Here is a 288,358-nt window from a genome sequence, read left to right on the forward strand (position 1 = left end):
ATGATGTAATCACAAAAACATTGTTAAATTTTAGGACATAAATGTAAATCTATTTTTTTAACTACGCATCATTTTAGGACACCAATGTAAAACTTGCAAGAAGTCAACGCTATCATCTAACGATGGGCTCAGGCTCGAAAATAGTAATGGTGTAATAAAATCATATCAAGAAAACTTCTTGCTGGTTGCTGTATTTCCTTCACTGTAATTACAAATTATTTTACTCATTCGAAAGTAATTTTCGAACATCACTTCGTCTCCTGCCGGTAACTCATTCTTTAGGGAGTTTGACATTTGCAAATGATTTCTACGAGAAATACATTTCTAATCCAAAACTGAGACATCCATTTTCTCTTTGTTAACGCCTCGGTAATTTTTTTAAGGTAAAATACGTACAGCCAAATTAATGTCCAATTGTCCACATATATTCCTTCATTAGACGCTAATATGAGTCAGTGTCAGCAAAACTTCCGACAACACTAGCAGACAGAGTGGGATCTGAAGGTGACAGTGGAAATATGCATGTGCAAATTTTCAATGCCTGTGTAAGAAAAATCCAACGTTTTTACGTCTTTAATTTTAATTGTCAGCAGTAGTCGCAGCTGACAAATGACTAATGAGTATCTGCAGCCCAAAGATGCACCTTGCTTCAGCCCGGTCTCGGTGTGAAAATGTTTAGTGGGTGGCTGGATGACTTCATGTAGGAAGTAGAAATGAGGGCGTTGAAACTGACTGAGATGACGTCTCATGCAATTAAGAGTTTATTCAAGTCATTCGATACCATTCTAACAGATTGTGATGGTAATTCTATATATTCACATCATTTTATTTCTGATGCGTACAAAATGTTTGAGTCGTTCAACCTGATCACTAAATTAGCTGTTACCGTTCATCCACAACGTAGGTGTCTTATGGCTTGAAGATGATTTGATCAAAGGATCGGAAACAGTAATGAATGGTTTTAGGAAAATGGGAAAAAGAATTTTCTTCATTACTAACAACAGCAGCAAAACTAGAAATGGAGCTGCAGAGAAATGTAAAAAGTTAGGTTTTCAGGCCGAAAAAGTAAGTAAGAGTGCAGTTCAGTAACCAATGACTCTTTGCAATAATGTCCAGCAATTTAACCACAGTTTCTCTGCCGCAGTTAAGAGTTTTCACAGATTTACTGTGTAGTTTACCATAGCAAGCAATATTTGTGCATGGGAAAGTAATCGCACGTAAAACAGATGCTGATGTAGACCTACTTGCGACGTCAGCGAACCAGTTAAATGGCACATACACAGAGCGACCCACCCATTTATTTGTTTATGTATCGATCGTTATCAATTGTTGTCATACATCAGTTGAAAACAGAAGCAACTTCTGTTTCACTTCGGAAACTAAGGAAAAAGAAAACTGTGTAGCATATAATCAGTGTTCAAACACAATGAGAGCTTTGAAAATATTTTTTGACCAAGTTTGTCGTATTATTTAATCTCGAAATATTAAATCGCCGCGTTTTCATTTAAGTGAGGCATCGTTCTAAACGTTTAGTAATGATTTTTCTGTATAGCTAATTTAATGTACTGTATTAAGTATGAAGTAATGAACAGTTGTTTCCACTGTTTTACATGAAGTAGGTGCGTGTTCCATAATAAATAGTCTCTCTCACAATGATGGCCAAACTGGACAATAAAGCATAGAAAACAGCCAGCTACAGTTAAGAAGGAAAAACAATAATTTCACAGAATCGTAAATACTGACTCAGACATGTTATTCAGTACGAATTTAATGAACAAATAATGGAAAGACATATAATAGTGACATGTAGTAAATAAATTTCTTTCCCAAAAATATTGTTACATTTTAAATTAGTTAGCCTATCCTTTATAAGAGATGAAGGACAATTATTGTGGAATCTGATTATAAGGGTGGCATCATGGGTTAACATATGCTGTCATGTTACAGGGAGAAAGCTTTGTTGAAAGTAAATGTCTAGCTTTACAAAGACTTAAAAAGTAAATACTATAGACAACAAGTTCAAAATTTCAAGAACACATCAAAGATAATTTTGGTTGTTATTGCCAAAAACACAGGAAGAATAGTGGACTGTAGAAAGGAGATTTATTGTATTTACTTAGATGTGCAGAGTGTATTCCATAGCAGATGACAGTTTTGCCAGTTGAACTGTTAAACAGAGCCCACCAAGATTATTGGGTTACTTAAAGCTGTAATGTGATGGTATTTCAACCAAAGTACAGAAACAAGCCAATGATAACGTCCACAACCCCTTTAGTGCCTTTCTTCAGTAAAAGATTGAAGGTATAGTTCAGAAAGCCTGAAATATGTACTCTAATTGTAACGCCATCTCCTTCCTTCCTGCTTTCTCAAAATATTTTCATATGGTAGTACATATGAAAATATTGAACCACCGTACTGACAGTAACCTGTGACACCAGACCCTAATCAGTTTGGTTCTGCAAAGGGTTGTCTGCAGTTAAAGCATGGTATGATACTCACAAACCCTGTTTTGCTAATGCTATAAGAAATTTTATCCTTTTGGCATGTTCTGTGATTTTGACAAAACCTTTGATTGTTCAGATATGTAGTTTTATAGGGATGCTAAAATAATTAAGGTGTTAAATGTATCTCTTTGTATGGATCAAATCATATCTTACCACAACAAAACAGAGTGGGTCGTCTTAAACAATGGCACAGTGGGAATGTAACTTAAGGTTGGAATGAGAAAATGTTAAATGTGATTGGAAAATAAGAAACAAATTGCCTTCAGTCACAAATCATGATTTTATTTCAATACATGTATTTTGAGCCCTTGGGTTACCTTGAGCCACTTGATCAGTCTATATCATTTTTCGAATTTGGGTTACTCCTGGTTACAATGTAGAGTGATCAAGCACTTGAAGATGAGATCCCAGGCTCAAAACGCTTCATGTCTTGAAATAAAAATCACTACTTGTGACTGAAGGTGGTCCTTTTTTTATTTTATGCAAGTAACATAGCCACAGAAGCAACAGTGACAGCAGTGGATAAAATTAAGTTAAATATGGTGTCTCATTGTGGCCCACGCCAATTGTTGAATTAAATAAACGATTTACCACAAATATGGGATGGATTTTCAAAAACTATAATGCTTACCCAAGATTCATGTATACTGATAAAGGGTCTGAACACACCATTACAAATCACAGCGTGGAATATAATGGAACAGGCTTGCCAGTAGTTCACAATGAACAGCTTAATTCTTATGAGTTCAGGGTAAACCTTGGCCTTTTGACAGTTACCTCCATCACTGTCATCGGGAGCAACTGACTGTAAAAACTGCTGCTTTGGTGGCCTTATATAGCCCATAGACAGCTTCTGATTGGTCGGTAAGTACATAATGCTTTTGAAGATAGTGTCAGCACCTGAGGTGGTGGTGCTACCTTTCTGGCCGTAGTGGAAACATTGCAACAAATATCTCTGGCTCTTCTCTGCATCGAGAGCTGGCTTCCACGCACCACTAATACAGTATCCACTGTCACGGTTGAAGATATTCTCACACATTCTTATTTCTACAGTCTCTTTAAGTACAGAATCCTCTTATGTAGAAGCCTGGGACAGACCTTAAATTTTGTCAAATAGTATTTTATGTCCGTTTGTGATGCTGTGCTCAGCAATGCAGATTTCTCCAGTTCTCGATTTTTAATATGTCATAGATGTTCTGTACAGTGGTGGAAACAGTGTGGATGGACTGACCGATGTGATTGCTTCCACACTCATAAGGGATGTTGTAAATCACAGGGATCATGAGGGCATGAGTGTCCTTAACATGCCATAGCATTTCCTCCATCTTCTTAGGATGTTGGAAAATAGATTTTATACTTCATTTTCCCAGGACTCTGTTATGTAGCACTGCCAAGAGGAAGGAACGCAATCGGTGGCTCATCACATGAATGTTCTACATTTTCATGTTTCCTTTTTCGGAGTACACTGACTTCATATTGTGTGACCCATAGCCTTTCTTTTAGAACCCATATACCAGTTGATTAATTTTGGAATCCAAGTGATCAGGAACTATTCCTGGGACAGCATTCAAATTAATTATTACAATTTTAATATAAATAAAATATTCTATACTTTATAGAAATTCAAATAAGGACATCTGAATCAGTCAGCTAAACATGTAAGTAGCTGGGTTATTAATCTTCCATATTCAATAGTCTTTGATTCTCTTCCCAGGAAATCACTATGGAAACTGATGAACCTTGTAGGATTTTCTGTAAAATTGTACTCCACAGTGAGTCTTTTATAAAGCAGCTCTGCCTGGTCCTATATTGAGATGCCCACATGGTAAGAAATTTTATGATTAGTTTGAAGATTTGTCCACTATTAAAAGAGTTATGGCCATTAATGGACCCTTGACATCCATATGGTATAGGTGTGTCAGGAGGTTGTCTGGCTTTGGTTTCTTTATTAGACACCCAAAACTTTACTTGACATCATTTACATCTTCAAACCACCATACTCTGTGTGGCAGATTTTGATGTTGCCTCCCCCTTTTTCTGTTGGAGTCTCATATAGTTCCCGGGAAGAACAATTGCTGGTAAGCCTCCATATGGGCTCGAGTGTCTCTAATTTTTATCTTGATGATCTTTATGTAAGATATATATGTAGGAGGAAGCAATGTAATGGTCGACTGTTTTAGGTACATGTGCTGTCGGAACTTTAACAGTAGAACATACTATGACGCGGAATGCCTCTATATTAGCGATTGCCATTGGAGGTAGCTGACCATCCCCACGATGCTTTTGTACCTGCTAAATGAACCTGTAACGAAACATGCTGCTCTTCTTCGGATCTTTAAAAAAAATTGAGCTATATTAATGCATGTCACTATTTTAAGCAGTTTCAGTGATTCATGATGGTATTTTTATTTGGCATGTGAGCTGAGTAGACCAATGATGATGATTAGACCAAACTGGTAATAATAAAGATTTATTTTAAAATTAAAAACTTGAATAAAAAGTACTAATGTTCCATTGTGGAATATTAATAATGTTTATGCAAGTTTTTAATATATCTGTGTCCCTCCAAGAACCAATGGCATATTCCAAAAAAAGGTGTATTTCATCAGCACTCTTGGTGGCTCTAAAATATGACTTTTCCAATATTTACAAGCTGTGCAGCACCACCTACACAAAATACATTATTTTCTTCTGGTGTAAAGTGCAACTATGTGTGACCAGCCCATTGAGGTGCTAAAAATGCCAGTAGTATAACAGTACTACAATGTCTTGTAATGGCCAAGTAACCTGTGGTAAGTATAACAACAACACACACAAACAGGATAAAATCACCACTGAACTGCATAAACTATTCTTGGAAGCATGTCATATAAAACTGTGTGCACTCAGAATTCACTGCAGAGAAGAAAGTACGAGATAAGGCAACATAGAGGATACTGTATGCAGAACATTATAAAACTGACCAGGCTGTTTCACATACATTGTCTCTAGAATGGAACTTCCACTCTGCAGCAGAGTGTGTACTGTTTTGAAACTTCCTGATAGATTAAAACTGTGTGTCAGACGAGGACTTAAACCCCGTACCTTGCTTTTCATGGACAGTGATCGTAGTGATTGAGCTATCCAGGCATAACTCGTGACATTAACTCCCGCAGTTACTTGGTTCAAATCCCAGTCCATCATACAGTTTCAGTTTGTATAAAGTTTCAACACTGTGCACATTTCACTAGAGTTAAAGTTTCATTCTGGAAAGAACCTCTGAACTGTGGCTAATCCATTTCTCAACTACATCATTTCTTCCTGGGATGTAAGTCCAGTGAGGTCTGCAGGAGAGGTACTGTGAAATTTGGGAAGTAGGACTGAGGTTGTGAGTTATGTCTGTATATACAATAAGAGCACTTCCTGCATAAGGCTAGGTTCTGGGTTTGAGTTGCATTCTAGCACACAGTTTCATTCACATTTTTATTTGTATTTTTTACTCAAAAAGCATCAACACAAAGATTACTCAAATACCAGTAGAAACTAAAAGCAGAACTTGTAAGTCAGAATGTTTCTGTAAAGACGTGCTTAAAACAGAATCAGTATTCCCATTAGGAACTAATGAAAGGAGAAGGTAGTAGTAAACCAAAATCAACTCTAAAGGCAGCTTTAGAAAAATCAGCTACTACATCCCCTTCATTCTGGGAAGGCAGAAAAATAACAGAAATGCACAAATCTAGAAAAACATCACCAGTTTATCAGACTGTCTTACTTGGTTAATATCTGACATGGCCAATGATAACTATGCCAATGATGACTATTTGGACTGTACTAAGTGCTTAAAGGAACCAGAAAGCCACTCATCAAAATTTCCAAGAGCCATAGGCATACCAGTTTAGCAGCAGGGTGGGAACAAATCTCATACATTACAGTGGAATGTAAATGTGTTCAAAACTTTTGTGGAAGAATTAAGCTTGTCGCACACATTTCTTGTGTCTGTGTCTCTAACAACACATTTGAAAAATACTGCCCTTGCCCTCCACAGAGAGAACTTTCTGAGTGTGGAAAGATCTACAGGTAGTGTGGTGTGCTTATTAATAATGAATAACTACTCCATTCCCCTCGTCCTCAACAATAGCTTTCAGATAGCTTCTTCTTTGATGAAGGTGCCTTATATAGTGACCATATGTGTCCTGTAGTCCACAAGACCCTCGTGGACCTTATTACATTGGCACCCCATTCAGTTCATTTTTATGTGGTCTGGAAAACTATCTGACCCTGGCGTTAAGCTTTCAAAACACTCCTGCCATTAGCAGTTTTATGCATCCTGAACACAGGGCAGAACACAATTTCAGCAATTCTATCTAATCATTTTCCATCAGTGATATCTCAATAGGCCTTCCTGTCTTGGCAGATACTACTCATTGAGAAATGACAACAGCTTACATGTTAGTGACGAAATGCCAATCTAGATACATCTGACACATTGGGCACTGCCCAGAAATGAAAGGATGCTGGTAGATTGGGAAATGTTAAAAAATGAACTATTTTCAAGAATGCTTAGCAAAACTAGCTGAATATTGCACAACCAGCTGGCAGCAATTAAGCACCATCACAGTGTCCAGGAATGGCTGGATCATATTACGGCCATGATCCTCCAATCTGCTGATGCATCCTTCCTGAAGTTTTCTGGCCATGTACAAAATTTCTTTCCCCCAGTGGAATGAAGTGTACCATTCCTCAAACTAGGGCAGGCATGCATTTCTGCATAGGTTCATGTACCAACTAACTGCTGAGAACCTCACAGATTATTGGTTAACAATACCCACCAAATTCTTAAGAAATTAAATGAGGGATCATGATGTCAACCTCCCATCAAAAATTAGTCCATATTGAACTGGGAGACCATCAGTAAGATTTCATGGTAAGGTGGGAGGTGTTCAGTTACTGGTATAATTCAAAATCAAACAGATATAGTTCAGACAATGGCATAAGTGGCAGCCAGCCGGCATCCCATCTTCCAGCAACACAGGACCATCACTGAGAGGAGAAATCAGCAAAACCTGGCAAGGACATAATGCATTACACTATGTTGCAACACCTAAAAGGCTGGTATAGAGGTCATTCTTTACCCTCTTCATCTGCATTTAGAAAATAAAACAGTCACAGACTATGGTGAGATGTGATCTTAATATCTTTTCCGAAAGCAGAAAAGTACAAAGCTTATTCAACTGATTATCATAGCATTTCTCTGAATAGCAGTGAAGGAAAGAGTGAATTGTGGACAGCCATCTACTCTGTGTTCTTGGATCCAGACAGCTCGTTTGTAACTTCCAGTACAGATGCATGAGGGATCTCTTCACCTAAAATAACCTAACCCTGCTTGCCAATGCAGGCATCACATAGTAGATATATTTTTCTATATCCAAAATTCATACAGTACCAGTTGGAGCTAGATCAGTGGGGCTTCCTAAGACAGCTGCTCATTTTATTACTTTCCTTCTTGTATAGGTCCTACAGCATATATCAAGTCCTGGAATACCTGTCAGATTGTTTTAAAAGGGGAATCATGTCCCTTAGGGTACCATCCTATTTTCATAAACTGTATATTGTATGTGATTAAAAGACCAGTTTGAGTTTTCCTTTTCTTGGACAATTTTGCGATCTTCTCCAACCGTAAAACAGGAACACAATGTCTGTAGTTAAACAATGAGAAGCTCGGGGAGCCACTATTCATAAGGTAAACAAAAGCTTGAGTTTTCTGGGTTTTGTATTTAACAGCAACCTGACCATCTCACCACACTTGAGAGTTGCAGAAGCAAGGTCCCTGGCAGCAATGCACAGCCTGAAGTCCTTAATCATATGTCATTGGCAAGGTACATAGCAATTTAATAGAGGCCCTGACCAATTTAATAGAGGCCCGTCAGGGCTAATGTGGTAGCATTGGTCAGTACACCTTGATATCACGAGTAAAATAGCAGTTTTTCAGAGTTCAGCTGTCACTTGCACCATGAAGGCTGTTCTTACTTGCATGTCTCACTCAGATCATAAACAGTTATGCTTTATAACTCTGGTACATTTTGAAATTTCTATTGCTGTAATTGCCCAGTCTGATGGCACAGTATAGTAATAGAGCAAGGAAGTGGAAAAAGATGGATTGAAATGTGACAACTAACTTTACTCTTCCTTTTAGTTACACATATTTACCATTTAAAATAATTAATAGGTCAACATGAATACTGTTTTCATGGTGCTTTGCATCATATAACCATGTAAATAAAATTAACTACATAGATATTAACTGATGATTTTAGAGGAGGATTATATCTTAACTGATGATGTTAGAGCAGGACATTCATTCTGAGGCTGCTAAGCAAGACAGTCCAGAACTTGTTTCTTCTTGAAGTGTTCTTCTTAACTTCCCAGTTAGCTTTAATGTTTGGATATGTGATTCAGAAAAAGTTTCTTGTCCTTACTTACAAGGAAATAAAATGTTGCTGAGATTTTTTAATTTAGAATGTGTAATAAATGTCAAGAATTCCCATCATGTATTTATACTTCTAAATGCTCTCTCTGTGGAAAGCTGCAAAAAATATTCTCAAAGCTTATCACTGTAGTTAGCCATTTAAATGATGAGGTTGTGAGACATCCGTTAGGAATCCCAGTGGTCCTCCCACGATTGATAATTTCTTTTGCAGCAGGCCAACAATTTTCTGTTTGATCTCCAATAAACTGTTAATATTCTTACATTTGAAGGTAGTTTAGCATGCCTATACTTCTGTGCACTGTGCATAGTCTTAAATGGTACATGCTGAACTGTCAAAGTCAATATTTCAGAAGCAAGTCCTCCTTGCTTTTTTCATTGGTATTGTCGTAACATGAATGGCGAGTTAAACTGCCACTTACTTTAATTCTTGGACGACTGGAAAGAAAAAGTTTGAAACTGAGACTGGTGTCTTCTGTCAGTGTTAAAACTTCAACAAAGATTTAATGTAGAAGGATAACTTCAGTCCTCAGCTGCTACAGAATTATTCATAATATATTCACAGTGATTGCAGACTCTTGCAGGAAATTCATTTCTTCTATTAATAAGCATAAAAACCCGTAGATGAAGGAACAGTGTTTGCATTTCCAGGGAGTATTAAAAGACATTTCCTGTGCTCTTTTTTTCCCCTAATGTTGTGACATTGTAGAATGCTCCAAGATAACAAAATCTTGAAAAGTTATTGTCCGCTTTATAACAAAGGTTGTGGAGCAGATGGGATGTATTGAAACCAAAAAGTTTGGCATCTGTTCAGATTTCATGAGTGCACTACAAGCCACCTAGTGAATTTACCCAGCAGAGAAATCTGTCCAGTCTAGCCTGGCAACTTTCCTTTGAATACACTGTTTAAGGTTAGAGGGCTATAAGGGCATGTAAGAATTCAGGGCACTAAATTAGTGGAGGCAACAACAAAGCATGTGTATACTGTACCTAGTGGGGCAAACTGTTAAGTCCACCTACATACTGTAATCTTCTTGTTGAGGGCCAGAATCATGTGTCATTGGGGTGATAAGTAGGTAAATGTGAGGAGAAACAAGCTATAGCTGGTAAAACAAATTAACCATCTATACATAGCTACTTCCAGCCATTGAGATAGAATGAATTCCTATATTTTGCCTATGAATAGGACACAGTTTTTAGACTCATGGTTTCTCATCCATTAACAGAACTTATTAGTGTGTAATGCTTTGGTGCATGTCCGTCTTTCAGCCCTACTTTGTATGAGAACACTTGAAAGAACAGCCTATAATATGCCTAGATTTGTTGTTGTTGTTGTTGTCTCAGTTCTGAGACTGGTTTGATGCAGCTCTCCATGCTACTCTATCCTGTGCAAGCTTCTTCATCTCCCAGTACCTACTGCAACCTACATCCTTCTGAATCTGCTTGGTGTATTCATCTCTTGGTCTCCCTCTACGATTTTTACCCTCCAAGCTGCCATCCAATACTAAATTGGTGATCCCTTGATGCCTCAACACATGTCCTACCAACTGATCCCTTCTTCTAGTCAAGTTGTGCCACAAACTTCTCTTCTCCCCAATCCTATTCAACACCTTCTCATTAGTTATGTGATCTACCCATGTAATATTCAGCATTCTTCTGTAGCACCACATTTCGAAAGCTTCTATTCTCTTCTTGTCGAAACTATTTATCGTCCATGTTTCACTTCCATACATGGCTACACTCCATACAAATACTTTCAGAAATGACTTCCAGACACTTAAATCTATACTCGATGTTAACAAATTTCTCTTCTTCAGAAACACTTTCCTCTCTAATTCGACCATCATCAGTTATTTTGCTCCCCAAATAGCAAAATTCCTGTACTACTTTAAGTGTCTCATTTCCTAATCTAATACCCTCAACATCACCCGACTTAATTTGACTACATTCCATTATTCTCGTTTTACTTTTGTTGATGTTCATCTTATATCCTCCCTTCAAGACACTATCCATTCCGTTCAACTGTTCTTCCAAGTCCTTTGCTGTCTCTGACAGAATTACAATGTCATCGGTGTACCTCAAAGTTTTTATTTCTTCGCCATGGATTTTAACACCTACTCCAAATTTTTCTTTTGTTTTCTTCACTGCTTGCTCAATATACAGATTGAATAACATCGGGGAGAGGCTACAACCCTGTCTCACTCCCTTCCCAACCACTGCTTCCCTTTCATGCCCCTCGACTCTTATAACTGCCATTTGATTTCTATTCAAATTGTAAATAACCTTTCGCTCCCTGTATTTTACCCCTGCCACGTTCAGAATTTGAAAAGGAGTATTCCAGTCAACATTGTCAAAAGCTTTCTCTAAGTCTACAAATGCTAGAAATGTAGGTTTGCTTTTCTTAATCTAGCTTCTAAGATAAGCCTTAGTGTCAGCATTGCCTCACGTGTTCCAATATTTCTACGGAACCCAAACTGATTTTCCCCAAAGTTGGCTTCTACTAGTTTTTCCATTCATCTGTAAAGAATTCGCGTTAGTATTTTGCAGCCATGACTTATTAAACTGATAGTTCGGTAATTTTCACATCTGTCAACACCTGCTTTCTTTGGGATTGGAATTATTATATTCTTCTTGAAGTCTGCCTCTCTCATACATCTTGCTCACCAGACGGTAGAATTTTGTTAGGACTGGCTCTCCCAAGGCCGACAGTAGTTCTAATGGAATGTTGTCTACTCCCAGGGCCTTGGTTTGACTGAGGTCTTTCAGTGCTCTGTCAAACTCTTCACGCAGTATCGTATCTCCCATTTCATCTTCATCTACATCCTATTCCATTTCCATAATATTGTTCACAAGTACATCGCCCTTGTATAGACCCTCTATATACTCCTTCCACCTTTCTGCTTTCCCTTCTTTGCTTTGAACTGGGTTTCCATCTGAGCTCTTGATATTCATACAAGTGGTTCTCTTTTCTCCAAAGGTCTCTTTAATTTTCCTGTAAGCAGTATCTATCTTGCCCCTAGTAAGATAAGCCTCTACATCCTTACATTTATCCTCTAGCCATCCCTGCTTAGCTATTTTGCACTTCCTGTCGATCTCATTTTTGAGATGTTTGTATTCCTTTTTGCCTGCTTCATTTACTGCATTTTTATATTTTCTCCTTTCATCAATTAAATTCAATATTTCTTCTGTTACCCAAGGATTTCTACTGGCCCTCGTCTTTTTACCTACTTGATCCTCTGCTGCCTTCACTACTTCATCCCTCAAAGCTACCCATTCTTCTTCTAATGTATTTCTTTCCCCCATTCCTGCTATTTGTTCCCTTACACTCTCCCTGAAAATCTGTACAACCTCTGGTTCTTTCAGTTCATCCAGGTCCCATCTCCTTAAATTCCCACCTTTTAGCAGTTTCTTCAGTTTTAATCTACAGTTCATAATCAATAGATTGTGGTCAGAGTCCACATCTGCCCCTGGACATGTCTTACAATTTAAAACCTGGTTCCTAAATCTCTGTCTTACCATTATATAATCTATCTGAAATCTGTCAGTATCTCCAGGCTTCTTCCATGTATACAGCCTTCTTTTATGATTCTTGGACCAAATGTTAGCTATGATTAAGTTGTGCTCTGTGCAAAATTCTACCAGGCGGCTTCCTCTTTCATTTCTTACCCCCAATCCATATTCACCTACTACGTTTCCTTCTCTCCCTTTTCCTACTACCGAATTCCAGTCACCCATGACTTAAATTTTCATCTCCCTTCACTATCTGAATAATTTCTTTTATTTCATCATATATTTCTTCAATTTCTTCGTCATCTGCAGTGCTAGTTGGCTTATAAACTTGTACTACTGTCGTAGGTGTGGGCTTCGTGCCTATCTTGGCCACAATAATGTGTTCACTATGCTGTTTGTAGTAGCTTACCCACATTCCTATTTTTTTTATTCATTATTAAACCTACTCCTGCATTACCCCTATTTGACTTTGTATTTATAACCCTGTATTTGCCTGACCAAAAGTCTTGTTCCTCCTGCCAACAAACTTCACTAATTCCCACTATATCTAACTTTAACCTATCCATTTCCCTTTTCAAATTTTCTAACCTACCTGCCTGATTAAGGGATCTGACATTCCACGCTCCGATCCGTAGAATGCCAGTTTTCTTTTTGCTGATAATGACGTCCTCTTGAGTAGTCCCCGCCCGGAGATCTGAATGGGGGACTATTTTACCTCCGGAATATTTTACCCAAGAGGACGCCATCATCATTAACCATACAGTAAAGCTGCATGCCCACGGGAAAAATTACGGCTGTAGTTTCCCCTTGCTTTCAACCATTCGCAGTACCAGCACAGCAAGGCCGTTCTGGTTAGTGTTACAAGGCCAGATCAGTCAATCATCCAGACTGTTGCCCCTGCAGCTACTGGAAAGGCTGCTGCCCCTCATCAGGAACCACACATTTGCCTGGCCTCTCAACAGATAGCCCTCCGTTGTGGTTGCACCTACGGTACGGCTATCTGTATCGCTGAGGCACGCAAGCCTCCCCACCAACAGCAAGGTCCATGGTTCATGGGGGGAGGTATGCCTAGATACTGGGTGGTTATAATTAACGTGGAGCTACTCATGGGGGTCCATTGCAGGCTATAATTATCATATGGCAGTGTAACTTGGTAAATATGTTAATGTATTAATGTGGAACTGATTTATGTTGGAAAAAAATTGTTCCAGTTTTGGCCACCAGGTGCAAATCTGACAATACACTGTGTGACAGTATGACATCCATGTAGTCATTTGACAGGCCATAACGTGAGTGAACGGTATGGCTGTCAAGGAGAGAGGTTATGCACTGTTAGCAAAACAATTTTATGTGAACGGCAGTAATTACAGTGCTGCTTTGAGTATTGCTAAATGAAAGGTCTGAGGCGAGAGTCAGTGACATTATGCTGTTTAAAGAAGATGACAATGAAATTCGAAAACACGGGTGAGCTTGGTGTGGCACCTAGAAGAGGAAGGTCTCCTATCCCCATGGAAGTTACTGACAAAGTTGCTATTGCTCTAACTGGCCATGCAGCACATACCCAGATAGTGCTAGAGATTGTGCAGTGTCATGAGAATTGCCTATCCCGTGGTCAACAGTACGGAAAGTTTCGCTGTCTATTTTACACTGATCCAGACAGAACATCAATTGAAACCTCATTATCTGCAGCACTTTCTGAACTGGCTCTCCAGTTTATGCCACGGATCAAAGTTGAAGACATGCAGCTGGGCAATATCCTGTGGAGTGATGATCCACATTTTACAATACAGAAAGCAGTGAATGCACAGAACTGCTGGATCTGGGGTACTGTTACAGAGCATGTTGTGCACTCACCATATGTGGCTGTGTAGTATAGATTCACAAGCAACTTTATATTCAGTCTGTGCTTCTTTGAAGAGAATACACCCAGAGGGCCTATCAGGCGTACCATGATGTGTGCACATTATTGAGATCTCCATGTACAACATATGACTCCTGCTTCAAAAGAGAGCAACTGTGTGGAAACCACAGTTTTCATACAAGGTGGGGCAACACATATCACTCGCACTGTGAAAGATCTGCTTAATGCAACCTTCCTCGAATGTGTTATCTACAGAGGTTTTTCAGATGCATGGCCTGCAAGATCACCTGATCTGAATCTGGCTCTGGGGATAGCTGAAAGAAAGCATTTACCAGGGACACATTAGATCTGTTGCTTCAACATTATGCCTTTCTCACTTGTTTGACATTTTCTGCCCTTGTCCCATTCCTAATGCATGACATGGAAACATTTCTAAACATCTTTCTTCCATCCACGGTGCCATATTTACACCTGGTGGCCAAAAGTGGAACAAATTTTTTCCATTGTCATTGGTCCTACCTGAACATATTAGCATATCTACCAAGTTTCCCTACCATATGATAATTACATCCCTCACTGGACCTCTGTGAGTAGTTGCAATTTAATTTTAAACAACCAGTACTTGCGCTCTGTTTCGAGTGAGGACACACAAGGTGCAATACATTTACTACATTTTTAAGTTCTTAAAATTGAGAAGACATAAGCTTCAATTGTAGCAACTGATTCCAGAATCACCCGTATTGTATCTTTTTCCATAGTGTTACAGTTGTACAGCTATTCATGTACATGTAATATATAGCATTTTATCAGTTTATTATTTTTAATTTACATTTTATTATCTTTTACAATGACTGTATCATAAATCAGATAGGGCATATGAGTTTGGAAGTCCTGCACTAAAATAACAACATATGTTGTGGAGGTGCATGAACACCATTTTGGGTGAGATAGGAAGAAGGCTGTGTAGGATTTTCTTCAATACATAGCTTGACAGGAGTTTGTAAAATCCCATCAGTGATTGTGGTTCAGTTATTATGGGCCTTAGAGGTACATGTGATGAAGGAGATGCTGTTTTATGGATAATCAATAAGTGTAAGTGAGCGAGGAGTAAGGACAGAGACAGGTTCGGTCTACCACCCCCCCCCCCCCCCCCACCCTCTGCAAATTGGTAAATTGGTTAGTTGTGGAAAGTTTTGGCAAGCTCAACAGCATACTGTGGGAGTATGTACTTGTCACTGTGGATTTGAAGTTCATGGTTTGGCAGGCTATGTGGAAGAGAGTTGTTGATGCAAAGCAGGTGACAGCAATTAATGTGTTATGAATAGTTATGATTATAAGTTCTCATGAAAGGAAAAATAAAACAGAAGTTAATATTCAATAAGGTGGTTTACTGAACTGAGAAGGATCAGATGAGTTGAATGGGTCAGAATGTGTTCAGATTGTCCAGACCATAAAGATGTCATTAGTGAATATAAACTGCATGAGTGGATTTTAGGATTGATATAGTACAAAAGATTTCTCTGTGTGGCCCATGCATGGGTTGCCATAGGAGTTGGCATGTAACTGTCTAGTGTCTTGCATCTGTTTGTAGGCTCTGCCTCAAAAGAAGAAATAGCTATCATTGCAGATGTAATAAGTCAGTGTGGTGGATTTGGAATCACTCAGATGGAAGAAGTATTCACTTGTAGGACTATTTCATTATCTGCCTAACTGAAGCCTGTAGGAGAATCTCACAATAGCCCAGTAGAATAATTTCTTTTGTTTAACTAAAAAATAACTCAGTTAGTGAGGTCATATATTTATCGGATTGTAGAGAGTATTGTCTGAACCTGTCTTCACGAATTCTTTCATAGTGCAAGCCACCATGTAAGATATTTTGTTCTTTATGCACACTGATATATTTTGATAGGGAGAAAAGCTAGCTAAATTTTTCACCAACTGAAGACACGAATTAAATATTCATAATCTCTGCTTATTTTACTTAATGTTGTTTTATATCAAGACCTTTACAACAGCTGCCCCAAGTGTTCACTTTTTACTATCCAGTTTCTCTAGAAAATGCAGTGACACATTTATTTTCCTTTTGTCTTCCCCTTAGTGACTGTTTCATCTTACTTTATTTTCACAGCAACTGTTATAGTGGAGTAAGTTCTGATTGGTCATGGAGTGCTGCTTTGTAATTTTGCACCTGAACTTAACTCTGTTAGTTATCATGTTCAGTAGTCTACAACTCATTCAGATTTTATAATATCTGCAAAAACTTTGAGGCAGAAGACCAATCAAAGATCCGTCTCTGACAAGACAATCTCCAAAGTTGGTTTATTCATAGCCTGTTTAGCCAGGCAGTCAGCAAGTTCATTGCCTGGAATTCCAATATATCATGGGGTCCAAATGAAAGTCACTGAACATCCACTGTTGCCAAGGTCATACATACTCCTGGATAGTCAGTACCAAAGGATGGCGAGGTAAGCACTAGTCGAGAGCTTGTAAGCTGCTTAGAAAGTAACTACAGATGATAAAGAACTCCCCTGGGCAAGAACGGATATGCTCAAGAGTGTGAGATATGGCTACCAACTCTGCAGTGAAAACACTGCAGCCATCCTGCAAGGAGAGCTGTTGTGTTCTGTGTTAATGGCTTTGAAATATTATTACATTGGTTGCAGGTAAGATGCCGGAAACAAATAGAAGTACCTTCATGTAGAATTCAAGAAAACATACGTAGAGCTGATGTCAAAAAGAAGTGGTTCAGCAGTAGCAGATGACACAGAATGTGACTGGCCTTATTTGCCGGATGGTTGCAATGTTTTCAGTGCAGAGCTGGTAGATGCCTCTCATGCTCTGGAACACATCTGCGCCTATGCCGAAGAGTCCTCCTCCATCTGTAGTGACTCCTTAAGCAGCTTACCAGCTCTTCACTAGTGCTTCCCTTGCCATTCTTTAGTGCTGACTATCCATGAGTCTCTTTATGCCCTTGGAAACAGTGGATGTTCAGTGACCCCAGGACATGTCAGGGTACCAGGTAATGAACTTGCTGACAGCCTGGCCAAACAGCCTACTGGTAAACCGACTCTGGAGATTGGCCTGCCGGAGACTGATCTCTGATCGGTCTTCCGCATAAAATTTTTGCGATCTGGGATACTGAGTGGCACACCCTCTTTACACCAAATAAACTACATGTTAACAAGGAGACAGCAAATGAGTGTCAGTCATCCATGCAAGTCACTTGCAGGGGCACCATTGTCCTTTGCCGGCTCCGCATCAGCCATACTTTTCTAACACATGGTCACCTCCTCCTTCACGAGGACCCACCTCAGTGTCACTGTGGCTCCCACATGACAGTCATCTACATTTTGTTGGACTGCGCTACTTTAGCTACTCTGCAGCAGACTTTTAACCCTCCCACCACCTTGCCTCCGATGTTGGGTGACAGTGCCTCAATGCCTGGTGTTGTTTTACGTTTTATTAATAAGGGAGGTTTCTATCACACAATGCAAGGGCGGGAGTGTGGCCTTCTCTTCCAGGCCTCCATCCTCACCCCATTTTAACTCTCCCTCACTTTTTCTTTGTTGCTTGTTTACCTTGGTGTTCGTCTCACCTTCTCTTTTAAGCTGGAGATTTTAGTATCTTGTAGAGTGTCTAGCTCATCCTTTTTTATTCTTGTGATCAGGCAACCTCGGCTACCTGCTATATTATTTTAATACCTTCTACTACTTTTCCTTTTGGTGTACATTTTGGTTACATTATTTTGTTTTTTCATTCTGTGTGGTTCCCCATTAGTTTCCCACACATTTCCTTTCCCAACTCCTTTTGGGAATTGTTTTAATTTGAGCCTTATTTGCATGAGGAAAAAGGGACTGATGACCCATAATTTGGTCCCTTTATACCCCAAACCAACTAACTTAGAATATCTGCTGCAGTTAAATATTGCATCACAATCCCAATGGGATATTCACCTTGTTAGCTGTGTTTTGAGTCAAATACACTAACTCAGTTTCTGAAGAATGATTATAATTGTACTACCATTCTTTTACTAATGGGGCACTGAAATTAAAATTAATATGTGCAACAAGGTAACAAGATCACTTTTTTTTACCTTTTGGTAAGCTGTATCATCTGCTTTAGTCACTTCACATACTAACTACAGTGTTTTGTGAACAGAAGTGGCTATTACAGTCCTTTTTTTTTAACAAAATAGCATTTGTGTTAATAATGATTCATAACTGTAAACAAGATTTCTGTACTGATCAGTTTTTTTAACAGGAAGAAATAATATCAACATCATATTTGGCTGCTTCTTATTTGACTGACATCGGGTTTAAGAAGAAGGTTTATGTATTTGGCTCATCTGGTGTTACTGAAGAGTTGAAGTATGCTGGCCACAAATCAAATGAGCCTGGTGTAAGTAGTTTATTGTTACAGAAAGTCTTTACTTTACACAGACATCTAAATTTTAATGGACCAAATGAGCTGAATGGAACACGCCAGTGAACATTTGACTTTTTGAATACATACACATTCCTCATGATTACTGTTGTGCAGTGGTCTTGTGGGATTTGTATATCTATTTTTCATTGACTATAATATTTTTTACTTGTGACTTCAGTATCTATTTTGGTACTGGGTTTGTTTTTTAATTTGATATAAATTTGTCTCTTTCAACATTCCTGTGATTGTAAGGGGTGTAATGAAAAGCAATGCCTCTGAATTTTTTTATTCTGTTCTCAATATCAGTTGAGGTATTAGATGTCATGATATTACTCAGTTGACTTTCCCGCTTTGCTGATGCAAGTTGCAACCCTCTGCTGCCAGAGGGTTCCAAATTGTAGCATGTAATGTTAGGATGTGTAATGTAACTACATTGGTATGTGAGAAGTCCTCAGAAAACTGAAACCATGAATTTGAAGAGCTTGTCTGCACATGAAGCACCCTCTCCTGCAGCATGATAATGTCAGATCAGACACAAGTGCTGCAACATCTGTCACCGTGATTTCACTGCCATCGATCATCCCCCGTACAGTCCAGATTTATCTCGATCTGATTTTTCCATGACAAAGAACCCCTTCAATGGCTTCAGTTTGGTCGTGAAGATGCAATGCAAGCAGAGGAGAGGCTGTGGCTCCATCAATGAAGTCAAGCATTCTGCAGTGACAGTATCAACAAACTGGTCTCTTGTTGGGACAAATATGTTTGTCGCCAGGGTGAGTATGTTGAGAAATAAATATGTAGACACGAAGAATAAAGATGTAAAATGTTAATAAAGTTTGTTTTATTTAAAAACCTTTAAGAGTTTTCTCATAAAAACTCAGCATTCTCCCTCATATGAATGTGTATTACTTTATCAAACAATGGAAAATCCAGCAATGGAAAATTGTATTACTTTATTTTAGATCTGCTTGACTTCTTGTGTACATGGGTCACTTTAAATGTTGCAAAATACCACTGAGGTGTAAGCAGTAAGCCAAAATGTATTTGCAAATGATTCTTCAGAGGTATGTGTGTGTGGTTCAAATGAAGATGCTGAGAACATTCTATTTTCAAAAAGGTAAATATGAACCAAGTTCTTTACACTGTAAGAACCACTACTAGAGTTTTTAAAGCAATTACTTCTGTGAAATTTTTCATTGCAACAAAATGACCATCAAATTCACATGCACTAAAACATACTGTAAAATTGCCATGCACAATGCTCTCTTAAAAATTCCTTACTGTAGCCAATATTCAGAATATGAAAATTATTGGCCAAATCTTCTTTCATAGCATTGTGGCAGCAACTTAATAGCTAAATAATAGCTTTCATCATTGAATTCTGAGACTGCACAATGGTAAATCCTTAATAAACAGTGTGATTTAGCTCTGTAAATAACTTGGCTAAATAGCACAGGCAGGAAACTCTTTAAATTATACACTCCTGGAAATTGAAATAAGAACACCATGAATTCATTGTCCCAGGAAGGGGAAACTTTATTGACACATTCCTGGGGTCAGATACATCACATGATCACACTGACAGAACCACAGGCACATAGACACAGGCAACAGAGCATGCACAATGTCGGCACTAGTACAGTGTATATCCACCTTTCGCAGCAATGCAGGCTGCTATTCTCCCATGGAGACGATCGTAGAGATGCTGGATGTAGTCCTGTGGAACGGCTTGCCATGCCATTTCCACCTGGCGCCTCAGTTGGACCAGCGTTCGTGCTGGACGTGCAGACCGCGTGAGACGACGCTTCATCCAGTCCCAAACATGCTCAATGGGGGACAGATCCGGAGATCTTGCTGGCCAGGGTAGTTGACTTACACCTTCTAGAGCACGTTGGGTGGCACGGGATACATGCGGACGTGCATTGTCCTGTTGGAACAGCAAGTTCGCTTGCCGGTCTAGGAATGGTAGTACGATGGGTTCGATGACGGTTTGGATGTACCGTGCACTATTCAGTGTTCCCTCGACGATCACCAGTGGTGTACGGCCAGTGTAGGAGATCGCTCCCCACACCATGATGCCGGGTGTTGGCCCTGTGTGCCTCGGTCGTATGCAGTCCTGATTGTGGCGCTCACCTGCACGGCGCCAAACACGCATACGACCATCATTGGCACCAAGGCAGAAGCGACTCTCATCGCTGAGACGACACGTCTCCATTCGTCCCTCCATTCACGCCTGTCGCGACACCACTGGAGGCGGGCTGCACGATGTTGGGGCGTGAGCGGAAGACGGCCTAACGGTGTGCGGGACCGTAGCCCAGCTTCATGGAGACGGTTGCGAATGGTCCTCGCCGATACCCCAGGAGCAACAGTGTCCCTAATTTGCTGGGAAGTGGCGGTGCGGTCCCCTACGGCACTGCGTAGGATCCTACGGTCTTGGCGTGCATCCGTGCGTCGCTGCGGTCCGGTCCCAGGTCGACGGGCATGTGCACCTTCCGCCGACCACTGGCGACAACATCAATGTACTGTGGAGACCTCACGCCCCACGTGTTGAGCAATTCGGCTGTACGTCCACGCGGTCTCCCGCATGCCCACTATACGCCCTCGCTCAAAGTCCGTCAACTGCACATACGGTTCACGTCCACGCTGTCGCGGCGTGCTACCAGTGTTAAAGACTGCAATGGAGCTCGGTATGCCACGGCAAACTGGCTGACACTGACGGCGGCGGTGCACAAATGCTGCGGAGCTAGCGCCATTCGACGGCCAACACCGCGGTTCCTGGTGTGTCCGCTGTGCTGTGCGTGTGATCATTGCTTGTACAGCCCTCTCGCAGTGTCCGGAGCAAGTATGGTGGGTCTGACACACCGGTGTCAATGTGTTCTTTTTTCCATTTCCAGGAGTGTAGTTGAAGAAAGATTTATTGCCTCTTGTACATTTAGTGTTAATAGGTAGTTATTTTTGCTACAGAATGCTATGGACATGTTGGTTATGACTCCTTCCAAATTTACAGATGTTCAGATAAATACACTATGTGATCAAAAGTATCTGGACACCTGGCTGAAAACAACTTACAAGTTTGTGGTGCCCTTCATCGGTAATGCTGGAATTCAATATGGTGTTGACCCACCCTTAGCCTTGATGACAGCTTCCACTCTCGCAGGCATGCAGTCAATCAGGTGCTGGAAGGTTTCTTGGGGAATTGCAGCCCTTTCTTTACAGAGTGCTGCACTGAGGAGAGGTACCGATGTCGGTCGGTGAAGTCTGGCACGAAGTCGGCATTCCAAAACATCCCAAAGGTGTTCTGTAGGATTCAGGTAAGGACTCTATGCGGGCCAGTCCATTACAGGGATGCTGTTGTCTTGTAACCACTCCGCTACAGGCTGTGCATTATGAACAGGTGCTTGATTGTGCTGAATGATGCAATCGCCATCCCTGATTCGCTCTTCAACAGTGGGAACCAAGAAGGTGCTTAAAACATCAATGTAGGCCTGTGCTGTGATAGTGCCATGCAAAACAAGAAGGGGTTCAAGCCCCCTTCCATGAAAAATACGACCACACCATAACACCACTGCCTATGAAATTTACTGTTGGCACTACACACGCTGGTAGATGACGTTTACTAGGGCATTCACCATACCCACACCCTGCCATCGCATTGCCACATTGTGTCCCATGATTCCTCACTCCACACAATGTTTTTCTACTGTTCAATCGTCCAATGTTTATGCCGCTTACACCAAGCGAGGCATTGTTTGGCATTTACCAGCATGTTGTGTGGCTTATAAGCAGCCGCTCAACCATGGAATCCAAGTTTTCTTACCTCCTGCTTAGCTGTCATAGTACTTGCAGTGGATCCTGTTGCAGTTTGGAATTCCTGAGTGGTGGTCTGGATAGATGTCTGCCTATTACACACTACGACCCTCTCCAACTGTCAGCAGTCTGTCAGTCAACAGACGAGGTCGACCTGTACGCTTTTGTGCTGTATGTGTCCCTTCACATTTCCATTTCACCATCACATTGGAAACAGTGGACCTAGGGATGCTTAGGAGTGTGGAAATCTCGCATATGACACAAGTGACACCCAATCACCTGACCACATTTGAAGTCCGTGAGTTCCGTGGAGTGCCCAATTCTGTTCTCTCATGATGTCTAATGACTACTGAGGTTGCTGAATGGAGTACCTGGCAGTAGGTAGCAGCACAATGCATCTAATATGAAAAACTTTTGTTTTGGTGGTGTCTGGATACTTTTGATCACATAGTGTAACACATGAGCTCGGCCACAAGACAGTAAAAATATTTGCTTTAACAATTATCTCCCATTTTGGTGATTTCACCATCTCAGTGTTAATGTTTGTTCCAAGAATATGTTACCAATGTAAACTTGTTGGATACCAGCTTCAAAGAAAACCTTAACAGTGCAGAAAAGAGCCATCAAAAACTATATAGAGTGCCATTCCCCAGTAGGATGGCAACACTGTTGTGTCTGTACCCAAGAAGCAGTGAGTGGAGGAACTATAGTAATAGTGTACAGTCCAGTACTCTTACAAGTTGAGCATCATCACACATTATGTTTCTGTATGTGCCACTAAATGAAGAGCAAGGACAGAAGAAGGAAGTACAGTATCTCTTACTTTGAATACCATTACATTTTGCTGGCAATATCAGTAAAACTATCTTCCTTGGTGCACTGATTCATCTGCCTGTCTATCGATTCATAATCTGCTTTTTCAGCCATGGATGAAAATGCAGACTCTTTGTTTGAAACCACACCAATTGATTTTATATTATTTTCAGTTCCCTCATCCATCATATTATCTCTCCTAGAGGAGTCAAGGCACACTTTTTTGCCTTGATATCGGACATTTCTGATCTTCTAATTTCACAGCACCAAAAGCTCATATCACCACAATAAAAAGCAAACTGACTTTGTGATGTAGTGTTTAGCGTTGTGGTGTGAATGCCCTGGGTTTGATTCCCAATGAGTACTTCAAAGTTTTCTTTGGCGATAAGGTCTGGAAGGAGGTCTGCTCAGCCTTGTGAGACAAAATGAAAAGCTGCTTGAACATAAACGACATGCAAGTCACCAAAGTGGCATCACAGTGAAAGACTTGCACCAGACTGGATTAAGCATGACATTTATTTTGAGCATCAGCCACTATTTTTTCAGCTAAGAGAAAGAAATGCCTGGTGTATTTCCAACATTCCATACCATTTCTAAGAATGGTATGGCAGCAGTAGGTGGAATGGGGGTCGGGGAGGGGCACCATTTTCTTGCATAACTTGTGAGCTGAGTAAACAGGAGGCAGATGGTTTTTCTTGTCTGTATGTATTTCTAATGTTTCTCTGTCCATTTCTATATTACAGTCCAAAGTTTTACTGCTATAGTCATGTAGGAGAAGTGACCATCAAAGCACTACCTGAATTCACAACAGTGAAACATTGACAGGCACTGTTGTTTTACATTACTATTCACCACTGTCATTTTGCCAACATTTATCAGCAGTGTATCCATGGTTCATGTAAATAAACCACTGACCACTTCTATTCTAATGCTATATTTTTTCATAAAAAATCTAATAGTCTGCTCTTTGTGCAAGTATGTTATGTTGTTTGCACAAAATGACTCATTTAGACTGGTACCTTTTGAAACCAAATCCCATAAGTGGAGCATTTTCCCCCCAGTTTCTTTGCTATCCAATAGTCCAATTCTGTGTGATAAAAGCTGCAAAGTTCTTGCATAAATTCTTATTTCCTTGTATTGCTCATAATATCGGTGAAACTGCTATCTAATTTTTCTTGTTAGGGTGCGGGCAGAGTACTGTGACATCAAGGAATTTTGGGACTTATTGATCCTCTTATCATCCAGATGTATACAGCTGATGATGTAGCAGACTTGCAAACCTTCCACACTCACACATTACATAAACATGTGGCAAGACCCCATTAATGATGCATGACAGCAGCATTGTGCCAATTGACTGTGCATGCCACTGTTCCAGACACCAAAACATCTTGGTGTAAGGGTGCTACAAATAGCAGCAGAAAAAGTGGGAGGATAATGGAATGATAGATGTTAAGAATGTAATGAAAAGAGTAAATAATGAACTAGAGACAACTTTTATCTTTATTTGTATTCAAGTTACTGGAATGTATTGCAGGCTAAGTCATTCTCTTGGAAGCCAGGCCACATATTCCTAACTTCATACATTGCTTCAAATGCTAATAGTTCAGCATTTTTTTGTTAATTTGGCCTACATAATGGTTGATGCAGTTCATCTGCATATGAATTAAATATCGTGTGTATCACCAAAAATGAATGATTATACAACAGAAAAGCCCTTATAATTTGGGACAGTGTGCTTATTCTTTATATAAAAACTAAAAGCTTCAGTGTCAAAAGCTCTGCAGTATATGCCATGTACTGAGATGAAGAATTTGACACAGCCCTCAGTATTTAAAAATTGTTCATTACTACTGTTGAAAAGTCTTCTCAAAATACAAATGCTGGCACACAAATGGTAACAATAACTAAGTATTAATAATTAAGGACACAAAGACCCACACTTTTAAATGCAATAGCAAAACAATATTCCTGATACAGCAAAGGGTGTATCAAAATCAGATACAACAGTAATTAAAAAAAACCTATTGTCAATCACATTAACACATCTTTCCAAGCTGGGGACTGATGAGCAACAATAGACTTCTGAAACTGTAAGTGTGAGCAGGCTTCAACAGCCACTGTATGATCCAACACTGGAACACTGATTGTGCAGGGAATGAATATTTTGTTGAGTCAACTATTCAACTTGCTCCAGACAATTATGGAAAGCAGTTTGGAGGATTTCTGACAACTGTCAAATACAGCTGGTTATCCATAACAACTGTAATAATATGTTTAGGAAAACCTCAAAACTTAAATTAGACTTTTTTTTTTTTTTTTGGGGGGGGGGGGGGGGGGGCAATGTTTGCCATATACCGGTACATGACATTAACTCCTAGGTTATGCTGAACAGCTATCAACTTAAGGAACTTGAGCAGTCTTAGTCTAGATATGAGTTTAATGAATTTAAGAGTTCTTGAAGTGAAGGCTGATTAGTCCCACAACTTGTCTATAATTGTAAGCCATGGGCATGGTTCAGGCAACACTGTTCAGCAAGATGAAGGAATGTTGTGTATTGCACTGAATGTGCATCCTGGCCTATCCACTGAATCATGAGTTAGTTGGAAACCTCTGATGCTCCTGCTGCATCCTAGGTATATTAAACCTTCTTATACAAGAAATGTTTTGTCTGAATGTATTTTTATTTCTCTAACTTCACAGGCAGACCACAGTTTCTAATAGTGGTTGGAGTGAGCTATTGGTCACCCTACCCACCAAGAGAAGTCATTAAGTCTGTCCTCCTGCAAGCATACCAACACAAATTAGGCAATAAAAGAGTAACACAACATACATCAACTGTTGAAATGCGGTTTTTAACAATTTTATGAAACATCGGCTAAAATGCGTACCCAGGACTCCACTCCATCATGTACATCAATAAATTTAAAATAATTTTGGGCCTCTTTAGTCAACAAGATGGAAGTGGCTCCAACCTTGGTTGCTGCCTGTCCCACACAAAGTGTCAGTAGGTTGTACTTTGTGATCCTAAATGGTCTCACTGCTTATGGGTAATTTATGTTTGTAAGCAGTAGTTTGAAATTCTGGTGATTTTGAAACAGTGAAGAACCTGTTTTTCTGATGCACCACAAAAACCAACTACAGGATTGCAAGTGGCAGCTCACTAATCCTGTCCCACCCTAGGGACACTGCCTTATTGTAGGCACTTTCAGCATCAGGCAGGAGGGTTGGTGCACCTCAGTGTTAGTGAGGGCTATGCCAGCAGTAGTATAGCTACTCGTAGGGCCACTGAAGCTGGACAGGCCTCAACAGATGAGCCTGACAAAGAGTGACCCACAACTTAGGGAAGGGAGAGCTGTTTTTCCCCCAGGGAGCTCTGCCAGAAATAGGTGGGTCATGACCTCAGGGTCCATTGTTAGGTGCAGTGATGGAACATTGTGTGTTTTGGACAATTGATGTCTTGGCTTCACTGTCTGGACTGTGAGGAAGGTACATACCTCTATACATAAAAAGTCAACCTCAAAGAGTGCCACATGCTGAAGGATTGGATGGCTGTTAAGGTAAAACATTCATGAGGGTGGCAATCTCTGGGGCACCAGCACCCCCTCCCCCTTCCCCCTGCCAACTGTATAAAGCTCACTCAGGTACACGGGGCCCTGCTGAGTCAACATTTATTTCCCTAGCTGCTCACAGAATTCAAAAGGAACAATCTCAACTCAAAACCTATTCCTGACAAGATGGATGTACTGCTAGGTAGTGCCTACACCCACCCAACAAAGAGAGCTCATATGGTCAGACTAGTTTCACATTATAGTAACAGGGCACCGGCCTGCCGTAGTACTTTCATCGTCATCAAGAGAGAAGAGGGAAGGTACCTTTGAAAAACTCTTCCTTTTCTTTATTCACAAGATGTTTTAAGGTGTTTTTGGTCCTTAAAAAGTATTAGATCACTTTGTAATGGAACATTACTAGTTGAAACAGTCATGCCACACCAAGTGTCCAAGCTTCTAGGATGTAATAAATTAGGTAACTACCCTGTTGTGGCTGAAATGAATGACACACTTAACTTCAGCAAAGGTGTAGTTACCTGCTCTGATATAATCGAGATGGACCCTGAAGAATAACTGGGGAATGGAGAAACAGGGTGTCACAGGAGTGTAGAACTATTTGAGGCAAGTAAAGGGCACAGTGGAAAAAATTGCAACATGAATGTTAACCTTCAATACTCCAGTATTCTTGCAATCTATATCCATCTTAAGATTAGACTTTTTGTTCCTACCCCAGTGCAGTGCTTAATATGCCAGAATTTGGTCATTCCATTATGGCATGTAATGGTAGAGCTGTATGTGGGAATTGTGGAGGACCATCTCACAAATCAGGTCACACTTGTACTCTTCCTCCAAAGTGGAGCAGGAAGGGGAGTGTTTATAACAAGGAAAGAAAAATTCAGGAGCCACAAGTTACAAGATGCATTCTCTATGGTGAAGCCAATGAAGCTTTTAAAGCAGTGGAGCCTCCAGTGTTTGTTACTTCATTTGTGTCAACCCTTGAGAAGCCAGTCACAAAAACTGATGTCTCAAGACAAACCCAAATCTCAAAATCAAGTACAAATACATGCATTTGTCAATGTACCTGTGAGGGGAAAAGCTACACATGACCCCAAAAACCATTTCACTCCAAGTGAAATAAAAAGAAAGAGCTCTCAGTTAATTAAAATCAGATTTATATTCCAACAGCATATTGATCCAAAAATGACGTTATATATTATGCTATGAGACTAAGATGTTGCTGTGTTCATTTATATATTTTTTTATTACAATTGGCCTATTTTGATGTGATTGCCATTGTTAGGTTATCTGTGGAAATACATAGTTGGGTACAATATTTCAGATTTTGAAATAGGTAATTTAACATATTATAGAATCACGCTTTGCTATATACATCAGGTGGTGTAAATATGGTATCACTGTCTTAGTTGCTTGTCACTACTGTATAAGTTTGCTCCTTTGATGTTGGTGGACCTATAGTTGGTGTTAAACTGTAGCTGGAGCAGTTATTTCTGAAGTTTTCTAACTATGCAAGTTTACTTCATAATAACATTAACTTACAGCTACATTGTACATCAAGATCACCTGATGTAAGTAGCAAAGTATAATTCTGTAGTACATTAAATTACCTATTTCAAAATTGGAAATATTGTACTTGACTAAGTATTTCCATAGACAACCTGAGGATGGCAATCACACCGAAATAGGCCTATGGTAATAAAAAATTTAATCGAATACAGCAGCAACTTGGTCTCATGGCACAATATATAATGTTCTTATATGACATATACAAATCAGCAGGTCCAGATAAGTACAGAATATTGATCCTGTCCTTAGAAATAGCACTCTGATGTATTTCATTTTAATACGATTTTTTTCATGTCTGCGTAATGCCACAGGCAGATTTCTCCCTCAAAGATGATACTCATCCAACACTAGTTACTGAATAGAAAAGAGGATTCTTGGTTCTGAAAAGGTTGATTGTTACACATTCCAAGAAAGTCAAGAAATAAATTACTTTCTCCCACATACATCTTTCAAAATGACCATCAAAATAAAATCTAGAGCCCTGTGGGGGAAATTTGAATGATTCTTCCAGTCCAGGGTGATATTGTACAATTAGAGTGATCCTCCTTTGTGACTGGGTACTAGACGAAGTTTGAGTATTTGGTGCATGGGAGAACATCTCAGAGGAGTTGGGTTTGTCCATCTGGCTTGGAGGGTAGACCCTTCATTTGAACACCTGAGCAAGAAAGAGTGATTCCACTTAACTGCAGTTTCACTTTGATATATGCCATATTCAATTTCTTTTTGCAATTTTTTCCAGCCCAAACTGTGTGCTCCATCATTAATGTCCTCACTGTTGGTGGAACATTAAACCCTAATATACTTTCATTTCATTTTGTGTGTACATGTTACTAGGTTCTGCAATTTTCACAGGCTACATGCTGCACTTCAGTTACATTAAGAAATTTGTAACTGGCTGCTTATAAAAAGTTTCTGCATACTATAGCTGATGAAATTTACTTACAAGAAACCCCTTGAATGAGATGTCACAAAATGCCAATAATGTTTATGGCATTCAACACTCCACATATTGTCTTCCATGCAACCACAATACTGGCTGCTAATGGCAACAGGGGGCAGGAGAGAAGATATCCAATGATGAGAATAGCATGAGGTTACAGAGCATAGTTGAAATGCTTACTCAATGAGTCGTTCATAACAGTACTAGTTTGTTGATGCAAAGCATGGCAATTGCAAAAACAAACAAAGCAAAAAATGGTTCAAATGGCTCTGAGCACTATGGGACTTAACATCTGTGGTCATCAGTCCCCTTGAACTTAGAACTACTTAAACCTAACTAACCTAAGGACATCACACACATCCATGCCCGAGGCAGGATTCGAACCTGTGACCATAGCGGTCTCGCAGTTCCAGACTGTAGCACCTAGAACCGCTCGGCCACTCCGGCTGGCTAAACAAAGCAAACATTGTATTATATATACAACAACAGTTCCAAAAGTTGACACTTCATCAGAAAGGAACCCAAGGAATTTCTCATGAGAAAGAAGTGACAGATGAAATATTAGCATAGTCAGTGGGACATGTGGCATCCTGTATCCTTGACTGTGTGGACAATGTACATGAGGAGTGCAATGATTACAATGTGTGCCTAACAAGTGAAAGCGATATTGAAACAGGAGTCAACTATGTAGTTCATCATCCTTGTTGGACAGGGAGCCATAAATCCCCTCTCCACTGAAACATAGTAAAGGACAATTTTTGTCCAAGGAGCAGGTATTAAACATAACTATGTACATGGAAGATCATCCGCAGCATAGTAAAAAAATAGTTATGAACAGATTTTGAATAAGTTTGCAGCAATATGACCAAGTGGTGCATAAGGAAAACTTTGGATATTCAGGGCAAGACAAGGCTCACTTGTTACAAAAACTGGTGTTTTTCTATTTCAGGGATGCTCGATAGAGTTTACAAGATGTGCATGATAGTGACCTACTATGTGACCTACTATGCCCATCAAATTGTGCATGACATAGATTACAAAGATTTCAAGTGAAGCAGTGGATGGTTACACAACTTCAGACAGTGGTACAGAATTGGAAGATGTAAGATAATGAAATTTCAAACAAAGCCACAACTTGATGATGCACAGCTGTGGAATCTGCTCAAAAATGTGTAGATGTGATAAACAAACTTATCGCATCATTCAGTAATGAATTTGTGTTCAACTCCAACCAATCGGGATTTGAAGAGGAGATGCATATGGAAGGAACCCTGAAAATTATAGGTACCAAGAGAGCAGTATCACAATCAACAAACATCAATGCCTTAACACATTCATATACAATTATGCCAACTGTTAATATGGATGGTAAACTGGCTGGAAAGTTACTTATTGTGCCGTGAGAAAATTCTTTCTTGTGTGCATGATCTTGCAAGGGCAGTAAGGAATATTTACATCACAGCAAGCAAGAGTGGGAAAATGAACATAAGAGAACTGCAGCTATGGTATGAGCACAGCTTTTGACCAATACATGCTCAAAATAACTTGCTGTTGCTTGATTCCTGGTCTGTGTGTAAAAATTGTACTCCTTTAGAGCAACTACCCCTCCTGAAAAGTGTGTGGCACTGCAGTTCATACCACCTGGAACCACTGGACAAGTTCAGCCTCTGGATGTTTCTTTTTCCCATTGCACTATCTGCAGCTACACCTTGAAGGACAGCCAATTTCACAATAATCTCCATGAAAGACTGTTTCAGATTTGGTCACATTCCATCAGTTCTCCTCACCCTGCTACACCAATATGATTCCATATGCATTCTTTAAGAGTGGATACCTAGCTCAACATTGTACATGGTTTGTTAACTCCTAAGCAGTTCACCTTCAATCTCAGTGGTGTGAACCTTTGTGATTGCTGTGGCACATCATGTTTCATTTGGTTTTCATGGTATAAGTTAACGGTTTGTTTTGAATATTTCTAAAATGTCAACAATATCAGTTCTGTGAAGTGCAATACATGCACCCCATAGACGATTGATCTCTGCACCTCCTGTACACTCATTTTCTGTCACCCTCCTGGTGCATATGATGAGTCATTACCAGCTAATGTCATAGTTGTTAACACAACACTTTCAAATGAGCCTTACTGAAGATTGAGCTTGTGACCTCACAGTCAAGGGGTTCCTTGTTAGAACAGACATGTAAAATCTTGTTAGTTATATTCTTATTGGAATGAAAATTTCCGTCAAATTTTGAACTGCACAAGCACAGTTCGATTTTGATTTTTATGGCCTTTTATTTAATTTCTGTGTTCATTTATTTTTTTTTTATTTATTGTTTCCAGCCTGATCCAATGGTTGATGATCTGAAAACACTGTTACGTTCAAAAATAAAACTTGATCCTGATGTTGGAGCTGTAATTGTTGCATATGATGATCATATCAGCCTTCCAAAGATTATTAAGGCGGCAACTTATGTAAAAGATCCCAAATGCTTGTATCTGGGCACTAGTGCAGAAGGACGGAAGATAATAAAGGGAGACTTTTCTGTCCCAGGTTTGGCAGTATTTAGTTTCTTAACCTTCTACTTTATTAATTACTATTTTTCTTTAAATAAGATGATTTATTCCTATTAATGTTTTGTGCTGTATATTCAGCTTCTTTGTTATAATTTGTTTACCAAAAGAAAACCAAACACTGTGAATAGAGTTCTGTAACTTTTTGCTTTTATTACAAATACTAAATGAATAGAAATGTAATTCTACACTTTTATTTGATAGCTCAGGAGCAGGAATTTTTTTCTGGGAACTTAGAGATTTACATAATTCCAACATTTTGTTGGTATCAGGATTGGCAGCCCAATAGCTTTGTAATTTGTTAATTAAGGTTTCCATCAGAGATCAAATAATGTAGGAGATAAGCTACAACTCTGTCTCACTACTCCTTCACTTTGAACATGCATGAATCACCATTTAAAAAATCAGTTCACCACAAATAACCATTTAAGATATCATAATTCAGTTTTCAGCCAGGTTAACTGTGTAAAAGATCTCACTAAGAAAAATATAGTCCCGAAAATATTGGTATCAGCTTCGCTTTTTCAAACCAAATTGTAGTAATTTCTGTTGCTAGTATTGAAGATCTGAAAGGGAGGAATTCAATGTTGTTCACTCTTCAAAATGCAGATACTGGTTTCAGAGTAATTAAAATATTTCAGACTTAGGATTTATCTGTTTTCAACATGGAACCAATTGTTTTCTTGTGGAAATTCATGATTCCATTCCCAAATGTATCACAAGGAATAGGAAACAGTGTTGTACTTCCAAGTGTGAGTATAAAAGGATTACAGATGAAATGGAGCTTTCATTCTGTCTTTGTCATTCATGTGTGTCGAGTGTGGTTAGTTAAAAAAAATATCTTTCATTTACCAAGAGAAATAGGTATGTCACTTCTCTGTAAGGAATGTAATGAGAACAGTTGAGTTGTATGCACAAAGGTATCCCAACAGATGATGTCCAACAAGACTGACAATTCACCAAATATGTAAACAGTTGTTATTGGAAGGGTACTGGAGTAAAGAACAAGAGTGCATTGTGTGGAGGGAACAAACTAGATGTTGTTCAGAATTGGCAATTTCTACAAAGACATCTCATTACTGATGAAACTACCTTTATATATCATGGAAAGCAAATGTAAGAAATGTGCATTATTGGGTAGCTGAATTGACACCGACTCAGGCAGGTTTTACACCAGAGGCAGTGGAATGTAAACATTATTCTAGATCATCACATGGTATCGGGTGTGCTGCCAGTGGTCTGCATCTCCCCACACAACATTTCGATGTTGTAACTCAGCATCTTCTTCACGTGTTTCCTGTGACTGCTCGACAAGCTGATTGTGTCCCATATTTATGCCTGGGCAGTGTCTGGTGTTCCCTACACTGTCCTCACCTGCTGCGGCTGTTTCTGGTAGTGCTCTTTACCTCTAGGCATTCCTCTTCCATCGGAGTCTGTTTCTACTATTTTCCCTGGTGGCTGCTGTGCCAAGGCATTCCCTACCATGTCTGAGCCCATGCTGCAAACGTTTCTTATGCTGTTGGCAACTGCTCTGGCTTGCTATCATGCCAGTGTCTTTCTCCTGGCCTTGTGGATTCCGTAGGTCCCTACAAGGTGCCCAGTCTGCTGAATCAGGCTGCTATGGGAATTGTGTATTCTGTCCATGGATGCCTCAGCAATCTCTCACAGTGGTGGCTGCCATCTGGAGTTCTGTACTGTGTCTGCTCCTAGGATGTCTGGTGCCTTAGATTTTCGGTGGTTGATGTTGTTCCCTCTCCTATCCTTGAGCACTATAGCTGTCTCCCAAGGAGGTAGCTGCTGCGTGGTGCTCCATAAGAGAGTTGATACCTTGTTATCCAAGGTTCATTACCAGGGAAAGGAACTATTTTCCATTGTTTCATTAGTAATACTGAAGCCAGATTCCACGCTGCACTGATCTGGTGTCCTGCTTCCTCGTTGATGAGGTTCTCTGTCATCTTGATTTCAATAGATTCAGTAATCACACTATCCCCAAATTTGTGGGTCTGAACCAGGATCCTGGTTTTATCAAATGGATTGTATTTTCAAGTTTCAGGCAATGTTCTACTACTGCTGATGTAGTGGCCTGTCATAGTCTGGTATGTCTTTGGTGTTCTTTGCATCGGATTTCAACTGTTCAGATGGTTTGACTGATTTTAGGCATGCCACTTTGCAATTTCCATGAAAATGCTATGAGACAGCCATCTGGACGCCCTATTAATAATTTTGCTTATGTCTTGACCACGCTTTTATTTTTCACCAAACTTATGCATTTCACCTTTCCGTCATTTTCAAAGCATTGCTACATTGGTTGTATAAAAACATTAGATACATTGTATCATGTCAACATTCTCAAGGTCAAGACAAGTGCTCAAGAATGTTGACGTGATACAGTGTATCTAATGTTTTATATCACTGACAAAGAAATGCCTTTGAAAATGATGGAAAGATGAAATGCGTAAGGTTGATGAAAAATAGAAGTGTGGTCAAGACATAAGTAAAGTTCTTAAAAGTACATACCACATTCACAAGGTATATGGTAGATACCAGTTTTCCGTAACCGCAGATCATCTTTGTCCATTCCAAAGAGCGCCCAGATCTCCTGAGGTGGGCAGAACACACGTCTGATTTTGTGTTTCTTGAGTATACTGCTGATGTTAGCAGATATAGTCCCTGCACACAGTAGAAAGGCCACCCTCCTGGTCTCTTATTCTTGTTCTTCTCCTGTTATATCATGTCATCTGGTGGGATGTAGTGCTTTGCAGATGTCATTGTTGAGTACCCATTGCCTGTAAACACTTGCTATAGATTTCCTAACTCTGCTGCCAATCTGCCCGAGTCAGACAATGTCTTTGCTTGGTATATAAGTGTTCTCAGTACCCCATTTACCCCGTTCTTCTGTGACAGATAATGGCAGTTGTCGACCTGTAGATACAAGTCAGTGCCTGTTTGTTTCGTATACACACTGTGGCCTAATGTGCCATCTGTTTTCCTTTTCACCAGGACATCGAAGAATGGAAGTTGACCATCATTCTATAGTTCCATTATGAACTTAAGGTGGGGGTGTGTCGAGTTCAGATGGTCAAGTAACACATCCAGTCTTTTCCAACCATGTGCCCAAGTGACGAATGTGTCATCAACATACCTGAACAAATAGGTCGACTGATAGGCAGTAGTCATAAGTGCCTCATCCTTGAATCTCTCCGTAAACAGATTCTCACTACCAGAGATAATGTGCTACCCATCACCACTCCTTCAGTCTGTTCATAAAATTGGCCTCCACATATAAAGTAAGTCAATGTTAAAATTTGCTTGAAAAGGTCTAGCAGAACTCCATTAAATCTCTCACTGATTAAATTGAATGTGTCCTGAAGTGGTACCCTCTTGAACAGAGACACAACATCAAAGGTGACCACGATGTCTGTGTTCAAGGTTTGCAGGTTTTGAGGTGTCCCAACCAAGCCTGAGGAATTATAGATGTGGTGGATGCACTTTACCACATATGGTGCTAACGTCTTCTTAAAGTAAGTGGCTGTAGGATAGGTGGCTGCACTAATAATGCTTATGATTGTGCTAAGTGGTATATCCTCTTTAAGGACCTTGGGTACTCCATATAGTCTGGGTGATACTGGTGCATTAGCTTTCAGTTGCTTGACAACCTTCTCAGGCCATCCTGTTTCCTTAAGAAGAGCCCTGATTTTCCAGTTCACTGTATTGGTGGGGCCTTTCCATTTGATTGTAAGCAGGGTTCTTTAAAAGTTGACAGATCTTCTGGTCATAGTTGGTCTTCAGCAATAATACAATAGAGTTCCCCTTGTCCGTCAGTAACATCACTAAGTTTTCATCTTTCCACAAACTCTTGATGGCCATCCTTTCATCTCTTAAGATGTTTGGCTTGAATGGCTTGGCTCTGGTGAGTACACTGCACATCTCTCTCTGAATCTCCTTTGCAACACTTGGTGTTTTGGTAGAGCGTTGACCACCTGTTCCATAAAGCTGATGAAGGTCTTTAGGAGTGACTGAAAATTTGAGGCCCCTTCTGAGTGCTTTTAAGGTGGCATCGTCCTGTGTGCGAACACTCAGATTTACCACCTTGTGAGTATCATGTGTTTGTTGCACTCTTTTACTCATCCGCTCAAGTTTTGCCAGTTATCAAGCCATAACATTGTGTTTGATGCATGCAGCGAGTGATTATAAGGTACCATCCATCCTTTCCCAGTCCTCTGTTGGTAAGTTGTTTTCCGAGTCCAGATGCAGGTATAGTAGCTCCCTGGGGGTGACATCCAGTCTATGCTGCATATCACAAAATCTTTCCCTTACTAGGTCCATACTGGCACAATGCTTGCTCCTATTAGCTGTCTTAGCTATTATATGGTGTGTAATTTTGGCAGATACAGGCATCACGTTTGCAGCATATGGGAATGCCCTGGTGGGTGCAGGTGTGGACCCAGTAGGGAATGCCTTGGCATGGGTGCAGACAGAAGACAGAACACCCAGAGATAAATAGCACCACCAGAAATGGCCGCAGCAAGTGTGGACAGTGTAGGACACCAGACACCACCCAAGCATAAATATGGGACATGGCCAGCTTGCTGACCAGTTGCAGTAAACACCTAATGAAGATGCAAAGTTACAACATTGAAATATTGTGTTGGGAAGATGCAGACCACTGGCAGTACACCTGATTCCACAATATAACACCGAATTGCCAGGAAAGTCTAAGAAATTACATTGCAAGACACTATGTGGAGGAAATGTGCAAGAAGATGAAGCTATTGGAAAAGCTATGACAGCACAAATAGATGATGGTGAGATATCTCAGTTTCCTATTTAGGTGCAGAGGAGGAGACGTGGTGCCTGTTTTTGCAAAAATTAAACACCATATAACATCTAAGACAGCTAATAGAATCAAGCAACATGCCAGTACAACTGTGGTAAGGGAAAGGATCTGTGATATACAGCATACACTGGACATCACATCCAGGGAGCTACAAATGCCTGCATCTTGACTTGGCAATCAACTTACCACCAGTGGACTGGGACAGGATGGTCAGTATCTCATGGGCACTGGCCAAGTACATCAACCACTGTGCTAAAGCTCCACAACTGGCAAAATTTGAGTGCATGACTAAAAGAGTGCAACAAACACACGATCTGAGTGGTCACAAACTGGATGATGCCTCCATAAAAGTACTCAGGACAGACCACAATTCTGCAGTGACTCCTAGAGACCTACCAGTTTCCAGTTTCATCAGCTCTGTGGAGTAGATGGCCAACACTCTACCATCAAGTGTTGCAGAAGAGATTCGGAGAGGGATGTGGAGGGTGCTCACCAGAGCCAGGCCATCGAAACCAACATGTCAAGAACCAAGAGGATGGCTCTCAAGAGTTTGTGGGAAGATGAAAAGTTAACGGTGTTACCAGCAGACAGGGGAATGCTACTGTAGTACTGCTGAAGACTGACTATGGCCAGAAGATCTGTCAACTTTTAGAGGACCCTCATTTTAATCAACTAGACAAAGACCCCACCAATGGAGAGGACAGGAAAACCAGGGCTCTCTTTAAGGATACAGGATGGCCTGAGAAGGCTGTCAAGCAGCTGAAAGCTAAAGCACCAGTATCACCCACACTATATGGATTACCCAAGATCTGTAAATAGGATATACCACTTTGTCCAATTGTAAGCAATATTGGTGCAGCCATCTAACCTACAGCCAGCCAGCTTAAAAAAATGTTAGCAACATGTGTGGGGAAAGTGTATCCACCACATCTGTAACTCCTCAGACTTTGTGGAACACCTCAAAAACCTATGAATCTCGAACACACACATCATGGTGTGCTTTGATGTTATGTGTCTGTTCATAAGGGTACCACTTTAGGGCACACTCCATTAAATCAGTGAGAGATTTGCTGGAGCTCTGGTGGACCTTTTCAAGCATATTTTAACATCTACTTATTTCCTATGTGGAAGTCAATTTTATGAAGAGTGGAGGAGTGGTGGTGGATAGCCTCTTATCTCCAGTAGTGGCAAATCTGGAGAGATTCAAATATGAGACACTTATGACTACTGCCTACCAGCTGACCTGTTTCTTCAGGTATGCTGATGACACATTCATCATTTGGGCACGTGGTTGGAAAAGACTGGACAAGTTCCTTGACCATCTGAACTCGAGACACCCCAATATTAAGTTCACAATGCAACTAGAGAATGATAGTCAACTTCCATTCATGGATGCCCTGGTGAAAAGGAAGACAGATGGCACATTAGGCCACAGCATGTATAAGAAACCAACACACACAGACTTATATCTACAGCTGCCATCAACCAGCGCATTAGAATGGGTACTGAGAACACTTGTGCACTGAACCAAGACACTGTCCGACTCAGGCAGATTGACAGCAGAGTTAGAACAGCTATAGCAAGTGTTTACAGACAATGGGAACTCAACAGTGACACCACAAAGTGCTACATCCTACCATATGACTTGATATAATGGGAGAAGAACAAGAAGAAGAGACCAAGAGAGTGGCCTTTCTACCGTATGCAGGGCCTATATCTGCTAACATCAGTAGGATCTTGAAGACACACAAAATAAGAAGTGTGTTCTGCCCACCTCAGAAGATCAGGGCACACCTTGGAATCATCAAAGATGATCTTGGGTTAAGGAAACCTGGTATCTGCCATATACCTTGTGAATGTTTTATGTCTTACATCAGTCAAATCACCCAAACAGTTGAAATTAGACATAAAGCACACCAAAGACGTTCCAGGCTATGACAGGCCACTAAATTAGCAGTAGCAGAACAATGCATGAAACTTGAACATGCCATGCATTGTGATCAAACCGGGATCCTCGTTCAGAACCCAGATTTTGGGATAGTGTGATTACTGAATCTATCAATCAATGTTAACAACCGGGGAGCAGGATACCAGATCAGTAAAGCGTGGAATCCAGCTTTAGAATTACTAAAGAAACAATGGCAAAAGTTCCCTTGTCTGGCAATGAAATCAGACAACAAGGGGCATAATTAACATGATTGAATCTCTCATAGAGCAGCAGGTGGCAGTTACCGCTTCGGGAGAGAACTGTAATGCTCAAGGACAAGAAAGTGAACAACATCAACACCCAAAACCTCAGGTACTGCACATCCTTTGAGCAGACACATTACAGAACTCCAGATGGTGGCCACCATGGTGAAAGATTGCTGCAGCATTCATGAACTGAATATACAATTCCCACAGCAGGCCGATTCGGCAGACAGCACACTTTGTAGGGACTTACCAAACCCACAAGGCCAGGAAAATGACAGGGGCATGATAGAAAGCCTGAGCAGTCACCAACAGCATAATAAACGTTTACAGCATGTTGATAGACCTGGGAATGCACCTGGTACGCATGGACATTGTAGGGAATGCCTTGGCACCGCTGCTACTGGGGAAAACAGCAAAAATGAGTACAGATGGAAGATGGAACACCTAGAGATAAATAGCACTGCCAGAAATGGCCACAGCAGGTGCAGATAGTGCAGGGAACACCAGACACTGCCCAGCCATAAATATGGAACAGGTTCAGCTTTGTAACCAGTCACAGGAAACACCTGATAAAGAAGCTGAGTTACAACATCGAAATAATGTGTTGGGAAGACGCAGACCACCAACAGTACACTCAATTCCACAACATGACACCAAACTGCTGGGAAAGTCTAAAAAATACATTATTCAAGATGATTGTACAGTATATGATTGGTTCTTCCTTCATTGAATAAACTTTAATGAGTAAAAGACACCCACAGATTCTTACTTAAGTGCTATCAGTTCCCTTAGAGGAAGTACCACTTTAAATAATGAGATGTTTGTGGTATCAGCACAATGGGTGCCCAATTCACTACTCACATGTAGCTAGGAACATGCTCACATAGCTTTTTCCTGGTGGCTGGATAGGATGTGAATCCATTATCAATTGGTGTGCACAGTCCTCTGATTTAACAGCATTGGACATTTTAATGTAGGGTAAACTCTAAGATGAAGACTGTCAAGGAGGATTTAAAACATCACTTTGTTGCTGCATGTAAAATGATATAAAAGGAATCTTTTTGGTCTTTCCAGAAGTCCTCACACCAGGAAATGCAAATGTGTATTTTAGTGTAGATGATGGACATTTTGATCAGTTGGTGACAAACAGAATTTTAAGGTATGTGGCTCCCTTTCTGTTCCTGTTCTGATGTAATTTTTTTTGGGAAGCAATTATTTTAAAATCTTTATACATCAGTTTCCTGTTCTACAAATCCATTAAGTTTTTTATGTACACCTTTCTTTCAAGACTCTGGCAGAAACAAAAGCATGACTTTCACCCTAGTTAACTGGTGAATCATTCTTAGATGTCACACCCTTTTCCTTCCAGTTGGATGTTGGTACAGCCACATGTAGTCAAATGTTATGAACTGTAGTGACTGCCTGATAGAAGGCTTCTGCCAATTTTCTGACTCCTCCATCTAAGGCTCTGTCATAGTTCTCATCCCAGAAGTCCAACTTAACCTCCAATCCCTACTGGAATCCTTAGACCCACCTCAGGATCTCTCCCCTAAATCCATCTCCTTCCTCACCCAAATAATACCTCATGCCACACACATTCTACATGCCAACCAAAATTCACAAACCCAACAAATCTGGACAACCCATTGTAGCTAGACATTGTGCTGCCACTGAAAGAATTTCCACTCTTGTCAACCAACAGCTCCAACCCATTGCCTGTAGCCTAACCTCACACATCAAAGGTACTAATGACTTCTTTCACTGCACTCTACTATTCCCACCCCTTTACCATCTGTATCCCTGCTCATCATTGTTGATGTGTTCTCCATATATACCAGCATTCCCCATGCCCATGGCCTTGCAGTTATCAAATCCTACCTCTCTTCACTCGAATCCCACTACCTCATTCCTCATACACCTTACCAACTATGTACTCAAACACAATGACTTCTCGTTTGAGGGGAAGGTGTATAAACAAATCCATGAGACAGCCAAGCACATCTGCATAGCACCCTCCTGTGCCCACTGTTTATTGGTCACCTAGAGGAAACCTACCTGGCCCCCCAAAACCCCTTGTCTGGTACTAGCCCATTGATGATATTGTTATGATCTGACTAAAGGCCGAGACACCCTATCCTCATTCCACCACAACCTCAACCCCTCTCCCATCCATTTCACCTTATCCTCCTCAGCCCAACAAGTCACCTTCTCCATCCACACCTCTGTCCATATTGAAACCCATTAACTGCCAACAGTACCTGCATTTGACAGGTGTCACCTCTTCCACTCTAAAATAAATAAATGCTCCAATACAGCCTGGCCACCTGTGGATGGCATATCTGCAGTGATGAGAATCCCATTGCCAACTACTCTGAAAGGCATGAGAGCCTACACAGACAGGCACTGAGCCCCACACTTAGCCCACAAACACCCCCAAACTTATCCCACAAACACCTCTAATCCTGCCTACAAAGAATCACTCCTTTTCATCACTCAGTACCACCCTGGACTGGAGTAGCCGAAACATATCCATTGCCAGATCTTTGTTTATCTATCATCATGCCTGGAAATGAGGAAAACCCCTCCTAAATTGGTATCCCATCACCTAGTCAACCTACATAAAATCTTGGTCCATCCCTATCCCTCTCTCACTCCCAGCCACTTGCATCAGGGTTCATAGGCCTATGGAAGACCCAGGTGCAAGACCAGCCCAGTTTACCCATCCAACACTTCCTAGTCCAGTCCTGTCACAGGCTTATCCTATCCCATCGGTGGCGGGGCACATTTGAAAGAACTCTTGTCGTGTACCAACTCTGCTGCAATTACTGCACAACTTTTTGTATTGTCGTGACAACCAAGCAGCTGTCCACCAGAATGCCACTGCCAAACTGTGGCTGAGAACAAAGTTGACTACAGAGTTTCACAACATGCTACTGAGCACAGCACACTAAAATTCAGTGGCTGCTTCATGAGCATGCCATCTGGATCCTTCCCTGCAGCATCAATTTTTGCAAACTACGTAGATGGAAGTTAACCTCCCATGATCCTGCTGGTCTCGCTCTCTGCTAATTGACTGTCCTCACACTCTCTGCCCAACATTTTCTGTCCTTTCATCCCTCCTAAAATCCAAGCCTCCATGTCACCTTAATAATGTGCCACACTTCACCAGCTCCACTATCCATTTATCACATGCCTAGCCCCTGCACCTGTCACTGCTACCTCCTGCATTACCAGCCAGCACATCTGCTGCCTTCCTTTGACCCATTAGCAGCCCAACCCCATCTCTTTCTTCCTCTAGCCATAGTACATGACGCAATCCCACCTGACCCTAGCGCACCTGCCAAACCGCAACCCCGGAATTAACCTGGCCGGTAACATTTTAGCGAGTATAGGTGCATATTCTCAGGCTGACTGTACCTACTATCAACAACAAATACAGTATGGCTGTACAGTTTATAGTTAGTTTGATAGAACTTAACAGTTGTGTCTGTACATATATTTTTCCTGTTGTAGCACATTACATAATACACATTATTTTATGAGCAGTGTCAAATGCTTTTCATACACGACTCATAATAGAGTGAGGAAAGAATGGCTGTTACTGCTTCTGTTGAGTGGAGAGGAGCCTCTTGTAGCTGTAGATGTGGGAACATGCAGCAGTCCTCAGCAGTTAGGAGGCCTAGGTCATTTGCAAAATCTGACAGAAAGAGGAAAGTCCTGCTGCTAGGTAGTTCACATGGTAGAGGTGTGGGCCAGCAGTTGCAGGAAGTGTTGGGGCGTGAGTACCAGGTCACCAGCATTGTGAAGCCTAGTACAGGGTTGGCTCAGGTGACTGACAGCATAGGGGAGCTAAGTAAGAATTTTATGAAGGAGGGTCAGGTAGTCATAGTGGGTGGAGCAGGGAACAGTCTTGATAGGGACAGGGAATACGATATAGGTGGCGAGGAGGTAAAGATAGCTACTCAAACTGGTGGTATTAATGTGCATTTTGTGCAACTGTTTCAGCATCATGATCGGCCTCATCTTCATGTGGCTGTTAGGCGCATTAACATGGGGCTGTAGAGGGCGCTGATGGCAGAGGGCATGGGTCACATTTCAGTGGTGCCAGTTAGGTCCATCAGTAGATCGGGTTTCACTAGGCGAAGTCTGCACCTCAATAGTTATGAGAAGGGGAGGCTGGTAAAGCTTATAGGTGACAGTGTAGTGGGTGGTGATAGGATCACTCATGGAAAAATTCCTGTAGTAGTTGGTGTTAGAGTTGCACCTCTTTTAGATTGAAGTCAGTTGATAGGTATACGTGCTTAAAGGAAGTCCCTCTAACTAAGGGCTCACCTTCAGGGGATGTCATGTTTCCAAATAATGAAGGAATTGGCATATTCCATCAGAATATAAGAGATATTAGAGATGAAGTTAGTGAACTGCTTATAGATGTTGACTCTGAAATTATTAGCATGTCGGAGCGCCACTTAAATAATTTGACAATTCAGAGGCTCCCTTTAGCAGGATACAGATTAGCTGGCTGATTTTCAAGGAGTTCCTTGCAGGGTGGGGGAGTGGCTATGTACATAAAAAAACAGTATTTCATTTGAGTCCATAGGTGTATCACAGCACTGCACTGAACAGATATCTGGATGTTATGAAGAATTTTTGTTGTTTATTGGTCCCCTAACTCTGACTTCAGAGCATTTCCACTCAAGCTAGAGAGGGTTCTTGATTCACTTTGTAGGAAGTGCCAGATATTAATAATATGGGGTGACTTCAATATAAATTTTGTACATGACGGTGCAAGAAAAAGGATGTTGTAAATTCATATGATCTGATGCAGATTGTGTTTTTTTCCAACTATGGTGCAGGGGGAAAAGCAGCACACTGATAGACAATATTTTATTCATTCTTCATTACTAGATCGGCATTCTGTTAGTAAAAGGGTGAATGGCCTTTCGGACCATGATGTATGAGTTTTAACACTAAAAGCCTTTTGTACTCAAACAGATGTCACATGTAATTACAAACTATGTAGGAAAGTTAATCCAACAGCAGTAGAGAGTTTTTTAAACCTTGTCAAGGAACAAGAGTGGCAGGATGTTTATAGTGCTGATAACATAGATGATAAATATAATGCTTTCCTTAACACATTTCTCATGCTCTTTGGGAGTTGCTTTCCATTAGAATGTTATAAATGGGGTACAATCAGTAATAGGCAGCCGGGGTATGGCTATCATGTAGACCAAAGCGGGAATTATATAAAAATGTTCGAAGTAGTCACAATCATGCTACAGTAGCCCATTACAAACAGTATTGTAAGGAGCTTAAAACATTATTAGGAAGGCAAAGAGTATGTGGTATGCAAATAGAACAGCTAATTCACAGGATAAAATTAAAACCATATTGTCAGTTGTGAAGGAAGTGTCTGTCAGCAGCACTAGGTCAATGATATAAAGTCAGTTCGTAGTAAAAATATTTCTGTTACTGATAAATAAAATTTATGTACACTGTTTAACAGTGATTTTCTGAGCATTGCAGGTGAATTAAATAAAAATTTAGTTTCTACATGGAATCATGTAACTTACTTGGCAAATGCCTTTCTGAGATTGATGTCTGTAATACTCCTCTGTGATACAGACAAGGGAGAGATTAAGTCAATAATTAAATCATTGAAGGCTAAACATTCTCTTGGTTATGATGGAGTGTAAGTACTGTGCTGCACATGTTAGCCCTGTATTTAGCCATATTTGTGATTTTTCCTTTAGGAAAGGTCAGTTTCCTGAACGGTTAAAGTACTTAGTGGTAAAGCCACTGTATAAAAAGGGAGAAAGGGCTAATGTAGACAATTTTAGATCTATCTCTATGCCATCAGTGTTTGCTAAAGTTATTGGAAAGGCTGTGTATGTAAGGATAATTGATAATTTTATATCAGACAATTTGCTATCAAATGTACAGTTCGGCTTTAGAAGTCGTTTAACAACTGAAAATGCTATATTCTCCTTTCTCTGAGAGGTACTGGATGGGTTAAGCAAAAGGTTTCAAATGCTAGGCATATTTTTTGATTTAACTAAGGTGTTTGATTGTGTTGACCACAAAATATTACTCCAGAAGTTAGACCATTACAGAACTTGAGGAGTAGCTCACAATTGGCTCACCTCTTACTTAAGCAACAGACAACAAAAGGTCATTATTCCACAATGTTGAGAATGGCTGTGATGTGGGTTCTGAGTGGGCTGTCAGTGAACAATTGCCTACCAATCGCTAAAGATACTGGTTACGGTAGGTTGTTATCAAAGTGGCCCATTACATTCATAGCTTTAATAAGTTTAAAAGTTCAATTGAAGCAGTTGAAATTATCCACACTGTAGTACAACCAACCAACATGAGCTGTTTTCTACATTTAAGACATCCTTGCTTGAACAGTTTAACATCAGTTGAGTTGTTTTGCACTGTACACTGCCTTATGCTAGAGTTACCTATGTATTTGTATTTATGTTTGCACTTTTCATTATGTGTTTCAGTTTGTTTTTAGAGGTTGAAAGGGAGTAGCATGGGGTCATCATGCAGCACACATAATTTGACTTATTAATTTCATGTGGTGAATGATTGTAACTTCTATATTGTTGATCCATGATCTGATAGTTGGATGACAAGTTGCATAGTATTCCATGAAATGTTTTTTTATAAGTACACTTTCCACTGGTGAAAGCATTGCAGTTTCTTGATTTCATGATAATACACAACTGATGTTTCACAAAATCACAGATGAAATTACAACAGGATGGAACACCATGAACCTGGTGAGTAACATTACATCTTCATTCAAGGTAGGCTACACAGTCACTGCACTTCCATTCCTGAGACACAGTCTTCGAAATAGGATCAGTGTTCCACGTGTTTCGAAGATGTGCCTGAAATGGTAATGTTGAGATCTGGAATAATAGTCACAGGGGTAGGTAGCATAAGTTCTGTGATTTTTTTGGAATAGAGTAAAACTTGTTCAAATTGGCACATAATTTGGAAATCTGCCCAAGTCGTGCAAGTATTTCAGTCCCAATGCATGCCATGTATGGAAGTGAAACATGGACGATAAATAATTTGGACAAGAAGAGAATGGAAGCTTTTGAAATGTGGTGCTACAGAAGAATGCTGAAGATTAGATGGGTAGATCACATATCTAATGAGTAAGTATTGAATAGGATTGGGGAGAAGAGGAGTTTGTGGCACAACTTGACTAGAAGAAGGGATCGGTTGGTAGGACATGTTCTGAGGCATCAAGGGCTCACCAATTTAGTATTGGAGGGCAGTGTGGAGGGTAAAAATCGTAGAGGGAGACCAAGAGATGAATACACTAAGCAGATTCAGAAGGATGTAGGTTGCGGTAGGTACTGGGAGATGAAGGGGCTTGCACAGGATAGAGTGGCATGGAGAGCTGCATCAAACCAGTCTCAGGACTGAAGACCACAACAACAACAACAGTAAATCTTGCTCAAATTGGCACATAATTTGGAATTCTGCCCAAGCCGTGCAAGTATTTCAGTCCCGATGCATTCAGTGCACTTTTATACGCTGATTTTTTGTATAAAGCGGAATGATGTACCTAATGCACAAATGGAAAGCAAATCTTATAGCATACTTAATAATATATTGTATAATGTGGGAAAGAGCCTATACAGTACTACTGCATTAAAGTTCATTAGTTATTCATGACTACAAGTTTGTTACTTTTAACACCTCTGTTAAGCGGCACAAAACCAAGAAAAGAGGTCCAGTGCAGCACCGCACTGCTGGTGTGGACCTAAAACCGCACCGCTCTGTGCAACAATGAATAAGTTACACTCAGTATTGGTACAGTATGTCAAAGGAAACGGTTCATTCATCAGCACTCTGTTTGTCAGCTTTCTTGTTTTCCTCATTACTGGCATGTGCCAGCACATGCAGGAATATTGTTGTGCATCTACCACACACTGCTGAAATTTGTGCAATGAGAGAAGTGGGTATTTTCCATTAAACAATGGTTTTAAATGGCAAGGTCATTATTTTCTGCCAGTTTCAGCTGACTAGTAGCACTTTAAGAGATACAGTAACATGATATCGCACAAATGGTATCTGTCATTAACGCTTAACAAAAAGGTTAATGTAATCGAGGCAAGCGAGAAAGACAAACTCTCTCTGCACAAAATTATGTTGTGCTTCAAATGTGGTAAAACACAAATTTATGAGACTAAGAAACAAGAATAAGATTCAGGATGAATGGATGAAAGGGAATGGGCAGATGAAAAGAAAGGTGAAGAAGACTGGAAATGAAGTAATTAAAGAAATAGTGTGGGAATGGTTCGTAAGTGCGTGGGCAAAAAAATTACCTTTATTTGGACCCATGTTGCAGAGTGAGGTTCTGAAAGTCACTAAAGAGCTTGGAATTAATAGAGTTTAAGGCATCCACAGGATGGCTGGACAGTTTCAAAGCTAGACACAACATCTTGTGGAATGAAGTGTGTGGGGAAGCTAAGGATGTGTAGAAAAGTGTAGCAACAGAATGGAAGACAATACTGTCCAACTTAATAGTGAATTATGACCCGAAAGACGTGTTGAATGCCGATGAAATGGGACTGTTTTATTGTGCTCTGCTTTCAAAATCACTAGCAATTCAAGGTGAAAACTGCACCAGCAGAAAAATGCCCAAGGAAATACTCGCTGTACTTCTGCATGGAAATATTTTAGGTTGAATGGAGAAGCCACTGGTGATTAGAAAGGCGACAAAACTGTGTCATTTCAAAAATGTAGCTGCCAGTAAGCTTCCAGTCACATGGCGAAACAATAAAAAGGCGTAGATGGTGAGTGGTCTTATGGAAGAATGGCTGGGCTCTTTCAATGTCAAACTGAAAAAAGGAAATCACCAAGTTCTCCTGTTTCTAGACAATGCAACCTGCCACCCAAAAGTAACATTATCAAATGTGGAATTGGCTTGGTTCCCTCCAGGTACAATCAGCCTCACGCAACCCATGGACCAGGGGGTTATTTACATATTCAAGTGTCATTATAGGCAATTACTGATGCAGTTTGTTATTCTCAGTGTTCAAGAAGCCAAAAGTGTATTTGCTCTTGCACGGTCAGTTTCTGTCCTGGATGTAGTAAACTGGATTGGCTTGACAGCAACGGAAATAAAACCCAAAACTGTCACCAAGTGCTTCAACAAAGTGGAGTTTGGGGGTCAAGAACAATACGCTTCTGTGTCCATCGAATTTCAAGAAAATGCAGCACAAATTGCAGAATTAATGAAAATGTGAAACATTTCATGTAGTGCAGATGATTACATTGGAAGTGATGACTTTCTGTCAACTTACTCCACTTTCACTTCAGCAAAAAATTTAATAGAAATCCACAACACAGAAGATGAAGAAGAAAAAACAAAGGAAGAAGAAGAAGAGCAAAGTGATGTCCCTAAAACATTAGTACACCTGAAGAAGCCATTGCATGCATAAATGATGTTATGAAATTTGCAGCACACACATATTCTCCCAACTTGTTAGAACTGTTGTATGGTGCAAACAATTTCCTAGAAAAAACAATTTTGAACAAGAAATTAAAGCAAGTTTCCCTCCTTGACATGTGGCGAAAAAGTGAAATGTAAAGCAAATAAACATGGGAATAATATGTATGTACATACAATAATAAACTAATTTAAAGTTCGAGTAAAGATATAGAAATGCCGTGTTATTTATCAATTAGTGTAATAGTCCAGTATTCTGTTGTCCAGTATACAGTAAATGAATGTCTACTATGCTGGAGTGAAGGTACATAAATACAGTATACGATAATTAAACATTTTTACTGTACTTTTATGCACAGTACCTCACAAATTTTACAAAGCCCAGTGAATTTTGTGTAATCCAGAAACTTGTCCAATTTGGAAAATTATTTTAGTCCCATGCAATTCCATTTTGAGCATGTTTTACTGTAATAATGGTCAGATAAAAACTTTCATCTGCTTGACACTGTTTTTAGCCTTGTTTCACAATTTATTATTAATGTTATTGCACAACCTGGATTTTGGGTTATAACCCTATTTTCAAGTACATTACTGATTCCCAAAGATGATAATGCACAGATAAACCTGATGACAGGGCAAAGACAATCATCTCAATTTCTTAAGGTATCGATCCATAGCTTAATGTACAATTATGTCAATGACCGTTTTTTAACAAATTACATACGTTATTACACATTCACCAGTTATACTACAATGAGCAGACTAAAGTTATGCATCAGCCAATATATTTTTAACTATGATGGACTGGGGCCCAAAGTTTTGCATCTATCCTGGGGGTTGTGATTTCATCTAAAAGAGGTGAATAATTGAACTGGGTTTGCTTGTTTAATAATAGGTGTGGGGATACATCATCCGTTCTTTAATTTATAAAATTTCTAATTGGTGAGTTTGGCTCCATTTTCCTCTGTGTGTGGGCCTTGTACATCTATTGTGTCTTTGTGGTTATTGTTCAGGCAATGTTCTGCAAAGGCTGAATCAGGCTTCTTCAATCTCCAGCTTCTGTGATATTCTTTAAGCCTGTTACAGATTGACTTTCCTGTCTGTTCAATGTTGCAAGACTGACACTCATGGCATGTGATTTTATAAATCCCACTTTTTTTTATAGCTGGTTGTTTGTCTTTTTCATTGAACAAGAAACTACCTATTGTCTGAGGGACATAGAAAAACAAAGATAAACCCTTTGCCTTCAAGATGTTACTTTTACTATTTGATAATTTCCCTATAAAAGGTAATCTGCACCATTTCTTTTCCTGTTTGTCTGTGTTTTTCATTGGGGACAGTAGGGACCTGGCTTGCCGCTTCATCTTTTAACCTAAATTTTTATCAGTGGTGTTGGGGTCAAATTCATTATTTATGGCTGTTGTTTGTATTGTGTTAAGCTCCTGGTCAAACTCTTCTTGGGACATAGGAATAGAAAGGAGACAGTGGATCATTGATGAAATGCTGCATGTTTGTAGGTTGTGGGATGTTGGGAGAAAGCCGGGATGAAAGTGTCAGTGAAAGAATCTTTTTCGGTAAATTTTAAATTTATGGTTACTGTCTTCTATCATTAAGCTAGTGTCCAGGAAATTTATGCTGGGGCTCCCCTAACTCCATGCTGACCTTTATGTTACGTGTGCCACTGATTCATATTTTCCACAGATTTATGGAGTTGTCTATTGAAACCTTTCCACATACAAAGAATATCATCTACATATCCGTACCAATACACAACATGTTTTGCCAGTGGTTCTCTCTTCAGAAAATCAGTCTCCGACTTGTCCATGAACATTTCTGCTAGTAAGGGGGATAAAGGTGAGCCCATTGCCAGACCATCTGCTTGCTGATAATAGCTCCTTTGAAAGCAGAAATAATTTTGATCCATACAACATTCCACTGTGCTAACAATGCTCAGCTGCTCTGCTGGATTTATGTTGTGTGAATACAATGATTGTGACACCATATCAAAACAGTCTTTCACATGTGAACAATCTACGCACATCAAAAGAGACTAATTTTGCATTTGTTAGGACCTTAACATCTGTTAACTTGTTAACTAAATCCGAACTGTTCTTAATACTATATTTGCCTTTGAAGTCCAGCTGCTTCTTAAAGATGGTGTTGATTCTCCTGGGATTGGCACTTCCAGTTTGTGGAGATTTGGTAAACTATACAGCTGTGGTGCCCTAGGGTTCATTTGCAACGTGCTCTTACAGGCATGTTCAGAAAAGATATCGGAGCACTTGTTTACTACCTGCTTAGCCTGATCATTGTAGCTAGCTGTTGGATTTAATGCTTCTGAAGTGTTTAAACTGGAATGCAATAGCAGTAAGACCACAAAACATATTTTTGAGAAGAGAATAAAAGATAAAATTTGAGGCTTGCTAAAAGCCAATTCACAAAGCGAGAAAACCATATAAATGGAAAATGAAGGAACATAGTTCTTTCTTTTATCTGTACATATGAGCAATAGAGACACCTGCATAGTGGGATGTAGCAATTACATTAGACACACCTGCCTAGTTAGCATGTAGCATCCTTCTTTTGTATTGACAACAGCAATAACTTACGGAGGTTAGTTTAAGGTACATCAAAACCATGCACATCTCACATGATGTTACTAAAATATACAGAATATCCACATGATCACACTCAACCAAGAAGTGTTCCATAAAATGATTGTACAATTTTGGAGTGATGGGTGGAACACAGTATTTCTGAAAGTGCAGGTCACCTACATGGGACAGAAAGCAAACAGACGACCATAATCTTACAGTAAGTTTCTATTATTGTTCACAGGTGAGACAAAATACCAAACTTATCAGGTGCAAAATTTCATCCCATGTAAACAAACTCTGCTATGTGTGTCAAGAGTACCCTCTTGGGAAGTGAGATGCACAACCTCAATGTATATAACAACTTGTGTCAAGATAATCCCTTTATGTTCTTTGAGCAACCAATGGCAATATTTGTGACCTCAGACATGTTGTGAGCAGAGATAAATGTGGGGGGTGGTATCTTCTGTACCCCCATAGTGAGGTGGTGGTGGTGGTGGTGGTTCTAAATAGTATGGCTGTTTACCATTTGTTTGTGTCCAGCATTAAAATGGTGAGTGATTTTCTGCATTATGGCCCATCTGTCTATTATTAATGTCTGCCCTGATCAGGTACACCCCTGGTATTAACATTGGCAGCAGTGGCATTCACCAAATCAAGTTACTGGCAGTACACCCTCAACATAGTAGCATGTGAAAAGCTCGTTGCCTGTAGGATCTCAAAAATAGTGCCCTATGGGCTGGGTACCATGGATCAAGCCACACATAAACGCACTGATATCGAGCAATATGTCATGTATTTGACGATGAACTACAGTTCCAAATTTTGAAATTTATTCCTAAAATTCAACTTAACTGGAATATGTATGTATAGGTGTATTACCTATAGCCAGATGAAGACTCAGACCTGGATCCACTTATTGTGAGCAGTTGCCTTACCATTTAGGCTATCCAAGCATGCTCCCCAGACTGACCCAAACATCCACATGTTGCACACTTGTCTATTTCTTCTCACAGATTATTAATTCACTTATCTACACTTGCAAGTCTCATGATTCCTGTACAGGTTTTATAATTAAGACAGCGAGAAGTTTTAGATCTTCCATATTTCCTGACACCCTGCATTTGAGTGGCATGCCAGTGGCCAGTAGAAGGCTTGACATCACCGCAGTCTTACGAGATACTAAACTGTTGTTCTTTTTGTGGTGACAGGAGTGCTCTCTCTTTGACACAACAGCTATCTGACTCAGTTACTAGTGAATGCATTATTCCTTTTCATTTTGTCTGTATTCCCTCATCGTGCAACAATCACCTTTCTATGGGCTGAAGTAACCTGGAAATACAGCACCTCAAAGCTGCTACTTTGGAAATTAACAGACACTACATTTTCTGATACCCAGTGTGGTCAAGACTTGCTGTCTGGATTAAGTGTTTTGGGGAAAATTTTGAAAACTGTCTGACTATTTACATACTTCCATCACCCATTTTTCTTTTATTGCAGATACTCCATCTTATCTTGACATCACAGAGTTATGCCTCCCTGGGTTTTGCCAAGTAATGATCCTGGAACTATTACATGCCATGGTGGTGCAGTCCATATTTTCTCACCATCTGTACTGTTCAATAACATCAGTTTTTTCCAGTAACAACAAGGCACTTGCTTCCCTTTGAAATCATTTCAGCCATTTCAGCTACAATTGTACATCTGCTGCCAATGAGTATAAGTTGAACTAAAAATAGAAGGATGAACACATTCACTCACACTCATTTTTGCTTTCACAGTTTCAGATACAAATACTGTACCCCCACTTGAATGCATTCTGTGCTATCAACATTCTTAAAGTTCAAATGGCCTAAACACATTTTTGTCACACAGTGTATATAATTAAGAGACTACTTGCTTTTCACTTTAAATGGAGAAAAACTGTGCCTGCTATTTTTGAACCCCTTTAGTTTTTGTTTGGTGGCTTTTTAGAGTTTTGGAGACCAAGCCTAGGAAAAATTAACTATTCCCATTCCAGGTGGTCAGATAAAATTAAATGAATTTCTGTCCATGGAAACAACTTGGAAAGAAAAAGTGTGTGTTAATAGAGCAAAAGTGTAAGATAGTTAGCATAACAAAATTGTGGAAAGGATAGTTGCTACTCACCATATAGCAGAGATGCTGAGTCACAGATAGGTATAACAAAAACTGTCAGAAAGGAACTAACTCTAACTAACTCTCTCTCTCTCTCTCTCTCTCTCTCTCTCTCTCTCTCTCTCTCTCTCTCTCTCTCTGTCTTTCTGACAAAAGCATTGTTGGGCCAAAAGCTCACTTCTGACAGTCTTTTTGTTGTGCCTGTCTGACTCAGCATCTCCGCTATACGGTGAGCAGCTACTATCCTTTCCTTTCCATAATATTGTTACATTCCATCCTGGATTGTCCACTGTTTGAAAATAGTGTGATTTATTTGAGCCAATCATAACTTCAGGTTGGAGGTGGGGATTCACTATATGTGCATCAGTATACGTTCACTTACCCTTCCATGCAGGTCAGTTGATTGTGATCACTACAAAGGCTATCTGGAGACACTGCAGTGGAGTTCAGGTAGCCTTGAAACTTACATTTCACATAGTTTACAGCACTTCATATGGACAAAGCCTATCTACTAACTGGTTAAGCTAGAGATGGATATTCTCAGCCATTAACATGTATTACAACCATCATTCTGTTTATATAAGGCTATATGTATCTAGCAGTGTTGACATGCATGACTCGCTTTTTTAAAAAGTCTTCGTGTACTATAGGTGCTGGCTGTATGGCTGCAGCAGTCACTAGCTGCTCAGGACGTCAACCTGTTATATTAGGAAAACCAAGTGAATACTTAATGGATGTCCTCATCAGGAAGTTAAAAGTAGAACCTGGCCGAACTTTGATGATAGGTGACAGGTTAGTAGCTCCATTTTCTTGTCTTGTTCATTGCATTTAAATAGTGGACAATAGCTTTGTTCTCCATATCTAATGGGAGGCAGTCAATTGAGAAAGAATATTTGTTACCGAAGATTTATTACCTCAGAAGTAATCACCATTCTTTGTAATAAATCTCTTCCATTAGGAGAAAAATTGTTTGTTCCAATCTTCAAGATGTCCTTTGATCAGTGACATCCTCAGTTACAAATCATCTCATTTGTTTCAGAATAATAAACAAAGCAGCTAGGGCGGATCTTAAGTATTGCAGAGAGAATTCAGACACACACACACACACACACACACACACACACACACACACACACACACACACACACACACACACACACAGAGAGAGAGAGAGAGAGAGAGAGAGAGAGAGAGAGAGAGAGAGCGACCAGATCACTGCACAGGACAACCACAAGTTTTTGATGAACCCACATCGCAATGTTCGAAGAGCCATACAGGATGATAGACAGTATATTGTTTTCTCAGACTGGCATTGATGTGAAAGTGGGTGGGCCATTAGGAACCCATTTCCACCAGAACTTTATGAAGTCAACCCCAGGGACAATGACAAGTGCAAGTTACAAAGAAATTTTTGCAGACCGTCTGCATCCCTTTCTGGCATTAAGAGTACCCTGACGAAGGTGTCATGTTTCAGTGGAACAATGCAACATGTCAGTACTCATTGGTTGCATGCAGCTGGGTTCATGAGCATCCCAGTGAATTTATAACCATGGTTTCACCCTCCTACATCACTCCATCCAACTCAATCAAGGATTTATGAGATGCTGTCACACTGTATGAAAACAGCACCAACCAGTTGAGGATAGCATTGCAACCTGTGTGGATCAATACCTGTACATAATAATTCCAACATCTTGTAGAATCCATGCCTCTGTGTGTTACTGCAGTTTTGAGGGCTCCCTGTTAACATTGTATCCTGTGCCTCCTCGTTTTTTTAGGTCACTCAGTGTGTTTTCCTGAACTAATTGTATCTACACTTTTTCCTTCAGTGAGAGACACTTTTGTGTCTCCACTTTCAGACTTCCTCTTTGCTCTCATGTTCAAAATTGTGGCACAGCGATGATAATGGAACAAAAATTTAAACCTCATAGTACCATTTCATTTCATCAAAAGATAAGCCATTTCTTTGAATTTTTTGTTACCATAGATCATCATTGGTTATGGTACAGATGAAACCATCAGTTACATCCACAAACCTTAGCCCCTTTTCCATAATGTATAAGTTTTCTTGGATCAGTCAATATATCCATTCTATAACTTCAATAGTGATGATTTCATGAGCTCTTTCCAGTATATATTTCATCATACTGTGGCGAGCATCCATGTTAATCATTACAGCACTCTGAGTTATACTAATGTAATAAATGTGCACCAGTTGCCGTGTTCAAGATACATGTAAGAACAAGTTTCCCACCAGACATCTTTTGTCCTCTAGCTCTATTTGCTGTTATTGGATGAACTTTTTACCAAAATCTCTTCCAATATGGAAATTAACACACAAAAAATAAAGGTAAACCAGATTATTTGTTGTTATTATTATGCTGACATCTTTGACATATATCAAAAATTAAAAAAATCTACATTTTCTTTACTTGACTGCCTCCCAATAATGTCAAAAACTACAGCAAGAGAAAGAAATATGCTCTTGCATGTGTGTGTCTCTTTCAGATATACAACTATTATATCAGTCATTCATATATTTTCTCATTTTAGTCTGTTGTGAAATTTTCTGTTTCTATTGTTAGAATAAGATTGTTTTGTGTTATTGTAAGCAATATGTTTATTTCAGTGCGAGGACAGATATAATGCTGGGGAATCGATGTGGTTTCCAGACTTTATTGGTTCTATCTGGACTAACCACTGCACACAATTTACAAGAATGGCAGAATTCGCAGGATGAGAGATATAAGGGTTATATTCCTAACTATTACGTGCAGTCACTGGGTGATCTAACGCCCTTTCTAGCAAGCTGAGACCTTGTCAGCACTGTGTAAGACTTGTGCAGTTGCTAGTTGTGGTATCTGCTCATGATGGTAAAATTTCATTTCTGTTATTGTGTGACAATAAGTTTGTGTACTTTATTTTGGGAAAAAATGAAAACATTCATGAAATTTCAATCAATCTGAATTCTAAGAGAAAAGTAAACTTCAACAATTCACATTGGTATTTTACACTTTAATCTGAAAATATCCCTCAGAATATTACCTTTTTTATATGCCAATGTCCCTGCATAGTATTTAGGACATTGGCAGCTGATGTGGGTAGCAACAGAAGTTTTAATTTTAGCAGAAAACCTTCCACTTTTTGATTATTATTTAATTATTTATGCATTATAAGATGTTGTATGGGAAAACACTATCAGATTTAATGTTGTGGGTAGAAAAACCCACCCATACATTCAGTCATTGTTGGTGTTCTGTCATTCCTATCAAGGTAATCCCTTGGGGATGTGGAATTGGTGAAACCATAAATCAACAAGGAGAAACAGCAACACACTATAATTAGCTTCCTACGATCTATATTTCCTTGTTGTTGTTGTTGTGGTCTTCAGTCCTGAGACTGGTTTGTTGCAGCTCTCCATGCTACTGTACCCTGTGCAAGCTCCTTCATCTCCCAGTACCTACTGCAACTTACATCCTTCTGAATCTGCTTAGTGTATTCATTTCTTGGTCTCCCTCTACGATTTTTACCCTCCACGCTGCCCTCCAATGCTAAATGTGTGATCCCTTGATGCCTCAGGACATGTCCTACCAACCAATCCCTTCTTCTAGTCAAGTTGTGCCACAAACTTCTGTTCTCCCCAATCCTATTCAATACCTCCTCATTAGTTACGTGATCTACCCACCTAATCTTCAACATTCTTCTGTAGCACCACATTTCGAAAGCTTCTATTCTCTTCTTGTCCAGACTATTTATCACCCATGTTTCACTTCCATACGTGGCACCACTCCATGCAAATACTATCAGAAACGACTGCCTGACACTTAAATCTATACTCAATGTTAAATTTCTCTTCTTCAGAAACACTTTCCTTGCCATTGCCAGTCTACATTTTATATCCTCTCTACTTCGACCATCATCAGTTATTTTTCTCCCCAAATAGCAAAACTCATTTTCTACTTTAAGTGTCTCATTTCCTAATCTAATTCCCTCAGTATCACTCTACTTAATTCGACTACATTCCATTATCCTGATGTTCATCTTATATCCTCCTTTCAAGACACTGTCCATTCCGTTCAACTGCTCTTCCAAGTCCTTTGCTGTCTCTGACAGAATTACAATGTCATCAGTGAACCTCAAAGTTTTTATTTCTGCTCCCTGGATTTTAATACCTACTCCAAATTTTTCTTTTGCTTCCTTTACTATTTGCTTAATATACAGATTGAATAACATCGGGGAGAGGCTACAACCCTGTCTCACTCCCTTCCCAACCACTGTTTCCCTTTCATGCCCCTCGACTCTTATAACTGATGTATTTTACCCCTGCCACCTTTAGAATTTGAAAGAGAGTATACCAGTCAACATTGTCAAAAGCTTTCTCTAAATCTACAAATGCTAGAAATGTATGTTTGCCTTTCCTTAATCTTTCTTCTAAGCTAAGTCGTAAGGTCAGTATTGCCTCACATGTTCCAACATTTCTACGGAATCCAAACTGATCTTCCCCGAGGTCGGCTTCTACCAGTTTTTCCATTCGTCTGTAAAGAATTCGCGTTAGTATTTTGCAGCTGTGACTTATTTACTTAAACACACAAAATTATCTGAGTAGCCACTACCTTGGGGTGGGGGAAGGAAGTCTTCTGTTTCTTTCCCAATTATTTGAAGCAGCTGGTTATGTATATCTGCTTTATAAATGTTTAAATGGGTACACTGATAACTATCAAACAATTCATTTATATGATGCAATGATAGAGACTTTTTAAAATTAGCACTGTTACTACGAAGTTACCAACAGGGTAGTTCAAGAATTAAAATTACCTGGATGATCAGATAATTCATAGAAGTAGTGGTTATTAAGATATAATTTGCTAGGATCCAAATTCCTGGATCACAGAATCAGAAGTAAAAGTTCTAAATCAGTAAAGAATAAAAGTTCCACTCACCGTATAGCGGAGATGGTGAGTCGCAGATAGGCACAAAAAAAAAAAAAAAAAAAAAAGGACTCTCACAATTATAACTTTCAGCCATTAAGGCCTTTGTCAACAATACACACACACACACACACACACACTCAAACACAACTTGCACACACGACTGCAGTCTCAGGCAACTGAAACCACACTTTACATCCTGGATTTTCCATTGTTTGGTGTAAAGAATGAAAGTCTTACTCCAAAATCCGCCACACTTGCAAAGAAGAGTGTTCACCTCATAGGTCAGTTTCTCCTTCCCACACAGTCCCACTCCCCTTAAAGTGTAGAGCACCTGGAATTTTGGGGTACTTAACTTTGATTTGTCATCCAACTTTTATATGGGTGACTAGTTGTTACGTCAGTGTGAGCAGTTGTTCTATGATGTCTTGACACCGACTTTTTAGTCCAATAGTGTGTATGTTCATTTGAACCTTAGCCATCCTCAACCAAAGAAGTTCTGTTAAGCATCAGGGATGTTAAGATCCGTACTGGCTTCCCTCCTACAAGTGACACCCTGATAATTTTTCCATTTTGCAAGATGTCTGTAGTATGGGTATTGCATAGTAGTACGTGGTCACCTTAATCACACCTGTAAACCTAGCAGTACTAGCACTAGTGCCTCTGTCCAACTCTCTCAGTGATACAAGAGGACTGCTGTCAGCATTCTGTACCATCTTTCCAGCAGTCTGTGGCTTGCTGGATGAGAACTGGTTGTGTGATGGTGCTGGAACATATACTGCTTATTCAGTTGGTTGATAAGATTACATTCAAATTGTCAGCCCTGGTCTGTCGTAACATGCAGTGGGCATCTGAAATGTGCAAGCCAATATCCAACAAACACCTTTGCTGTTGTCGTGGTTGTCATGTCTGTGACTGGTAGGGCCTCTGCCCATCACATGAGCTGGTCTACTGCTGTGAGCAACCTCTGAGGGTTGAAGCAGACCCACTAAGTCAAGTTGTATGTAACTAAACCTCAGTAGTATCCCGCAAAACTTCTGACATCTGGATTGACATGTTGTCCTACTTTATGACGCTGACATGGGAGGCACGAGTGAGTCCAATTCCTGGCATAAATTTTATCAATGGCAACACAAATGCTCAGTTAGCAACTTGATAGTGCTGTTTGCCCCTTTGGATGCTGTCAAATGCCATTTTGTGGAATTGCTGCATAATGAAGGGGCTTGGCCTCTGTTGTGAGATGATACACTATATTTTAACATTGCTTCCTGACATGTCTGTCTGCTTCAGTTGCAATCCTGTGGTCTGATCTGTCAGTAAGTCCTGCAGTTCCTGATCTGTTACCAACAGACTATGTGCCAGAACTCCCGTGGTGAACATTTATCACTGATGTTGCAGAAGGCCATTATGATAAGTTTATGGTCCATGAAAATTGTTACTGGCCAGACTTCAATGTAAGGGCAAAAATGTCTTACATTCTCACATATCATTAACAACTTCCTATCATAGGCATTTCATTTTGTCTGTCTGCAATGTAGCTCCTACGCGTGGAGGGGGGCAGGTGGGGGTGGGGCAGGAAGAACCCACAAACACTGCCAGTGCCCACTGACTTCCTGGTGTAGGGCTGCTCCAATTGCAATGTGGCTGGCCTCTCCCACAATATTCAGTGGTGCTGACAGGGCAGGATGGACATGCTTGTAGTTGGCTGAATGCATTGCTCACTTTTAGTGCCCATTGTAATATTTATTTACTTGCCCTTTGTGTGTTGCAAGAGCATCCGTTACTGTCGTCTGTGTGGTAGCTGTTACTGACAATCCCCTATATATTATTAATGTCAGCTGCACTTGAGGAAGTAGTTGTTGTTACCAGGTATGTAGTAGCAGCTCGTTAGATATTAACACCAACTGTTGGACACAAATGACTCCAAAATTCGGATGGATTTCTGTCCTCATGTTTCTCCTGATAAAGCACTTGTGAAAGCCTCTACTCAGGTAATTTTGTGCAGCGTGTGATTGGTGAAGTCTTCAGTGCAATGTATGCCTGTTGGTGAGGCAGGTGAGAATTGGGTCAGAAACTGTCATCGCTCTCTGGGGTAGATTGCTAACTGCTCTGGCGTAGATTGCTAACTGCCAGCGTAAATTGTTCACCATCTTCTGTGATCCCTTGTGCTAAAATGTTCCAAGGCATTGCAAACCATATGTCCAGTTTTGTGGGCATAAATGTTGATGCTCACAGTTTTAGATGCAGCACGGTTGACACAAACAAGCTTGTACACAAAGATCTTCGATGTGGGTGTACACTCATGGCATGGTTATGATTGGTGGATCTTGTTACCTCACCATATTCGCTTTGCTGTTGTCACTCAGTGTCAAATGTTCTAGAACTTCAATCTCTTGTTGCAGCTGCCAGATGTCACCAATAGTTTGTAAAAAGCTATTCACACCCTCCATGAGTAATGAATACATTGTGAAAAATGTTATTGTGACTAACTGTTCTTGTTTCTGTGATGAATTATTCTTGACCACAATCAGAAGACAAGTTCTAAATCAGCAAAGAATGAAAGACTTACTCCAAAATCCACTATGCTTACAAGGAATAAACAGTGCACTTAATTGGTCAGTTTCTCATTCCCACTGTAGTTCTTCTGCAAACAGGCTGAAGCATTGTAATGAGTTTATCAAGTGCAGCCCTGTGTCACATATTTAATGAGTCTCTACAGCAAGATACTGCCCCAGATAGATTATAATATGTTTCTGTGCAACTACTCTTCAAGAAATGTTTTAAAACTGATCCACTGAACTGCTGCCCAACAAGGAGTTGTTAAAAATTTATTCTAAGATCCTAAAGAAACTGATCTTTAGGAGACAACTACAATATTCTCAGACCATATTGGTTTGGTTTCCATGGAGACCTAATAGTAGATAATTCTATTTTTGCCCTCACCTATCAAATTTTGAAATTTATCAACAGTGAAATAGTCCTTGTTACAATACTGTGCATCAAGTTCCATACTCTTGACTGTGAAAGTTATAAAATCCTACTAAAGAAAGTAGGCTTCAATAGTTTAGTAGTCAGAATATCAGGGAAATGGATTAATTCTTATCTAACAATTGGGGAATATAGCACAACAGTTAATGGAATTCAAGCATCATCGGAGTGGGGCACAATACACAGTGGAGTTCCACCAGGCTTAAGGCTGGGTCCACTACTGCTTCTGCGATTCATTAATGTCTATTTGAATACAGTGAGAAAGCTTATCCTCTTTGCAGGGAAAAACTTTAAAACATTTGCTAATAGTGTGTATAAGTATAATTTCAGTCTTTCATTGAGTCTCTTCTAGTTTCCCACAGGTCACAGTCAGTGTGCTCCCTGCCGCCGTTGGATAAGCAGCTGCAGCAGCAAGTCGTATACTCCTAGCTCACTCATTTGTTACATAGTTTAATTCTTCATTTCTTTGCGTGTTTTTGGTACTTGCATTGTTTAATTCATAAATTTCGGGCGTATTATAGTATTTGATAGTTGTAGCATCGCGTTTTAGTACCTGAATAGTCTAAAATCGCGTAGTCTCCTTCCGCCGCCGAGCAGTGCGTCAGCAGTGCGCAAGTAGCAGCATTACTGCATTTACTAGGCAGTCTTGTATTTTAATAACTGTTTAAATTTTGTGTCAATTTGTTTGCGCTCTCTGTAGATTAGTTCAGACGTTCTTTGCACAACAGTTTTTAGCATGGATAGGGACTGCAACTGCTGTGTTCGGATGCAGGCTGAGTTGGCATCCCTTCGCACCCAGCTTCAGGCAGTGTTGGCTTCGGTCACACAGCTTGAGGCTGTTGCCAATGGACATCACTGTGGGGGTCCGGATGGGGGTTTGTCGGGGACGGCCAGCTCGTCCCACGCATCCCCCGATCGAACTACGACTGTGGTTGCCCGGGATACTGCCCGCATTGAGGCTGATCCCTCACCTGTGGTAGAGTGGGAGGTTGTCTCAAGGTGTGGCAGGGGGCGAAAGACATTCCGGAGGGCTGAACGGAAGGCCTCTCCAGTTTGTCTGACGAACCAGTTTCAGGCTCTGTCTCAGGCTGATACTGATCTTCGGCCTGACATGGCTGCTTGTCCTGTTCCAGAGATTGCCCCTCAGTCTGCAAGATCCGGGCAGTCGCAGAGGGTGGGCTTACTGGTAGTTGGGAGCTCCAACGTCAGGCGCGTAATGGGGCCCCTTAGGGATATGGCAGCAAGAGAGGGGAAGAAAACCAATGTGCACTCCGTGTGCATACCGGGGGGAGTCATTCCAGATGTGGAAAGGGTCCTTCCGGATGCCATGAAGGGTACAGGGTGCACCCATCTGCAGGTGGTCGCTCATGTCGGCACCAATGATGTGTGTCTCTATGGATCGGAGGAAATCCTCTCTGGCTTCCGGCGGCTATCTGATTTGGTGAAGACTGCCAGTCTCGCTAGCGGGATGAAAGCAGAGCTCACCATCTGCAGCATCGTCGACAGGACTGACTGCGGACCTTTGGTACAGAGCCGAGTGGAGGGTCTGAATCAGAGGCTGAGATGGTTCTGTGACCGTGTGGGCTGCAGATTCCTCGACTTGCGCCTTAGGGTGGTGGGGTTTCGGGTTCTGCTGGACAGGTCAGGAGTCCACTACACGCAACAAGCAAGTACATGGGTAGCAGGGGTTGTGTGGCGTGGGCTGGGCGGTTTTTTAGGTTAGATGGCCTTGGGCAAGTACAGGAAGGGCAACAGCCTCAACGGGTGCGGGGCAAAGTCAGGACATGCAGGTTCCATTGGTAAAGAACCGGAACTTCAAGCGCTGATAGAAAGCACTGAAGCTGAAATTGTTATAGGTACAGAAAGCTGGCTGAAGCCAGAGATAAATTCTGGCGAAATTTTTACAAAGGTACAGACGGTGTTTAGAAAGGATAGATTGCATGCAACCGGTGGTGGAGTGTTTGTCGCTGTTAGTAGTAGTTTATCCTGCAGTGAAGTAGAAGTGGATAGTTCCTGTGAATTATTATGGGTGGAGGTTACACTCAACAACCGAGCTAGGTTAATAATTGGCTCCTGTTACTGACCTCAGCAGCATTAGTGGCAGAACAACTGAGAGAAAATTTGGAATACATTTCACATAAATTTTCTCAGCATGTTATAGTCTTAGGTGGAGGTTTCAATTTACCGGATATAGACTGGGACACTCAGATGTTTAGGACGGGTGGTAGGGACAGAGCATCGAGTGACATTATACTGAGTGCACTATCCAAAAATTACCTCGAGCAATTAAACAGAGAACCGACTCGTGGAGATAACATCTTGGACCTGCTGATAACAAACAGACCCGAACTTTTCAACTCTGTAAGCGCAGAACAGGGAATCAGTGATCATAAGGCCGTTGCAGCATCCCTGAATATGGAAGTTAATAGGAATATAAAAAAAGGGAGGAAGGTTTATCTGTTTAGCAAGAGTAATAGAAGGCAGATTTCAGACTACCTAACAGATCAAAACGAAAATTTCTGTTCTGACACTGACAATGTTGAGTGTTTATGGAAAAAGTTCAAGGCAATCGTAAAATGCGTTTTAGTCAGGTACGTGCCGAGTAAAACTGTGAGGGACGTGAAAAACCCACCGTGGTACAACAACAAAGTTAGGAAACTACTGCGAAAGCAAAGAGAGCTTCACTCCAAGTTTAAACACAGCCAAAACCTCTCAGACAAACAGAAGCTAATCGATGTCAAAGTTAGTGTAAGGAGGGCTATGCGCGAAGCGTTCAGTGAATTCGAAAGTAAAATTCTATGTACCGACTTGACAGAAAATCCTAGGAAGTTCTGGTCTTACGTTAAATCAGTAAGTGGCTCGAAACAGCATATCCATACACTCCGGAATGATGAAGGCATTGAAACAGAGGATGACATGCGTAAAGCTGAAATACTAAACACCTTTTTCCAAAGCTGTTTCACAGAGGAAGACTGCACTGCAGTTCCTTCTCTAAATCCTCGCACAAATGAAAAAATGGCTGACATCAAAATAAGTGTCCAAGGAATAGAAAAGCAACTGGAATCACTCAACAGAGGAAAGTCCACTGGACCTGACGGGATACCAATTCGATTCTACACAGAGTACGCGAAAGAACTTGCCCCCCTTCTAACAGCCATGTACCGCAAGTCTGTAGAGGAATGGAAGGTTCCAAATGATTGGAAAAGAGCACAGGTAGTCCCAGTCTTCAAGAAGGGCCGTCGAGCAGATGCGCAAAACTATAGACCTATATTTCTGACGTCGATCTGTTGTAGAATTTTAGAACATGTTTTTTGCTCGAGTATCATGTCATTTTTGGAAACCCAGAATCTACTATGTAGGAATCAACATGGATTCCGGAAACAGCAATCGTGTGAGACCCAGCTCGCTTTATTTGTTCATGAGACCCAGAAAATATTAGATACAGTCTCCCAGGTAGATGTTATTTTTCTTGACTTCCGGAAGGCGTTCGATACAGTTCCGCACTGTCGCCTGATAAACAAAGTAAGAGCCTATGGAATATCAGACCAGCTGTGTGGCTGGATTGAAGAGTTTTTAGCAAACAGAACACAGCATGTTGTTATCAATGGAGAGACGTCTACAGACGTTAAAGTAACCTCTGGTGTGCCACAGGGGAGTGTTATGGGACCATTGCTTTTCACAAGATATATAAATGACCTAGTAGATAGTGTCGAAAGTTCCATGCGGCTTTTCGCGGATGATGCTGTAGTATACAGAGAAGTTGCAGCATTAGAAAATTGTAGCAAGATCTGCAGCGGATAGGCACTTGGTGCAGGGAGTGGCAACTGACCCTTAACATAGACAAATGTAATGTATTGGGAATACATAGAAAGAAGGATCCTTTATTGTATGATTATATGATAGCGGAACAAACACTGGTAGCAGTTACTTCTGTAAAATATCTGGGAGTATGCGTGCGGAACGATTTGAAGTGGAATGATCATATAAAATTAATTGTTGGTAAGGCGGGTACCAGGTTGAGATTCATTTGGAGAGTCCTTAGAAAATGTAGTCCATCAACAAAGGAGGTGGCTTACAAAACACTCGTTCAACCTATACTTGAGTATTGCTCATCAGTGTGGGATCCATACCAGGTCGGGTTGACAGAGGAGATAGAGAAGATCCAAAGAAGAGCAGCGCGTTTCGTCACAGGGTTATTTGGTAACCGTGATAGTGTTACAGAGATGTTTAACAAACTCAAGTGGCAGACTCTGCAAGAGAGGCGCTCTGCATCGCGGTGTAGCTTGCTCGCCAGGTTTCGAGAGGGTGCGTTTCTGGATGAGGTATCGAATATATTGCTTCCCCCTACTTATACCTCCCGAGGAGATCACGAATGTAAAATTAGAGAGATTAGAGCGCACACGGAGGCTTTCAGACAGTCGTTCTTCCCGCGAACCATACGCGACTGGAACAGGAAAGGGAGGTAATGACAGTGGCACGTAAAGTGCCCTCCGCCACACACCGTTGGGTGGCTTGCGGAGTGTAAATGTAGATGTAGATGTAGATTACTGTTAATTCCACTAGAAGTAAGTGCTTGCAGTCCAAAAAGCCAGTTGTCATCATATTCCTTTTGTTCAAGTTTGACTTTATTTTTCCTTCAGCTTCTACTCCATTTACTGGACAGACACTGAGAAGAAGTTTACCAAGGGCACACAGTAAGTGAATAGTTATTTCCATCGAATACTTACAATACTTCATCTAGTTTTCCTTGATAAGAGGACAGTTACAGTGGATGCTGAGAGAAAGCATATTAACACCTGGAAACCAAGTATCTTTTTGCAGGAAGAGAAAGCTTTAGTCACTGTACAGGACTAACGTCTGTATAGCAGGAGGAGAGTCCTGAAAATTGTGGAGAGCTTGGTGTGTCTGCTTGACACACCTACCTCAGTCAGTCATGTAACACAATTTTGTTTATGTTTCCATGGCAATGGCACAGAGTTGGCAGTGGCTATACTGATGCCAGCCTTTTGCAATTCATGCCTGAAAGCTGGCAACACTGTTGCCAGCTGTGAGAGTTGTTCTTTCAGCATATGAAGTACAGCTCTAATGAATACTTACCAATGCAATACAAGCAACATTGCAAAATTCATCATTTCATCAAGAAAGTAAAAACCATATACTATGCAGTACGAACACAAAACTTCAAGAGCCAAGCAATGGAAATTCAGAGCATTATAAGGCATGAAAGGTGGGTAATCTTGAAGTCCGTGAGGACAGCAGCTCAGACAGATAATGTTAAGATTCAAATCATTGGCCACTAAATTCAATGACTACTTTCCAACATTAGCAAAAACACAGGTTAAATATGGGCAGTTGAAAGCAGATCAGTTATATCTACCTGGATATTGTATAGTTATAATAGAAGGAAACATTCCACGAAGGAAAAATATACCCAAAAACAAAGATGATGTGACCTACCAAATGAAAGTGCTGGCAGGTCGACAGACACACAAACGAACACAAACATACACACAAATTTCAAGCTTTCGCAACAAACTGTTGCCTCATCAGGAAAGAGGGAAGGAGAGGGAAAGACGAAAGGATGTGGGTTTTAAGGGAGAGGGTAAGGAGTCATTCCAGTCCTGGGAGCGGAAAGACTTACCTTAGGGGGAAAAAAGGACGGGTATACACTTGCGCACACACACACACATATCCATCCACACATATACAGACACAAGCAGACATATTTAAAGACAAAGAGTTTGGGCAGAGATGTCAGTCGAGGCAGAAGTGCAGAGGCAAAGATGTTGTTGAATGATAGGTGAGGTATGAGTGGCGGCAACTTGAAATTAGCGGAGATTGGGGCCTGGTGGATAACGGGAAGAGAGGATATATTGAAGAGCAAGTTCCCATCTCCGGAGCTCGGATAGGTTGGTGTGGAGCTCGGATAGGTTGGTGTTAGTAGGAAGTATCCAGATAACCCGGACGGTGTAACACTGCGCCAAGATGTGCTGGTCGTGCCCCAAGGCATGTTTAGCCACAGGGTGATCCTCATTACCAACAAACACTGTCTGCCTGTGTCCATTCATGCGAATGGACAGTTTGTTGCTGGTCATTCCCACATAGAACGCATCACAGTGTAGGCAGGTCAGTTGGTAGATCACGTGGGTGCTTTCACACGTGGCTCTGCCTTTGATTGTGTACACCTTCCGGGTTACAGGACTGGAGTAGGTGGTGGTGGGAGGGTGCATGGGACAGGTTTTACACCGGGGGCGGTTACAAGGGTAGGAGCCAGAGGGTAGGGAAGGTGGTTTGGGGATTTCATAGGGGTGAACTAAGAGGTTGCGAAGGTTAGGTGGACGGCGGAAAGACACTCTTGGTGGAGTGGGGAGGATTTCATGAAGGATGGATCTCATTTCAGGGCAGGATTTGAGGAAGTCGTATCCCTGCTGGAGAGCCACATTCAGAATCTGATCCAGTCCCGGAAAGTATCCTGTCACAAGTGGGGCACTTTTGTGGTTCTTCTGTGGGAGATTCTGGGTTTGAGAGGATGAGGAAGTGGCTCTGGCTATTTGCTTCTGTACCAGGTCGGGAGGGTAGTTGCGGGATGCGAAAGCTGTTGTCAGGTTGTTGGTGTAATGCTTCAGGGATTCCGGACTGGAGCAGATTCGTTTGCCACGAAGACCTAGGCTGTAGGGAAGGGACCGTTTGATGTGGATATTGTATAGTCTACTTAAGGCCAACCTGACACTTTAAGATATCGCAAGAATTATTAGGTCAGAGGAAAACAGTATATTTACTGTCTTTCTAGCACTCCAATCATAGTAGCACAATTTGGTATTCATTTGTGGTGTCTTTGTAATCAGGCACTAGGTTAATATTTTTGGGAAATTTAAGAATGCAGTAATATTACTCATTTATAAATGTGAAGATGGCGAGTCAATAGTTATCCTTTTTCCTGACTATAACCTTTTAACAACTGCTCAGTTTGGCTTTGCAGTTTCTTCATTCTTCTAGCTTTAATGTAAGGTTCAATTTAAAGTACCTTAGCAGCAGAGTAGAGGAAAATAAAAAATATTATGTGATGTTGCTATCTTAAAGGATTTTATTGCAACTGGGCTCAAATTTACTGTTACATATCCTTTTTTGTCATACAAGTTATAAAATGAAAGCTAAATTGTGCTTAATAAAAACAAATGATAACATTAAATTAGGAACTCATCAAATTAAAAATAAAATTTATTCTTAGCAGTTTCTAGTTGCACTTACACATGGTAGATATGGTATCTGAATAAATTTACTGTTTCACACGTAAGTTAGAACTTACATTGAAGACTGACAAAATGGCCATACTTTTAATACATAAGGTGCAGTCTATTAGAAACTGGAGGAAGCAAAAGAATTACATTGGATGGCAAAGGAAAATATTAATTTTTCACTTCTTGTCAGACTTTATTAGTACCCCGCTTTACTTTCAGTTATTCAATCTGACCATCAGCTGACAATGAGCAATAACACTTTTTATTGGCGCTGGATGTTTAATGTTCTCCTCAAGTTCCCAGTGTAAATGTCCTGCTCCAGCTCATACATTAAAACATAAGGCATTTACATAAATGTTCTGCTGGTCAAGCATCCAGTATAATTACCCTGTCTCTGTAATTCCCCAATAAATATACTACAGAAGTGAACATCAAAGATTCCAAATCAACATTGCCATGCTAAATTTTTCTTTTTATTGTGTTAACTGTAAACAGCAGTGTTATTAGATGCAAGTATGACCATGTTATCAACCTTTCACATACTTTAGTTTAAGTTGACTACAAAAAACAAAACATTGTTATGTATCAAGGAGAGGGCTTAATTAGAATTGCTACTAAACATTAATCATTAAATAATAAATTGGGAAAGTTTTCTACAAAGCTTCAGCACACATTTGTTCCACACAGCACATTTACATTTTTTAGTCTTCTGCTCTCCTACAACAGAGCCCATCTAAACAAATCATGGAAGGCCTAAAAAGAATGTTAAATGAGTGGGTGTCATACTTAGTACAGATCAGGGCACAAAGATTAACTCAGCAAAGATGAATTGATGAAGAGTAACAAAAAGAAAAATAGTGACTTGCATAGTATGGTTATCAGGACAAACATGGTTGCAACAGTAGTGAAAGAATTTCATCTAGGAAGCAAAATTACACAAAATACTTCTGAAAGATGTTCTGGGAGGAAAATTTCATGGATAGGCAAAAGTTTATGCAGATAAATTATCTGGTCTGCAGAGGTGACACAATTAACAAAAAGTAGGAAAGATGGCATCAAACCATTTGAAAGACAGGATCGAAAGATCTTTTTGGCTGATTGTAAAACAAAATCTATGTCATAAATAATGGCAGAATTTTGTTTTCAGGACTGTAAAGAAACCACTGCTTTGTTCAATGGAAATGTGTGAACAGAAATGAATTGCTTCATTTAAACATAAATTTGTAATCTATATATTGTGCATAGCTGATGCCAGAAACTTTGACATTTGAATTTATCATCAAACACACACTAAATCTGATTTATGAATTGGCTGTTCACAAAGAGTTATACAAAAGAATGCAGATGTGTGAGATGTAAAGTATAAATTGTGTTTTTCATGCCTATTAATTATCTAAAATGAAGATTTCACAGCATCATCACCGTTATTCATTTTTCCAACCTTTACATTCACATAGAGCTACAATCACATAGATGACTGCATATAATATACTGCATATAATACTTGAGATCATGACATTATTTAGTAGAATGAAAGTGGCTCCCCAATCTGAATGCAGGTTGCTGTATTCATAAAGATGGTACTGATTTTAGCCTGCCTTTTTCAGTTTCATAAAAGTTTTCCCCATAGGACTGCTATGGTCTTACAACCTTTGTACATTTGATACTAAATTAGTGTTGACTTCATAACAGTGAATTCTGATTCAGTACAGCTTTCCATAAGAGATGTCACATTTTATGTAAAACAAAAATGTATTAGTTTAACTATAAGAGATTCTGATTCATATTTAATCAAAGCAATACTTTATTGTGTCCAAAACTGGCAGATGTGTGTACAGAATTAAATGTTTAATCTGGTGATTCCCAAATAGTGGGAAGCTCAGAATATGTTGATACTACTGGGAATTTAAGTAACTTTTATCCAAAGCAACATACAATAACTGATTAGATTGACCAAATTTAACACTTTGTGCCAGCTCTGCTACTATTTCAGTTCATTCTGTTCTAAAAAGTAATCAATATTATACATGCATTTGGCAAATACAACACTATTAGCAGTTTTCATACTTGAAAGAAGGGGAAAAAAAAGGAGGTCCTGAACAATGGCAGGAAAGTTCTAAGTTTCAAACAAATTGTAATCAGAGTTAGAATATCCTAAAAAACCATATTTTTAATTTTTGCATCCCAGTTCTGATTACTTAGACTGAAACAGCTGGCTATTTATATTAATTGCCTCCTCCTCTCCCTAATACTATTTCCCTGAATGGACCAATAGAACAGAGTTACAGTCATTATATATATTATTATACAATTTATGCCTTTATCATTTCTTTCTTTGACTTTTTTTATGATAAAAGATTATTTTTTCATTTTGTTTTATCATCCAAGTAGGTTTTGCACCTGATAGCAGTCAACATGGAAACTGAAAATAAAATTCAAGAGAAAAGAGCGATGTTTGTCCTCAAAGAAAAACTATGAGCAAAATTTATGCCCTATAATTATACAGTTTCATTGGTAGTGTAACATTTTTAGTCGTGTAATTTAATTTGCTTCCTGCCCCCCTCCCCCCCCCCCCCCAAAAAAAAACCAGTAATTTTTTGCCACTGGAATGAATACTCTCTTTTTCAGCAATATCTCCATTTATTTATGCATACCTCCAGTGTGTGTTTCTGGCACAGGTACATATCTTGTTTTTCGTGCAGGACACAGCTGTCTCATGTACATCAAGGTGCAGAAAATTGTTTTGTTGTACTACTTCTGGCAAACTAAAACCAGTACTATACCATATTTTTTTCAAGTTTTTTTTCTTTTTTTCTATTTTATTCCTCCTCTCCTGAAATCTAATTCTTTATTCATACTTTTGTTTGATTTCACTGCCTCCCCTTTAACATCACTCTTAACTGCAATGCTTCATCATTTTATCTCATGGACTCTTTGCATCTTAACACCTTAACACCTGTTGGTTACATGCTACAGCATGCATGTTTGACAACATGTGACATTGGATGTACAACCAATCTCCTTTTAGATGGTCTCTTAAAAATAATCCATATCTCTGTAGGAGCACCTTGCTATTAAAAGTTCCTTATGTAAACCCCAGGCATATAAGTCTGAGTGCCTGCCTGCTGTATGTGTCTTAAGTAGGAAGCTCCATTTTCCATTCAGCTTTTATGTAGTAAGAAAAGTGGAATTCAGATATTAATTATTCTGTCCACCAATACAACATACTTTGCTATTTATCCTTGCTCTTAAAAATAAATTAAATTGGCTACCACTTACTAAACAGAAATAAGTACCACTGGTGGATGACTGGGAACCGCACTATTTTCAACATCTTGTATTATGAAACATTAGACACAGATCATACATGAAAATATACTGCATGAGGAAAATAGTGAAATATTACAATGTATACCATGTAAACTGAGTCATCCATAACATCCTTATTACCCAATTCTTACATAGTGTTTCACATATTTTTGTAAATATGATTAGTTTTGTTCTTTGACAGATAGGATAATAGTGGATAGTATAAGAATGCTGACCAGTGCTCATCCAGAACAGTTACATCTTACTACAGTGAATTTTTTAATTGAATTAATTTTTCTTACTTAACTTGATTGAAACTAATCTCTCACTAGACATGGGACCTTTTAGTAATTTCAGTGAGGTGTAGCATCTCATGTGTCACTCCATAAACAGTGCCCATTTTATGACTTGTTAGATGATGTTACTAGTGGAAAGACTCTTCTGAATCCAAAGATATACTGCGCAAGTTCCAGGTTAAATTGTGGAGAGCATATATACTTGAAGCCATAGCTAGGTCTGCTTTCCGGTCGTAAACTGAGAACATACAAAAGGACTTCAGTTAATTGATTAACAACTACAGTGGGTATGGAAATATGTTACTGAAGTAAACACTGTTCACAAATTTTTAAATATTTAGCTCATTTTCTTTCTTGAGGTTCAGAATCTGGGAAAATGGAAGGATGCAGTGAAGTACATTGGGAGGATACATTAGGATGCAAATGACAACTGTAGGAAACTCTTGATAGAAATAGTTTATGAACATTTTTGTACATTTATTATTCTAATGCAGTTTGTGTATGTGCAAAATGAATACCAAGATGGTATGTTGCTTCACAGTGTAAGGTGACATAACCAAATAGAGCCACACAGAAAAAGAAGCAGCAGCAAGAATGAATTTTCATAAGCGCACTTAACTCAAAATGAAAATAAAAGGTACAAAAAATCCTAACATCATGTGATATTTCACTATAGCAAATTGTGTATAGGAACATTGATTCTGAATAATGTTACAGTTATTTGATGAATTGTTATTTTGCTTCCTGTAGTCAAGTGTCAAAATCCAAATTTGATGTAATTTTAGTTTCTTACAATAAAATAATATACAAAAAGTTAAAAACTATTAGATGGTTTTTATTAAACTGAAAGGCATAACAGAACAACTGAACAAAAACGCGTTTTACTCTTTGTTGGTACAGCACTTAACACAAGTCACACAGAGAATGATTAAAATTGCAATCTTAACACCCCTCCTCAGTGTAATGATTTTACATTTAACGCTAACAAAAATTAAAATAAACCCAACAAACTCCTCAAAGCAATGAATCTAGGAGCTGGTAAGCCTTTGGTAAAAATATCTGCAATCTGGTTCTCCAAACGTACATGCTCGGCCGTGATGATCCTGCGGTGGTGAAGTTGATGCACAAAATTATGTTTAACATTTATGTGTCTCAACCGTCGATGTTCCCATGTTTTCAGTAACCATACACAGGTCTAATTATCCTCAAATATACGAATTGGTAGCTGGAGTGGAATTTGAATATCGTCCAGCAAATAATTCACCCAGAGCCACTCAGCTGCGGCTATCGCCAGAGCTACATATTCTGCCTTTGTAGAAGACAAATCAAACACTAGTCTGTTTCTTTGTTGACCAACAGACAGTGTTTTCAAAACATTTTAATAGATAACCAGAGGTAGATCTTGCGTCTTCTTTTCTATTCCAGTTTGCATCAGCATAGGCCAGAACAACTTCTTGATTCCCCTTTCGATAATTTAGTCTCATATTGACAGTTCCTTTGATATATCTCAAAATTCTTTTTAAGCTTTTCCAGAGTTTTTCCGATGGATTGTTTTGGTATCTGCTCAAGAAGTTGACCACAGCACACAAATCAGGTCTTGTTGCTGTCATTGCATACCTCAAACACCCAATCAACTCTCTGCAGGGCTTATCGGTCATATTTCCTTCCTTGATTTCCAGTGTAACGTCCGTAGGCATCTTTAACAGATTACAATCTTGCATGTTGAATCGTTGTAGCAAATTCTTCAAATAAGATGTTTGGCTTAGATACATTTCTCCGTTGTTCATAGAAATCTCGATTCCCAAGTATGGTTGTGATTCTCCTAGTTCCTTTATTCTGAACTTCTGCTTTAACTTAAATTTCACTCTGTCCATTTCCTGCCATCAAAATGTCATCAACATAGAGCACACTATAAATGAAAACTTCCTTTAAAATCATATAGCAAAGACATTTATCTGCTTCTGGCTGAGTGAATCGTATAAACATAAGAAAAGTATGAATAGAGTGATTCCATGCTAGTAGTGCTTACTTTAAGCCATGTAAAGATTTCTGTAACCTGCAAACCAAACCAGTTGTGTCTTTCGTTCTTCTGGAATACTCACTCCTGCAGGAATAGTCATGTATATTTCCCCCTTGAGTAATCCACGAAGAAAAGCGTTGGTGACATCAAGTTGTTCCAGAACCAGTCCTAGTTGGATTGCAATAACTAGCATTATTCTAACAGTTGCAAGTCGAGGCACTGGTGCATATGTTTCATCGTAGTCAAATCCCCTTTTCTGTGAACATCCTTTTGCCACAATTCTTGTGTCTTACGATATTTCCATCCTTATCCTCTTTTAATTTAAACACCCACTTACTGTTAATAGTCTTCCTTCCAGGTGGTAATTTAACAAAGATCCAAGTCTTGTTTTCCTTTATAGGGTCAGTTTCATCCTGTACAGCCTTATACCAGTATTCCTTATCTTCACAATTTGCAATTTCCTTGTAGCTTTTTGGTACATCATCCACAAATGAATCAGCATTGAGTGCAAGAGCAGTATAGTCTTTCAGATATTTAGAAGGGTTCCTCTTCCTGGTGGAACATTGAACAGTTTTCTTTTCTGACAAATTTTCAGCTTCCTCTTCATCACTGGTCAGTTCTGGTATGGGAATTCTTTCATGATCCCCCATCAGTTGATTTGGCATCTTCTTCAACGATGTCTTCTTCATTATCATCCTTCTTGGATGATTCCTGTACAGATTCTGGGATCCAGTCCTCAGGTGGTTTACTTTCAAAGTAAAATCTTCCTTCGTAGAAAACAATGTTCCTTTCTGCGACTATTTTTCCTTCCTCTGGACACCAAAGCCTGTAGCCATTAGGACAGTAACCATTTTAAGGACTTACCTTCAAATTTCCCTGTTTTCAATTCCTTTGGTACCAGTAGATAAGCAATACATCCGAACACTCTCAGCTTACTCAAATTAGGGTTCTCATTATACCATACAGCTGCAGGCACCTTTCCTTCCAAAGCCACAGTAGGACTTCTATTAAGCAATTACATGGCAGTATGAACAACTTCTGACCAGAACATTTTATCTAATGTACACTGAAGTACCATACAGTGCAATATGCTAATCTTAAGTTGAAATGAGCTGCAGCCATGGCGTGAAACATCTTCAGATAGCGAGTTACCTCCGACAGTGCATAGGCCACTGTGAAATGTGTAAAGTTGGCAATGAACGTGAGCACATATTTCTTTCCATCGAACGATTCTGGTGCAGTTGGCCCACACAGATCACTGTGGATTAACTGAAGAGGTCTGGTGGCACGTTTCCTATTGTGATTGTATGGTAGCTGTGATTTTTTTCCTTTGACACAATTTGAACATTGTTCCATGGGAATTGTTGAAGTGTCCAGTTCCATACCATCAACTTGTGACTGGAGGCATTTAATGCTATCATAACTCAAATGACCTAATCTGCTATGCCACAGTTTTGCATTAGTTGCAGTTTAAGCAGCTGACAAGGCTTTGCATTGCAAAAAATTTAGAACAGTTATCTTACTGTTAATCAGATGTTCCATTGCTCCAGCATCCAAGAACCAATTTATGTTGTTCGTTGACTGATCTTCATTTGATGCTACAAAACAAAATCCATCTTCCTCTTTGACGTTAGCTATGACCACAGAGTTACCGATTCCTGAGTTCCTGTTTGGTACCTTTGTTTGGTACCTTAACTCTAAAATTAGCCCTTTTGTGTTCAGGCTTCCCACAACGGTGATAAGTAAAGTTGAAAGAAGTTTCTTGTTGATTTCTTGTTTTACTGGTGTCTGACAAGCCCTTTTTTAGATACCGTTGAGTCTGAAAGTAGGAAGTGGTGTTTCATCATTTTTGTTTTTCCCAGTGACTCCCTTCCACAACGATTCTTCATCCAGTAGCATATTTTTGCCGAAGCTCAGCATCAAATCTTTCATTGAGAGCATTTTGATTGCAGTGACCACTATGTTGTATTCCACAGGCATCGTTAAAAGCAAATGGCACACTTTGTCCATTTCTTTACAGTAGCTCCAGTCGAACATTCATCACATATCAGTTTATCAAACTTCAGAAGGTGGTTAACTAGCAAATCATTTGTTGTGTTAAATTTCATAGTTAACAATTGTTTTCTCAACAGAAGTTGACCAGCACTTCCTTTTCTCTTGAACATATCACAGAGAGGTCCATAAATCAAAAGAAGTTACCTTATCTTTCGCATATTCCAGGTGACTGTCGGCAATGCTTTGAACAAGATGAGACTTACATTTATGATCTTGTTTAGCCATATCAGCCAATCTTGTTTCCTTTGTGGCGTGCTGCATGTTCTCCTCTCCATCCACAAATTCCACCTTTGTGTGATAATTCGCTTGCACAAATGGTAATAGTTACAGTTCCTCAAGGAGAATTTCCATCCTGAATTTCCTGTTCTTGAAATATGTTCCGTAGAGTAAATGAATACGATATGCATCAGTTGCCATTGTACCATCAAAGAGTAAAACAGGCATTTTTGTTCAGTTGTTCTGCGACGCCTTTCAGTTTAATAAAAACCATATAATACTTTTTAACTTTACGTATGTTATTTTATTGTAAGAAACTAAAATTACATCAGGTTATGGGCCCAGGTTTGTTTTATATAAACGGAATCTGCGATAAATACCTGGTCCCAAGTGTACTCTCACGTAAAGTTAAGCTGAGATGGCAAGTGAAGCGGAAAAATATCTTATTCCTTTATTCGATGGAACAAATTTCAACAACTGGAAATTCAGGATGGAAATTCTCCTTGAGGAACTGGAACTATTACTATTTGGGCATACAAATTGTCTCACAAAGGTGGAATTTGTCGATGTAGAGGAGAACATGCAGCATGCCACAAAGGAAACACGATTGGCTGAACTGGCTAAACAAGATCGTAAGTGTAAGTCTCATCTAGGTATGGAAATATGTTAATGAAGTAAACACTGTTTTCAAATTTTTAAATATTTTGCTCATTTTCTTTCTAGAGGTTCAGAATCTAGGAAAATGCAAGGACGCAATGAATTATATTGGGAGGGTACGTTAGGGTGCAAATGACAACTGTAGGAAACTCTTGGCAGAAATAGTTTGAGCATTTTTGTACATTTCTAATGCAGTTTGTGTATACCAAGGTGATATGTTGCTTCACAGTGTAAGGTGACATAACCAAATAGAGCCATACAGAAAAAGAAGCAGGAGCAAGAATGAATTTTCATAAGCACACTCCTAACTCAAAATGAAAATAAAAGGTACAAAAAATCCTAACATCATGTGATATTTCACTGTAGCAAATTGTGTACATGAACATTTATTTTGAATAATGTTATAGTTATTTGATGAATTGTTATTTTGATTCTTGTAGTCTAGAGCAAAACCCAAATTAATTTGGAAAAAGTGTTGAAATAAATTATACAGGGTGATTCAAAAAGAATACCACAACTTTAAAAATGTGTATTTAATGAAAGAAACATAATATAACCTTCTGTTATACATCATTAAAAAGAGTATTTAAAAAGGTTTTTTTTCACTCAAAAACAAGTTCAGAGATGTTCAATATGACCCCCTCCAGACACTCGAGTAATATCAACCCGATACTCCAACTCGTTCCACACACTCTGTAGCATATCAGGCGTAACAGTTTGGATAGCTGTTGTTATTTCTTGTTTCAAATCATCAATGGTGGCTGGGAGAGGTGGCCGAAACACCATATCCTTAACATACCCCCCATAAGAAAAAATCGCAGGGGCTAAGATCAGAGCTTCTTGGAGGCCAGTGATGAAGTGCTCTGTCACGGGCTGCCTGGCGGCCGATCCATCGCCTCGGGTAGTTGACGTTCAGGTAGTTACGGACAGATAAGTGCCAATGTGGTGGCGCTCCATCCTGCTGAAATATGAATTGTTGTGCTTCTTGTTCGAGCTGAGGGAACAGCCAATTTTCATCACTCGTTCTCGGCCGTCCAGAACTTTTCCCTTTGCACAAACACCCATTCTCTGTAAACTGTTTATACCAACGTTTAATACACCACCTATCAGGAGGTTTAACACCATACTTTATTCGAAATGCACACTGAACAACTGTCGTCAATTCACTTCTGTCGTACTCAATAACACAAAAAGCTTTCTGTTGAGCGGTCGCCATCTTAGCATCAACTGACGCTGACGCCTAGTCAACAGCGCCTCAAGCAAACAAATGTACAACTAAATGAAACTTTATAGCTCCCTTAATTCGCCGACAGATAGTGCTTAGCTCTGCCTTTTGTCGTTGCAGAGTTTTAAATTCCTAAAGTTGTGGTATTCTTTTTGAATCACCCTGTATGTTAAAATTTTAGTTGGTTGGTTGATTTGCTGGAGGAGATCAAACAGTGAGGTCATTGGTCCCATTGGATTAGGGAAGGATGTGAAAGGAAGTCTGCCACACCCTTTCAAAGGAATTATCCAGGCATTTGCCTGAAACGATTTAGGGACATTATGGGAAAGTTGAATCATAATGTCCAGACATAGGTTTGAACCACTGTACTAACCCCTGTGCCACTTCACTCAGTAAAATTTTAGTGATTGCATCAAATAACAGAAATTGTTGACAAAAAAAATCATAATTTTAATCATATTAATGTACATTGTTAAGTACATTTTAATGTAAATCTTGAACAAAAATCATTTGGATTATGAAACTGTAACTATATCTTAAGATTTAATAAAGAGGTAAACAATTTGTGTATTGATAAGATGTTATAAAGGGGATAGTGACTGACCATGGAGAGTCAGTCAGTAAGACATTAGGAGAGCTGCTGTTTCCAGACTGGTTTGTGTCAATACATGAAGTTCTTTTAAAAAAAGGAAATATGTTTTTTCAAGACTTTCCACTAAGCAAAACCCTCACAACCAGATAAGAATATGAAAAGAGCCAAAGAATCACACCTCAAGACTTCTGCCACAAACATATGAAGTATGATCAGAAAGTAACGAGAATTTAAGATTTTCTTAAAGTATCTTTATTTATTCATTAGCAATCTCAACTTTTTCCTCTTTAAAGTAATCCACATCAGATATAACCCACATGTGCCAGCACTTTTTATGACCTTGGAAGCACATCTTTAACTCACTTTTCATTACAGTGTTCAGATCTTTCAGCAGTTCTGTTTTTATCTCCTCAACTGTGGCAAAATAACGTCCTCTCCTTCAGAGATTCTGTTGCTATCTACTTATTAGTTGCAAAACAACATCCTTTCAAGGTTCTCTTCAGCCATAGGAATAGAAAGCAGTCACAGGGGCTGAGACAATATAAGTTTTTTGTTTTCTACTAAAAGCTCATGAACAAGCATTGAGTTATGAGCAGGAGCACTATCATGATTCAATTTCCATGAGTGGTTTTTCCACAATTCCAGTCATTTTCTTCTAATTGCATTTCACAGACAGCCATAACTTCCAGCTAGTAGACATTATTGACTGCATGATCATAAGGCAAGACTTCATAATGCATTATCCCACTGTAATCAAAGAAAACAGTAAGAAAAATCTTCACAAGTGATTGAATTTCTAGATTTTTTTTCAGTCCTGGCTCTTCAGACAGTTTCCATTGGGACAATGTGGTGTTTGTTTCATCATATACCCATGTATACCCATGTTTTATCACCTTTTATAACTTCCTTTAGAAGTTCTGGATTGTTGTTGACTTCTTTCAGCAGTTCCTGAGTGATGTCTAGGCGACATCTTTTGGTTGAAATGCGAAAGTTTCAGAACAAACTTTGCTGCTACATGTTTCATGTCCAAAACACCCAAAAAAATTGCTTAGCATGAGCCAAAGAATATACCTACATCATCAGCAACGTCTCTGATTGTGATTCATCAATTTTCCAGAACCATTTTCTTTACTTCTTTGCACTGTCATCAGTAATTGATGTGGTAGGGCATCCGGGGTGGTCAACATCTTGAATATCTTATCGACCCTGTTTGAAATGTTTATACCACTCAAACTCTTGTCGTGTCGTACTCATTGTAGATTCGCCAATCGCCACAGTCAACATCTTGAATGAAGTATTGCAGTTTACTCCATTTTTCAAGTGAAATTTAATGCAAATTCTATAATCCATCTTTTTTGAAAATAAAAATTTGCTGAGCACTCTCAAACACAATCTTTTTAACTGTTAACAATTAACTAAATATTCAAAAGAGCTGAAAATTTGAATGTACATCAGGAATATATGTACTGACAAGATAAAGTTTTGAAAACCAGATGTGTAAAGCTGATGAAATTAAATAATTCCCATTACCTTTTTGATCAAACATTGTAAATAATATTGAAATATAAGCAACGAACTTCTTCACTTCCAGTTCAACCAGGTAAGTAACTAAGCGTTCAGATGCTATGAAAATATCACTGTGCAAGAACCACAGTATTGTGATGTGGACACTGAAAATAAGTAATACTTTTGAATCGAAATTGAGAATTAATTCTCTTCTACATTGTGAGTAGGCACATTAAATCATCCAGTATGATTTGACTGGCAGCACCAAATAATTTTCTGTGTAGAAAAGCACTTTTGAAATTTGAATGTAGACTCGAAACTCAGATCTCTATCTCAATTTACACCATCTTAAGAAATCCATACTCTGAGAAAACATGCTATTAAAAATAAAATTACCATTACTGTTCACAATTAAAACAAAGTCACTTACTGCAAAAAGGCTCAGTTTCCCTTGTTGGTACATAGAAGCTTCCTCTTGCAGGAAATATATCAGCGAGGTAACCCATTTCAGTACAGTTGGCAAGAGAGCATGTTGTATTCAGATTCAAAGATTCTCTACAATCAGAACATACCACTTTATGATATGTTATGAAAACTGGAAGAATGTAATACATACAGTGCAACAACTGATATTTAAAAATAAAGACACACATGAAAAATGAAGCTTTGTAAAGGTTAGTTTCTCATGTTGAATTAATGAATGCATTTATATTTTGTATGAAAATCAACAGCACTCTCATTAATTTAGGAAGCAAAAAATTTTAATGGTTTATTTACAGGTGTTCATTATTATGTCACCTATAAATTACAGCAACTGAATTGATAAGATTAGATTATACAGATATAAGTACCCCTTATATGTGTTTTCAAACATTGACAAATTCAGCAACATGCAGAAAGTATGCTCCTGTATTTAAATTTTTTCTTATCCTTTAATTCCAAACAAAACTATGACTCTCACCACAAGATATCCTAATCCAGGACTTCTTGCTCTAGTGCTTTTTATGACAAAAAGAAAAATAAAGCACCCACATGTGCCCACTCCCAAAGCCGTGCTCACTCCCCATTCCCAAGCCGTGCGCACTCCCCAAGCCGTGCGCACTTTGACATACATACCCTGCACACCACTGTAAAGTACATGGTAGAGAGTTCTTCCCACAGCACTTCCACTCATGTATTGAACAGAGGAAGAATCACTGCTTAAATGACTCCGCACACTGTAATTAGCCTAATTTTCCCATTCAGTACTTATGGGAATGATATGGAGAGGGCAGTAGTGTATATTCCCAAATTCCTCACTTAAAAGTGATTCTTTTAAGTTTAAATGTAGGCTCTCACAAAATACTGTGATCTATCTTCAAGTATCTGCTCTTTCAGGTTTTTCAGTATTTGCATGACGTACTCCAATGGGCCAAACAAACTTGTCCCCATTTGTAATTACCTGTAAACATTCATTATCCCCTTTAGTCCTATTTAGTCTGGGTCCCAAAAATTTGAGTAATATTCCAGTATAGGTCGAACAAGAGTTTGATAATCAATCTCCTCTGTGGATGATTGTTTTATTGGTAGGATACTAGAAAAATACAAAGTGGTATATCTACAACCAAACCTACATATTGATTCTACTTCATGTCCCCACAAACTCTTACACCTTGTATTTGTACAAGCTTACTGATTCTTGCTATACCCTTGTTAATACTGTATTTAGAGGCTAATACAAATTGTGTTTTGTAAAATGCACAATTCTACATTTATGTACTTTAAACACAAGTTGACAATTCTACAACACTATGGAACCTTATCTGTATGCAAGTGACAGAAAGAGCTACCTAATATGTTCCAAAATGCCATGCATAAAAATATAATTCATCCAGGTTTAGATTCAGATTATTTATTATTCATTCAGCATTTGTACATACAATAGGCTTCATCAGTACATTTACTTATTAACATTAAAAAGTGCGTATTTACATTACTGTGTTTAGCATTTCTGAAAATTCTTCTAAAGAATAAAATCGGCCGGCTGATAAGAAGCTGTACAGCTTTTCTTTAAGGGACTAGCATGCTTGAGACATGTTTACACTGTTTGTTATTTATTCTGATTGCCATGTACAGGTGACTATTGTTTGCAGCAAAAACAGAGCAGTATTAGTTCTTGTATTATAAACATGTCTTTGATTTGTTGCATTTAAATTTGGTAATTCAGCAAAAGTGTAATTATCAGTCTCTAAAATATATAAATTAATAATGGTAAAAATATTGTAGTTAGTGAACTAAGGCTTAAATGAATTCTGCTATCTGCTCTAATTGCTCCTGAATTACAAGAATTTCATTTACATTTTTGCTGTTTCCCCAAAGTATTAACCTGTGTTTTAAAATAGATTGGAAAAAGGCAAAGTACACTGTCCATATGTATTCAAAGGTGACACCTAACTGTTACATGTTCAGCCACATATCTGCACCTTGTTTACATTTAATAGCAAACCATTTCATTGAACCATGATTTTGCACTTTCTTTACCACAATTCCCCCCTCTCTCTCTCTCTCTCTCTCTCTCTCTCTCTCTCTCTCTCTCTCTCTGTGTGTGTGTGTGTGTGTGTGTGTGTGTGTGTGTGTGTGTGTGTGTGTGTGTGTCCACCTCAAGTCACCATCTGCTTACTGTTGCTACTGAGGTATGATGTCAACAAGTCAACAATGTAAGAAAGACAGATTGCTATTTACCACAATTCAGCCACAGCCTTCATCAGTACACACACACACACACACACACACACACACACACACACACACACACACACAGCAAGCACACCTCACGCACACACAACCACCAACTCCATCATCTCGGGCCAGAATACAACATCACGTTTGATGCAAGCAGCAGTTGGGAAGGGGAAGGGGAAGGGGAAAAGGGATAATAGTGTACAAGTGGGGAGTGAGACGAAGGCTATCCAGTGTAGTGTGCAGGGACTAGACTGCCAACAGACAAAGCATCAGGAGATTATGGGTCAGGGATGTGGGGGAAAAAGGAACATAAAAGGAGAGGAGCAGGGAAAGATGGGCAGGCAGAGGGCTGCAAATAAACAGTGTGGGAGATGAGAATGGGGAGGAGATGATAGGACAGAGGGGGTTAAAACTGTTGGGTGGAGGGTGAGGGGAAAGTATGTTACCTCAGAATGTGGCTGCTGGTTGTTATGCCCCCAATGAAAGAATTTCGGCACTCAGTGACCAAACTTCCAACCAGTTGCCTGTGATCTAGCCTCCTACACTAAAGACACCAACCACTTCCTTCCCCAACTCTCCATCATCCCCACCCCTTTACCTCCTGCATCCCTATTTGTCACTGTTGATGCCACCTCCCTATACACCAACATCATGCCCATTGTCTTACCGCTATAGAACAATACATTTCCCAATGTCCTTCAGACTCTAAACCTAATACCTCATTCCTCACACACCTTACTAAATTTATCCTAACCCACAACTACTTCCCATATGAAGGAAAGATTTATGAACAAATCGGTAGCAAAGCCATGGGCACCCGCATGTCATTCTCCTATGCCAACCTTTTTATGGGCCATCTAGAGGAGACCTCCAAAAATGCCAATGTCCTTGTCTGGTTCAGATTCATTTATGATATCTTCATGATGTGGCCCCAGGGCCAAGACACCCTATCTTCATTCCTTCACAACCTCAACACCTTCTCTCTCATCCACCACACATGTTCCTCCTCAAACCAGCATGCCACCTTTCCAGATGTTGACCTCTTCTCTGACGGTTCCATCCACACCTCCGTCCACATTAAACTCACCAACCAATAGTACCTGATTTTGACAACTGTCATCTGTTTCACACCAGAAAGCCCTCCCATTTAGCCTGGCTACCTGGGGACGTCATATCTGCAGTGGCAAAAATTCCCTTGCTCAGTATGCTGAGGGACTTCACAGACAAGCACTATCCCCTAGGCCTAGGCCGCAAACAGATCTCCCATGCCATTTCCCCTCACAACCCCAATCCTCCCACCACTCTCAAAAGAAAGGCCAAAAAGGAGTGTCACCTTCATCATCCAGTACCACCCCAGTCTGGAACAACTGAACCACATACATCACCAGGGCTTTGATTATCTATTTTCTGAAATGAGGGACATCCTACCCAAGATACTTCTCACCCCTCCTAAAGTGGTGTTCTGTCACCCACCCAACTTCCACAACATCCCAGTCCATCCCCATACCACTTCCAATCCTAACCCCTTGCCACAAGGACCATATCCCTGTGGAAGACCCAGGTGCAAAACCTGCACAATCCACGCATCCGTCACTTCCTATTCCAGTCCTGTCACAAGTTTATCCTACCCTATCAGGGACAGGGCCACCTGTGAAAGCAGCCATGTCATTTACCAACTATGCTGTAATCATTGCACAGCTTTTTATATTGGTATGACTACCAACCAGCTGTCCAACAGGATGAACGGCCACCGCCAAACTGTGGCCAAGAGCGAAGTAGACCACTCTGTGGCACAACATGCAGCTGAACACCACACTTTATTTCAATGGCTGTTTTACTACCTGAGCCATCTGGGTCCTTCACTCCACTGCCAGCCTTTCAGAACTGCACATATTGGAGTTACCCTTACAACACATTCCATAGTATTCAAGTTTTTAAGGCAAAACATGGTGTTTAACACAGTCAAAGGCTATACTTAAACCACAGAAGGTTACCTCTGCATATGCATTGTCCTCAGATGTTGATAAAATGTGTGTACCTAGGAGTTCTATAGCTTGCGTACATAATCATTCCTTCCTAAAATCAAACTGTGTGGTATTTAACATGTTTATACATGATTTTTTCACTAATGGGATTAATGAAATTGGCCTGTAGTTTGCAGATTCAGATTTCTTCCTTTCATAAAGGCCAGAGTCACACTGAATAATTTCAGGGAACAAGGAAAAGCACCCTTGGTGAGACAAGTTTATGGAGCATGTTAATATAGTACAATGTAAATATATTACTTCTTTCAGTACGTTATTTGACATATCAAAAATATCCATACTATATGACTTTTTCAAGTCTTTGACAATTTCAAGAATTTCCTCTTAATTACCTTCGCAAAGTTGCTTAATGAAGGTCCAACCTAATCATAATTTAGATTTGTGTTGTTCTCTCAACTCAGGTTCTGTTGTTGATAGATAGGTAGGGTAAAGTGTTTTGGAGAGTCCTTGTCCTAGGGTTCTACTTATGTACCCAACAGGAGGAATGTCTTAGTGTTACTATCCTACAGCAGTACATGGTCAAAATAAGAATATTATACACTTCCTTGGGTTTAAGTAAATGGAGCAAATCAGTTTATGCTTTTTGCATTTGATGTAGTCTACAGTTGGCCTTAAGGGGGGGGAGAGGGAAGTTTTTTTTTATCTTTTTTGTACCAAAATTGAGACATGGGTTCCAAGATTGCTGTGCACAGCAAATGGTGACATTTTTATGATATAGTCCTGAGATCCTGATCTTGAGCAACCATGAAAATTTTCGTGGTACCTTTATCTGTTTTGGAGATACAGAGGTTTAAAGTTTGCTGTAGAGTGTCTCCATTACATCAGAAGGGTTCTGGGAACACCATATTGTACTGAAGCACATGCAAAATTTTTGTGCATTTAAAATCCAGTCTGAGGTGTAAAATCAGTTTTGTGTTATTTCAATTTCACCCAAGTAATCTAGCAAAATTTTACTGACCAATAAAGTTCTTTTCATATATGAGACGTGCCCTGGGTGGGGAAGAAAACGAACCAGCAGAAAAATGCTCTGATAAGGGCACAAAAAAGACGTGCTCATGTTTAAAAGTGACAAAAGTGGGGTACCAGCTGCCTCATTCTGCCATGTTCAGCACTTTTAAAAATTTTCCCAAATATTTTGGCTTGTGAAGATATTCACCCTTTTTTGTGCTAAGAGAGGATACACTAGCAGTAGGAAAGAAATGGAAAAGTAATAAAAACTGGACAACAGCAGATGGTGGTGGTGGTGTAGAAGGAGCAAAAAGAGACAATGGCAGTGTGAGAGAAAGAGAGGAACACAGTGGCAGTGGAACACAGTTGGCAGTGACAGAACAGTGCTGGGAGAAAGCGAAGGAGACAGTGCCAGTGGACGAGGAATAAAGGAAAGGAGAAAGTGGAAGTGGGCAAGAGCCATTGATAATGAGACAGTTTATTTATTTATTTATTTATTGTCCTCTGAATCAATAATGTACACGACATGCACATGGTGATTCACAAACATACATTTGATGTTTTACGATAATGACAATGAGAATGAGAAAGAGAGAGTGTGTATCAGTGAGAAGAGAGAGTAGTTGTGGGAAGAGATGAATGTGTGAGTAGCAGTATGAGAGAGAAAAAGGGAGACAGTGAGAGTGAAAAGAGGGTAGTTGTAGTAATAGTAGTAGCAGTAGTAGTAGTAGGACAGAATGGATGATACTGTGGCTGTGAGAAATAAGGTAGTGACAGAGAGACACAAGGAGATAGTGCCAACAAGTTGGGCTGAATGAGTCTAAATCTGCATGGCTACTCCTCAAATTACACTTAAGTGGCTGGTAGAGGGTTCATCAAACCACCTTCACACTAATTCTCTATTATTTCACTTTCAAACAGCACATAGCAGAAATAAACCCCTATATCTTTCCGAGCAAGTGAGTGAGAGTGGGCAAGTGGGAGTGGATGGGTATGAGCCACTTCCAGTGAGGGACTAGTTTGTGTAAGTGAGTCACAGTTAGGGGAGATTGTGAGAGTAAGAGGTGAATTGCATGTTAAAAAGAGCACAAATTTGTGTGCATGCCAAAAGCATTTGAAAAAAATTTAAGCTTGCTGAGGAAGGTAGAATAAGGCAATTGGACATCACTTTTCAGTTAGTCTTAATCAGGAGAACATTTTCCTTTTTTTGTGTTCTGATATGAGTATTTTTATGATGGTTAAGATCTGACTGAATATTTGTGCAACTTTTTTTGAGAATACTAATTCCTTACAGGTAACTACATAATCTACAAGAAGTCAATTGTCATTATAATATTGTCTGTCAGACTGTAAACAAACAACATGAGCAGTCTAAGTCCCAACATGCTTACCAGGAGCACTCCTGAAGTTATTTCTGTATTTGTTGATAAGTCCCATTCAAGACAACACACACATCCTCTGTACCAAGAAATCCTTAACTCAGTCACAAATTTAGTTTGTTATCACATATAACTGTAATTTCGTTAATAATCATTGGTATGGCACAGACTCAAATGCCTTTTAGAAGTCAAGATAGAATTAATCAATCCAACTACCTTGACCCATGGCCTTCAGTTTGTCATGTGAGAAAAGTGCATGATCTGTTTTCACAATCCATAATGCCTGGCATGGAGGAAGGCATTCTGTTCAAGATACATAATTATGTTTAAGTTCAGAGTATGTTCCAGGATTCTACAACTGATGGATGTCAAAGACACTGAACATCAGTTTTGTTGATCACTTCTGCTACCATTCTTATTCACCTTCATTAACTTTAGTGATTCTGAGTGCCACCACACTAATATTTTTATCCCTCACCTTTGCAGTGGTGGGAGAATTGAACTGGGGCAGTACTCCTGAATGGTTCTTTATAAAATAACATTTGAATGTTTTATTTCCTGTGGAAATCATGAGTGTCTGGATACTAAATTTGGCACTGCTGACAGCCTTTGCATACAACCAGGTTTCCTTGGATGTTGTGAGTGGTCTTTTGATCAGATTCTGCTACAGTAGTCTTTGAAAGCTTCACGCATTGCTCTTTTGACAGCCACCATTTCTGTACAGAGCCTGTTTCGTACAATTTTTTTCACTATTTTATTGGTAAGAATTTAAAAAAAAAACATTTGATTAATAGGAAAATACCATACTGCTTTGATATACAAATGAACATTGTACACAGTGTGCATTTTGGTAAATTTGAGTAGAAAAATTATTTTCAGAGTTAGAACTACCTTTATTTTGTATGAATGTGTATTATGAAGCACATATGTATTATGAAGCACATACTGTCATGGTTCTATTTATTTGCACAAGGTACTCCTTATGAACTTTGTGCAGCAATGAGAACTGTAGTGCTGTGCTTTAAGTCATTGCATCAACTCAACGTTTAAGAAGAGGGGAGATGTGTAGTTTACTAGTGACACACATATTGACCAAACTCTTGCACTAAATATTAATAAGGGTTTCTCCCATCACAAACTGTCTCATCAGACCCAGTGAGGCCCATCACCCAGAGACGACTGTGGGTAAAATATATATATGAATATGTGTGTTTTTCTCAGTCATATGAAGGACTTTGATGGTTGAATCTAATAGGCTACCATTTAATGTGTCTGACTACGGTTCAGTACCAGCTATGTGAAGAATAGCAATCTATCCTAGTGTTTGTATTGTTATTCCATATTGAATTTTCCATTGATATGAATAAGAATGATATATTTCAGCCAGTAGCATCTGTCTCGTGTACACCTAGTGTGCCATGCCAATCTTGATTTAATAAGTTTAAATCAAGTTACTCTCACTAGTGCTTGCACAGTGATAAGTATTTTTTACAACATGGCAAAAAATAACTAGTTTTAATTCATATGAGAGTGAAAATATTATTCTTGATACAATGGTAAAAAATCTTCATATATTAGGTAACATAAGCATTTGATTCTCACCTTGGAAGGGGAGGAGATCTGGGTGAAGGATGCTGACATAAAACTCAATAGAAGACGCATAGACAGAATCTGAATGAGAGAAATTTACTCAGTTTTCCTCACTATAGTTAATTTAAAACAGCACTTTGAAAGCACAAAAGAAAATGCTAAACTTTCTTTTTCCTTTTCCAGAAATGTACAGTTTCCATTAGTATAACAAAAGAAGTCTCTCTTTGTCCAGTGCTCTTTACAGCAGACTAAAGCAATACACCATATAGTTATCATAAGACAAAATGTATGCAAGAGTTTAACTCCTGACCCATAATATTACAAATTATTAAAATGCAGCTGTCACGTTTTATTTACCTTTCACTCAATGAATTCCACTTACGACCCCAGAAGGAACAGTTATGAAAACGTATACTGTCTGTGAAGAGCTTATATGATCGTCCATGGCTACAGATTGCTTTCTGCAACTGAGTTGTCACATCACTGGCTGCAGATACTGTAAAAAACATAATAGTACATAGTAGATATTATCAGTTTCGGTAATATTTAGTAAGAAAGCAGTGATCCTTCATAAACATTGAAATAATATCGTTCATAAAGATTAGACATAGTATTTTTTGCAATTACAGATTTAACTGCATCACAAACAACCAAGTTCTTTATGAGCACAGCAATGGATGTAATAAGCTCTTTGGTTTTCTTTGAGGATACAAGCTTGAGTACCATTCTTCTTGCACTTCACATTGCTTCCATTGTTATAAGATTAATATTGTCCCCAACAATCTGCAAAGCTTTGTAGTACCTGAAGCAAGAATCCTGTGACCTTTTCCAGTAGTGTCACTTGCTTCAAAAACTCAATTGCAGCTCATTTCGAAAACACATCTACCACTCCTAAATGATGCATTGCTACCTGTGACTTGAAGCTGGTGCACAGAGCAATATTAGTGAATTATATTTATTTTTGAGAATGGTATTCTGCATGATAGATTAAATCTCATCAGAAATTATGGTAACAATTCCATTTTGTATGTCCTTAGTTAAGAACTTTACCAATCTTCCAGGTTTAGGCACACAATTAATATCATTTAATATGAGATCAAACTAGGCCATTAATTTTACCTACCATAAAAAGTTTCCATTACCTGGATTTCCTAACATTTCATGGTTAACTTTTAATGGAAGATTGCTTTTGGGAAGGAAACACTATGAAATGTAAGCTTAACAAAACTGATCTCTATCTCTTTTCTTCCTGATCAATGTGACCTTGAGTTGCCTGATCCATTGATTTTGAGTTTTTAATTCTCTGTGAAAGCTCTTTCCACTTGAACATTTCAATAATACTGTTGTGGGAGAGTTCATGGTTAGCAAGAATTTTTGACAGGCTTCGCCAGTCTCTTAACCATTTCTTTTGAGAGAGCCAGTACTCAAACTGAACAACAAACTGTCTTTTTTGCAATAGACAGCATATACAAGCCACATTCACTTAACTTTTTCAACATTCAAAAGATGACAGAAGCAATGAGAAACAGTAAAACAGCTCATGATCTCACTAATCACAGGAAATTTTAATTTTTTTCCATTAATGTTCTTCACACCTTCCTTAATTGCTCTTACCCTAAAATCATCATGTATAATATCCTAACAGAGTCCCAGATCTCCAAGATCAATGACAACCTTAAGGCCGTTACCTTCCTTAGATGATTTTCTTTCTTCTTGGTGTTGTTAAGCTGATCTGGTTTCTTCCACAATAACATTATCACAAGCTATTTCAGCCAGCAGAACAGTTTACTCAGCCACTAGTCCTTGCTTGCAGAAAACATACAACTCTTCAACATTATCAACTGATGAAGCTTTAGTAAGATGACATTCTTCCACATCACACTGTACATTCACAGGAATACTGTCAATTCAGTTCAAAAGTTTATTTAATGGATCCTTTTGCCACACCTGCTCTTTTAGCATGTCACCCTTACATTTCATATTTTGGCACCTGACAAGATTTGTATAAAACACATCACTGGCTCCCATAGTACCATACATTGACATAAAGGCAGTGGCCGACTGGAAGAGCAATGGAAATCTGTATTGTTCTCAGTTCATGTGGAAGAAGACTAATGTGATATTCATCAAAGGTGGTTTAAAGAAATTAGAACTAGTAATGAAGGTGGTCTTGACATCAGGATTAATACAGCGTATTAAAAAAATCTAAATTTGAAGATTTTTTTTAGCAGACTGTTAAGTAAGGATAAATTCTGACAGATCATGGGGAAGCCCCCTCAATCTCTGGACCTCCTACAACCATTTCTTGCAGTAGCCTTAAATCGGCCATGCTTTCACACTATGGCATCCTTGTGTGTCACAATTATGCACATTCATAATGAATATTCTTAACCCAGGAAAGAGTGCTCAGAATGATACATGGTTATAGTTTACGAACTTCACAGAGGCCATTGTGTAAGCATCTCTGAATCCTATATCTGCCATCCATGTGTATATGCTCCCTATGGGATTTTTCGTTACTAATATTGATTCATTTGAAAGTAATACACACATCCATTCAATGAACACTAGGTGGGAATGGTACAATTTGGGTTTAGACAACATTGCATTAGCCATATACAGAAAAATGTGCACTATTCTGTGGGTTTCATTTTCAATATGCTGCTAACAGCACAAAAAATAAAAAAAATAAATAAATAAAAAAAAGTTGTGATAAACACCAGGTTTTCGGGTTTAAGTTAAAAGACATCCCTATAACACACCATTTTCATTATATATGGAAGTGCCATGAGCAAAGGGACTGAACCAGTGGGGTCACATGCTCTTCTTGGACAAAAGCAGATTCAGCCTGAGTAGTCATTCTGGACAGATCCTCACAGGTGAGGGTGGGAACATGTAATGAACCAGGAAGATTGAACCAGGAACATCAATGAATATGATCATTTTAGTGGTCCAAGTGGTATGGTGTTGGTAGGTATAATGTTGCATGGATAAACTGACCAAATGTATAACTTGGTACACTCACGAGTCATTGTTATTGTGACACTAATCCTTCACCACTTGCATCTTTTCAGGGTTGCATTGAGCCCTGAATTTACTTTTATGGATGGCACTGTGCAGCCACATCAAACAGTTCAGGTGGAATAGCTCTCAGAATAAGAGAATTACGGCGAATGGATTGGCCTGCCATTTCCCCAATTTGAATCCCATTGAGCACATGTGGGATGCACTGGGGAGATGTATTGCAGCATGTCCACATACACTAATGACCATCCACTAGCTGTCAACTGCACTGGTGGAGGAACAGGACACTGTGACAAGAAGTACGTACCTACTTTGTGACCAGCAAGGGAGCATGTTTCAGACCATGTATTGCCATCTGTGGTAGACACACACCTCGTTAAGAAACATGTCCTACCTTTTGCAGTGTCCAGGGGACCATCTTAAAGTACAGTGACTTCTATGTAATTATTGTCTTCAAATAAAAGTGCCATTTCTATCAGTTATCTTCTCTACTATACTGTAGCAGTTCTTTCTACGTATAGTCCAAGTATCATCAAGCTTCACATGGAAGTTACTTTCATCCTTAAGATGTGCACACTAGTGTATTTATTGTAAATCTTGTTTGTGGTTTTTCTTATAGTCTGCTTTTTGTTTTAAAATTTCTCATCAGTTTTCTGTTAGTTATGCACACACTCATTCCATGATCAAGTATTTTTGGATCATACGATCCCTTAAAATCTGTGGAATTAAATTAAACTGAACAAGGGAATAGGGTAGAAATACTGCACCAATGAGAGCTGAGCTTGTAGAGGTTATCAGCATTTTGCACATTGAGATATAGGGGAGGGAGTGGATAACACACATGATGTGAGAGTATTAAAGATTACCTTACACAGACATGTATACTTATAAATCAAACTAAATTGGTAAAAGTATGAAGTTAGTGCTCTCCATCTAAGCAAGTATCCTTTCTTAACATCAATCCTTACCTTGCTAATAGGCATACACCAAGGTGACAAAAGTCATGGGATAGCAATATGTTCATATACAGATGACATGAGGCATAGAAAGGCAGTGCATTTGCAAAGCTATCATTTGTACTCAGGTGATACACATGGTTATGGTTGTGGGATGTACGACGAATGTATCCATTAAGACACTGCAGTGAAATATGGCATTAATGGGCTATGGCAGCAGAGAACCAATGCTAACAGCACAACATTGCCTGCAGTGCCCCTCTTGGGCCTGTGACAATATCAGTTGTATCACTGCTGACTGGAAAACCATGGTGTGATCAAATGGCTCCCAATTTCAGCTTGAATAGCTGTGGTAGGTTCCATGTGTGGTGTGGACCCCATGAAGTCATGGACCAGAGTTGTCAACAAGGCACTGTGCAACCTTCTGGTGGCACCATAATGGTATGAGCTGTGTTTACATGGAAGGGAACTGGGAATTTGTCCTCTGGCCCAACTGAACTGATCATTGAATTGAAATGGTTGTGTTCAGCTACACAGAGACCATTTGGAATTCTGTTCCCAAATAACATTGGAATTTTTGTGGATGAAAATGTGCTATGGCACTGGGCCACAATTGTTCACAATTGCTTTGAAGAACATTCTGGAGAATTTAAGTGAATGATTTGGCCACTGAGATCGCCCAACATGAATCCCATCGAACATTAATGGGACATAATCAAGAGGTCAGTTCATGCACAAAATCCTGCAATGGCAACACATTCACAATTATGGATGGCTGTAAAGGCAGCATGGCTCAATATTTCTGGAGGGGACTTCAACAACTTGTCGAGTTGCTGAACTACACCACACAAAGGAGGTCCCACACAATATTAGGATGTATCCTATGACTTCTCACCTCTGTGTAGAAAAGCCAATGTCCATATGAAACACACAGATCATTAAAATTACCTCCAGTTTGATGTGTGTGAAATCTTATGGGACTTAACCTTCAGTTTGATAGCTGCCTTCTTTCACATCAAAGGTTCTCTTCTGTACAATGGATTCAGCTGTGCAAGGCACATCTACAGTGATTAGCAATCACTTTCTTATTTCGCTGAAGGCCTTGCCAAGGGCATCACATCCCGAAAACCTATTCCAAAACAGATTTCCCTTGACATATTTACAGCACTTGTAGCACACCTACTAATCATCTGCTAAGGTACATGGCTCATACTACCCATTACCACCCCAGACAGATATAAACGATCCACATTTTCTGCCAGTGGTTTTTGAGGATGCCCTGAAACAAGTATCTTAACCAAAATTCTCACCAACTCTTTCCCCATTTTTCCAACACACTAAATATCGTGGACCAGCCCTATGCTATTCCAAAACATTGCCAAATGGTAATATCTGTGTTAAAGATACAGGTGCAAATGTGTGTTTGATGCATACACTTTTTGAACACAAAGTTGGGTCAAAACATAATTTCTTCTGTATCATAAAAAATGTAGTAAGGAGCATAATTATAGCAGCAGGATTAGTACAGATCATAGCCTGAACTGTCCTTTACACAACACTACTCTTCAACTTATTCACCAGGCATTTGTACACATTTGCACCATCACTGAACCCAGACATCAAAATCAGTTTGGAAAACTGGAAAACTTAGCATTCTGCTTCTTGACCCAAGATTTAAAAAACCCAGGTTTTTGCTGTTTATTTTGAACTCTGATGTGCCTGTCTCCTTGAATCACTTCATCAACATGCCCTCGATTGGCAGGCATGACATGTTGGCCAACAATGCACAATTTATCTGCAGTGTTTGTTTCTCCACTACTAAACTACGAGTACATCATCCAACACTGCTCATTGCTGATGCCCATTACAGTGCCCTTGTACACACTCTCCGTGCATCAAGGTTTCAAATCATGGAACAAGAATGAAAACCTTCAATTTCTCCAAACTGGTTTTGATGCATGATGGCGCAAATGTGTAAAAAAACTGTGGTGGCTATTTGAATGATTCCATTGTGTAGATGACAATTCAGGCTGCAATCTGTACTAATTTGACTGTTATACATTCATTATTAAATTTTTCATGATGCAGGAGGCATTACTTTCTGATCCACCTTCTTATTATTTCAGTCCTGAAACTGTTATATGTCATCCCATCAGATATAGGGTTACATCTGAAACTATTCATGTCACATACCAACTACAATGCAACTCCTGCATAGCATTTTAGATGGGTGCAACCACTAGCCAACTGTCCACCCATACAAATGGCCTCTATCAAGCTGTGGCCTTTGGTAAGATTGACCAAGTGGTTAAGCACGCTGCTGTGCCCAGTGTAACAAACTTAAGCGGTTAGTTTACAACCTCTTCAACATCAACTTCTCTGAAAACTTTCCTTGCTGTTCCTCACTCCTTAATCCCTACCATTTCTTTCCCCTTGGCTCTTCCTCATTCTTCTCAACTGACCTACCCAATGCAACAACTCATCCCAACCTGGACACCTCACTCAGACATTGTAGTGGGGTGCCGGGTAGTGGGGAATGGTCACTTACACACACATTCGCAAATGCTCACTCACAATGAGATGATGTAACTCTATAGGTAAGAAGAAAAATTATTATTTTATTTACACTTACACAGAAAAGACAGGATTCCAGGAAATTTGTATCCAACAGCTTCCCCATTTACACATCCAGGCTGACACATCCCTCCATTTGGATAAAAATCAATGTGTCCTGCAGAACCAATACAATAATACATTACTACAGCATCAGTTTCTGAGTAGCAGGAAAGCAACCAGCACCACAAACTTTACAAGGATATAATATTAATGCATGGTAATTCAGAAATAAGAACTCTATCCTCTTTGTTCTTCGCACTATCTCCCTCTCGGCACAATATCACTTTTTAATAGGCTTCCGATTATTGCTGATATCTTTGCTCCCTCAATATTTGTATCAGTTGTTTGCTTCCAACTCTCTATCATACCACATCATTTTCTAATTTGCAACACATCTGTTGGCTTCCTAATCTTCCCATCCACCTTCTTTTTCTGTGGTTCTTGACTTTTCACAATTTAATTGACACAAGTTATTAAAGTTCAGCAATTTCATTTGTAACCACCATCCTTATGGTATCACTATGGCAGTTGCATTTAACTTTATTGTGCTTCAATTACTCATTTAAAGGTACAAGAGTTTCCTGATCTTCAACAATTATGAAATACATAGGTCGCTACTCACTGTAAAGTTAACAATTACTTGCAGACAGGCAATATGAAGAGACTGTTACACAAGCTGAGCTTTCAGCCAAAGCTTTGTTCTGGATAGAAAAACAAACACACACACACACACACACACACACACACACACACACACACACACACACACACACACGACTGAGTGGCTGAAGATTGTGGTCAGAGGGGCATGAGGTGTGCCTGCTTGTGACAGACAGACAGACAGGGTGAGTAGCAATTTGCCACTCTTTGCTGACGACACTGTAGTGTACGGGAAAGAGTTGTCATTGAGTGATGTAGGAGGATACAGAATGGGTTACACAATACTTTTATTTGGTGTGATTAATGGTAGCTTACTATCGTCATCATCGTTGTCATCGTCGTCTTAATTCTTAATTGCAAATAAATAGTTTGCACAGTAATAATAATAAAAATCAGACTTTGTTAAAAAAAGACTGCAGATTCAACTTAAGAATGTTGAAATGTGAATATAGTGGCACACTTATGGCACGTGATTGTTGCATCACCAGACAGTACTTCTAACTAATTTAAATTCCTGAAAAATGTACTAAAGATTTCATTATTACATGTGTACAGGGATATGCATTCAACTACTAAAATAATATATCTAAAAACAAAGATGATGTGACTTACCAAATGAAAGCGCTGGCAGGTCGACAGACACACAAACGAACACAAACATACACACAAAATTCAAGCTTTCGCAACAAACTGTTGCCTCATCAGGAAAGAGGGAAGGAGAGGGAAAGACGAAAGGATGTGGGTTTTAAGGGAGAGGGTAAGGAGTCATTCCAGTCCCGGGAGCGGAAAGACTTACCTTAGGGGGAAAAAAGGACGGGTATACACTCGCACACACACACATATCCATCCACACATATACAGACACAAGAAGACATATTTAAAAAATATGTCTTCTTGTGTCTGTATATGTGTGGATGGATATGTGTGTGTGTGCGCGCGAGTGTATACCCGTCCTTTTTTCCCCCTAAGGTAAGTCTTTCCGCTCCCGGGACTGGAATGACTCCTTACCCTCTCCCTTAAAACCCACATCCTTTCGTCTTTCCCTCTCCTTCCCTCTTTCCTGATGAGGCAACAGTTTGTTGCGAAAGCTTGAATTTTGTGTGTATGTTTGTGTTCGTTTGTGTGACTGTCGACCTGCCAGCACTTTCATTTGGTAAGCCACATCATCTTTGTTTTTAGATATATTTTTCCTTCGTGGAATGTTTCCTTCTATTATAACCATATCATTAATTTGAACCCAACAATTACGTTTGTTATTGTCGCCTTTGCATTTCGAAATCTTTCCTGTCGTCTTATTTCTCTTTTTTCTCTTTATTTTCTCTTTCTGTTTTTATCAGTAGTTTCGCTTTGTATTCACCTTCCCCTTTTACCGTAATCTACTATAAAATTTTATCCCGCCATATATATGCTCAACAATACGTAACCCACTTCCCAACCATAACCAAAAGATTTTATTTTCCGCTTTCAACACTACCGCTGCTATAAAATCCACCGTTTCTAGTTCAATAACAGCTGCTTTCACGTATTTAACAACCATTTCGGCTAGTTCTAATAACTTTAACTTTATTTCCACTTCCGTTTTTCGCACATCACTGATCATTTTAGCCGCTCCCCACAGGTTTTAACGTCATTTTTTTCTACAATTGTTAGACCCATTTTCGTAATCTTTCACCACAACACCACTCCTTTAATACGTTTTTTCGAAATTTTCTCGAAATTTTCCCGAATTTCTCCGTCCTTTAACGTGATTTAGTGGCAACACAACCACCCAACCTTTCTGCACATCGCTGTCTACCAACCCAAGTTGGTCTTTAAATATGTCTTCTTGTGTCTGTATATGTGTGGATGGATGTGTGTGTGTGTGTGCGCGCGCGAGTGTATACCCATCCTTTTTTCCCCCTAAGGTAAGTCTTTCCGCTCCCGGGACTGGAATGACTCCTTACCCTCTCCCTTAAAACCCACATCCTTTCGTCTTTCCCTCTCCTTCCCTCTTTCCTGATGAGGCAACAGTTTGTTGCGAAAGCTTGAATTTTGTGTGTATGTTTGTGTTCGTTTGTGTGTCTGTCGACCTGCCAGCGCTTTCATTTGGTAAGTCACATCATCTTTGTTTTTAGATATATTTTTCCTTCGTGGAATGTTTCCTTCTATTATAACCAACTACTAAAATAAGGTATAAATGACAAAGATATTATTATTTTGCAATAAAAGTCATCACACAATGAGTAATACAATCTTCTAGTAGTGACGCTCTATCAGTTATCATATTTTTAGCAGAATAAAATCAAGATTTTCACACATAATTAAGACATTGAAATAAAATTCATACTTTGAGGTATAATTTTATCACTAATATAACAAACACAATAATTTGAATATAATAGAGGGAAACATTCCACGTGGGAAAAATATATCTAAAAAGAAAGATGATGAGACTTACCAAACAAAAGCGCTGGCAGGTCGATAGACACACAAACAAACACAAACATACACACAAAATTCAAGCTTTTGCAACCAACGGTTGCCTCATTGGAGATTGGACATCTCTGCCCAAACTCTTTGCCTTTACAATGTCTGCTTGTGTCTGTGTGTATGCAGATGGATATGTGTGTGTGTGTGTGTGTGTGTGTGTGTGTGTGTGTGTGTGTGTGTGTGTGTGTGTGTGCGAATGTTTACCTGTCCTTTTTTCCCCCTAAGGTAAGTCATTCCGCTCCCGTGATTTGAATGACTCCTTACCCTCTCCCTTAAAACCCAAATCCTTTCGTCTTTCCCTCTCCTTCCCTCTTTCCTGATGAGGCAACCGTTGGTTGCGAAAGCTTGAATTTTTTGTGTATATGTTTGTGTTTGTTTGTGTGTCTATCGACCTGCCAGCGCTTTTGTTTGGTAAGTCTCATCATCTTTCTTTTTAAACACAATAATTTGTTATTCAATAAGAGTCTATCTAGATTGGCAGATTTTTTCCAGTACACTAAGTTTTACATCTCCAACCATTCTGTTCCTTTCATTCCTTACCTAATCCTTTTTCGTTTGAGTCAGCTTGGATTTAGTTATTCTTTCTTTGCTAGAGTATAGGTCTCCACTGAGTGGTTCAGAATGGGAACATAGTAGACACTGAAGAGGGCTGATTTTGCCTTGTGTGGGATCTGGTTGTCCCACAGGAGGCACCTTACTTACTGAAACTGGGCAGTTCTATGTGTATAGTTTATAACTTCACTTCAACTTAAGTTATTAAAATCTGTCATATTGCCCAAATATGAGAAATGTTGCAGATTCTCCTAGGGTCTTCTATTAAGCTGTAGCTCATGCTGTCCTTGTCTGCTTATCGTAACAGGTAGAGCCTTTGATTCACTGACAGACTCCTCAAAGCGACTGTTCTACATATTAATTCTTCTTGGTCCTCATTTGTATCTCCCCATGTCATATCATCATCAGTGAACCCCCCTGCTTTCAATTCAAGTCCATACTGCTCCTTTATCACATTACTAGCATCAGTGGAGACAAGGCACTTCCCTGCTGCACTTTGATCTCAGACCATTTGCTCACTCCGTTTCCTACTCAAAACACAACTGACATCATCCATAGAGCATCTTCACTTTCTTGGTCAGTGCCTTAGATATATTCAGTGCCTTAGATATATTCAATATGATATATTCAATATGATAAAATCTTACTTAATGAACATATATCAAGAAGTAGAAATTCTAGATGATGAGAATAATAAATACTACTCTCAGGCATGGGGAAGATTCTAAACAGAATGCTTCAGGGAAGTGTTCTAAGGCCACTGCTGTCCCTGGTGTGTGTATAACCACCTTTACCAAATCCAACAGAAATCCTTGCTATTTTCAGATGACACAAATGTTTTAATTAAGGGGATGGATCTAGAATAATAATAAAAATAAAAAACCACCATGAGCTTTAAAATCAATCAACCAAAAGATATTGAGTTAGTGCTAAAAATCAAGGAGAACAAATCTGAGCAAGTACCTTAAGTGAAATTGGTGGGTCTCCACTTCTATGATACGGCAATATGGACACAGCACGTAAATAGCATATGCAGTAAATTAAATTTAGGCTGCTATGCACTATGGAGTTATTTAAAATTTTTAGTATTGAAGTACTCAAACTGTTCTACTGTGTGCACTTAGTAACAAGTAATTTTAAGAAAAATGAAATGGTTCATCAAAACAAAACAAGAAACTGTTGGAGAAACTGAGTAAATTCAACACAGGACAAGTCATTATGAGAAAAATATTCAGTTGCCTTCCAAGCAATATAAGCCAAATGAAGGACATTAATGCCTTTAAACACACAGTCAGAAAAATACAGGAAAGAATCCATTTTATTCCTTAAATGAATTTACTGATGACTGTAAGCAAAATCCAAAAATATGATGCAGGAGAAAGTAAGAAATCAGAAGTAACCATTATTCAGCTTAATGGGTGAAAACTATAACAGCAAAAGTGACATTTTTTGCAAAACTGAATTAAGTGTACTTTAGGCAATGAATGAAAGGATAACTGTTAATGGCAGAAAGATCTAACAGACCACTGTTAACATCTGCCATCAAAAGCAAAAAACTTTGAATTAATGCCATTACTACACTTTATTCCTCCAGTGTAACAACTTCTATAAGAGTTTAACACCAATTCTGAACTCACTTAAAAATCAACCATAATGCAACATAATTCACACTTTCCACAGCACATTGCACACCAAATGATTGACAGTCTTTTTGTTGTGCCTATCTGCATCTCCGCTATATGGTGAGTAGCAAATTTTCTTTTCATTATGTTATAAGATAGATTGCCACTCACCGCAAAGGTGACACATCGAGTTGCAGATGGGCACGACCAAAGACCATTTACACATTGAGAAGTCAGAGTCTTCTTCAGGAAGGAGGGGGGTAAAATGCCTAACCACCCAGCACTTCCTATTCCAGTCCTGTCACAGACTTATTCTTCCCCACCTGATACTGGACCACCTGTGAAAGCAGCCATATTATATACGATCTCTGCTGCAATCATTGCACAGTTTTTTTATATTGGTATGACTACCAACGAGCTGCCCAATAGGATGAATGGCCACTGCCACACTGGGGGGTAAGAGCAAAGTGGATCACCCTGTGTCACAATATGCAGCTGAATCTAACCTGCTCGATTCTAATGGCTGCTTCAGAACCCAGGCCATCCAGATCCTCCCATCCACACCCAGCTGGACTGTGCAGATGAGAGTTATCCTACACACCCACTGGCCGTTTCCCCATCTCTGCTCCTCATCTTTTCCACTTTGCGTTCTCCCCCCCCCCCCCCCCCCTTCCTCACTTACAGCCTCCTGACTCCACACCTAACAGCTTTGTCTTGCCACCTAGTCCTTGCATGCTATGCTCCACCAGGCAGTGCTGACTCCCCCTTCCCAGCCTCATTCCAGATTTTGGCTTCTGCTCAACATGGTACAGTTCCATTCTAGTTCAAGTGACAGGATGTAGCAGTCATGTGTGCATGAGGTGTGCTTGCTTGAGTGAATGTGTGTGTGTCTTTTCTGAAGAAGGGTTTGCATAAAGTTCAATGTTTGAGTCTTTTTGTCTGCAGCTCAACATGTCATCCATACTGTGAGTAGTCATCTATCCTTGTCACAATATTAGTGATGCAAGTGATATTCTGCAAAGATATTTTGAAGCCATACTGGTAAAAGTGAAGTAATGTTCTTGATTCAAAGATCAGATCAGTTTTACTCCTGCATACTGTTGTTGTTTGAGGAGAGGTTCAATTATTCTTCAAAGCCTCTTTTTTGTGATGTCCTCCAGAAATTTTAATCCATGCAAAAGCAGTGTTATGCCTCCGGAATTTTGGATAGTTTTCTATTACCTTTCTTTGAATAATGGTATAATTACACCTTTGGTCCAATTGTGCATTTTTCTCCTCAGCTAATACTTGTTTTACAATTAGTTTTTGTTGCATGTATTCTTGGGTCAGTATTTTTCTGTGTTCATTCCTAGAGTCCTCCAGTTTTTGTTTCTCTTTGTCAAATAGTTTGTTTCTTTCTTTCTTTGGTTTCTTAAATGTATTTCATCCTTTATCCTTTTGTTCCACTATGGTGCTTGTTGCTCTCTCACTCTGGTGCTTATCTTTTCACAGATGTTTGTAGCTTCTCCAACAGAGGCATCCTGAAACTCTTTCCATTCTTCTTCACCACTTCTTGTTGCACTAGTACATAATTTATCCCTTATTGTACATAGCCATTCTCTAAATGCAGACAAACATGTAAGCTAATGCAGATGAAGAAGAAAAATAATACTGTGATACTGAAATATAGTGTTAGTGATATGCTGCTTCATGCAGTCATGACCATTAAATATCTAGCCCTAAGGTTGCAAAACCATATAAATGGAATGAGCTTGTATAGTCAGTACTAAAGAAGGTTAATGGTTGTCTTTGGTTTATTGGGAGAATACTGGGAAAGTTCATCTATAATAGAGACTACATACAGAACACTAGTGTGACCCGTACTTGAGTACCAGGTAGGATTAAAGGAACACATTAAAGCATTTCAGGGACATAGTACTAGATTTGTTTCTAGGAGGTTTGAACAATACACATATTATGGAGATACTTCATGGTTGCAAGGGAATCCCTGGAGGAAAGGACTCCACTGCCCATGTCATCTCTTAATTTGTCCTCAGTCAGCTCCATTAATGTTACAAGAAAAGCATGATCAGATGGTGTTGGTGGCTGCTGCTGCTACTGCTCCTCCTCCTCCTCCTCCAATTTTTGAAGCATTTCTTCTTCAAAGATGTTTGAGCCTTTTTTGTAGGAAACATTCTGATCAACCTTTTTTTTTGTTTCCTATATGAATGTACTCTTAGCTGTAGTGTTCTCTTGTTTGCAGCTTTCTTTCTCATTGTTGACCCTCTTCATATGGCTTCTAATGTCCACGGTATTTTTATCTATTCTTTTATGTTTATATCTACCCTGTATGTACATGACAACACCATAGCTGAAGTTTAGGGTCTCATGAATTTTTGACATTAGGACTTGACATTTTACATTTGAGTAGCTAGATGAGAAGTAGATGGTTCCACTAAAAGTGATGAGTAGACAGTTTATTTTAACATTTTTGCTATACCTTGTAATGCTTCTCATTATAGGAAAAATATTCAATGTCATTTAGATCCATAATTTTTGAAGATTAATCCTCCAAAAGACCTTTCAGCTAGTTGATTGTTTTTCCATGGATTATTTTGGAAATATTTCCCACTTTATGAGAAAAATAGCTGTTACATTTCCACAAGTAGTTATCATACCCAATCTGGAAAATCCTATTACAACTAGGGTATGACAGGTGCCCTGGTGACTGCCTATGAACAACTACATTGCCAGAACAGCTATCCACCTTGTCAGTGACAAGCACATGTTGAGGTTGAGGTTTTTTTCTGGTGTATCTTCTTGGTATGGGACGTTAAGTCATGATATCTGCTCTCCAAGAATACAGTGATGCACCACTATGCCCAACAATGGTTGCTGAAGCATGCCACGTGTTTACTATACTAGGACACTGACGAAGCAGCCCAACCACCACCTCATGAACCTGTGATATGCTGAACTCTTAATCATGACTATCCCAGTGTTACCCCACAGATGAATGTCTGAATCAGACTTTTCCAAAACCAAGATGAATTCCAAATGTACGCCGGCGGAAGTGGCCATCCGGTTCTAGGCGCTGCAGTCTGGAACCGCGAGACTGCTACGGTCGCAGGTTCGAATCCTGCCTCGGGCATGGATGTGTGTAATGTGCTTAGGTTAGTTAGGTTTAACTAGTTCTAAGTTCTAGGGGCTAATGACCTCAGAAGTTGAGTCCCATAGTGCTCAGAGCCATTTGAACCATTTCCAAATGTACAAACATCAAAAAGTTTTGCATCACCTCAGTTCCGAGAGTTCCAGAACCTGTAGAGAAAATTGGAATATGGCTCAACATAAACATCATTTCTGCCCTTTTTATTGCTCATAAAAACGACACATTGCATGTTGTACCATCATAAAGTGAGATCTTCAGAGGTGGTAGCCCAGATTGCTGTACACACCAGTACCTCTAATACCCAGTAGCAACTCTTCTTGCATTGCCCCCAGTAGCAACTTCTCTTGCATTGATGCATGCCTGTATTCGTTGTGACATACTATCCCCAAGTTCATTAAAGCACTGTTGGTCCAGATTGTCCCACTCCTCAATGGCGATTCAGCATAGATCCCTCAAAGTGGATGGTGGGTCATGTTGTCCACGAACACCCTTTTCAATCTATCCCAGGCATTTTCAATAGGGTCCATGTCTGGAGAACATACTGGCCACTCTTCTTGAGTGATGATATCCTGAAGGAAGCCATTCACAAGATGTGCATGATGGGGGCACAAATTGTCGTCCATCAAGACGAATGCCTCACCAATATCTGCCGATATGGTTGCACTATCAATTGGAGGATGGCATTCGCGTATTGCAGCCATTACGGCACCTTCCATGACCACCAGCAGTGTATGTCTGCCTCACATAATGCCACCCCAAAACAGCAGGGAACCTCCACCTTGGTGCAATTGCTGGACAGTGTGCCTAGGGTTTTCAGCCTGACCGGGTTGCCTCCAAACAAGTCTCTGATGGTTGTCTGGTTGAAGGCATATGCGACACTCATTGGTAAAGATGATGTGATGCCAATCCTGAGCGGTCCATTTGGCATGTTGCTGGGCCCATCTGTACCACACTGCATGGTGTTGGGACTGCAAAGATGGTCCTCGCCATGGACGTTGGGAGTGAAGTTGTGTATCAAGCAGCCTATTGCGCACAGTTTGAGTCATAACACTTGCTGTCAGGGTTCCTCCAAGCCATAATCTGTGGGTAGTGGTCATCCACTACAGTAATAGCCGTTGGGCAGCCTCAGAAAGGCATGTCATCAACAGTTCCTGTTCTCTCTATTTCCTCCATGTCTGAACAACATCGCTTTGGTTAATTCCGAGACACCTGGACACTTCCCTTGTTGAGAGCCCTTCCTGGTACAAAGTAACACTGTGGATGCAATTGAACCATGGTATTGACCATCTAGGCATGGTTGAACTACAGACAACATGAGCCATGTACATCCTTCCTGGTGGAATGACTGGAACTGATCGGCTGTTGGACCCCCTCCGTCTAATAGGTGCTGCTCATGCATGGTTGTTTACATCTTTGGACAGGTTAAGTGACATCTCTGAACACTATGTCTGTGATACAATATCCACAGTCAACATCTTTCTTCAGGAGTTCTGAGAACTGGGGTGATGCAAAACTTTTTTTGATGTTTGTATTAATAACTGAATTTTAACTGTAATTATAAATGTGTGTATAATGCAGTAAGCAATGTTCTAAGGACTCCCTCACATTGTATCACACTACCCATATTAAAAATTTTTGTTAAGAGCACTGAATTTGTATTTTGTATTATTCATAACACAAAACTGATATGCTGTCAGAACTTTAGTAACATATAACAAGTATGGTCTCAACAATGAGATATTTTGCGAGTTTCTGTTTCACCTAAGTGGTTTGTTCTTTAATTCCAGCCACTACTCCTCCCAGTGATGCAGGGACTTTTGCCTCCACAGTGAGGTCACTGTATGTAGGTGTTACATATTCCTCCTGGATGTTTCATCTGACACGTTTTTTGCCCTGAATACCCATTTGCCTTGGTACCCAATAGACTTTCATGATATAAGTTAAGTAGGATGTCCTGGATAGACTGGACTTTTTTCTATGCAGTAATGATGCATTTTATAGCTTTCTATGTACTCAGTGAGTCTAAGATGATGAGAAATTTCTTAATCCAGATGCCTCCTATACTCTATTGCTCTTGAGATATCACAAACTTCTGCATCCTAGATGCTGAAATCATATTGTCAGGATATGATTTGACAAAACTGCAGGGAAACCAAGACTGGCCCCTACTAGAACCATAGTTATAGTTTTTGTATAATTTAAGGTATTACAAAACAATATATTACAAATATAATAAGGCAAACAGTCTCTCAGGCTTAATTAAATTATGGACAATTTTTAAGTCTTGTTAATAGCCATGGTGAAAGCCAGCTCCATACCAGGATAAGGACAGAGATAGTCATCACAAATATGTACAGTATCTTTATTTTCTTGGCTTCCAAATAGTGTTGTGACACTTTTAATATAAGAGATCAAGATTCACCAAATCACGAATGTGATATATGCTATTACTACACATTGTTATGTACCTGTATATTTCATTTTTCATGGGCAAGTTTTCATTTTGTACATTGCTTCATAGTATTGAATCAATGCTGTTCAATTATTTCTCTTTTCTGTAATTCATTCCTTTATCTACACTCATTCTATAAATTAGATAACTGACCAGTATGGGTGGTTGTGACTATGAAGAACTCCTAAGGTTCAGAGTGGAAGAAGAATAGAAAACCTTCCCATCCAACAGTCGATGAGGTGGAAGACACCTCTGTCCAGAAATGTTGCAGCCTTGCAGTCTACAGTGTTGGTTCCTCAAAGGCTACATGAAGAAAACTCTTAAGGAAATTTACCTGGTTGTCCTGGTAGGCAGCAGCGGAAGTGGGCTTGTCTCGCATTCTACATAAAACCACTAAATCTTTACAAGTCCAGCAAGGAAAGGCCAAATGGATTTAACAAAAAAGATGATGCTGCAAACAAAAAGCCACCCAGATGGCTGCATGTTCCCATATCCAAAATGGCACAGTGGCCCAGATTCAAATCCACCTGGTGAATTAATGGTAAGGGGTCATTTGCCGGCCAGCCTGGATGTGGCTTTTAGGCAGTTTCTCATATTCAGCTTCATGAATACTGAGCTGATAAGGACATCCCACCTCAGTTACATGATCCACAAACTTTTTGAAAAAGCATGCTCACACTTTCACATGGAATAACACTTGATGTAAACAAATGGGTACATAATTCTGTCTCAAGTGGAGGGGGAGGGGGGAGGGGTGAAAGGAAAGGCATCTGGCCATTTCTCTACCACAAACATTGCCAAATCCGTGCCATTCCTGTAAAATTAAGGGATAATGGCAGGAAAAAGAAGTTGCTGCAAACAAAAACAGATTATGAACTTTGAATATAAATAGAAGAGAATATATTTGTTTATACAATCATGTCAATAAAGGCAAGTTAGTAGAGCTGGAATGTCTATACTTATAAAGAAAAACTTCATTAAAACATTAAGGATTGGGATATGCCATAGCTGAGCATATTATAAAAGAAGAGCTTAAAGTAAAGGGGTATGAACTGGTTGTAACTAGAGTAATGCTCTATTAAACAATAATACCATTAATACCAAGAATGTGCATGTTGAGAAACTAAGTCAGCTATTGGGCAGTATCAACAGCAGGAAAAAGGTATTTCTTTTAAGCATTTTCTATGGTCATGTTAGGTCCAAACAAATAGATGCAGGGAATGGATGGAGAAAAGGATGCTAATGATGGTGGTGGACAAATTATGTGTCAGCAATATTCACTAAGGATTCAAAATGATTATTTTGAGCACAAAGATATATATATAAATTTACTTGGACACACACTACACTCCAAAGGAAATCTGTAATTGACAATATTGTAAGTAGACAGAAATCCTTAAAATTTCAGAAGTGTGGCCATTGCCTTCTGAAAACTAAAATACTTTTCCCAACAGTAAAATATTTTAAAAATCAGGCAAAATGTGATGAAAAGGTACACAAAGTGAAGTACAGCCTTAGTACAAGGTTGGAGAATGAATCAACAGTATAGTAGTGTACGAGTGGGCACAGAGATGAACGCTGTCTGGTGGAGAGTGCAGGGCTAGACTGCCAACAGGTGCAGTGACAGGAGGTTGTGGGGCACGAAGGTGGGGGAAAAAAGGAGAGGAGTGGGTTAATATGGGCAGATTCATTGGCAAAGGGCTGCGTGGAAACAGGCAGGATGTGGTGGGACAGAGAAGGTGGAAATTGTTGGGTGAAGGGTGTGGAGGCAGTGTGTTACCGTAGGTTGAGGCCAGGATAATTATGGGAGGGAGAATGTGTTGCAAAGATATCTCCCATCTGCGCAGTTCAGAAAAGCTGGTGATGGAAGGAAGGATCCACATGGCTCGGGTAGTCAAGCAACCATTGAAATCAAGTGTGTTATGTTCAGCTGCAAGTTGTGCCACAGGGTGGTCTACTTTGTTCTTGCCCACAGTTTGGCAGTGGCTGTTCATCCTGGTGGACAGCTGGTTGGTAGTCATACCAACATAAAAAGATGTGCAATGATTGCAGCAGAGCTAGTAAATGGCATGGCTGCTTTCACAGGTGGCCTAGCCCCTGATGGGGTAGGATAAACCTGTGACAGGGCTGGAATAGGATGTGCTGGGTGGGTGGATTGTGCAGGCATTGCACCTGAGTCTTCCACAACTGGCATATCCCTGTGGAAGAGCCAGGTGCAAAACCTGCTCAGTCCACTCACCCAGCTCTTCTTATTCCAGTCCTGTCACAAATTTATCCTACCCCATCACCAGATGTCCACCAGGAGGAACAGCCACTGCCAAACTGTGGCCAAGAGCAAAGTACGCCACCTTGTGACACAATATGCAGCTGAACGCAACACATTTTATTTCAATGGCTGCTACACTACCCAAACCATATGGATTCTTCCCTCCACCACCAGCTTTTCTGAACTGTGCAGATGAGAGTTTCCTGACAATACATTTCCAGTCCTGTAATTATCCCGGCCTCAACATATGGTAACATACTATGTCCCCACACCCTCTGCTCAGCAGTTTCCAATCCCCCCGTCCTATCATCTCCTTCCCATTCTCATCTCCCACCCTGTTTATTTACAGTCCTCTACCCATCTTTTCCCACTCCTCACCTTTTTTGCTCCTTTCTCCTGACACTGCACCTGTTAGCAGTCAAGCCCTGCACATTCCGCTAGACATGTCTGTGTCTCTCCCCAGCTGTACACTACTATCCCTTCCCTTCCCTTCCCTTCCCTTCCCTTCCCTTCCCTTCCCCTCCCCTCCCCCCCCCCCCCTCCCCTCCCCTGCCCCCTCCAGGCTGCTGCTTCCATCCCATGTGATAGTTTCATTCTGGCCCGACATGCTGGAGTTGGTGGAAGTGTGCACGTGAGATGTGCTTGCTTGTGTACATGAGAGGTGTGTGTCTACAATTAATTAAAATTTTTGGACAAAAATTTTGACTGTCAGCATGAGCATTACACACTTTAGTGCTTTGCAAATGCCACCTTCAAGGATGGAACTTTAGCCTGTTTGAATACTGGTTACTTACTTCAGAATGACCAAAATATGTGGCACCATATTTCTCATGCCATCAGAAGCTAAAACAGTTTTGTGCACCATAACCTAAAGTTGTTCTGACGTAAGAGATACTTTTGGCTACTACATAAGATTGCTATCTATTATTTAACATGTTGATCTTTTCACTGGATATACAGGGTGTTTATAAATCTTCGGTGTGGTTTTAAGAAAATAATAATAAATCAATTTATTACATTGTATGGACAAACCTTACAGCAAAAGCTGTGGCAACTGTCCAAGTTTTTAATGTGCTACCCAATGTTCACATACCATGCTTACTGCACAAGCATAGCATCTGTTTCCAAGATCGGACTGGAACAGGAAAAGGCTTTCTGTGTGCTCCATTTTGAAGTGTCCAGATCTGTGGTTACAGTGCAGCATGGGTTTATTGCACATTTTAAAAAGACCAACCACACTGGAATAACATAGGGAGATGTTACCAATAGTTCATGAAAATCTGATGCCTGTGAAGGAGAAGAGTCCTGGTCGACACCACCTGCACCTGATACAAACCTTGAAAGCTTGCATGAAGTGTTTCACTTAAGTCCTCACAACTCATTCAGTAAATCAAGCAGGGAATTGATCACACCAAATGTGAGAGTGTAGAAGGTATTGCATAAGCAACTATGTTTTACACTGTATAAAGTGGGATTAGTGCAGGCCTTGACACTGGAAAAGCAAAAAGGTCCAATTTTTGTGAAGAGCAGCACTTAAAAATGGAGGACACTGGTTTTGTAGAAAGGCCACTTTCCATGCAGGTGGCAAGGTGAACACACACTTCCCTGTTTAGGGAAGTGAGATACCTTATACACTTGGAGCATCAGCATGGCTCTCCTAAAGCAAATTTTGTGTGTGTGGTGTCATGCAAGAAAGTGCACTGCCCATTTTTCTTACAACCACAAATGGCGACTGTATCACATTTCAAGACATGTATTTTCACAGGAATGTAAAAAACCTTCTTAATCATATTCTTCACCAACACTGGATTGGTTGTGCTGCAACAGCAGACAACCGCCTGCTCCCCTGGCCACCCCATTCACCAGATTTATCACCCTGCAGTTTCTTTCAGTGGGTGTTTGTGAAAGACCATGTTTATGTACCACTAGTGACCATGCCTCTTGAGGAAGTGGATGATTGGGTAAAGCTTGTACTGCAGACCATCACAGGGGACACGATACACCAAGTATGGGAAGAATTTGATTATCGTATGGATGTGTGTTGTGTGACCAAGGCTGCATGTACTGAAGGCTTGTGATTTATCCATCAGAAACTTGGACATTACCACTGTTTACATTGTAAGTTTTGCCCATATAAAGAAATAAATTGATTTATTATTAATTTCTAAAACCACACCATTCATTTTTAAACACTCTGTTCTTTATCAGCTTTCTTCGTGTGGTTCAAGCTTTTGTTTGGTTTCTCTTTTCAGTATTATCCCAAGCTTTACTAACTTTTATTGAAATTCAGAAACACCTTATTTGCAGTGACACAATAGGTTTTGTGGACAGTAGCTTCATGAACAAATCCACCTAAGCCTGATAGGAGAGCACTGCCCAACCTACTTTGACACTTTCTCTATAATACTTTCAGCAGCTATTTAGGTATCACAGGTGGTTTACAAGGTTGAAATTCGTCAATAGTGGTAACTTGTTTCAATGTTTTAATGCATATCAATTGATTAAAAAGAAAAACAGTACCAATGCATTCTCTGGCTGTTGATGCCACACTACGAGTAGCTGGACATAATGAGAAATGCAGCTGGGTGGTCGGGTTAAGGAGGAGACAAGTACAGAGAGGGGCAAGTAAACTGCTGCTTGTGGGACCTCTTGTCGTGCCCCGGAATGAGGAATGTCGAATCCATTATCCTTCGCAACACTCCCACAGGGGTATTCTGCTATCCACCAAACCTACACAATACCGTCATCCATCCCTACACAATTCCTGCTCCTAACCCTTTGCCTCATGGCTCATATCCCTGTAGTAGACCTACATACAAGACCTGTCCCATACATCTCCCTACCACCAGCTACTCCAGCCTGGTCACAAGCATTACCCATCTCATCAAAGGCAGGGCTCCCTGTGAAACAAGTCGTGTAATTTACAACCTGAACTGAATTCTATGTGGGCATGACAACTAACAAACTGTCTGTCCACATAAATGGCCACTGACAAACTGTGGCCAAGAAACTGTTGGACCTTCCAGCTGCTGAGCACACTCCCCAATATGATGTTCTTCATTTCAATGACTGCTTCATAGCCTTTGCCATCTGGATCCTTCCTACCAACACCAGCTTTTCTGAATTGCAAAGGGAGGAACTCTCCCTGCAATGTATCCCACTTTCCTAGCCTACTTTCCTGGCCTCAGCCTATGTTAGTCTCAGCCCTTCACCCACCTATCCCATTCCTGGCTCCCAATCCAGTTCTACACAGCCTTCTCTTCCACCAACAAACCCACAGTCTTTTTCTCCTCTTCTATTTCTCTACTTTTCCACTCCCCTATATCCTGCTACAAGCAACTGTTTACCATCCCCCACTCCTACCCTGCTAGCCCTCCCTCTCCCCACCCAAGCTGCCTCCTCACCCCCACCACACAGATTGCTCCTGGCATCATGTGCAGTTGCTCACAGTTCAGCATCGATAGCCAGAGACAGTGGTCATGTGTGTGTGGATTGGGTTTGTATGAATGTGCATGTGTTGTCTCCTCTTGAAGAAGGCCTTTAGTCAAAAGCTCACATTTTTACCCGTCTTTTTGCTGTGCCTCTATGCAACTCAACATCCCCACTATACAGTGAGTAACAGTCTATCCTTTCATAACGCTGTCATTACTTCATACTGGATTTTCTATTGGTTAATATCCTAAATAAATATTTTTAATTAAATAATAATGAATTAAATACATGTGCTGATTTGTAATTAATATGCTATACATTGTCCAATTGGTGAAGCCAACAGTATATCAAATTTATTAAATGCTGACATGGTTATGCTTACCAACTGGCTCTGGTATCCCAAGACCTAACAGAGAGTATAGTTTTCCATTAGTATGTATCACATCAACTATATTGGCATCACTAGGATCAAGACGCATATCATTATCCCTCATGGAAGCATAGCATGGCTGAGCAGGATCAAGACCTGTAAGGAGAACAAAATTAACCAAGCAATTACTTGAATCAGCTGTTTGATACACAACCATTTTTTTCATACAGCAATGCAGTGTTTGAACTAGCTATTAGATGCAGTCTTTGGAGAAACCAAAGAAAATACTGGTACTTTAGGTTACGTTCCCAAGAGTTTATTATATAGCTGACACTGATAAAAAAAAAAAAGACAGTAATGATTCCCCGTAAGATGTGAAGTTAACCCATGCTATTCTAGAAAAGGACGTATAGGTAATTAGTGGATGATAATTGTAGATTTCTCACAGCTAGGCTGCCATTACTGTTTAAGTACAGGCAGCTGTTCTACAGATAAGGGGGGATTTTTCCAGATGGGTCAGAAAAAACTGAATAATTATCTCTGTTGAAACTGGATTTATTTTTTCCATGATTTTCAGAGCATTGAGGATTTTTCTTCCATAAATGTTACACTCTCCAGCTAACACTTGTGTCCTGGAAATTTATGCTTTCAATTAGTCTTCTTTTTGCAGTCTTTTAAGCAGTTGTTCAATTCACAATGTTTTCAGTTCCTTCTCATCTAAGTACACTTTTCTGCAACCAAATTTCATCTCAATATCTCTAGAAATATGAAGTCAAAAGTGGGGCCAGAGTAGATCAAAATAAGTCTTATTTTGTGTAGACTGAAAAATGTACCTTTCAGTCTATTTCTCCAAAGAATGTTTCCTATCTGGCCTGTTACTACGCTGAAATAAAATAACCTTATTGAGTGGAATGTGGAAACCACATCTTAAATGTTAGTACCAAGACTCTGTGTTTCAAGTACCTAGCTACTGATTTGCCTTCATATCCATTGTCCACTAGTGTTTTTCTTAAGTTTTCTACAGTTCTCATTTCATACTTCTATTATCACTGTTTCTGATCACTAGTCTGTGTGTCCCAGAGTATTGTTTTAATGACAATATTATGAAAAGTTTAGGTTGCTACTCACCATATAATGGAGATGACGAGTCACAGACAGGCACACCACAGAGACTGCTAAACAAGGAAGCATACAGCCAAACGGCTTTCTTATGAAGTAGACAGTATTCACAAATATTCATGCAAACACAACTCTCACACAAATGATCATTGTCTCTGGCCTCAGCGGCCACACACAATGGCCGTGTGTGTGCAAGCTGTGTATGTGTGCATTATCAACTTTCTAAGCTGAAAGCTTCTTTGTTTAGCGGTCTGTGTTGTGCCTGTCTACAGCTCAACACATCCCTTATATGGTGCACAGCAATCTATCCTTTTCATAATACTGTCATTAATCCCTCCTGTATTTTCCATTGTTAGAGTATTGTTTTAGTAGTTTATAAATCAGACTGTAAGAATGAGAGATGTTTCTATTCTCTTATTCCAAACTTAAAGCATCATAATCATCACTCAGTAAATCATCTTTATTGGAAAACTGCACAGGGAACTCCTTATGTATTTATGCAGCACCATCTTTTTCGACAGTTTTCAACCATCTGCAGAACTCCCAATGAAAACCCTAATAATGGGTTAAAATGACAAGGTGATGGAGAAGGAGTGGAAAAATTTTGTTATATAACAGCCTAGAAGATTTAAAATGGTTAGCCAACACACAAAAGCTTGAATGTAGACATTAAAGGTTTGTTCAAGCAGCAATTCAAAAGCCATGCACATTCAGCATTCAGCAGTGGCACTGACTACTCTGGACTGTTCCTGAGTACGGTAACAATCAGCTTTTCAAGCACAGCCTCTTAAACACTCATGAATGGTTGGCAACCATCAGAAATAGTTGCAGGATTTTCTTTAAACTGCTCCTCAGTCCCAGTCTTGCACATGCACTTAGATACCCATTTGTCTCTTTCTGATGCCTGCTTTCAGTTTGTATGTTTGGTTACGTCATTCTATGAAAGTAACTTGTTTCTTCATCTCTTTCCCTTGTGACCAACATAAATAATTACATAAAACTTTTTTTGCAAAATAAAAAAAGAACCTCAATATGTTTGGTATTAAGAAACTTAAGTTTTTCCACCATCTTTATACGATCTAGCAGTTCCTGCTGACTATACTGAAGGAAGACAGAAGAAGAAGAAGAAGAAGAAGAAGAAGAAGAAGAAAATGTTAATAATACATTTGAAAGAAGTGGAATTCAACAGAGGAATCATGGAACAGTTATATTACACTTGTAAATTTGCAGGAGGCATAATGTATGTAAGAGGACCTTGTGTTCTCTATTCAGAAACAAACAACTGTGGTAGCATACTTTGAAGCACATTATGTAATGTATACCTAATTACAATTAGTAATTTGTACTAATTGCATGTGACCCTATTTGGTAGGACAACATTACAATAAATATTCAAAGTAAAAATAAATAGAATAGTAAAATAAAATCACTTTTGGTACTGCTTCTGGAATGTTTTTCCTTGCATATAGGTATGTAATATCTTGGTAAAATTGACAATAGCTACACTGTGACAGTGGTGAATAGGTTACACCTGTCTTATTATTGCATTCTAATATGTGAGAAGTTTCTGGATTTCAGTCCCAAAGATAAGAAGTTTTGGTACTTAAGACTGTCACTTTTAGAAGATTCTGGTAGTTTTTCTTGGTGTGGTTGGACACATAAGTGAGATATGAGGAATTAATGTACATTAATTCTGCTTCCTCACACTCTCCTTACATGTAAGCACTCTTGCTACAAAACAAGCTTAACAATGGCAGGATTTGACAACTGCACTTCAAGAAGTTTGAAAACTATTGTAATCAGTTTTCCCCGGTGGGCACAACCTCTGGAGTTGATAGTGAAATTTTGTTCTTGTGATAATTACCAGGTGTTGGAATCCAGTCTGAAGAGCACAGACAATCTGATAATGTTCCACAGTAAGAACAGAACATTAGAAATTCTTTATTTCATTTTTGTGTATAACTTAATATTGCTGAAATCTAGTAAAGCATTCTAGAATTAAATCTATAACAGAATGCCTCTTCTCCTTCGTTGACCTGATCAATTTCACCTATTCCAGTATCTTTATATCTTTGCCTCATCTTCTTATTAATCCTAATTAAAAACTGCTTGAAACACTAAAATATAGATATGGAAATTGCACTGGCTAAATGTTATTGCTTAAAAAGGAGTTAATAGTTGCATAACACTTATAAGCACAAACAAGTAATTTCAACAACTGCCACTGGCAACTACTTGCCTGTTATATAATTTTCTTACCAACTGATTCCAAGGTGACTGCACTGAGTGAAAACAAGGACAATCAAATTCATTTCATGAATTTTGTGAAATATCTGTTACTGCATGGTCACAAATGATCAGAATAGTCAAATAAATTGAATTGTGGATGGCACACTACATGCACTTTATGTTCAGTCTGAGCTGGGTAACAGAAGTGTAGTCCTAACTGGTCAAATAGTAGGCACACTTTCTGTAATTAAAATGTTTTGTTTCCATGTCAATATTTTTCAGGTGTTTGTACTGATAAGAACCTGAATTGGAAGGCAAATGTTACAGGTGCTGTGAAATGTGTAAGCTCTGCAATATATGCTTTGCAGATAATGTCAGAGTTTGAAGATGAAAATGTAAAAAAGCTAGATAACTTTTTCTATTTTCATTCACTGATGTCTTATGGCATCATCATATGTCTGGGGTAACTTGCCATGGAGGAAGAAAGTATTTTTTGTACAAAAATGAGTAATAAGGATAATATGTGGTTTCACATTTAGAACATTTTGTATACAACTTTTTAAACAGTTGCAGATACTGATAACAGCTTTACAGTACATTTGCTTCCTTGAGAAGTATGTTGTCAACAGTTTGAGACATAGCAGTTGGAAACTTCTCCATCTGTTACGTTTTCTACACCCAGGAATAACTAAATTATTTTCACTTTTTCATTCCGTATCTACTCCAGCTGCACAAGTAATATGTAAAAATGTACTAAATGAATACATAAAATTGTAATTTATGCAAAATTCCATTTAAATTTGTAGTCCATTTGGTTACATTTCCCTTCCTGATTCCAATGATACAATTAGTTCCACTACAAACTCAGATAATTAAGAGTTATAGCTAATTGAAATTTTGACTATAGTAAGTAATGGGGAAACACTGAGCTAATAGACAAAATATGAAGGGGTTAGCTTTAATGCTTTCAAGATTCTGAACTCTTGACACTATTTTTGTTTCACTAATTAACTGAGACATTAATATTTTGAATAATTTAGAATTATAAAAGACAAACTAAATTAAACATTTTTAGCCTTGTTTCACAAACCTTATTATTACTGTATGATTGGTTTCAGATTATGAGCTCTTTTTCTAGTACATAACTGGTCCCCAAGTTCAGAACCAAGCGAAGATAAACTGTCAAATTCTTAAGCTATTGATTCTCGAGTTCAACTGTGAAAGTCTCTCTTGTCGACAATTCTGACAAAATTACATGTGGCTTTACAAAATTCATTAGGACAGCATTCACAGCAACTATGACCAAAAATACCTTGGAGTAAACCTATGAACAGTAATGGAATTTTTTGTTATGTTAAGAAGGCACCAAAGTGATGGTTCCATGTAGAGGTTGCAGTGTTGTCTAAAAGAGGTGAATAATTTGAGTCTAGTTTGTTCCTTTAATAATAAATGTGGGGACTCACGCATGCCCTGTTTTTTTAAAATCTAACATATCTAACTGAGTGTGCTTTGTGATCTTTCCCTCTATGTATAGGACTTCCACATCCAATATGTATTCATGGTTTTCGATTACAGAATGTTCAGCAAAGGATGAACCTGGCTTATTCAATCTGCAATGTCTATGATGTTCCCTGAGCCTAGTGCAGATTGACCTCCCAAACTGTCCAATATAGCAACAGCCTGTCCAATATAACACAACTGACACTCTCAGCGGACGCTCTTATAACACCACTTTTCATAAGGGCCGACTGTTTATCTTCTTAATTGAAGACACATCTACACACATACATGAAAAATGTTGCACATTTGTTTGAAGTCTTACATATAAAAAATAAATTGCTCAATTTCCTGGAATGCTGGATGTCTGTACGCTGGCGAGAAGACTTTTGGATGACTGTGCAGTACAGGAGTATTTTTGGTAAATTTTAAACTTATGTTTGCTGTTTTCTATCTGTAAGCTGAGGTCTAGGAAATTATTACTGGAACCCTGGATCATGTTTTCCATGAACTTGTGGTGTTGTCAAATGAAACATTTCTACATACAGAAAAATCAACAGCTTATTAAGCAGGCACAGCAAAGACGATGACAGCTTCTACTACTACTAGTAGTAGTACTACTACTACACAGACAATATAGAAGAATGAGTTCATAGACATGAATGAACTTAAAACAAGGATTCAAAGCAGTAAAGTGATTGCAACTAGAGGAGATAAGGAAGGGATTCTAGTGTTATTAAATAAAACAGATCATACAAGCTATGTGGAAGAATTTTTTCAGTGAGTGCAGCTACAAAAACTATGGAAAGGTCCAACAGGTAAATGCAATTATCTGACTAATCAAGTAGTAAACAAGTGCTCCAACATTTTTTCTGAATGTATTTGTAAGAGTATTCTTCAAATGAATCCTAGAGCTCCACAGATGTATGGCTTACCCATACTCCACAAACCAGCAGTGCCAATCTGACCACCACTACCAGCACCAGTGCACAATATCGCCAGGAAGATCATCTTCATCTTGAGGAAGAAACTGAAGGGAAATACAGCATGTGGAACAGGTTAGATTTAGTAAACAAGTTAAAAGATCTTAACATTACAACAAATGCAAAAGGAGTCTCTCTTGAGGTACATAGCTTGTTCTCAAGCATTGCCATAAAAGATTGTATAGATATTGTGTCACAATCATTGTATTCCCCCCAACACTAATCCACAAGAACAGATGACAAGGGAACCACATGGCAGTCGGATTTTTGTATTTTTTTATCTTTCATGGTACAAGAAGTTCAGAACTCTCTAATAACAGTCTCATAAAATAGTCTGATGTAGCCCTAAAAAATTCTTGAGGAAATAACTTTGAAGTTTTCTGACCATCTTTAATTTGCTAAAGCAAGATCTGTTTTTCTTGCCAGGCCATGTGGATGTGCAGTAGAATGCTGATTGCATTTAGCTGTCCGACCTTTCTGTAGTTTCTGTAGCTGCACTGACTGGAAAAGTTCTTCTATGTACACTACTGGCCATTAAAATTGCTACACCAAGAAGAAATGCAGATGATAAACGGGTATTCATTGAACAAATATATTATACTAGAACTGACATGTGATTACATTTTCACGCAGTTTGGGTGCATAGATCCTGAGAAATCAGTACCCAGAACAACCACTTCTGGCCGTAATAATGGCCTTGATACGGCTGGGCATTGAATCAAACAGAGCTTCGATGGCATGTACAAGTACAGCTGCCCATGCAGCCTCAACATGATACCACAGTTCATCAAGAGTAGTGACTGGCGTATTGTGACGAGCCAGTTGCTCGGCCACCATTGACCAGACATTTTCAATTGGTGAGAGATCTGAAGAATGTGCTGGCCAGGCCAGCAGTCAAACATTTTCTGTATCCAGAAAGGCCCATATAGGACCTGCAACATGTGGTCATGCATTATCCTGCTGAAATGTAGGATGTAGGGTTTCACAGGGACTGAATGAAGAGTAGAGCCACGGGTCGTGACACATTTGAAATGTAACGTCCACTGTTCAAAGTGCCGTCAATGCGAACAAGAGGTGACCGAGGTGTGTAACCAATGGCACCCCATACCATCACGCCGAGTGATACACCAGTATGGTGGTGACGAGTACACGCTTCCAATGTGTGTTCACCGCGATGTCACCAAACATGTATGTCACCATCATGATGCTGTAAACAGAAACTGGATTCATCTGAAAAAATGACGTTTTGCCATTTGTGATCCCAGGTTCGTTGCTGAGTACACCATCGCAGGTGCTCCTGTCTGTGATGCAGCGTCAAGGGTAACCGCAACCATGGTCTCTGAGCTGATAGTCCATGCTGCTGCAAACGTCATCAAACTGTTCGTGCAGATGGTTGTTGTTCTCGCAAACGTCCCCATCTGTTGACTACGGGATCGAGGCATGGCTGCACAATCTGTTACAGCCATGCCGATAAGATGCCTGTCATCTCTACTTCTAGTGATACGAGGCCATTGGGATCAAGCACGGCGTTCCATATTACCCTCCTGAACCCACCGATTACATATTCTACTAACAGTTATTGGATCTCGACCAACGCGAGCAGCAATGTCGCAATACGATAAACTGAAATCGTGATGGGCTACAATCCGACCTTTATCAAAGTCGGAAACGTGATGGTAAGCATTTATCCTCCTTACACGAAGCACCACAACAACATTTCACCAGGCAATGCCTGTCAACTGCTGTTTGTGTATGAGAAATCGGTTGGAAACTTTCCTCATGTCAGCACGTTGTAGGTGTCACCTCTGGTGCCAACCTTGTATGAATGCTCTGAAAAGCTAATCATTTGCATATCACAGCAGCTTCTTCCTGTCGGTTAAATTTTGCATCTGTAGCACATCATCTTCATGGCATAGCAGTTTTAATGGCCAGTAGTGTAGCTTGTATAATCTGTTTTATTTAACTCCACTAGAGTCTCTCCTTTATCTGCTGTAGTCACAATCACATAACTGCTTCCAATCCTTGTTTTAAGTTCCATGACTATGAACTCATTATTCTAAGCTTAATATGTTGTTTATATTCTCTGGAAAATATGGACCCAGCATTAATTTCCCAGACATCAGCTTACAGATGGAGAACAGTAACCATAAATTTAAAATTTATGGAACATACTCGTTCACTAACACATTCATCCCAGCTTCCTCCCAACGTACTACAGCCTTTAAAGATGCAGCAGTCCACCATATGAGCCATTGTCTCATTTCTATCCCTATCTCCCAAGAAAACTATGATCTGGAAATCAATACAACAGGAACATTAGGCACAAGTAACAAATTTGATTCCAAAAATTCCCAATAAAAACTGAAGAAGTAGGCCCAGTCCCTACTGTACTCCGTTAACAACAAGGCTAGAATGAAAAGAAAATGGTGCAATTTACCTTTTATAGCTAATACTTCAAACAGAATATGCAACATTTTAAAAGCAAATGTTTTCTCTGTGCTGTTCATGTCCCATAGTCAGTAGGTAGATGTCTTTTCAGTTCAAAAGATTAACATCCAGCCGTAATGAAGAAAGTGTTTTATAAGGTTATCTGTTGAGTGTCAGTCATGTTATATTGAACAGACTGGGGGATCAATCTGCACTCTGCTCAGAACACCACAGAAGATGGAGATTAAAGAAGCCACATTCATCCTTTGCTGAACATGGCATAAAGTACATTATGTTTTGAATAGGAGCCCAAGTCTGGAAATGTACTGTTTCTGTTCTATGACAGTTTCAATCCAGATGTGTAACATGTCAATGACTGCTTAGGAATAGGAAAAAAGTCTCAGATTTGCTTTTCCTGGTAGGATTGCTGGATTTAACTCATATGGACTACTACTTGTGAGATTCGTATGAAAGTTTAATTTACGAGATGTTGTAGTGTCAGAAGAAGAGCTGCTGGCACGAGTTGTGGCAGCTGCACTAGAAACTGAAGAGACACCAGGTGGAATGGAGAAAGTATCACAAAATGCTTCATAGGTACAATGTCTGTGACAATGTTGATGATTACCACATCAAGCCACTGCTGTAATGCACCATTACTGTTCTGTACATAAAGTATGCTGGGATCTTTTTTGGTTTAGAATAATTTAAACACAATGTTTAAATGTTAACACAAATGTGCTTAACTGATAAATGGATGTTTCATTATGATTCCTTTTGAATTGTTACCTAATAATTGTACTGTGTCGCATCTAATTCAATTTCTCAAGCATAAGTGGATGAGAAACATCTGAATTGAAACCGTCATAGAACAGAAATGGTATGTTTCCGGACATGTGTTCCTGTTCAAAATATTATGTAGTGACTCCCCTCTACAAGTCACAAAAATTTGTAACAGGAATTTGCAAATACCCTGTAGAGGGGAATGATGCAAAACACACTCAGTTAAAAATTTTAGAAATTAAGGAACATTATATAGTTTCAGAAATCACATCATATTCTTATGCCTATCTTTAAATACATCTATATTTAAATAATCTGTAAAGTATGCCATCAGAATTAACTCTAGCAACATCAGTATATCTAAAAGTCTGTGGGCAAGCAAGCAATTGTGTAATACCACTGTGGGGATTCATGTTAGAATCTAGCTTCAGATATCAAATGTATAAAGCCTATGTTGAAAGAGACTGACCAGAAATTATAGATTTATTAACAATATCAAACTGTACGGAAAGGTTTCCTGTAGTTATTCTGGATAACAATCTTAATTGTGATGTTTTTTGTCCAACCTCAAATCTGTGTTATTCTGGTGAAATGATTGTGTCACATAACACTGTGACTGTGGATGTGATATTTAAGTTGAGTGTGTTTTGCCACACTGAACTATTGTTAATTCATCAAGGATGTGATTACTGCACAAAAACTTGACAGCAAGAACTGTAACACAAAGTGCACAGCACACGGTTTTCCCTTACATCTTACAACAGATCTATTAAACTTAAACTGCCTACTGTTCATGAGTATGTCACAATTGGAAGTAAAGTGATTGGTTTCCAACATTAAACATGGTATGGTGGGCTGTATCAGTGGAATCATCGTTTTTATCATTGACAGTTTTGAGCCTGTTACAAAGATCGAGAGGAGAAATGTCAGCTGCCAAAAATACAAAAGCAAGTAAAGTGGATTAGCTAGAAAGTATGTGATTTATTGACAATGGCCTTTATTCCCTTATGAAATAGGTTAACAATCAATCACAGTTTGTTAACAACAGTAATGTTCATAAATTTAATACCATTATTTGCAGTCAGCCTTAGTGTAACACAGAAAGGACTGACAACAGTATTATGAAAAGGATAGATTGTTGTTCATCACATAGAGCAGTTGCTGAGTTGCACACTCTCACAATGGGAGGACTGCTAGACACACAAGCTTTCAGCCAATGGGCCTCCTTTGAAAACAGAAAACACAATCAGGGGCACAACTCAAATACAGATAGCTATGGTCTCAGATGGCTGCAGCCCGTGTGCATCTGACATGAGCAGCAGTCTGGGGAGGGTGGTGGGGTAAAGGACACAGTCTGGGGCACAGAGATGGAGGGATAGCCAGTCAGTGATGGGAAAGGGTGTTTTACTGCTGGTGACAGCATGCAGGGAAAAGGAGGAAGAGAAGAACAGGAGGAGGAGGAGGAGGAGGAGGAGGAGGAGGAAGAGAGGCGGCGGTGGATGAGGAGCAGGAGGAGGAGAAGGAGGAGAGGCGGCGGAAGATGATGAGGAGGAGGAGGAGGAGGAGGAAGAGGAGCAGGAGGAGGAGAGGAGGAGCAGGAGGAGGAGAGGAGGAGCAGGAGGAGGAGGAAGAGGAGCAGGAGGAGGAGGAAGAGGAGCAGGAGGAGGAGGAAGAGGAGCAGGAGGAGGAGGAAGAGGAGCAGGAGGAGGAGGAAGAGGAGCAGGAGGAGGAGGAAGAGGAGCAGGAGGAGGAGGAAGAGGAGCAGGAGGAGGAGGAAGAGGAGCAGGAGGAGGAGCAGGAGGAGGAGAAGAGGAGCAGGAGGAGGAGAAGAGGAGCAGGAGGAGGAGAAGAGGAGCAGGAGGAGGAGGAGAAGAGGAGCAGGAGGAGGAGAAGAGGAGCAGGAGGAGGAGGAGAAGAGGAGCAGGAGGAGGAGAAGAGGAGCAGGAGGAGGAGGAGCAGGAGGAGGGGAGACGAGGAGCAGGAGGAGGGGAGACGAGGAGCAGGAGGAGGGGAGAAGAGGAGCAGGAGGAGGGGAGAAGAGGAGCAGGAGGAGGGGAGAAGAGGAGCAGGAGGAGGGGAGAAGAGGAGCAGGAGGAGGGGAGAAGAGGAGCAGGAGGAGGGGAGAAGAGGAGCAGGAGGAGGGGAGAAGAGGAGCAGGAGGAGGGGAGAAGAGGAGCAGGAGGAGGGGAGAAGAGGAGCAGGAGGAGGAGAAGAGGAGCAGGAGGAGGAGAAGAGGAGCAGGAGGAGGAGAAGAGGAGCAGGAGGAGGAGAAGAGGAGCAGGAGGAGGAGAAGAGGAGCAGGAGGAGGAGAAGAGGAGCAGGAGGAGGAGAAGAGGAGCAGGAGGAGGAGAAGAGGAGCAGGAGGAGGAGAAGAGGAGCAGGAGGAGGAGACGAGGAGCAGGAGGAGGAGAAGAGGAGCAGGAGGAGGAGAAGAGGAGCAGGAGGAGGAGAAGAGGAGCAGGAGGAGGAGAAGAGGAGCAGGAGGAGGAGAAGAGGAACAGGAGGAGGAGAAGAGGAACAGGAGGAGGAGAAGAGGAGCAGGAGGAGGAGAAGAGGAGCAGGAGGAGGAGAGGAGGAGGAGGAGAAGAGGAGGAGGAGGAGGAGGAGAAGAGGAGGAGGAGGAGGAGGAGGAGAAGAGGAAAGACTTGTGGGTGCATTGGCAGAGTAGAAGGCATGTGTAGTGCTGGAATGAGAGCAGGGACAGGGACAGGTAGGTGAAGGACAGGGACTAGGGAAGGTTGAGGCCAGGGGGGGGTAGGGGAATGAAGTATATGTTGTAGGGAGGGTTCCCATCTGTACAATTCACAAAAGCTTGTGTTAGGAATGATCTAGATGCACTGGGTGTGAAGAAATCACTGAAGTGAAGCACAGAAAGTTGGGCAGCATGTTCAGCAACTAGCTGATGCAGCTGTCTGTTGGCCAGTTTCACAGTGGCCATTCATGTGGAGAGAAAATGTTAGTTGTTATGCCCAGATTGAAAGCAGCACAGTCACTGCAGTTGAGTTTGTAGATCACATGGCTGCTTTCAGAGGTAACCCTGCCTTTGACACCATAGGTGATGTTTGTGACCAGACTGGAGCAGGTTGAGGTGGTGGAAGGATGTATGGAACAGGTCTTGCATCTAGGTGTATTTCAGGGTTATGAGCCATGAGCCAAGGTGTTGGGAGCAGAGGTGGGGTAATGATGCACAAGGATATTTTGTAGGTTCAGTGGGTAGTGGAATGCCACTGTGAGAGGGGTAGGGAAGATTGTGTGTAGGATATTCAGTTCCGACCATGAAAAGAAAATGTGATAAGTAGCTTCAGTCCTGGGTCATACTGAGTCACAAGAGGACTACTACTCTGTGGCTGGATGATGGATATATTGGAGGTAGTAGGTGACTGGAGAGACAAATCATAGGAGATCTGTTTCTGTAGAAGGTTGGAAGGGTAATTTTGGTCTGTGGCTGCCTCAGTGAGACCACTGGTATATTTGGAGAGGCACTGCTCATCACTACACTTGTGACATCCATGAGTGGTTAGGCTGTATGGAAAAGACTGCTGTTTAAGTGGAGGCAATGTTGGTGGTTGGTAGGTTTGATGTGAATGGAAATACTGATGTAGCCATCTGTGAAGTGGAGGCCAACATCAAGGAAGGTGGCTTTCTGGGTTGAGGAGGACCAGGTGAAGCACATCAGGGACAAGGTATAGGTTCTGGAGGAATGTGGATAGCATGTCCTAACCCTTGGTCCAGATCACAAATATTCAATCAATGAATCTTAACTAGGTGAGGGATTCAGGATTCTGAGTGGCTAGGAAGAAATGCTCTGCATGATTAAGCTGGCATAACATGGTGTCATGTGAGTGCCCATTGATGTACCATGGATTTGTTTTAAGGTGGTACCTTCAAAGGAAAACTAATTTGGGTGAGAAAATAATTGCCCATTGTGATCCAGGAGAAGGTTGTAGGTTTGAAATTAGCTAGGCAATGGCAAATGTAGTGTTCAATAGCAGCAAGGCCATGCACACTGGGGATGTTAGTGGAGAGGAAGGTGGCATCGACTGTGATGAGCAGGGTGCCAGTTGGAAGGGAACAGTTACTGGAGAGTCAGTGAATGGGGTCTCATATAGGAATGTAGGTTACTGATAATAGGCTGAAGGTGTCTGTCTACAAGAGCAGACACATACTCAGTGGAAACACAGTAACTGGCCAGAATGCGGTGTCCTGGATGGTTGATTTGTGGACTCCAGGAAGCATGTAGAAGGTAGGACTGCAGGAGTGGTAAGAGTGAGAACAGAGTCTCGAGGCAGAGGTTATTGAATGGCCTCAAGGATTTGAGGAGGACTGGACATCCTGTATTTTTAGAATTGGCTCACTGCAGCAGGGTTTGTAGGTGAATGAATCTGACAGCTGTTGGAGTCCCTTCACCAGGTAATCCCTGCAGTTCATAACCACAGAGGTGGAGCCTTAGTGAGTAGATAATGTTATAATGTTTGAATCAGTATTAACATGATGGATTGTGGTTCTTTCTAAAAATAAAGGTTAGTTTTTATGTTAAGGGATTTGGGGAATGATAGTGAAGTAAAGTTCAAAGTAGGGAAATTCTGTAAAGTTAGCAAGGGGTTATTTGGTCAGCAAAGTGTCTGCACCACAGATGGATGGAGTAGTGAAATGAGTCAGGCAGTGTTCAATATTCGTTCTAGATTGAGTCTCGTTCTTAGGGTTAGTGGTGAAATATTGTTTGTACTGTAGGAAGGAGAGAAGTTCTTTAACAAGTCCAAAATGACATGAATATTCCAGCAACAAAGGAGCTCTCCTCTTCTGACTCACTACCACCAAGAACTGGAGCAATTTAATCACATTCTCTGCCAGGGTTTTGATTACATATAATCATGCGATGTACTTGAGGACAATATTATGGAAATGGGAGAGGATGTAGATGAAGGTGAAATGGGAGATATGATACTGCGTGAAGAGTTTGACAGAGCACTGAAAGATCTAAGTCGGAACAAGGCCCCCGGAATAGACAACATTCCATTGAAACTACTGACAGCCTTGGGAGAGCCAGTCCTGTCAAAACTCTACCATCTGGTGAGCAAGATGTATGAAACAGGCGAAATACCACCAGACTTCAAGAAGAATATAGTAATTCCAATCCCAAAGAAAGCAGGTGTTGACAGTTGTGAAAATTACCGAACAATCAGTTTAATAAGCCACAGCTGCAAAATACTAACACGAATTCTTTACAGACGAATGGAAAAACTAGTAGAAGCCGACCTCGGGGAAGATCAGTTTGGATTCCGTAGAAACACTGGAACACGTGAGGCAATACTGACCTTACGACTTATCTTAGAAGAAGGATTAAGGAAAGGCAAACCTACGTTTCTAGCATTTGTAGACTTAGAGAAAGCTTTTGACAATGTTGACTGGAATACTCCCTTTCAAATTCTAAAGGTGGCAGGGGTAAAATACAGAGAGCGAAAGGCTATTTACAATTTGTACAGAAACCAGATGACAGTTATAAGAGTCGAGGGACACGAAAGGGAAGCAGTGGTTGGGAAGGGAGTGAGACAGGGTTGTAGCCTCTCCCCGATGTTATTCAATCTGTATATTGAGCAAGCAGTAAAGTAAACAAAAGAAAAATTTGGAGTAGGTATTAAAATCCATGGGGAAGAAATAAAAACTTTGAGGTTCGCCGATGACATTGTAATTCTGTCAGAGACAGCAAAGGACTTGGAAGAGCAGTTGAATGGAATGGACAGTGTCTTGAAAGGAGGATATAAGATGAACATCAACAAAAGCAAAATGAGGATAATGGAATGTAGTCAAATTAAGTCGGGTGATGCTGAGGGAATTAGGTTAGAAAATGAGACACTTCAAATAGTAAAGGAGTTTTGCTATTTGGGGAGCAAAATAACTGATGATGGTCGAAGTAGAGAGGATATAAAATGTAGACTGGCAATGGCAAGGAAAGCGTTTCTGAAGAAGAGAAATTTGTTAACATCGAGTATAGATTTAAATGTCAGGAAGTCATTTCTGAAAGTATTTGTATGGAGTGTAGCCATGTATGGAAGTGAAACACGGACAATAAATAGTTTGGACAAGAAGAGAATAGAAGCTTTCGAAATGTGCTGCTACAGAAGAATGCTGAAGATTAGATGGGTAGACCACATAACTAATGAGGAGGTATTGAATAGAATTGGGGAGAACAGAAGTTTGTGGCACAACTTGACAAGAAGAAGGGACCGGTTGGTAGGACATGTTCTGAGGCATCAAGGGATCACAAATTTAGTGTTGGAGGGCAGCGTGGAGGGTAAAAATCGTAGAGGGAGACCAAGAGATGAATACACTAAGCAGATTCAGAAGGATGTAGGGTGCAGTAGGTACTGGGAGATGAAGAAGCTTGCACAGGATAGAGTAGCATGGAGAGCTGCATCAAACCAGTCTCAGGACTGAAGACCACAACAACAACAACATAGTCATGCCCTGGAATGACTCCCAACCCCTCTCTGAACCAATGCAATATTCTTGTCTATCCCTACACTGCCCCTGCAATAAACCTACATGTAAGATCTGTCCCATATATGCTCCCACCATCACCTACTCCAGTCCAGTCACTAGCATCAACTATCCTGTCAAAGGTAGAGCTACCTGTAAAACCAGTAATGTGATCTACAAGCTAAGCTGCACCCAATGTGCTGCATTCGATGTGGACATGAGAACTAACAAGCTGTCTGCCAGCGTGAATGTTCGACAAACTGTGGCTGACACACATCTGGACTACATAGATGGCAAGCATTCTGTGCAACACAACTTTCTTCACTTCAATGACTGCTTCACAGCCTGGATCCTTCCTACCAACATGAGCCTTTCTGAATTGTGCATATGGGGACTCTCTCTACAACATTCCCTTCATTCCCCATAACCCCCCCTCTGGCCACAACCTTCACTACTAGTCCCTAGCCTCCACTTATATCATCCCTACCTGGCTATCCCCCCCCCCCCCCCCCATCCCATGCCACCTTCTTACCCCACTACCCACCCTAGCTTGCTGCTCACATCAGATGCAATTTCAGTCTGCAGTCAGACCACAGCAGCCAGAGACATGGTCATGTGTGTATGAGTTGTGTTTGTGTGAATGTGTAAGTGTTTACTATTTCTGAAGCAAGCCTTCTCATTGAAAATTATGTTTAGCAAGGTCACAATAATTATCTATGGGACAAGCAAGTAACTGTGTGTGTCTGGAGTAGGTCCAATACTACTAGTAAAACCAAAACCAAACACGTGTAAAATTTCAATCCATTGTTTAGACAATCACATTCTTAGTATACGTAAATAAATCTCATCACTTTTTCACAAATCTGCAATATTGTGCTCACAAACTATTATTTAGTTAGTAGTCAATATAATCTACTTACATAAATTATGAGCTGTAACAAACAGCTCACACAGACTGAAAAGCTGTTAATTAAGAAAAGGAAAGTGACATCAGATCAGTACACAATTCAAACGACAGCTGTGCTTTATTAGTTTATTGATTACAATATTTACAAACTTAACCACTTTTCAAACACTTTTAGTTGCAGGAGGTGTACATTCATATTTACCGGAGGTAAAAGGCAAGACATCTGTTGTGCCAGCAGAAATGATTTAAATGTAGTGTCAATAACAATGGTTGTCTGTTTTTGGGGCTTTTGTTTGTTATTGTAAATATATCATTAAGTTTTGGCAGCATTTACAAGTGTCATTGTGTGAAAAATTGCCATTTGGACAACACAGATCGATATTACATTGAATTCTGGTACTGAAAATTAAGATTTGCACCTTAGAATGCATGTGAGATGCAACAAAGGGGTAAAAAAAATCACTTATCAACAAAACAAGGAACTTGTTTAAAAGAATGACATCTGTAAATTTAGGTAGATAATTACACAATTACCAGATTTGCAGCCATAGACACACCGGTCCCATGTCAGAGAGTTAAATAAATAAAACTAATGTCCTAAAATGTATCATACAAACAGCATTATATACACTGCTTTCATAGCAGTTCTTATTCAATAACCACTGTCTTACTGTTGTTACCGTCCAAAACAATATTGTTCTGTGACAGCTGTTTTGGTGCTGCTGCAGTTGAATTAAGTAAGAGATGTTTGTATCTCCACTTTTGTTATCGAATGAATGAAATCACTTCAATCATTCACCCCTTTTAGACAATTATTGCAACCACTTCATAGAAGAACCTTGATGCCTTCATTCACATAACAAAAAAATTCCATTTCTGCACAGCTCTACTCTAATGTATGTTTCATCATAGTTATTGTAGATGCTGCCCTAATGAGTTTTGTGAAGCCATACGTAGAACAGATTCTACTTGGATAATTGGAGTGCTCCTTGCAGTACACAATGAAAACAGTGTTCAAAAGGCACAGAAATCCCAAACTGTTTCAATCCGCACCTGCAAAGAAGGACCAGTTTGAAAACTATCAAGAACTGTCACAGAGTACCAGGGACTCACTGCTTGAACAAATCCTATAAATGTATATTAGTCTCAGTTTGTACTGCACCACCACTTTTCTGCTCCTTTCTGTATGAGTGATACCTCAAGTGTCTTAAAATTCATTTAACCACTGTGTCCCTTCTGACAGCAGTCTCAAACTGTCATGCCACCTTAACTCTAACTCCACATTTCATGTCCTTTTATTCCACCAAATTATTAATAAATAATTATTTTTGTTCTTACAGAGAGGAGGGGAGAGGATTACTCAGAATTATCCTGTACCTAATTATCCAAGTATTTTTGTAAAATAGCCTTCAGATATCAAATGGTTTAAGCTACCCATTCATATGGATTTGAAAGTGTACTATACCTGTAATACGGAATATCTTCCCTCTTCCACTTTTGTTGAAAGCAGAGGCAGCAAAGGAACAGATATGTGCACCTAGACTGTGGCCCACCAAATGTATTCGTTCAGGTGTCACCTTGCCCTCATCAGCCAAAATGAGCAGTAACCTGTGATTAAATTTCACCATAATATGAGAAGGGGAAAGGAGTATAAATGAAGTTTGTTTTCAATAGTTTATAGCTCATTAGACAACATACATGGTGGAGAGAATTTTCCACAGATGGAGCATCTATCATTAAGTGTTAAGTTAAAAGGAAAGAGTGTCTAGAGGTAGATAAAATTTCCTTATTGACTTCAACAGTTCTCATGAATGCTATGAAGTAAGAATTTTTAATCAACATAGAACTTTTCTCCATCTCAAAATAAGGAGGAAAAGAAGAAAACATTGACAGCTATTGCAAAACCAGAAATGGAGACGTAGGAAGTGGGCAGAGATCTAATATTAGAGTACAGTAGCCAAATCATGATTTAGGTCTGGATAGACAAATGATTTATTACGCAAAACTTTGCAGGGGGAGTCTAAACAGAGGAACTCAGAAATAATAATAATTGAAGTTTGTGAAAAAAAAGAATGTGCACTATATACGAGAAATAAAGTAAAAAATACAAAAGTTTGTGAAAAGATAAAGATCAAAGTAAGATGAGATGAAAAAGAGAACAAATAAGTGAAAACTAATTTATGCTAATAAGCAATAGTGCCTAGGGATGTCATAGGAGATTGAGAAGGAGATGAACTACAGTTTGATATTTAAATAGTTTCCTAATATTCATACAGCCAATACTAGAATGCTCGTCAAGTGAACAGGACATCTGTAAAGTTGGACAAAAAGGAAAAATGAGTAATACAAAGAGGTGCCGTATGAATGGCCCATAACAAATTAGCTTCTTGTCAGAGTTTTATTGAAAAACTTTAATGAAAGACATACCAAATAGATGTCCAATGTTTCAGGAACACACACTAGACCATTCAAGCAAAAAGATTTCCAGTACAGGCTGTTCCTATCTTTATGATTCATACTGAAACTAGAAGATAATTTTTAACTACTGAACACCTGCACAGAGATGTGTAAGTAGTAATTGTTCCCATGCTTTGTTTATGAGTGGTACATAAATAAGTCTTCATACAAAGGATGGTAAAAATATCCCCTGCTCTGAATTTTTCTATATTTGCAGAGTAACATATCTTTAATATGACAGTCGTCCTGATGAAGACTGTCTGTAATAGTGACCAAAACTTTGACAGTTTTATTACATATAAAAGGGTCACACACCCAGAGAGCTTTCACTGAAATTAATCCTGGATACGAAAGCTTATGCTCTCATACAGAAGCAACATTAGTATAATTGTGTGTAACTACGAAAGCTTATGCTCTCATACAGAAGCAACATTAGTATAATTGTGTGTAACCATGGTTTTTCATTGGTGCATTTGCATGATGATTGTTGGTGTGTGTACTTCACTAAGGACATGAGTGGTAGCTTGAAAGCTAATTATGTGTGTTTGCACCACACACCAGTTATCTTCATGTCAGTAGTTGCCTTTCCTAGTTTTTCCCATAGGCCATTTTCTATATGGATTTGACAGCAATTTCTAAATACTTGGTGATTGTAATAAGGTATTATATAAAACTAACCTGAAAATTAAATGTAATATATTTTATATTTTCACACCAAAAGTAATCTTTGGAAAGACTAATTCACAATTAACCACACCATTCATGTTCTGACATTTCATTCGCTGCACAGATCTAATATTTCTAATGATAAAAGTTTACTTCTACAAAAATAACAACAAATTTGCGATTTTTGCCAGCGGTGTGCTGACCACACACCCCTACTATCCGCATCCTCCACTGAGGATGACACAGCAGTCAGATCACACACATCCATGCCCGAGGCAGGAATAGAACCTGTGACCGTAGCGGTCCCGAGGTTCCAGACTGAAGCGCCTAGAATCGCTCGGCCACACCGGCCAGCCAGGTTAGAAGAATATGAAACATTTAATTTTGTTTAATGTGGACAATATGAGTAGATACATTAAGTGAAATACACCCATTATTACCGTGCTATTTCAGCTGCAGCCACCCTTGTGTTTGCAACGGCCTGCCAGTACTGCCAACTCCCAGTCCAGTCTACCGCAATCACATTGACATCCTCCTGGCACATTCAGTGAAGAAAGACATTAGACAATATTATTTAATGATCTAAATCTTTCTTAATTTGCACTTCACACTTTTTCAGATTTCTATAGGCATCACATTAGAGAAACTTTGCATCCAAAAATTCCATTTGTTACTCTTGCAACAACCCATGTTACAAATACATCTTAACAGCTTACTATCCATTACCAAAAATAAAAAAAGAACCAAAAAGGAGAAAAAAGTTACCACATCAGTCATCTATAGGTGAGCAGTTGCCCATTCATTTTTGTTTTATCAAATGACATACTTTTACAGACGAACAAACATACTTTAATCAACAACAGATTTGAAATCTGCAATATAACAAATATGGTTATTAAATGGCAATATTTCAACACTTTAAATTATGTTTTCAGAAGTGAAGAGAAAAATTGGAAGAATACATGCAGAAATATTTTGCAGACTATACAGTAGAAATTTATTTTGGGAGTTGCAATGTCACATACAGAATAAGATCAAGACGTATTACTTAAACAGGTTGATTCAATACAGTCAACTTCCACAAAGCAGGTACACATGACAAACCCACAATGGTACATGGAGGTCCCGAGTGGTGAAGCCCTATATTATGCCATGTCATTTTGTGTATTGTGTGTCCAAATGCATACAGGATTTGTGCAGCTTCTCTTTCCCTTAAGTACCTATGTTTCTATATTTACATTGTCCAATTTTTCATACTTAACAGGATGGTGGAATTCCAAATTCTCAGGATCACAGATGCCACTGTATTTTTGTATTTGTATGTACTAACACTTCTCCAATCGCTGGTCACTGATAATTCAAAATTTTTTGCCACAAAAGCAATTAAATAAGTTGATCTACGCATTTTATATCTGCGGCCAATATCAATAATATATGATGGAGACAGAATTTTGGCATTTATCAGGATGGTCACAAAAATAGCGTAACGATCCCAACATTAATGAATTCACAGACATAAAAAGCAGACATGGAATTTTAAAACCTGCCAATTAGACCAGGAACTTTTTGTGGTTTATAGCTGGTGCCTTATGATCCAGCCAGATGCCACACAACACAATGTTGCAGGTTGCCACCCTCTCAAAATGCCTTCAAGTCGATTCAACTCAGCTTGCCTGCCCAGTCACTGCAGTACTGAGGGCGCCACATTCACCAGATACAGCCATCATCACTAGCTAGCATCCATGAACCACGTGCAAGACTATTTCCCATTATTTCTCTGCCAGGCAGCATTTACAGGATGCTGCCCAGTAGCTTGCCAGCCAGTGTGAATACGCTTCAACATTAATGTTCCAACTTCAGAAGTGGTGCAAGTATTTTACTGCAAGTGCAGCACATTACTCAGGACCAGGACATCATCAGTGCAGCCTATACCAAAAATGCCTAGTGATTCTCAGTTGTAACAGACTGAGTGCTCACTTGCACCTTCCAGAACCAGATTGTATTAGTGACAACCCTTCAGTAGATCAGGACTATCTTTTATGTTGCCTTCACTACAAAGCTGCTTCTGTTGCTTATGTTATTATGTACTTTGTCATAATGAAGTTCTATTGTTCTTGGCTACCTGGGCACCTTTCTCTGCTCATTTGTGCATCACCCACAACAGGATACTTTACTTATTCTTAAAATTACATTAATGGTTTAAAAAAAAACAAATTGTTGCAGATTTAATTGTCTGTGCCTGACTGATTATTTCAAACAGTTTTTCTACTTAGTATCCTTTTTAGTAAAGGAGTGATATCCACAGATTCATTTTTAGGAACACCAAAGGAAACAAAAAAGAAGTATGTAAAGATAGAAGAAATTCCACAACGTATCATCAAAACAGCTCTCAGTTTTTCAAAAGGAAAGGTGTTATTTATTTCAATGACAGGCACTGCTGCCGCAGCACCTTACATCATACCCAACACGGGGAATCTGTTCAGTGGAGGGTGAGTGACAGGTTTACACATTCATGTTGTTTGAGGCAGAGGGCTAATGTGGGGACTGGCATCTGGTGTCTCACATTCACCCTGTGGATGGATAATAGTTGACTGCTACTGCAGCAGGTTCCAAGCAGGTGCACAGGGTAGGGGAAGGGGGAGGCACAGATTTACTTGTTATAAGGAGTTCCAAAGTCAGATGTGTTATGGGGCACCTTAGGAAAATAGTGACCAGAACTGGAAAGAAATATAATCCACTGCTGGTTTGATATGTTTGGTAGGAGGGGGGGGGGGGGGGGGGGGGTCAAATATGAGATGTGGAGGAGGCCCTGCATGCAGGGTGCAGGGTGCAGTCTTCTTCAGGTTGTGACTCATGTCATCACCAATGATGCTTGTCGCTTGGGTTCTGATGCCATCCTCAGTTCATACGGGCAGCTGGCAAAGGTGGTGAAGACTGCTGGCCTCATGTACAGGGAGTTTAAAATCTGCAATATCATGTCCAGAACTGGCCGAGGTCCTCTGGTTTGGAGCCAAGCAGAGGGTCTCAATCAGAAGCTCCCTCAGTTCTGTGACCGTCTTGTCTGAAGATCTCTGGGTGTGCATTATGGGGTGGAGAATTATAGGACTCCCCTTGATAGGTGAGGAGTTCACTATACACAGGAAGCAGCTACTTAGGTAGCAGAATATTTGTGGAGTGCACATTAGAGATTTTCAGGCTAGGTGATAGTTTGAGGTCTGCTGACGAACACACACCAGATGGTACACAGAGAGTGAAAGCATGTCACATACTGAGTAAAGACACTTTTACTGTGAAAATTACAACAGCAAATTTCTGATGCATTTGTTAACAAAATTCTTTAATTTACTTCCCCTCCAGGGAAACTGTTGCACTCAAGCGCTGGATGAAACTCAAAGTAAAAGCTCTTAAGTATTTTACAAATTATGGAATGTATATGAAAGAGACAGGCTGTGTGCCATAGAAAGAGGGAGAGGGGGGGGGGGGGGGGGGGAGGTGTTCACTGCAGTTGACGGAAGTATTGTGTCTATTCAAGTCAAAACTGAGTCTCATTACAAAGTTATCTGGATGCAAGTAACTGGCCTAAGTGAACTCAAGTTAATCAGTGGATTTTTTTAGCAGCCACTTCATTCCACTGTAAAAGTTGTAGAATCATTCAAAGAACGTCTACCATCAGCAGTGCAGAAGTAACTCAATCATGTAATATTAGTTTTAAGTCATACTGAATATGACTGGGGGAAATCGTTGCAGGCTGTATGGACAGAGTGTTGTGAAGTAGTTCTGAACCCATTTTCTTGAAACTGTCCTGAGCAGATAGTTTGATAACCCACACACAATGGAAATATTTTAGACCTTGTAGCTACAAAAAGGCTTGAACTTATCAATAATGTCAGAATAGAGACACTGGTCATATCATAGTGACAATAGTTACTTAAGTTCATAAATCCACCAGGAAGATTAGGAGAGTTTTTATGATGGAAAGACCAGACATACTGTTGCAAGCATCACACTAGGAAATTAAGGAATATTGTGTCATTCCAATACGATGGACATAGATTATGGGCAAAGTTTAAATCAGTTGTAAATCACATGCTGAAGAAGTATGTGCCAAGTAAGCAAATTAAAGACAGAAAACACCCACTGTGGTTTGATATCAAAATTTGGAAAATGCTGAGGAAGCAGAAATTGTTGCACTCCTTGTTCAAGTAAGAATGTGAAAATGTCAACAGACAAAAGTTAGTATAAATCTGTTCATTTATAAAGCCATTGATATGCAATGCATACAACACCCACTGTTATATCTTAGCAGAAGATCTTGCCGAGAACCCAAGAAAATTCTAGTGCTACATAAAATCACCAGGCAGGTCAATGGCTTATATCCAGTCACTCATCGACTAGTCTGGTGTAGCTATAGAAGATAGAAAAGGGAAAGCTGAAGTGAAATATCACATTTTAAAATTTTTTCATGCAGGAGGATCATATCAATTTACTTTAGCACAGACTCCCACATAGAGGGCATAAAAATAGGTATGCCTGGCACTGAAAAGTAACCAAAAGAATTGCAAACAAGTTGCCAAGTCTGGATGGAACCTCAATTTGGTTTCACAGAGAGTACAGCACTGGCCTCCTACTTAGCTTGCATTTTTCGAAAATCTCTCAACCACTGCGAGGTTCCTAGCAAGTGAAAAAAAAGTACAGGAAGTTCCTGCATATAAGGAGGGTTCGCAGTTCAAATATAATAAATTATCTAGAGACAGAAAAGCTTCTGTCCACAAATCTGCACTGATGTAGAAAGCAACTCGCCCTTTTCTCACATAATATCCTCACAACCTTGAATGGAGAGGAACAAGCAAGGCTGACAGATGGCATTTCTATTTGGTGTGATGAATGGCAGTTTGTTTTAAATGTATAAAAATGTAAGCTAATGCAGATGAGGAGGAAAACTGACCTGTAATGTTCAAATACTGTATTAGTAGTATGTTGCTTCACATATCACCTCAATTAAATCTCTAGGCATAACACAGCAAAATAATACAAAATGGAACATGCACTTAAGATTAGTAATAGGGAAGGTGAATGATTGACTGGTTTATCAGAAGAATTTTAAGAAAGTGTAGCTCTTCTGTAAAGGAGACAACATATAGAACACTAGTCTGACCCTTTCTTGAGTACTGATCCAGTGTTTTGCATTAAATAAGATAACAAAACAATTCATAAGCATGTTGCTGGTGTTGTTACCAGTAGGTTCAATCAACATGTGAATGTTACAGCTCAAAGGAAATCTCAGGAGTGAAGACTGTGTTCTTTTTGTGAAACACTACTGAGAAAATTTAAATAATTCACATTTGTGGCCGAGTGCCAAATGATTCTACAGTAACCAACATACATTTTGTTTAAGAGTTACAAAGACAAATAAAAGAAATTAGAGCTAAACTAACAAGCATGAAGTTGCAGCCAACTATTTGAAAACAGCATCAACTGACACTCCCATTCTCCTGCCAAAAATGATAACACACTGGTGAGGTTAAGCTGATGCTACAAAATCCCTCTCCCAAGGCTTTAAAGGAATGAAGAACACACACTTTGAAATATCAGATGACAAAGAAAAGTCAGGAAAATAATATTTCGTTCCTCTAAATTTACACTATAAAATGTCAAAGATGGAGAAACCGTAGATTGGACATGAACACAGCTGCATCAGCACTGATATCCCTTACATGCTTTATAAAAACAGAAAGGAATAGCACTGAAAAAGATGAGATGAAACCAACCAAGTTATCTGACTGCAATGAGCACTAGAGCCAATCCTAGTGTAAGCACAAAATTAGCCTACTTTTGACCCCTTCTTACTATGTCAAAGCATCAGAAGTCTAGTTGAGCTCGTCATAAAATTTACAAACAAAGAGTTTCCTTCCTATCATCAATCAATTTAAATCTAAATTGTGTAGAGGGCTGAGACATACTAACTAATTGATTCTGGTTTTGGGTTTCTCAGCAAGTTGGATGAACTAGTGATGAAGAAATAAATTAGTTGAGATGCATAATCATCTAGGAAATAAATGGATTTATTATGCTTTTCAGCTTGGAAAGCGAGATGTATTTACTGTTCCTTACATATATTGTTTCCCTTAAATGAGGAGCATCACTTCAAGTCACATGTCCACCAGTAGACAAAATAGAGTAATTCATTTTCATATAATTTCCATAGCAATTTTTCATGCTGTAAAGTCAGAAAGAAAGAAATCGGAATCACCAACGGTCTAAACAGTATCTGAAAACTTGCAATCATTTCAAATCTTATTTAGTCCTCTATAGTTTGGGTTTCAAATTGTATGGTCTTTCATATTAATTCTACATGAGGCAGTTTTTTCATTTTGCTCATTTGGCTATACTAACAACTAGTGCACTTTTCTTGACAATGCTACATGTTCAATAATGCCAGTCATCTTGTGAACTGTGTATATGGGAACAGCTGTTTTGACAATGGAGGAAGAAATTGCTGTTGGTGATAATTCAAGAGCAAGCCGAAACAGGTAAAATAAAACTAAACATGCCCATCAACTTAGATCGGAGGCAAGGTACTTAAAAATAAAGTCAAGAAAAGAATACTGGGATTGTAAATCTCACTACAAATGTTAATCCAACCCTGCTAAAACTTTAATGAATACTGAAATTCTGTGATTTAATACAGCACCAAGTTAACATTCAGTTTTATGATTCTCTCCATTTTTTATGAATTCTGATGTTGTTGTTGTAGTCTTCAGTCCTGAGACTGGTTTGATGCAGCTCTCCATGCTACTCTATCCTGTGCAAGCTTCTTCATCTCCCAGTACGTACTGCAACCTACATCCTTCTGTATCTGTTTAGTGTCTTCATCTCTTCGTCTCCCTCTACAATTTTTACCCTCCACCCTGCCCTCCAATACCAAATTGGTGATCCCTTGATGCCTCAGAACATGTCCTACCAACCGATCCCTTCTTCTAGTCAAGTTGTGCCACAAACTTCTGTTCTCCCCAATCCTATTCAATACCTCCTCATTACTTATATGACATAACCATCTAATCTTCAGCATTCTTCTGTAGCACCACATTTCGAAAGCTTCTATTCGCTTCTTGTCCAAACTACTTATCGCCATGTTTCACTTCCATACATGGCTACACTCCATACAAATACTTTCAGAAATGACTTCCTGACACATAAATCTATACTCGATGTTAACAAAAGTCTCTTTAATTTTCCTGTAGGCAGTATCTATCTTACCCCTACATCCTTACATTTGTCCTCTAGCCATCCCTGCTTAGCCATTTTACACTTCCTGTCAATCACATTTTTGAGACGTTTGTATTCCTTTTTACCTGCTTCATTTACGGCACTTTTATATTTTCTCCTTTCATCAATTAAATTCAATATTTCTTCTGTTACCAAAGGATTTCTACTAGCCCTCGTCTTTTTACCTACTTGATCCTCTGCTACCTTCACTACTTCATCTCTAAAAGCTACACATTCTTCTTCTGCTGTATTTCTTTCCCCCATTCCTGTCAATAGTTCCCTTATGCTCTCCCTGAAACTCTGTACAACCTCTGGTTTAGTCAGTTTATCCAGGTCCCATCTCCTTAAATTCCCACCTTTTTGCAGTTTCTTCAGTTTTAATCTACAGTTCATAACCAATAGATTGTGGTCAGAGTCCACATCTGCACCTGGAAATGTCTTACTATTTAAAATATGGTTCCTAAATCTCTGTCTTACCATTATATAATCTATCTGAAACCTGTCAGTATCTCCAGGCTTCTTCCATGTATACAACCTCCTTTTATGATTCTTGAACCAAGTGTTAGCTATGATTAAGTTGTGCTCTGTGCAAAATTCTACCAGGCGGCTTCCTCTTTCATTTTTTAGCCCCAATCGATATTCACCTACTACGTTTCCTTCTCTCCCTTTTCCTACTACTGAATTCCAGTAACATATGACTATTAAATTTTCGTCTCCCTTCACTGTGTGAATAATTCTTTTATTTCATCATACATTTCTTCAATTTCTTCATCATCTGCAGAGCTAGTTGGCATATAAACTTGTACTACTGTAGTAGGCGTGGGCTTCGTGTCTATCTTGGCCACAATAAGGAGTTCACTATGCTGTTTGTAGTAGTTTACCTGCACTTCTATTTTTCTTTATTCATTATTAAACCGACTCCTGCATTACCCCTATTTGATTTTGTATTTATAACCCTGTATTCACCTGACCAAAACTCTTGTTCCTCCTGCCACCAAACTTCATTCCTCCTGCCACCAAACTTCACTAATTCCCACTATATCTAACTTTAACCTATCCATTTCCCTTTTTAAATTTTCTAACCTACCTGCTCGATTAAGGGATCTGACATTCCATGCTCCGATCCGTAGAACGCCAGTTTTCTTTCTCCTGATAACGACGTCCTCCTGAGTAGTCCTCGCCCGGAGATCTGAATGGGGGACTATTTTACCTCCGGAATATTTTATCCTAGAGGACGCCATCATCATTTAACCATACAGTAAAGCTGCATGCCCTCGGGAAAAATTACGGCTGTAGTTTCCCCTTGCTTTCAGCCGTTCGCAGTACCAGCACAGCAAGACCATTTTGGTTAGTGTTACAAGGCCAGATCAGCCAATCATCCAGACTGTTGTCCCTGCAACTACTGAAAAGGCTGCTGCCCCTCTTCAGGAACCACACGTTTGTCTGGCCAGTCAACAGATACCCTTCTGTTGTGGTTGCACCTACGGTATGGCTATCTGTATTGTGACGCACGCAAGCCTCCCCACCAAAGGCAAGGTCCATCGTTCTTTGGGGGGGGGGGGGTCGGGGGGGGGGGGGGGGAGTTCTGATATAGATGATTATATGACCATGTTCACACCACCATGCCAACACAGAAAAGACTGTTTCCATTACTGTAATATACTAACGCATTTCCTACTAAATGCCAAAAATAAAGTATTTGGAGTTTTAAACAAAATTTAACAGGATTGGCATGTTTCATTGATGATTCATGTTTCTTTGCCTAAGAGACACTGCCCAAGAGCTGACACAAGGAAATCTACAGCAATGATTGTTATGTATCACACTCCAATAAATGGATTTGGAAAAAGTGTATGCAGAATTTTTTATAAAGCAGTTTGGATTCAGGCAGTCATCTAATATTATTACTAAATCAGTAATAGGTTTTTTGCCATAACCTTAGAATATCAAGAAGAAAAAGAACTTTAAAGTGACTATATGTTAAGCCGAGCCAATGGAAGGAAAGCGAGCTAAGCAGATTTCCTCTTGGAGAAAGATCCACAAAATACACTGTAGAGACAGTGGAAATCCCAAACCAAATATGAAATATCCTTTGCCATATGACTACAACATATAAAAAGGAAAACAAGGTTGACAGCCCACATGTCGTTCACTAAAACAGCCGATAACTCAGATGGAAAACATACATTAGGACATAAGTGGGTATAAAAAGGGCATTTGGTCACGAAGTGGTGAACAATCAGAGGTTGATGATAATGAGCACAGAGTGGCAGGGGATCACCACATAAATGGCAATGGCTGAAACGACAATACCCAATATGCAACCTAGCTAAAATGGAGCCTAGCCTCTTGTGTAAGAGGGCTGAGATGAGGTTGGCCAAGGTGCTGAGAGAGGTTTAATTCCCTGGAGCGTGTTCCCCTGAGGAGAATACCAGTGGTGATGCCAAAGTGACACCACCTGCAACAGGCAGAAACACAGAGATCGTCTGAAGGAATGGAAGAGCCAGTGGACGGAGGTAGGAGGACAGCAGCATTGGCAGCAGTGTCCGCAGTCTCATTTCCCATCAGACCGATGTGACCAGGAACCCACATGAACATGTCAGTAGCTTTCTCAACAGTGACCAAGGGGAAGCTTTTTTGGACCTGTTGCAGTAATGGATGGATTGTGTACAGTACACAGGGGGGCCGGAGGTGACAGAGAATCGGAGGATGTGACAATTAAGACGCCCATTTCGATGGATGTACTGGGTGGCCTGATAGAGGGAAAAGGGCTCTACTGTAAATATTGAACAGTGTTCTGTAAGCCAATACCAAAAATGGTTGTTGCTAATGATGAAGGCATGCATGACACCACATTTGGTCTTAGATCCATCAGTTTACATGAAGTGTTGTCACAAAGTTCTGTGCAAAGGTCAAGAAACTTACTCTGATAGATCAAGTCGCAGTAGTTTCCTTAGTAAGCGAATGAAGTCCAAGATGAACCCAGGCTGCTGCACAAAGCAAATGTGGGTGAAGGGTTCACATCCATCAGGAATGTGGCAGGTAGTGTGAAGTTAAGCTGCTGTGGTAGGAGCCAAAAGTGGAGGTAACAGAAGAGAGATATGCTCCATGCTGGTGGTCAAGGGAGTCATAAAAAAGGAGGTGTAGGATGGGTGACTAGTCATGGCAGACAAACAGCATGAATATCTGCTGAGGAGAACATCACGCCACAATGACAGTGGTAGTTTGACAGCTTCTGCATACAGGCTCTCAATCAGGCTAGTGTAAAAGGCACCAGTTGCCAAACATATTCTATGATTGTGGATTGAATTAAGATGGTGTAAGAGGGACAGATATGCAGAAGAATAAACAAAACACCCGTAGTCTAGTTTTGAATGTACAAAGGATCAGTAGAAATGGAGGAGGATGGTTCGATATACTCCCCAGGAGGTACTGCTTAGGACACCTAGGACACTGAGAGACTAGGTACAGTGAGCAGCTAGGTAAGACAATTTGGAGGATGAAGAAAGTTTTCTACCAAGCAAGAGACCCAGGTATTTCGTAGTTTCAGCTAACTGAAGAGCAGCAAGCCCAAGATGTAAGGACAATGGAAGAAACCCACTGCGGCGCCAGAAATTCATACAAATGATTTTGTCAGTGGAAAATTAAAAGCCACTGTTGATACTCCATGATTAGAGATGATCAAGACATTGCTGAAGATGACACTCGAGGAGGTAAGTCTGTGGAGAACTGCAATATACTGTGAAGTCATCAATGAAAAGAGAGCCAGAGATGCCTGGCAGGAGATGGGCCATAACAGGATTAATGGCTATAGCAAAGAGGATAATGCTCAGGACGGAGCCTTGAGCCACTACGTTCTCCTGGATGAAGGTGTCCAACAAAACTGAACCCACACATACCTTGAAAACTAAGTCAGAAGCCTCATGTGTATAGAGTATGGAGGACACCAGTTATCCATCAGGTGTCACAGGCTTCCTCTAAATCAACACAGCCACAGTCTGGTATTTCCACAGAAAACCGTTCGTGACATGGGTTGACAAAGTGACAAGATAGTCAACTGCAGTACAGCGTGCTCAAAATCCACATTGTGCTGTGGTTAGAAGATTGAAAGACTTAAGCTACCAGACCAGCTGGTGATGAATCATACATTCCATCACCTTGTAAACACAGCTGGCAAGAGAAATCAGGTGGTAGCTAGAAGGAAGGTCTTTACTGGGCTTAGGTATGGGTATGACAGTGGCTTCATGCCAGTGTCTGGGAAATGTGCCATCTGCCCTAGTACGATTGTACGTATGAAGGAGAAAGTGCTCGCCCGCAAGAGAAAGGTGTTGCAACATCTGGATGTAAACATAGTCTGGCCCTTGGGTGGAAGAACAGGATGAAGTGAGAGCATGATTAAGTTCCCTCACAGTAATTGGGCATCATAGCATTCATGATTCTGAGAGGGGATGGGTATCACCTGAGCCACCTCGACTCATTCCTGAGGGAGGAAGGTGGTGTTATTGTGGGTGGAACTCGAAATCTACACAAAATAGCTGCCCAAGGTGTTGGAGATAGCTATAGTGTCCATAATGACATTACTTGCTACAGTCAGGCTGGAAATCATACACTGGACCTTGGTCCAGAGAGCCAATGGAGGTTGCCCCCACATGACAGAAGAGGGAGTGAAACTGTTGAAAGAACAAGTAAATGAAATCCATCTAGCTTTCTTGCTATTGCAAACAATGTGACAACACTGTGCGTGCAATTGTTTATAATTAACGCGGTTCACCATCAAAGGACGATGGTAAAAAATGCAGACAGCATCTCTCCACCGCAAATCACATGATGGCCCATTTCACTTCACCAGCGGATCAGGACACGATGTGGTAAAGATGAATTGCAAGGTATGGAATGTTCTGTAGTGGTAAGGATAGTCTCTGTGAGGTACTATACCTGGTCATCATAACTGGGGAAATGTTTGTCAAAAGTCGCAGGAAGAGTAAAGCCTCCAGTCAGCCTTAAAAAGTTGCCAATTGGATTTTCACATACAGTGCCTGTCCAAATTATTAGATGCATTGCACATTTTTAATGTTATTTGTAATGATTATGTGTAGAGTACTGTATTTAATGTGACTTATCAGAAAATTTATGACAGTTATTCATGGCAATTATTACATTGTTGAATTTTGTGTCTATTGGTGCTATGTGACATTGAATTGTTGACTTACTGTAGGTATCAATGCGCAGAGTACAGCATATAGGAAAGGAAATGTTCAGTGGCGTTCTCACGCGCAACTGATGTAATACTTTGTTCGCTTTAATTACCAGTTTTGTAATATCAACATCACAATTGATTGTTTAACAGCTACATATTACCAATTGTGACCTTTAAAAATGGATAAAAAAGGAGACATTTCACCACATAAAAAAGCTGAGGTCAATGTCCTTGTTAATATGAAAATGAATTCCAATTGGGAAAGTTCACGAACATTGGAAATGTCAGAAGCTAATATGATGTGTGTAAAGAAGAAAATTTGATTCAGGTGAAGAATTGAGCCCCAGAAGGAAGAATGAATGTGGAAGAAAACGAATTTTCACCCCAAGGTCAGAAACATTTCTCAAAAGAATTTGCCTAGAAAACAAATTTGCAACAACGAAACAGATAAAATCTCAACTGGAAGAGAATAATGTGGATGCATCTGAACACACTGTTTGCAGAAAGTTGATGGATATCAATTTCAAGGCCTGTTGACCTGCTAGAAAACCAAAGTTAATAGCCATAATGGAAGCAAAGCGTTTGAAGTGGGCTAAATGGTGGTGTGATAAGGATGTGGACTCCTGGAGATCGGTAATTTAACTTTAAAATTGTTATTTATGGTATGATATAACCTATGTACATTTTTTCGTGGTATATTAATTTTGTTTCTTTATTTTTAGAGGTATGCTTCAGCAATGAAAGCACATTTGAAATTTTAACTAAGAAATCTCAGTATGTGCACCGTGTCTGTCATCTGTGGCAGGGCACAGAATGTCTTTACGTGGCTAAAGGCATAATGGGGCAAGACCAGTACAAGGAAGTCCTGCAAAAATGATTAATACATCAGTTCAGAGAACGGTTCCCACATGGGAAACCATTTATTTTTATGCAGGATGGAGTTCCCTGTCACACAGCCAGGTCAGTTAAATCCTTTCTGAAGAAACAAAATATCCCTCTGTTAGACTGGCCAGGTAATAGCCCTGACATGAACCCCACAGAAAATGTATGGGAACTAATGAAGAGGGAGGTGGCAAAAGATGTCATCACAACAAAAACACAGCTCTTAGAGAAGATCATCTTTGTGTGATATCATCATCCACAAATTGCAGGACACTGTACAATCCTGCATCGACAGCATGCTACGTTGTATTAAGCCTCTCATAGCTGCGAGAGGTGGCTCAACAAGATGTTAAAACTAATGTTTCCTCTTTCACAACATTTTAATTTTTGTTATAATTATTGAAATAAAATATTTTCAACAAATACTACGTTTTGTTTATTTGTTATATCACCTTAGTTATGAAGTAGACTAGACAATCATTTTATCACAATTTTTGTATTAAAAAACAAATTTCATTAGACATAAATCAATATTTGCTTAAAAACTGTAGCACGTCTAATAAATTGGCTAGGGACTGTAGATGGGGTAGGGGTCAGCAAATAGATAGCACATGGGAAATGATTGCTTGAGTATGTGTCAGAGATAACGGACCACTCGAGATGATGGACAAATTGGGCAGTGGAGAATGAGAGGTCCAAGTAGGAACAAGAATCTGAAAGGACCATGGATGCTCCGGTGTTAAGACAGATGAGTTTGAGTTGTTGAGTTGATTGAGGTCAGCCAAGACCTCTGACAGGTTTTGAAGAGCCCCAAAGTGGATGGTGTGGCAAAAAAATGGTGAGGGTGTTTACCTAAGCTGGAAGAAATCTGCCCTGTTGACACTGAATGACAGAGGGATGTAGACATTGCAAAGAGAAAAGGTGATTCAAAGAAGGATAATGCGGATTGCAACAGCTTGCAGCTGTGTGTTCAGTGAGATGGTTTGGCTATGAACATCATCCCAGATGTGCACCACAACTCCCCCATGAGACTGAATGCCTTGCTTTGGGGAAGGTCAAACCAGAGCAGAAGGAAATGCAGGAGGTCAAATGCTTGTGAGTACGCAATTTTGCTTCTTGGGGCAGAGAACAAGTGGACACTGCAATTGCAAGAGCAGCCATAATTCCTCCTCCCTAGGCCTAATGCCATGAATGTTGCATTGGAAGAGAGTCATAATGGGGATTGGGGAGGAGGCAACAAATGGTAGTCACCTCGGCAGCTGCCTTCGAAGACTCACTGATACAGGATGCAGAGGCTGGAAGATCCTGTTCCATGAGATCGACAGAGGCATTGGTATTCTCACTGGGTCAGCCTGATATTTCTAGGGCAAAAAAAAAAAAAAATTGTAGGCAGTGCACACTGGTGAAACTGAGGTTGGCTGGATAAGGATATCATGCAGCAACGCCATTGAAGAGGATCTCTGAGTCAGGGAAGGAGAAGACCATTTGCCTTTATTTGATATTTTAAAGCCTTTGCTGTTGGCTGTTGAAGACTCAGCTGTTTGTTGGCTGGAGGGATGTAAGAAGTCTTTGTGGGAGTGTTCCTTTTGTCCTTTCCGACTTGCTGGTTTTGAAGCAAGTGATTTTGCTGCCTAAGATGAAGATGTGGTGCCTTGTTGCATAGCTGGAGGAGAACAGGACTGGGAGGCTACTGTGATACTGGGCAGCTTTACAACTGCAGTGCTGAACTGGAGGCACAATGCTGTGTGGCCATGCACTTTGTGGAGTGAGAGGTATAGCAAGAGTGGTTCTGTAAGTGTGAGATGCAGGACTTTAGACCAACCAACACCATCAAGGGGCATGGTAGGGTACTATTTCCTCCACCTAGATCTCCTGGACAGCCCACTCATTGAGATACACTGGACATTCTTGAGATGGGGTGGCATGGTCACCATTGCAGTTGATACAGCAGGGAGAAGGAGTGTCTTTACCACATTTAGTGGTGTTTTTACATGACATGCAAATGTGGTTGTAATGTTGACACTGGTAGCAATGCATTGGGCTGGGAATGTGTGGTCGGACCATAATGACTTCATAGCCTGAAAGCACTAGTCAATCAAACGTGAGAAAAAGAATGTATGTAGGCACTAAGGTGGCATCAACTTTTTCCATTACCCGATGGTCTGCAGGGGCACCCTGATCAAAGATGTAAGTTTGGATTTGTTTAATATTCAATGTATGCTGTTTAACAAAGAGTAATTTCTGCAGTGGGATAGTCCCTGTACATTTCACGGCAGGGAAACTTTTTAAAATAACTGTGGCTCAGTGACAAATTGTTTCTAAGTACATTTGTTAATAAATAATTGTTCTAAAATTCCAGGGGCTTTCACCACAGGAGATGGGAAGGGAGACAGAGAGAGGGAGGGATGTGGAGGAAGGAGGAGATTGTAACATGGGGGCACAAGAGGAGCTGCAATGTTTCAGGGCCCTATGCACCCTAAGCATATTGCATATTCTCACAAATGAGTTGAGCCCCCTTAGGGGCTGTTGGAATGTAAATTAGTTTTAAATGGGAGAAAATTTAATTTAAAATGCCACTGAGTAGCACTCCTTTTCATAACACATGTATGTATAAACTTTTGCATTATAATTTCCTGCATATTATCAGAGTCAATGACAACACCCTGTCCATTGTTTTGCTACTCAAAATACACTTTGATGAACACTACATTTGTCAGTTTAAAAAAAAAAAAAAAAACTTGTGATTTCATTGTCAAATTGACTTTTTGCCCAAGGAATATTGGAACAGTTCATTAATGCCCATTCTTAGCTAGTTCTTTAAATTATTTATTTGAAATTACCTTGTCAAAGAATGCTTCTGCCATATTCCGGACCCATTCTTCTTGACTACTAGACAGGAATCCATGAACAATAACAATTGTACCATTCCTGTGAGAAAAGTTATTCAACCTTTCATCAGCACTAATCTCCACAGGTGTTTTATTAGCTCTGAAACACACATTAAAGGGTATGTTAATACCATGATTTGTCTGTTAGCATCTATATTTTATTGTTCATTCTTAAGACATATTACTGGTTCACACTAACTGCAGAACTCATCATCAGATGAATGTAAAGGTCAAGAGTAAATTTACAAAGAATGTTTGCAGCAGCAATTATTTCCCATCCTGATATATCTGTATTTAGAAATAAGGATACTATTAAACACGTTGCACATTGCAACCAACATCACTTTGTCCAGTTTACTTTCAATTTTAAAGTGTCTAAAAAAGTAATGTTCACTACACCATAGTTTCTTTTTTTTTTTTTTTTTTTTTGTGTGAGAAATTTCGAACAACATTTTATTGTGTTTCAGAAGTAAAGTTTGCTGCCAGCAAATGCTTTGTAGTATAAAAATGAACTGTATAAAATCATTACATCGAGCAGATAATTGTGAAAACAATTTTATACAGTTAAAAAGATGTAAATTGTGGATTGGACAATAGCAAAAAAATAACAACCCCTAGATTCTAAAGCTTTAGAAAGGACTTAACTGTTGTAAACAGATTGTTGGTTGGCACTAGTTCCTAATGAATAAATCAGCATTGCCTGTGCTCAAGCACCTATGCTGACATCTATTTTAGAAAGACATAGGAATAACAGGGAAGTCGTGAGAGATATGATCCACTGTAGCTGAGAACCACAGAAATTTTACCAGATTCAATCCAGTAACAACAATAATGTAACCGTGAAAACAATCAACACACCAGAGCAATGTGTAGAGCAGCCAGACCCAGGAATAGGAAATAACAATGTTATGTAACCACTAAGAGCAGTGTGGAAGAACCTCTGATCAAATTAGAGAGAGAGAGAGAGAGAGAGAGAGAGAGAGAGAGAGAGAGAGAGAGAGAGAGAGTGTGTGTGTGTGTGTGTGTGTGTGTGTGTGTGTGTGTGTGTGTGTGTGTGTGTGTGGACGTGTACGCATGCACATTTGCTGGAGAGAATTGACACCATGAATCCTGCAGGGCTGTCCATAAATCCGTAAGAGTACCAGGGGGTGGAGATCTCTTCTGAACAGCATGTTGCAAGGCAGCCCAGATACACTCAATAACGTTCATTTCTGGGGAGTTTCGTAGCCGGCAAAAGTGTTTAAACTCAGAAGAGTGTTCCTAGAGCCACTATGTAGCAATTCTGGACATGTGGTGTGTCACACTGACCTGCTGGAATTGCTCAAGTCCGTCAGAATGCACAATGGACATGAATGGATGCAGGTGATCAGACAGGATGCTTACATACATGTCACCGAGTCGTATCTAAACATATCAGGGGTCCCAACTGCTTAAGCCCCACAACATTACAGAGTGTCCACCATCTTTAACAGTCCCCCTGCTAACATGCATGTTCCCTGGATTCATGAGGCTGTCTCCATACCCATACGCGTCCAACCACTCAATACAATTTGAAACAAGATTCGTCCAACCAGGCAACATGTTTCCAGTCATCAACAGTCCAATGTCTGCACTGATGGGCACAGGCAAGGTGTAAAGCTTTGTGTCATGCAGTCATCAAGGGTACACGAATGGGCCTTTGGCTCTGAAAGCCCATATCAATGATGGTTTGCATGCATGCTGACACTTGTTGACAGCCCAGTACTGAAATCTGCAGCAATTTGCAGAAGGGTTGCACTTCTGTCATGTTGAACGATTCTCTTCAGTCTTCATTGGTCCCATACTTGCAGGATACTTTTCTGGCAACAGCAATGTCTGAGATTTGATGCTTTACACGATTCCTGATATCCACGGTATGCTCATGAAATGGTCGTATTGGAAAATCCCCACCTCACCACTACTTCAGAGATACTACGTCCCATCGTCCGTGCGCCAACAATAACACCACGTTCAAACTCACTCACATCTTGATATCAGTTTGCAGCCAAGAGCAAAACTGACTACCAAGTATCAAAACATATTGTTGAGCTCAATATGCTCTTTTTAGTTGGGTACTGCATCACTAATGACATCCCTCTTCCCCTTCCCCTCTCCCCAAATATGTGCCTCTCTGAAATACATAAATGGGAACTATGGTTTTAACACATCCTTTGATCCCTTAATCCTCCTGGTACTGATCTCCATAGACCCTGCCCCACCTCCACCTCTGTCCCATGAACTTAACTTCACTCATACTACACTCACTCATATATACCTCTCCAGCCTTCTCTCCCCCTTCTGTTCTCCCAGTCCAGTTCCTTGTGTCACTGGATGCCACACACAACTCCACTTGCCTGCAGAATGAGCTCCCTAGTACCATCTCCCCGTACAGTACATCTGTAGTTCTTCCCCCTCCCCCTCCCCCTACCAACCCCTCCCAATTGGTCAGCCACCCTTTTCCAACCCACCCTCCCATTCTGTGTGACCTTTATTTCTTCATCCTCTTTATCACCCACTTGAGCTGCAGTAATAATACCATGTAATCCACTGGTTCAATGTAGCAGTGCACGTGTAAGTACAGAAGGATTTGTACAAAAGCTAGCAACATTGTCAACCTTGTTTATATGTGTATCTATGAGTCGGTGCTGCCTCTACTCAGTGAGACAGCAATAATTAAAAATATTATTTGTGGCGAGTGCTTTACAGCTTTTAAGTTGCTCCTGTGCATTTATTGCACTTTAGTTTCTAGTTGGCTTATTTCCTCTACCTGTCCTCCTCCTCCTCCTCCTCCTCCTCCTCCTCCTCAAGTCGCCACTACCTCCACCACCCTTACTACCACCACCACCACATTATTAATCAAAAAGTGAAATACACCCCTTTCCAGAATTTTACCATTTTTTATTCAGTCTTGTGCAAGCCATACTGAGTCATTATCTTTCATTTTTTCTAGCACAGTTGGAATGGAGGACAAACATTTCATAAATTACAATCCAACATTCATTTTTACAGTTATTCTCAGGTACAAAACAAACTTTATCATTCACATGATTTATGGCTTTAATTTTATTTTCACTAATTGAATTAAAATGATTGAACAGTATGAAACAATCCAGAATATGCACAAAAGTGTGTAACAGCAGTAAAATTAATAAAGTTTGTGATGCTCATATATTCATTGCAAGTTCTTAACAAAACTGATAGTGCACAATATTATAATTCAGTACTGTATTAAGCCATGATAACAGGTTTTCATCACCTCTTATAATAAGATCAGATTTAGGACGTATCACACCAATCAACAAGTGCACCCCAAAATGTACACTAAATAGGAAAAGAAATGCATTAAACATTAAAAATAATATAAAATCTGTAATAAAATAAGTTAAGGTGGGGAAGAAGATTAGGAGTTGCAAAGGAGCAGCGTAACCCCACAGTTGAAGAACAGAAATAAGATGCAACAAATATAGGAACATATTCAGAAATACAAATTAATCCCATTATGCTATTAAGTGTAATTAATATAAACTGTCTCTGTTTCCAACAATTTGTACCAGCAACCTACAGGTTGTTAGAGTTTAAAATCTAGCACAATTCAAATAGTACCTGTGCCGCACAATTTAAACTAACTGGTAGAGTACAAATGGATTGGGGGGAGGGAGGGGGGGAGTCACGAAAAATCTCAATATCAGCTGTTTTCTAACATAAGTTATTCTGCAAAAGGCTCTTTGATGAAGTCAAGTCTGTTTAACGATGACATTGGAAAAGAACAACTCTAGAATTCCAAGTTTTATTGTCTATATCTGAGAAAACTGATTCAAGAAAGCTATAAGTAAACATTTACTTTTGGTTTTGTGGGGAAAAACAATGGGGGAAGTTAATCTGATTAGAAGTAATGACAATACAGACATGTTCTGCTGGAGTATGAAGTTCACACAGACTGGACGAAGCATAGCATAACAAGGGGAGCACTCCTCTGTTGATTTTGATCTGTTCCATCACTTCCATGCTTCACTACAATTGAATTAAAAATCTATTTTGAAAAAATCTATTTTGACTTGCTTAGACTTGACAGGTAATTGTGTTGGTTGGTTGGTTTGAGGTATGAAGGGACCAAAGTACACAGTCATCAGTCCCTTTTTCCTGACACAAACAAGGCTTGGGGTAAAACAACATACAAAGTATGTTTGGGAAAGAAGGCTGAAAAGGAATGCAGAAGCACACCTAAAAATAAAACAAATGGAACGAGTGAAAAATGGTACAAGTAAAAGAAGGTATTAAAACCACAGAAGGTCTGGGCTGGCTGATCACAAGAAGATGAACCAGCCACTCTGCAACACACTAAAATGTCCACCCCAAAAGACAAGGCATAATGAACACATGAAAGGAAAAGATGAACATCAGGTTGGTTGGTTGGTTTGTTGGTTTAAAAGGGGGAGAAAGGGACCAAACTGTGAGATCATTGGTCCCTTGTTTCCAGTAGAACAATTACTCAAGGGAAAGAAGAAAACAAAGAAGACTTATGGCACAATAACAGGAGAAAGGAGGAACTAGAAGAATGACAGAAGGACAACAAACACTACAATGGACAAAACAGGACTAGAAAACCACAGAGATACACAAGAAACAGGGAGAAGAGATTAAAAACAAGAAAGCAGATTACCATGGCTGGCTGACCATGTGAATAAAAAAGGAGAATCCAGCCACCCTGCAACACATTAAAACCTTCACCCTAAAAGTCCAAGGGTGGAGGACATAGAGGGACAAAGGACATGCGCTAAAACTCAGATCAAATGATAAAACCCACCCTCATGAACAAAATGTAAAACTAAAGCTGTTGTTTAGGCATTATTACCCAACACCAAAGATAGGGTGCTGGGAAAGTTATAAGTCCACCTCAAAGTGGCAGAAAGTGGGCAGTCCAGCAAGAGGTGGACAACTGTCATTTGGGAGCCACAGCAACACTGAGGTGGGCCCTCGTGACAGAGGAGATAGCCATGTGTGAGCCAAATATGGCCAATGTGGAGCCAACGAAGGACAACTGATTCCCTGCGAGAAGCCCACAGGGAAGACTTCCACACATTCACAGTCTCCTTAATGACACACAGTTTGTTGTGCATATTGTTATGCTACTCTGTCTCCCAAAGCCGAAAAACCTTGCGGCATAAGATGAACACAGGTCAGTTTCAGTTATGCCCACCTCCAGCAGTTACCGTGTAGCCTGTTTGGCCAGCTTGTCAGCACATTTGTTGCCTGGGATTCCAACATGTCCTGGGGACTACACAAATACCACTGAGCAACTGGACCATTCCAGGGCAGAGACAAACTCCTGGATGTTTGCTACCAAAGGATGGTGAGGGTAGCACTGGTCGATAGCTTGTAAGCTACTCAGGGAGTCAAAACAGAGAAGAAATGACTCACCAGAACAGGAACAGATATACTGACGTGCATGAGATATGGCCTCAAGCTCTGCAGTGAATACACTGCAGCCAGTGGGCAAGGAATGCTATTCAATATGGTCTCTGTGAACATAGGCGAAGCCAACATTACCATCAGCCATCAAGCCATTGGTGTAAACAACTTCAGAGCCCCGGAACACGTCAAGAATCGAGATGAAGTGACAGCAGAGAGTGGTGGGGTTAACGGAGTCCTTAGGGCCATGCAAAAGGTCCAGATGAAGCTTTTTCCAAGGTGTAGACCATAGAGATGTACGTGAATGGACTTCAAGTAGAGGTGGTAAAGGGAAGGACTCCAGTTCGGAGAGAAGGGATTCCAAGCGAACTGCTATCATGAGTCCTGACCTGGGCTGCCGATGCAGGAGATGAACTGCTGTGGGTGGAAAAAGGATACGGTAATTTGGATGCTGAGGAGAACTACGAATTTGTGCAACTTAACTGGCAAGCAGTTGTGCACGTCGGATCCGCAATGGAGTGACTCAGACCTCCACCAGGACAATGGTCACCAGACTCTTTTCTAAAATCCCCCATCACTAGGCAAACGCTACAGTGGTGCACTGGGTTGAGTAAATGCAATGCTGAGGGTGCCGCTGAACCATAAACCAGACTCCTATAGTAAAAGCAGTATTGAACAAGGCCTCTGTAGAGCTGCAGCAGTGCAGAGCGATCTGCACCCCAGTTGGTGTTGGTCAGGCAGCAGAGGGTGCGAAAGGCTGGGGGGCAAGTTCTACATCTACATCTACATCTATACTCCGCAAGCCACCCAATGGTGTATGGCGGAGGGCACTTTATGTGCCACTGTCATTACCTCCCTTTCCTGTTCCAGTTGAGTACGATTCGCGGGAAGAACGATTGCCGGAAAGCCTCCGTGCATGCTCAACTCTCTCTAATTTTACATTCATGATCTCCTTGGGAGGTATAAGTAGGGGGAAGCAATATATTCGATACCTCATTCAGAAATGCACCCTCTCGAAACCTGGACAGCAAGCAACACCAAGATGCAAAGCGCCTCTCTTGCAGAGTCTGCCACTTGAGCTAAACATCTCCGTAACGCTATCACGCTTACCAAATAACCCTGTGATGAAATGTGCTGCTGTTCTTTGGATCTTCTCTATCTCCACCGTCAACCCAACCTGGTACGGATAACACACTGATGAGCAATACTCAAGTATAGGTCGAACGAGTGTTTCATAAGCCACCTCCTTTGTTGATGGACTACATTTTCTAAGGGCTCTCAACCTGGCACCTGCCTTACCAACAATTAATTTTATATGATCATTCCACTTCAAATCGTTCCGCATGCATACTCACAGATATTTTACAGAAGTAACTGCTTCCAGTGTTTTTTCCGCTATCATATAATCATACTATAAAGGATCCTTCTTTCTATGTATTGTAAATACATTACATTTGCCTATGTTAAGGGTCAGTTGCCACTCCCTGCACCAAGTGCCTATATGCTGCAGATCTTCCTGCATTTCGCTGCAATTTTCTAATGCAGCAACTTCTCTGTATACTACAGCATCATCCGTGAAAAGCCGCATGGAAGTTCCGACACTATCTACTAGGTCATTTATCTATATTGTGAAAAGCAATGGTCCCATAACATTCCCCTGTGGCACGCCAGAGTTTACTTTAACGTATGTAGACATCTCTCCAGTGAGAACAACATGCTGTGTTCTGTTTGCTAAAAACTCTTCAATCCAGCCACACAGCTGGGCTGATATTCTGTAGGCTCTTACTTTGTTTATCAGGCGACAGTGCAGAACTGTATCGAACGCCTTCCAGAAGTCAAGGAAAATGGCATCTACCTGGGGGCCTGTACCTAATATTTTCTGGGTCTCATGAACAAATAAAGCGAGTTGGGTCTCACACGATCGCTGTTTCCGGAATCCATGTTGATTCCTAGAGTGTAGATTCTGGGTTTCCAGAAATGACATGATACGTGAGCAAAAAACATGTTCCAAAATTCTACAACAGATCGATGTCAGAGATACAGGCCTATAGTTTTGCGCATCTGCTCAATGACCCTTCTTGAAGACTGGGACTACCTGTGCTCTTTTCCAATCATTTGGAACCTTCCGTTCCTCTAGAGACTTGCAGTACATGGCTGTTAGATGCAGAGGCTCGAGCATAGTGCTCAGCAAAGTGCTTGGCAAAAAGTCAGCATTGGTAGAGAGCACTCCATTGATGTTAATGCCAGGGACATCTGTTGGGGCCTAGTACCCAAAAAATGTCTGATCTGCACCCAGACTTGGGAAGGTGACGTATGGCTCCCAATGGCTGACACATACCTCTCCCAACACTTCTGTTTCTGTCATTTTATAAGCTGGTGCACGTGGGCATGGAGCCACTTAAAGGCTATTAGGTGCTCTAGGGGAAGGTGCCGCTTATATAGCTGTAAAGCTTGCTGACGCTCTTTAATTGCCTTGACAACTTCCTGTGACCACCAAGGGACTGTCTTTCACCAGGGGCAACCTAGAGAACAAGGCATCACATTTTTCACCACTGAAGCGATCATTGTAGTTATCTGCTCAGTCTCAACATTGATGGCACCATGTGGGGGAGATTCAGTGGTGACAGCAGAGGTGAAGACTACCAAGTCTGGCGTGTTTAAAGCCCATGTGGGTAGGCATTCTTGGGCATGACGCCGGGAGAGTGACAGGAAGATGGAGAAGTGGTCACTACCACACAGTTCGTCATGTGCTCTCCTGTGGATAGATGGGAGAAGTCCTCGGCTACAAATTGATAAATCAATAGCTAAGTAACAACCGTGAGCCACACCGGAATGTGTGGTCACCCTAATATTTGAGAGGCAGAGGTCAAGTTGGGACAGTAAATTTTCGACACATCTCTGCCACAGACAGTAAGCATGGTGCTACGCCACAAGGGGTTATGGGCATTAAGATCTCCCAAAAGTAGGAAAGGTTTAGGGAGTTGATCAGTCAATGCATCCAATACGTTCAGGGGTACCACCACATCTGGAGGGATGTATACATTGCAGACAGTTATCTCCTGCATTGTCCGAATCCTGACAGCCACAGCTTCAAGAGGAGTTTGAAGGGGCACAAATTCACTACATACCGAGTTCATGACAAACACAAACTCCACCGGACACTCAATTATATTCACTACAGTTCTTGTAATATCCCCTGTAGCTGTGAAGGGCAGGGGTCCGCATTGACAGTAACCAGGTTTCCTGAAGGGCAATGGAGAAAGCATGTGTAACGCTTAACAGTCGCGGTAGCTTAGTCATGTGGTCGAAAAAATGGTCGCAATTCCACTGGAGGATTACGTGATCATGAGACTGAAAAGGCATGAAACACTCAATGAGGCAGTCTATTCCTGAGGGTCACCTGCTGCCACCAGATTAGTACCTGTGCGATCAACATCCATTGTGTCTGATAGCCCAGCAAGATCTAGGTCCTCAGCAGACACCAGAATCTCCACCTCATCCTCAGACATAGAACTTGTAGGTAGTGGTGGTGTGCATGCCACCACACTGCTTTGGTTCTTGGGGGGGTCTCTTTCTTTTTAGGTTTCTCTCACTGTGCCTTAGGTTTGTCCAGCTGGGAGGGCTTCACTCTTTCAGTCTCAAGGACTGAGGAGGACCGTAAAGCCCTACGACCAGCTACCTGTGGTTGCTTCAGCCACTGGCAGGTGTCAGCTTTGCCACTGGTAGGAACCTGGGAAGGGAGTGACCCAAGGGATCCCTTCCTGGTGAGAGGAGCTGAAGGCGACTTACACTTCTCTGGCTGAGAAGTGGTGACTAACGTCCCCAATGGTTGTGGGGGGGCATGGAGGATGGTGGGTGGGGGTGGTGAGGAGGGGGGGTGTTGTTCCTGAAGTAAGTTGTGCAGAAGGAGCAACAGGGAAGTTCCCCCCCACCATCAAGGGGGCAGGCGGAGTCTGATGTCTCTGAGAGCCAACTGTGCACGGCAGAACAAAATATGGCAGAACCATGATCTTAGTGGCGGTGTAAGTTGACGTCATATGCACAGGGTGTAGCCTCTCATATTTTCTCTTAGACCCAGTGTAGATCAGTCAGTCCAGGGTCTTGTATTCCATTATGTTTCTTTCTTTCTGGAGAATCTTGCAGTTGGCAAGCAAGGTGAATGGTGCCCTCCACAGTTGACACAGATGTGAGGTGGGGCACAGGGAGTATTGGGATGTGAAGGAAATCCACAATCCCGATAAGTGACGATGGAAGTACAGCAGGAAGACATATGGCCGAACTTCCAGCACTTAAACCATTGCATTGGGGGATGGATATATGGCTTTACATCACAGTGGCAGACCATCACCTTGACATTCTCAGGTAATGTGTCACCCTCGAAGGCTGAGATGAAGGCACCGGTGACAATCTGATTATCTCTTGTACCCTGGTGGATGTGGTGGATGAAATGGACACCTCGCCACTCTAAACAGGTGCACAGCTCATCGTCAGACTGCAAAATAAGGCCCCTGTGGAATATGATATCCTGGACCATATTTAAGCTCTTATGGGGTGTGATGGAAACAGAAACATCCCCCAGCTTGTCACAGGCAAGTAGTGCTTGTGACTGGACAGAGGATGCTGTTTGGATCAAGACTGATCCTGACTGCATTTTGGACAAGCCCTCCACCTCCACAAACGTATCCTCTAAATGCTCCACAAAAAACGGAGGTTTCACGTTTAAGAAAGATTCCCCATCAACTCTTGTACATACATCGTACTGGGGTGAATAACCTTTGCTGCCATCCTTAGCCTGGCATTTCTCCCATGGTGTGGCCGGGGGGGGGGGGGGGGGGAGGGGACGATTTGGGGTCATATTTCTTAGAACTGAAGTTAGACATTGACCACTTAGAGACTGTTGGTGTTAGACCACCAACAAGAAATGACATACCATGCTTCATGACGTGTCATCCACCCTGATGACACCCACTCCGACCAGGGGCCTTCCCCACGAGTGCCACCCAGCCGCAGCAAAGGCCACCTGACAGGATGGTCATTATTGGGAGTCCTGATGCCCCAGAGTGACAGGCATCTACCCCTTGGCGTACGTGGGGAGTTAATGGCGCAGGCATCAGCAGAGCGATCCCTGTGTGGCCAGGGGGCTACAACCAACAGCGTACATGGCAGTCCCACCACAACAGACTGGCTACCGTGCTGCTAAGATATCCATTATCGTCGACAGTGCAGAAAGCGATACTGCACAGAGGATGGAAGAAAATGCACCCAGAAGAGTGACCTCACCCAACAGCTGGAGAATGAGCGAAAATGCAGATCCACGTCAACAAAAGATGTGAGAGGTCTCAGCACATGATGGACACTATGCACCATGTAAGGTGCTCTTCCCCAATTGGCTCACTCTTTGGGAAAATTTTGAAAAATGGAGGTCAAACCCTACAGTGGACCATCACAATGGCTGAAACATGAGAGACTCCATTTAGTCGCCTCTTACAACTAGCAGGAATAACTCTGGCCTATTCTAACACCAGGACCCACAGGGGAGCCAGCAGGTTACAAAGAATGTTTGTGAGGCTAATGGGCCAATAGCTATCCACATCAAGTGGATTTTTACCGTGTTTGAACACCGGAATGATGGTGCTCTCCCGCCATTGCAGTGGAAGGGTGCCATCACACCAGATCCAGTTGAAGATGACAAGGAGATGTTGCTTGTAGTCGGACAAGAGATGTTTAATCATCTGACTGTGGATCCGATCCAGCCCAGGAGCTGTATCAGGGCAATGTGCAAGGGCGCTGAGGAGCTCCCACTCAGTACATGGGGCTTTATAGGGTTTACTGTGGTCTGTAGTGAATGAGAGGACTTTCCCTTCCATCTGCCGTTTGAGGATGCTAAAGGCTGGGGTGTGATTCTCTGATGCAGAGGTTTGAGCATATTGCTCAGCAAAGTGGTCGGAAATCACATTTGCATCAGTAGATAACACACCATTGATGTTAACGCCAGGGATGCCTGTTGGTGTCTGGTACCCAAAATACGGCTGATCTTCATCGAGACTTGGGAAGGTGATGTATGGCACCTAATGGTCGACATGCAGCTCTCCCAACACTCCTGTTTCTATCTTTTTATAAGCTGGCAAACGTGGGCACGTAGCCATTTACAAGCTATTAGGTGCTCCAGGGAAGGGTGCCGCTTATGTTGCTTTAGAGCCCGCCTACACTCTTTAATGGCCTTAGCAATTTCCGGCAACCGCCACGGTACTGTCTTTCACTGGAGACACCTAAGAAAAAAGAAATCGTGTTTTCCATTGCAGAAATGATCACTGTAGTGGCCTGTTCAACCACCACATTACTGGCACCATGTGGGGGAGATTCAGCGGTGACAGCAGAGGTGAAGGCTTCACAGTCTGCCTACCCATCTGGGTAGGTGGCCATGGTTCTCAGGCCGGGGTAGTGACAGGAAGATGGGGAAGTGGTCACTACCATACAACTTGTCATGTGCTCTCCAGTGGATAGATGGGAGAAGGCCAGGACTGCAAACCAAGAGATCAATGGCCAAATGTATGCCATGTGCCACACTGACATGTGTGGGGCACCTGTATTTAGGAGGCAAAGGTCGAGGTGAGTTAGTAGGTTCTCAACATCTTTGCCATGGCCATTAACCTAGGCTCCACCCCAAAAAGGGTTATGGGTGTTAAAATCACCCAGAAGGAGAAAAAGTGAGGGGAGTTGTGAAATGAGTGCAGCCAAAACATGGGGTGGTGCTTCACCATCTGGAAGGAGACAGACATTACAGATGGTAATTTCCTGTATTGTCCTCACCCTGACAGCCACAGCCTCTAAAGGTGTTTGAAGGGGCACAGGTTCGCTACAGACAGAGGTAAGGAAGAAAATACATACTCAACCTCACAGTCTGCCACAGGCAGGACAGTTTTTGTGGTATCCCCAATAGCCACAAAGGATGGGGTCTGCATTGCAGGAAACCATATCTCTTGAAGGACAATGTAAAAAGCAGGTGTAATGCTTGAAATTTGATGTAACTCAGCCAGGTGGAAGAAAAAACCATTGCAGTCCCACTGGAGAAAGAGGCTTTCTGTCATCTGGGGTGGCATGGAGTGACCAAGAAGGCAAATTAGGCCTCAGCATCACCTGTCACCACTGGTTGATTGTTGGCATCCAATACCATTGCATCTTAGGCATCAGCGAGATCTAGGTCTGCAGGAGATGCCAGAATCTCCACCTTGTCCGTTGATGCAGAGCTGTTGGGCAGTGCTGGAGTAGGGGGCTCTGGAGGCTCCCATTTCTTAGTGGACTACTTTTTTGAAGTTTTGCCCTCTCGCTGCTCCTTAGGGCCTGGCTGGGAGGGCTTCTTGGAAGTGGCAGTCAGTGACTCTTTCAACCACTAGCTGGTGTCAACTGGATCACAGGGGGGAGGGTTAGACCATGGAAGGTTATTCCCAAGGGACCCCTTCCACGTAAGAGGAGCTGGAGGAGGCTGTTACTCCAGCCAATTGGAGGGGGGAGGACGATGAGTGGCCCTGAGGGTGCGCTAGAGCAAACTTAGATGATGAGCGTAACAGCGTCATTGATGGCAATGTCGTCATGATGGCAGCATAAGAAGATACCATGGAAACAGGGTTGTCTTTCATACTTGAGTTTAGCCTCGTGGTAAGACAGCCTGTCCAGGGTCTTGTACTCCATAATTTTTCGCTCCTTTTGGAGTATGGGCAGTCCGGCGAGCAGGGGGAGTGATGCTGTCCACAGTTCACACAGGTCGGAGGAGGTGCATATTGAGTATTCGGATGCAGCAAACATGTGCAGTATCCACATATGCCACTGGAAGGGCACCGGGAGGACATGTGCCTGAATTTCCAGGACTTAAAGCACCGCATAGGGGGAGGGACATAGTGTTTGATGTCACATCGGGACACCATCACCTTGACCTTTTCAGGTAATGAATCACCCTAAAAGGCCAAATGAAAGCACTGGTGGCAGCCCTATAGTCTTTGGGTCCCTGTAAATGCGCTGGACGAAATGAACACCAAGCCATTCTAAATTGGCACATAGCTTGTCATCGGACTGTAACAAGAGGTCGCAATGAAAAATAATTCCCTGGACCATATTGAGGCTTTTGTGGGGAGTGACCAAAACAGGAATATTACCCAGCTTGTCACATGTGAGTAATGCCTGGGACTGGGTTGGGGATGAAACAAAACTGACCCATTGCACATTTTGGACAGCGATGTCACTTCCCCAAACTTGTCCTCCAGGTGCCAACAAACAGGAGAGGTTTTGTTTCCAGAAAGGATTACCCATCAGACCTACTGCACACTAAGTAACATGGCAGATATGGATCCCGTCGCTCTGAAGCCCTACATTCCTCCCAAGGTGTAGTTAGGGAGGGGAATGATTTAGGGTCATACCTGTCAGCATTGAAATCAACCTTTCTTTTCTTAGAGACTGCAGGGGACATTCGGTCTCCAGCAAAAGATGACAGTCAGCTTCATCATGGGTCATCCACCCTGATGCCACCTACTATGATCAGGGACTCTCCCCATGGGCACCACCCAGCCACAGCAAAGGCCGCCCAGCATGATGGTCATTGCCGGGAGTGCTGAAGTCCCAAGAAGACAGGCATCTACTCCTTGGCAGACATGGGGATTTCACAGCTCAGGCATTAGCAGTGCGAGCTGTGTGTTGTCAGGGGGCTATCACCAAATGGGTACAAGACGGCCTCACCACCATGGACCAGGTACCATGCAGGATATTGGATACAAAGAAATCCAATAATATCATGGGGGCAAAAGAGGACAGGAGGCAACCAAAGAAGATGACATACTCCGGAAAGTGTGCTCGCCCAAATAGTGGAATTGCAGGTGCAGATGCAAAGCAATGTCGAGAAGAGGTTCAGGAGATCGAATCTAATAGCACTATGGATAAGTGCTGCACCATGTAAGGCATCCTTCCCCATATGGCCTGCACTTCTGTAGAATTTGGAAAGTGGCAGGTCAAACCATAAAATGGGACCTGAACTTATAGGGCTGAAAAGTGTGAGTCTCCTTTTAGTCACCTCTTATGACAGGCAGGAATACCTCGGGCCTATGCTAACCCCCAGACCCGCAGGGGGTGGGGGGTAATTGTGTAAAGAAAGTTTGTGCTCCTCAGTTGTGGACATTATGCCTTCTGAGATCACAATGATAAAAACTCCGTTTTGAGTGAACAAGTAACCTTCAATTTTCCAATGGTTATGTTGGTAAAATACAAGATCCAATGAGATGTAAGTGTACATAAGGAAAGCCAGCATTTTAACTATCAGTCTTTTGGCAATACATTTTCTGCTCCACCTCCTGAATTACTACTTTTACAATCTATTTTAAGTTATGAATATTAATTATGTATTTATGAATACTAAGATTTTTCTCGTAGCTTCTTCTTCTTCTTCTTCTTCTTCTTCTTCTTTCAAATTCTCATACTGTTTTTAGTTCCTATCAGAGCCATTAATTTTAGGGCTACCCTCCACTATTTTTCTATTTTGCTTTAATTTTTTATCTTTTCCTAATTTTTTCCTTCCTGTTCTGTAACTTTGCTATTCCCTTCCATCACTTCAGACTCTTCTGATTGTAATGCAACATTTGCTACAGGTATTTTACTGCTAATCTGAAAATCATGCATTGATGCTCTTGGAAGGTATGAAGGGAAACATGTGACAAGGTGAAGCTTTGAGTCAGCCCATGAAGTGAGTACAGATAGTCAACTGACAGTGTGTGTTGTCCATGAAAAGTACATCCCAGTCAAGGAAACAAATTTAATTTGTTAGAAATTTTTATGTTATGTAGTGTCTTCCTTGGTCTGTGATTACAACTTCCTTTTAAAGTTCTTTAAAAAGGCCCATTTTCTCTGTATCCTACATTTTTCTTTGGGATGTTAAGGCCTAAACCACCACCACCACCACCACCACCACCTTCCTTCCTTCCTTCCTTCCTTCCTTCCTTCCTTCCTTCCTTGAGAACAAATTGCTTCACTAAAAATGGATTTCCACGTGTTTCATTTTTTGTGTGTGCCTATCACTGCATACTTTTGCCAATAAGTAGACTATCTGGCTGTATTTATTCTACATTTGTAAATAGCCAATGATACCTAACCTAGACTTATCATAACTAGTTAATCTACTTGTTAAAGATTAGATTAGATTAGATTAGATTAGATTAATACTTGTTCCATAGATCATGAATACGACACTTCATAATGATGTGGAACATGTCAGGTTAATAAAAGATGTCTGCACAAGATATTACAGTACACAAAATATTGCATGACACTAATGTTTAAGTTGGTTTTTTTCCCCTCCCTTAATTTATATCTAAAAATTCAGCCAATGAGTAGGAGTTGTCATCTAGAAATTCTTTTAATTTATTTTTAAATGTTGGTTGGCTATCTGTCAGGCTTTTGATTCTGTTTGATAGGTGACCAAAGAATAATTTACCCCTTTCTGTGCCAAAGTCAGATTTAACCCTGCATAGTGAAGATCATCCTTTCTCCTGGTGTTATAGCTATGCACACTGCTATTACTTTTGAACTGGGTTGGATTATTAACAACAAATTTCATAAGTGAATATATATACTGTGAGGTTACTGTGAGGATTGCTAGATCCTTAAATAGATGTCTGCAGGATGACCGTGGGTGGGCACCAGCAATTATTCTGATTACACGTTTTTGAGCAATGAATACTTTTCTACTCAATGATGAATTACCCCAGAATATGATGTCATACGAAAGCAGTGATTGAAAGTAGGTATAGTAAGCTAATTTACTGAGAATCTTATCACTAAAATTTGCAATAACCCTAATAGCATACGTAGCTGAACTCAGACGTTTCAGCAGACCATCAATGTGTTGCTTCCAGTTTAACCTCTCATCAATGGGCACACCTAAAAATTTTGAAAATTCTACCTTAGCTACAGACTTCTGTTCAAAGTCTATATTTATTACTGGAGTTGTGCCATTTACTGTACGAAACTGTATATACTGTGTTTTATCAAAATTTAAAGAGAGTCCGTGTGCTGAGAACCACTTAATAATTTTGTGAAAAACATCATTTATAATTACATCACTTAGTTCTTGGTTTTTGGATGTTATTGCTATACTTGTATCATCAGCAAAAAGAACTAACTTTGCATCTTCATCAATGTGGAACGGTAAGTCATTAATGTATATCAAGAACAGTAAAGGACCTAAGACCGAACCCTGTTGGACCCCGTACCTGATAGCCCACCAGTTTGAGGAATCAGCTGTTGTTTTAACATTACATGAACCACTTATTTCAACTTTCTGCATTCTTCAAGTTAAGTATGAATTAAACCATTTGTTCTCTGCCCCCCTCAAACCATAATGATTTAGCTTATCTAAAAGAATTCCATGATTTACACAATCAAAGGCCTTTGAGAGATCACAAAAAATACCAATGGGTGATGTCCAGTTATTCAGAGCATTTAATATTTGATCAGTGAAAGCGTATATAGCATTTTCTGTTGAAAAGCCTTTCTGAAAACTAAACTGACATTTTGTTAGTACTTTATTTTTACATATATGGGAGGCTACTCTTGAATACATTACTTTCTCAAAAATTTTTGATAGAGCTGTCAGAAGAGAGATTGGGCGGTAGTTGTTGACATCCGACGTATCCCCCTTTTTATGCAATGGTTTTACAATGGCATATTTCAGTCTATCGGGGAAAACACCCTGCTCCAAAGAGCTATTACATACGTGGCTGAGAATCCTACTTATCTGTGGAGAACAATTAATTGGTACTTTATTGTAAATTCTTGTGTAAACTCGAAAAAATCTATTGCATTGGGCTCTCTAAGCAAGCCTCACATCTCAACAACTCAAACAACAAACACATCTCAACAACTCAAACAACAAACAATTTGTTAAGAATATGCTCTTATTCAAGAATAGCTGTTACTGATGTGCACTTGTTAAAAAATTACACAGTCCAACTCGTTCTCAGTTATTAATAGTAAAGTACTTTCCTGTTAAAAGAAAATGTTAGTGTCATGTCCCATTTCCACTTTCAAAGAATAATAATAAAAACCTGTGTAACTACTGGTGCTAGAATACAAACCTGTTATACAGATAGAAGCGAGTATTTACTTTTTCATTTGTCTGAGGCCTGAAGAAATTCCTGAGGAGGCTGTTGGTAGTTGCCGACAGTCCTAGGCAGTCAACTGCCTGGGGTATACTATCCACAACATCCTGAAAATATGCATAAAACTTTTGAGATATGAAAGTTTACTTGTCTTTTCTGCATGTATTGTGCAACCACAAAACATGAAACATTATTGCACTGCAAGTCTGTACATTATTACATGAAGTCTCGTGATTATTGTCACATAAATGATGTTCACACTGCCTCTGTGTTGCCTCACTGGCTGCTGCTACATGCCGGAGTTGACTGTGACCAATATGGGTAAAAATGATCATCGAGATGAATAGAGGATACCATACAAGGCGGGTACAATGTCCAAACACATTAATGTGACCACCTGTCAAAAGCGTAATAATCACCTTTTGCAGCATGGGCTGCTGCAAAATGAATTGGTAGAAAGTCACTTAGGTATGAGAAGGTACCAACAAGGATGTGCAGTCATGAAGACTCCAGTGCATTGGCCTGTTGCACTAGGCTCCTTGGTTGAGAGTCCTTGGCACATACAGATTGACTGAGATGATCCCACAGATTCTTGATTGGATTTAAATGCAGGAAGTTTGCTTTCCAAAAAGGGTACGATTAGTTCATCCTGGTACTCTTCAAACCATGCGCATAACTGTGAGCTGGATGAAATTTTGAACTGTCCTGCTGGTAGGTGCCACAGTTTGGGAATAAATAAACTGCATATAGGGGTGGACATGGTCCCCAAGGATAGATTCATAGTTTTATTGATCCACTGTGCCTCCCAGAATGACATCACCACCCATGGAATGCCACAAACTCTCCTTCCTCTGGCCTGAACCCTTCTGATGTGTGTTGCAGGGTGCTTGCTTTCAGACATTTCATGCCATACATACCAATGGAGCATAAAACATGATTCATCTGAAAAGGCCATCTGTTGACAATCATTAGATGCCCAGCTGCAGTACTGGCACGCAAATTCTAGCCTTTGTTACTGAAATACGGCAAATGTTATCCCGGACGAGACACAAGTTGAAAATATGCTCACTATTTTTTTATTTACTTAAATTTGCCATATTTCGTGACAGTACCTTTTCCATTAGACGTTTACACGGCGATATAGTCTTGGCTTCAGTTGTCTAAGTATGATTCCACAATGCATCTTTGTTGGTTGCAGAATTGACGTGGTTCAACGTGTTTCTCTCACTTTGGTGTTTCAAATACAGTTTCTTCAAATGTAGTTTCTTCTTTTTTTTTTTAGTTAATACAAAAATAATAGTAACATACTTCAAATTGTTCTTCCGTCAACACCATGGTCAACACACACCAACAGTTGGCTGCCGACTTACTATAGTCAAAGATGACTCCAACGTCAAAGATGTTTTACACCACACACAATCTTCCAGTTGTAATCAGTCTCTTTGCTATTCTTCAATACATATTCTAATAGTAATCAATATGCTTTTACTCTCAAAAACAGAAGTAAATTAACATATAATAAGACAAATTATAATAAATCCTGACAAAAATATAAGAAAACATTTACAATTCAGTATCGACAAATACGATAAAAAAAATTACATCTCCCAGATCCATTACAGTTACCAATGGACAGCAGTGGCCTGGGTGCATGAACCAGTGCCTGCTGCAGAGGCCCATATGCAGCAATGTTTACCGAACAGTCACTGAGGAGACGCTGTTGGTAGCCCCTCGGTTCATCTGGGTGATCAGTTGCTCAACAGTTGCACATTTTTTTTACCTGCATATACTCCCACACATGTTCACCTCTGTCATCTATGGCCCACAGTGCACCACAGCTACCTTGGCACTGGTTTTAGATAGTGTCATATTGCCATGCACAGTATAATTCAACTAAGGTGGCACGCACACAGTTTACTAACTTAGCTGTTTTGGAAATGCTTCTACCTTTGGCCTGAATGCCAATGAACATGCCCTTTTGGATGTCAGATAAATTGCTCCATTTCCACATTACAACAATGATTGCACTGTTTCCTGTGTCCCCCTGACATGCTTTATATACTATCCACTGCTAGTGCTGCCACCTGCGGTCCAAGTGGTTATTTCACACTGACTTTGAATATAGGCGGTGGTCACATGAATGTGACTGGACCATGTAGAAGCAGCATATTAATTTCCTTGTTCAGTGCATCAATTACATGCTTCACACAGTAGTCCACTAAGAAGTAATATTCAGATAGATATTTTTAAATACCCATACCAAGCTATAAACTGAACCCTAAGAACATGGGTTAGGTGACCTGCTGCTTTTTATTTTATTTTGTTTATTTTTTTGTTTGGGATGAAGCAAATGATAACATGACCATTAGTACCCAACTGCTAATACATATACCCTCATAAATGAAATCAGAGAGAAACATGAAAAGGAAAGTTGCCAGTCACCATATAGCAGAAATGCTGAGTCACAGGTAGGCACAACAAAAAGACTGTCACAAATAAAGCTTTCGACCTGTAAGGCCTTCATCAAAAATAGACGACAGACAGACAGGTACAGACACAGGGCATGTGATGCACACTGACTCAGCATCTCTGCTCTATGGTGAGTGGCAACTTTCCTTTTCATATATATCATATAATCCTCGATTTTCCATTGTTTGAAATCAGATAGAAAATTATAATAACTGTAAAGAGTTGTCATAACAAAACAAGGAAATTTTGGAATGGGTAAAAAGTATAAGCAAGAAATTAAAGTGCGTATAGAGGTAAAACAAGTGACAATTTTACAAGTATCACTGACAGTATCAGTATGAGAGGAAAATATCTAAAAATTTCCTTCCCAAACATTTTAGATAGGTGGTTTGGTGTGCAGCTAAATGTTAACAGGCAGTTGGCACTGAGTGAAATCACTCAAAATGGAGGGCAAATCACTGACAAAATTCTGGACTAACTCCAGCTGAAAACTGGGTGGTCTCTTCCAAAATGTGGCATGCATGTACCAGTATTCACACACCACACCCTGTTGGATCCTCTCATGTGATTGAATGCCAAATTGTCACCATTAATTAGTATGGAGTGGCTGTGTGAAATTCTCCAGACACTGGAAAGGAAATTGCCTGCTATTTGTCAAAATTTAACAGGTAAAAGAAAGAAAACAACATCCCACATTTAGAGAGCTGCTGCTACCTGAACAAGAACCGATGTCCTGTGATTTCTATGTGACACATAACTTGTTATGACTACAGAACAGTGCAATGAAAGAAAATTTTAAACCCTTCACTTGAAAGCCTGGGAAATACTTGGGATTTTAATTTTTAGAAAAACTTAAAAGAGAGAAAATACATTTCTATCTTGACAATATTTTGTTCAGAAATTTAAATCATTGAGAAAATTATTTTGTCTAGTTAGTTACAAATGTAGCCACAACAGAGCACAACAATACTACTATGGTCAGCTTCACAGCTACTTGAAGCCCTCTCTCTGTCAGCTGCAGGCAAGGTTAGAGGGGAAGAAGTTCCAGTTGCCACTTGCTTGCACTGTGTGAAAAAATTATCATCTGGTTGGTTTTTCCCTTCAATTTTTCATTACGATGAGTGATGCAGAGTTTGATATGAATTTAGTGGGTCAAAATGTGATACTTCACACACTGAAAGTGTTAGTGAAGCGATCACAGATCAAGAAAGTGATTCAAGTGATGTTAGTTTTTCCAGCATCTGTAAATGGTATGAAAATGTGAGACTGCAAAATCCCCTTTACCTGAATGCCTTCAGATTTCATACAAAATAACTTCCGATGTGATGGAATATGTAAGTAAAATAATTGATGATGAGATAATGAATTTTTCAGTGACAGACTAATAGATAAGTTCGAGAAAAGACCATTGCTGATTGGAAGGACATAGATAGTGATGAAATAAAATGTCGTCTTTACTATAATACTGTTACATAATAATATAAAGAAACCAAGCTACAGATGCATTGGTCTAAACATCCTCTAATTGAAACTCCAATATTTTGCCATTTACTTAGCTACAAACAATTTTTGATGCTACAGAAATGCCTTAATTTTTCAGGAAACGCAAGATGTGACCCTGCTAGCCATCCACAGGCAAAGCTAAGGAAGTCTGGACCATTTTAGAACATCTCAATAACAAATTCAAAATTCTTTGTATTCCAGAGAGGGATGTCATTATAGATGAGAGTCTTGTCTTATATAAAAGGGAGATTAGATTGGGTTGGGTTCAGTATCTACCACTAAAGAGAACAAGTTGCTTTCGCTCATTTGTGAGGATTCTTGGCACCACTTTAGCACAAATCTTTGTCATGCTCAGGTCATCGTGCAAAATCTGTCGAACAGTTTCTACATTAATGCAGGCAAGTTCTGAAATTGCTCGAAGTCTCAGGCAGTGATCTTCTCTAACAATCTTCTCCACATTGTCTTCAGTTTTCAAAGTGGGAGGCCAATTTCAGGTCATCTTCTATGTCTTCCCTCCTGTCTTTGAACCTCTTACCACACTTGAAAACTTGTGTACAAGAGACACAGATCATCATAAACTTGTTTCAACAAAACCTAAGTTTCTCTGGCAGGTTTCTAAGTTTCTCTGGCAGGTTTCTAAGTTTCTCTGGCAGGTTTCTAAGTTTCTCTGGCAGGTTTCTAAGTTTCTCTGGCAGGTTTCTAAGTTTCTCTGGCAGGTTTCTAAGTTTCTCTGGCAGGTTTCTAAGTTTCTCTGGCAGGTTTCTAAGTTTCTCTGGCAGGTTTCTAAGTTTCTCTGGCAGGTTTCTAAGTTTCTCTGGTAGGTTTCTAAGTTTCTCTGGCAGGTTTCTAAGTTCCTCAGGCAGATTTCTAAGTTTTGTGAGGAATTTTATGTTAACATGTTGTTCCACTTTAGAGTGTAGTATAATTCTGATAGAGTTCAGACACACAACCTGTTTCTAAGAAGGCTAAGATTAACCACCATAGTGGCATGAAATTTTGTATATATCAGGGAGAGTCCCAAGGTTATTCCCCCATTCTTCTCTTTGTCATCGACAAAACCAGAAATGCCCACAGCAACCAGTCCAATTTGTTTATTGCCACATTTCGCTGTGCTGACCCTAATGAAACCTCTTAAGAAAAGCTAGTGCCTTACAATTGATAATTTCTACACTTCACCACAACTAGCAGAAGACCTTGTTGCTAAGAAAAGCGGCATGTATGGCACTGTGTGACCACCTAGGAAAGGTATGCCGGCAAACTTTCAATAAAGAAATGAAGAAGGGATATATTTTTGCTTTTCAGAGGGGTGAAGTTGGAAAGACATGTGTGATGTGTGTATTTTGAGCACCTGCAATGCAGAAATGAAAAGGGTAAACAGATAAATCCAGCAGCAGTCACATCATATAATGACACAATGGGAGGAGTGGATGCAGCTGACCAAGATATAACAAACAATTCAGTAACATGGGAAAAATAGTACAAAAATATTTTTCTGTCTACTTGAATTGGCTCTCTCTAATTAATTCATCGTATACAAGAAATCTGGAGGAACAATGAATGCTCCTCATTTTTGTGTGACAATGACTGGAAAGGTGACAGCCAAATATTGCAGGATAGAATTATCTTTGAAAGTAGCTAGTCATCCATCCATTAGCACCAACCTTATTCATCTAACTAACCATCATTTCCCAATGTTCATCCCAGCCACTGCAAAGAAGCAGAATCCTACCAGAATACATGGGATGTGCAGCCAAGTTCAAGATGCAAATGGGAAGAAAAATATGAGGGAATCGTGATATATGTGCGAAGATTGTAATGTAGCTCTATGTATCATAATAAGCTTCAGAGCCTTTCACACAGCCATTAACATATAAAGATGAATGTTGTGTGAAAGTATGTTATTGTAATTATTATTGTTTATCAAAAACAATACAAGCAGTTTTGAAAGAGATTCAACTAAAATATTGTGACTCAAGACATTTTATTCTATATAGCGTATTTTTCAAAAGCAAGGAGTATACTTGAGCTTTTAATATAACCTTTCTTCAACATTCTGTAATTACCCCTTAAGCGTGTACTTTGTCGACCTACTGTTTGGAATAATCTATAATCATAACAAACTTTAAAATTCAGCTATTAGAAATTTTTGTTCACTCTTTTCTACATAAATTGTTTAAGTTAAGGGGGTTAATGGTGAATTGAACCACTAATGCCAAGATGTGTACTTTCTTTACTTTTGTTACGTTTGGGTTAGTGGGCACTCAACAGAATGGCTATTACAGTGTGTACTAGATCCACAAACAAACTTTATTTTGCATCGCAGAACTATATATATCAACAAGTCAGATATACTTCTCCAAAGAATAATCTGATAATCTTTTGTTCTCAACAGATAGCTCATACCGTGATATCCTCTACACCCTGGTTGACCTTTGTAGGTATGACCCACTGCATGGGACAACTGATCATGTGAGCCTCTGGTGTGCAGAGGATTATTGTTCTAATCTTCTCTTATCTTCCAGGTAGTGCTCTCTTAACCCTGGCTCTCCTCCATACATACCTGTAACACATGTCGTCCTATACCAGAACAATATCCCCGGGGCAGAATTTGTTAAGACATCCTGGTGGACATTTAACTTCATGGAAGTTATTCAGTTCTAACTGATATTGTGCATTGCAAATTGTGTATCAAGGCCTTATACACTGAAGAGACAAAGAAACTGGTACACCTGCCTAATATCATGTAGGGCCCCCACGAGCATGCAAAAGTGCTGTAGCATGATGTGGCATTGACTCTACTAATGTCTGAAGTAGTGCTAGAGGGAATTGACACGACAAACCCTGAGGGATGTTCATAAATCCTTACGAGTATGAGGGGGTGGAGACCTCTTCTGAATAGCATGTTGTAAGGCATCCCAGATATGCTCAATAATGTTCATGTGTGGAGAGTTTGGTGGCCAGCAGAAGGGTTTTAACTCAGAAGAGTGTTCCTGGAGCCACTCTGTAACAATTTTGAAAGTTTGGGGTGTTGCATTGTCCTGCTGGAAGTGTCCAAGTCTGTCAGAATGCACAATGGACATCAATGGATTCACATGACCAGACAGGATGTTTACGTACATGTCACCTGTCAGTTGTATCTAGATGTATCAGGGGTTCCATATCACTAACTGCACACACCCCACACCATTATAGAGCTTCCACCAGCTTGAAAAGTCCCCTGCTGACGTGCAGGGTCCATGGATTCATGAGGTTTTCTCCATACCCATGCACGTCCATCCACTCGATACAATTTGAAATGAGACTCGTCCAACCAGGCAACATGTTCCCAGTCATCAACAGTCCAATGTCATTGTTGACATGTCCAGGCAAGGCACAAAGCTTTGTGTTGTGCAGTCATCAAGGGTACATGAATGGGCCTTTGGCTCCAAAAGCCCATATTGATGATTTTTAATTGAATGGTTCAGATGCTGACTCTTGTTGGTGGCCTGACTGAGATCTGCAGCAATTTTTGGAAGGGTTGCACTTCTGTGGTGTTGAATGGTTCTTTTCACTCATTGTTGGTCCCATTCTTGCAGGATCTTTTTCCGGCAGCAGCAATGTCTGAGATTTGATGTTTCACCAGATTCCTGATATTTATGGTACACTTGCGAAATGGTCATTCAGGAAAATCTCCACTTCATCACTACCTTGGAGATGCTGTGCCCCATTGCTCATGTGCTGACTACAATGCCATGTTCAAACTCACTTAAATCTTGATAACCTGCCATTGTAGCAGCAGTAACTGATATGACTGCTGTGCCAGACACTTGTTATCTTATACGCGTGCTGCCGACCGCAGCACCATATTCGGCCTGTTAAAATATCTCTGTATTTGAACACGCATGCCTATACCAGTTTCTTTGGCACTTCATTGTATATCAGAACCTCAGAAGGCCTCATACCTCTCCTCTTTCATCCTGTTTCAAGAAGCTGTCTAAGAGTTGCTGTCTCAGCTAGAATTCTTTTGCTGGGTTATTATTCAATATAGGTTCTGATCCTGTTAGAATTATTATGAGTTTCTTTCCAGTCAGAAAACAGAAAGAGGTTAGCGTATCTTCAGTGTCACCTTGTGTAATGATTCTCGAGTTCACAGTGTGTTCAGTACTAATCACAGTGGTGATCAGTAGTTCCTCACTGAGCCTGCAAGTCTCAATAGCATCTGCAGGAATTAGTCTTTATAGTGGTTACCGCCTTCCAGAGTTGTGCTACACCCGTGTTGCAAGGTGTCCCAGATATGCTCAACAATGTTCATGTCTGGGGAGCTTGATGGCCAGCAGAAGTGTTTTAACTCAGAAGAGTGTTCCTGGAGGCACTATGTAGCAATTCTGAAAGTTTGGGGTGTCACATTGTCCTACTGGAAGTCTGTCGGAATGCACAATGGACAACAATGGACAACAATGGACAACAATGGACAACAATGGACAACAATGGACATGTGGCGTGGAATGTTTTCACATTGTCTGTGTAAATCATAAGCGGTAGTGCACACCTTCTGGCAAAACACTGGAGTTCCATGAGAAACTTGGCTATTGACAAGCCTGTACAGAGTTTTTAGGTGCACTGCTCATGTAGTAACACATGTGGAAACAGCAATATGTGACTCGTGCATTTCTCTTCCCTCTTAGATGAATAGTGGTCCAGCAAATTCTATCCCTATTACAGCAAATGGTTTAGCTGGCATAACTCATTCAGATGGCAGTGCTACTTCAATATGTTGCCATCATGGGTTCTTCAGGACCTTACACACAGGATACATGCAAAACAGGAGTGTAGGATTCTTCTGATTGTCTAACAAATTCTGAGGCTCCAAGGTTCTGTCCAAAGTTAGGGCAGTACAGAATGAACACCAATGTGTTGGAGGCAGATGCATCCCCATCAAACAACCGTGTCAAGTGGTGGAAACCATCAAGGAGCAACCAATGTTTTTGTTTCCTGTTGAGGCTAGTGCACTTCAGTCGACCTGCTAGGTGTCAGTCCATCTTCTATGAAATGGTTGTACTTCGTAATTTTTTACTCTCTTGGTAGTGAAATTATTTTGAAGGTCTCTTAGTTCTTCAGCAAAGGATTCTCTCTGAGCTCCTCATATTCAATACATCGAGGAAGCTAATAGTTCAGATACTGTAAGCTCTCCCGAAGATTCCTCCTCCTGACGAGCATTGTATTGAAAACAGAGTACATTCTCTAGTTGGAATGAGCCTACAGTATGAGCTGAATTTAGAAAGGTTCATGATGCTGGTCAATGTAGATGTCAACAGACCTTTGCTTTGGGTTTTCTTTGTCTTCTCCTCGGGCAGTAGCCAGTCCACTGTTGGAGTATCTTAAGGGTGAGCAAGCCAATGTGGTCCATTCCACAAAATTTCCAGGGAATGTTTTTGACCTCTGAGGAGTCCTCATTAAAGATGATCAGTTGGGTTGTCTTGTCCTGAGCAGTGTCTCCACTGTGTGAGAGTCGGGTGAGCTTGAATCCCAATTTCAAAATTACGAACAAAGATATTCCATCCATTTGGGTTGCAGAAAATCCAACTTAATGTGACTGTAGCGTCCATCCACAACATTGCATGAGACATTATAAATTCTGTTGTGCAGCAGAAGTAACCAAGTAGTCTGATTCCCACTACTGTTGCTGAAAGTAGCAATTGTAGCAAGGTCACCTTAACAAGAGCAAGTTATGTTCTTGCCATAGGCTAAATTAGCTAGAACATTGAGTGCTCTGTGTAGCCTTTTCAGATTTGTCGCAGAATACATGCACATGGGTGTCTTTACAATGAACTGTGATTAGCCATTTGGAACACATGCCTGTGATAATGACAATATTCATGTGCACCATCGTGCTCCCAGGTCCCAGGGCACAAGAGTTCATTCCAGGTGCTTCCCTGCAGTATATGTCCTGTTCGAACAAATTTCCAACAGAAGAGACAGAACAGTTCAAGTGGATCATAACCTACCTGTAGATTGTAAGAGTTATCTGATGTCTGGCTCTTCTGTTGACTTCTATGCGATTTCACTGAGGTCGATACACAAGTAGTCATTCTTGGTGTTCAACTCTATGCCTAAAACTTGAGTCACTATGTGGGATTCTAGTCCTTCAGCCTTCCAAATAATTTCAGTTTTTTTGAGTTGGTAGGCTATAAGGGGAGGCTGATCAGTTTCATTAGGACTACGAGTTCGTAGTATATGGTGATCACCAATTATCACTTTCAGCTGCTGCCACAGTCACCCATGCATGTGCTCCTGTTTATAAGAGGTACCACAGTGGGAAATGATGTCATACTCTTGTCAGCATGTTCTCTCAGAGATGCAGAGCGTAAAAATGGGCTGCAGAGGGCCAAATTGGAGCCTAGTGAAGCAGTATTGTGTTACATTGACCGTTATTTGAAGATCTCCCATTTTGTCCTGGTTAATACTGGATCAGAAGAACCTAGTCAAATCAGTCTTCTTCATTTGAGACCAGCTGAAGGAATCCCTGATGTCCATGACAACAGTGGAATGTAGACTGAATCTCAATAAAATCTCTATGCTTTCAGCTAGTAGATTTGGCCCTGCCTATAGTACTTTATAAGGTGCATTGCTTTTGTAAGATGTCGTGTCTAGGACTTTTCTCCACTTAGTCTTCCAGTGTTTCTCTTTCCTCACTCCATGATGATCATATAACAGTGCCTCCTCTGATAGCTGAGTGGGAGCATCCTTGCCCCAGTGTAATTTAATTTAACATTAAGTCTTAGTATACTTGCTTAAAAGTTTCTTGGTGGTGAAATCTTGTCTTCATGTGGTTCAATTATTTCTCTGCACTCAGTTTATTACTAGGAAGGTTTCATCCTGCCTTTTGGGAAGTGAAACCTCTGCTCCTTGATCCTTCATACAGAAAGATACTCTGAATTCTCTAAGAGATCTTGTGTACTTGTTGCTTGCAAATCAATCTTGATTGGCAGTAATTGCTATAGTCTGCAAGCCCCAAAAGCATCTGAAGTCATTATCCAAGGGCAGTGGAGACTAGTAAGAATGAATAAAATTCACCACAGTTGCATGCATACAGGCTCCTGACTTGCTTCCCAAAAGTATCCAGCCAAATAAAGAAGAAACTAACTAAAGAGTCATAGGTGTTTATTTACAAACTGTCTTTCACCGTTTCCAATAAAAATTGCCTCTTATGAGAATCTTAATGGGAATATTTTCTGTCGAGTCAGTTTCTGAACACACTAGCAAAATCCTATGAGCATATGATAAACACACTAAATGTTGTAGAACAGATGGCTGGTGTGAAATTATGACTTTCGAAGGCAGTGAGTCACACCAAAAATTCTTCCAAAGCCCCTTCATATTAAACTGAATAAGTCTGTATAATATAGGGAAACATTCCACGTGGGAAAAATATATCTAAAAACAAAGATGATGTAATGAAAGTGCTGGCAGGTCGATAGACACACAAACACAAACATACACACAAAATTCGAGCTTTTGCAACCTGAGGTTGCTTCATCAGGAAAGAGGGAAGGAGAGGGAAATACAAAAGGATGTGGGTTTTAACACACACACACACACACACACACACACACACACACACACACACAAGCAGACATTTGTAAAGGCAAAGAGTTTGGGGAGAGATGTCAGTCGAGGCGGAAGTACAGAGGCAAAGATGTTGTTGAAAGACAGGTGAGGTATGAGCGGCGGCAAATTGAAATTAGCGGAGATTGAGGCCTGGCAGATAACGAGAAGAGAGGATATACTGAAGGCCAAGTTCCCGTCTCTGGAGTTCTGACAGGTTGGTCAGAATAGTGAACTAATCTCTAATGTCACTGAAGGCCACAGTGGCACTGGGAAACAGGTGGAATGGGCTTTCAGGTAGTTTTGAACTGGGAGAACATTGCCAAAAATAAAGTCAGATTGGTAGAGGAAAGCCTGGGAATGGATATATTTATATATGTATTAACAGATTTGGTATTTTAAAATCTTTTTTGCCACAGATACATAAGCTCTGTTTGACACTGCAGGGGTTTAAAATGTCCAGATCATTCTGGTCAGTGTGAAGAAGGCCACCTCAGTAAGATGGAAGTCAACGTTCAGGAAAATGGCTTGTAATCTGTAAAGTGACCAAGTAAATTTCAGTTAGGAAAATGAGTTCAGCTGTTTATGGAAATTAAAGAGTTGTTCTTTGCATTGAGTCAAGTCCAAGAAATTATCATCAAATGACATGTACAAAATAAAGTGATGCAGCTTCTGGAAGTTAAGGTAAATAAATTAGCAATACACCTTCCACACTGCCCGAGGAAAGGTTGGCAAAGGATGTAAGTATTCTGTCTTTTAGATTTGCCATACTTTATTGTTTAAGTCTGGCCTTTCAAACTAGAAAAAAACAGTTATTGAAGATAAAGTTCGATGCATGAGAAGGAATGAGTGTTTCAGGAGACTCATTGGCAGAGTTTTTTTAACAGCAGAGAAGCCATGTATGTGAGAACTGTTTATTGTAAGTTTTCTGTGCATCAATCAAATGATTCCCAAATGTACATCATCTGACTAATGACATTTCATACACTCAACATACAAAAAAATTATAAAAAAAGAAACTTACCTCCACTAGATTGGTGCTTAAGGCATCATGTGTTCGGGCAAAGTCTCTTGAACGAGCACAGCTCATAACAGCTGAAACATGGAATACATTTTTTTTTAGAGAGAGAGAGAGAGAGGGAGGGGAGGGGGGAGAGAGAGAGAGAGAGAGAGAGAGAGAGAGAGAGAGAGAGAGAAAATTTTCCTAGATATATTTGTAAACCAACCATCAGTTTTGAGATACAGTTGATAATGTAATCTACATAAGTAATTCATCACATCTGAATCGGTTACAATGAACACACTATACCAGATGTGCATGCTGGCAATCGCTATTTTTAATTACTTATACTAAAATATATGGTTAAGTAACACAACAGATCTTGACTTTTGACAACCATGACATATTGACTGTACATTATCAATCAGAATATTAAATCTAACACAAAAATCAAAGTCTTTTGAAAGTTGGTACAGTATCTCAGGTCCCTAATTCCTTCCATCTGTTCCTAAGGGTTTCAGTTTAGCCAAGTAACTTCCTCACTGAACAACTGTTATTGTGACATAACTTTCTCTGCTCATATCAACTGTCTTGCATATCCAGCATGACTCTAACAAAGTGAAAGTTGTTCCTTTGAATAAATGCAAGTAACAGCACAATGCATGGAACCTCCAAGAAAGGTGTCTGGATAATGAATCTTCGTCTTTTTGGACACATGCAGTAGAAATGTACTTCTCAATATTGCTATCTTATTGACAGGGTCAAGATTTCAGTTACAATTTATCCACGATCTTCATCTCTAGCTGTTTTTGGGGAAATGGAATCTAATATGCAAATATGATGTGCTGTTAGTAGCTCAATGGGTGAATAGGTGTTTATTGATACTGTTATGCTATAGTTTAGTAGAAGTTTGAATGTATCATCACTCTTCCTCAAACCTTGTCTTATCAGTTTCATGTACTTCATGCGCATTTAGGATCTGACAACAGATGCTTGGTGCTTTTTTCCAACTTGAAGCTTATACTATTTGAACTTCAGGAATCATCCAAATGTGACTATCTTATTGCTCAATATTTCCTCTAACAGCCTGTTTCAGGGTTGGAAACTACTTCCTCCTCCTCCTCCTCCTCCTCCTCCTCCTCCTCCTCCTCCCCCTCCTCCCCTTACTTCCATCCTTCCTTCCTTCCTTCCTTCCTTCAAAGGAGAATTTGTTTCTGCACTGCTATGATTACTCACTATTTGCAGCACTTTATAATGAATAGTTAAGAAACTGGATGTGATTCATCAACTCCCATCAAACTCTTCAACAGTACTCTTCTATGTAAATCCACACTCTCCTGTGTAATTCCCATGCAAAGATGGAACAAGTCACTAGTCTGACTTCAGAAATTTTAGACAAAGGAGATAGTGTCATTAAATTCAGAGGCACGTCCTATGGATCTCTCTACTGAGATTGTTACTATTGCTTTTTCATGTCTGTGTAAAGTCCTCAGTCTCTAATTATAAAATAAGAACATTCTCTGAACTTTTATTTGCTCTTCTCCTAACTTTTTCAGAATCTTGTTGACATGATTACAGGAAGATCTTACCATTTATGTCTACAGTCCATGAGTACTGTATTGAGATATTGGGTGGAGCACAAGCAGTCTAAAGATGGATTTTTCAAACAACACAAAAGGGCAGCAAGAGAGGTAGCTAAGGTAGAGAGCCTTGTACAGAAATTTTCAGAAAATATAAAACACTTACCATCTACTCTGTGTACATCCTGCAGGCAATCATGTTTGTAAAACTAAATCCAGAACATAATGTAATAAACAGTAATGTACATAACTTTAATTCAAGGGAATAGAAAACATTCAAAGAAATGCAAGTAAAAAAGGCTGCAGACCTTGGTCTACATTCAATAGGAACAATTTTCTACAACAGACTACCAAAGATATCTGGTTTAAACACCTTAAACAATAAACTGAAGCATTTATTAATGGATGAAAGATGTTATTCAGTAGAACATTTCAAATTTTAATGTCTCTTTGTAAAACAATGTATGTAGCTGTAGGTTTGTTATTTCAACAAGAAACTGATAATTTCAGATTTTCACATTTTATATCAATTTATGCATTTATATATGCACTATGTGATCAAACGTATCCAAACACCTTGCTGAAAATTACTTACAAGTTCATGGCACCCTCCATCGGTAATACTGGAATTCAATATCGTGTTGGCCCACCCTTAGCCTTAATGACAGCTTCCACTCTTGCAGGCATACATTCAGTCAGGTGCTGGAAGGTTTCTTGGGGAATGGCAGCCCATTCTCCACAGAGTGCTGCGCTGAGGAGAAGCATTGATGTTGGTCGGTGAGACCTGGCACGAAGTTGGAATTCCAAAACACCCCAGAGGTTTTCTGTAGGATTTAGGTCAGGACTCTGTGCAGGCCAGTCCATTACAGGGATGTTATTGTTGTGGAACCACTCTGCCACACATCATGCATTATGAACAGGTGTTCGATCGTGTTGAATGACACAATCACCATTCACCATTTACTCTTCAACAGTGGGAAGCAAGAAGGTGCTCAAAACATCAATATAGGCCCGTGCTATGATAGTGCCACATAAAACTACAAGTGGTGCAAGCCCCCTCCTTGAAAAACATGACCACACCATTACACCACCACCTCCAAATTTTACTGTTGGCACTACACAGCTGGCAGATGACTCACCGGGCATTCGCCATACCCAGACCCCGACATCAGGTTGCCACATTGTGTACCATGATTTGTCACTCCACACAACGTTTTTCCACTGTTCAATCGTCCAATGTTTATGCTCCTTACACCAAGCGAGGCGTCATTTGGCATTTTATGGTGTGATGTGTGGCTTATGAGCAGCCACTCCACGATGAAATCCAAGTTCTCACCTCCAGCCTAATTGTCATAGTACTTGCAGTGGATCCTAATGCTGTTTGTACTTGCAGTGGATCCTAATGCAGTTTGTAATTCCTATGTGATGGTCTGGATAGATGTCTGCCTATTACACATTATGACCCTCTTCAACTGTCAGCGTTTTCTGTCAGGCAATAGATGAGGTCGGCCTGTACATTTTCGTGCTTTATGTGTCTCTTCACATGTCTACTTAACTATCACATTGGAAACAGTGGACCTAGGGATGTTTAGGAGTGTGGAAACCTCACATACAGATGTACGACATAAGTAACACCCAATCACCTGACCACATTCGAAGTCTCTGAGTTCCGTGGAGTGCTCCATTCTGCTCTCTCATGATGTCTAATGACTACTGAGGTTTCTGTTATGGATTACCTGGCAGCACAATGTGTCTAATATGAGAAACGTATGTTTTTGGAGGTGTCCAAATACTTTTAATCAGACAGTGTATGTAAACTAATGATTTGCATATGTGAACTAAATCTATGGTGATGTACACACACACACACACACACACACACACACACACACACACACACACACACAGTGCTGCTTTTACATTATTGTAAAATGCTGCACACTGTTCTGAAGAAGATTCTACACTTCTACACTTAACAGCAAAACCATTATGCCACTTGCTCACTGTGATGCTGGATGCCACCTGGTGGCATTTTAGGCAAGATGTGGAAAGGAGAGCATGTAAGAGGAGCAGAGATGGTTGGGGAATCACCCTAGTGTAGATATGGGCTCAAAATGGGGAAATCTATTGAGATAAGAGTCGACAAAGGGCAGATTATTATTACGCAGAGTCTGTGAATAACTATTTCAAAACCAGTGAAGCTGTTCCAATGTTCACATGGTACTGTCATGAGCATCTACGATAAGTGGTAGAAGAACAGTGGAACTACCACTGGGCGCTAAGCGGTAAGACATCCACGACTCTTTGCAAAATGTGGGGTTCTGAGACTTGTCTGCTCTGTAACAAAAGATAGATGGTGATCTGTGGTATCTCTGCCAACAGAACCCAATGCTAGGGCACACAGAAGTGTTTCAGAGCACACTGTTCAAGGTATACCGTTGAACATGGAACTCCACAGCAGACAACCTCTGTGTGTTCTCATGTTGACCCAAAGACATAAACAATTATGCCTGCAGTGGGTACAGGACCATCAGGATTTGACCATGGATTGTTGGAAACGTGTCTTTCAAATAATCATGTTTTCTGCTAAACCAGGTCGATTATCATCTCCACAAATGCCCATCGTCAAGATAATCGGCAACTCCAAATATGCACCACGGCTTGGGCACAGGCCACTGGGAGCAGTATTATGCTACAGAAAACAGTCTCCTGTGCATGGGACCTGTAGTAGTAACAGAACACATTTCAGCTGCGGACCATCTGCGTCCCTTCATGCTTCACATCTTCCCTGAGAGCAATGTCATCTTTCAGCAGTACTGGTGCTGTATTGTGTACCAAATCTGGACAAACAAGCTATTAAGCAGGTGTTCATAACGTGTTGGCTCATTGATGTAACTGCAAATGTTTCTTAAAAATTTTACAGTATGGAACACATCCCCAATAGAAACTGTATACACTAAAACCAAAAAGCTAAACAAAAAAATAAAAAAATAAAATGGAATTAGGAAAATGAGCACTGAGTGTAAATGTATATCAAGATTCTTGCACAAAGCAATTGTCCCAGCTGTATATGAAAGGAGCACTCCTTGTTTCAAATGAGGATGTTATTCAACAATTATGAAAATCTTTACTAGACCTATTACACTCAGTTTTGTTTGCATTTTATTTGTGAGCAATGTGTGGTCTTTTAATAGCCCACTACTTCATCAATGTGGAGATAAATTCAGAGAGTGCTGGTGTTAATATAGTATGGCTTGAACACACACATTTGGCAACCACCAGCTTAGGTGTGGCAAGAAACATATCTTGTATGGCTGGCCATTAGCCCTCTACTGGAAATAAAGGCTCAGCACAGCACACACATCCACCAATTGAATTTTCATTACTAAACCCACAGTTACACCAGTTCTAAACTACAGTTATTGCCTCACTTTCTGGACCTGGACTTCGATTTTGAAACTGTGAGTGCTGCATAAGATTATTCTGGCTTTCATTCATCAGAAGTTATTCAGGCTCATAGTGTTCATAGTCTTAATGTGCACTCTCTAAACATTTTAAGCTATTGATTTAGTGTTGCTCTTGATTCCACACACTACATGGTTCACAGCAATTACCTACCTATAGTAGAGTCAGTGAGAAAAATATCCCTGACAGCTAACAGCAATGTTGCCAGCTTTCAACTGCCAGGCTCAAATGGCTATATGCAAAAACATTACTAATCTATAGAGCTGCAACAACACTGAGATATTGCCATAGAGACATATATAAAACAGCATTGCTGACTGGCCGTGGTAGAGGAAAGCCCACTGCAACTGTCAATTATCTTCTTTCACCAACTCTTCAGTAGGTTAGAGTCAGGCTATAGCACTTAATTCTCTTTGTGAAGTTTACATTGTAATGCCACAAGGAGGCCATTTGTATCCTGTTTTTCAGGGTAGAACCTTGTCAGAGATTGTCCTCTCCATGAAGTGTTATTTCAAAGCTTTGCTAATGATTCTGATGATTGTGAGACACAGGAATGTTCATAATTCCAGTGCAAGGTTGGTAAAGAGTATCATATTGTAACAAAATCAATATCTGATCTTAACTGCATTATGAACTCCAACATTTGCAATATCATCTGCAGAGTTTATACTGTACAGTCTTCATAGTTTCCTACACTGCCCGCATCGTTCTAGTCTAAATGTCAAAACTTACGTTGCATGCACTAACACTTTCCAGACTTGTACCAATAACTCTTCCTTCCAACATGTCCTAAGTCTTTCATGTTTCTATCATTCATCATGAATATGGGGTTGAGCCACAGTGTAAAAACAGTGAATGATTATGCCTGTGTGAGCCCTGTGAGTTTTGTGTGAGCCCTGTGAGTTTAATAGTTATTTGGTAATTCATTTTGTCTGAAAGCTCAACTGGTGATTATCATGTACAAACTTTGTGGCCGGTCAGCAGATGTCCAATGAAAATTGTTTATTTTTCATGATCAGGCATAGGAGACCTGCTCTTGCACAAGGTGACAAGGGTAGAGCCTTTGAAGGTCTCAGTACCTTAACGAGTAGTGATTTATTCTAAAATGGAACTAATCTCCAGACGTTAATTATAACCAATGGAGAACACTACTGCTCAATTCCTGCTTTATTCTGTAATCTGTCCTCATTTAAATTATTATATTCCATTCTAGATTTGTTCTTTCCCCTTTCTTTGTGGACAATTGAACAGGGCATGGTGAGGTGCTACTAAAGGAAATATCAGCTGTATTATACAGGCATGACATAAAAACAATAATGGGCCGCAATCCATCTTCAACTTTGTATTATCTCAGCTGACAGCAAGAGGAGCAGTCTCATAATGGAAGCTCACCTCTATTGTAGCTCATTAGCCTTTTATAATTCTGACCTTTGGCACCAGCAAAACAAAAGGAAATGCAAAGTGGACATTTTTTCCTAAAAGCATGAAACAGTATTCAATTGGTAACTGGTCATTTAAGGCCATAAAAACTAAAATGGTAATATAGGTTGATTTGATAAAATCTTTCTTTTTTCATATCTACTTACATTAAATTGAAGATATATCTTGATGCAAATGTTGTAATAGCAAGTGCATTTCCCAGGAAAGTGAAGATCAGGCTAGAACCATGGTCTGACAGTTTAAATGTTACAGACAATGGTCCCAGGAGTAATATTTAATTTGGAAACATCAAAAGGCTGTACCTATCCTTTTCTCTAATCTATTCTCCTTATCTCCTACCCTTTTCTCCAATAAGGCACCACTATTCGAGAAGATTTTCATGGAACTCGGACAATATGAGGGTCACTTAACAGATTGACCCTGTTATTCATGCTGTTTAATAGCTCACAGTCTTAGCTGGGAATACTTACATTGTCTTGTTTCCTGTGCCTTTGCTCAGATTATCTTTCATTTTAGATATGTTTGGCTCCACTGAAGGGTCACAGATAATGCAGTTTTATTCTTCACAGTGACCATCTATCCCAGAGGTGAGTAAAACATGTTTGTCCCTTTTTTCAATGGGTCTAAGACTTATTTCAACCTTCATTATGAGATTAATTTTTGTAATTAATTATTCCTCTCTGTTATAAAAAGACTCATGTTCCTTCCAGTACTCGTTTGACAAAATAATGCAAGAAGTAATTTTATTTATATTTTGTACACAGATATATATCTACATCATAACAAAACACCTCAAAACCTCTTTAAATGCACGTTCAACAGATTTTTACATAATTATATTACTTTTGTGTTACATACATATTGGCTGGAGTCCACCAATTTTGACTCAGATTTTCATATTGTCTGTGTAGAAATAGTGTCTCAAAGCAATTTGTCATATCTAAGTTATTCACTATGTTTATAACACACGGCATAAACAAGAACAGCAACAACAAACTACTACTACTACTACTACTACTACTACTATTACTACTGAACTGGTTCAAAATGAATCCCCTCTACTCATTCACCAGTACATTTAAGATCACATGTGGTAACAAAATTTTTTGAAATCACAGAGCCACAACAAAGCTATTCTCATTGTACTTACATTTTGTAGTGCATATTAGCATCAGTGTAATTAGTGATCCACATGGCTTCATCTTCTTTGAGGAGTCTCTGAAACATACAGGACTGTTTTACTATTAATACTTCCCATGAAATTTGCAGTGGTACTGTTACTCACTTAAATCAAAATAATCTCTTATTTTAATGTATAGAGTAATTGGGGCTATCAGTTGACCAAGAGTGAACAACTGCAATGTTCACTTTCAAAATAGAACCATTTGAAAAATAATTTTACTTGATCTCATTTACAAGGTTCTGAGTTTTAGTTTTACTTGTTTATTGTTTGGACAAGGACCAGTTTAAGGCCCAAGCAATACAACTAGCTGCTTGGGGCACCCCCCTGGAATGCATTCCAACACTTTTTGCACAATAAACCAGTTATTCTGGGCAACCTATGTATTAGGCATTACCAATTAACACTTCTTTACCTCCAACTCCATACCTATGTGGGGATGTAGAAGTAGAAAAAGAAAAAAGACACACACACACACACACACACACACACACACACACACACACACACACACACAGTCTGGTCTGGGACCAATTGGCCAAACTCTGAAGAAAGAAGCAAAGCACTGTTACGTACTAACCCTGTATCACGCAGCTGGCCGCAGAATCTTATAATTGCGAGACCTCATTCACTTTGTGTTCCTTGCAGGAATGTCAACAAGCACAAAACAAAATGGCAGCATTTGATTATGTTAGCAGGTCAGGCACAAAGCAGAACATCAGCACTTTGTGTGAACTGGGTAGCTATCATCAGCAGGAGCTTAGTGAGGCAACATGACAGAAGTATCAAGTCACATCCTTACATGAAGTAAGAAGCCGCATCGCAAACACAAGAAGGCGTCCTGAATATTTTTACAGACCAGCCCTTTGGTGTAAATAGATGCATTAAGCAAATAGGGCATGATATGAATTGCTGATACATTCATATTAGGAAAGCCTATGCAGTCATGACAAGTGATGTTGGGTCAACACCAGCCGATATTTCACACTATAAATACTCCATAAATACTCCGCATTTGAGTTCAGAAGGGAGATGGTCAGAAGGATCAATGACGTACAGGATGTGTCCACTCAATTTCACTCAATTTTGTGACACAATATTGAAGCTGGGTGTAAGTCTATTTTAGATTGCCTGCTCGTGCTCAACACCACCAGCAGCCACTGGAGAGATGTCTTCCTCTCTGTAAGCACCATTCATGAGTTTGGCACTGCTGACAGCTTCCAACACAGATGCGAAGATGTGGAGGTGTTCCGTGTTGACTTGGACCAGGACACCAGCATTCCTGACGCTTCAGTGGAGCCATGGGGCCTACCTGTGCAGCAAGCCAGGGTCGGCACACTTCCCAACCAAACGGCAACCATCTTTACAGTTCAGAGAGCATAAATGAGCCACAGCTGCAGAAGGGGATCGAGGACCTGGTAGGCTGGCATGTATAAGCCACATATGCATGCCCCACCTCCTTCAAGTGCAGAGGGTGGAGACGCAACATCGTCTTCCTGAGTAGCTGCCGTGCAGTCGCGGCACACCCACACAAGCAGCGACAGAAGACCACCATAGCATTGCTAAAGGAAAGATTTATTTGCAGAAATAAATGGTTAAAAGTCACTCTTCTTTTTGTGCCCACTGGCATACACATGTTACAACTACCTCCTCTTCCCTGAGGAACTGGCAAGTGGAAAAGTGGCAAACTGGGAGAGTGCCTCCTGACACACCATCCATCTGCCACACCTCCCAATAGTCGCCACCTGCCAGATCCTCAGGGAAGAGGAGGTGGTTGTAACCTGTGTACACCGGTGGGCACAGTAAAAGAAGAGTGACTTAACTATTTATTTCTGCAAATACACCTCTCCTTTACCGAATCTACGGCGGTCCTCTGCTGCTGCTGCTGCTGCTGCTGCTTGTCCAGATTAACCACGACTGCATGGCAGCTACTCAAGAAGACAATGCTGAGTCTCCACCCTCCACACTCTAAGAAGGTGGGGCATGCATATGTGGCTTACACATGCCAACCTACCAGGTCCTCAATCACCTCCTGTAACTGTGGCTCATCTCTGCTCTCCGAACCGTGAAGACAGTTGCTATTTTGTTGGGAAGTGCGCCGACCCTGGCCTGCCATGCAGGTAGGCCCTGTGGCTCCACTGAAGTATCAGGTATGCTGGTTTCCTGGCCCAAGTCAACATGGAAGACGCCAAGGCCTTCCCATCTGTGTTGGAAGCTGTCAGCAGTGCCAAACTCTTGACTGGGGCTTACGGAGAGGAAGACATCTCTCCGGTGGCTGTTGGTGGTGTTGAGCACAAGCAGGAAATCTACAACAGACTTACACCCAGAGTCAATACCATGTTACAGAATCAAGTGCACACATCCTGTACATCATCAATCCTTCTGACTGTCTCCCTTCTGAACTCAAATGCTGGAGTATTTATAGTGTGAAATATCGGCTGGCGTTGACCCAACGTCACTTGTAATGACCACATAGGCTTTCCTAATATGAATGTGTCAGCAATTCATATCATGCCCTATTTGCTTAACGCATTTGTTATACCAACAGCCTGGTCCAGCTTCTTACTTCATGTAAGTAGGTGATGTGATACTTCTCAGTCGTATTGCTTTACTAAGCTCCTGCTAATGCTAGCTATCCAGTTTGTGCAAAGCACTGATGTCCTACTTTCTGCCTGATCTGCTAATATGATGAAATGCTGCCATTTCATTTTGACCTTGACACTCCCACAAGGAACTCAAAGGGAACAAGGTCTCGCAATTATGAAATACTGCAGCCAGCTGCCTGATACAGAGTTGGTACCTAACAGCAGATTTGATTCCACAGTTACAAATTGTACAAGTCAGGAAACAGCCAGCATCACTGTGAACTAAGTGGCCAATGTTCAATCTTTTCTCAAGGCAGGGTTCTGGTCAACCAGTTTGTGAAGTTACAAAGACAGATATGCCAGAATGAAAAGATAAATGAAGAGTGGATGAATAGGTATAATTTCAAGCTGTATCGCAATCTATTTATTTTATCAATCCCACTTATAAAAAATACAATCTTTATACAATATATTCACTTTATAACTTTCTTGATACAACCAGTATTCACATTTTACAACGAGTGAAGCTTTGACATTTGGAATAACACAGTATTTTCTTATTTCTGAATTTTCAGCAATTTGTGGTGCATTTAATAGAACAATTGCTTGATTGTATCCTTGGCAACTTGCCAGACTTTGAGAGATTGCAGGGCACACTCACTTCTGATTTGGTGTAGGGAATATGATCTAGGGCGATTTGACTTCATACATTGTGATGAAATGGTGGGCAGCAGTTTATGGTCTTGTTTGCATGCTCTAGGAAAAGAAATACGGTAAGCTTTACCTGCGTTCAAAGAAACAAGGTGCAGACTTAAATGACTGCAGTAAAAGCACGGCGTTGGTGGGGCGACAAAGAACTTTTTTCTGGAGAACAGTGAGGAGACATTTCCAGACAGGCCGTGCCGTGGTCGCATTGTGCAGAAACACATTAAGCTTTGGCACCAGACGTCCAGGTATATCGCCTAGCGCCGAAAAGTCGCCGACATCGCATTGTAGGCCTTGTTAGCGAGCAAGCTGCCAAAAGAAATGTAAACGTTCTGCAAATGTCCATGGGACAGGAAAACTGGCGCCCAGATGTGCAGACTCTGTTTCAAAACATCTTTTGTCAATGCGAGTTTATGGCCGTTCTTTGCAAACTTTGAAATGGACGCAACAGGGGAAACAACAAGCTGTTTAAGGAGGGCTTTACTTCCACGCTGTATTGTGTTAGCAAAAGACACGGCAAACATGTGGGAAAGAGGCCATGAAACTGAATTTTTTCCGTTTTCTGCCAATTAACTTTAAAGTCTCTGATTGGTTGAATCGGTTTGCAGTGCAAAGACCATTCTCCGAGCTTAGAATGCCGGGCTCCAGCTCATGATTGGCTTGTGCGAAATTGGGGGAGGTCAAAAAAGAGAAATGTGCTTTTGAAACCGAGCTGAGGAGGAAACACTGAGAAAGAGAGATTAGCACTCTGGTACAAATCTCTTGTTCTGGCACTTCGCTAGTAAAGAACTGCAGGTCTCTACCTAAACAGTGAGACTTGTGTCCTTTGTTAGGGCGTGAATTAGGGCCTGTGCCAGTCACCTTCTGAACCATCAGAAGTACTGCTTATATCATCATGGTCACAACAAGTGACGCGTGGGGGTACTTATTTGTCTAAACATTTGACGTATTCCGACACGCATAGTCGTGGCATGGAGTCAAATTGGTTTGGCAGACCAGCAAACGGGTCCACCTGCACACTGGAATCCATTGGAGTTTCAGAGGCTCTTAGGGAAGTACCTGCATTCTGAATTAACCAAATGTGAGACCGCGTACTTGCATTTTTCGGGAACACGCATTTAATAACAGATTGCCACTGTCCATGACTTCAGTCGCCGAACACATCGTACTGTGCTGCCTTGACCAGTGGGATGGTAAAGTATTCGCTGCTGCAATGTAGGGCTATAATATCTATTACTCAGCACCCTGTTCTTTCGAACCATATTTTTCCTTTTTTTGTATGGTAGAATATAGATGTTTGGTGGTGGCGTAGTTTGATGTCATAACCTGGATTCACGTGTAGGAAGTGAGATAGAGCGAGTAGTGTTCTGGTTAGTGCCCTGTGTCGATCCCCAGAAGATCGCTTTGTCCACCATAGATCCCATTTTAGTAAGGCTTTTGTTAAATAAATATTTTTTGTGTGATGTTTCTTTAATAATTTTGTTGTCTTGTCTTGTTTAAGATCAATAAATTGATTGTGAATTAGGCTACAACTTCTCCCCGAGTTCTGATTAACAGTCCTTCACATTTTTATGGCAGTCTAGATCAGAAACGTAAGGAGTAGCTTTTTCATTTGGTGTCCACTGCGTGGATCTTTTACTACATTAACAGTAATCTTCTTTCAACTTTAAAGTCAATATGGTTCATAATGATTTTTCTTCTTTGGCCACAGATTCCATGCAGAACAAGGGATCAAGAATTATATTCTTAAGTAGTAAAAGGAATCATACAGATAACAGAACTGTAACAAATACAGCTACATGCCTCCCTTTTGTTTTTTTGTTTAGTAGCCCACTTGTGTCCCTTTACACATTCACGAGAAAAAGACGTATACTGATGCTACCATGAGAACATTGCTGCTATGTCTGCTTGCAACTTACACTACCTGACCATAGAGAAGCACAATCACCTTGTTCGCTGCCTGCATCACGCAGGCACAAAGACTGTTGCCAACCCATCACTACAGCAGTGTTCTATTGGTCTGTTAGTGCTATTGTTACATGCTAATACACTGTTCTGTTTTTAATTGTCCAGCACTTCTGTGAAATGCTCAGTTTTTTCATAAGATAGTAATACAAAGTATTAAGGTTGAGAGAAATGACAGACCATGGTTATCTATCTAACATCATCATTATCATTCTGTGATGTGCATGTGATCATACTTACATCTTGTTTGACAGCATGGAAATGCTGTCTTTGTTGCTAGACATACAAGCTAGTCTTGGTCTACTTTAAACCACCCATTAGAGATGCCACAGAACTTAAGTCAGCAATGTGATAAACAACAGCAAAAGTTTAATTATTCAGCTGTCTCTTGTTTGAAAACACATTCTAATATGATGTTGCATTCATTATCGTTCATCATTAAAATCATATTTGCCTGCTCACAAAAGAAATATCTCACCACGGTTAAGGAACATTTATTAGATAACTCACTCCTGCTGCCGCTGCCGATGCTACTACTACTACTACTACTACTACTACTACTACTACTACCACCACCACCACCACCACCACTATACATGTGAAGCAATTAATGCAGACAGCCCTTAAATGTACACAAACATCAAATGTAAACCTATACCCAAGGCAACACATCACTGAAGATACAGTGCATCCCCAGAGTCTCTCCACAGTGGTGTGCTCTGCTTGTCTCACCTTGTGGGGTGTGTAAGGTTGGCAGCACATTCATAACTTTGTATAAGGTAGGGGCTGAGATTCACTACTGGTGGCTGCAGTTATGTTGGGAGATGGGATTCAACATTTTTATTATTACAATTAAAACAATGAAATTAATTAATTATATTAATGACAGCTAAATACACTTTACTCACCAGTATCACAGTAGGTGCAGAAAAGGTTTTCCTCTTTCTTGAAGGCATAGTGCAACATGTTTACATTTATTTACAGAGACCTTCACCAATATTTCAGATGTAATTGAATGCAGATAATCAATTTTCACTGTCTTCAGTTCATCTATTGTCTTTGGGTTATTTTGATGAACAAATGTTGTAGCCATACCCCAAAGGAAACAGTCAAGCAGATACAGAGCCAGTGAGTGCGAGGGCCAGAGACCTACCTTAATTACTCAGTATTCAAAGATTTCTTCTAAAAGTCATAGGGATTGGTGTGCTGTATGAATGGTAGCGGTGTCTTGTTGGAAAAGTGAAGGACTGATATTTTCATTCAGCAGGGCAATAAATGGATAAATTGTCTGGGAACAATAGACATCGGAAGTGACAGTGGTATTAGAAAAGATTGCCCCTATAATTTACATTTACATTATGGCAACCCACACTCCAATTTTCTCTGTGCGCAATGGCATTTCTCTTGAGGCATGTGGATTTTCTGATGAGCAAATTCGTGAATTTTGGGAATTAACACCAATTCCTTGTCAGTTAAATTGCTGAAACCAATCACAAAACACTATTCCACTATTCATTTCACATGATCCACACAATTTAATTGTTGCACAGCAGTAATTTTATACAGAGCTGTGATTGTGGTCTTATGTGCTGTTGAAGGAGACACTTTAGCCTCTTGCGATAATCTCCCACTGATCTTTTTGGACTTTGCAACATCTTGTCCAAAATGTCAAATATTCTGTCCTGTTGAAATTATGGGCCTACTAGTTTATGTGTCTCATGACCTGAACCTTTTGTCTGGAATTTGCTAATTAAATCATGTACAGCATCACAATGTGGACACCTCAAAGCAGCAAAACACAATCTAAATTGCCACTTCACAGTCCCCATAAAGTTTCCTCCTGCACGGAAGACCTCTTCCACTACAAATGCCCTCTCTGCGACAGTTATCATTCTCACTACATTCAGCTTACACAAGAACTAGACAATAACACAACTAACAGCTGCAATTCACATGCAACACTACTATCTCAACTCTACCACTGCAAGTCCTGCAGGTCCATAAAACACCCACATGTGACTCTTGCATGTGCTGCCAACCTTATACACCCCACAAGGTGACACACACGGGGCTCACCACTGTGGAGAGATTTTGCAGACACATGGTACAATGAGTGCTTTGGCCTGTTGATTTGCATCAATACAATCACAAGAGGAATTTTAAGTATTGATTGCAAGCTTCAATTGCTGAATGTTGCTGTGCTCTGAATGTATTGATTAAAAACTTTCATTATAACTCTAAAATGGAAAATTTTGATTATATGTTTATATGGCTATGCCCATTTTGTCTTGTTTTAGTGTGAGCAATACACCCACAAAGTTTTAAAAATATTTATGGGAAACTATAACTTTTAACTTATTTCTTGTTTCTCAACTTTTGAGGAGTGCTAGCAAATGACACTTTATGACTATGTATTTTTACTGATGATAATAGAGAGTATTGCAATTGTCTTTATGTATTTTTATGTTTCAGATTTATAATGTTTACTTTCAACATAACATTATTATTACAACATAACATTATTATTACATGAATAATAACACCCTCTCCAATTTCTTTTTTATTTTTATTTTTATTTCCTAAGTAGTTGTTTATTTTGTTGGATACTTGCCGAATCTTATAATTTAAAAAAACGTTATGAGAATACGATTTACAATCATTAAGTCTCGAAAAAGTATGGCAAAAAATATTTAAATTAAAAAAGTTGTATTTAGTATAGCCTAATGATTCGTGTGTACACTTTAAGTACCATAGTAATCTACCAACAATAAACATTCCGTTGTTAATTAACATCATTTGGCATATAAAACATTTTGTATGTCTCATACAAAATTCAGTGCTTGGGTCATGACATCTTTTAATTCAAAGAGTATGTTGTACAGAATGGGCAGTGAGGTCATCAGTCCCTTATTCAAGGAACAGTCCATCTGGAATTAGTGAACTGATTACATTGTGATAGTATGCAGGAGTGCTAAAATCAAGGCCATAAAAGCAACAGTAATGTCAGAAATGAGAAATAGTTTCACAAGATATAAAATATAGTGGTCAGCCAGAGAGCAGATGAGGTCCCCTAGTACTCATCTGCAGTAAAGGCTCCCCCCCCCCCCCCCCCCCCCACACATCTAGCCCATCGACCTGACATAGGCAAAGGACTGAGAGAATAAATAATTCTTTCTAACTGGGTGGAGGTAGACCACAATAGTTAACATTAGGAGGTTTAAAATGTGATGAATGCATGTGGGACTGACAGTAGCAAAAAAAGGTGAGAAAAATAACCAGGTCAGCAGGAGGGTGGGTACAATCTAGTGTCCCTGGTGTTCAGCATGCAGTGAATGGTGTCCCCTCACAACTAATCCTTTATTGCAAAAGTGCTTATAATGAGAAGAGAACGCACTGTTCTTTCATCACTGACTAGTTTTATGCTAAAGAATTCTTAGGATATTGTGTTATGCTATATGAAGAAGCACTCCTAAAAAGTAAAACAGGGTGCAGCAGAAAAAAGTGCTAACCACATCTGAAGTTGATTAAAAAACAGAGTAAAAGAGTGATGTTGGGGTGGCAGGGAGTTTGGCCAAGCGTAACAAGTGGTCCGGCAGAAGTACTAACCCACTGATGGCAATAAAAAAGTGTGTTCACACTCAGCATAGAGCCCTGATGGTGATTGTTCTCTTGATCATATGTAGAGCTGAGTGATGTACCAACTCTTACCTGAAATTAACAGGAGATAAAAAAAGACAAAAATTGTTGAGGAGCCTCAAAAGCTCCAGTCATGGAGGGTAAGTAAACTGTGATGGTGGCACAGTGCCATATTCATTATGTAGGTGAAAAAGATTTCTATGAGATGGAATTTAGAAAAAGCCTATCAGGTTGCTGTTTCCAAAATAACCAGATGGTCAGGTATGGGTCATCTTCCCTGGAAACTACACCTATAGGAGAGCAAACAGCCCCATGATTGGAGAAGCCAGCATAATCATCAGACTACTATTCTTTCAACCAGTTTGCAGAGCATGTTGGTGAGGCTAATCAGTCAGCAGCTGTTGATGGATGTTAGATTTTGTCTGGTTTAAGGATTCATATGATGACACTATCTCTCCACTGCAAAGAGAAAATATCTGTTAGCTGAATTTGGTTGAAGACCCAGAGCAGATGGAGTAAGTCACATTCACATGTTTAATCCTATATTTATAAACTGAATCGGGGCCTGAGGCCATATCATAAGATGAATCAAGAGCCTGAAGCAGATACTAGTCAGTGAAAGGTTCTTTATATAATTCAGGATTATAGGGCTAAATCATCATGATTGGGGGGGGGGGGGGGCAGAATGTCTTCAACTAGTCTTTTTTGAAGTTTAAAAGCAGTCAAGTAAGAAGCTATTACCAAGGAGGTTGCCTGGTGCTCAGCATGAACCAACACATTGGTAGAATTACCACCGTGAATGAGGAGACCCAGAACAGTTTTATATCTTTGGTAGCCTTGTGGATAACATACACTAATGGCCATTAAAATTGCTACAGCAAGAAGAAATACAGATGATAAATGGGTATTCATTGGACAAATATATTATACTAGAACTGACATGTGATTACATTTTCACGCAATTTGGGTGCACAGGTCCTGAGAAATCAGTACTCAGAACAACCACCTCTGGCCGTAATAATGGCCTTGATACACCTGGGCATTGAGTCAAACAGAGCTTGGATGGTGCGTACAGATACAGCTGCCCATGCAGCTTCAACATGATACGACAGTTCATCAAGAGTAGTGACTGGCGTATTGTGATGAGCCAGTTGCTCGGCCAACATTGACCAGACGTTCTCAATTGGTGAGAGATCTGGAGAATGTGCTTGCCAGGGCAACTGTCTACCATTTTCTGTATCCAGAAAGGCCCGTACAGGACCTGCAACATGCAGTCGTGCATTATCCTGCTGAAATGTAGGGGTTCGCTTGGATCGAATGAAGGGTAGAGCCACGGGTCACCAAACACAGATGCAGCCATCATGATGCTGTAAACAGAACCTGGATTCATCCGAAAAAATAATGTTTTGCCTTTCGTGCACCCAGGTTCGTCATTGAGTACACCATCGCAGGCACTCCTGTCGGTGATGCAGCGTCAAGGGTAATCGCAGCCATGGTCTCCGAGCTGATAGTCCATGCTGCTGCAGACGTCGTTGAACTGTTCGTGCAGATGGTTGTCGTCTTGCAAACGTCCCCATCTGTTGACCCAGGGATCGAGACATGGCTGAATCATCTGTTACAGCCATGCGGATAAGATGCCTGTTATCTTGACTGCTAGTGATACGAGGCCATTGGGAGCCAGCACAGTGTTCCGTATTACCCTCCTGAACCCACTGACTCCATATTCTGCTAACAGTCATTGTATCTTGACCAACACGAACAGCAATGTCGCGATACGATAAACCGCAATCGCGATAGGCTACAATCCAACCTTTATCAAAGTCGGAAACATGATGGTATGCATTTCTCCTCCTGACATGAGGCATCACAACAACATTTCACCAGGCAATGCCGGTCAACTGCTGTTTATGTATGAGAAATTGGTTCGAAACTTTCCTCATGTCAGCACCTTGTAGGTGTCGCCACCAGCGCCAACCTTGTGTGAATGCTCTGAAAAGCTAATCATTTGCATATCACAGCATCTTCTTCCTGTCAGTTACATTTCGCATCTGTAGCACGTCATCTTTGTGGTGTAGCAATTTTAATGACCAGTAGTGTACTAGTCCACACTGGGATAAAGAGGTTGGGTAGTGAGCTTCTGCATAGAGTCACTTATAAATTATGAACACAGCCTCCAAAGGACATCACCTGAGGTGTTTCAGGACCCTTCAAGGGTGCTGAATAGCTATTGCCATGTCTTTGGTCCACCATGGTGCTGGCCGAATATGAAGGAAGCCCATGAAAAGGAGTTAGTTGTTCAAGTAGTGTGGGCAGGTGACCTGATAACTTCATCGATACAATCTGAAAGAGTCAACAAATATTATGGCAGAGATGTACAACTGCCAGTTGACCCTTTGGAGAGCACATCTAGGCAATTGGTCCATCAGGACAATGTGGAATCACTGGATAGTAATTACTGTTGCTAAGATCACTGTACAGTGACCATTGTAGTGGAGCCATATGATTAAGGGAAGACATTGTAGGACCAACAGCACTAAAGTAGATATGGGTACTGTCACTGATAATATACAGATCAACGTCACAAAAAGGTTGGCCAATCAAAAGGCTCCTACCAGATGGAGAGGTACTCTTCCACAGAGAATAGTATGCATTGAAATACCAAAGTAGGAGAAAAGTGGTGGGGAGAAGAGTTGTCAGATTAAAGTAACTATGTCTAGGTAGATGTTGGAAATGGTAATCAGTGGGTTCATTTGAGTTTGCATTACTGTTGCTTACAGTGTAGTGGGGAGGGGACTCGATTCACTGATGGCATCTGCACAAACCAATGTACAGACACCTTCAGATGCTAACTCAAGACAGTATTGTTCTGACAGAAAACACGGTAACTTCGAAGGGTTGGAGAATGGTCATCAGTGAAATGCATTTCTCATAAGGGCATCCTGGTAAGGCATGAATGGGACAGGAGGATAGATTACACCTCAGGATCACTGTGTGCCATTGGTGAGGTAGGACAATACAGTGAATGTAGGTTCTGAGTCTGATGGCACGGGGAATATGACACTTCCAGTGTCCCCAGAGTAGCCTTCTGCTAAGATTTCTTCATTTTCTCCTTACCTGCTCTAGATGGCTGGGACACTTTCAAGCACTTAATCGCTATGAGAGCAGAGACCGAAAAGGAGTGAGCAGCCTTGAAAACTTTCAGCCACTGGCTGGTGTGTTTGCTAGTCTGTAGATTTCCAGAGAGAGTATTCCTTAAAGGGAGCCCTCTTACCAATAGACACCAGAGGAACATGCTGCTTCTTTGGCTTAATGTTAGGAGTCGAGATCCTTTAAGGTAGTGCTGCAGGAACCACAAAAACTGGGGGACCCTGTCCCCACATGGGTTAATTTACTTACATGCTTACCAGCATTTGCTGTTGAAGGAATGGAAAGAGTGAGCCCTCAGGGTGCTGACGATGACCTGGAAACAGTAGTGGCAAAATCTGATACAACTGCTGAGATGGGAGAGAAGTGATCTTACTCTTTACAAGCATCAAAATATGAGAGGTGATGAGATACTAAGTTCCTGGATTTTATTTTTCTTAATTAAGGTTGCATGCTTTGGAGATTGGTGGTGGGGTGGCGAGTATGTGATCATCTCCTTATTTGATACAGGATTGGGGTTACCCACAAGGTGAGCATCCATGAGGTAGCTGAGAAACCGGGTTGTTTGTACAATATGAAGACACATGAACAAAGCTTTTGCATTTAGAACACCACATAAAGGTGGAAATATGTCTTCAAATCACAACAATAGCTAATTATTTTAACTTTCTCAGGAAGCAAATCTCTCTCAAACGTGAGGATGAATCATTCACTGACAACCTTGTTGTCTGCTGGCTTTGATGTACACAATTACGAAGTGGATCCTTCGCTTCTCCAAGTTTTTGTGTAATTTCTCATCCATCTGCAGCATTAAATCCTAGTGAAAAATTAAACCCTGTACCCTGTTCAGGCTCTTATGGTGTGTTATGTTAACAGGTATGTAGATCACCAACTTTCTTGCAAGAAAGTAACAATTGGGACTGGGTAGGTTTGCTGTTTTGATTAAGAAAGAATCACTTAAAATTTTACCGAGGGAAGAGAATTCTCCAAACATATTTTTGGTATTATATATAAAAGACTTAAGCTTAGTGGATAGAAACGACCCTCCATCAGTCCAGGTGCAAACCACGAACTGTGGTGCATACATTCTGTATTTTGCTTTCCAACCATGACATGTCCAAGGAAGCACAAAGTTCTTGGGGGGAGGGGGGGGGGGTGTCAAAACGATAAACACTAAAGCTTTCAGGTCCGTATGAAGATACTGCCAGAGCCTTATAGCCACTGGCTGATAATTTAGGTCTTTTCACTAAGCAAGATATGCACCATGATGCTGCCTACTCTGGTCCGGCACTCTCACAATGGGCACCGCAAGCCACAGCAATGGTCACCTGGCTTGATGGCTATTATCTGAAGTTCTGTTCCCCCCAAAAGTACAGGCACCTGCTCCTCAGCGTGCACATGCAACAGTTCAGGCATCAATAGTGCAATCCCTTCATAGTGAAGGGGCCAGCACCACATGGACTGACCACCACACTAGGCATTGGGTGACCGTCCCCACGTGGAATGCACTTCAGTAAAAATTATGAATAAATTGGAGGGAAAATCTGGATGTCAGTCCAAATATGAGTTAACTGAAATCTGTTTGGAAAACAACATTTAAGGAAAAAAGATGGAAGAGCCATAATCAATGTCCTAAAGACAAACCAGATTGTCAGTAATAAATTTGTCCTAATCATCAAAGTCTGAGAGAAGATATAGTCAAAGAGTGTGTTGGGATCCTTGTTATTCATGTTGTATACTAATGACCTTGTAGAAAATATTACACTTTTTGCAAATGAGGCAGTTACCTGTAGTGAAGTACTGTCTGAAGGAAGCTGCTTATATCTTCAATCAAATCTTGATACGATTTCAAAGTAGAGAAAAGCTTGAAAACTTGCTTTAACTGTTTATAAATGTGAAACATACACTTCACAAAACAAAATAATGTAGTTTCCTATGACTAAAATGTCAGTGAGTCACAGCTGGAATCTGCCAATGCCTACAAATATCTGGGCATCATATTTTGTAGGGATATGAAATGGAATGATCACACAGGGTGAGTGTTGGGTAAGGCAGATGTAGAATACTGGAAAAATTTACTCAGTCTACAAAGGAGATCGCTTAAAAATCACTCATGTGACCCATTCTGGAACATTGCTCTAGTGTGTGGAACCTGCACCAAACAGAACAGTCTTTACTGATAGTTCACTCATGTTGGCAACATTCATAAACCAAACACAGTTGACATCAAATGTTCTGACGTCTTACTGTAATCAAGCTACATACAGCAAGTGAGCACTCAACAGGCTTTAAAACAAACAAAAATTGAAGTAATCAGTCACAATGATAATAGATTATGTTAACTTAACTGACATGAAGTATCGGTGTATCCATCATCCACCACATGAATCATTAAGATTAATCAATTAGTTGTAATTAATTGATTGCCCATCCATAATGTGAACCCAGTGCACTGCTGCCATGTAAACCATGGTCTGTGACTGTAGTCATTTCTTCATGATATTTTTGTTGTTGTTGTTGTTGTTGTGGTCTTCAGTCCTGAGACTGGTTTGATGCAACTCTCCATGTTACTCTATCCTGTACAAGCCTCTTCATCTCCCAGTACCTACCGCAACCTACATCCTTCTGAATCTGCATAGTGTATTCATCTCTTGGTCTCCCTCTGCGATTTTTACCCTCCACACTGCCCTCCAATACTAAAGAGGTGATCCCTTGATCCCTCAGAACATGTCCTAACAACCAATCCCTTCTTCTAGTCAAGTTGTGCCACAAACTTCTCTTCTCCCCAATCCTATTCAATACTTCCTCATTAGGTATGTGATCTACCCATCTAATCTTCAGCATTCTTCTGTAGCACCACATTTCAAAGGCTTCTATTCTCTTCTTGTCCAAACTATTTATCGTCCATGTTTCACTTCCATACATGGCTATACTCCATACAAATACTTTTAGAAATGACTTCCTGACACTTAAATCTATACTCGATGTTAACAAATTTCTCTTCTTCAGAAACGCTTTCCTTGCCATTGCCAGTCTACATTTTATATCCTCTCTACTTCGACCATCATCAGTTATTTTGCTCCCCAAATAGCAAAACTCCTTTACTATTTGAAGTGTCTCATTTCCTAATCTAATTCCCTAATCATCACCCGACTTAATTCGACTACATTCCATTATCCTCGTTTTGCTTTTGTTGATGTTCATCTTATATCCTCTTTTCAAGACACTATCCATTCCATTCAACTGCTCTTCCAAGTCCTTTTCTGTCTGACAGAATTACAATGTCATCGGCGAACCTCAAAGTTTTTATTTCTTCTCCATGGATTTTAATACCTACTACGAATTTTTCTTTTGTTTCCTTCACTGCTTGCTCAATATACAGATTGAATAATATCAGGGATAGGCTTCCCAACCACTGCTTCCCTTTCATGCCCCTCGCTTCTTATAACTGTCATCTGGTTTCTGTACAAATTGTAACTAGCCTTTCGCTCCCTGTATTTTACCCCTGCCACCTTCAGAATTTGAAAGAGAGTATTCCAGTCAACATTGTCAAAAGCTTTCTCTAAGTCTACAAATGCTAGAAACGTAGGTTTGCCCTTCCTTAATCTAGTTTCTAAGATGAGTCTTAGGGTCAGTATTGCCTCACGTGTTCCAATATTTCTACAGAATCCAAACTGATCTTCCCCGAGGTCGGCTTCTACTAGTTTTTCCATTCTTCTGTAAAGAATTTGTGTTAGTATTTTGCAGCTATGACTTATTAAACTGATAGTTGGGTAATTTTCACATCTGTCAACACCTGCTTTCTTTGGGATTGGAATTATTATATTCTTCTTGAAGTCTGAAGGTATTTCGCCTGTTTCATACATCTTTCTCACCAGATGGGAGAGTTTTGTCAGGACTGGCTCTCCCAAGGCCGTCAGTAGTTCCAATGGAATGTTGTCTACTCCGGGGGCCTTGTTTCAACTCAGGTCTTTCAGTGCTCTGTCAGACTCTTCACGCAGTATCGTACCTCCCATTTCATCTTTATCTACATCCTCTTCCATTTCCATAATATTGTCCTCAAGTATATTGCCCTTGTACAGACCCTTTATATACTCCTTCCATCTTTCTGCTTTCCCTTCTTTGCTTAGAACTGGGTTTCCATCTGAGGTATCTATCTTACCCCTAGTGAGATAAGCCTCTACATCCTTACATTTGTCCTCTAGCCATCCCTGCTTAGCCATTTTGCACTTCCTGTCGCTCTCATTTTTGAGATGTTTGTATCCCTTTTTGCCTGCTTCATTTACTGCATTTTTATATTTTCTCCTTTCATCAATTAAATTCAATATATCTTCTGTTACCCAAGGATTTCTACTAGCCCTCGTCTTTTTACCTACTTGATCCCCTGCTGCCTTCACTATTTCATCCCTCAAAGCTACCCATTCTTCTTCTACCGTATTTCTTTCCCCCATTCCTGTCAATTGTTCCTTTATGCTCTCCCTGAAACTCTGTACAACCTCTGGTTCTTTCAGTTTATCCAGGTCCCATCTCCTTAAATTCCCACCTTTTTGCAGTTTCTTGAGTTTTAATCTAGAGGTCATAACCAATAGATTGTGGTCAGAGTCCACATCTGCCCCTAGAAATGTCTTACAATTTAAAACCTGGTTCCTAAATCTCTGTCTTACCATTAGATAATCTATCTGAAACCTGTCAGTATTTCCAGGCTTCTTCCATGTATACAGCCTTCTTTTATGATTCTTGAACCAAGTGTTAGCTATGGTTACCTGGCCAAAATGGCTCTGTAGAAATGTCACTGTGACAACAGTGTGAGTTTACAGTCACAAGCAGAGGGCCGTTAGTGCATCATTCTCCCTCAGTGTTAATGTGAGTGATGGCTTGGTGGCCATGGCAAGTGACTCAAAGGTCAGCAGAATTATACGATTGTGGGTGTGTCTTCTTTTGGACATATCTAGAAGAAGAGACACCAGCAGAATCTGCAGCTGTGAAAAGGAAATGAAAGAGAAGGGCAGGAGCTAATGACAACTGCTGCAATGGGTCTTTGTGCAGAATCAGCAGCACATAGAGTGAAAATATGCATCATACCAAGACTCATACCCGGGATCTCCTGCTTACTAGGCAGTTGCATTAACCACTGCACCATCCAGTGCAATGTTTATTGCAAATGCGTGGCCGGTCTTGGCACACTGCCCGGTCCACTCACATTCCCACCTAGCGCCACCTATCTGCAGTCCCCATCCACGTCCTCCAAGCTCACTAATTTGAAACTTCCAATGGAGGTCAAACAAAATGTACACCTGCACTGAAGGTTGTAGATTTATTGGCCATCGAGGCAAATCAGTTATACGAATGTGTGGTGTCTGTTTTTCTGGACACCTTCAGAGCAGATGCACATATCATTCGACCTCCAATGGGAATCTAAAATTAGCAAGCACGAACGGGGATTGAGGATAGGTGGCACTATGTGGGAATGTGAGTCAGGTGGGATGTATGCCAGAATTTGTCGCACATTTGCAACAGACACTGTCCAGATGCCACATTGGTTAATGCAACTGCGTAGTAAGCAGATCCTGGGTTCGAATCACGGTCTGGCACACATTTTCACTCATCATCACTGAGTCCACACAGAGTACTGATGTAGCTGTCATCAGTAGTTCCTTTTCTTTCCTTTCCTTTATATTCCAACAACCTTCAACTAGCAGAATTGTCTAAGCTGGCATCCCAACCGAAGGTGAACCACGGTTTCTCAAAATTTCTAAATGGAGATGCTATCAATAGCTTTACAATACATACAGTGCTTCACAGAGTTCGTTACCCACAATTTAAAAAAGTAGCATACCTAAATGAGAAATTAGAAATGCATCTAGTGTCTGCTATTAAATATCTAATCCTACTATCGCCCAGGAGTAAACAGTTTAACCTAGCGGTCGTCAAACTCCTTTACTCAAGAGCCAATCATGACATTGTGGGCGGCACCTCCGGCCGCATTGTATCGACCTCATTATTAATTGGTAGCCTGCTTAAATTAGTATGTTATGAGACCCCGGTAGTCTAGTTATACTAGCAACGCGATAAGTTTGGTCGCCGCCCCCGACCACAGGTTGTTACAAGTCGAAATCATACGCAAAATTTCGTGTCGACTGTTCGCAGTTTCAGGTTTCTGCCTCCCTCAGCGATCCCAAAGTTGTTACTAATTCCCTAACGAAGTGTTTGAGAGAACGGACAATTAATTGATTAACAACAGTATCGGTAATTTTATTTTTAAATGCATGATGCAGTATGAAACACGGTCGCAAATGTTTACTAATTGTCTTGAAGGTCAGTTTTCTTCTACTCATTACGTTGTATTAAAACAGCCTTAATGTAATTTCATATTCCTTGCTACACATTGAAGATGATCGTGTTTATAATCCGCATTCATGAATCCATCTTACGTACTTTTAAAACTTACGCCATAGCAGCTGATCGGTACAAGGCACAAACACGCCAATTGATTTTAACTACTAGAAGATAATCCATAAAACATTTCCCCTCTCACCACCTGTAACCCTGCAGTGGCCGTGCTACGTGACAGTTCTGCTCCAGAGGTAAGCGACCAACTTTACTTTGCTCTCGGCCGAATTCTCCAACGTTAAGCACATCATAAAACATTGCTTTGAGTGTTTATGTTTGTTGTTGAGCAGGAAAACTACATTCTTAAGAAGCTGTTTACGTCAGTGGACGCTTTTTGATTCGGCTGTTAGTTTCTAAATGCATATCATTATAACGTATAGCTGAGAACCATGGGCTGCACAAAAAATTTTATCAGGGACCGCAGTTTCACCATCATTGGTTTAATCCGACAACAATAATGCGCTTTTCCTGAGTAAATCATTGTTTAGTTGGAAGTCCAATTATGTGTCAATAATTGGTTAATTAAACAAAAAAGAAACAGTGAACAATAGTGAATAAACAAATTGTCAAAACAGCGCGAAACAACGACACTAACTGGCAGTGGGCCTGGCAGTGGGCTGCTTTGTGAAAATTCAGAAGTCACACTCCTCTCAATTTTCTCTCTATATGCCAATATCAAAAATTTGTATGCGAAATCCAAGTAATAAATTTCGTCAGGAGCACAGTGCCATTACCAAATTTTTTCTTGATTTTCCCATTCATTTCAAAATGCCTAAAATCTAATACATTCTATCTGGTTGTACAAAAAGTTTACTCACATTTAAAAAAAATAATCGCGTAGATAAAATTGCTGAAAAAACATTGTGCGATCTGCAGGCTCTTCACGTTTGCTGGAGAACGCATGACGGATTAGAGTAAATTAGGGTTTCCCAAATTGTGAGCTCTCCGCAAGAAACTATTAATAATGTGGAGGTTTTTTACGACATTCTGACGACGCCAATTATTTTTTAAAAGATTATCATGATGTATGTGTTAGTAACCCTCAGCTTCCCAGGTCCTCCTCTGCCACAGTGTCCCAAGTGCGGCCTGATACCGCTAAATTTAAATAGCAATAAAAAATGTATTCAGCAATTTCAGTGAAACAGCTCAGTTTATATGAAAGGTTACATTAATAGCACACAACAAGTATATCCAAATCAATTTTAAAGTTAATTTTTACTAAAAATACTTTTAAACTAAAAACTGCACGAAATGAACAGGTCACATGACAATGTTAATGCTGTGAAAACTCATACCTCGCCACTCAAAATTTTACATTTTCCTATTTTTATTGTTTATTATAGATGTAATAATAAAACACACAAAATATCCCATGAAACATTCAAAAACCATGAATATTACACAGGTACTTTCCAGCTTTTAGTTTTCTTCTCCAAGGTTGTCTTGCACTCGCTGTTAATTTTTGTAGATAAATCAAGTTAGATTGGCGTCTTGCAACAATTACAAATATAAGGCGTCTTTCTATTCTTTTTTGAGTCACAGGTGGAGAATGTTTTGTGTTTTTCCGATCTTTCTACAACGACTTTTACTCTTTGTTCTGCTAACCCAAAATACAGCGAATGGTTGTCCGAAGTTCACAGGCTATGTGGTAGTGGTAGTCGTTAGCTCGCTTTTTATCTGTGGTGTCGCCAAAGAGTGTCTAAGCTTCTTCAAAAAGTTGAAGTGGCTAACCTGAGTATCGTCTTTGTATGAATTATGACGGGCATACTCATTCATCCCATTTTTGTTCAACATGCGGAAAAATAATGATACTGGCCATCGTTGGAAGAGGCTTCGATGGCTAGCGATATTTATTTCTACTAAACACATTTGTAGCAGAACCCTCAGCTAAAGATTCAGTTTACACTTACGTCTTCACCACTTTGATCACCTGTTTTTTTCAATGAATTAACAGGTGGCAAAACAAATTCGTCTTCACTTTCACACTGTTCCTAATCTGAATTATGTTCACTTTCAATTTCGTTGTCACTGTCTAATCCAACACCACTGCCTAAACTGTCCTCAAGCCATTTTAAAACAGTATCCGAAGCAAAGTCTTTGCTACTGAGTCCATAAGGCGAAGTCCCTGGTGCGGTCTCGGACGGCTAGCGCGGAAGGTCAACGTCACATTCAAGTGACTACTGACAAAGGAAGCGACGGCAGCTTCAGGCAAGAACGAGAAGTCTGTAATCTCCTACTCCGTTCCTAGGCATCAGCAACGGCGGAACAACAAACGCTAACGGTCTGCGAGACCGCACCTGTGTCGTTAAGTGTTAGTTGTGATTTAAAACTGAAGCAATCACGGAATAAAATGAGTTTCATTTTTTAAAAAAAAATTCATGCTCCAAAAGAAACAAGGTGTTCCATCAAAGTATCACGTTTTCTCAGTGTGCTCTGGTAGAGGAAAACTTTGGAAACACCTGGGTTAGATTGCTGGGATGAGGGGAATGTTAAAGAATGTGAAATACTGCTTTGGGTTATCACAGTTTTTTGAATATGTTCATTTTAGCCTGGGGCAGAAAGAAATCCACTTTCGTAGCACAAAATCAGTAAAGACGTATGGGCATTGTTGATCGGCGGCCACAGGTGGCTGGTGCCTTAGCGAGCGGATGCTTCTCTATTATGGTGTTGAAAAGGCAAAACTTGACAACGGTAACGAACAGAAAACGTCATCGCCCTACAAAAATGGCTCTGAGCACTATGGGACTTAACATCTGTGGTCATCAGTCCCCTAGAACTTAGAACTACTTAAACCTAACTAACCTAAGGACATCACACACATCCATGCCCGAGGCAGGATTCGAACCTGCGACCGTAGCAGTCGCGCGGTTCTGGACTGCGCGCCTAGATCATCGCCCTACAGCTGACTTACTCGAGTATACCAGTTTGGTAGATCCGACCCATGTATACATTGAGAAAATGGCCTCACATGCGTACGTGTTTAGACTAAAGTACTCATAACATGCAAGACACTCCTGTAAACATATATTTACTGAAACTGTATTCTTTTTGTAAATTAAGATGATCACATCATTAAATACAGGAGCGTGACCTTACGTGGAAAAAAGTGAAGAAAGCAAGTAGATCGTTTCCTTTATGATGTTAACATCCTGTGATCTTCTTCAGTTGGTTTTTGCAAACCATGAAAAACATGAATCTGTTGGGCATGGAAGCAGCCCAGGATCTACGATACTACAGAACCTGGGCCAAAACTTTATAGTGGCGACCCTTCCCCACCCGCCTCGAGTGTTTGAGGTAGATCGTCAAAAATATTAAAAAAATTATTTTTCAAAAAATTTTCATTTTTTAGTCCACTTTTTTTAAGAGTTTTATGTGTAAAACATATGTTCGAGGAAATTTAAGACATGATATTTGGTCTTAAGCGTGCCTAAGCGCAGTGCCACCTCCTCTTCACACAGCATTCTTCTATCGCACGCACTGTATTTCGCTCTGTGGAATGCAAGCGTGTAATTTTGTAATGAAAGCCGTCAAACCTACATTCAGGACAGAGGAAATTAAAATGGCCTGTGGTGCCTCTCCTGCTCTCAATCCATCAGTTTGAACTCCTATCCCCCTTAAACTCTCAATTAATACTGAACGGGATTGTTTGTAACCGGGAGGGTAAGAACTATCCAGATCATTTGCACTATTTATTGCCTATTAGCTACTTACTTTATCTTTTCTGTAACAAAATTAAATATAGGAAACATCAAATCAGTGAAGACAAGAGACAAACAAGACAGTACACATTTCTTCAATCCATAGGCCTCAGCATTTTTTTTTTTTTTTTTTTTTTTCCTCTCTCGCTACTCTTGCTACAACTTAACACGGCGTGCTTTCCTTTCTGTGAAAAGATCTATTACCTCATCAAAGTTCGTCGAACGTTTTGGTACATGAAACATCAAAATGTCTTTGTCTAATACTGAATAAGCTGTTAATACGGATAGAACCAAAAACTGGCGTGGTTTCTCGATTTGATTACGTCTATTTTGTCACGGTTTGCTAGATAAAACGAAATAGCCCTTTCTAATATTGCAAAAATTGTAACAATTAAGTGAGACTGTTCTGGCACAAACTGTCATTTTTATCTACCTCATTTACACAAATAACACGACAGAATATTATTCACGAAGTACCAATATCAAATGTCTAGTAGATGTACTACAAGCAAAATATATTATACAAGGAAATAGTTTCATATTTTATTCATATACTCCGGTTTCCAAGCATGATATCGAAAAGTAGTAGTAAGAAATTTTTATATAATTTGGAATCGTCATATTCTTTCATATAATTTGTGTGGTGTCACTGTTTCTTCTCATTCCTGGTTCTAACCAACAAGCTTGTCATCGCTAATTCTGTAACTGTTCCTGCCATTATCAAAATTTATTCTCCGGTTAACTTCACTGACCCTGCCAGGATTACCAGTTTTGTTATCCCGCTTTTATTCTCCGTTTAGGATTTATACGTGTTCGTACACCACATTTTTTGCATTTTTCCGAGAATAGAACTTAAGAGTCAGCTAATTGGGACTGTACAACTGGCCCTTAGTAGCAGCGTAGCTATCTGGCGAAAATTTTCTGTCAAAATTTCATTTTCTTGGGTACACCGAGAAGATAATATATAATCTTTCTTACCTGTTATTCCTTTTAGTTGTTTATTTCCACTCTGGTAGTCCGAATCTATGAATTTCGCTAATGATGATAACAACGCTGATCATTCGCATACCCCGTCAACCACATAAACAAACAGCGATTGGCATCCAACCGTTAGGGCTTATTCGGTTCCGGTCGTTTAGCTCTGTCCCCTTCGATAGACAAACATGCGCTGGATACTAGGCGCTTTGTGAAAAAAGTTGTTTCCCCCCCCCCCCTCTCTCTCTCTCTCTCTCTCTCTCTCTCTCTCTCTCTCTTCAAGAATATGAAATTGGCGTCCCCTGACATTGCCGCCCGGGACAGATACCTTGGTTGCCCCCCATCCCCGATCTGGGCCTGCATGGAAGCGTACCCTACTCATTACTTTCACCATTACGCCACTTCATGAGGTTCTTGGAAAATCAATTGGCAGGTATTGTGTAGGGCTACATAATCCCGGAACAAATAAACAACTAGCCGCTAGTACACCACCGCCTCGTGTTGAAATGTCAGTGTTATAAACCTCTTAACTTTTTCTCCTCCTCTAATCTGGTATTTATGGTTCTCACAAAACTTAGAACGGACTAGTGTCATTCGTTTTGTCTTTTCAGTGATAGAAATGAGACAGCGAATGACCCGCTAGAGGCATTATGCACGGATGGCAATGTAAATTTTTCACAGTACTGTAAAACGACACGCACGATGGCACGGATACCACCGACTTGTGGTCATTAGCTGAAAATTAACGCTGTTCTGCGTATAAACTGGCACGTTTTGCTGAGTTTGGGGAACTTCAGACGGCGAACGTGAGTTTAAACGCTTATCAGCAGTCTACTTCTTCCAAGAGAACACGCTAGACACGTCTAATCTTCGTGCTGACTCATGTCACTGTTACTGATGGTCATTTAAGAGTCTCTAGATAGTTTTGTCTGCGCTGTACAACGCTTCGTGGAGGTTTGCTAAACAGTGACTATCTTTCTGTTAAAGAAACTTTCACATGTGACTAAACTGGTAAAGAGCGACACTGTTTAAATTACTGGAGAGACTTCCCACACGTCGAATAGTTTCGTATTTATGCACTAGCTCTATGTCAATCACAAGTAACTGCAGTAGCCGTTGGTGGTAATCTCATGCGTATGGAACTGTGATATTGTAGCTTTAGAAAACGTCTATGTCTACTGCAAGATGCGCAGCAGACTGTGTATATCGTCTTTGTACAAAAGTATTACAGAGCGTCATCGTCTGTTCAACCTTTAATTACATTCGTCATGTCACTATAGCCTCAATGTAACTTATTACTGCTCTTTAAACCGTGGTAGGTACACAGGAAATTCCAAATAAAATCCTGTGTTCCGGAAGTACTTCAGCAAGATGATGCGACTCAAGCACGTGTTGCTTATAATCATCACATTGTTCTGACTATATCAGATCGTAATTCGATGCTAAATCTTTTCGGACGAGTTAGCCTACATGTTTTTGTAAATGCTCATTGTCCAAGGCTGTTTCTCGTGTCTTCAAAGTATCTCACATACGAAGAAATTTTTTCTTATGGAATTCGACGCAGCTTTGACAGTTTCTACGGCGCATAATTTAAGAAAGATTGGTGATGGCACAGGCACTTTTTGAAATCAGGAGGCTACAGCATTTTACTACCATAAAAGGTTGACAGAAAGTATAACAAGTTAAGTGATGATTACAGCCATGCCAATTCGCAATGTTTTTCATTTGATAAAACATGCTTGCTCTAAATTAATATGTTCCTCACAAAGAGCGCTCAGGCAATTTAAGTTACAAGACAAGAATCTATAGAATCTACACAAATTATATGAATGGATATTATGTAGCCGGCCGGTGTGGCCGAGCGGTTCTAGGCGCTTCAGTCTGGAACCGCGCGACCGCTACGCTCGCAGGTTCGAATCCTGCCTCGGGCATGAATGTGTGTGATGTCCTTAGGTTAGTTAGGTTTAAGTAGATCTAAGTTCTAGGGGACTGATGACCTCAGATGTTAAGTCCCATAGTGCTCAGAGCCATTTGAACCATTTTGATATTGTGTATGTATGTATGTTCCACAACTCGTCCTAAAACACTGGACCGATTTCAACCAAATTTGGTACACATTTCACTTACTGTCTGGAGATATCTGTGGTGATAAGAATTACGTAGCTACCAAAGCGGGGGATGGTGGCTAAAACAGAGGGTGGCCCACTACATATACCTATACTTTAGCGATCCTGTATTTGGGAACTAGAGCATTTCGAGACTTACAACAAACTTTACACATAATTTTTTACCTTTACGAAACACTGTCCCTGAAGACCCGCCACAAAATGACGAGGAAAGAAGCTACATTTCCGCTGTTCGTGTAGTAAAACTGCCGCATGAAGCATGACGTTTTAATTTATTACTTCTTTACTACGAACTGTATTCGCGACACATTTTGCAAACAGTTTTTACGTATAACAGTGAATGTACCGGAAAAATATCAATGTACGACTCTTAGTTCAGGAGATATGACGTCATAAACACTGAGATGCGAGGAAAACTGTCGCATCATGCAAGACGTTTCATTTTATTACTTCGTTGCTGCTAACTCTATTCGCAGCACAATTCGCAGGCAATATCGACATATGTTGCTGAATGTACGTACAAAGACATACCACTGTACGACACATGGTTTAAGATTATGACGTCAAACGCCGAGATGCGTTAAAAACTGCAGCATTTTGTATTACGTTTTAATTTACTGCTTCTTTACTATTTGTTCTATTTCCATCACATTTAGAAGACAATAGCCACCTATACCACTGGATGTACCTGCAAAATTGTATCATTGCACAGCACATATCAGGAGATATGTCAAACATTCAGCTGGGTGAAAATGAAACTGTAGGACGAAATTTGCTAGATATTCAGGTTAAATATATATGTTCAGTATATGTGAAATATATTTGTATGTGCGTAAGCGGACAAAGCTACAGGTAGAAAGCTCGTCCTAAACCACCAGAGTGATTACAATCAGATTTTGTACATATATTCGTTACAATCTGTAGAGAAATAATGTGGCTGTAAGAGCCACTAGCCTGTTATTGGTGTGAGCATGATAACGTGGCTAAGGAAACGGGGAGGAGAAGATGGACCGACAGCGATTGGGAAGAGGAGATGGGCAGAGAGAGGAGGAGGAGGAGGAGGAGGAGGAGGAGGAGGAGATGGACAGGGACGGGGAGAGAGAAGAAGACGGAGATGAGGAGATTGGCATAGTGAGGGGGTAGGTAAGGTTGACTAATAGAAGACTGGAAGAAACACACACCTGGGCAAGACTGCGTTCTTAGTTAGTTAATCAAAGGAATCGAAAGGGCGATGGGAATGAACTCAGTGAATATGCATGACATGAAACAATACGAGTTCAAACCGTTCGGACAGGATGAGCATGCGACGTAATGAACGCGTAGTGATAATTCAAAATTTGTTCCAGACCGGGAATCGAACCTACATTTCAAGCTTATTGCGAGCTCTCACTCTAATCATTAGGTTATCTGAGCACACTTACCAGTCTGACTAAACTTTATCACAACACTATTAAATCTAGAGGTTGTTCGCCTAAGCAGCTGAGTGGTCAGCGTTGCTGACTGCCAGGCGGAGGGTCTGGGTTCAATACCTCGTACTGCCAGAAGTTTTTCCTTTGGAGGAAGACTGGAAAGAGGTGCACACTCAGCCTAGTGTTGGCACCTGAGGAGCTACTCGAACGACCAGCTCTAAGGTATACAAAGCCCACAATGGTCAATATCGCATCGAAATGGCTCCATTGACTGAGTACGATGAGATGGTCAGTCAATCCGACTGGTGCGTCTGAGGCCAGGGAGGTGGAGCTTTCCTTTAATGCCTGTGTTTTTTCATATGAAGTGTGCGTGACTAGCACTATTGCAGGAAAGGATTTTGAAGGACCGTGCCACAAGGCTTCAGTTCTCTGAAAAAAGTAAACGAATTTCTGAAGACTCTCGCTAAGGCTTCTCTAACCTAATCAGCAGTCGGAAGATGAATCTATGTATCTTTCGTATACATAGAAAAACATGACAAAACAAAACAGAGGTGCCTGGTTGTAACAGTATATAGGATATGAAATGGAACGATCACGTAGGATCAATCGTACAAGAACCATGTGGCAGACTTCGGTTCTTTGGTAGAATATTAGAGAAATACAATAAGTCTACGAAGGAGTTTGTTTACAAAGCAGTCATGTGACCCATCCTGGAACATCGCTCAAGTACGTGGGGTCCGTATCAGACAGGACTTACAGGGGATATTGAAAATGTACAAAGAAGTGCAGCGCAAATGGTCACAGGTTTGTTTGACCCATGACAGAGCGTTACGGTGCTACTGGAAGAACTAAACTGGCAGACGGTTGAAGATAGATGCAATCTACCTCATGAATGCTTGCTTACAGAGAATCAAGAACGAGCTATAGGTAATGAATGTTTGAATGTACTGCAATCTCTTGTACACACATGTTCAGAAAAAACAGAACACCTTGAAAGACTAGAGATAATAAGTTCATATTCACAGGACGTGCACATTAATATGTTCTGCAGAAATTATTAGCATTTCAGCCACCTCAGTTCAGCATGCGTCCTGTTGCTTAGTTTAGTCATGTCATGTTCCGTAGATCATTTTCACGATTGTCTTATCGACATGATGTGCAACAAGTCAGAGATATATATATATATATATATATATATGGAATTCGATGCAGCTTTGACAGTTTCTACGGCGCATAATTTAAGAAAGATTAGTGATGGCACAGGCACTTTTTGAAATCAGGAGGCTACAGCATTTTACTACCATAAAAGGTTGACAGAAAGTATAACAAGTTAAGTGATGATTACAGCCATATATATATATATATATATATATATATAAACTCAAATTTTTAGTTCTACACATGCAACTACATTTAGAGGTACAATTTTTTTTTTTACCAGTTCTGAAACAAACTCGTCCATGGAATAGAAGCAGTTGTCCAAAAAAAATGATTTTAGGCTAGATTTAAAACTTTATCTGCTACCTGTCAGACTATTTTGTTGGGCAAATGATCAAAGATTTTTGTTGCTGAATAATGTACTCCTTTTTGAGCAACTGACAGCTTCAATAACGGATAGGGAAGGTACAGGGGCCTTTTAACTTGTTCCATGCGTGATGGCATCGACGTGTATGAAGCGCGAGTGGCGTTCTGTGTACTAGTCATCCTTCGCTGCATCCATCTGGTTCCAAAGTTCATCTGTGGTGCTTAGCAGTGGATCGCAGAACTGCACCTGTCGTTTCACCATATTCCATACATTTTCGACTGGCGAAAAGTCTGGTGATCTGGCGGGCCAGGGCGAAAGGTTGACGTCTTGTCACACCAAGAAGGCACGTGTTCGTGCAGAAACATGTGGTCGTGCATTGCCTCGCTGAAAGATGGCGTCTAGGTGATTGTGCAGAAAGGGTATTAATATGGGTTACAGGATGTCCCTCACATAGATCACAGTGCCCTGGATATGCACGAACTGTGATTTGTGGTTGTACCCAATAGCACCTCACACGCTAAGGCCTTGAGCTGGCGTTTTTTTATGTCTTGTGCTATTGCTGTCACTGTGATGCCCCTCCCCTTGTCTGCGGCGAACCACAACGCGGCCATCATTTTCAAACAAACAGAACCTGGATTCCTACGAAAAACCTATCTGATGCTATTCCTGTCCCCAGTGACGTCGTTCCATACACCATTACCGGCTAGCAAGTTTATGTACATTCGTCAAAGATAGGCGGAGAAGTGGACGACGCGCACGTAACCCATGCCATAATAAACGGCGACGAACTAGCATCCCTGATAGTGTACCATGTGCTACACTGTTCCACTGTTGCGCCGGAGCAGAGGAGAGGAGAGCGCAGATCTGTCTTGCAATGCTATTCGGATGAAGTGTCTTATCTTCTCTGGGGGGTGCAACCTGACCCATCTCGTCACGTTCTACGGCCTTCCGTGAACCATTCGACACACACCCGATACACACCCCTTGTACTGCCGAAACACTGTCCCACACGAGCAGTAATTTCAGGGGCTGGACACATCACATTCTCTCAACCCAATAATGCACCCTCTTTCAAACTCACTGATTTGACGGTACGGTTCGCGCATACATTTGCGAGGACTGCTCAAGTCACGCTGATCCACTACTGTCGGTTTATAGCGACAACGAGAACCACAACCACATTTTACCGGTAGGTGTGTTGCGCCGCGATGTTGACGTTGACCTTAAACCCGCGGGCCGACATGGTTCAAATGCTAATCATTTCTGCAGAAGATACTAATATACATGTCCTGTGAATATGAACGTCCTATCTCTAGTCTTTCAAGGTGTTCTGTTTTTTTTTCTGAACTTGAGTGTGTATCGCTCGTGTAGGGATCGAGGAGGCAACATTATACTAATTACGACACGCACAGAGACGTTTAAGCATTCACTCTTCCTGCACCCCACACTTGAATGGAACGGGAAAATGTCATAATTACTAGTACCCTCAACCACACACTTCACAGTGTGTTTGCAGACTATGGACGTAGGTGTAGATGTTGCAGGGACTAACTTTTACGCCTGTCTCTAAATTTATTACAAATCACTACACATCATGTTAATAAGGAAATAGGTTGTATTATGAACTTAAACTTCCGACCACCAAATAGAAGAAAAGTTTGCGACGCTCTACGTAGGACTAAGGAACACATTAACACGCGGAGACACCAGTTGGGAAAGTTTTATCTACGTTGTGCCTAGCGGTGGAAACTGGAAATGTAAAATTGTTCGGTGAGAGAATGAACATGATGGGGTATCTGAGTAAATTACATATTAAAACATGTATGAAAACTTTACTCAAATGCGTTTAAACACAGCAGACAAAATTTTAAGTATATTCTTTATTTTCGAAGGAGAATATAATTTACGGGTTCGTAGCTGATTTTCTTTAACCCTCCTTCCACCAGCATTTGTTTTGTTTCACTGAGTACCACTGGGGTGTTATAGACCCCAATTAATTAGCACAGAATATACTGGCAGTATTTTAATGAACGTAAAAACATTAATTGCAGCTGGTCAAGATAACAGTCATCATTCTACTATCATGAATAGTACATTCAAATAGTACATAGTTATAGAACAAGGTGTAGAGGATGCAAATCTTATATGTAACCAGTTAGCAATGGAGTAAAGAAACTGAGGATTGAAGATTAATTATCAGAAAACAGAATACCTAACTAATTATCCAGATGACGTACATAGAAGGAAAGAAAATTAAGAAGGTCAATACTTGTTATTTGGGATACAGTTTAGAGATTGAGGGAAAATCAGAGGTAGCAATTAATAAAATTGTTAGCAATGTGGAAGGGAGGTCACTGGAATACTCAACTCAGTCTTATGGAGCAGAAATGTAATAAACCGAACCAAAAGAATCTGAAACAAGTAAAAAACTGCAAGCAGCAGACATGGACTTCTGGACAAGATCAGCAAGAATTTCTAGAAAAGAGCAAATAAGAAACGACGAGATAATAAAGAGAATGCAAGTAAGAGAAGGAATACATGTTATGAATAGAAGGAAGTTACAATGGTATGGGCATGTAAGAAGAATAGAGGAAGCCAGAATACCGAAAATTATCCTGGAATGGGAACCGGTGGGAAAGAAGGGAACAGGACGCCCTATGACCACCTGGTTCCAAAATTGTACGATTAACAATGAGAATATTTGGTGCAGAAGAAGAAGATATACAAGATCGAAACACCTAGAGGGACGTCCTGACGACATAAACAAAGATCTTATATATCTTTGTATTGGGCATTTGTTATGTTAGAGTAAAACCTTTGTATAGAGGAAAATCTAAATAAGTAGAAAATAAGAAATTAAAAATGAACGAGACATCACTGGATACAATTGACTCATATTTTGAACATAATGTTTTTGAAAACAATGGAGATATATATTTCCAGTGTCCTCACGGGCTCATATTGACCGTTGTGGGACTAGCTGGGTTAAATAGAAGATAATTGTGGTGAAGTTTGGTGCCAATATGACACCATTAACCCGCCTTACACGACACATGCATTTCTGAGCTGCGGCCTTTTTTTCGTACGTTTCGACTCCTTGCCGTTTCAAGCATTGTCGAAGCCGAGAGTGACGTTGCAGGGAGTAACGCTTTTCCACCGAGAGAAATGTTGTACGCACCTCTGTGTTGGTCAGTGTAGATACAAATTTTGACAAACTTTATAACTGCATCTCACTTCCATTACATTTCGTAGTACACCACAGAAGGTTAATCGCTACAAAGCATAAAAATCTATGATGTATTTCATAAATTAAAGTAGTATAATGCTTTTGTAATGTAATTTTCCGAAATGTTTGTCAATGAAGATACTTACGCCCTACATTGCGAGAGCGTGTTGAAAAGTAATATCTCCGAAATTTTTATTCTGTTCTCAGTATCGGTTGAAGTTTTGTTAATACAATCTAAAGATCTCTAGTGACAACACTGAACCGTTCCGCGATAGACAGCTGGCGCCACTTCTCCTGAAACACGATCTTTGGCATGAAGGGGGGCGTGGCACGTACGCCCCTGAGTGGCGCCGAGGCCGCTTTCCAGGAGAGGCAACGGGTAAAGCGCCACGGACGACGCAGGTCTCCCGGGCAGCGGGCTGGCTGTTCTGCTTCCCGTGTGACTTGCCGACTTCGGCTGGCTGAGCATCTACCGGACACGAGGGACGTGCACCGGAAACGAAAGTGGACACATTCCTTCGGGCGACCAGATATGCAGGCGAGTGGTGGGTCGTCGTCATCCACCCCCTCCTGGTGGCTCCCAAGTTTATCCACTGTCTCATTGCACATAGGCTTTGGATGCTCTCTGAGCTACTTTTAGTTCGTTGCTTCGGTACATACCATCCGGCATTCGTAAAGACTGATATTGCTCCCCGCTGTGAGCGTGACAATTGTGACTGGTTCGCTCCCTGCGCGTGTTTTGTGTCTTACTGCGTCCATATCGGACTGTTCACCTTTCTGTTGTTGTTCCCTGTTCCTGTGTCTGGCCAGACGATTTGAGGAGCGTGTCGCTCGTATAAAGACATAACTTCAGTTTGGTAATTGTCGCTGAGTTGTGATTTGATTGTTTTTTTTAAATTGCTGCGAAATTTTTGCGTGTTCAATGTGTCAGTATTCGTGACGTTCAAAATTTTTTGCCTCGTACGTTTTGCACTAAATCGCTAAGTCACAAGATGTAAGAGTCATGTGAAATACCCTCAGACTCCAAGAAGAATATAATTCCAATTACAAAGAAAGCAGGTGCTTACAGGTGTGAAAATTACAGAGTCCGCAGCTCGTGGTCGTGTGGCAGCGTTCTAGCTTCCCGCGCCCGGGTTCCCGGGTTCGATTCCCGGCGGGGTCAGGGATTTTCTCTGCCTCGTGATGACTGGGTGTTGTGTGTTGTCCTTAGGTTAGTTAGGTTTAAGTAGTTCTAAGTTCTAGGGGACTGATGACGATAGATGTTAAGTCCCATAGTGCTCAGAGCCATTTGAACCATTTTTGAAAATTACCGAACTATCATTTTAATAAGTCACGGATGCAAAATACTAACACGAATTCTTTACAGACGAATAGAAAAAAATGGAAGGAAGCCGACCTCAGAAACCAAATGACAGTTATAAGAGGCGAGAGTCACAGGATTTAGACTATCCCCAGTGTTATACAATCTGTATATTGGGCAAGCAGTAAAGGAAACAAAAGAAAGATTTGGAGTAGGAATTAAAATCCATGGAGAAGAAATAAAAACTGAGGTTTGCCGACGACATTGTAATTCTGTAAGACACAGCAAAGGATCTGGAAGAACAGTTGAATGGAATGGACAGTATCTTGAAAGGAGGTTATAAGATGAACGTCAATAAAAATCAAAACGAGAATAATGGAATGTAGTCGAATTAAATCAGGTGATGCTGAGGGAATTAGATTAGGAAATGAGACAAAGTAGTAAATGGGTTTTGTTATTTGGAAAGCAAAATAACTGGATGGTCTTTTCCGGTGACATCTGTCAATAATATCTGGTAAGGATCCCATACCGCAGAGCGATACTCCAAAAAAGACGGAGAAGCGTAGTGTAGGCCGTGTCTTTAGTAGACCTGTTGCATTTTCTAAGTGTACTGCCCATAAAACGTAGTCTTTGGTTCGCCTTTCCACATAACATTCTTTGTGTGAAGGTTCTACATTACGTCGTTCGCAGTTTGAATCACTAGATATTTAGCTGAATCGACAACCTTTAAATTTGTGTTATTTATCGCGTAACCGAAATTTAACGGATTAATACTGTTTATCGTTTAAGGTCAGTTGCCATTTTTCGTACCATATAGATATCTAAATCATTCTGTAATTGCATTTGTCGTTCCGATGACTTGACTAGAAGATGAACGGCACCACGTGCAGATATTCTAAGAGGGGTGCTCAGATTGTGTCCTAAATCGTTCGTATAGATTAGGAACGGCAGGGGGGGGGGCATAACATTTCCTATGGAACGACAGATATCACACCTGCTGCACTTTAAGACTTTTCATCAGTTACTACGAACTGTGACCTTTCTGACAGGATATCACGAGTCCAGTGACAACTGAGACGATACTCCATTACACGTAATTTTATTAGAAGGAAAAGCCTTCTCGAAATCTAGAAATATGGAATCATTTGATATCTATTGATAGCACTCATTACTTCTAATGAATAAAGAGCCTATTGACTTTCACAAGATCGATATGTCTTGAATCAGTGCTGTGTGTCGATTGATCGTTTTCTTCGCGGTCATTCATAATGTTTCAGCATGTGTTGAAAATCATTGACATAAGTCAATGATGTGGATCTATTTCCAGCAGATTGCTTCTGTTTCCTTGATTGTGTATTGGTGTTGCCTGTGCAGTTTTCCAGTCCTTAGGTACGGAGCATTCGTGGAGATGTTGCTAAATATTGAGCTACTACATCAACGTACGGCGAAAGGAACTTAACTGGAACAAAGCAATCCGGACAGGAAAACAGGTCTTTGTAACTTGAGTCTTCACACCGAAGGCAGGCCTATGTGTAAAGTTAGTCATGTTCGCTGCTGTTCTTGATTCGAATTCTCGAATTTTTATTGCATTCTTTTTGGCGAGGGAATTTCGGAAAACCGTGTTAAGTAACTTCGCTGTAGCGGTGCTATCATCGGTAACATTACCATTTCTGTCGCGCAGTGAAGGTATTGATCGTGTCTTGCCGCTGATGTATTCTACATACGACCAGATTACTTTTGGATTTTCTGCTAGATTTCGAGACAGAGCAGTGTGGAATCTAATAAAGCATCTCGCATTTAAGTCTGCTCCAAGTTTGAGCGTCTGCGAAACATCGTCAGTTTTAGAAATTTTGCATTATTTTAAATCTAGCGCACTTTTTTCGTTGCTTCTGCCAACGGTGTCCTGACCTGTTTTGTGTACCAATGGGTATCTGGTCCGTCTATAATGCAGATGGTACGATTCTCTCTATTGCCATAAATACCATTTCTTTGGATTTCGGCCTCAGCTGGTCTATGCTTACCTAATTTGGTGGGGATGGAAACTGTCTGAGGAAGGTGTCAAGATAATTTTTATCTGCTTTTCTTAAATAGATATGTTTTAAGCTTACTTTATGGTGTATTTGGATGTTACGGTGTTCAGTCTTATTACGACCACCTCAGTCCATCACATGAAATCGGCTATGAGATTCTCTACTAATGCCTACATTCTCGAGTGAAAGTAATTGATCGTCATTATTATGGGTTACGTTGACATCCAGATGTTATCTAATTTAACACCTTCCTCGTTTCTTTTAAAATTGTTACGGTGATGTGTGCCTGATAATGCGATGTTTTCGATATGACGCTCGTCTCACTGAATTCTATTTCGTGATCATCCTCTTGGTAAACAGTTCCGCTACCGCCAATATATCTGTGTGTCCCAGGCGACACTTCATATTGTGTTCAACCAGACAGGTGTTAACACTTCCATTCGTGGTACCAATATAAGACAGTCCACAAATATAAGGAATTTTATATACATCCGTTATAGCCAAAGTATGTCTCATATGTTCTGCCTATCTTAAACATTCTTTTGTATACCTTGTGCGTCTGAAGATAGTTTCAACACCATACTTCTTTAACACTTTCCCGATGTGATCTCTAATCTTACTAATGAACGGAAGGAATACTTTTCCGCTGGGCAGCTATTGTCCCTCGTTCCGATTCTCTCGCTAAGGCGAATTGCACCATCCATCTCCTTGTTAGAATAACCATTCTTCTTGAAAGTCAACCGTAGATGTCAACCTCATCTTTTAAATAAGTCTGTTCTCAAATTCTGAACGCTCTGACCACCAAGATTTTAATCATCTTTTTTGTCTGCGGTGTTGGTTAGAATCTGTTGGTTTCGGCGCAGGAACAACGACGGCCATACGCGCCCATGCCAGAATTATAGAATACGAAGACAAAAAAAAGTTACAAGCGACTACAAGTTAAGCCCAATCGACGGAAAGAAAGACAGCTAAAAACAGGTACTTGGAGAAAGGTTCATAAAATACGCCATAGAGGTGATCCTGAACTAAAGATTTAATGTTCACTATATTGCTACGACGGATAAAAAGTATAACGCGGGCGACAGCCCTCGTGTCGTTTGCTAAAACGGCCGGTAATTCAGACGGTAAACAAATTGCAACGTAAGTGCGTAAAAAAAAGGACATGCCGTCAGGAAATGGCGAACAGTCAAAGGTTGAGGGCAATGAGCACAACGTGGTGGGGAACACCACTTAACGATTCGTGATGGCTAAAAAGACAGTGCCCAATAGGCAAACTAGCTAAATTGATTTCACGGCGAGAGGGCCGAGAGGAAGTCGTCCAAGCCTCTGGGAGAGGTTTAATTTCCCGGAGCTTGTTCCCAATGAAGTTAGGACGAGTGATAATGCCGAAATGACATCACCTGCTAACAGACGGCAACACAGGGATCGTTGGAGGGAATGGAAGAACTAGCGGGCCGAGGAACCAGGACTGCAGCCTTGGCAGAAGTATCAGCGGCTGCTATTCCCGGCAGACGGACGTGACCAGGAACCCACATAAATATCACAGTGGTTCCACCATGAGTGAGCAAGTGTCTAGAATCTTTATGAAGGAAACGGTCGGTATGTGTGGCTCCTCTATATACCCTGTGGCCCAACATCCCGTCCCCTCGCTTGACAAGATACATCCAGAAAATCCAGTTGGCCCTTATTCTCCATCTCCATAGTAAATTGATTTTTGCATTAATATTCTTGAGGTGTATCAGGAAGGCACATAATTCGTCTGTACTATATGACGATACCGCGAAAGTTGCGTTGACATAGCGGTACCACCTGGCTGGTCATTGTATGACATTGTATGACATAATTGTATGAGTTGGCTACCTATCAGAAATGAGATTTTCTTTGAACCTTTCAGCAAATGTATCATCTTAATCAGGGGGTTGTAAAAGGACTCCATTATTAATTAATTCTGATATTTATGTACAACATATACCCATAATAGCTCACAGGAACTATCTGCTGTACCGAGGCTTAACGCCTTTGGTATCAGCAACTAACATCACATCAGTGCTCCTAAAAATCCCTGAAACTCGGGGGGGGGGGGGGGGGAGTGGGGGGGGGGAACGACCCAAGCACGGCTAGAGGCCGTGGGCTGCACGGACCTATCCTCTTCCATAAAACACGTGGTCAAGAATAGGCCCGGCTATACCCAAGCTTCGAGTGGTACTTAGGGCAGCGCTCGGGCCAGAACCAGAGCAATTCGCTCTGAACTGAGTTTCCTAGGCCAGGGGCCGATTCCACAAGGATTGCATCGAATAGGATTCTTACCCGAGAGCCGCCTCCACGACGTCACTGCCGATCACTTCATACTTAGCGAGCCCGGGAGCTGCCAGCTGTGGGCTTACAAGGGAACTTCCCCATCGCACCCCCCTCAGATTTAGTTATAAGTTGGCACAGTGGATAGGCCTTGAAAAACTGAACACAGATCAATCGAGAAAACAGGAAGAAGTTGTATGGAACTTTGAAAAAATAAGCAAAATATACAAACTTGGTAGTCCATGTGCAAGATACGCAATGTCAAGGAAAGTCTGTGCTCAGGAGCGCCGTGGTCCCGTGGTTAGCGTGAGCAGCTGCGGAACGAGAGGTCCTTAGTTCAAGTCTTCCCTCGAGTGAAAAGTTTGATTTTTTATTTTCAGTTTATGTGACAAGCTATTATGTTTTCATCACTTTTTTGGGAGTGATTATCACATCCACAAGAAAACCTAAATCCGGCAAGGTAGAAGAATCTTTTTACCCATTCGCCAAGTGTACAAGTTAGGTGGGTCGACATCATATTCCTGTCGTGTGACGCACATGGCATCACCAGTGTCGTATAGAATATATCAGACGTGTTTTCCTATGGAGGAATCGGTTGACCTATGACCTTCCGATCAAATGTTTTCGGTTCCCATTGGAGAGGTCCCTTCGTCTACTAATCGCACGGTTTTGCGGTGCGGTCGCAAAACACAGACACTAAACTCATTACAGTGAACAGAGACGTCAATGAACGAACATACAGATCATAACTTTGCGAAAAGAAAGAAAGTAAACTTTTCACTCGAGGGAAGACTCGAACCAAGGACTAACCACGAGACCACTGCGCTCCTGAGCTCACACTGTCCTTGACGTTGCCTGTCTTGCACATGGACTATTCAGTTCGTATATTTTGCTTATTTTTTCATAGTTCCATATAACTTCTTCCTGTTTTCTCGATTGATCTGTGTTCAGTTTTTCAAGGCCTACCCATTGTGCCAACTTATAACTAAATCTGAGGGGGGGTGCGATGGGGAGGTTCCCTTGTTAGTGCGTTCGTGGCCTTCTCGCCGAAGACGACGGGGGCTGTCGTCTTGACAGACTTGTGGCCTTATAGATTGATTCCTGTTTAATTTTCAATTACCTACACGTCGGACTTAGACAATTTTGCTCCCTACGGGGATTTAAACTTTGTTCATTCTGTTTGTACAGGTTCTTTCATATATTACACCGTTTTTAAACTGAGTGAAAAAATTTTGTTTTCGAATTTACAGCACTGTATTTACTACTTTTAATAATGATTGTCTTTCTGATTACTTGATCAATCGTTGTTTGTGTATTTCTGGATCTCAGATACCATGGAGCAGTTCACAAAGGAGGAACATATTGTTATGAAAACCCATTACAGAATCGGCGAGTGCTATGCAGAGACTGTTCGTAGACTTCGCGGCATCTTTGGACGTAATAATGCTCCTACAGCATCAACAGTTTTGCGGTAGATAAAGAAATTCGAGGAAACTGGACCTGTTGCAACCACAAAATCGCCTGGACGAAACCGCGGAACAAAACATTGCTTTGGTGCAAGAAAGTGTGGCAGTGAGCCCTAACAGGTCTCTTCAACGTCTGTCTCAACAATTGGGGATTTCGGCAGACTCTTTGCAAAGAATTTTGAAAATGGATCTTCATATGCATCCACACAAGTTTCAATTTGTGCAATTTCTTAAACCCACAGATCATCTGAAACAGAGAAATTTCGCCGAGTGGATTCCCACAAAACAAGAAGAGGACAACGATCCTCACTGACGAGGCACAGTATCATCTGTGTAGGTTCGTTAACCACCAAACTTTTCCATATTTAGACTCAAGAAAACCCTAGAGTGGTCAGATAGAGCCACATGCATCCAGTGGTATGATTGGCCTTTTCTTTTTTGAAAATTTCGACAGCAATGTAGTAACAGTTAACGGTGAGCGTTACCATGAAATGATCAGAAGCAACTTTCGGCCCGCTCTGGATGAAGTGGATATAGCCAATGTGCGGTTTTTAAGCAGGATGGGGCTATGTCACACACATCCCGCGAGACAATAACCCTACTCCATGAAAAAATCCCTCAGTCTGTCACCTCACTATGTGGCGACTTGGGATGGTCTCCCAGATCTTGTGACCTTACTCCGTGTGACTTTTTAAGAGGATATGTGAAGTACAATGTCTACGAGAACAAACCACAAAAAAAAAACAGTTCAACTTATGGAAGAAATTCGACGCGTGATCGACGACATCAACAGAGATGCCTATGAAAGGACCATTACGAACTTCATAGATCGAGTAACAGCCTGCTGAGACAGTGGAGGTGGACATGTGAGGTGGACATGTGCGTGATATAATTTTCCGCTGTTAAATGGGAGTGTATGGAGATGAAAACAAAATAATTTTTTATTCCGCTGCATTTTTGACTTAATTATTCCATTTTTAAAAATTGCGTAATATTTGAAAGACCATGTACATTAACACTAAGGATCCTACACAGTTTTGACTTTCATGATGTGTGTGTTCAGTGAACTAGTGACAGTCAAACGGGCCTTCAGCTGTCTAGTATTATTGTTCTAATTTAAGGAGTTATTTATTTTGTTTTGTTTCAATTTGCGTCGGAGGACACGTATCATTAATCTTTGATAAATCAAGTTGTTCAATCATTACCATCTGCATATTTTTTGTGCCGCCGTCCGCGGACTTATCACTATCCACTTCTATTTCATTACAAAATAAACTACTTCCAACAGCAACAATCACGCCACCGCCAACTGACTTTGTCCTATCTGAACATTCTTCAGTTCTTGGTAAAATAAACTTCAGATGAGCTTACATCCAGCTTTAGCCAGTTTTCAAAGCTATAAAAATTTCAGCTTTAGTGCTTTCTGTTTAGCACTTGAGGCTTCTCTTCTTTCCCAACACAGTTACTGCTATTTACAACTGCGATCTCTATGTTTCCTAGGTCTGTCCTCCTCCTGTGTTAGATTTTCGCCCTTCTGTAGTGAAACCTTGTTTTTACTGTTCGATGACCCTGTATATCCTAAAAAACCGCTCAGTCCACTCGACACAGCCCCCGCTACCCATGTAGCCAAGTCTTGTGCGTAATGGACTGCTGATCTATTAAGCGAATCGCAACACCTATCCACCCTATGGCGCACGTCAAGGAATCGGCAGCCTCTACAGTCGTAGAATCGTCTGAATCTCTTATTCAGACCCTCCACTCTGATAGGTGCCGAGGATCCGCAATCGGTCCTGTCAATGATGTTACAGATGTTGCACTCGTGCCTTCATTTTGCAAGCAAGATAATAGAACGTCGGCATAAAGTTCACTACTTCATGCACTTCGACTAACATTGTATCGCGTGACTACTTGCTCCGAAAAAAAATCTTCAAGTGTCAAGCAAGCTAGTTGCGGTTAAAAAATATTTGAAGGAATGTAAAACACGGCGGTTGTCCTTGTGTGCAATAATAACCGAGAGAACTTCGTTGTATCGACAACAGCACTAAACAGAAGTGTGCAGCGAACTTATGCAAATAAAGGGTTCATTACATATAAGCGCCGAGTCTGAAACAATAGGTTCACGTGTATTTGTTCCCACGAATATGAAATCACGGAGCAAATGTCTAGTGCGTATGCCGATGTCCTCAGTACAAGCACCGCCAGTCATATGATAAAGGAGGGGAGTCTTCTTTTATACCGGTGGTTAAGCAATGTAATCCGTTTCCTGGACACCTTACCTTCATTGGACAATGATATTTGTACGTTGACAGAGTTTTATTACTGCAATGAATGAGATTACACTTCTGTGCTCTAGGTAGTATCTTACCGATTCTTCTGGACAACTGGCTACACGCACGCATATAAGCAGAATTACGAGATCTCTTCGGCACTTGACAAGGGTAGCTTGTCGGGGGGAATTCTTCGGGGCATTGTGTGAAACTCTACATAATCCTGGCAGTATCGGAAGCAAAGGGACCGTAACTTATGACATTATACTCCATTTGTAACATTCAATAACGAAGAGTAACCATGGACGAAAACCAGGAGTGCGACGATATCGCAGAACATGGTAACATGACTGTCACAAAGAGCAAGGGAATTCAGAGCCAGAACTAAACCAGCAGCCTAAATCGAACAATATTTCCGCGCCGACGCGACCTCCATGAGCAGAACATCAAAGGCATGCCAGCAATACCCTGATCGTTAATCACCACCAATAATCACTAAATGCTACGACACGAGGGAACGGAAACGATAGACGTAATATCGTCCTGGTGTGGTGTGACAGTTCGAACTGACGTCAACATTTTTAAGTAAAAGGCTTGCCCTTTAGTCGTCCTTGGGAACAGCGAAATGGCCTTGTGTTCCCTCTTCTGTAGCCTATCTTTCGTCAACAGTTTATATCGTTCGTGAATGGAAATAAGTGAATAAACAAATCATGTACACTGACACTGCGTGAAAGGGAGGATTGTTGAGATAATGTTGTGTTAGTACTCCGATATTTTTTTTCTTTTCTTGAAAATTGCGTCGCGGACCAGACATAACTCATAGATACACAATATCTACCTGAGAACAGTGTCAACAATTTCATAACTACGCTATGTTGAAAAACCACTATATTTTTCTCAGAGGCAGAATACGAGAGTTTCTAGATCACAGTACGACCCTCTCTTTCGCCGTCATCCTTCATATTCTTTGAAGCCAGTCAAGTGCGCTCAGCAGTTACGGTATATACTGAAAACAAGTGTAATGAAGCCACGAGGAAATAAATACGCTGTTGAACAAGTAAGAAACGAGAAAAATGTAGAATCGTTACATTTGTTAACGGTGTCCTTTAGGGAATTTCTTCAGTGGTGGCGTGGATGAACCGTAACATGCACATTTGTCTAACTGCTCTGCAGTATTGTGAAGTCAAGTGGCTCAGGTGCATTACCGTCAACGGGAAATAACGAAAAGAATAAAACAATGGCAGATAATGTTTATTCATTTTTACAATGAGCGAGGTTGTGCAAAATTATTCCAGATTTCGATGTGTATTTGTAATGACTTAAGAAATAAGTTTTGACAACAGATGAAAAAAATAGTTTGAGATTTGACAGTAAAAAGCATCATTATTAGCCTGTATTTTTCGAATTTCTACTATTCGACAATTAATGGAAGTATATCTCTAAAATAAATACACACTGAGGTGACAAAAGTCATGTGATACCTCCTAATATCGTGTCAGACCACCTTTTGCCCGGCGTAGTGCAGCAACTCGACGTGGCATGAACTCATCAAGTTGTTCGGTAGAGTTCAGGTCGGGCAAACTAGGTGGCCAAATCATTTGCTCGAACTGTCCAGAATGTTCTTCAAACCACTCACGAACAGTTGTCCTATGGTGGCGAGGTGCACTGTCATTACAAAAATTCCATTGTCGTTTGTCTGTAAATGGTCTCCCAGTAGGCGAACATAACATTTCCGGTCACTGATCGATTCAGCTGGACCAGAAGACCCATTCCGTTCCACTCCATGTAAAGATAGCCCTTACATTCATGGATCTACCACCAGCTTGCACAGTGCCTTGTTGACAACTTTGGTCCAAGGCTTCGCGGGGTCTGCGCCACACAATAATCCTACCATCATCTCTTACCTACTGAAATCGGGGCTCATGTGACCAGGCTACAGGTTTTCGGGCGATATGGTCACGAACCTAGGACAGGCGCTGCAGGCGATGTCGTGCCATTAGTAAAGGCTCTCGCGTCTTTCGTTTGCTGCTGTAGCCCATTAACGCAACATTTCGCTGTACTGTCCGAACTATACGTTCGTCGTATGTCCCACATTGAGTTCTACGATTATTTCACGCACTGTTGCTTCTCTGTTGGCAATGACAACTTTACACAAACGCCGGTGTTGTTGGTCATTAAGTGAAAGCCGCCGGCCACTGCGTTGTCAGTGGTGACTGGTAATGCCTGAAATTTGATATTCTCGGCGCGCTATTGAAACTGTGGTCCTCTGATTATTTAATTCCCTAAAGTTTTCCTAAATTGAACGTCCCACGCGTCTACCTCCAACTACCATTCCTCGTTCAAAGTCTTAATTCGCGTCGTGTGTGCATGCCTTAGTTTGTAACTAATTTACGTTTTTTTATCATATAGTTCTATAATTGTAACCCTGTATATTAATCGGTTTAGTTAGCAACTACGTGAATATAATGATTGAGGCAGAAGAAAGGAATCAAAATTTGTGCTGCGGCCAGGAATCGAACCCGGGTCTTCTTGATTGCTAAGCAGAAACGCTAACCTTTGCATCGCCATAGCACGATGGTCAACATTGCTGCACAAACCACCCACGTTGAGTGCCCTCCCCAACACAAACTTCAATTCACATCTTCTGCTTATTTTCCCTTACAATGTCACTACTGCCAGGGCTCCCTCACCAAAGTATTATTGTGTATGCGCACGTACCGTAAAAACGTTAGCTCCGTTCATTCTACGTACTGTTCGATGAGACATGACTGTATTCCTTGATGGCAAAATCCACCAGTGTTGTTTGTTTTTAGCTTAAATTGTATAGAAATTGTGTATGCTAACAGGAGGTTTTATGAGTGATGAAGGTATTAGTGTGCTCTTAGAGACTGGATCATCAAGATTTAATTTTATATTCTACGTTTGTTCTGCCATCCCAGGGGACACCGCTTTATCGAAGGCACCTTCAGTGCTCGACGGGTGGGTTTGCGTGCTTCGACGAAGTCGAGAGCTGTGCCAGCAGTTGCGTAGGAACTGGCAGGGTCACCCTAGCAGGAGTGGTCTCGACTGAGGAGACAGACCAAGTGTCCAGAATGAGATTTTCACTCTGCAGCGGAGTGTGCGCTGATATGAAACTTCCTGGCATATTAAAACTGTGTGTCGAACCGAGACTAACTCGGGACCTTTGCCTTTCGCGGGCAAGTGCTCTAACAACTGAGATACCCAAGCACGACTCAAACCCCGTCCTCACAGCTTTACTTCCGCCAGAACCTAGGTTCGCAGGAGAGCTTCTGTGAAGTTTGGGAAGTAGGAGACGAGGTACTGGCGGAAGTAAAGCTGTGAGGACGGGGCGTGAGTCGTGCTTGGGTAGCTCAGATTGTAGAGCACTTGCCCGCGAAAGGCAAAGGTCCCGAGTTCGAGTCTCGGTCGGGCACACAGTTTTAATCTGCCAGGAAGTTTCAGACCAAGTGTGTCTCCACAACACAGCGTAGGGAGGGATCTAGAGGCGCGGCAAAGCCAGCTTGCCTAAGGGTACAACCCCAACAGAAAATCAGGCAGGTCGCGATAACTAGAGGTCGCAGCCCCATCACAAGACTTGACTTGCGCAGCGCTTGTAACGCAGCCAGGGAATTATGAATTGACTGGTGACTACCGGAAAATCTTAGAGGACAAACGATTTCACATTTCGGATGATAGTAAGTATTTGGCTTCGTGGAATGTTCGAGGATTGACGAACTAAGAAAGCAAGTTGAATCAAGGACTCAAAGAGAGGATAGCAGACATTGTAGTAATAATAGGAACTAAGAAAAAACTAAAAGAAACAAAAGATTTGACAGACTAATGGATCGTTTACAGTGGCGTCCCACAAAGAAAACAAGCTAGTACTGGACTAGCAATCTTAGTCAGTGATAAATGGAAAGATTCGTGAAAACAGCTTCATAAATAAAAGAACGACAGCCAGATTCGTCTTCCAAAAGGTCGTCTAACAGTTATAGGTGTCTACTGCCCAGAAGGGGGGAAGAAATGACAGTACTTATGCTTTTTACGATGATCTTCAGAAAGTGAACAAAATCATTTTAATGCAAGAGATGGAATGTACCTATATCAGGAAAAGTAGGACTATCTGAAGAAGACTCTTAATAATAATAATAGTAATAATAATAATAGACATTAACTACTCCAATTTGCCTCCTTTAGTAATTTTAAAATTACTAACACATTTTACAGCAAGAAAGACATTCACAAGTTTACGTGGAGTGCACAAGGATTAAGGTCTGTAATTGATTACATACTAATTATTGATAAAATGAAGAATCTTATGCAAGATACACGTGTTCACAGAGGAAGAGACATAGGTAGCGACTGCTTCCGCAGTAAGGTAAAGTTAATATCAAAATGGAAGAAGACAAAGAAACTCCAAAAGAAGCGACAAAATGAGTTGTTCAAAGTACGTCTCCTGTCGGAATACAGTATTAGGAAACTTTATTAGTACAGACTTCAAGAAAAGTTTGCTTCACTACCAGTGAATAAAGACATCGATATAGAATAGAAAAATATCGAAACATGCGTTACTGAAGGAGGCACAAAAACACTTAGTAAAAGGGAGAAAACAGATGGGAAAAAACTACCCAGAATTTGGAACATAGAAGTTAAAGAAACCTTACAGAAAAACATATAGCTTATTTGAAGTTCCTATAGCCAGAAACATCAGAGAGTTGTGGAACATACTAAGAAAAGGAATGCTGCGAAACAAATCGTGTGCAAAGCATTCATAATCGTCTTAGAACACGACGTACACAGTAGACAGCAATGTGCATATAAGGTCATGAAAGAAGGAAAAAAGAAAAAAGGCACTGCCTCACTGATATTATACCCAATGAACAACGTATAAATCATTATATAGAGTTGTGGTGTGCACAGGAGGCCAAAGATGACACTTGATGAAGTAGGTGCAATGAAACAATAGATCCAATTACTATGGGAGAACTGCAAGAGGCTCTGAAAGGCATGAAAAACAGGAAAGCTACTGGAATAGATGGAATAAACGCAGAGCTAATTAAATATGGAGGGATACCACTGGATAAAATACTTTAACCATTTATAAATGGATGTTGGACGGACTGCAAGATCCTAGACCCTTGGTACACAGCAGAAGTAAGGGAAACGTAATGCCTAACAGCTATGGTGGCATCATTCTTCTAAACACTGGCTACAAACTATACTCAAAGATAATCAGTAACTGCACGAGGAATATCACAGAAGCTATTATTTCTGAAGAACGAAATTGATTTAAATCAGGGTGTTCAGGCACAGACAATGTGTTTGTAATTAAAGACATTATAGAAAAACACAGAGAATTTAATGTAGAAATCCGTGAGGCCGTTATCGACTTTAAGAAGCCTTTGGTTCGTGTAAGCCGTGGTAGCCTATGGAAGACTATGTCTGAATGTGGATATCTTTATTACGCAGTGAAACGTTTTTACAAAACCACACGCATTGTAATAAACACAGGTAGGAATCGACTGGAAGAAGTAACTATTAACCAAATTGTTAGATAAGGGTGTTTACTATCACTTACCCTTTTTGACATTTACATTGACTTCATTCTTGGCGAATGGAAATGTAAAGTAAACAAAGGAATTACGATAACGATTGAGGAATATCTGAATGTGCCTTTGGTTCCTGGTGACGTCGTCGTTATTCAGAAGAACGAAGATGACCACCAAGGATCGGTATACCAACTGACCGAAATTTGCAGGAAGTGCAACTTTAAAATTTCTAGCAACAAAGGAAAAATAACGGCATTCCGGGAAAATATCCAGTCAGATCAAAAATTATTTTGGATAATTCAGTATTAGGACGTGTGTGTCAAATTTCTTGTTTAGCTTGTGCTTAAATTTTCACTTGACTGATTTTGAAAGTAAAATACACAAATTCCAAACTGTCTGTGGTACCATTAGCAGGACATTGGCCCATAAAGTATAAAAATAAACTATCATGAAATTCTACAAAGGAAAAAAGATATTGGAAGATCTTGAAAAGATGAGAATGATTTCGTTTGTGAGTTCTGAGCAGGCAACAGCCTAATTATTGAAAGGATGTGATGATGATATGCATGTCATGGACTGAAGAGGTCGTCAGAAGGAAGTTCTAATCATCAATTTAGTAAGTATTAAACTGAGTGTTTTATTTGCTTTGTTTTAGATTGTGCGATATGGTGGTGAGATCTAGTTCCCCAGGAATCGCTAGAATACACTGCTAAAAAAACTATTTTGACCTCTTGCATTTAAAATCTTGTCTTTGAATTTAACTGTACATATAACAAGCAGAACACAAAGTACTAAAAACGAACCAACAACTCTTTGGTTTCTGTTGTCTTTGTCAACAAACTGTCGTATCCATGGATGTGTAGCCATATCTGCCGAATCATGATTAGCATCGCACAATGGAAGGGACTCCCTGAGCGTAATCTTATTTGCATATAAAGCGTCATCTCTGAGGTCTCTTACAACCGTCGCCTAAGCACTCTGTAGAAATAAACAAGCGTCATTTCGAACATTTTTATTTATCGACACTACATACAATGTATACTTCAAAACATATGTATGTACCATATACAGATTTTATACACGAACATGAACTCTTGACCAATTTGAGATGCTATCTTTTCTTGTTGATCTGTTAGTGAGCCGATGTGAAAGAATTCGATGACTTGAGATAATAGTCTTCGGCATTTCGTTCAGAGCGTATTACCGTTACACAGGGGACAACGTACGGTGTTTCATGTCTTTCCTTGGCGAAGATTCAAGTTGTCGACTGTGGGAGATGCACGGACGATGGAGCAGATTAAAACATGGGCAGACCTTAATAGTAAACGTCGAATTCCAAAGAATTGCCGATTAACTTCATTGTTTGTTTGCAGTATTAATTTTACACACAAAACTTAAGTCTCCGCTTTAAATTTTAACCTAAATAAGAGGAGTGATCGAATAGAATTGGGGAGAAAAGAAATTTGTGGCACAGCCTGACTAAAAGAAAAGATCGGTTGATAGGTCATATTCTGAGACATCAAGGGATCATCAATTTAATATTTCAGTGGGGAGGGAGAGGGGGAGAGAGAGAGAGGAGGGGGTAAAAATCGAGGGAGACCAATAAACGAATCTAGTGAGCAGATTCAGAAGGATGTAGGTTGCATTAGTTATTCGGACACCAACAAATGCTGCTGATTACTTGTCGAAGCCGAACGTTGACAGAAAGGGTCGGTTTGTTTCCTATTGCAAACAAAACCATTTTTAAACCGGAATGTTTCTGTCCAATTCGATAGAGCGGTTCCGGATTAGTCTAGTGCGATATTTGGTTTATCGATATGCATTAACAGGGACAGTAAAACCAAGGAGTACTCTAGCAGCGATAGCGCTGCCCTGACGTGCTGACTGTTCCTGGCTTGTAGCAGTGCTGCTCACTCGCCTCTAGGGTATTAGGCCGCTATATCGAATGGGCAATTATAATTCCGATTTAAAAATCATTTTGTTTGTAATGGGAAATAAACCGACGCTTACGGTTGACACTGGGCGTCGCGTGGAAGACTTAATGAGTAGGAATTTTTCTGAGCTGACTCGAGCTGAACAATGCCAAAACGAAATTGTAGTTATCTGCCGAAATACCACAGAAAATGCACCTAACAACTCTTTGTGTTTAATACACGATAATTAGCACACAATTCTCTTCATATGTAACTTTTCACATTATTTACAAGACAGAATTCATAATCAGCAAGATTATACGTTAGATCTCGATGAATACATCTAACGTGGTTTGCAATCCGCGCAACCGGTACGTTCGTAACGGGCCGCATCAGCCTTGCTCCGTTATGATACGCCGCAGTCTCGCTGCGACTGAAATCTGGCGTCACACAAACGTGGAAGAATATCCCATTCGGCAAAATCTTCTCTAGAGTTGCTAATGGACACACGTTTGTTAAAACTGCTTTCTCCGTAGACAGCTTACTCTTTAATATCTGCATTGGGTCGAACTGATGAAAGGAGTACGGTAAGTCGGCCTTAACTATACAATAGCTGCAATAGTAATTTTTTTAACACACAGAAATGCAAGAAACTTCACGCTAGTTGGTAGATAGAGCCCCTACGTCAGAGATAACTTAGGTTAGTACCGGTAATCTAAAAATATAAGCAAGATAGAAATAATCCAATATTCAGTATGGTGAAATCGATGTAAGCGCAGACGTAATAAAAAAGACCATTGAAAGAAAAGAGGTCAAGAGGCTTGGGTTATACGACCCGTCGTCGTTGAAGTCATCAGATAAGAAGTATGTTACATGATTGTACAACAAGGAAGAAAATAGATCTAGTTTTCGAAATTAAGGTAGCTGAATTGAGGAACTTTAAAGTCAAAGAAAGATACAAAATAATGCAACAGTTTCAGCAGAAGTCGTCCTAGCTGTAATACTTTTGGCAAAACGACATAACTACAAAAAAAGTCTGCGATACCTGAGCAAAACATTTCTTGAAACCCATTGCCCGAGTCATGGCTGAGGCGTATAAACCATTGAACGTAGCCTTAAAACGATGCATCGTATATTGTTCATAGCACTCATAAAAAAATTTAACGGCACAGAAGTGTTAAGAGAGCATACCAAAAGATGGTCCTTTCATGTCTGCTGCTTTAGCACTTCAAGAGGATAGGGCAATCAAGTCCTTAAGTAGTTGCCAGGTATTCAATTAACGTACTTTTTGTATTCCGTAAACTAGTGCAAAATATTCTTATCAATGAAAGTAACTCAAAAGTGGAGTTGGTGCCCTCGAATACCGTGCCGCGACGAGATTTTAGTTTAAATGTTTGATGTACAAGCGCAAATTATTTCCATCTGGTAATTTATGAGCGGTTAGGCTTGAGGATACAAACAACACATCACTGTCAAGGAAGACTGTTTCCTGTGATTATCTACCAGTGTATCTTGAAACGCACCAATAACTGTTAGTCGTTTCACGTCACTGATGATGCTACGAGCACCACTTCTATCTAAGAAATATTTCGAAACATATCGATATGGCGATGCCCGAAGATAACTGCGTTTTTTCCTCCCCCTCGCGTTTCCAGATTGTAAGACGAAAAGGGATAATGATTTTCAAGAACATTAGTGTGCTTCGGCATTAAGCTTCGGAAATTCAGGTATGTGGGTGTTCACTTTTGGTTACGTAGGTAATATATGTATATATATGTTCCGCGAATAATGAAATAAGTTATTTCTTCTAGACAGTAGTAGCGAGAAATAAGGAAGCCTTTGCAACGACGGACGTCCGCCGAATGACCAGAGATCGTCTCTAAACTTGTAAATGTGACACACATGGGCCCGCAGATAGTCTGCTTATCCAGTGTTAAAATCTCATTCCCGCCCCAGAATTTTTGTTTTAATTACAGACTAATCCCTAGCGTAGCCCTAGATAAGATATACTGGACGATGACAACTGAACTGTTTAAGCCAAGAAATGTGATTGAAAAATAAATGACAGTTTAACAACCTGATCTGCAGCGTAGCCTGATGTCTACAGTCTCATATTTCTCACACTTTTCATAATATTTGGTTGGTGCATAAGTTCGTGGCGGTTTTCCATAAGTTTAGTAAACACAACAGATACACCTAAGCAGAGACTTGTCATCAATAACAAAATTTTCCTTTACTATTAAAAACAGTCTGCGAACGTTGGGGTAACTTTCCGATTCTGCGTCTGTAGAAATCACGTGGCTTTGAGGCGAAGAACTCGTCGAACGCTGTTCAGAGCGCATTTTCGTCCGGAAAGGAAGTTCTTTGAAGGTTGTTCGGTAAAAGTCGGACACGTGAAAATCTGAGTGTGCAAGATAAGGTGAATGAGATGGGTGCGGAATGACTTCCCAACCCAACTCATGTATGTTTTTTTGTCAGTCTAGCAGAATAGGAGCGGGCGTTATCGTAGAATATCATCACTTCACGCAGTCTTCCTGATCGTTGTTCTTGGATTGCGTCTGGAAGATTCTCAGTTGTTGACAAATTTCGGCAGTGATGGTTACATCTCTGGGAAGCAATTCACAATAAACCACACCGTCATTGTTCCACAAGATGCATAACATTATCTTTTGTGAATGCGGGCAGTTCCTTGTACGGGGAACTATTCTTTTTTTTGGCTCAACCATTCCTTTCTTTTTCTTATGTTAGCTCAAAGACGCCATTTCGCGTCACCAGTAACAATACATGATTGGAATGGTCGGTGTTCACGAGCCAGTTGATGACAAGCAAGCAGAGATGCACATACGGTCACCAGCTAGTTTTTGTGATTTTGGCTTAGAGCACGTAGTACTCATACAGCCGATTTTTGAACCTTCCCCCACTGCATGCAGATGTCGGACGATGGTGGAATGATAATAGTTCATCACGTTTGCCAGTGATCATCAAACCCCAAAGGTCTTCTTGAACGTGGAGAATCACTAATATCCAGAAAGATCCTCCTTAAAACGAGAAAACCATTTTCTGGGCGTGCTCTGGCGGAACCCCATATATGGCGCAAATGTTCCTTGCTGCTTTCGCTGCTCTCACCCCCTTATTGAACTCCAACAGAAGAATCTGTCGGGAATGTTCCAATTTCTCAACTTACCACCCCATTTTCTAGCGTCCATAACGCCACTCACTATCTCCAAATGACAATATATAAACTGCAATAGCGACAGTGAACTACAAATGAAACTGACAATCGATAAATAAATCCATAGCAACCGGAATACCAACATGCAAAACGATAACAGTACGAACTTCTGCACCAACCTAATAAAAAAATATAAAAAAAACTGTAGCTTCAGAAATTTGATTAATCTCCGAAGAGTATTTTGCTGCCTGTAATGTACATCTACATTTATACTCCGCAAGCCACCCAACGGTGTGTGGCGGAGGGCACTTTACGTGCCACTGTCGTTACCTCCCTTTCCTGTTCCAGTCGCGTATGGTTCGCGGGAAGAACGACTGCCGGAAAGCCTCCGTGCGCGCTCGAATCTCCCTAATTTTACATTCGTGATCTCCTCGGGAGGTATAAGTAGGGGAAAGCAATATATTCGCTACCTCATCCAGAAACGGGCACCCTCTCGATACCTGGACTGCAAGCTACACCGCGATGGAGAGCGCCTCTCTTGCAGAGTCTGCCACTTGAGTTTGCTAAACATCTCCATAACGCTATCACGCTTGCCAAATAACCCTGTGACGAAACGCGCCGCTCTTCTTTGGATCTTCTCTATCTCCTCTGTCAACCCGACCTGGTACGGATCCCACACTGATGAGCAATACTCAAGTATAGGTCGAACTAGTGTGTTGTAAGCCACATCCTTTGTTGATGGACTACATTTTCTAAGGCCTCTCCCAATGAATCTCAACCTGGCAACCGCCTTATCAACAACCTATACTTGAGTATTGCTCATCAGTGTGGGATCCGTACCAGATCGGGTTGACGGAGGAGATAGAGAAGATTCAAAGAAGAGCGGCGCGTTTCGTCACAGGGTTATTTGGTAACCGTGATAGCGTTACGGAGATGTTTAACAAACTCAAGTGGCAGACTCTGCAAGAGAGGCGCTCTGCATCGCGGTGTAGCTTGCTCGCCAGGTTTCGAGAGGGTGCGTTTCTGGATGAGGTATCGAATATATTGCTTCCCCCTACTTATACCTCCCGAGGAGATCACGAATGTAAAATTAGAGAGATTAGAGCGCGTACAGAGGCCTTCAGACAGTCGTTCTTCCCGCGAACCATACGCGACTGGAACAGGAAAGGGAGGTAATGAGAGTGGCACATAAAGTGCCCTCCGCCACACACCGTTGGGTGGCTTGCGGAGAATAAATGTAGATGTAGAATTATATATGATTATTCCACTTCAAATCGTTCCGTACGCGTACTCCCAGATATTTTACAGAACTGCTACCAGTGTTTGTTCCGCTATCATATAATAATACAATAAAGGATCCTTCTTTCTATGTATTCGCAATACATTACATTTGTCTATGTTAAGGGTCAGTTGCCACTCCCTGCACCACGTGCCTATCCGCTGCAGATCTTCCTGCATTTCGCTGCAATTTTCTAATGCTGCAACTTCTCTGTATACTACAGCATCATCCGCGAAAAGCCGCATGGAACTTCCGACACTATCTACTAGGTCTAAGGTACATGTATCATCGATCAACTGTGAAAATTGCTAGGAGATAGGGGTCGCTAACGCACGCTTAAGTGTTGGCGTTCGGCCCAAAGAGAGCCGGTTTGAGCCCCGTCAGTAGTAGACATTTTCATCTTCGGGATTTTAGCGGCATGAGAGGATTGGTGGCACACTGTAATTAACAGACTGTTCCCAAACTTTCCCGCAATGGTCCATGGAATGTAAACGTGTTCCATTGTCAGCAGTGATCGGTGGGGACAAACCGCTTTTCTGGTGCCATTCGTATTAGGTTTTACGTAAGCGCCAGGTTTATCCGTTTCTCTACTATAACCATCAACAACAATACAATCACGATATTAAACACTACACGCAATCATCACGGCTAGCTACGCTACATAAATCCACTGCACACACATATTTTTCAGTTGGAAGCGTCAAGTATCTGCGTAGGGAGGAAAAGCCTCGACAGTTGTGCCGATAAACGAACAGTTGAGACGCTCCAACTAGCAATAACATGCGGCTGTTTATTTTTACTTCCTCGCGGGGCCAGAGTGTTGTTGGTAATACAGTATAATACTTAAGTATGACGGACAACAGCTAACATAGACAAGATTTTCTCATGCCGGAGAAGAGAACATACCGAGGGTTGGTCAGTCCGAGCGTGTTATTTATCCTTTGTTGCACATTCATCTTGGTGAATCCTGAGCTAGTCTCAAAAGCTTCTCTCAGATTCTGCCTTCAGAGAAGCCCGCAGTGGTTCTGCATGAATGCCGGACATTTGCCACACTTGCCCCTTCACCAGGTAGCTTGAGTAGCGATCCCTCAGGTAAGGGACGCCCTTCCTCGTACTACTACTACTTCTGTCCGCTTTCAAACCGCCGTCTCCACATCTTACTCGATACAGCCAGTACGTAAGGGACCTCCTTCTTCGACATTTGGCGAAATACAGAGCTTCTTTTCCGAAATCGAAATATTTATAACTTTGTGGAAACGAAAGCAATACAGACGATTATGTCGGCATGTAATTAGTTCTGCCAAGTACAAATATAGATCCCTCTGTCTGTACGGTAGCTTCCTTTCACGCTTACTGATTGCGATAGAAACAGTCCATCGCCATGGGAGCAACAAGAAAGGAACGATGTAAAGAGAATGCGAATGTACGCTAGTCGTTTCTTTTTGATCACTGCATTTGTGCCTACTTTAATTACTACAGCTGCATGTCCAAAAGACAATAAGGAAAGAAGAAATGGGTATGTGAATGTTTGAAAAGAAGAACGACATACTCCATATTAATATACTCTCTAAAATCCGATATCCCTTGCTGCGAAACATTAGTTGATAAAGTGTAGCGGGGCAATGTTCAAATCATGACTGAAAATACGTTCACTAAATAGAGATAAGAACATCTATGATTGACATGTCATCTAAAGTCGACGTACAATTTTAAAATGTTAGAAATAAGGAAATGAAGTAATTCAGAATGCTATGCTTGTGACGTACGTTGTTGTTCTACATTGTTTAGCTTTGGTATTTAAAGGGTCACAGAGAAAGCATGCTAGGTTTTGGAAGGAAAATCCATAATTTTTATGATCTGCACTACAACAGAAACAAGAAGTACAACTTAAGGAAAAATAATGTAATGTGTGTTCCAGCTCACAAGCGACATTGAAGCAGATAGTTCCTGTGACGTAGTATGGGCAGAGGTTATTTTCGACAACCGGAATAAATTAATAACTGGCTCCTTTTACCGACCCCCGGTCTCAGATGAAACAGTTGCTGAACAGTTCGAAGAAAACTTGAGTCTCATCACAAATAGGTACCCTACTTATACAATTATAGTTGGCAGTGACTTCAATCTACCTTCCGTATGTTGACAAAAATACATTTTCAGACCCTAATGTAAATATAAAACAACATCCGTAATTGTTCTAAATGCTTTTTTAAAATTATTTTGAACAATTAGTTCACGAGGCCATTCAGATTGTAAATGGTTACGAAAACACACTTGACCTCTTAGCCACAAATAATCCTGATCATCACGACGGATAGAGGGATTAGTGAACACAGTCGTAACGAGGCTCAATTCCGTAACAAAGAAATTCACCAAAAGTAAACGCGAAAAATATCTATTTATAAAAGTAGCTAAAAATTCAGTTGACGTCTTTCTAAGAGACAGACTCCGATCCTTCCAAACTATGTAAGTGAATACTATATGTGGCTTAAGTTCAAAGAAATAGTATCAACAGCACTCTAGAGATTCATACCATATAAATGAATAAAATACGGAACTGATCCCCCATGGTACACAAAACACGACAAAAGCTGCTACAGGAGCACCGAAAAAGGCAAGGCAAGTATAATTTATACGAACGCCAAATCTCCAAGATTGGCGAAGTTTTACTCAGGCTCGAAATTTTGTGCGGATTTCAATGCGAGATGCATTTAATAGTTTCCACAACGAAACTCTCTATAGAAATGTGGCGAAAAATCCAAAGACATTCTGGTCCCAAGTTAAGTAAACCAGCGGAAAGGCTCAATAAGTACCTTTGCTGCGCAACAGCGACGGTATTGTTACTGATGACAGTGCCACTAAAGTTGAGTTAGCAAATGCAGTTCCAGGGGTCGGGCGGCGGGTGAGGAGGAGGAGGAGGAGGAGGAGGCGGAGGAGGGGGAGGCAAAGGGACGCAACCCTTCGGAGCAGGTAAAATCGTAGCAGATGTCCGGCGTGGCAAATGTCCGGACACCGTTCTACATATTGGTAAGTAACACAATTCCGTAGGCTCTAACCGTACATGCTACTTACAAGCGTGCAGAAGTCGCGGCAAGAGAGGAGCGGAGACAGGAATAATTGTGAGCTGGTCCCGTTAAATGACGTGTGACTTACTGTCCGGTGACGGCTGGCCGTGCGCGCACGTGGCGTGTTGGTGGGACGGCTGCTAGCAGAGCACTAGTCGCCTGGCGGCTGGAAGTGCTGCGCCGGCGGTGGCCGGAAGGAAGACCCCAGCGAGCGAGCCCTCCTCCAATCCGCCCGTGTCCGCACTTGCTTGCTTTTCAATTTGGCTTACCTCAGCTCTGCGTAGCGAGACAGGGAACCAACTACTTCGCTTAGATCTTGTCAATAGAGTCTCAGCCTTGTAGCCGCCGTTAAAGGACCCCCGACCAATTTCGTGGCAGCCTAAACATGTCAGCACTCAACAATTACAGCGCCACTCCGTTCCTATCGCTGGTAGCGAATTGGTTATAGTTAAGTTCATGAGGTTATGTTCCACGAGATGCAGCGTGGTTTTATATGGGAAAAAAGCTGGAATTTACCTTTGTCGGGTTAGAGGCAATAATTTTTTTTAAAAAACCCGAAAGACTGTGTGCACACAGTTTTAATCTGCCAGGAAGTTTCATATCAGCGCACACTCCGCTGCAGAGTGAAAATCTCATTCTGGAAACATCCCCCAGGCTGTGGCTAAGCCATGTCTCCGCAATATCCTTTCTTTCAGGAGTGCTAGTTCTGCAAGGTTCGCAGGAGAGCTTCCGTAAAGTTTGGAAGGTAGGAGACGAGGTACTGGCAGAAGTAAAGCTGTGAGTACCGGGCGTGAGTCGTGCTTCGGTAGCTCAGATGGTAGAGCACTTGCTCGCGAAAGGCAAAGGTCCCGAGTTCGAGTCTCGGTCGGGCACACAGTTTTAATCTGCCAGGAAGTTTCGTTACAAAAATGTTTTACGTTAACTGCCTGAACAGATCCTTGTCTGATAAATATAATTGCTTCACTGATTTCCATAGAATTTTAATAATTGTGCATCCTGATATTACAGAACACTTAACTTCGAGCATTAGAATGAGCTCTCTGTCGCCAGACATCTCGAAATTAACCCTAATCTTTTGTTGAATGCGATTGCCACTCTCATTAACGTATTTTCCTTCTCTATCTCGTATTAACACTAATAACTTGACGTACGATCGAGAGCTCATCGGAAAATAATTTACGAAATCTTTCGGGTCCATGATTCTGATTTCAGTCAATAAATTAACATGTGGCCACTCGCTCCTCTTTTCAACCAACCTCGGACACATTTCCTCCTTCTCGTTTGTTCTGTTGCTATGGCTAATATAATTGCAGCACACGCTTTCTTTTGGGTGTTCTACACATTACCTTGGAAAATCGCGTTGTCAACTGACAATTTTTGTCAATGTTACTGATATTGTGAAATCGCTTCGGTATATGTATATTGAAGGTTTGACAAACTAGTATTGTCAATTAATATTGAACTTGTGCAAGCCCCTTGAGAAGGTGGAAGTCAACGATTTTTGTTAACATCTAAGAATAGATTAAACACACTTTCCTGAGCCGCTGAATATCATCAAAACATTCTTCAGGAAAAAGAAAACAGTCATGAGAGAGGTTGTAAGCTGCGAGGAGAGGCTGTTAGCTACATTACGGTTTCTACTTTCTGGCAGAAATTACGAGGACCTTAAATTCTGTGCCGTTGTGTCCCCACAATTACTATCTAAAATTATACCTGAAATCTGCAACGTGATTTGTAGTTTACTGAGGAAATACACCATGGTAAACCAAAATAAATAACGAATAAAAATTTTCTTTCGACGCATCAGTCTGCATATATAAACCTAGATGTTTGAGACTTGAGAAGACTCTGAAACCATATAGTTTCATTTGATCAATGAAAAATAACATAAAAGATGTTCATGTAAACGTTATTAATTTATTTATGTATGTAGAGTAAAAGTCATCCCCCGTACATTAAACTGATTCATTTCAAAGAAGAAGAAGAAAGACTACAAATTGTGGTGACGCGCATCATCTAATAAATACAACAACAAATACTTTTCACTTCATAGCAAAAGACTTGGATGTAGGCTGGATTTTTTGACACTTCTAACAATGAAGCAAGTATATTTCAAGAATAAAACTTCATCAACTTCTATATTTCGGTTTTATTTCCGTTATGTTTCGGAAATGGAATCCAAGATCTAATCTATTTGTGTTTCAGTTTTTTGATTTCATACCCCTTAAGTATCTGAGATAAAACCGAGATACAGAAGGTCGACAGACCTTTATTCGTGAAATGTATACCTTTTATTCTATGTGCCACAGGAAAGATTATGGATTCGTTAAAAGTTAAACTTGTCTCTGTCATGTATATTAGAACAGCATATTTTAATCCCGCGCGCAATGACAAAAGACGAACTTTCGTCGGGCTCTTGGCAAGACGCCACTACACACGGCACACTTTGTCGGCTGAATTGGTCGGTTGTCGGATGGTCATACCCAATCGACAGACCGACAAGAAAAGTCGGACGGTCGGCTGGCCAAAACGCCCACACTCGTCCAATTTGTCAGTTGATCGGTAGGTTTCAGCGTGTGTAGTGCTCTCAATTTGTCGTGAGTACGGCTGATTGTACAAATCCGTAGGACTGTGTTACCGGCCATTGGTCTACTGACATTCGTAATGCATGTTTACCCTTGGAATTTTTAGATATTTGTTCCCGTGTTCCCATAAACATCCGTCTGGTGATCAGAAATCACACGACTGCAAGTAGTTTTATTTACTTTTCAGAGTGTGTACTGTACAACTAAGAGGTATATGATGAAGGTAATTTTCACGCGCTTCCGCAGAATATTTTCCAGGGGCAGGGAGGCCGGCAATACTCTAAAGTTATCATTTTCAGTATAAACGAGTTGGTCAGTTTCGAGAAGTATCATGCCAGAAGAACCAAATTTAATTAGTGACACAAAAAAGGTATTACATACTACCGAATTGATGGTTATCCTCTCTTAGGAACGTTTTGAGAATTCTGTCATAAGTAAAATCTCTGAATCCAGAGAAGGGGATGAGGGGCAAGTTCCACCTCATGCCCCCCTCCCCCTCCATCCAGTTGCTGACGTCTACGGTCATTTTGGACACTTAGGGTCGACAAACGCTGCTTTATTAATTTTCTTTTATTATGCAATTTTTTTACCCTGGCACCTAGAACTGGGTATTACAACAGGTTATAATACAGGAATGCATAGATGATGCATTTTAGTACCCGTTGATTATGTGTGCTGTAACCGCAGATGCTCAGTGGTAATGCTCGAAACCGATGCGGCAGAAATAATGAATAAAAGAAAATTAATACAAGCAGATTTTGTCGGCACTTAGCTACAAAAAAGACCTTCATCACACATTTTTATTTCGTTATCATCCTGTTGTTCCTATTTCGACAATCCATACACGTCGTGTAATAATTCATTGCATTAATTTTCGTATATCCTCCATTTCATTTCTCGGTTTGGAATAGTTCATCAAGCGCTCACTTTGCATTTTCTTCGTCCAACAGTTGCATTTTGCCCATTCTAAATGTAGTGTAGCTTCTTTTTTAACAAACCTTGAACATCCATATCTCTTACACCCAATTCTGTAGTGTTGCTGGTTGCGCCACCTGATGTGAAATCGATCTTCTTCGTTTGCGGCTTCGTAGGCATTACGATTTTCTCATTACGAGCGTTCACACTGCCTTGGGCGGAGTTCATCTTCTAAGCCAATTTGACTGTATACCTGTTAAAAAAATCATTGCCGTGGCACGAGTTTCATGCACTATGTATGTCAGTGTTATCACCAGTATTGCTCATACTCAACGGTCATGGTCATGGGCGCGTCGCGTATCAACACCCCTATGAGAGAAAGGAAAACTATAGCGCAGTCAGGTGTTTTTCTTCCAAGAAAATGATTTTAAAGTCACTATTACACAGACTTTTGTCAGGATCGGAGCTGGAACATTTTTATGGATATTTACAAGTCGCCATTCGTCTTTAAAAATACTATAGAGACCCAGTTCAACCCTCCACCCCCATCTATATACTATCGGATGGGCGCCTTTGCGCATTATGATGTAGCAGGCAGCGTAACTTGCTGTGACAGTGCGATAGAGAGAGAGAGAGAGACAAAGATATTGTTTACTACTCTGTGGTGGTCAGCGCTCACATAATTATTCTTAGGATATAGAGCTTTTGTTCTTCTTAAGAGTAATTGTTACTAGATGAGAGCCATTCTTGTGATGTAAAAATCGACGCCATTGCGAGTTTTTGATTCACATTGTAAAATATATGTGTATATGGAAGGAAATCAGTTAATAGAAGCCGGGCGGAGTGGCCGTGTGGTTCTAGGCGCTACAGTCTGGAGCCGAGCGACCGCTACGGTCGCAGGTTCGAATCCTGCCTCGAGCTTGGATGTGTGTGTTGTCCTTAGGTTAGTTAGGTTTAATTAGTTCCAAGTTCTAGGCGACTGATGACCTCAGAAGTTAAGTCGCATAGTGCTCAGAGCCATTTGAACCATTAGCCAGTTAATAGAACAATAAAATATTGTTCATTTCAAGAAGGTACGTGTTATACTACACCCAGCGTATACTTCTATTGTGATTTAATAATAAATACCAGCTTAAGAACAGTTCCGACGGGAGCGTTCAGTTCTAGTGAAATAGTTCGATGTTTTCTTCGGAAAAGAAGTCACTTCATGGATCATTCAAATCCACAGTAGTACCTGGACATTTCTCAGAACTGAAAGCAATCTGATTGCTATGCAACAGAGCCCCGAAAAATATTTCTCCGTACTTTGGTTACCACTTTCGGCTCAACACGGTATCTGCAGCATCTGGAACAGATTTCTACAACAGCGGAAGCGTATAATCGCTATCAGTTTCACACATCCCCCTGTGTACGCTGTATGTATTTACCCACAACAGTGAACATACAGTTACTCACACACATATAAAAACAATACAAGGTGGTGTGGGAAAGGTTTCAGTATAAAGGTCCTGTAGAGCTAAACAGTAATTAGCCTAGTAGTAGTAGTAAACAATTTTTTTTTTCAAAGGAGCCTTTACAGCATACTTCTTCCATACACAATCTTACTTCTCACACTATACTGAAAAGTCATCAATAGGAATGGAGCAAGAAGGGAAGATCAGAGTTTAACGTTTGTCGAGAACGGAGACATTAGAGATGGAGCACAAGTTCGGATTAAGCAACGATTACGAAGGAAATGTGACGTGCTATTGCAAAGGAACCATCCGGGAATTTGCCTGAAGCGAATGAGGGAAATCACGAAATTCTAATTCTGGATGGCCGCCGGGGATTTGAACTGTCGTCCTTCCGAATTAATCACTGTGTTCCTTCGGGCAAGGTCACATGCTAGACAGCGAAATGTTCTGAAATCTTCGCTAAATACTCGCTCCCAGAACATCGTCAAAAGTCATTAGAGAATTGGACGTCATTTCCCACTTGAGGCTATTAAGCATATCCGCGGGTCTCGAATGACACGCACGTACGCGTCAGAAGGTTTGCTCTTGCTTCTTGTGACACAATCTGACAGAGGGAAAGGCAAAAACGCACTGATCTCTTTCATGCCTCCTTCACTTTATTGTCATGGGTTTGACACCTTCGGGACAGGTAAACAATTGGCTGATTGCGCGAGTCACCTTACTGTGGCAGCGCACATTCTCTATTTTTCGGTAGGCTTGTGTACATGCCTTAAGGTCTCTACTGCAGCAGTTCCTTTCTCGTTTTATTGCAGCTGTCCCTGTACGATACTTCTGTAGATGACAGTTAGAATTATAACGTGTTATGCATTAATTAAGCGGAATATCACTTTCGCTTACATGCTACTTGCCCTGTCTGGTGCTAATACTTATAAACAAATTTGATTTTATCGTAATCAAGAAATACAGTTAATTTTTGGAGAGGGAATTCTAGTCCGAAGATTAGGTTTGATGTCGCAAAAGAAATTAGAAGTATACTTATTTTATGATCGAACGTAAATGGAATTACAATGCACCACACACTATCGACTAAAATTCGTATTATGACCTTTCTTCCAATTAATCGATATCATAAATTAATTCTTTTATCTTTAACATGAATTACTGGGTTATAAGATAGTATCTAGTCTTGACGCCATTAAGTTCTTTTAAACGTCATTTACTCATAAATAAACGATTAGTCACCGTACCTTTAATATATCGTTGTTTGCTTGAGCGATAAAGGCAGAGTGAGCTTTATGATATACACATACTATTTCGATTTTCCTTTATTGTTCAGGCGAGTAGAAAAATACAGCACTCGGAACCCTAAATTCCCGCATTTATACTATATTTGGATTTCTGATAGCACTCCAGGAGATACAAAAACTGTGCAAAGTACATGCTCGTCATTTGTTTTATTATATCGCCTCCAATCGCGACAGATTTAGTCTACAGCGTAAATATAAATAGGGCCTTCTAATCCGCTCACTTTTACAGATTAAAATATATTTTCGGTAGGGACAAGATTTTGTTTTGGTTGGCTAAGGTTTCTCAGGATATGCTTTTTATTAGTTACAGAATTTTTTTCAGTTGTTATTTTTCTTTCTTTTAACATAAGGATTTTATCTCTGTGCGGCTGGTCCCGGCGGAGGTTCGAATCCTCCCTCGGGAATGGGTGTGTGTGTTTGTCCTTAGGATAATTTAGGTTAAGTAGTGTGTAAGCTTAGGGACTGATGACCTTAGCAGTTAAGTTCCATAAGATTTCACACATTTTTGAACATTTTTTTGATTTTATCTTTTCGATAGTGAACAATACAGTGACTTTGGGTAATTGGATTCAGATCATACGTATTTTCTGCTCAACATGCTATTTTCATCTTTTGAACAGCAAACAGAAAAATTTCGTTACATTTGAAATAATACGGTTCTTTAACGTTATCGTTTTGGTTTCTACTCACGAGCTTGGAATGTCTTTTCTATCCTGCATATATTTATTGATGCCTCCCCAAGCGAGCTTGCTCCGTGAAAAACCCGGCAAAACCGCAAAAAAGATATGCAATCTAATGAGACATCTACAAGACAGTGAACGAATAACGTTAACGAGATACGCTTCAAATTAGCTCAGATCATTATCTTTTGGAATTTCAGTTTACAGTTAAGTTATTTCCTTCTGGTAAAAGTCTTTTGCTATTGTCCGCCCAATTAGCTGGGTGTTACGTGCTTGCCTCCCATGCAGCGGGCCCGGGTTTGATTCCCGGCCGGGTTGGGGATTTTCTCCGCCCGTGGACTGGGTGTTGTGTTGTCCTGATCATCATTTCATCCTCATCACCGGCACGCAAGTAGCCCAATGTGGCGTCGACTGAAATAAGACTTCAACACGGCGGACGAACTTCCCCGGATGGGCCTTCCGGCGTATAATGCCATACGGTCATTTTTTTTCTTTTGCTACTGCAGACTATAGTTCAAAAACATCTACACTAATGTCCGCCCCCGGTAGCTGAGTGGTCAGCGCGACAGACTCTCAATCCCAAGGGCCCGGGTTCGATTCCCGGCTGGGTCGGATATTTTCTCCGCTCAGGGACTGGGTGTTGTGTTGTCCCCATCGACGCGCAAGTCGCCGAAGTGGCATCAAATCGAAAGACTTGCACCAGGTGAGCGGTCTACCCGAGGGGAGGCCCTCGTCACACGCCATTAAATTAAATTATCTACACTAATAAGCCATAACATTGTGATAACCTACCTAATAGCCGGTACGTCCATCTTTGGCGGTGAAGCGTCGTGACATGGAAATAATGAGGCCTTGGTAGGTCGCTGGAGGGAGTTGGCACCACATCTGCACACACAAGGCACCTAATCCCCGTGAATTCCAGGGATGGCGCCGACGAACTCCGACGCCACGTTCAGTCACATCCTAGACGTGTACGAGCGGGTTCAGATCTGGCGAGTCTGGGAGCCCGCACATCAACTGCAACTCGCCACTGTGTTCCTTGAACTACTCCATCACATGCCTTGCCTTGTAACATGGCGCAATATGTTGCTGAAAAATGTCACTGACGTAGGGAGACTTGATCGTCATGAAGGGTTGTACGTGGTCTGCAACCAGTGTACCATACTCGTTGGTTGCCATGGTGCCTTACAGGAGTTTCACTGGACCCGTGGATGCCCATGTGAATGTTCTCCAAACCATAATGGAGCCGCCGCCAGGTTGTCTCCGTCACTTAGTACATGAGCAAGGGGCTGTTTCCCTGGAAGAAGACGGATTCGCGCCCTCCCATCGGTATGATGAAGAAGATACCGGAATTCATAAGACCATGCAACTCTGTACAACAACGCCAACGTCCAGTGACGATGATCACATGCCAATTTCAGTCTTAGTTGCCGATCTTGTGGTGTTAACATTGGCACATACATGGGTCATCGGCTGCGGAGGCACATGGTTAGGAGTGTTCGGTGCACTGTGTGCTCAGGCACACCTGTGCCTTGCATAAAAGTCTGATGTTACTTCCGCTACCGTTCGCTGCATATACTGTTTTACCAATATGCCCAGTCTACGACTTCAGACATCTGTAATGAGGTGTGACCACCCAACACCAAGACGTCTGGACGTGGTTTCGCTTTGGTTCCGTCACGTGTTGATGACTCCACAGCACTCCTCGAACTCCCGGCAAGTTCAAAAAAATGTTCAAATGTGTGTGAAATCTTATGGGACTTAACTGCTGAGGTCATCAGTCCCTAAGCTTACTCACTACTTAACCTAAATTATCCTAAGGACAAACCCACACACCCATGCTCGAGGGAGGACTCGAACCTCCGCCGGGGCCAGCAACACAGTCCCGGCAAGTCGTGCAGTCTCTACACATGGACAGCACACTCACTGATACTACATGCACTGTGTGTCTGAGCAGCAGTCATTTCTCGCCAGGTGACGCTGCTATCGCCTGGGTTTATATCGATAGCAGGTCGGTGGTCATAATGTTCTGCCTGATCAGTGTATGTTCATGTGTTACAATTTTTCGTGACTGAGTGAAGGAGTATATTCTAAATTACATTTTATTAAGTATTTCCCGAAATTTGTTTTATCAGTAGACCTTGAGTTGCCGTAGGCTTTGTGCAGATACGTTGCTCTCTGACATTTTGCCTGGTAAACAGGCTGTCTTGACGTGATTATGATCGGCAAACAACTGAAGTTGTTGGATACAGCAGTCGGTTGTCGCTTCAGCCAAGAGTGTGACTGTATGGTACATCTCACGGGGTTTCAGCAAAGATTTTTGACTACTGCTCCGTAAGTGCCCCAAGCTCTCCAGTTTTATTGCAGTGGTTCCTTTCTCATTTCCCTGTACCCCTTGTCAACAGATGGCAGTTAGAGAGTCAGGTTCCGTAGATTAGGGACAAACCTAGGTGGGTAAGTATTGGTACATTGATCAGTGTTTGTTTTGTTGAAAGACCTATCCCAGCCAAGTGGCCCGCCAGCGTGGTATAGGCCAAAGTACGATTATGTGTATCCCTCACGTCAACCGCTATCACCCCTATCGCGTGCAACACACAAGGAAACACGACAAGTGATCAGAACAACTGTCAGCGCCATTTACCGAGGTAACAATGCATTACTTGTGACATGTTCACATTACTTTTATTCCTCTATTTCCAGTCAAGAATTCGTCCCTGCATTTGATGATGTATCAGGCAGCGTAACTTAATGTGACAGTGCGAGACAGAGAGAGAGAGAGAGAGAGAGAGAGAGAGAGAGAGAGAGAGAGAGAGAGAGACAAAGATATTGTTTATTACTCTGTGGCGGTCAGCGCTCACAGAATTATTCTTAGGATATAGAGCTTTTGTTCTTCTTAAGAGTAATTTTTACGAGAAGAGAGCCATTCTTGTGATGTAAAAATCGACGCCATTGCGAGTTTTTGATTCACATTGTAAATTATATGTGTAAATGGAAGGAAATCAGTTTATAGAACAATAAAATATTGTTCATTTCAAGAAGGTACGTGTTATTCTACACCCAGCGTATACTTCTATCTTGATTTAATAATAAATACCAGCTTGAGAACAGTTCCGACGGGAGCGTTCAGTTCTAGTGAAATAGTTCGATGTTTTCTTCGGAAAAGAAGTCGCTTCATGGATCATTCAAATCCATAATAGTACCTGGACATTTCTCAGAACTGAAAGCAATCTGATTGCTATGCAACAGAGCCCCGAAGAATATTTCTCCGTACTTTGGTTACCACTTTCGGCTCAACACGGTATCTGCAGCATCTGGAGCAGATTTCTACAACAGCGGAAGCGTGTAATCGCTATCAGTTTCACATATCGCCCTGTGTACGCTGTATGTATTTACCCACGACAGTGAACATACAGTTACTCACACACATAGAAAGACTACACAAGGTGGTGTGGGAAACATTTCAGTATAAAGGTCATGTAGAGCTACACAGTAATTAGCTTAGTAGTAGTAGTAAACAATTTTTTTTTTTCAAAGTAGCCTTTATAATTTGTCGGTTTTACTAATGTTCACCCTACGTAAAATACGAAATGTTTAATGCAACACTAATAATTTGTTCTCATCAGAGGAATATTGCATACGGACAAAAATTTTGAGAAGTGCATGTGTCATGAAATTAATTTTAAAATTTTTATAGCAACAGCCCTCGTATAATTTTACTACGTCGTAATTTATACGACATTAAGTCGAAGTGTGCACTCATTCTTCTCAGTATTATGCCTACCACTACCTGTAATGTACGTAGTATGCTTTTACCTAAAGAACATAAAACCCTGTCTCTCTGTTGGCATAATAACTCTCTTACTAATTCAGTTTAGTTTCCAAATAAAGTACACTATGGGAGGATAGTCCTGTTAATAGGGAAAGCTAATCAACAGAGTTACCCTTTTTACAGGATTTTAGCGTGTGTTGTGTCTAATGGGTAAGTAAATCAAACCAAGCAATTCAGTTCTTTTCCGAAGACCTTACCCTTCGGTTAGAAAGCAACGCAGTATGAATAGTACAGTATTGAAGCTCGATCAACTGAGTTCCAAATTCATTCAGTGGTTTAAAATGTGTACTAATGGTCGCCAGCCCATCCAGGCAATGAACAGTGAAGTATTGGAAAAGCAGAAGTATGAATTTTGCCTACTTTCTTGCTACTGGTTAAGTAGGTTCTTTAAATAAGTATTACTCCACGTAAACAATGTTGGTGCAGACACTGGAATTTCTTTTTAACTACTAAATCCTTTTATATTACGTTTTTAAGCCCAGTAGATATCTTCACTGAAACTAAAAAAAATTGGCCAGGGGGGACCTTTAGAAAAGTACTTTCCTTAACCATCAAACTTTAATACTAAAATACTTAGATATAAAAGCACACACTTTTTATACTGAACAATTCACCTCAAGAAAACCTCTTTCTGACTGGAATTTACTTTAAAAAGCTATTATTCTTAGAACTAACTCTGTATAGTCTTTAAACAAATTCTATTAACTTGGATTCATTCTTATCGAATTTTACGTAAGCAAACTTTTGCTTTAACACTTTACAATAGTTAAGAAATATTTTTCATTTTTTACACAAAAACGATTTAAATGGTGCGTCTTTATATTAAATTGGCACTTCGTAAATCTGTAAAACAGGATACGCGGATTAATTAAACATCAGGAAGGAAAAGGTGCATGATTAAGATGAAATAACAGGGTGAACCAGTTTCTTTAAAGTTAAAAAATGATTATTCACAGTTTAAGCTAATGGTTCACGCTGTACAAAAGTAGAAAAAAAAGTCTTATCTGGTGGCTGTAGGCTTGAGAGTGGCAAACAATTATGGTAGCTAAACTCCCACCGTACGGCCTGCCAGTATCTTGCTGTATGGGCTCAATTTCTCTTTTTGACGTCGTTCAGTTTACATACAGTAGCCCAACAACTCGCAGCTATACCGTAAGCTGTTTGCAGTCTTCATCCGAGGCAATTATGTGCAAATTTGCAGGCAAAGCTTCTCCTGCTCCACAACGGTGTTGCTGCAGCCACTGCTGCCTACAAACTGTGTGACTTGCTCTAGGTAGCGCGCCAATTCGCTCTTGCCACCTTTTTCACTCCGCAGAGCCACTTCCGTTTCAAACAAAAGCACACTGGATTTTACATAACACCTATTTCTTACAATGTTCCTAAGCGTGACCATTTCTTACAACTGTCAAATTTACATCATCATGAACAGTTTACACACACAAATATTTTTAAATACAAAATGTCATCAGAAAATTATTTAACATAATAAACAGTTTACAAAGTATTTTACATACATTACTCACATACAATGCAAAGAATTTCAATCTCCCTTATAGCACACTTTGCTTTACATACACAGAAAATATAGCACCAATATGCGAAAATTTTATAGCAAAAAATTTATAAAAAATGTAGACGAACATTAACCAAAAAGTGTCATACATATTTCGCTTAGCACTACAGCTGTGAACACTAGTGTGTAACTAGGCCATGCGAGATTGTAGATAAGGGAACCGTTGTTTCTATTTTACTCTCGGGAAATCCGTCTTTCTGATTTTGTTTTGGGGAAGTCTGTCTTTCTGAATTTTTTTTAGTTGAGGATCTTTTCCTTTCTACATGTAGATCCATGAGCCATATTGACAGCAAGTACGGGGCTGTAATGTTACCGGTAACGCTGCGAGCCCATCCTCGTGGGCAGACCGTTACACAAGAAACAAAGTATCTTTTCTTATTATAAATATGCAGGCGGTATACAAAAACACACAAAACACGACACATTACCTCGCCTAACTCGGTGCATAAAAACAGTTGCCATTCAAAACAACTTCCAGTCGTCTCGGGATAGTTAAATAAAGGTCCTGCTTGGTTTTCAAGAGAAACTTATAACAATCTTCCTGCAAAATGGTGGCGAGTTCAGGTAAAGATGGTGGAGACAGACAGCTATCTCGCATCCTTCTCTCCAAAGTAGGACACGAGCGCTCAACAATACTGAGATCTGGTGATCACGCTAGCCAGGGGAGATGTGAAATTTAACCTCGTCCTCACAAAACCAGTCCTAGACGGTGCGAACTGTCCTGTCGTCTTGCTACAAAGCATTACCACTGAGGAACAAACATTGTGCCATGGGATGGACCTGCCATAGCCAGCAAATTATACCTGGCAGTTATGCTACGTAGAATGCGACAGAATTACTCTCCCTTCTCGGAGGCAAATGGATGGTATGTATCTAATGGTTCAAATGGCTCTGAGCACTATGGGACTTAACTGCTGTGGTAATCAGTCCCCTAGAACTTAGAACTACTTAAACCTAACTAACCTAAGGACATCACACACATCCATGCCTGAGGCAGGATTCGAACCTGCGACCGTAGCGGTCGCGCAGTTTCAGACTGTAGCGCCTAGAACCGCTCGGCCACCCCCGCCGGCTGATAGTATGTATCGACGCAGGCAGTACACAACCACCTCCTCACAATCAGACCTGCTGACAAGAATAATATACAGGAAAATGGAAAATAAAATAAAGCATTTCTTAGATGACGATAGTCTTTCCTTAGGAGAGATAAAGGCACCAAAGCGGCAATTCTGACATTGCGCTTGATAATGGAAAAGTAACTTCAGAAAAACTGAGATATTTCCATACAATTTGTCAACCTAGAAAAAGCGTTCGACAATGTAAGATGTTGCAAGATATTCGAAATTTTGTAAGAGTAAGCTGTGGGGAAGGAGAGGTAATATACAATACCTACAATAACAGAAAGGTAAAAATAAAGAATAGAAGACAAAAAAACGAACAGTGATGGAAATAAAAGACGGTTTCAGAATTGGCATTAAAAGTCAGGGTGAATGGATATCAACGATAATATCTGCTAAGTGAAAGTGAAGAACTGAAGGACCTGCCAAATGGAATGAACAATCTAATGAGTACAGACTGTGAACTGAGGGTAAACTAGAGAAAGACGAAAGTAATGAAGAGTAGCCGAAATGAGAAATTTAACATCAAAATTGGTGGTCACAAAGTAGTTCAGGTGAAGGATTTCTGCTGCCTTGAATCCATAATAATCCATGGCGGATGAGGCAAGGAGGACAAAGGAGGACATACGAAGCAGATTAGCATAAAAAGGAGTGTGCTAGTATCATTGGCCATAATTTGAGGAAGAAATTTCTGAGAACGTGTGTTTGGAGCACAGCACTGTATGGGAGTGAATGATAGACTGTGGTAAACAGGAAGAGTAGAGAATCTCCTTATTTGAGATGCAGTTCTATAGATGAATGTTACAAATTAGGTGGGCTGATAAGATAAGAAATGAGACGGTTGATCAAATAATCGGCGAGGAGAGAAACATGTAGAAAAAACAGACAAGAATAAGGGACAGGGTGATAGGACCTGTTAAGACTTCAAGGCGGACCTGGAGTTGTACTATGGTTCGTCTCAATATCCTGTAGAACCCTGTCCGCCAAATCTGCACGATCATATATCTGAAAGGAACCATGATTACGCAATCACCCTAAAAGAGCTTGAAATGTTGTGTGATGTGGTGTCCGTGAGGGTACTTGTTTTAGTATAGCAGGGCTGCCTCTCGACCGTTTCCATCGTACACAAACACCATCTCGGCTTGTTCCCGACAGAATACCGGACCATTCTACTGCTCACGGTATGTTGCGTCAGTCACACAGCCTGCAACACACAAGGAACATTTGGCACGTGGTCATAGGGACATTTCATTCGACAGCGGCATCTTCAGTGGCACGATGCATTTCCGCACGCATATTCATAGATCTTTTGTCATCCATTTCCAGAAATGAAAACCACCTTGGCGTACTGCACATCTTGAAGCCTGCGACTTGACATCAACGAAGTATGGAGAAATCAATGGGAAGAATCGGCAGTGTTCAACGGTCATCTGGTTGAAAAGCCTTCCATGCGAGTTCCATGTTTCACACTCCCCAGACGCCAGTGGAGAACCATCAACCACATCCGTACAGGACAAAGGAACTGCGGATATCTAAAGCACAAATGGGGCTGGGCAACATCTCCAGATTGGGATTGTGGAGCTGCCCTGCAAACAATAAGTCATATTGCTACGAAGTCTCTCGCGACGTATTTCTTGAATATAAATCTCTCGGTGTACATGCCACGTCAATTCAGGATAAAACCCCAAGCTTTCGACCACTACCTCCACGCTCGTCGTCATGGCTAAAACTGACTGTCGTGAACTACCTGCACATTTGAATGAGGGAGTATCCTCGACTGGAAGTGAAGTGCTAGCGCGCGAGGCGCTTCTCCTTCTGGCATGACGTTTTCGGTAGGGAAATACTTGACGTGTGGTTCTGCTTGACTTTTGGCTTTGTGCTTGCTTTTTTTTTTTTTTTTTTTTTAAATGAAAAAAGATGAAAGAATAGAGAGAGGGACAGTTAGAGGAATGGAAGACGAACGGCCTAAATGACTGGCCGGTGGTTATAGTGGGTCTCCGCTACGCCTATGGTTGCCTGGAGTGTGATCATTTCTGGGCTTGGAGCTGTGATTTCAGACTTTTCCTGACATATATGTCACCAGGAAGCTTCTTCCGTCTCCTACCCGACCGGGCCTCCTCCCACACCCACGATTCTATGACGTCAACCAGGAGGTTCCATTGGGACGGCGTGAATATTGGGTATGAGTTGATGATGGCTAACTCTTCGTCCGTGGCTGCTTCCGCTAGTATGGTACGCCATCTATATGACTGTAGGTCAAGCGGTTGATGGGGGAGGGGAGGCTTAGGCTGGCCGGGTGGGGAGTAGGGGTATGGGAGGTGTGATTTGGGGTACGACCCGCTCTTCAGTGACGAGGCAGTGTACTTGAGGATTTCCTGCACATCGTCGGTTCTTGGGAATGGAAGCCGCACCTTCCTCTTCTTCTTTGGTTGCTCGGCTTGCGAGCAGTCAGGAGGCGCGGTTGCACCCTTGCTTGTGGCTGCCCCCTGGGAGGGGGGCCGCCCAGGCGACACTTCCTCTGTTTCCATGGGCGCGACCTCCAGCATTGCTGCAGGAGGGGCAGCGGTGGTTTGCGTGGCCGCGTTGACCCCCATCGGACGTCTCACGGCGGGGATGGCGGCGGGAACTGGCGACTTCTTCTTGACAGCCCGCAGCTCGTCGCTCAGCTGCTGGAGCTGGCGATGCACAGCTGCGAGCTCGTCCTTCAGTGCGGCCCTTTCGGCCGCGAAGGCGGCTTGGAAGCCGGCCAGAACTTCGTCGGTGGTAGCCTCACGTCGGCGCGGATCGCACCCCACGCCGGAGCGGGGGGGCGGAGCGGCCGTCGAGGCGCTTGGCGTCACCGCAGGGCGTGGTGCGGCGAGTGGACGACGTGATTCGCGGAGGTAGCCGCAGCTACGCGAGTTGGCGGCGTGTGGACCGCCGCAGTTCGCGCAGCTGCATGCCACCCCACGAGGTTTCGTGCAGCTGCGGGTGTCGTGTGCCGCCGCGCACTTTAAATGGTTAATCTCGGGACCGAGGTGGTCCTTGTCGGAAATAGTCCTGGCTCTGTGTACTAAAGTATTCAGCATAGCTCTCTTCTGAGACGGATGATGGAAGCTGTGGCTATGCAGATACAAGTCTGTATGGGTTGGATTCCTGTACACAGAATGGCCCAGTCGTCCGTCCGGCTTTCGCTCCACCAACACATGTAGAAAAGGTAACTTCCCTTCCTTCTCTACCTCCAATGTAAATTTTATGTTTCGATGTACACCATTTAAATGTTCGACGAACTGCTGCAGTGTGTCACTGCCATGTGGCCAGTTTTATCCTGAATTGACGCGGCATGTACACCGAGAGATTTTTATTCAATAAATCATATTGTTGGTGAATGCCCGAAACCAGCCTTTGGGGGATTAATAAATGACTTCCACTTTGCATCACTTGAAGGGCTCAACTGGATCAACAGATTGGACTTAGAAATCTAAGAATTGTGTAATGTGTACATAATTTAGCATAATACTTCGGAAATTTGATTTTGTACCTGTATTTTGCCGGTAATTTCTTACACTGTATACTCTTAAAATAACGTATTTGATCCAAGCTCTGTATCATCATACGATAAATAAATAAATAAGTATGGAATCCGCCCCTGCAGTTTGTCGGTTTTTATTAATGTTCACCATGTACTGTAATAAAACAATTTACACGGTATAGTCACATGAAGTGACCGACGCCTATGTTTGACGTCAACGCGCCATGACCACTCACAGACGGCATACGGCAGCACAAGCAGTGAACGTTCGAGGAGACAGGGAAAACAGTGCAGTCGTTGTCGCAATGCGTAATGGGAGCAGTTTATGTGACGTACAAAAGGGATGATCATTGGCTTTCCGGTGATGGACAAAAGCATTTCCGAAACGCCTAAGATTGCAAACTATTCGCATGCTATCGTGGCTGAAGTATACCGTGTACGGCAAAACTGCGCTATCCAAAGCCAGCGCTGAGGCGACTGTGGTACTTCACAGGAGACAGATGATAGGGCAAACGACTGCCGCGGAGATGTGTACAGGCGAACAGACGTGTAACTGTTGAGCAACTGACCGCCTAGATGAACCTAGGGGCTACCAACAGTGTCTCCTCAACGACGTTCAGCGAATATTACTGCGTACGGTCCTCTGTAACAGACGCCTGGTAAATGCACCTGTGCCGTTCAGCGGCTACGAACGCTAGAATCTGCGAGCCAATACTGCAAATGGACGTCCACTGACTGGCGAAAGGCTACTTTTTCTTACGAATCGCGTCTTATGGTCCATCGAACAGATGGCTGTTGGCGTGTAAGGCGTGAAACATCTGAAAGCGAACACCCTGCAAAAGTTATTCAAATGCCTGGGCTGGCAGGACAGAGCGGATTAGGTTTGTGGAAAGGAGCCAAAATGAGTTCCTATCAGTTGCACTCAACATACAAATTTTATTTATCAACACAAAATATTACAACTAGGATGCAAAACCTTAATCGACCTCCTTTGATTAACTTTAGGTCGGCTGAAGGCCACATTCAAACTCTACATCTACGTCTAAATCTACATGATTACTCTGCAATTCACATTTAAGTGCTTTGCAGAGGGTTCATCGAACCACAATCATACTATCTCCCTACCATTCCACTCCCGAACAGAGCGCGGGAAAAACGAACACCTAAACCTTTCTGTTCGAGCTCTGATTCCTCTTATTTTATTTTGATGATCATTCCTACCTATGTAGGTTGGGCTCAACAAAATATTTTCGCATTCGGAAGAGAAAGTTGGTGACTGAAATTTCGTAAATAGATCTCGGCGCGACGAAAAACGTCTTTGCTTTAATGACTTCCATCCCAACCCGCGTATCATATCTGCCACACTCTCTCCCCTATTACGTGATAATACAAAACGAGCTGCCTTTTTTGCACCCTTTCGATGTCCTCCGTCAATCCCATCTGGTAATGACCCCACACCGCGCAGCAATATTCTAACAGAGGACGAACGAGTGTAGTGTAAGCTGTCTCTTTAGTGGACTTGTTGCATCTTCTAAGTGTCCTGCCAATGAAACGCAACCTTTGGCTCGCCTTCCCCACAATATTATCTATGTGGTCTTTCCAACTGAATTTGATCGTAATTTTTACACCCAGGTACTTACTTGAATTGACAGCCTTAAGAATTGTACTATTTATCGAGTAATCGAATTCCAACGGATTTCTTTTGGAACTCATGTGACACAAGGCTTAAGCAAAACTGAAATACAAGTTTCTTCTGGAGGTTTCACCCAAGAATATTTTCTATATCTTCAACGTAATCGGCTGAAGGCTTTAGCAATTTAATTTTAATGGAACTAGGCTGGAGGTCGCATATTAAGCAATAAAAGGAGTTTCAATCAGAGGCAGAAGGCCTTATCTTAAAACATTTCATGAAAATTTGGCTGAAGGCCCCATTCAGAAGCATAACAATCTTATGGCTTAAGATTAATTTAAGAGATGTTAAAACTCGGCTGAAGGCCGCTCACCAACAAATAATTTAACGGCTTAAGCCCTAGAAAGAAGAGTTTAGATTTTAAAAGACAGAAGGCTGTGTCTTAAAACATATCATATAAAATAAAGACTAACAATCTCATGCCTTAAGGGCAAGACAAGGACCTTAATTTAAGAGATATTGACACTCAGCTGAAAGCCACACATCAACCAAATAACTAAAATCCAAACAGGGAAATTACTACATAACACACAAGGAACGGCGCTCAGAAGTTTCCAAGGGTCGGCTTGCGATTGTAACAATAACGCCCATTTAGGTGAGACAGGCAGCCTGTCCAACGACTTCTTAATCTTGAGGCAACCCAAACGACAGACAGCCGACCGACCAATCAACCAAATCAGTTCCGCTCCACGCAACCGGCAAAACGACCACAAGATTTCAATAATCGACACACAGAATACTGGCGCCCACAACGACCAACAACACCTCAGCTGCCGAACTACAAGCCGCACTGGACAGCAACAACACGATGAGGAAAATACATTGCCTAAAATTACGTCAAAGACCAGGGCAGGTAACCAAAAAATGGACCAAATGGCTCTGAGCACTATGGGACTTAACATCTATGGTCATCAGTCCCCTAGAACTTAGAACTACTTAAACCTCACTAACCTAAGGGCATCACACAACACCCAGTCATCACCAGGCAGAGAAAATCCCTGACCCCGCCGGGAATCGAACCCGGGAACCCGAGCGCGGGAAGCGAAAACGCTACCGCACGACTACGAGCTGCGGACACAGGTAACCGGAACGTCAACGGCCACAAGACAGAAGATACCGCTGGTGAACTTCCATAATAGGGAATAAATCAAGTTAAGTTGAATATCAGAGGAAGATGGCTGGAATCTTAGCCGACTTAAATACACACACGTTTTTCTCGCGGGAATGCCCCAAAAGCGACAACCAGGATCAAACGAAGAAATGTAAACAGTTGAGGCTCATTAGTAAGTTAAGTGAGGACTCAGCTTTCATGTCCAAGATCGGTGGGCGACGAACTTCGTAACACTCACAAGCAGCACCTTATACTCCATCCGCGGTGCACGTCACCAGCGGCTCCAGCCGGACTCCGCGCGATGAGAGCTTGCTTACTGCTTCACGCCAACCGACCGACTGGACTGCTGTCCGTCCACGACTGCTGCTCCGTTGCGACTGCACAGTTGGTGTATCTCCCACTCACTAACTACTGTCACTCACGGGCAAGTAAGGCAGAAAGTTACTGACGCCAGTAAATGGATTAAGAAAACGAGGTGACACTACCGTAATAGAAGATGACAAACAATTAATTGGATGAACACGAGCCGTGCACTGCTCAGTTATGCTTTGGGGAATGTTTTCATTGCAAGCCCTAGACGATCTCTTTATTCAGGGAGGTACAATCGATCGCCGGCCGGTGTGGCCGAGCGGTTCTAGGCGCTACAGTCTGGAACCGCGCGACTGCTACGGTCGCAGGTTCGAATCCTGCCTCGCGCATGGATGTGTGTGATGTCCTTAGGTTAGTTAGGTTTAAGTAGTTCTAAGTTCTAGGGGACTGATGACCTCAGATGTTAAGTCCCATAGCGCTCAGAGCCATTTGAACCACAATCGATCAACGCAAGTATGCATCTGTCCTTTGGGATAGGGGCAACTTGTTTTTCCTCAGCACGGGGCATCTACCAACATGAAAATGCAACGTGTCACACAGCTCGCAATGTACGTGCATGGTTCGAGGAACACTAGGATGAGTTTACCGTACTGTTCTGGCCACCAAACTCCCCGGATTTAAGCCTAGTCGAGAATCTGTGGGACCACTTCGATCGGTATGTTCGCGCCGTCGAGCCTCAACCGAGGAACGTAACGCAGCTGTCCATGGCACTGGAGTCGACACAGCTCCACATCCCTGTCGGGACCTTCCATAATCTCACTGACTCTCTTCCTGCAAGTCTCGGAGCGGTTCACGAATGAAAGGTAGTTATTCAGGCTTTTGACAGATGGTCACATTAATATACACTGATGAGCCGAAACATAATGACCACCTGCTTAGTAGCTTCCTTGTCCGTCTTTGGAACGCAATACGTCACTGATCCGTCGTATCTTAACGGTTCAAAATCTGCAGATGTAGAGGTAATTTCGGGAGTACCGCAAGGAAGCGTGATAGGAGCTTTATTGTTTACAATATACATAAATGACTTAGTTGACAACATCGGTAGCTCCGTGAGGCTATTTGCAGATGACACGGTTGTCTACAAGAAAGTAGCAACATCAGAAGACTCGTACGTACTCCAGGAAGACCTGCAGAGGATTAATGCATGGTGCGACAGCTGGCAGCTTTCCCTAAACGTAGATAAATGTAATATAATGCGCATACATAGGGGCAGAAATCCATTCCAGTACGATTATGCCATAGGTGGTAAATCATTGGAAGCGGTAACGACCGTAAGATACTTAGGAGTTACTATCCGGAGCGATCTGAAGTGGAATGATCACATAAAACAAATAGTGGGAAAAGCAGGCGCCAGGTTGAGATTCATAGGAAGAATTCTAAGAAAATGTGACTCATCGACGAAAGAAGTAGCTTACAAAACGCTTGTTCGTCCGATTCTTGAATATTGCTCATCAGTATGGGACCCTTACCAGGTTGGATTAATAGAAGAGATAGACATGATCCAGCGAAAAGCAGCGCGATTCGTCATGGGGACATTTAGTCAGCGCGAGAGCGTTACGGAGATGCTGAACAAGCTCCAGTGGCGGACACTTCAAGAAAGGCGTTACGCAATACGGAGAGGTTTATTATCGAAATTACGAGAGAGCACATTCCGGGAAGAGATGGGCAACATATTACTACCGCCCACATATATCTCGCGTAATGATCACAACGAAAAGATCCGAGAAATTAGAGCAAATACGGAGACTTACAAGCAGTCGTTCTTCCCACGCACAATTCGTGAATGGAACAGGGAAGGGGGGATCAGATAGTGGTACAATAAGTACCCTCCGCCACACACCGTAAGGTGGCTCGCGGAGTATAGATGTAGATGTAGATGCAGATGTATCTGGGATCCCAGAGTTTGTTGGTAGGTCTCTGGGGGGTATATGGCATTACATGTCTACGCAGAGATCAGGAAATTCGCGTAAACAGCGGGCCGGTGATTTGCGTACGCAGTGACTGCACCCGGTAGCGACCTAAATGGGTTCCACAGGTTTTACATGAGGCGAATTTGGTCGCCAACACATCAACGTGAGCTCACTAATGCTCCTCAAACCATTGTAGCACGGTTCTGGCTCCCGAGATACGAACAATTATACTGTTGAAAGGTAACATCGCCGCCGGGGAAGACATCAAGTATGAAGCGATGCAGGTGGACCGCAGTTAACAGCACGTCCTCGATTACTACCACAGTTACCGCGCAAGCGCAGGAGGATGTCTCCCTATAGCATAATGCTGCTTCCACCAGCCTGCGTCCGTGGCGCGCTGCACGTTTCGAGCCGCCGTTCGCCTCGATGACGGCGTTTGTGGAGACGACCATCGACCTAGTGCAGCAAAATGTGATTCACCCTAAGAGCCGATACGTTTCCATTGATCTATGGTCGAATCCCGATGGCCCCGTGCCCAATGTGATCGCAATTGACGATATCGTTGCGTCAACATGAGAACACATAGAGGTGGTCTTCTGCGGAGCTCCATGTTCAACAACGTACAATGAACGATGTGCTGTGAAACACTTATGCGTGCTCCACCACCGTGTTCTTTCGGCTAGATGCCACAGATTACCACTCATCCTATTTTACAGAGCAGACAAGCCACCAGAGCCCACATTCTCTGAAGTGTCGTGGTCATCCAACCATTCAGCGCCTGGTGGTAATTTCTGTGCCGGCCGCTGTGGGCGAGCGGTTCTAGGCGCTTCAGTCCGGGACCGCGCTGCTGCTACGGTCGCAGGTTCGAATCCTGCCTCGGCCATGGATGTGGGTGATGTCCTTAGGTTAGTTAGGTTTAAGTAGTTCTAAGTTCTAGGGGACTGATGACCTCAGACGTTCAGTCCCAGAGTGCTTAGAGCCATCTGAACCATTTTTAATTTCACTGTCCTACCTCTTTCCGTAGATGCTCACGACAGTAGCACCTGACTTATCGACCAGCTTCGCAGTTTTCTAGATACTCGTTCACAAGCTCTGGGTAGTAATAATCTACCTTTTGTTGAAGTCGCTTATCTCAGTGGATTTCCTATTTGCAGCTCATATCTTCGCTAGGATGATCCCCCGTCCGTATCTGCGCCGCTTACAAACTTTTGTTACAGCGTCACGTGCTCGCAACGCCACCAGGCTGCGTTCCACGTTGCTGTTGGCGGTGGTCATTATGCTTTAGCTTATCAGTGGAATTGAACAGTGTATTATTTATTATTTCAAAGTATTTATATATTTTACTGTTCCTATTAATACAATCGCAGTCACCTGTTATACATAAAATGTGCGAGAAACGGCAGGTTATACACGGACGGAAAAAATAGCAGCACCAAGAAAGAGTTGTGCGAGATAAATGCAAGTTGGTAATAGTCTTTATACATCTGAAGGATGTTGTCTATTCAGATTTGGCGCCAGTCGCATAGGAGTAGAGCAAATAGCGCCACTCTGAGGATGCAAATCATGTTTGCTTTAAATACACGCTGCAACGATCTTGAGTGTTACCTTTTAAATTGTGCGTGCTGGGTTGATGTTAACGACAACGGCGCCATTGTTAACACTACACAGAATTTGAGTGAGGTCATGTAATAGGGTTACGAGAAGCTGGATATTCCTTCTGCAATACTGCAGAAAGGCTTGGCAGGAACGTAGCCTCTGTGCATCATTGCTGGCAGCGGTGATCATCAGAAGGTACGGTCGCAAAAAGACCGGCCCCCGGACGGCCACGTGGCACTACCGAGAGGGAAGACCATCGTGTTCGGCGTATGGCGCTGGCGCATCTTACTGCATCTGCAGCAGGAATCTGAGCAGCAGTTGGCACCATAGTGACACAAAAAACTGTTACAAATCGGATACTTCAAGGACAGCTCCGAACCAGAGCCTCTGTAATGCGCATTCCACTGACCCCAAACCACCGCCATTTGCAGCCTCAGTGTTGTCAAGCGAGGGCTCATTGAAGGTCAGGGTGTAGGTCTGTTGTGTTTCCTGATGATTCAAAAGATCACAACAAATTGTAAAACGATTTAGAAATGATATCTTAATGGTGCGAAAATTGGAAGTTGACCGTAAATGCCGGTCGGGGTGGCCGAGCGGTTCTAGGCGCTACAGTCTGCAACCGCGCGACCGCTACGGTCGCAGGTTCGAATCCTGCCTCGGGCATGGATGTGTGTGATGTTCTTAGGTTAGTTTGGTTTAAGTAGTTGTAAGTTTTAGGGGACTCATGACCTCAGAAGTTAAGTCCCATAAGGCTCAGAGCCATTTGAACCACTTTTTTGACTGTAAATAACGAAAAGTGTGGGGTCATCCACATGAGTTCTACAAGGAATTCGTTAAACTTCTGTTACATCGGCCAAATCTAAAGCCCTTAACTTCAACTAAGTACCTAGGAATTACTGTTACGAACAACTTAAATTGGAAGTAACACATAGAAAATGTTGTGGGGAAGGCTAACCAAAGGCTACGTTTTATTGGCAGGACACTTAGAAAATGTAACAGATCTACTAAGGAGTCTGCCTACACTACGCTTGTCCGTCCTCTTTTAGAATACTGCTGCACGGTGTGGGATCCTTAGCAGATAGAACGGACAGAGTACATCGAAAAAGTTCAAAGACGGGCAGCACCTTTTGTATTATCGCGAAATATGGGAGAGAGTGTCACTGAAATGATACAGGATTTGGGCTGGATATCATTAAAAAAAAGGCGTTTTTCGTTGCGACGGAATCTTCTCACGAAATTCCAATCACCAACTTTCTCCTCCGAATGCGAAAATATTTTGTTGACACCGATAGGGAGAAACGATCACTACGATAAAAATAGTGGAAATCAGAGCTTTTACGGAAAGATATAGGTGTTGGTTCTTTCCGTGCACTATATAAGATTGGAGTATTAGAGAATTGTGAAGGTGGTTCGATGAACCCTCTGCCAGGCACTTAAAGTGAATTGCAGAGTATCCATGTAGATGTAGATGTAGATGAAAGCTGGTTCTGCCTCGGTGCCAGTGATGGCCGTGTGTAGCTTAGAAGGAGGCCGGTTGAGGACCTGCAGCCAACGTATCTGCGTGCTAGAGACACTGGACATACACCTTGCTTTATGGTCTGGTATGCGATTTCGTATGACAGCAGGAGCACTCTCGTGATTATCCCAAACACCCTGCACAATATACACCAGTCTGATGACAAGGCCTGTCGTGCTCCCATTCCAATGTATGTTTTCCAACAGGATAACGCTCGGACACATACCGTTATAGTAACCCAATGTGCTCTACAGAACGTAGACACGTTGCCTTCGGCTGCTCGATCACCAGATCTGTCTCCAATCGAGCACATATGAGACATCGTCGGATTAAATTCAGCATCACCAACAAACAGCAATAACCCTCCCATTATTGACCGACCAGGTGTAACAGACCCCACAAACTGACATCCAGCACCAGTACAATACAATGCATGCACGTGGCTTGCATTTAACATTCTGGCAGTTACACCGGTTATTAATGTACCAGCATTTCACATTTGCAAAGGCTTACCTCACACTTACATTAATCTGTGACCTTGTAATGTTAATCACTTACCTAGACAAGTGTGTACATTAGTTATTTTTTGGCGTTGCGATTTTTTTTCCATCGTGGCACGCCCCCACCCCCGCCTACTCCGAAAGCTCAACCCTGGATCTGCACCTGTACACAAGTGCTACAGAAAAGATCTCTCCGCCCCTTGGAAGTCATCACAAACAACCAATGAGTCCAGAGTCCAACAATAGGCTAAACGAGTCCGTGAGGTAATGAACATTTCTGTTGGAATTTCTTAATGCCCTTATTACACCTTCGTTCACGTTATCTTCTCAAACCGGAGTACACACACTGTACATAAAATGACAACAACAAAGTAGTTACAAAATAAGTGTTTGAACATTGATATCCTGATGTAATGAAGTCTGGAGGGGTCAAAATTCATCAGACGAAATTGTGGTACTTACAAGTATGTAAATATAGCTCTGTGTGTAAGATGTTTGCTATAAATATGTGATTTTATTTGTGCTTCCAAGTCGTTTCAATTTCTGACGACGTTTCTACACACTTTCGTGCTGGAATACCGTAATCGCCTATGAAGTGTTTGTTGTGCGCTGAACACGACAATCCACATCCGCTGCGTCAAAATGTGGCGGCAGATGTGTTATTTCGGACGAGGTGAGGCTGTCCGGTGTTTGCCGCAACAGGAACTTGCTCCACTGTGCATCCTACACGCACATCCTTGTGTTTCGTTGGCAGAATCCAATTTGTGCTCCCAGCGCTGACTGCCGTCGAACTTCGCATCTTTGAAGAAAGGAAAGGCAACCCTGATGGCAAAGGACAGCTGTTTTAATAACTAGGTGACAAAAGCGGCCCTGGATTATTCAAGGTGTACCCTGTCTTTTCCTGACATAATACAGGAATTCCAAGAGAAACCAAATCGAGGTGCCGGAATCTCTTTTCTACGTATTACAGGTCTAGTGTATGTGTCTCTCGAAGACGAGTTAACGTTGTAAACGCAGTAGAAACCCGTTAATCGAAACCTCGTCGCAATTCCGAAATTTCATATAGTCCGAACGAAATCTACGTTGGAGGAAAAATAAAAAAACGTAATTTTAGTACAAAGAAAAGATTTTTGTTATACTGTAGTACCGGATTACGTATTAATGAAGCAGTAGCTTGGAAAATCGTTAACCTTTTTTTGCCGGAAGAAACTGAACCTTCTTCATGATGTGTCATTGTGCCAGCATCGCATGAACATACTTCGTTTGGTATGGCAGCAATGTGCTGTTCTACGTAGCATAATGCCAATTGAAGGGTAGACTATATTTGTTCCGGAAGCGGCTTTGCCGCAGTGGGTACACCGGTTCCCGTGAGATTGCTTTTGGTCGTGGCCGGCATTAGGATGGGTGACCATCCAGGCCGCCATGCGCTGTTGTCATTTTTCGGGGTACACACAGCCTCGTGATGCCAATTGAGGAGCTACCGAATAGAACGGCTCCGGTCACAGAAAACCATCATAACGAACGGGAGAGCGGTGTGCTGACCACACGCCCCTTCTATCCGCATCCTCTACTCAGGATGACACGGTGGTCGGATGTTCCCGATGGGCCACTTGTGGCCTGACGAGGAAGTGCTATGTTTGTTCCACTATGTTTGTATTAAATGTTTGTTCGAATTGTCCCAAGCTTTGTCTAGACACTCTAGACAGCAGTTGAAGACCTTTATTGTTACATATTTCGTTTTTTCTAAGATGGAACAGTCCTCTCTTTCAAACAGAAATCATAGAAGCAATTTCGGTAATTCAACTTTAGGTTTTGTAACACACTTTCTTTTATTGGTTGCTAGATGTTTGTTCCATTTGGTGTCAAAAAATGCTTTGATGTCTTCACTCACTAGCTGCATTTCTGAAGGGTGAGATGGAGAATTCTCAGACAAAAGTAGAGCTAAAGTAGGTAGTCACTTCTCTTTATTGAATTTTCTAACCGAGGGAACAAATCGTTTTTCAAACCACTCACTAAACAGAACATCGGTCATCCAAGCTTTACTTTGATTTTTGTACAAATAGGAAGAGCGTCCATATTTTTGTCTTTTAGGGCTCATGGTTTTGCAAACTTTCGTATTATCATGAGCGATAATTTGTTCGTTGCCGCGGTGTTGCTATAGGCTAAAACAGTAAGACGTTGATAATTCATTTTAAAAACTGGTGCAGATGACTCATCTTTCGAAGCAACACTTTTTCTAGGGTGTGCTTTGAAATTCAGTCCAGTCAGCGTTTTAAACCAACCGTGGTGAGTAATTTTCTGACGATAGCAAGTCCGCAAAACTCATCGAAGAATGGATCTGCGACAACAACGTCTGCTGATATTTTTTCTCCGCTTATTTTTAGCTGTCGTATCCCACGTCTCTCCTTCCAAATGTCTAACCAGCAACTGTTGGCAGTAAATGTTGGATCATCGTTCATAAGTTTCTTCATTTGCAATATCTTTTCTTGAATCAGTATACCGCTAAAGTGAAGGCCTTTTTGTTTTTCCTGAGCAAACCACAAAAAATGGCCTCGACACGGTGGAGTTATGGTGTTATTCCAGAGTTTTTTTTTTCACTAGTTGCGTTGCAGCTTTCAATTTTCCTCCGATTTTTATCCCGTTAATTTTCCTCCGACTTTTTTTCCAGCCACTGATAGAGGCTTTCCCAACACAAAATTCAGTAGACAATTTTCTTTTATTTATCTATTTATTTTGATCCAACATCAACTGATTACAAAAAAGTCTTTTTTGTTCCAGTCTTCTGGATAAGTCAGAGGCTTACTTACTTCTGTTACATATTATTGCCTGGCATTATTCTCTATACAACTTTTTCTAAATTTACTTGAGAGAACAATGTTACATATATGGGTTATACATAAAAACAATTTGCTTCTGCAATACATAGATTAAAAAAATTACAGTTTGTGACACAGTCTTCAGATCTGAGATTCAAATATTTACAGTTTGTGACGCAGTCTAAGGTCTGAGATTCATATATTTTTAGATAGATGGTCTTCCATCATACGAGTGTAATAAATCTAGAAACTCAACTGTTGAACACACAGGATTGTTTAGGAGCCATAATTTTAATTTCTTTTTAGTTCTGTATTGGGCAATTTGGAGATATTAGAATGGGAGCAATTCAGTAGTTTTATGCCAGCATAGTGAGGGCTTTTCTCATAAAGTGTTGTTCTATGAGAGATATTGTGGGCTCTCTCTCGAACTCTGGTGTTGTGATTGTGTATTTCTTTATCAAGCATTTTGTTACTGTTTACTGCCGTAATGATGATCTTCAGTACATACTGGTTATGAACAGTTAGTATTTTAAATTCTTCAAACAAATTTCTACAGGACTCCATGGCACATTTCTTGCTCATAATTTTAAGTGCCTTCTTCTGTAGGATAAGTACACTTTTCATATCACCTTTACTGCTGGATCCCATACCTCTATCCCATAGCTTAGATGGGATTCAAATAGTGCAAAATATATTTGCCTCAGAGTGGTAATGTAACAAAAAGGTGTCAGTTTTCTTAGGGCATATATGGTAATAGATAGCTTTTTGCAAATATCATTTACATGATCAGACCAGTTTAACTTTGCATCAAGTGTCAGGCCAAGAAACTTCAATATAGATGGATTTATTTGTATTTAATTTTAGTTTTTTTTATTACAATACTGCAGAATTACGCCTGGTGCAGCATTGGATTCCATTTCGAGCTGCGAATAGCGTGGATTACGGCATATTAACGTGCTATCATCTGCAAACAAGATAGCTATGGCGGGGTTTGTTATAGACCGAAAATCATTAACATAAATAATAAAAAGAAGTGGTCCTAATACTGACCCCTGTGATTAACCAAAATTAATGTCAGTAGTGTTTTCTTTCTATGCTCCCTCTGTAGTGCTTTCTCGTTGTCAAGACGCTTAAGCACTTCAGTTTTTCTTTTTATTTCCAGGAACTATGTTTTCGTTTGCTTGACATTGTAATGTAGGGTATAACACCTGTTTTATGAACGAAAAGCATGAACACAAGTACTGTGTAAGTCAATCCAATTTATTCCTGTACACTGTATGTACTTGTTGTTGTTGTTGTGGTCTTCAGTCCTGAGACTGGTTTGATGCAGCTCTCCACGCTACTCTATCCTGTGCAAGCTTCTTCATCTCCCAGTACCTACGGCAGCCTACATCCTTCTGAATCTGCTTAGTGTATTCATCTCTTGGTCTCCCTCTACTATTTTTACCCTCCATGCTGCCCTCCAATACTAAATTGGTGATCCCTCGATGTCTGAGAACGTGTCCTACCAACCGATCCCTTCTTCTAGTCAAGTTGTGCCACAAACTCCTCTTCTCCCCAATTCTATTCAATACCTCCTCATTAGTTATGTCATGTACCCATCTAATCTTCAGCATTCTTCTGTAGCACCACATTTCGAAAGCTTCTATTCTCTTCTTGTCTAAACTATTTATCGTCCACGTTTCACTTCCATACATGGCTACACTCCATACAAATACTTTCAGAAACGATTTCCTGACACTTAAATCTATACTCGATGTTAACAAATTTTTCTTCTTCAGAAACGCTTTCCTTGCCATTGCCAGTCTACATTTTATATCCTCTCTACTTCGACCATGATCAGTTATTTTGCTCCCCAAATAGCAAAACTCCTTTACTACTTTGTCTCATTCCCTAATCTAATTCCCTCAGCATCACCCGACTTAATTCGACTACATTCCATTATCCTCGTTTTGCTTTTGTTGATGTTCATCTTATACCTTCCTTTCAAGACACTGTCCATTCCGTTCAACTGCTCTTCCAAGTCCTTTGCTGTCTCTGACAGAATTACAATGTCATCGGCGAACCTCAAAGTTTTTATTTCTTCTCCGTGGATTTTAATACCTACTCCGAACTTTTCTTTTGTTTCCTTTATTGCTTGCTCAATATACAGATTGAATAGCATCGGGGATAGGCTACAACCCTGTCTCATTCCCTTCCCAACCACTGCTTCCCTTTCATGTCCCTCGACTCTCATAACTGCCATCTGGTTTCTGTACAAATTGTAAATAGCCTTTCGCTTCCTGTATTTTCCCCCTGCCACCTTCAGAATTTGAAAGAGAGTATTCCAATCAACATTGTCAAAAGCTATCTCTAAGTCTACAAATGCTAGAAACGTAGGTTTGCCTTTCCTTAATCTTTCGTCTAAGATAAGTCGTAGGGTCCGTATTGCCTCACGTGTTCCAACATTTCTAAGGAATATAAACTGATCTTCCCCGAGGTCGGCTTCAATCAGTTTTTCCATTCGTCTGCAAAGAATTTGCGTTAGTATTTTGCAGCTGTGACTTATTAAATGATAGTTCGGTAATTTTCACATCTGTCAACACCTGCTTTCTTTGGGATTGGAATTATTATATTCTTCTTGAAGTCTGAGGGTATTTCGCCTGTTTCATACATCTTGCTCACCAGATGGTAGAGTTTTGTCAGGACTGGCTCTCCCATGGCCGTCAGTAGTTCCAATGGAATTTTACCTACTCCGGGGGCCTTGTTTCGACTCAAGTCTTTCAGTGCTCTGTCAGACTCTTCGCGCAGTATCGTATCTCCCATTTCATCTTCATCTACATCCTCTTCCATTTCCATAATATTGTCCTCAAGTACATCGCCCTTGTATAGACCCTCTATACACTCCGTCCATCTTTCTGCTTTCCCATCTTTGCTTAGAACTGGGTTTCCATCTGAGCTCTTGATATTCATACAAGTCGTTCTCTTATCTCCAAAGGTCTCTTTAATTTTCCTGTAGGCAGTATCTATCTTACCCCTAGTAAGATAAGCCTCTACATCCTTACATTTGTACTCTAGCCATCCCTGCTTAGCCATTTTGCACTTCCTGTCGATCTCATTTTTGAGACATTTGTATTCCTCTTTGCCTGCTTCATTTACTGCATTTTTATATTTTCTCCTTTCAGCAATTAAATTCAATATTTCTTCTGTTACCGAAGGGTTTCTACTAGCCCTCGTCTTTTTACCATCTTGACCCTCTGCTGCCTTCACTACTTCTTCCCTCAGAGCTACCCATTCTTATTCTACTGTATTTCTTTGCCCCATTCCTGTCAATTGTTCCCTTAGTCTCTCCCTGAAACTGTACAACCTCTGGTTCTTTCAGTTTATCCAGGTCCCATCTCCTTAAATTCCCACCTTTTTGGAGTTTCTTCAGTTTTAATCTACAGGTCACAACCAATAGATTGTGGTCAGAGTCCACATCTGCCCCTGGAAATGTCTTACAATTTAAAACCTGGTTCCTAAATCTCTGTCTTACCATTATATAATCTATCTGATACCTTCTGGTAACTCCAGGATTCTTCCATGTATACAACCTTCTTTTATGATTCTTGAACCAAGTGTTAGCTATGATTAAGTTATGCTCTGGGCGAAATTCTTCCAGGCGGCTTCCTCTTTCATTTCTTAGCCCGAATCCATATTCATTTACTATGTTTCCTTCTCTCCCTTTTCCTACTCTCGAATTACAGTCACCCATGACTATTAAATTTTCGTCTCCCTTCACTACCTGAATAAATTCTTTTATCTCGTCATACATTTCATTAATTTCTTCGCCATCTGCAGAGCTAGTTGGCATATAAACTTGTACTACTGTAGTAGGCGTGGGCTTCGTGTCTATTTCGGCCACAATAAAGCGTTCACTATGCTGTTTGTAGTAGCTTACCCGTACTCCAATTTTTTTTATTCATTATTAAACCTACTCCTGCATTACCCCTATTTGATTTTGTATTTATAACCCTGTATTCAGCTGACCAAAAGTCTTGTTCCTCCTGCCACCGAACTTCACTAATTCCCACTATATCTAACTTTAACCTATCCATTTCCCTTTTTAAATTTTCTGACCTACCTGCCGCATTAAGGGATCTGACATTCCACGCTCCGATCCGTAGAACGCCAGTTTCCTTTCTCCTGTTAACGACGTCCTCTTGAGTAGTCCCCGCCCAGAGATCCAAGAATGGGGGACTATTTTACCTCCGGAATATTTTACCCAAGAGGACGCCATCATCATTTAATCATACAGTAAAGCTGCATGCCCTCGGGAAAAAATTACGGCTGTAGTTTCCCCTTGCTTTCAGCCGTTCGCAGTACCAAAACAGCAAGGCCATTATGGTTAGTGTTACAAGGCCAGATCAGTCAATCATCCAGACTGTTACCCTGCAACTACTGAAAATGCTGCTGCCCCTCTTCAGGAACAACACGTTTGTCTGGCCTCTCAACAGATACCCCTCCTTTGTGGTTGCACCTAAGGTTCGGCTATCTGTATCGTTGAGGCACGAAAGCCTCCCCACCAACGGTAAGGTTCAAATGGTTCAAATGGCTCTGAGCACTATGCGACTTAACTTCTGAGGTCATCAGTCGCCTAGAACTTAGAACTAATTAAACTTAACTAACCTAAGGACATCACACACATCCATGCCCGAGCCTGCGGTTCCAGACTGAAGCGCCTTTAACCGCACGGCCACACCGGCCGGCCCAACGGTAAGGGCATGGTAATGGGGGGGGGGGGTTGTATGTACTTAGAATACCCATTAACAGCAGCCAGACAAACTGTGCTTTAACTCCTCTGAACAAGGTAGCAGCTCTACCGCATGCGATCGGCTGTTTAGTTGTATTGTCGTAGAGCACTGTACGTGGTATTCGCCTCACTTCGCCACTTGCTCGCATCGCTATGCTATGTTGCCTCGTGGATGATAATCTTATGCAGTAGCTGTACTAGTACTTGCACAGTGCTTTTTTTTTCGAATAATCATAACGTTCCCGAATCCGAACAGATTACACCCCAATTAGTATGGAACACTGGGGTTCTATTGTATTACATTTTTTTATTTAATTGTTCGATAAAAGTAGAATACACAGTAAATGCAGAATATACAGTATTTATACATAACGTGTTTTCACAATATAACACAAGTGACATTATATTATATAAAATTAAATGGTAAACGCATCGTGTGGCAGTAATAAGGAAACAATAAGTGTTGCATCAAAGTACTGGTTCAAACCTGCGAGCAAGGTTCTCCCATCCCCCACACATATACCCATACACAAACTGAAGTTGAGTATTCATAGGCGCAGGTTTTGTTTAAAAATGGCAATACTGAATTCTCACATGAAAAAACCGTCAGCGTTTTCTTTGGGATCCATAGTGTACATGTACGACTTACAACTATTCTTCAGTCATACTCTGTCTCAATAACGACTATTTGCTAACGTTATAAAATTCAGAAGAGACAGAAAATTTCGAGGAATGAGGAGAACATCAAAAGTAATATATGCGTAAAAGAATATTTGGGAACTTTAGTCTTAGAGGTGTCATATCAACGTGTACCACCTAAGTTCTCCTATGCCAACCACAAGGGGAGAGGGATTTTTTGTCCCACCTATCTTGAATATTACCTTCATACGATATAATTATTCATGTTGAACGTAGCCGCATTCAGCGATGCAAAGTGAGTTTTAAAACATCTGATTATTTCATGTGCACTCTGTCTCCGATGTCAATGTCTCTAATGTACGCTTGGGCGGTGGCGCTCGGTTTGGAGGTTGCAAGTTCGAATCCTGGCCACGGAAGAAATTTTCATCGCTAATATTTGATTGCCAAGGGGAGGAGAGATTGTGGCGTACAGTTCTCAATCACAAGACTTTACATCTGCCCTGTGCCTAATTCCAAATCTCTTCTCAGTGAGAATTTCATTTTAAAATTCAATATTCCATCCTGCAATATACATTTTGAGTGCGAATTTCCAGGTATTATGCATTTCAAGTGGTCAAATGTCATTAAGTATTATGCTGTCATTTTTAAGCAGTTTGCTAGATTTAAGTGTAACGAAGGTCTTGCTCCCACTGTTTAACACTTCTATCTTGGTAGTTTTCCTTGTGATCGTGGCTTGTCGCACCTGTATCTCAGCTATCTTTAATGAAGGCTGCAGTATCGTTCGACGATCTAAATTGGGACTTCACAACAGCGCGAATTTTCCGCTGCCGAACTTCATGGAAAGGCTTTGTAGCATAGTGTCGGCGCCAAGACAATGCGATGTGAAGAAAGCTGTTTGCATTAACACTCGTCTACGGACATGGCACTGCACGTGACTGTGGCCGGAACGTGGGAGTTAGTCCCACGCGTCTTCTTTGTATTCATAACGAGCAAGGGCTACGGGGATGCTTCGACGAATCACGAAGAGTTGTTTGGCTGGCGAGGAAGTGCTCCTATTCCCAGTAGTGAGACGTAGTTACAGGGACATCTGGCTAGTACGGAGTGGAACATGTTCAAGGTGACGAGATCCATGAATCAGCGCTTCATAAAAGGTCGTTGACGATTGAGTCAATTATGTAACGGTTTAAAAATTCGCTTCTTGCATGTATGTCCAGAAAAATTCAGATTACCAACATCGCGAAAGTACCATTTATTTTTTTATAGGGTACTAACTTAATTCTGTTATGTCACTGTCCTGCTGTAATATGTGTGAGATTAATAATAGTTTCGCATATTTACTGTATGGTTTGTTAAAATATATGTTTTTGTATTATATTCCATTAATAGCTTAATAATTCTTATTTATATTTCTCTGCCATCTGAAATAACGTGTGTAACACAGCTTATCGTCAACTAATTATTGTTTCATCCCGGTTTCCAATAGATACTATTAAATATTTTGCAGCACCAAAGCCTTTATTCCTCCCCGCGTTCTGTTTTAAGCGCGTTTAAAGTTTTCGATTGATTTGAGTTTTGTAACACTGAAATAAATAATTATTAGAGTGAAAAACCACTACAAAAAAGCTCCTACCGTTACAAGAAAACTTTCACTAACCAAGATCCCCTGCAGTAAAAAAGAAAGTAATTAATGACCAAATCAATATAAACAATAACTCCCGGATCACGTTAGCTACAAGACCAATAACGAACAGAATCTGATGCATAACCAGGTATATAATTAATGAATCATCCCCCCTCCCCAACTTCCTCCTCGTTCTCTCTCTCTCTCTCTCTCTCTCTCTCTCTCTCTCTCTCACACACACACACACACACACACACACACAGCAAATATTCAGTCTAGGGCCCACTATTCTTTTCTTCTTTTGCTTTTCTTCTTTTTCTTTTCGAGTGCAAGTGCTGCTAACTGCTGTACAGACAGTGTTCAGTCTCAAATTAACCGTTGTATCTCTTATGCGTAAATGAACCCCGCACCCCCTTTTATTACAAATCAAGCATAATTCGTTCTTTTTGCAGATGACACGAATGTTGTTATCAGTGCCAACACACAGAACAACGGAGGGAACTATTAACCGGCTCTCATCAAATGGCAAATTCCTTATGAAAGAAAGAAAGAAAGGCATTCGGTTGTGTACGGCAAAAGGTAAAAACACCAACGATAAATTTAATTCAAAAGTAGGAATGACCTAACAAGTAAGGTAGCCTATTTAACGACTTAGTTCAGCCAGTTTTGAATTTCGTGTTATTGACAGTCTTGGTGAGAATCAAAATCTTAAATCTAACACATTTCACTTACAGACATTCACTAACTTTCTATGAAGTTACGCCAGGCATGTCGCTATTAACAACGAAAACTAAAGCAGAAACGTCGTTTCAGTAAACATGGGCATACAAAATGGCTCTGAGCACTATGGGACTTAACATCTATGGTCATCAGTCCCCTAGAACTTAGAACTACTTAAACCTAACTAACCTAAGGACATCACACAACACCCAGTCATCACGAGGCCGAGAAAATCCCTCATGGGCATACAAACGATACGTTACGAGATAACTGCAAATGTGTGCTTGTGAGGCACCACTGACTTCATTGTGAATGTCCTAGTTAGTACAATTTACTTGAATGGCCTCCCTTAACAAGAAACACAATTCTGCCTCAGCACGTTACAATTTACTATACACTCGAATGTTCTTGCAATACTATTATCCCTGCAGTTCCTTTAAACAACACCGAATCATTTCGTAAGCCTTGGCAAGACTGTGCAAGACTACAACAACGGGAGTCTTACACCCTTCTTTTGAAACGACCCCGGTCAGAAAAATCCAGACGATTTGGAGGCCATGGTACAGGCCCTATTCGATCTTACATAATTGACCGTACTGGCACGTTAGACTTAGTCTTTCCATCAACAGCACAATCTGCCGGTGCGTCATCGTACATCGACACTGTATCGAAACATGGGCCATGAGTGAAACTTGAGCCCCAGTGTAAACTCCACCGAAAAGTTTACATTTCGACTACATTCGTACTAACTGGGACAATATTTTACAATGAAGGTAGCACGAAAGTAACTATCGCATGAGATGCCGCTGTACAGTAACGTAGCTTGGCGAAGCTTGGTCCTTACATACAAAGAACTGCTACGGTATATCAGAGAAAATAACTGGAAGAAATACTCAATGAGACGAAGAGAAATGACACTGTTATTCAAAGACAATAATTACATTGAAGACTCCGCGATTCTTGAAGGTCCACTGGACGCAACAAAAACCAGGACATGATACTTAATAGCCGGCCTGGGTGGCCGAGCGGTTCTAGGAGCCACATTCTGGAACCGAGCGACCGCTACAGTCGCAGTTCGAATCCTGCCTCGGGCATGGATGTGTGTGATGCCCTTAGTGTAGTTCTTAGGTTACTTAGGTTTAAGTAGTTCTGTGTTCTAGGGGACTGATGACCCTTAGTGCTCAGAGCCATTTGAACCTTATTTTTTTTTTTTTTTTTTACGTGCTCCCGTGCTGGACAGAAGGTTGGCAGGGAGTTCTTGTGGAAGAGCGTGCCATTCCTCCAGCAGCGCGGTTGACAGTTACTGCTGGATGGTCGTTGGTCCATTTGGTCGTGCTCCAATACGTTTCCCCAACCCATCCCACATGTGGACGATGGGATTTAAGTCTTGAGGATGGCCAGGCGAGTCCATCCACTGAAAATGTTCTCGTTCCAAGAGCTCCTCCGTCTGTGCTGTTCGGTGCACCCGCGCATTGTCGTCCATAAAATTAAGTCAGGGCTGAAAACAGCCCTGAAAAGACATACAAGGGGAAGGAGTCACAGTAGCGATCATGTCTGACAACGCTGAACGTACCCTCACATGTCGAGGGGTGGAAAGAAGCAATGCAACCATGAACATTATTCAACATAATAGAAGGCGTGTTTTTTAAGTAAGTACCGTTTTGAAATTTAAAAAAGACGTGCTAAGATGTCTCAATAATTTTATTTTTACGTGAAATCCTGTACCTTAATCTACGCACTGAAGTCATTACAGTCTGATTCTTCCTTGCTTACGTTGTGTACTGAGTGTTTAAGATGCCTCCGATAATCGTGAGTCCCACCGACTGTGAAGCAAGGGCTGTTGTAAGATTTCTTAGTGTTAAAGGCCTAAAAGCGATCGATATTCATCGTGAGATCTGTGCAGTTTACGGAGAAAACATAATGAGTGATGGAATGGTAAGAATGTGGGTGAGAGCATTTAAAGATGGCCGCACAAATGTGCATGATGAACAACGGAGTGGGCGTCCTTCGGTCGTTAATGGAAGTTTGGTGCAGGAAGTGGACAATAAGATGAGAGAAAACAGACGCTTTACGATTTCCTCCTTGCGGAATGACTTTCCCAATGTTTCTCGTAGTGTTTTGTATGGCATTGTGACCGAGTACTTGAATTACCGAAAATTGTGCGCACATGGTGTACAGAAAATGTTGACGGATGTGCACAAAACCAAAAGTTTAGACAGTGCATTGACTTTCCTTGAGCGGTACCACAATGACGGTGATGACTTCTTAAGCCAAATTGTTACGGACGATGAAACATGGGTGGCATACGTCACACCAGAATTAAAGCAACAGTCCATGGAAGTTTAGCAAGGGCATCGTTTTGCAGAAAGACAAGGCCCGTCCGCATGTGGCGAATCAGGCCAAAGATCTCGTCACATCTTTTCAATGTGAAACTCTAGATCATCCTCCGTACACCCCGATCTTGCGCCCAGTGACTACCATCTGTTACTGCACTTGAAGAAACACCTGGGCGGCCAGCGTCTTCAAGACGATGACGAAGTCAAAACAGTGGTGATGCAGTGGTTAACAAGTCAGGCGGCAGACTTCTATGAGGAGGGTATTCAGAAACTGGTACAACGTTATAAGTGCCTCAATATTGACGGAAATTATGTAGAAAAGTAGATTAAGGTACAGGCTTTCATGTAAAAATAAAATTATTGAGATATCTTAGCACGTCTTTTTTTAATTTCAAAACGGTACTTACTTAAAAAACACGCCTCGTTGTTTTGATGGTCCAGGTGTTATGTTGTTGCATAATCTTGCAGGAGCGTAACAGACTCACCTAGCGGTCAGTGTTATTGTACTCCTTCCCATGTGCGTCTTTCCAGGTATGCATTCGGACCTGACTTCATTTTATGGATGACAATGCGCGACCGCGTCGAACACCACAGATGGAGAAGGTCTTGGAACGAGAGGGTATACCGAACGACTTGGCGCAGTGGTTAGCGCACTGGAATCGCATTCGGGAGGACGACGGTTCAATCCCGCGTCCAGCCACCCTGATTTGGGTTTTCCGTTATTTCCCTAAATCGCTCCATCCAAATGCCGGGATGTTTCCTTCGAAAGGGCAATGCCGATCTCCTTCCCCGTCCTTCCCTAATCCAATGAGACCGATGATCTCGCTGTTTGGTCTCTTCCCCCAAACAATCCAATCCAACGAGAGGATATTCGGCGAATGGACTGGCCTGCCTGTTCCCCCGACTTAAATCCCATGGAGCACGTGTGGGATGAACTGGGGAGACGTATTTGCAGCAAGACGTCCACATGCACCAACGAACATCGGGTGGCCAGTACGTGTGCACGTCGCAGAGCGTGCATTGCTGTCTGTGGTGATTACATACCCTATCAAGAAGCATCTCCAGGAGACCATCATAAATCGCGGAAACTTCAGCGTAATTATTGTCTTTGATTAAATGTGTCATTTCTGTTCGTCTCATTGCGTATTTCTTTCAGTTACCTTCTATTCTGGACTGTAGCAGTTCTTCCCACGTACGGTCCAGGTGTCATCGACCTGTGCTACTTGGCAGTGACACATTATGATAAAGTTCTTTCGTCCTCAAGTTTTTCACGTCGGTATATTTCAGTTACGTTCGTACTAACTAGGACAATATTTTATACTGACGTAACTGGTGTCCCGTGACCACACATTCGCAGTTACTTTGCAAACGGCTCGTTTCCGGACACATATTTAATGGAAAGTGTTTGCTTCTATTATCGTATACTGTCACCGTTATCAATTTCCGTTATTAATTACGATACACCAAGTATATTTTTCCGTACACAAACGTAAGTTGAAAAATAACTCTGCAGCAGATACGATCTCCTCTAATTTGACCGCAGTGAGATTTTTGATGAAGGAAATTACGTGTTGCTTGATTCATGATACGAGGGCGTGCTGAAAAGTAATGCCTCCGAATTTTTTACGTGAAACATTCCTTATCATTTAGCTACAATATAGCAGGTCAGCAACTGGAAGCAGTTAATTCCATAAATTATCTGGGAGTACGCATTAGGAGTGATTTAAAATGGAATTATCATATAAATTTGATCGTCGGTAAAGCAGATGCCAGACTGAGATTCATTGGAAGAATCCTAAGGAAATGCAATCCGAAAACATAGGAAGTAGGTTACAATAGGCTTGTTCGCCCACTGCTTGAATACTGCTCAGCAGTGTGGGATCCGTACCAGATATGGTTGATAGAAGAGAGAGAAGATCCAACGGTGTGCAGCGCGCTTCGTTACAGGATCATTTAGTGATCGCGAAAGCGTTACGGAGATGATAGATAAACTCCAGTGGAAGACTCTGCAGGAGAGACGCTCAGTAGCTCGGTTACGGGCTTTTGTTGAAGTTTCGAGAACATATCTTCACCGAGGAGTCAAGCAGTATATTGCTCCCTCCTACGTACATCTCGCGAAGAGACCATGAGGATAAAATCAGAGAGATTAGAGCCCACACAGAGGCGTACCGACAATCCTTCTTTCCACGAATAATACGAGACTGGAATAGAAGGGAGAACCGATAGAGGTACTCAAGGCACCCTCCGCCACACACCGTCAGGTGGCTTGCGGAGTATGGATGTAGATGTAGATGTAGATGTAGATGTAGAACACTCGCGAAGAGACCATGAGGATAAAATCAGAGAGATTAGAGCCCACACAAAGGCATACCGACAATCCTTCTTTCCACGAATAATACGAGACTGGAATAGAAGGGAGAACCGATAGAAGTACTCAAGGTACCCTCCGCCACACACCGTCAGGAGGCTTGCGGGGTATGGATGTAGATGTAGATGTAGATGAAAGCTTTTTAAATAAACCAAACATAATTTACATTCTACATCTTTATTCTTCATGCCTTATTTACTTCTCAGCATAGTCGCCCTAGTGACGAACACATTTCTTCGAACGAATGACTAGTTTGTTGATACGTCGTTGTAGAACGTTTGTCGGAGCCACAGCCTCAGCTGTGCTTGCACCGCTTCATCACCATCAAAGTCCTCGAAAGTGTTCTTTAAGTTTTGGAAATAGATGAAAAGGCGATGGGGTCGAGTCGTGACTGTGTGGAGGATGATCGACGACAGTGAACCCAAGGCTTCGGATTGTTGCAGACGTTGCAGCGCTCGTGTGTGGTCTGGTGTGGACGAACTCTTCGAATTCGAAGCTCCATTACAGCCCGCTCTTTCTCACGCACCGACAGAGTTACGTCACACACCGCTACGCTACACGCTACAATTCGGAGCCCTCTTGCAGCAGATGACTACAAATATGTAGACGTGAAAAATAAAGATGTAGAATATAAATAAAGTTAGTCTTAGTTGAAAGTCTTCGAAATTGTTCACTTAAAAAGTTTGGAGGTATTACATTTCAGCATGCCCTCGTAGAATGTGGACTCTCTTTACCGAGTTTTTAGACTAGCTTTAAAGTTCTGCGCCTCTTTTTCTATAATGTTTGAGACAGTTTCGCGTTTACTAAACAATCAGGCAGATATTCCTTTAATCTCGTGTAGCTTTTCCGTGGATTAACTTGTTAAGAGGCCACACAAGCGAATAGTGCTTAAGAACTGCTCATGGACTTAATCTTCCATATTTCAAACTGACACTTATCTACTTGGCACCTAGATTAGTTTGGCCGTTCCATTTAAAATCGCTCCTAACAGATATTACTAGGTACTTATCGATCACGATGCATATTCGATCACGTAGTCTGTGTCTGGTCTTTCATCTATTTAAGTCCATTACATCATATTCATTTGTCGGCCCTTACACCAAGCGCGTATCCTCTATTAACACTGCCTGCATTTTGTAGCAAAGTTCTAATGACGTAAACACCTGTATGCGAGGGCTAACTTTTAAATTGTTACAAAAAATGGATGAAAACTTTTTTGGAGACAAAGCGTTTATTGTTTCTCACAATACTCGCCTTCAAAATGTAAACATTTTTGTACGCATTCGAACCAATCCTGCTAATATTTTTTTTTCTTTTTTTTTTTTTTATTCTGATGTCTGTACCTCGAAAACATTGCTTGAGAAGGTTTCGACAGCTTCTTGAGACTGTTAAAATCGATGTCGATACATTTTTTGTTTGACGCAAGGGAACAAAAAAGTCAATAGGCACAATCAATTGTTTGACGTATTTCGTTTCAGTTGCATTGTCATGATAAAAAAAAACACGTTTTCGGTCATTATTCTTGATTTCACCGATAACTTGTGTCAAGAGTATTTCTGTGAATCATTGACTGTTCTTCTATTCTCCAAAGCAGCGATCCTCAACCTTCTTAGCTCTGCGACCCCAAATAGTAAACATAAATATTTCACAGCCCTCCCTAAAGGTAGTAACAGTAAGCCTTCTTACACACATCATAAAAAGTTTTGCATCACCTCGGTTCCGAAAATTCCGGAATCTGTACAGACTAGAAACCAACAAAACATCGTTTCTGCCCTTTTTATTGCTCATAAAAACCACACGTTGCAAGAGACTTACAGAGGTGGTGGTCCAGATTGCTGTACACAACGGTACCTCTAATACCCAGTGGCAAGTCCTCTTGTATTGATGCATGCCTGTATTCGTCGTGGCATACTATTCACAAGTTCATCAAGGCACTGTTGGTCCAGATTGTCCCACTCCTCAACGGCGATTCGGCGTAGAACCCTCAGAGTGGTTGATGGGTCACGTCGTCCATAAAGAGCCCTTTTCAATCTATCCCATGCACTTTCGACAGGGTTCATGTCTGTAGAACATGCTGGCCACTCTAGTCGAGTGGTTTCGTTACCTGAAGGAAGTCATACACAAGTTATGCACGATAGGGGCGCGCATTGTCGTCCATGAAGACGAATGCCTCGCCAATATGCTGCCGATATGGTTGCACTATCGGCCGGAGGATGGCATTCACGTATCGTACAGCCGTTACGGCACCTTCCATGACCACCACCAGCGGCGTACGTCATCCCCACATAATGCCACCCCAAAACAGCAGGGAACCTCCACCTTGCTGCACTCGCTTGACATTGTGTCTAAGGCGTTTAGCCTGACCGGGTTGCCTCTAAACACGTCTCCGACGATTGTCTGGTTGAAGGCATATGCGACACTCATCGGTGAAGAGAACGTGATGCCAATCCTGAGCGGTCCCTTCGGCGTTTTGTTGGGCCCATCGGTACCGCGCTGCATGGTGTCGTGGTTGCAAACAAGGACCTCGCCGTGGACGTCGGGAGTGAAGTTGCGCATCATGCTGTCTATTGCGCACAGTTTGAGTCGTAACACGACGTCCTGTGGCTGCACGAAAAGCATTATTTAACATGGTGGCGTTGCTGTCAGGGTTCCTCCGAGCCGTAATCCGTAGGTAGCGGTCATCCACTGCAGTAGTAGCCCTTGGACGGTCTGAGCCTGGCATGTCATCGACAGTTCCTGTCTCTCTGAATCTCCTCCATGTCCGAACAACATCGCTTTGATTCACTTCGAGACGTCTGGACACTTCCCTTGTTGAGAGCCCTTTCTGGCACAAAGTAACAATGCAGAAGCGATCGAACCGCGGTATTGACCGTCTAGGTACGGTTGAACTACGGACAACACGAGCCGTGTACCTCCTTCCTGGTGGAAAGACTGGAACTGATCGGCTGTCGGACCCCCTCCGTCTAATAGGCGCTGTTCAGCATGGTTGTTTACATCTTTGGGCGGGTTTAGTGACATATCGCTACAGTCAAAGGGACTGTGTCTGTGATACAATATCAGCAGTCAACATCTATTTTCAGGAGTTCTGGGAATCGGTATGATGCAAAACTTTTTTTGATGTGTGTATTAATAACTGAATTTTAACTGTAATTATAAATATAAAACAAAGTTTTATACTGTTTAGTCACATTGCAATGAAAGTGAGAACCCGGACATTGGAAGTGCCAGATGAATATTTTTGCAATATAACAGAACACCATTCTCATTGGTTTTGCAGAATAATTAGTATATTATGTTGTTGGGTTATTTTGCTGATGTATTTTCGCATTTAAACAAGGGTGTAACGAAGACATTTTATTAATGACAGACAAATTTCATGTTTTCTTTAAGAAGCTTGATATCTGGATTATTATACTTCAGGGCAAAAATCTGGATATCTTCCCATTCACTTTGAATTATATTGAGAAAAATTTGGATGACTAAGACTCTATTATTCATCACAGTTTGGACTGCAAGAAGATGCATTTGCTTGAGCCAAAAACTCAGTTGACATAGTATTTCCTGAAAGATATAAATGAGTTCTCGAGTAGATGGGTACTGAATCCGTTTATTGAAAACTTTTTTTACCAGTTGAGATTCACGATCAGCTCATCAAAATGTCTGCCGACAAAACGCTACAACTGCACTGCCAGTAAAATTCTTCTGGGCTGTTGACCGCACTGTCAATATATAAAATTGTCCGGCGTTTCGGCCACTATTACAGGGCTTTGTGCCGAGCTACAACTGCAGTTTACATCTGAAGACTTAAATACGTTTTGGGTTGTTCGTTGAAATGAATTGGGAAGTTTAGTCACAGAAGCATTGGAAATATCAATTCCTTTTGGAACGTCTTACATTGGAGAAAAGAATTTTTTTGTCCATGGTTGCACTAAAAACTAAATTTTATTCGCTTGAATACTATTTGCTCTTGTATGATTCTAACGTAAATTCACGTATGGAGAAACTTTTAAACAAAACAAAAAAAAAATACAATCATCACATTAATTTCTTTTCTTTATTTGTGTACTTACTGGAAGTAAAAGTTTTATAATCAATGAATTTTTCCCCTTAAAGATATTAGAATTTAGAAAATACGTGTTTTTTTGGACATTTTCTTCACGATATCTTCAACTGCGGAAGGAGTCAATTTGACAGCCTTGTATATTGCCGCGCGGGATTAGCCGAGCGATCTAGGGCGCTGCAGTCATGGACTGTGCGGTTGGTCCCGGTGGAGGTTCGAGTTCTCCCTCGGGCATGGGTGTGTGTGTTTGTCCTTAGGATAATTTAGGTTAAGTAGTGCGTAGGCTTAGGGACTGATGACCTTCGCAGTTAAGTCCCATATGACTTCACACACATTTGAACAAATGGCTCTGAGCACTATGGGACTTAACATCTATGGTCATCAGTCCCCTAGACTTAGAACTACTTAAACCTAACTAACCTAAGGACAACACACAACACCCAGCCATCACGAGGCAGAGAAAATCCCTGACCCCGCCGGGAATCGAACCCGGGAACCCGGGCGTGGGAAGCGAGAACGCTACCGCACGACCAAGAGATGCGGACACATTTGAACATTTTTCGTTGTATATTCTCTTCGGAACATATGTAAATAATCCAACAAAGAAGCAGCAACTGTTTATCAGCGATCATGCAAAGCTGTAGCTCTTATTGTTGCGTCTTGGTATGTACACATTACAGTTTGCCACACTATATATCGCATCATTCAGATATTCTTAGTCCACAAAAGCCGTATTCAAATGTGTCTCGTCATTTTATACTTCCTGATGAAGGAATGTTATATCTATTAAAGAATTCTGACCTTAAATTGGAACTTGACTTGATGACGATGAGGATTTTGTAACAGAGAAAAGTGGACATGAAGCCATTGTGAACGAAGAGGGATTAATGGAGGAGTATTCATAAGTTGATCTACGTCTATCCTCACACCGTCCATCATAGCAGTCCAAGATGAATTCCTCTACAAAAATGGCTGCTGGGGATGGAACTGAGTCGGAGATCACCAGTTTTTCGTCTTCTGCAAGAATCTTGCCATAGAATAGACAACTTTGACATCTGTGCTTTGCGTCTAATTTTTAACGAAGCAATGCTACGTCTCATAGAGATGTACGCAGTATCAAGTGCTCGGTATGTACTCAGAAACAATGGTTGGACTGTGTCACTTGAGGAACCGGAATAAAAGATAGCCGTCATATATACTCAAGCCGTGGTTTGTACGGAAGTTACGTCTGCGGATGTGTCTTGGTCACACTCTTGTGGATCTACTTTCATCAAGCACTTTATGTCAAGGGACAGATTTCAGGAGCTTCTCAGATTCCTCCGCTTCGATTAAAAACTAACTCGAGCTGGATGGCGGCCTGCCTCCCTACATAGTCGCCCTTTTATCTGAAATTTGGGAAAATTAGCATTCGTTTTTACTGCTCTAGAGAAAATACAACCATACATGAGCAACTATTACCAAGCCAAGCCGATGTAGCAACACAGTATATATGTAACGATTTCCCATATTTTGGGAAAGAGTACGTGCACTGAGAAGATGTA

At 40.9% G+C, this 288,358-nt stretch overlaps 2 protein-coding genes across 3 annotated transcripts; one reads left to right on the forward strand and one right to left on the reverse strand.

Annotated features, from left to right (window-relative positions):
* Window positions 1-687: 687 nt before the first annotated feature.
* LOC126146847 (glycerol-3-phosphate phosphatase-like) lies at window positions 688-56,263 on the forward strand. Of its 2 annotated transcripts, none has more exons than XM_049915648.1 (6): window positions 688-801; window positions 905-1,065; window positions 18,599-18,736; window positions 31,800-32,010; window positions 53,916-54,057; window positions 55,895-56,263. In XM_049915648.1, exons 1-6 carry the CDS (start codon window positions 714-716, stop codon window positions 56,076-56,078), a joined length of 924 nt encoding a protein of 307 aa, XP_049771605.1. In that variant the 5' UTR covers window positions 688-713; the 3' UTR covers window positions 56,079-56,263. The 2 variants fall into 2 exon arrangements, with proteins under 2 accessions (XP_049771605.1, XP_049771606.1); XM_049915649.1 differs by lacking the exon at window positions 905-1,065 and adding an exon at window positions 1,948-2,301.
* Window positions 56,264-68,252: 11,989 nt separating this feature from the next.
* Window positions 68,253-241,989, reverse strand: LOC126162154 (pancreatic triacylglycerol lipase-like). Its single transcript, XM_049918457.1, has 12 exons — window positions 241,911-241,989; window positions 186,076-186,143; window positions 178,465-178,535; window positions 165,861-165,991; window positions 148,273-148,420; window positions 132,528-132,622; window positions 130,430-130,572; window positions 112,558-112,701; window positions 95,591-95,689; window positions 89,336-89,474; window positions 80,726-80,850; window positions 68,253-72,262 (listed from the first exon to the last, which is right to left on the reverse strand). The coding sequence occupies exons 2-12, from the start codon at window positions 186,125-186,127 to the stop codon at window positions 72,153-72,155; spliced, it is 1,257 nt and encodes a 418-aa protein (XP_049774414.1). The 5' UTR covers window positions 186,128-186,143; window positions 241,911-241,989; the 3' UTR covers window positions 68,253-72,152.
* Between the last annotated feature and the right edge of the window lie 46,369 nt (window positions 241,990-288,358).

This window comes from Schistocerca cancellata, chromosome 2 (genome assembly GCF_023864275.1).
Source record: "Schistocerca cancellata isolate TAMUIC-IGC-003103 chromosome 2, iqSchCanc2.1, whole genome shotgun sequence".
In the NCBI taxonomy this organism is placed as follows: domain Eukaryota; kingdom Metazoa; phylum Arthropoda; class Insecta; order Orthoptera; family Acrididae; genus Schistocerca; species Schistocerca cancellata.

Bases quoted from the DNA above. Each gene is read 5' to 3' on its own strand.
- LOC126146847 (XM_049915648.1), top strand. From the start codon at position 714: ATGAGGGCGTTGAAACTGACTGAGATGACGTCTCATGCAATTAAGAGT. The intron at 802-904 runs GTAATTCTATAT...TCCACAACGTAG, and splicing joins CATTCTAACAGATTGTGATG to GTGTCTTATGGCTTGAAGAT. The intron at 18,737-31,799 runs GTAAGTAGTTTA...TATTGTTTCCAG, and splicing joins ACAAATCAAATGAGCCTGGT to CCTGATCCAATGGTTGATGA.
- LOC126162154 (XM_049918457.1), bottom strand. From the start codon at position 186,127: ATGAAGCCATGTGGATCACTAATTACACTGATGCTAATATGCACTACA. The intron at 130,573-132,527 runs GTAATAATGGGT...ATTTAATCACAG, and splicing joins GCTGCAGCTGAAATAGCACG to GTTACTGCTCATTTTGGCTG. The intron at 72,263-80,725 runs GTAAGTGACTTT...GTATGTTCTCAG, and splicing joins GGAAACTGAGCCTTTTTGCA to TTTACGACCGGAAAGCAGAC.